A 288,358-nucleotide genomic window follows, 5' to 3' on the forward strand; every position below is an offset into this window, starting at 1 on the left:
CTTGGTCTCATCTGTCCATAGGATGTTGTTCCAGAACTGTGAAGACTTTTTTAGATGTTGTTTAGCAAACAATAATCTGGCCTTCCTGTTTTTGAGGCTCACCAATGGTTTACATCTTGTGGTGAACCCTCTGTATTCACTCTGGTGAAGTCTTCTCTTGATTGTTGACTTTGACACACATACACCTACCTCCTGGAGAGTGTTCTTGATCTGGCCAACTGTTGTGAAGGGTGTTTTCTTCACCAGGGAAAGAATTCTTCAGTCATCCACCACAGTTGTTTTCCGTGGTCTTCCGGGTCTTTTGGTGTTGCTGAGCTCAACGGTGCGTTCTTTCTTTTTAAGGATTCTCCAAACAGTTGATTTGGCCACACCTAATGTTTTTTCTATCTCTCTGATGGGTTTGTTTTGTTTTTTTAAGCCTAATGATGGCTTGCTTCACTGATAGTGACAGCTCTTTGGAACTCTTATTGAGAGTTGACAGCAACAGATTCCAAATGCAAATATCACACTTCAAAAGAACTCTGGACCTTTTATCTTCTCCTTGTGAATGGGATAATGAGGGAATAACACGCACCTGGCCATGGGACAGCTGAGCAGCCAATTGTCCCATTACTTTTGGTCCCTTAAAAAGTGGGAGGCACATATACAAACTGTTGTAATTCCTACACCTATCACCTGATTTGGATGTAAATACCCTCAAATTAAAGCTGAAAGTCTGTAGTTAAAGTACATTGTGTTTGTTTCATTTCAAATCGATTGTGGTGGTGTATAGAGCCAACAAGATTAGAATTGTGTCGATGTCCCAATATTTATGGACCTGACTGTACGTCAGTTGATCAGGCTTTCCAGTACATTATCAGTATGGGTAAGTACGCATGGCTGTCTAAAGCCGACATTTCTGATGCCTTATCATGTCCTTCGTACACAGGTTCATTTGGCTGTCCCTCTAATACAGATTTAATTTTCATTGCAAATTTATCAACAGTGTAGATAATACAGCCAAGGATGCTTTATCAGGATTTAATTATCCACTGTTTTTCCAGCAGGTTTCAGACGCAGACACCATTGCCACTCCGGCCCCAGCACTACTCACTGTTAACAGTGGATTAGATACTCACTGGGCCTATGCAGTTGCATTGATCGACAAGTCACTATCAGCCAGCACAAGAAAGGCGTACAATATGGCTTGGAATACTTTCCAGTCACTCTAGCCTCAGTATCCCAGTCTAAATTATATTGATCAACCAATATCGTTTTTTTAGTGCCGATACTGATACCGATATTTTGGTTATCGGATATCGGTATCGGCCGATATTGGCTGATATTTTCTGACATTTAAAAAAAAAATATTTTTTTATTTTTCACAGTTACTTTTGTGGAGGGATCTGGGGGTCTAAAAGACCCCAAACCGCTCCTCTGCACTTAAAAGCATTGAAAAGTTTTTTTAAATTTGCCGCCAAGTACCCGGAATGACATTACTTCCGGGTTTTTTACATGGAGACTTGATCAGAGCTGAATGCGGCTTTGATTGGGTCTTCTCTTTGGCGGCCGTGCAGGTAGGATGCCTGGTGGGACAGGAGACCCGGGCGAGGAGCGGAAGGTGGCGGGAGGGGGGAGACGTCCCCTCCTGCTCCTTGTAATGACAGCTGAGCGGCTTCTCAGCCGCATCGGTTGTCATTACAAGACAGCCAACCGTTGGCTATGGACACCGGTACCGGAGTGATACCTCTAGCTGCAGGCATCACTCAGGTACATGGCCTTTCCCGAAATATCGGTAATATCGGTAACCTCAGGGGCCGATTCCGATATATCGGGGAAAGTGCATATCAGTCCCCGATATATCGGCATTGCCGATAATCGGTCGATCCCTACTAAATTACTGCGACATTCAATACCTACTGGCTTTCGTAGCCTACTGTCCATCCCAGCTTATACTTTCTCATAACACAATTAAGACATATTTGGCAGGAACCCAATAGAACATCTTTGGGATGAATTAGAGTGGAGACTGCGAGCCAGGACTTCTCGTTCATATCAGTGCCTGATTGCACAAATGTGCTTCTGGAAGAATGGTCAAACATTCCCAAAGACACACTCCTAAACCTTGTGGACAGCTTTCCTAGAAGATTTGAAGTTGTTATAGCTGCAAAGAGTGGGCCAACTCAATATCGAACACTATGGACTAAGACTGGGATGCCATCAAAGTTCATGTGCGTGTAAAAGCAGGTGTCCCAATACTTTTGAAAATATATTGTATCCTCACCTTACTTAGTAGGCTAACTGAATATTGACTTCATTGGGGCTCATTCAGACAGATGATCAGACCCATCCCTCGATCTGAGCTGCTATCAGCTGCATGTGAATCTACCTCAGAGCTGCGCACAGGCAGCCCATAGAAGTGGATGCACACGCAGCAGCTGCATGGACATAATCTCATGTAATAATGTAGCATGCTGACAGTGGGGGGGTTGTACGGAGCCAAATGCAGATACACTGTGGGGTTGATTTACTAAAACTAGGGAGTGCAAAATCTGGCGCAGCTGTGCCTAAAAAACACTCAGCCCCTAGGGGTTATTGTCAAGGCCTAATTGAACAAGCTGAAGTTAGAAGCTGATTGGCTATCATGCACAGATGCACCAGATTTTGCACTCTCCAGTTTTAGTAAATCAACCCCTATGTGTTTAGATCCGTGCACCCACTTCCTGCCTGCATGTCAAATTTTGACATGCAATTGTCTATAGGCTGTTTGGATGCAGCACTGACAAGGATTCACATGCAGCAGACAGGGGCCCAGAAGAAAGGATGGGGTCTGGTTGCCCGTCTGAAGAGCATTATCCTCCTTATAAATTATGAGTAGGTGAAACCCATCAAAGGTTAGATGGTTGTTGACTACATGCTGTGCTTAATTCCTGGATGTATAAATAAATGATTAACTTAGCAGTTTAAAAGAATGTGGTCTACATTGTCTACCAGACAGGACATAGGATTTATAATACTTACAGATGCCATTTATGGAGGTACCTGTGATTATGTAACCCAGCAATGGCTACTGTCACCAACATTTATCATATTAAATAGATGTATTTTAACCACTTGACCTCCAAAAGATTTACCCCCCTTCCTGACCAGGCCATTTTTTGTGATATAGCACTGCGTTACTTTAAAGGAGGGAAAACCAAATTAAAGGAGAAGTCCAGGCAAAACCTAATTAATGCTAAACCTGCTATGTGACACATTGTACCCTAAACTATCTAACCCTGTAAAGCAAAAATCACTGAGCTTACATATTCTGCACCCAATCTGGTCCGGTCCCAGCATCATCTGTCAGCGGCGGCTTCAGCGTGGGGGTGGGTGCAGTAGAGGCATCTGACAATAGAAGCCCCGTAGTAACTCTATGGGTGACGTCACTTCCCAGGCATTGTACGGCCGTTGTTGGTTCCCTCCTGCACAGAGCTTCCACCGCTGGAGACCGGACTGGATTGCCTGCAGATTAGGTAAGTACAATGATTTATGCTTTACAGGGTTAGATATATTAGGTTTAGAATGTGGCAAAGAGCAGGTTTAGCGTTAGTTAGGATTTGCCTGTGTGTAGGATTTGGATTGTGTGATCATGCAACAGTGTACACAAATAAAATGTGTGTCTTTTTTTTTTACACAAATAGAGCTTTCTTTTGGTGGTATTTGATTACCTCTGCGGTTTTAGACCAAAAGTAATAATAATTAAAAAAAACAAAATGTTTTACTTTCTGCTATAAAACATATCCAATGAAAAAATTGAAGAAATCAAATTTCTCATCAATTTAGGCCAATATGTATTCTGCTACAAATTTTTGGTAAAAAAAATCCCAATAAGCGTTTATTTATTGGTTGGAGCAAAAGTTATAGCATCTACAAGCTATTTATTTATTTTTTACTAGTAATGGCGATAATCACAGCGGGAGCCGGCCAGCAACAGTGTGCATGTGCGTCCCTACCCAGAAGTGTCGGATCACATCGAGTCCGCGGTTCCCGCTGATCGGCTTCCACTGTGTATAATCACAGCAGGACCGGGCCAGCGACGGCGTGCATGTGCGCCCCTACCCAGAAGTGTCGGATCACATCGAGTCAGCGGTTCCCGCTGATCGGCTTCCACTGTGTATAATCACAGCAGGACCGGGCCAGCGACGGCGTGCATGTGCGTCCCTACTCAGAAGTGTCTGATCACATTGAGTCCGCGGTTCCCGCTGATCGGCTTCCACTATGTATAATCACAGCAGGACCAGGCCAGCGACGGCGGTAGAGTATGCGGTACCCGCTGATCGGCTCCTGGTGTGCATAATCACAGTGGGAGCGGGCCACCGATGGTGTGCATGTCCGCCACCTACCCATAAGTGTCAGATCACATTGAGTCCGCGGTACTCGCTGATTGGCTCCCACTGTGTATAATCACAGCAGGACCGGGCCAGTGATGGCGTGGTTATGCGCCCCCTATCCGGAAGATTTTGATCACATAGAGTATGCGGTACCCGCTGATTGGCTCCTGCTGTGCATAATCACAGCGGGAGTGGGCCACCGACGATGTGCATGTCCGCCCCCTACCCGTAAGTGTCGGATCCCATTGAGTCCTTGGTACCCGCTGAACGGCTCCCACCAGGCCCGGATTGGCTAATCGGGAGCATCGGGAGAATTCCCGGTGGGCTGGTCCAGTGCAGGGCCGGTACAAGGGGTGGAACAATTTATTGTAGGAAAGGGGAGGGGGGCGCAGTGGAGGTGAAGTGCTTAGGGCTCGGGTTTACTGTCAGTGTCAGCATCTTCTGTCTGCTTCTGTCCCGACCATAAGCCCGCCCACCACCTGCATTGCTTTAGTATTCTTAGCTCTGTGTCCAGGTTGAGTCCCGGCATTTTCTGCATCTTCTGTCCCCGCCCACCTCCTATCAGACCTGTAGTTAATGGTCTAGGGAAGTGCTGTACGTGGTGGGCGGGCCAGTAGGCGGGGATAGAGGCCCGGCAGAAGATGAAGAAAATGTCGGGACTACATCACTGGCAGAGCTAAGAATAGTAAAGCAATTCAGGTGGTGGGCGGGCTGACAGACGGGGACAGAAGCAGACAGAAGATGCCCAGATTAAACCCAAGATCAATGATGAATTACAGGTAGGTACAATGCAGTGATCTACTAATATTAAGAAGCTATTGTTTCTTGTTATCTGCGACTACTTTCTTTATTTGTTCATCTAAACTGCCTGGACACTATGCATGCATGGTGTATCAAAAGTACAAGGCCTACAACAAGGGGTCTGAAGTTAGAGAAGATACAGTACAGATGTCTAACAAGCAGAATGTTGTCTAGAGGAAACTAAGGTGATGTTTCTAATGATTACAGTAATTGTGTCACTTGCTGAAACAGCCAACCAACCAGAAGTGGGTGACATAGCAAAGGTAAAAATTACTCTAGTAGTGAAGGTGTTATACTTGGCCCCTTTACTAGCGACCAGGACAGGTGTTCCATGGATCCACTTCAGGCATTCCCATTCATGTCTATTGGGACACAGTGGCTGCACAGACACAGCTGCTGCTCCCAGTTTAACATGTGTGTGGGAGTGGGCATTAGTGTGCTCAGGTAGGTGTCCCTGAACTCGCATTGTTGCATTTAAGGATGCACACCTGCACCCACATGAATGTGAAGTTGGGAGCAGCAGCTGTGTCTGTGCAGCTGCTGTATCCCAATTTACAGAATGGAACTGCCTGCACGCAGATGCATGGAATACCTGTAAATCGCATGCAGGCAAATACAGACTTCACCATGCTTAAGTACATCTGTCTAATTGAGGCCGTAATCTTCCAAAAGGGATACCTGTTCTGGAGACCATTCTCTAAGAGGGGATTTCAATTAAAGTGCTTAGTGCTCATGAAATACCCAATTAAATACAATTATATATATATATATATATATATATAACACTTCAAACAAATAAAAGTGCTTTTGTGCTCAGTGCTACTATAATTTGATCACTCAAAGTTCAGTGCAAAAAAATTGTCTAATATTCTCCCAGTGAAGTATTCGCGACCATGCAGGGGAACAGTGGTGGTGGGTATCTCCTATTCACCCGTGCAGTATTATCTGGGGTGTGCGCTTACCAGAGGGATATGATCCCTGTTACCTTATTATCTAATATATCTATAGCACTTGCACAATGCAGTGATGTTCTGCTCTTTTCAGCTGAGCACTGTGGATATGATTGATAAATAGGGGAGTACTCAGCAGAAATTTTTTTTAAAGTGATTTTGTGCTATTACAGTAAAATATGTTGGAGGCACCTTGCTGTATGTATTTCCCATTTAGGTGACTATTATATCAGGTTCACACTAATGCGTTTTCTGTGACTCACATTTGCGCAGGCACAGCAGCCGATTTATTTAAATGGGCTACTGTACCTGCAGGAAACACAGGAAAAAGGTCCCTGCACCTTTATGAAAACGCAGCCGCAGCAAAATCGCATGGTGCAAAAGTACCGTGTAATTTCCCGCACCAAAAAATGTGCTGCATTTTCAGATGCGCGGGAGTGCCAAAAGGAATAAATGGCAGCCTTGCGCATCTGTAAAAGAGCAGGGAATTTTTCCTGCAGGGGGTTGGGGGAATAGGTGCCATTTACACGCTGTCCCGCACATGCAACCACCTGTAACAGTGTAAACCTAGCCATGGGCTCATTTACACTTGCAGTTGGCGGGCAATAAAACATGCTGCTGAGCCTCATTTTACAGCTCCCCATCAATCCCGCCATTTAAGCTGCAGAGGCAGCAGCTAGAGGTTTACAGATGCCACTGCTGCAAGGTGGGGGGGGGGGCAGTGTAGGTGTCAGTGAAGGGGTCAGTGTAGGGGGGTCAGTGTAGGTGTCAGTGGTGAAGGGGTCAGTGTAGGTGTCAGTGTAGGGGGGTCAGTGAAGGGGTCAATGTAGGGGGGTCAGTGTAAGGGTTCAGTGAAGGGAAGTGTCAGTGTAGGGGGGTCAGTGTAGGTGTCAGTGGTGAAGGGGTCAGTGTAGGTGTCAGTGTAGGGGGGTCAGTGAAGGGGTCAGTGTAGGGGGGTCAGTGTAGGGTTCAGTGTAGGGAAGTGTCAGTGTAGGGGGGGTCAGTCTTTCCCTCTTTCTTTCCACCCCACCTACTTGCTCTCTCCTTCCCTCTTTCTTTCCACCCCTCTCTATCTCTCTCTCTCTCTCGCTCCCTGCCTCTCCTTCCCTCTTTATTTCACTCCTTCTCTCTCTCTCTCTCACTGAATGAATTACAAGGCTGTAGAGAACAGTGCGCCATTGCAAACTTATATTCAGAGGTTTTAATTACATTATTTTAATATGGGGAGTCGTGAACTAAAGTGGGCCGGTCTAAGGCATGAAACTCCAGGGCTGAAAATGAGTCCCACTCCGGCCCTGGCTCCCACTGTGTATAATCACAGCGGGAACGGGTCGCCGATGGCTTGCATGTGCACCCCCTACCCGGAAGTTTTGGATCACATTGACTCTATGGTACCCGCTGATCGGCTCCTGCTGTGTATAATCATATAGAGATATTTGCATTCATACAATAAGTTAATAGCATTGGTATTCTAGATGAAAGAAAAGGGCACAACACAGTCTCTAGGGCTCTGTGTGGACCTAATATGACAAGGATTCTTTTTTTTTTTTTTTAAAGTAAAGACAATTTAATAAAATGTCCTATATTAGTCATACACCACAAACCAACAAATATAATAAAAGTGTGATTATTGTCAGCATGTTGTAATTGTTTGTTCTTGTTATCTGGAAAACTTCTGAACATCTGTACCCTCAAACAAGTCTAAATAGTGTTTTGTAAGATGTGGAAATTAACTCCAACATCTGCCTGGCTTGTTTTGTTCATTCCAGAACCATCTGGCAGTAACCAAAATTGACTTTATTGTTACTTATGAAAACTTTGATGGAGCTGCTTTTATTATGCAATACAAGAATCTTTACAAACATCGGGATGAAATCTCTGATTTTATCACCTGGTGTGATGGGACTCCAGATGCAGTAATTCAAACTTCAATGTATTTACAATGCAAATACATTGTAATGTCATTATGAAGTCACGCAACACAGCTGATGCTGGTATATTAGTTCACATTAAGTGTGGCTTTGAAAATGTGCGACTTTATCACATGCCTGACGAAGGGGTCCTGGAAACTCCCAAACGTTGCACTACCTGTTCTGTGATGTGATTATGCTTCAATAAAAATTTGTTTGGAAGCTACTTGACGACCTGTGGTGTGCTGGCAAATATATTCTTTGTGGCTTTCTGATCCAGGTTCCAGCTGATGGTTGCTGCAGCACCCAAGTCTTCTAGAGCTTTATCCAGGAACGTGTGCGATGGGAATATGGAGTATTTCATCTGAAATCGCACTGTTTTAAAGCCACATGTCAGTGCGACTATGCAGACATCTGTGTGGCTTCATGCCCAAATGTCTATGCAAGTCAAACCCCCAAATCACCAAAAGTAGTGCAGGAACTACTTTTTTTAAATTGATGCGGCACCGCAAAGTCGGCGTCACATTGATTTAAACATGGCTATTGCCGACAATAGGGTGCGACTTGTCATGCAATTTGACCTGCCATTGTGAACGAGGGCTTAAAGATAAATTCCAGGTATGGCTGTATTTCCATAGTTACATTGGTCTGGATTGGACCAATATAAATATGTATGTTCCTTACCTGGCTGCTCCCCGTGGAAGCTGGAAATCAATGTAGAAGGCACCACTACTACAGAGATCTCTGCTGGCTTCTTGGTCCGATTCCAAGCGGCTGCCCTACTGCTTACTGAACACAAGAGGTTGCTCACCCAGATAGCAAGCAATTGTGCTGCAAGTTTGAAAATGACTTGCTAAGCTATTGCTAGACTTGCCAGGCTTCACAAGTTTGTTGCACAATTGCAGCAAGTCTGCTTTGCATAACTCCAAATCAATTGTCTTTTCAAACATTGTGCAAGTTTGCTGCAAGTTTTGGTTCAATTATGTTATGCAATAGTCATCCCACCACAGGGGGCACTGTGGCTCAATTTTCATGCTGCAGAGCTCTTGCTGTAGACTTATCACTGCAACTTAGCTCTTGCTAGAGACTTGCCACGCAAATTTGCTACAAATTGGAAAAGTGTCAACTAGAATTTGTGCTTCAAGTGCTCTGTAAGTGTACAACCTGCCAGGGAAAATGTGCAGCAAGTTAACAGACTTACAATTCAACACTGCCACAAATTTGTGGCAAGTTATCCTTGCTATCTGGGTAGAGAACACTTTCAATTTTAACAATGAATGGAAAGTGTTTGGTGTTCTTTGATTAGATGAGGCGGAGATTGTGACATCAACATCACCACCCCACCACTCTACTTCATCCAGTCAAAGAACGTTTTGCATTCTTTAAGTAAATGCAAAGTGTACTGTGAATGGCACCCATGCCGAGCAAGCAACCTTCTGTGCTCACTAAGCAGCAGGGAGGCTGCTCAGCACAAGACCCATAAAGCTAGCAACTATCACTGTAGTAGCAGAGCCTACCAGTGGAGGCTGGTGCTCTATGGGCAACCAAGAGAACACCTCACACTTTTTTTTTTTTTTAAACCAAGAGAACACCTCACACATTGGGTGTGAGTTGTTCTCTTGGTTGCACTTCCGGGTCTGATGGCTATGAGTGACTATATGTAGCCCTGTCCTTCTCCCTTACCAATAGCTGATGAAGTCCAGCACCGTGGGACGTAACGCGTGCGAAGGGGGAGGGGCTGGTGACGTCACCCGCCATCCATTGCGGTCGAGACCGCTGTGTGTAATACGATCTGCTCATCACATGCACTTGTATAGTGCTTTACAAGGTAATTTTATGATTTTATGCTATGTTCAATAAAGTAATTTATTGCGGTAATGCACTATGTCCGGACCTTTGTTTTCCTATGGAGCTGTGACCCGCTTTATGGACCTGTGATCTGTTACCTGTGAGCCTTATTTTCTGATGAAGAGGAATACTGATCTGATCTATATTGGTGATATCCTTGGAGAAAGTTTATGTCTTACTAGCCCGTCTGGTGACACAGGGGCTAGGTGTGAGGTGAGAGGCTAATGAGACTGGGTGGAGGATTACCAGCACATTGAAGAGCACTGAATGTTTATATCTTGTGCATGCTTCACCATAATTTGCACCTGTGGACTACTCTCCTCGATATCATTTTCATAATCCATATTTGACAGCGCTGCACTTTTTGTTATATACAGTATTTATAAGAAAGCCCTGACAATCCGAGACAAAATAGTAAAAGGTATACCTGACCCTCCCAAGAAGCAGTTTACATTTTTTACTGGAGAAGGATTCTACACATGTAAAAGGTGTTATGCATATACACACACAAGTAAACCGAATGAAAATAAGTTTTGTTTTGTATCCTCGAGCACAGGTATGGCCTACAAGATCCAGAACTTCATAGGATGCAATACAGAAGGAGCAGTTTATGCTCTGGAGTGCAGTTGCGGGTTGCAATATATAGGATGCAAAAAAATTACATTGAAAGTAAGGATTAAAGAACATGTCCAAAATATCCAAATGGGACTTGACAAACAATGTCTTCAAGCACTTTGCTCAAGTTCACAATAGAGACCCTTCGCACCTGAAGTTTTGGGGTATTATACCCTACAAAAAACATTGGCGGGCAGTGGCGGCCAGTGCGTTGGGGGCGCCGCCCCCCCTATCCATGCGTCCGGCCCCCTAATCTACATGCGGGGCGCCGCACGCATGGAGTTCAATGGGGTTTTTTTTTTCTACTGAAGCACGTGATTAGAGCCAGAGGCTCTAATAGGCTTCAGAAAAGGGTGAACCCGGGGCGCACTGCCCAGTGTGGGACAATAGCGAATGAATATTCACACGGATCCTCCTCCTGGCCAATCAGGAAGTGGGTCCGAGATCAGTTTCCTGATTGGCCAAAAGGCGAACCTTTGCCATTGGCCAAGGAGGAGGAGGAGGACTCGGGAGACGCGAAGGACTCAGGAGAAACCGTTGCTGCATCAGGTAAGTGCACTGGTCTCTGCACGCTGTAGGCACTCTGCATTGAAGGGGGCACACTGTGGTCACTCTATATTGATGGGGGCATGGTGTGGGCACTCTGCATTGAAGGGGGCACACTGTGGTCACTCTATGTTGAAGGGGGCATGCTGTGGGCACTCTACATTGAAGGGGGCACGCTGTGGGCACTCTGTACTGAAGGGGGCACACTGTGGTCACTCTACATTGAGGGGGGCACACTGTGGGCACTCTACATTGAAAGGGGCACGCTGTGGTCACTCTATGTTGAAGGGGGCACGCTGTGGTCACTCTGCATTGAAAGGGGGTATGCTGTGGGCAATCTGCATTGAAGGGGGCATGCTGTGGTCACTCTGCATTGAAAGGGGGCACACTGTGGGCCCTCTACATTGAAGGAAGCATGCTGTGGGCACTCTACGTTGAAGGGGGCACGCTGTGGTCACTCTACATTGATGGAGGCATGCTGTGGTCACTCTACATTGAAGAGAGCACGCTGTGGTCACTCTACATCGATGGGGGCATGCTGTGGTCACTCTACATTGAAGAGAGCACGCTGTGGTCACTCTACATTGATGGGGGCATGCTGTGGTCACTCTATATTGATGGGGGCATGTTGTGGTCACTCTACATTGAAGGGGGCACGCTGTGGTCACTCTGCATTGAAGGGGGCACGCTGTGGTCACTCTGCATTGAAGGGGCACACTATACTTTGATCACTGAAGGCCCCTTTCACACTATTGTGACCTCAAAGACATGCAATTTTTTGCCGCGTTTTTTTGCAGCAAAGCAATGCCCCCCCGCCCCAAAAAAAAAATGTAAGCACCAGCCACCACTGTTGGCGGGGCAGTCACAAAGTTAGGACCATTAGCCAATGGGAATCAAAATGGATTGTTATTATGGATACATTTACCCAGGGTTAGGGTTAAGTGTAGAGTTTGACCTTAACCTTTTTCTGAGTGATTTTTAACTTTTTGGAGTGACTATATGTCATACCAGATTATACCTTTAATGGTACACCAGCTTATTATCTCAAAATTCAAGATTTTTAGTAATACAGCAGTCCCCTGCACTAAGTAGTGTTAGTACTACATCACCATTCTTTGATGCGATCATATTGATCTAGTTCTTTATGCGATTATTTTATCCACATTTTTTACACCCTTAAGGAAATAACAGTCTACACAGTGTAGTTTTAGCGGTACTTTCATATATTATTGTTCCTTGATGTGATTTTACTTATATAGCTTCTTCCATGCGATTATATCGCCCGCAATTACGATATTCCTTCCACCAGCACTACACACCTTTTATGTGACTTAATATACTCAGTTCCTTCTATGCGAATATACTGTATACCACTTTTTATGCTCATATTATATTTAAAAAAAAAAAAACTCTAGGGACTCCTGCACCTCACATGAAACTGGCTGTTTGGCGAGTATAGGACACCATATAGCTAGAGAAATCAGTGCAGGACATTATTTAGTATGTTTATTTCCTTGTTGTTATGGTTATTTTATTATCCATATACATTTTATTTCATTATTATGTTTTATGGCGGTACAATATCTACTTTATGTAGGTCTCTCCTGGTATCCCCGAGCTCGGCTTCATATAGCCTATCAGCCTATAGGCTATTACTAGTATATATATATATATGTGTACACCCTATAAGAAAATTTCTGTCTGTAGTACTTACGGTATATGTAGAGATGGTCCGATTTGAATGATTTTTCTTCCCCTTTTCCTATTGTAATGAAGTGGGAGCCTTATCAAGGTGTGCGCTTTGTGTACAAGTTTATCGTTTTATTTGGTCTCCAAAAATGACCTTTTGGATTAGCGCTAATACAACATGGCTGTAATATTATATATAAGCCATAGACTTCTAGAAAATGGCCCCATATTCAAGACAACTATCACCATATATAAACACAGCACATATGTTCTCTGTTATCCCCGATGAAGTCACGTAGGCATGAGGTAACGTGTAGGGCAGTGGAATACCAGAAGTGACGTATGACGTGCTCGCCGCTCATGGATGTTTAGACTGTTTGTTGATTTTAAAAGTGAGTACCCAGTTGTTTCTTTCTAATGCATTTTTAAAAACTATAATACGCTATGGAGATTCCTCTTTTGTCAACATATATTATGGAGCCTATTAAAGATTAAAGCAAGAAAACTGCAGAGGTGACACTTTTACCCCTAGAGGTGCTGAGAGGGAAGGATTTACACCGAAAGATATATTATCCAATGCTGTTACCTTACAGCAGTAAGGTGAGCGGCCTGTTTGCATAGAGGTGTCACTACACCGAAGATTTAGGCCCCTTTCACACAGGCGGACCGTTCAGATCCGCCAAAAAAACGGACAGGCGGATCTGAACGGTCCCCCCATGCATTCCTATGGGGCATCGGATGTCAGCGGAGACAAGTTCGCTGACATCCGACCCGATCCGTCAAATCTGGATGGATGGAAACCCTATTTTCCATCCGTCCAGTGGATCGGATCGGATGGGATCGGGTGAGAACGGACTGACGGTCCGTTGACATCCGATTTCCCCCATAGAGATGCATGGGGAACTGTCAGCTGTGTCTCCGCACACAGCGCAGAGACACAGCTGTCCTCCTGCTGCTCAGCGGGGGATCGGCAGCTCGATCCCCCGCTGAGAAAAACGGACGGAGTGTGTGAAAGGAGCCTAACATTTTGGAGTAATTTTATACTTATCCCCTTTATCACATGGTGAAGGGACACGTTGTGGTACATGTTATAAGTAGGACGTTTAGTGTCGTTTTTGACTATATTTTTAAATTCTATCACATATCTGTTGCTCTACATGTATGTTTCACTCAGTTTTGCAAATCATTGCACTACATATGTTATGTCATTAATATTTTGGAATGCAACATTTTGATTTATTTTTGGGTTTATATGTATTATCCCTGTAATATATAGATTTTCATATAAGATTGTATGATTTAGTACTTATTTGCATGATATCACTTTAACAGCGCAGCACCTTATACACATTTTATTCCCATAGACACACTCCTAAACCTTGTGGACAGCCTTCCCAGAAGAGTTGAAGCTGTTATAGCTGCAAAGGGTGGGTCAACTCAATATTGAACCCTACGGACTAAGACTGAGAAGCCATTAAAGTTCATGTGTCCCAATACTTTTGGTAATATAGTGTGTATTGAGGGTTTCTCAAATTTTACTACAAAAGAGGAAAAACACTTTAAGTTCTCAATCACAGACTGAAAGAAGTAGATATAGTGGATCATAATCTCTGACTTCACTGGCTGTGTGCTTGTTCCAAGTCAATGACCCAGAGGACAAAAAATGGCGGATAACTAGAATTATCAGAAAGAGATTAGCAAAGTTTTCCAATACAGGTTTCCCTTACAGTCTGACATCAATAAGTGATATGAACACTTATATGGATCACACTGAAAACCATTATCTGAATATTCCATTCAGCATTTTGCACCTTTGGCATTATATACCACTTCAAAGGGTGGACATTGTTGTCAGGTAACCAATTTCCATCTTTCATCTACATAAACAAAAACTCAAATAAGTAAGTCTTATTAAATAGATATTTCAACATATAATTTTTTTTGTTTCTCTGTGTTTTATTGTGGTTAGGCCTACATTTTAAAATGTGTCAAAAAAGATCCGTGACATTTCTCCCCCTGGGAACATTGTAATTTAATGTATTTTTATGCCTGGGTAATGATAGCATCATAATTACCGTTCTTACACAGAGCATACTGAAACTAACAATTTATGCAGAACTGTTATAAATGAAAACAATGCTTTTCACCATAAGCTAGAAAAGTACCACTCATTTTATAAAACGCAGTGTTCCAACACAAATTTAAGTTCCACATTTACTCTTTTTGTTAAAGAGATGTTAGAATATGTTGTAAATTTTATTCACCATCTTTCCACTCCTTGTACAGTGACACTAGGCTTGGAAGCGCAGGGAAATCTTCCCATTGGGGACATGGACAGCAATGGAAAACAAAAGCTCTCTTTAGCCTCAGTTCACACTATGAACCGCATGTTAATTTGAATAGGCTCAAATCGTACTGCATCACACCACCATCGCTCATGCGGCAATTTTGGAACTGCACTGCGACCGGATCTCATTGTACTTTTGTACCATGCGACTCGGTGTGGGAAAATGCATTGTGTGTTTAAGACCTACGTGTTGAGATGACACCCACTGCAGATTGCAAAGACCATGCGATTCTAATGCGGTGCCGGAAACACACGCGGATCGCGGGGTTTCCCAAACCACATTAGTGTGAACCCAGGCTTATCCTTTGGACTGGAGGTAGGTTTTCATGTACACTGTTAGACTAATGAAAATACCAACAAAAATTACAAAACAAAATCCAAAAAGAAATGATTTAAATCATATAATTAAGTGTTACAATCAGCCAGATTTTGATATCAGTAGCACACACAGTGCTCAGCATAAATTAGTACACCCCAAAAGATATGTTAGGAAAGCTTTACTTTCCTTTCAGAATCAATATTTTTTATGGGACAATATACTACAAAATACTCCCAAAAACGGGGGCCATTGATTGCAACCAAGATTTTTTAATTTGCACATACAAAAAGTATTTTTCCTAACAAATTCATTTAAAACCATGTAGCAAAAATGAATACACCCCAATAAAAAGTCTAAGGGTCCTTTCACGCGGGCGATCCACCCGGTGGACTCCGCTTTGCTCAGCGGGGGCTCAGCGGGGGATCGAGCAAGCAGATGAAAGGTCCATCTCAGCTCACTGTGCAGAGACGGACCTGTCAGAGCCCCGCTCTCCTCTATGGGGAGATCAGATTAAAATGGACCGCCTGTCCGTTTTCATCCGATCCCATTCAATCTGGAAAGTAGAGTTACCATCCGTCTGGATTTCACGGACAGGGCCGGATTGGATAGCAGCGGGTGTCAGCGGACATGTCACCGCTGACATCCACTGCCCTATAAGGGTAAATAGAGCATCCGATTAAGTCAGAACTGATTGCGATTGCATGCAAAAGGGGTCTTAGGAGCAAAGCTACATTTTAGCCACACCTGGTGACTAATAGATTCCTGGGGGGGGGTTGTTCGTTCAGCCCCTTGACTTTGTTGCTGGCTTCATTCCTTATTTTAGATTGGGCCTGGATAGTCACGTTATGGGTGAGGGCAGACCAGATTGTATACCCCTTTTTACTCGGAGGGAAGGTGAGATTGTCAGTGGGGGGGGGGGGATCTTTGCTGTCCCCCCTTATGCGTGGAGATTGCACCACCAAACTGCTATCCCTTTTTTTTTTTTTTTACTTTTTCTGTCTCTGGGTTTCTATCTTTCTTTCTTTTTCTTTTTCTTTCTATCTTTTTGTCCGGTTATGTTTCCCAATATGGCGTGGCCGGTTTCAAGGATGTTCCACTGGTTATAGATCCAGGTGTCGGCACTAATACGTGCACTGGTACATTCTCCTTGAACCTAGGGGGATCCCTGATTTAGAGGTATGCTTTACTTCATCCATTCTTGTTATCTCTGGAAGTGGAAATTTATACTTGTAGCCAATCCAGTGTCAATTATTGTTTGATGTTATGTGCCATTAACACCCGGTGGGGTCTCACTGTATTGGATGTATCTTTCTCTTCTTGTTTCTCTGTTGTTTGTAATGAAAAGTTTTTCTAATAAAAAATATCTGATTAATAAAAAAAAAGCTACATTTTAGACAACAAAATCCTAATTAATAAGAATTCAACTACAGGTAAGTCTAATTATTCATTAAATAGATGTCTAGCAGACAGTTGGGTATAAAAGGGCGTTACTTAACAAAGAAAATCCCTTCCCATTTCATGTTGTCATCAATGGCACCACATGGAAGTAGGGTTGCCACCTCATCCCTTTAAATCAGGGCACACATTAATTACACAAGTTCTGTGGCTGATAAAGGTGGTAATTAAACTCACTTAGTGCCTTATGTGCATTATATTAGCCTCAGAACCTGTGTAATTAATATGTGTCCTGGTTTAAACTGAGGAGGTGGCATCCCTACATGGAAGAGAAATGTCACAAGGCCTATGAAAGAAAATAATTTCTTTACACAAGAAAGGTGAAGGCTACAAGAAGATCAGCAAAGCTTTACTTATCAGTCAGAGTACTGTAGCAAAAGTGATACAAAAATTTAACAAAGATGGAACTGCAACCATCTCACAAAGACGTCCAGGCTGCCCACAGAAGTTAACACCTCAAATGGAAGCATGTTCTGATGAGAAGGGTTGAAGAAAATCACCATGCAAGTTCACTGCAATCAGCTAAAGAAATAGAAATCTAAACGGACACAATACGGTGTACACTACAGAGGAAAGCATGCATGGGTGTCGTCAACGAAGGAAGCCTCTCCTAAAGACCATGCACAAAAAAGCCAGTCGAGAACTTGCCAGGGCATATGCTGAAAAAGAAGAAGACTCCTGGGACTCTTTACTTTGGAGTGATGAGACCAAGATTAATATTTTTGGAGCCGATGGCTTCAAAACTGTATGGCGTTGTAAAGGTGAGGAGTACAAAGAAAAATGCATGGCGCCTACAGTGAGACATGGTGGTGGCAGTGTCCTTCTGTGTGGCTGCATGAGTGCTGCTGGTGTCGGGGAGCTGTGTTTCATTGATGGTATCATGAATTCACAGATGTACTGCTCTATACTGAAAGAGAAGATGCTACCATCACTCCATGCCCTTGGTTGTCGTGCCCTTTTTCATAACAATGATCCAAAACACACATCTAAGGCCACTGTTGCAATTCTGAAGAAGAACAGGGTGAAAGTGATTCAGTGGCTAAGTATGTCTCCTGATCTGAACCCAATCTAACACCTATGGGGAATTCTGAAGAGACAAGTTGAGCATCACTCTCCATCCAGCATCCAGGCTCTAAAAGAGTTCATTCTTGAAAAATGGAAAAAGGTGTTGCAATATGTTGCCAACTTGTTCATTCCATGCCTAGAAGACGACTTGGTGCTGTCCTTACAAATCATGGAGGTCATACAAAATACTGGATGGAGTAGTTTTTGTTATGAGATATATTCATTTTTGCATCAACTAATTTGAGTAAAATTGAAGATTGTGTAACCTAAGGTATATTATTAACCTTACTTAATTGTAATGAGCTAAACAAATGTTCTATGAAACTCAATGTTGTCAACATTTTTAGAAATTGTTCATTGAGATATTGATTAAAATCTTAGTTTTCAAAAGGGGTGTGCTCACGTACTCATTTATGCTGAGCACTGTATATACAAGAAGGATGATAAAAGGTAAGCATGTTTTTTTGTTTGTGAAAATAAAGGAATAAAATGCCTGAAAAAAATCTGAATGCAGCCAGTAAATCTAAGGATTGGTAAGCTGCAATATATAAGGCTGCTTTTCACACTGCCGTGCTGTTGTTTGGCCACAGAGCAGATGCAGCACAGTGGAGCCACGGTTTTTGTGCAAGTAACTTGTGGTTTCTCATAGACTTTTATGTCCCAATTTTCTGAAAGTTCTGTAAAAGTCCTGCATGCTGCATCTTTGGTTTGCTTATAGAAAACTTGCAAAAAATGCCAAACCACAGAGCAGCTTTGTTATAGTGGCCTAACATTAATGTTTTAGGCCCCTTTCAGATGGAGCAGAATCCATCCAAGCAGATCCTTCTGCTCCGTGGGGGATCCGCCCACTGAGCAGGACACAGCTCGCTCTTTTCTATGGGGCGGTCTTATGGAAACAGACTGCCTGTCCATTTGGACCTGATTGACATTCAATCTGCCAGAGGGATGGGGAACAGATCCCCATCCATCTGTTTTTAGCCAACCTGATGGGATGCCAGCGGGGGACAGCAGACACATATCTACTGACATCTGCCACCGCATATTGAACAATAGGTGGTCTGACCAGGTCCGCCTGAAAAACGGGCAGACTGACCGGATTGGTCTGCTGGTGTAAAAGGGGCCTTAGGGTTTATATGCGCTAATCATGGAAACATTGAATAGCTTCCCATACTATATGGCATGTGATTGAGTCCTAGAGGGTAACTCTACTTTTGTTAAAATAAAAAATAAAGAAAAACATAATCTAGCGTAAACATTTACTACAAAAGCTTTAATTTTTACTGTTATTAAAAATTACCTTTCCATTTCAGTCTTCAGCTGCTGTCATTTTGTGTAAAATTCAATGTAATATGGTGAGCTGGATGCGTTCTGTACACCGTTGGTGCACAGAATGCCTCCAGAAATGTTATTTCCTGCTTGTGTGATTGGCTTCCAAATTTTCTCAGAAGTCTGCACTAAGATTCACAAGTCGGATTTAAGGCATCCTCTGCAACACACATTTCATTTTTGGTGCGATATGCCCTAAGGGTTAATCACTTCTAAAGTGATTTAGACACTGAAACTTTTTCCCCAGAACACCAAGAGTGCACCAGCTGATTATATTGAGCCAGTCCCTCCCACTCAAAATGCAACCAGTCCAGTGAAACAAAGAGCTAGGTCTTCACAGCAATAAAAACATTAGGAATCTCTAAAAAGTTTGTTAAAACCCTTGCAATGTACATTGATCACCCAGGAATGGCGCCATTCAAAAAGCAGCTATATAGCCCGCATTTGAAGATCCTAAGCAGTAAATATTCTTCTTTCCAACTGTGCCTTTACGTCTTCCATTTGGGACATACTACAACCAGAAGATTCACTAAAGATGCTCAATGATGAGATGTGTCCTTTAGCTATTGAATCTGAGGAGCCCATGATTAAATAAGTTGTTTCTTGATAATAAATAATATTTGAAATGAGGTCTTGCATCACAATATTACATAAAATGAAGTATTGCCAGATACCCTTGATGGAAATCATTTCTCCATGAAGACATCTAACTAAAAGCTGCTAAAATAGGTTATCTGAATTTTTTTAGAATGAATAAACTTAGTATGTTGTAGTGAGTGAGAGAGAAAAATAACAGCATCTGCTGGAATGTTTCCCCCCTTACGTCTGATTACAGAGAACAGAAAAGCCGAACTAATCTTCCTTGGCTGAATGTTTCATGAATCTTGTTAGGCCAGCTTATTGCTTCTAGCCTTAAAGTACCTCTGGATAAGGCATGCATGCATCTTTACAGCCAAATATTTTCTCTGTATCCACGTAGAAGAAACCAATCTACTAAACTGCTTTCTTTGTATTAAGAGAACATTCATCAGTGCCAGGTAAGAAAAAGAAACATTTCTAAGTTTTACTTATTATTATATTTTTGTAATTTATTTTTGTGTGAAGAAATAGTAGTATAAGAATTTTCTTAAGAAACAGTGAAATATAAAATTAATGTACAAGAGGTACTAGAGTATAACATGTTGATAATAGATACCGTAAAATAACATTGTTATAAGTGGATAATCTCAGTAGTTTACAATGCAGGGGAGGATTAAAATTTAAATCACGAAAGAGTATCTGGGGGTGACCTAGGAAGAAGTCCTAGGGCTAAGGGTCTTTCAGAGGTAGTTGTTGGACATAGAATAGATGGATCCAGTGGACACACGTCCTCTCAAAGGGCCAAGAGATCTTGGTTAAATCTCATGGGGAGATATCGGGAGGTCCAAGGATGCCAGATGAACAGGTATTTATCCATTTTGCCAGTAAGGTTGTTTCTATCGTTTCATATAGCATTAGTTAATTCTTGACTTGGTTTCAGCCAAGGAGAGGGTAGGTAATTCCCAGGCTTTGTCAAATGTCTGCTTGACTGCTATTAGAACATGCAGTAGTTATTTGAAATGCTTTTTGGATAGGCCTGGAGGTTTGAGATTTAGAAACACATATTGAGCTATGAAGGAGATGGATGAGTCCCATTAGTTCAGAGATCATCTGAAATATTTCCTCCCAAAGCTGCCAAGCTATAGGACAGGTCCACCCGATGTGAAAAACAGGTTTCCACCATTTGTATGTTAACGGGATCGAGAGTTAATTTGATAAATATAATACAGGTTTGGTCAGGGATACCTGGGCATAACTTATGTGCCCTTCGACTGTGGTTTTCATCAGTGTTGCCAAGTATACACTACATAAAATACTCCTTGCTCTCTCTAAAGCCAATGTTTAGCCACAAATTCTGCCCCATCATGTACATGTTCCTGTTCTGGACCTGAGGATACCTCCACTATGGTATATGATATTTTTGGATATTTCTATACATTTATATAACATATTTTTGTATTTCCTTGGATGATTCAATATGTTGAATGATGTGCACAGTTTAAAAACCAACACTATAGATACATTGGTCTTGGACTGTGGTACATAAACAAAAATGGGAGTAATTTGGGACTAATTTGGTGAATATAAAGTGCAGCAAAGGTAGAACCATATTGTTGTACGTGGCAATCAGTTAGCTTCCAACAGTGATTTATGATGTCCAAATCATTGTTCGTCATGAGTAATACAAGAATGATCTTTTTTTAGAACCCAGACTACAGTGTTATAACAGCCATATGTGAATAACGAAGCACTATCCCCTTGCCTATGTGTCTATGCAAAAGCTACCCTTGACCCCAATATACTCAACATAGCAGCAAAATTGGCTACTAGGCTGGAGCACCATCACAGGGAAAGCCACATGCTACTACATATCCAAGAAGCACTGGGTATTCTGCATGGGCAAGATAACATGATCTCTTTAACATAAGGCAGAAGTAAAGATCTGCAATAAATGTAATAGTATTTGAGCAATACAACGTACCAACTTTAAGCATTGCAAAGAGTAAACCAAACAGTGGGATGCAACACGCAAAGTATATTGAAATTCGAATTTATTAATTTTTCCATGGAGCACACATAATCTCATGAACAATATTGTGAACAATCACCCGTTTCAGGTGTCCCAGGCACTTTCTCAAGTGCAAGTTCATATTTGAAATTGAAAAAAGGATGAAATACCTGAAACGGTTGTTTGTTCATAAGACTGTGCATGTATTTTATTGGGATCTTATGTTATAGACCAACACAAAGTGGCACAAGTGAAGTGAAGTGGAAGTAAAATTATATGTTTTCAAATTTTTTTACAAATAAATATCTGAAAAGTGTGGTATGCATTTGTATTCAACCCCCTTTACTCTGATACCCCTAACTAAAATGAAATGGAACCAATTTTTTTCAGAAATCATATAGTTAGTAAATAGAGTCCACCTGTGCGTAATTCAATATCAGTACAAATACAGCTGTTCTGTGAAGCCCTCAGAGGTTTGTTAGAGAACCTTAGCGAACAAACAGCATCATAAGGGCCATGGAACACACTAGACAGGCCAGGGATAAAGTTGTGGAGAAGTTTAAACCATTATTCCTAAATTATTTATCATTTTCCTTCCACTTCACAATTCTGTGCCACTTTGTGTTGGTCTATCACATAAAACCCCAATAAAGTACATTTATGTTTTTGGTTGTAACATGACAAAATGTGGAAAAGTTTTACAAATAAATATCTGAAAAGTTTCAGCCCCCCTGAGCCAATACTTTGTAGAACCACCTTTCACTGCAATTACAGCTGCAAGTCTTTTTGGGGATGTCTCTACCACCTTTGCACATTTGGAGAGTGACATTTTTGCCCATGCTTCTTTGCAAAATAGCTCAAGGTATATCAGATTGAATGGAGAGCGTCTGTGAACAGCAATTTTCATATTTTTCCACAGATTCTCAATTGGATTTAGGTCTAGACTTTGAATGAACCATGATTCCAAAACATGAATATGCTTTGATCCAAACCATTCCACTGTAGCTCTGGCTGTATGTTTAGGGTTATTGTCCTGCTGGAAGATTAACCTCTGCCCCAGTCTCAAGTCTTTTGCAGACTCTAACAGGTTATCTTCTAAGGTTGCCCTGTATTTGGCTCTATCCATCTTCCCATCAGCTCCGATCAGCTTCCCTTTCCCTGCTGAAGAAAAGCATCCCCATAACATGATGCTGGCTGCCACCACCATGTTTTATAGTGGGGATGGTGTGTTTAGGGTTATATGCAGTGTTAGTTTTCCGCCACACATAGTATTTTGCTTTTAGGACAAAAAGTTTCATTTTGCTCTCATCTGACCAGATCACCTTCTTCCACATGTTTGCTGTGTCCCCCACATGGCTTCTCGCAAACTGCAAATGGGACTTTATATGGATTTCTTTCAACAATGGCTTTCTTCTTGCCACTCTTTCATAAGGGACAGATTTGTGAAGTGCACAACTAATAGTTGTCCTGTGGACAGATTCTCCCACCTGAGCTGTGGATCTCTGCAGCTCCTCCAGAGTTACCATGGGCCTCTTGGCTGCTTCTCTAGCGGATGACCATGTCTTGGTAGGCTTGCAGTTGTGCCATATTCTTTCCGTTTTCAGATGATGGACTGAACAGTGCTCCATGAGATGTTCAAAGCTTGGGATGTTTTTTTATAACTTAACCCTGCTTTGAACTTTATCCCTGGCCTGCCTGGTGTGTTTTGTTGCCTTTATGATGCTGTTTGTTCACTAAGGTTCTCTAACAAACCTCTGAGGGCTTCACAGAATAGCTGTATACTGAGATTAAATTACTCACAGGTAGACTCTATTTACTAATTATGTGACTTTTGAAGGTAATTGGTTTTACTAGATTTTAGTTAGTGGTATCAGAGTAAAGAGGGCTGAATACAAATGCATGCCACACTTTTCAGATATTTTTTTGTAAAAAATTTTTAAAACCACTTATCATGTTCCCTCCACTTTAAGATAATGTTCCACTTTTTTGTTAGTCTATGACATAAAATCCCAATAAAAAAACATTTAAGTTTTTGGTTATAATATGACAAAATGTGAAAAATTTCAAGGGGTATTAATACTTTTTCAAGGCAATGTAAATTGGGTGGGTGAAAAATGGTAAAAAGGCGCTGGTATCCCTGAATATAAAATATATTACAATGGTGCACCAGAATATTAATATTCTAAAAAATAAATAGATATGTAAAATGCAATATCTGATGTGTATCTGTGACAGAATATTAATATTCTAAAAATAAATAAATAAATAAATAGGGTGCAATATCTGATGTGTGTCTGTGACAAGGAATAGATTGTGGCAAATAAAAGCTTATTCTTAAAAAATGGTAAATAATATGTGGGTGGTCTCTGCTAAACCCAGAAGTAAAGAGGAAGAAGTTACCTCCCAACTCTAGGCACTGGTATACAGATCGGATCGCTTATTGGCACCGCTGCACGCTACAGGGAGCAACACAGAGGGAGAACAGCAGGAGTCTGCAGATCCTGTCCCCATCCAGCCACCCATAGCAACCAATGCCTATTGCCCTGTGCCAGGTGGGCACATCTAATAGTAAGCAGCCACTTTTTAAATAGATGTTAATTTGTCAATAAAGTTGCAGTATTACACTATTTTTGGCTTTCTATTTGTCTCCCTGCACATGGGCTTTAAAAAACACCTATGAGAGGTAATTTTTTTGGAGGAGTGAGGAGAAGGAGCTAACTATTTTGTGGAGTAATTTAACAAATATCCAAGAGGAGAGGAGGTGTTCCTATGGTTTGATCCACCAAAGGATAAAGGGATCACAGGCTTGTGGGGTCTGTGTATTATCAGTTTAATTAAAAGGGTAATGCAGGTACAGGAAAACTGCTCACATTTAAAACAGTATAAAATAGCTCATCTGTTAGGTGGTCTGCAGGAACACAGGGGTCCACGGCTGGATGTTAGTAGCTCCAAGAGATGGTGCAGGGGATGGTGAAGGAGGGAGATGTCTGGAGAGCCAAGAGACCAGATAGTAGGATGGTCAGCAGCTTCAGGAAGGTGTTCTGTTCCTCAGGGAGACACCTGGTGAGCCGAGAGACCGTTAGGTAGAATGGCTGTCGGCTTCAGAAGGGCGCCCTGCTCCTCAGTACATCCGGCGCCAACAGATAGGGGAGCCCAGCGTGACAGATCCAGCAGCCAAACGCACAACGCGTTTCCGAGCGTGCGCAGTAGCCTCACAGGGCGTGCGCGCTCCTTTCTCAAGTGCAGTGGCATGACACAGAAGAGCTGAACAAGTTTATAGGAAGCCAGCACTCAAGCTGGGTGGATACAGATGGACTTAAAGTGGCCATTGTAAATGGGCTGGACAGTGGGACCACAATACTTAAAGCGGCACTAAGAAGATAAACACAAAAAAAAAAAAAAATCGCATACAAATGAAATCGCATTAAAAAAAAAAAATAAAAAATGGTTATTTAACAAGGTAAAAAGACATACATCGGCTCTAATCATCTTAGAGCCGATGTATGTCTTTTTACCTTGTTAAATAACCATTTTTTTTTTTTTTTTAATGCGATTTCATTTGTATGCGATTTATTTTTTTTTATTTTTTTTATTTTTTTTGTGTTTATCTTCTTAGTGCCGCTTTAAGTATTGTGGTCCCACTGTCCAGCCCATTTACAATGGCCACTTTAAGTCCATCTGTATCCACCCAGCTTGAGTGCTGGCTTCCTATAAACTTGTTCAGCTCTTCTGTGTCATGCCATTGCACTTGAGAAAGGAGCGCGCACGCCCTGTGAGGCTACTGCGCACGCTCGGAAACGCGTTGTGCGTTTGGCTGCTGGATCTGTCACGCTGGGCTCCCCTATCTGTTGGCGCCGGATGTACTGAGGAGCAGGGCGCCCTTCTGAAGCCGACAGCCATTCTACCTAACGGTCTCTCGGCTCACCAGGTGTCTCCCTGAGGAACAGAACACCTTCCTGAAGCTGCTGACCATCCTACTATCTGGTCTCTTGGCTCTCCAGACATCTCCCTCCTTCACCATCCCCTGCACCATCTCTTGGAGCTACTAACATCCAGCCGTGGACCCCTGTGTTCATGCAGACCACCTAACAGATGAGCTATTTTATACTGTTTTTTAAATGTGAGCAGTTTTCCTGTACCTGCATTACCCTTTTAATTAAACTGATAACACTTAGAGGCGCTCTGCTTTTTGTTTTTATTTTCACTTTCAGAGCTGACTTCTCTCTGCAGCTGAGCTGGCCCTGAGTGTAATCTATTTCAGCCATCAACTACACCAGATTAATGACTATACATGAACTGCATACCCCTTGATGCTATATAGGTATGTGTGATGCGCCAACTCTTATCCTGCTTGTTCATGTGGGGTCTGTGTGACCCACCTTTATCCGGTAAGAGGCAAAGATTATCATCTTTATGCACTGGAGCACCTGATACTCAAGAAATATCATGCATTACCTTGCACAAACTGTTTTTGTTGGATCACGGCTAAATTAGAAATCTATAAAGTGATCACTAGCACTTTATTGGTTCTTCTTTGCACTTTTTCAGCACCTTATATATTTATTTGTTTTACACAATATATTCTGTGGCACCAGCACTTTATAAAAAGGCTTATGATGGTATATATGATTATTGGTTTTAAAATTTAACCCACAAATTTTTTACCATTTTTTTAAGAATAAGCTATTATTTGCCACAATCTATTCCTTGTCACAGACACACATCAGATATTGCACCCTATTTATTTATTTATTTTTAGAATATTAATATTCTGTCACAGATACACATCAGATATTGCATTTTACATATCTATTTATTTATTTTTTAGACTATTAATATTCTGGTGCACCATTGTAATATATTTTATATTCAGGGATACCAGCGCCTTTTTATCATTTTTCACCTAGCTTGTATTGCATTTTGCAATTAAAAGGGCAGCAGGTTCTACAATCCAAAAAAATCCCCCAAGAACAAGGCGCCTTCACATTAATTACTCATACAATGTAAATTGGGTATTGCATCCCAATGTGTGTGTATGTGTGTATGTGTATATATATATATATACACACACACACACACACACACACACACACACAGTATCTCACAAAAGTGAGTACACTCTCACATTTTTGTAAATATTTTATTCTATCTTTTCATGTGACAACACTGAAGAAATAGAAATAACACTTTGCTACAATGTACAGTGTACAGCTTGTATAACAGTGTAAATTTGCTGTCCCCTCAAAATAACTCAACACACAGCCATTATTGTCTAAACCGCTGGCAACAAAAGTGAGTACACCCCAAAGTTAAAATGTCAAAATTGGGCCCAAAAGTGTCAATATTTTTTGTGGCCACCAGTATTTTTCAGCACTGCCTTAACCCTCTTGAGCATGGAGTTCACCAGAGCTTCACAGGTTACCACTGGAGCCCTCTTCCACTCCTCCATGATGACATCACGGAGCTGGTGGATCTTAGAGAACTTGCGCTCCCCCACCTTTTGTTTAAGGATGCCCCACAGATGCTCAATAGGGTTTAGGTCTGGAGACATGCTTGGCCAGTCCATCACCTTTACCATCAGCTTCTTTAGCAAGGCAGTGGTTGTCTTGAGGGGTGTTTGGGGTCAGGATCATGTTGGAATATTGTCCTGTGGCCCAGTCTCCGAAGGGAGGGGATCATGCTCTGCTTCAGTATGTCACAGTACATGTTGGCATTCATGGTTCCCTCTATGAACTGTAGCTCCCCAGTGCCGGCAGCCCTCATGCAACCCCAGACCATGACACTCCCACCACTATACTTGACTGTAGGCAAGAATCACTTGTCTTTGTACTCCTCACCTGGTTACCGCCACACACACTTGTCACCATCTGAACCAAATAAGTTTATCTTGGTCTCATCAGACCACAGGACATGGATTAAGTAATTCATGTCTTTAGTCTGCTTGTCTTCAGAAAACTGTTTGCAGGCTTTTTTGTGCATAATCTTTAGAAGAGCCTTCCTTCTGGGAGGACAGCCATGCAGACCAATTCAATGCAGTGTGTGGCGTATGGTCTGAGCACTGACAGGCTGACCCCCCCCCCCCCCACCCCTTCAACCTCTGCAGCAATGCTGGCAGCACACATACGTCTATTTTCCAAAGGCAACCTCTGCATATGACGCTGAGCACGTGCACTCAGCTTATTTGGTCGACCATGGCGAGGCCTGTTCTGAGTGGAACCTGTCCTGTTAAACCGATGTATGGTTTGGCCACCATGCTGCAGCTCAGTTTCAGGGTTTTGGCAATCTTCTTATAGCCTAGACCATCTTTATATAGAGCAACAATTCTTTTTTTTTCAGATCCTCAGAGAGTTCTTTGGCAAGAGGTGTTGAACTTCCAGTGACCAGTATGAGAGAGTGAGATTGATAACACCAAATTTAACACACCTGAGACATTGTAACACTAATGAGTCACATGACACCGGGGAGGGAAAATGGCTAATTGGGCCCATTTTGAACATTTTCACCTAGGGGTGTACTCACTTTTGTTGCCAGCAGTTTAGACATTAATGGGTGTGTGTTGAGTTATTTTGAGGACCAGCAAATCTACACTGTTATACAAGCTGTACACTCACTACTTTACATTGTAGCAAAGTGTTATTTCTATTTCTTCACTTTCTAGTGTCGTTTCTTCAGTGTTGTCACATGAAAAGATATAATATAATATTTACAAAAATGTGAGGGGTGTACTCACTTTTGTGAGATATTCTAGGTCATCCTGCACCTCCAGATGATGGGACAATGGTAAAAATCCAGCTAATGTCCATAGGTGCTTCTTGGATCTTCCAGCATCAGGCTTCAGTTTCCCAGGTAAAGTGCATCTGGTCTTCTGTTCACAGGTTTGCTAAATTCTACCATGTGGATGTCTGAGGGCTGTACTCACTTTTGTGAGACACTGTATATACTATAATTTTATATATAAAATGCAAGCACAACATTTTCATATATACAGTGGATACTTAGCTGTCTGGAGCTCTGCCCTAATTGTAAATGTTTAAATGTGTACTTAGAAAAAAAAATCAGTTTCCCTTAGAATTGACTAATTTTGTTTAGATGATGCATAATTAACATCTCTTTGGTATAAACACAAAGCATTATAAATCCAATAATTTCTGATGAGATTAGAATTATAACCTAAGCAAATTCAGCGCTTAGAAAGCAGCCATTAGAATTGTCAGATCTGGGTTTCTGTTAAATAAGATACTCTCTGTTGGAAGTGGGCTGTAGAGAGTTTCTGTTTTCGTTTTAAGGATTAGGAGAAAAAACATTCCATGACAACTGATTTATTCCTGCAGCGAGTGCAACCATATTGCCCACAGATGCTAGGGATGTTTTCCTTGCTGTAGATAGAACTCAGATTTCAGAGCTGAGACATTATTTCCTGCTCTTCTGCTGCACATTTTACTCCATTCCCACGCAACAAACACAGATTTGAAAAGACAAAAGGACTTGCCATGATTTTCAATCATGTGTAAACATCAAACAGAATTTTAAAAAGAACCTTTTATATCATACCTGAGGCTCATGTCCAGCGCTGGAGGCAATTACTTCTCATCTACTGTTATCTTTACTAGTTCTGGGGCAGTAACGTCTTAACTGATGTAACAGAGAGGCACAATCTACCGAAAAATCAACACTGCCTTTGGGACTTATACAATGATGGTATCCAGATAGCAAGTTTTTTTTTTTTTTTTAAGAAACTATAGTTGGTAGTATATTTTTTTAAATTACAATGCACTGCATAGCCTTCGAACTATGGCCTGCAGGCTAATGGGCCATACACACTATAAGATTTTCTGAAGACCTTTTCCTTTAGACTTACCAAAACCATATAATATGAGGTCAAACCTAAACACTTTCAATTTGTATGCAATCTGGCAGGCCTTGCACTACATAGAAAAGGTAAATCTGAAGTAAATCTAACCACAAAAGTTGGATAGTGTGTATCCAGCTTTAGACAGGCCAATAAGAGGGTTTTGGATAAAGTTGATTACCTGGTTTACTGTCCATTTACTGTAACTAGTTCATTTGGACCAAGCTGGCCCAAACAAACTATTTTCTACACTAACAAGTGCACCCTGTATATTCTGTATGTAGCCTGAGCTACACACAGTATACAGCCTTGTGTTCAGCAGTGAGATGAGAATATCCCTGCCCACAGCCAGAACAAAAATTGAGTTGGGGTATAGCGATGCTCAGCCATTCATAGGCAGTGTTGTGTTCTCTGAATAAATACAAAGCTTCCTCTAATTTCCTGAAGATCATAATGTCATCAGCCTGCCTCTCCGCCTCAGCCAATCAGAGGAAGCTTTGTATTCATTCAGAGAATTGTATTCATTCAGAGAATACAAAGCGAATTGTATTCATTCAGAGAATGGCTAAGCGCAGCAGTTGTTAGTGCAGAAAATAGTTCTAGTTAAAAGAACAGCAAACCTGGAAATCTGCTTTAAGCCAGCCATCCTGCTGGGGGGGGGGGGGGGGGGCGGGACAACAGCTATAGTGTCAGTGAACTGGAAACTGTTGTGGGGAAAGCTTAGAAACTGCAGCATAGGAAAAACTTTCCGTGATGCTTCTTGTATCGTATTATATAGGATTTATATAGCGTCAAAAATTTACGCAGCACTTTATAATATAAAGGGAGACAATACACCAAGAATACCATTCAATTCAAGAAGGTTAGAAGGGCCCTGCTCCTGTGAGCTTACAATCTAAGAGGGAGGGGCTGGTGAAACAAAAGATAGCAACTGTGAGGGATGAACTGTAGAAGATTTGATTGTTTGGTGAAGGCGGGATAGGACTCCCTGAAGAGATGAGTTTTCAGGGATCCCCTAAAAGTGGACGGAGTAGGAGATAACTGAACAGATTGGGGTAGTGAGTTCCAGAGGATGGGAGAGGCTCTGAATAAGTCATTGAGTTGAGCATGGGAGGAGGAGACAAGGGAGCTAGAGAGCAGGAGGTCTTAGGAGAAGCAGAGACGATGGTTTCAGTGATTGTATTACAGTATTTGGAGATGAGATTGGTGATGTAGCTTAGGGCAGAATTATAAATGGCTTTGTATGTTATTGTTAGTGTTTTGAATTATATTCTTTGGGCAATGGAAAGCCAGTGCAGGGATTGGCAGAGAGGCATGACGGACACTAAACGGTTGGTAAGGTGGATGAGTCTGGCAGCAGCATTCATGATAGACTGAAGAGGGGATAGCTTGCGGAGAGGTGGACCAATGAGGCGGGAGTTACAATAGTCAAAGCGAGAGATAACAAAGGAGTGGATAAGTTGCTTAGTGGTGTCAACGGTTAGAAAGGGGTGTATTTTGCAGATGTTTCAGATTTGAAGTCTCCAAGATTTGGACAGTGATTGGATTTGGGGCTGAAAGGACAGGTCAGAGTCGAGGATTACACCTTGTACCCTGGCATGAGGGGAAGGACTGATGGTTGTAATAATGATCTTGATGGAGAAGTTGGGGAGGGGGGGGGGACCACGGGCTGGAGGAAAAATCATGAGCTCAGTTTTACAAATATTGAGTTTGAGGAAGTGGTGTGACATCCATGCTAATATGTCTGTAAGTTAGTAATGCGAAAAGAGATTGAAGGAGTGAGGTGGGGAGTAGAGAGATAAATTTGTGTCGTCAACATAAAGGTGGTACTGGAAACCATGGGAGTTTTTTAACTGACCAAGGGAGGAGGTGCAGATGGAGAAGAGAAGGGGTCTAAGGACAGAACCTTGAGATACCCCGACAGAAAGAGGAAGTGGAGAGGAGGAAGCAGAGTTATAAGGTAATACTAAAGGAGCACTGTGATAGGAGGAGAACCCGGAGACAGTAGAGTCTTGAAGGCCAAGAGAGTGGAGTTTTTTGAGGAGGAGGGGATGGTCAACAGCATGAAAGGCTGCAGAGAGGTCGAGTAGTAGGAGTATGGAGTAGTGGCCATTGGTTTTAGCAGTTAGTAGATCATTAGTGAGTTTTAGTAGGGCAGTTTCAGTGGAATGTAATAAGCGAAAGTTGGACTGTAAGGAGTCAAAAAGGTTGTTGTCAGTGAGGTAGGAGCTAAGACAGTTGTAGACTAAGCATTCTAAAAGTTTTGACTCAAATGGGAGCAAGGAGATAAGTCTTAAGTTGTTCAGGCTGGTGTGGTCCAGTGAGGGTTTTTTAAGTATGGAGATGATCAGGGCATGTTTTAGAGGGGAGAGGAAGGTACCAGTTGAGAGGGAGAGATTGAAGATGTGAGTTAGGGAGCATAAGATAGAAGAAGAGGGTGACGGTAGTAGATGTGAAGTTGTGATGTGAAGTAAAGTTTTAGCGAATGTTAATAAGACAATCTCTCAGGGGCAAAAAAAAACCCACAAACATACACAACAATTGTAATGAAACTTGGATAGTTAGTGAGATAAGGCAGGCAGAGGGCTATAAAGACCAGGGCCGCTGATAGGGCAGTACAACCAGCCCTGTTGTACCGGGCCCGGGCTCCATCAGCTCTACAAGGGGCCCGGGCAACATCACAGTAAACTTCTGCATGTTAAAAAAAATAGTTTTTTTCTAAACTTTTTCCTAATTTGTACTTTCTTGGGGGTGTAATTACATTTTCCTGGGCCCTATAATGTCAACAGAAGGGCCCAGGAGGTGAGTGCAGTGGCAGGACTTTTTTTTCATTTTCGGGGGCGCATGTATACATGGGATGCAGTTCCACATTGATTTGCTGCCATATAGTCCTGGCTGCTGCTGTCCACTGCCTTGCCTGGCGGAGGGATACAATAATTCTCTCTCTGCTGAGCCCCGCCTCCCCTTACTCAAGTGCCGAGTATGTGATCATGTAAGGAGGCAGACGACTGACTCAGCAGCTGACAGGGAGCAGCAGGAGGACAGCATGGCTGCATTGGACAAAGTGAGTGAAGAACAGAGTCCTCACTGTGTCCTATGATCAGCAGCATGAAAATCACACAGGCTGCAGGTGCCCTGTCACAGTGTCACATGGATGCTGACTTTAAGCTACGGCTGTACTGAGTGTTACTGCATAACAAAGTCAGCAGCCCCATCATCCATGTGACATTGTGACAGGGCACCTGCAGCCTGTGTGATTTTCATGCTGCTGATCATAAGACACAGTGAGATGCTACTTTAAACTTGTGTTTGGGGGACAGTAAACATGTGCAGTCAAACCACTCCCCTTTAACCTCTTCCCTCTTCTTTTTTACATTTATGTTATCAGTAAACTCACCTTATAGACTGAAATAGACTATTTCACCGCAGCCGAGTGGAACAGTCTATTTTACTATATAATCAGTTTGTCGCTGAGCAGTGTCGGGTGTACCAAGATGGCCGTCACCACCTTCTGGCCACAGGTTTCTCGCTATATTTACTAGAATACAATAATAATAGAAATGTAATACTGTGATTTATTCTATAAGGTGAGTTTACTGCTAAAAAAAATGTAAAATTGAAGACTTGCGTGGGTGTAAGATGTCCACCGCTGCTTCGTGTTCTGTCACATTACGAAAGCTATTGGAATGCATAGCGGCCATGTTGGAATGCATGCCACATGCGCAGTAAGTTGTTCTAGTCCGTATGTCACTTCTGGTAGCAGAATCTGATAGGTAGCGCTATTCTGACAGAACACGTCCCTGGATTGGAAGGGTGATATCTTGGTCATCCCTGCAGCATGATAGCCCCAGCTACTTTGCACAAAGTAACATAAATAAAATAAAATGTAAAACCTTTTTAAAGCCCCCATTACCCCTTGCTCATGTGTAATTGCAAACATGCACGTTGGTCCCGCACATATATACGTAAACTGTGACAAACCTGCATTTTGTTTTGAGGCGGAGCCAGGGATGGGGTTGAAGGGGGCCCCATCAGGTAGGCTGTACGGGGCCCCATCATTTCTAACAGCAGCCCTGATAAAGACACACAGTTAACAGTGGACGTAAAACTGTTGGATAGTGATTTAGAAAACTAAGGGCCATTATCTTTTATGTCAAAAAGAATTATTACTCTTAGTATTTTTGAAGTTCCCTTCAAGAACCAAAACATTTATGTCTTCCATGGTGTTGCCTGGCTGTTAGAAATTACTGTATGTCCCACGGGTGTGCGAGAAACATCTTCTTTATGTGTTTAATTGTCTGTGTAAATAATTATTGTAACTTCTGTCCTGTTTCGCCAACGTAAGAGACTTGGTTGCATTTTTTTTGCATTAAATGAGGTACATAACATTTCTGGGAGTACAGCTGTATGATCTTGTAATACTGAAGGTCCCCTTTGTGTGTGTGTGTGACACTTTTTAATGGATTGAATTGGCTGCACACTTTGCAGCAGTTTTTGTTGCAAGGACAAGTTCCTTTATTTGTGACTTCATAATCAGAATGAAGTTTCTTGCTGATTAGTTTATGTCTGAGGTTGGGTGGCTGCCAGCATTGGGGGTTGTTGGAATATATCTTTCGGCGTTTCATCCTTTGTTATGATGGGTTGAAAATCTTTGATCATCTTTCTTATCCCTTCTAGTTGCTGGATTGCATGTTATTTGTTTTTTTCTCTTTGTACTGTAGCAGATTTTCTCTTGGGGTTTTCAGGGCCATGCTTATGCTTGTATTAATTGTATTGTCCTTTTAATCTTTCTTATTGAAGGAGTCTGTTAGTATTTTGAGATGTTTATTTCTGTCTTCTGGGTCAGTTCTTATTCAGTGGCATCTGATGGCCTTTTTTGTGTGTTGGGGATCAAAGCTGGAACTGTGGAGATAGTTGCATCTGTCAGTATATTGAGGTGTGAAATGTGTCATCCCTGATGTATACTGTAGTGTCCAGGAAGATGACAGGTGCTTAGTCAATTTTTAGTCTGATTGATAGGTGAAATGTGTTGCTCAATGAGTAAAAAATGTTTAGATTCTCTTCACCTTGTGTGTATATGATGAAAATATCATTAGTATAGCAATCGGATCTATATGGCTTTTGTTGTATGCTTGCTAAGGAATTTGTCCTCCAGGTTAGCCATAAATAAATTTGCATATGGGGTGCCCTTATTGAGAGTGAAGTAGTTGTGTGTTAGAATTAATTCAGTGAGTTGTGTAACATCCTTAGCTCTGTCTTCATGGTTTTGTGAGGATGATAAAAAAATCTGTGACATGCAGCAATCCCATCCTTTTGAGGGATGTTACTGCAGAGATTCCATCCATAGTGACTAGAAGTGTGTTTGGTGGTAATTGTCATATATTGTTGATCTTTTAAGAAAATGAGTTGTATCTCAAAGGAAACTATCAGTATTTGTGGCTAATGGTTAATACTTTTCTACAAGGATTTGTTGAGTAAGTGTGTTCTTACCGGTTATGATGGGTCCACCTGGATTTGCTGACTTGTGGATAGTGAACAGCATGTAGAAGCCCCTAATTTTTGCATTATGTGGAATTACACTGATAAATTCTAAATATAGGTGGGTTGGTAGTGTTTTAATGAGACCTTTTTATTGTTGAGTAAAATCTTGTTTTAAATCATAATCCAGTTGGTTACAGTGAGTAGCATTTGCCAGCTGCCTCCGGCCCTCTTGTATGTACAGTAAACCCCCCTCCATTGCGGGGGTTACGTTTCGGACCCAGCCGCGAAAAGTGAAATTCCGCGAAATAGAAAAACCCTATTAAAATGCATTGTAGGCATGTTTATTTTACTGTCACTGTACGTGTAGAAGTATTTTAAGGTCTTTAAACACACTTTTAAAACAATAGAAACTCATTTAAACACATAAAAGATACTAAGAGACATAGCAAGAGCTATGGAAAACACCAAAATATTTCATTTTTAATGATTTATATAGTAAAATAACATTACAAAAAAAAACGCGAATTACCGGGACCGCAAAAACTGAACCGCGATGGAGCGGGGGATTACTGTATTTGTTTGTATCCATCACAACTGCTCCCTTCTTTATTTGCTGGTTTGATGGCGATGGCCGGATTATTGCATAAATTGTGTATAGCTCTTTGCTCCAAAGGTGAAAGATTGTATAACATTTTCTTTTATTTTGTTATTATTATTTTTTGCTGGGTAGAGATCAGGTATGTAACTCGCAGTCTGAAGCTGTTAAGTTAGGTGTCCATTTTGGGGTTATGTCATTGTGGAGGTGTGAAGTTGCTGATTTTTTCTCTTTTTGTCACATTCTATTGTCACAGAATTGCTTTCATCTCTTTTAAAATATTCTTTGAGCCTTAGGGCTCTTTCACACAGGCGGACCGTTCAGATCCACCTGTCCGTTTTTTTGGCGGATCTAAACGACCCCCATGCATCTCTATGGGGCATCGGATGTCAGCAGAGACATGTCTGCTGACATCCGAGCCGATCCGTCAAATCTGGACATCCGATTTCCACCATAGAGATGCATGGGGACCTGACAGCTGTGTCTCCGCACACAGTGCAGAGACACAGCTGTCATCCTCCTGCTCAGCGGGCGGAACGGCGGATTGATCCCCCACTGAGAAAAACTCAGACGGACGGAATGTGTGAAAGGGGCCTAAGGGGTTGATTTACTAAAACTGGAGAGTGCAAAATCTGATGCAGCTGTGCATGGTAGCCAATCAGCTTCTAACTTCAGCTTGTTCAATTAGGTTTTGGCAAAAAAAAACTGGTAGCTGATTGGTTTCTTTGCAGAGCTGCACCAGATTTTGCACTCTCCATTTTTAGTAAATCATCCCCTGTGTCTCCTGAAGAATTCCTCTATATCTGAGATTAACTGTAAATTATCCATATTTAACAGAATGTAAGAGAGGACTGTTATTTCTGATTCAGAAAGTTTGTTATCTGACAAACTGATGCTTCCAAGTTTCTCTGTTATATCCACATTTTCAGTAAGGTCAGCATGTTCACAAGGGATACCTTGTCATTCTGGACTGGCTTCCATGTCACAGATAGAAGGAAGTATAGATGTTGTATTTTTTTTTTTTTTATGCTATTTGGGTTGTATCCAAAAAGTCTGCTCTTGGTATAGTTTCTGGAGATGATTTTGCTTCTTATTCATAGCAAGTTTTTGCAGTTGCCTTTCTATAGTTTCAATTTCATCTGCACACAGCTAGAGGAGAGAGGAATTATCTGATCTGAATGCCCTGAGTTCTGAGAAGGGTAAGAAGAGGTGCTAAGACCCTCGTGAATACTTTCATAGGTAAGGGTAGGCCAAAAAGCAGTGCAAAAAATTGGTTGACCTCTTCTCCCCTTCTTTGGAGTCGGGAGCTCATTATATTTGTTGAATTTCGATGTTAAAGTTTTCTCGACAATTTTGATTGAATTTCCTTGCACTTTAAGATTGTGTTACATGTTACATGTTCTATTATTCAGCACAATGTTGTAACTTTTTTCTTTCTTGAATAAAGCTTTATATTGTGAAAAAAAAAAAAGTGAAATGAGTGTCTATCATTACAAAACGTAGAAGATGAGGTGGATAACTGGGGATATGCAGATAGGCCTTTTGGATGGCTATGTTAAGCTAAGCGTAATCTCTACTCAAAGGAGAAGTGGTTTATCACAGTAGGACACTAGCAAGACTGAGGACTTTATGGAGTGAGGTAGGGTTTAAGGGTAGGCAACCACAGGGCATGTCCTCAAAAGCTTTGCCAATGTCCACATGCAAAGAAAATTCAGAGGGCTACACTACTGAAAAAACACCTTTACTGAAGAAAAATAACAAAAATAGGAAAAAAACATCATAACGTAAACAGCAGAGGAGTGAGGTAACTGCTATGAGTAAGTGCTAGTATACAGTAGCACAAAACACATTAGCGGGTTACCTCACTCCTCCACCACTTACTTTATAATGATTTTACTTACTTTTATTACCGTCATTTTGTTCAATAAGGTCATTTTTTCAGTAGTGCAGAGGTCCGGACTTCCATTGCATTTATAATTAAGCTGTGCTAGCACCTAATTGTGCAATTGTGGCGGATTGTTGTTGATCAACCAGGAAAAGAGTTTCTTTTTAGTTGTCTTTGCCAGTGTCCATTCTCCTGAAGGTTCAAGCATATAACCAGTGTCTATGAATACATTGCCCATGTCCTGTATTATACATTTAAAGTAGGACTTAAGGCAAAACTTTTTTTTTTCCCATTTTGGATAGAGTAAGGGAGGAATATAACCCCTGTCAGATTTTTTTCTTTTGCCCTCTGTGTCTCATTTCAGAGATTTACCTTCACTTCCTGTACCATAGGCAAAAAAGGAAGTGAGTAGAAATACAGTACCTGCAAAGTAAGGGAATTCCTAAGAGACCCCCCCAGGTCACTGGAACTAGTCTCCCCATTGGAAGATTTCCCCTCTATTACTTTTCTGGGGACAACCCAAGATTTGGGGTTTTCTTTTACTTTCACTGATAATGGTAAACAAGACAGACAGAGAGGGTGAATCTCGATAACAGAGGCACAGGCAGCAATAAAAACTGACAAACGTTCTAATCCCTCTTCACTGTATGCAAAACTAAAAAAAAAATTGCCTTTAGTTCTACTTTGACCACTTCTGGACCGGAAGGATTTGCCCCCTTAATGACCAGGCCAAATTTTGCGATTTGGCACTGCGATACTTTAACGGACAATTGCGCAGTCGTGCGACGCTGTACCCAAATAAAATTGATGTCCTTTTTTTCCCACAAATAGACCTTTCTTTTGGTGGTATTTGATCACCTGTGCGATTTTTATTTTTTGCACTTTAAACAAAAAAAAGAGCGACAATTCTGAAAAAAATTATATATATATTTTTCACATTCTGCTAAAAAATTTAAAAATCAAAATTCTTTAACATTTTAGGCCAATTCTACATATTTCTGCTACATATTTTTGGTAAAAAAAATTACAATAAGCATATTTTCATTGGTTTGCGCAAAAGTTATCGCATCTACTAACTACGGGAAAGATTTATGTAATTTTTATTGTTTTTTTTACTAGTAATGGCAGCGATCTGCGATTTTTTGCGGGACTGCGACATTGCAGTGAACAGATCGGACCCCTAACTGACATTTTTTACACTTTTGGGGGGGACCAAAAATATGCACTGTTACTGTAATCATGACATTGGCAGGGAAAGGATTAACACTGGGGGTGATCAAGGGTTTAAAAGTGTACCTAGGGGCGTGTTTCTAACTGTGGGGGGTGTGGCTTGTGAAATGATCACAGAGACCTGTTTTCCTATGTAGAAGGATCACAGGAGCTCTGTGATCATTCCAGGAAGAAGAACCGTCAGCTGTGTTTACAACAGCTGACCATTCTTCTCTCTCAGCAGGGAACGATCACGAGTGTCAGGCGGCAATCGGAGCCGCCTGCCCTGCGCTCGCCTACTAGCTGCCTGCGCGCGACCGATGTATAGCTACGGCGGTTTGCCCAGGAGCGGCTGCGGCGGGCGGTCGTAAAGTGGTTAATTATGTTATAATAAATACACAGAGCTGCACTGATTTGTCTTTTTAATTCTAATTAGACTTCAACTTCAGGGTCAATGCACGCTGGCCAAAAAAATCACTGCTTCTAGAGGAGTTTTGTGTTTTGCTTGTAGAAGCAGCTCAATGTATATGTCCATGCACATTAGATTAGGACCATTAGAGGCATTTTTAGGCTCAGCATTTAGAGGCAGGAAGAAAAAACCCCATCTGATTTATGTTTTTGATTGGAACTTTCTAGCAGAAAAATCGGTAAACTCTCCTAAAAGGTGTACAAAAATGCTCTATAGTGTTTTTTTCTGTCAAGGGAACTGCCTTTTTTTTTTTTTAAGCCCAGTATGCATGGAGCCTAAGACTTGGCTCACACTAATGTGGGCTGTGTGGCCCATGTTTCCTGTGCCACGTGAACCGCAGAAAAAAAGGTGCATGCACCTTTTTAAAAACGTGGGAACCGCATGGTCTTTTTGATGACGCAGTTTCCCTGCAATTCCCGCACCCACGATCGCGTTCCGGGCTGTGATGCATGGGGGTGCCATTCTGAATGAACAGCAGCCCTGCACGTCTTGTAAGAGCAACACAATTCAGCTGCGGGTGGTTGCAGGTGCGGAAATCTATGCGATTTCCGCACCTGCAAGCAGAACGCACAGTGCAGGCTAGTGTGAACCTAGCCTTAGAGTTCAACAAAATTGCTGTTCATAAATATCATTTTTTAGACACAGCCTGTGAATGCTAAACTAGATCTATACTATATAAATGATGATTATACTGTACATTATAAAATGATCGTGACAATTTGACCATGACTTTCCCCTTGTTTTTCTTGTCTATAAACAATATGTTTTATTTTAAAGTGCATCACCTTAGGCACAAAGGACCTGTTGTTTAGAAATAGTACAAGAGTTTCTGAATATTGAGTGCTTCTTTCCAGTTTTAGCAGCTATGAGACCCAGAGCGAGTCAAAACATGTTGCTGCTTAAAACTTATCTTTTACATGCACTTTGTGGCACTTTTCTACACTGCTATCCCCAGGATGAGAGCATATTAGGAACAACCTAATCGAAAGACATGCATTTCATATGGCAATGGACACCATTTGAGGCGTAAACCACATCATAGGCTGCTGGAAAGAGAGTTGCAGTAGAAGTTCTCACAAATAAGATGTAGAGATCAGTGGTGCCCAATATTACGATGGAAACAGATCTTATCTATAGCTAAATTACATTTTTGACTTATCCAAGACTTTGGACCATTACTGTTTAAGAAGGTATATGAATATTCAACAAAGGCTATGTGCCCATTGTTTGTGGACAACCTTCTAACTTACAGAGTTCAGGTGTACATAGCCGGGCCAAAGACATGGCTGGGCAAATTTTCTTGACTAAACAATGATTTTAAGTACAAACATCTGTTGTGAACCCAAAAGTATCCAATACCATCTACTGGTCAAACCTGGTTTTAGTTCAAATTTTATGCAAGGTAGAGAATGATGGATAACACATTGGGGTTGATTTACTAAAGGAAAATATACTGTGCACTTGCTCCAGAGTTTAGTAAATGAGGGAAAGCTTTACTTTGAACGTAACTACATGCAAGGGAAATAAAGAAATTTTTTATTTTTTTGACTTACTGTAAAATCCATTTCTCTGCGTTCGTTGGCGGACACAGCTCTCCAGGATTCTGAATCATTGGGTTATCCTGCCCCCTACAGGAGTAGGACACTAGGCAGAAAGAAGAACTTGGCTACGCCTATGGGCAGTCCATGGTGGTTTACTCCCCCTCTCTGGTATTGGTCTTCAGTTTTGTAACAAGCAGTGTCAGAAGTATTACAACTCTATATCTATAGATGGGTGGGTACTGTGTCCCTCAATGAACACAGAGAAATGGATTTTACGGCAAGTCGAAAAATCCCATTTTCTCTTTCATTCATTGACGTACAAAGCTCTCCAGGATTCTGAACTAGTGGGACATTCCAAAGCAGTGCTAAACATGAGGGGTGGTACAACAAGAAATCTCAAGGCTAAACACAATAGCCAACCAGAAAAACAGGAGCTCAAAAAAAAAAAAAAAAGTAATTACAGCCCAACCTGAACAATACACCCCAAAGAGGGAACAGACCCTCTAAACAGCAGCCTGCAAAACTTTGTGGCCAAAGGATGCATCCCCAGATGCCAACACATCCACTTTATAGATTCTAGTGAAAGTGTGCACCGCCAACCAGGTGGCCGCCTTGAAAACTTGTGCCACTGATGCCAGAAGGCCCAAGAAGCACTAAGCGCCAATTAGAGTGCGCCATGACAGGCAAAGGAGGAACCTGACCCTTGATCGAATAGGCCTGAGTCACCGTCTGTCTGATCCATCTGGAAATGGTTGCAGAAGAAGCAGACAGCCATTTTCTTGGCCCATCCGTGATCACAAACAGCGAGTCTGACCTCCGAAAAGACTCTGTAGCTGCCAGATACACCTGAATCACCCAAACGACATCCAGGGCATGCAAAGCAAATTCCTTAGGATATTTGGGCCTGGGACATAGGGAAGGCAACACAATGTCCTCATTCAAATGGAAATCAGAGACTAACTTAGGAACGACTGACATGGGCGAAGAACCACCTTATCTTTGTGGACCACCAAGTAAGGGGCACGACAAGATAACGCCACCAGTTCTTACACCCTGCGAGCAGAGGTGATAGCCACCTAAATAAGCCACCTTCTGGGACAGCATAAGCAGGGAAGTCTTCTGAATATTTTCAAAGGGAAGATTGTGGAGAACTGAAAGCACCAAGTTCAGATCCCAGGGCGGCAGAGGAGAGCACACCAGTGGAGTCAGATGTCGAACCCCTTAAATTAAATATATACGCACTAGAGACACTAGGGAGTGTGTGGCCAGGGGTCGCTGAAAGAAGACTGCCAAGGCTGACACCTGGCCCTTGATGGCACTCAGGCCAATTTCTGCTCAACCCCCCATTAAAGAAAGGTCAAAATTCGAGCCACCGAAAAAGAACGAGGGTAAACACCAATCGACTCAACACCATGAAATATACGCTTTTCACGTATGATGGTAGATCTTCCTAGAGGTAGACTTCCTAGCCTTCAGCAGTGTAGGAATCACTGACCCAGGCAAACCTCTATCCTGTAGCACCTGGCTTTCAGCAGCCAGGCCATCAAAGCCAGCAATTGTAAGCAGGATGGAAGATTGGTCTTGGGATAAGAGATCCTCCCTGAGAGGCAGTCTTCAAGAGATGTCGGTGACCATCCGCACCAGGTCGGTGTGCCAAGACTGGCAAGGCCAGTCTGGGGCCACTAGAATGACCGGAATCCCCTCTGCCTCGAATCTGTGCAAGAGCCGCAGCAGAAGCTTGAGAGGAGGGAAGGCGTAGATCAGACGATACTGGCCCCACGGGGCCACCAGAGCATCTGTGGTCTGCCAGAGGATCTCGTGACCTTATTACAAACCTCTGTATCTGTTGAGCTGGGACGCCAACAGATCCACCTCGGGGGAGCCCCACCAGAGACCTATCTGATGAAACACGTCCGGATGAAGGGACCACTCCCTTTGGTCCAACGCCTGCTGACTAAGATAATCTGCCTGCCAGTTTTCCACTCCTGGAATGTGTACTGCGGAGAGGGCCGGAACGAAAACATTCTGCCCACTGGAGAATGCTAGCTTCTACCTGGGCTGACAATACACTTTTTTGTTCCACCCTGGTGACTGACATAAGCCACCACCGTGGCATTGTCTGACTGAATCCGCACCGGAAGCCCCCTGGGTTGATCCGTCCAGAGTTCCAAGACATTGATCGGCAGCCTGGACTCTTCCAGTGCCCAAACACCCTGAGCAGAGGTCAGACCCAGGACACCTCCCCACCCGGACAGACTGGCATCCACGGTGACCACTGTCCAATGCAAGGGGAGAAAATATTCGCCCTGTTGAAGAGCCAGAGCGACGTCGCCAGACCAGAGACCCTTTGGTTTCCCGGCTCAGCCAGATCTGATTGATCTGACACTTCAGACACCTGCCCCATTTGACCAAGATCTCCCTTTGCGGAGACCTCTAAGGAATGGTGCAAATGGAACCGTCTCAAAGGTAGATACCATCAGGCCCAGCACCAGCATGCAAGTCTGGAGGGATGACCATCTGCTGGACAGCAGGAGCGGAATCGCAGCATACAACTTCTGGAGTTTGGCCAGAGGAAGGAACACTCTGGCTAGAGTTGAATACAGAGTCAGACCCAGATAATCCAATTTTCTGGATGGAATCAGAGCAGACTTCTGGTAATTGAAAAGCCAACCGAACTCCCTCAGGGTCTGTATAGTGATCTCCACGTCGTCCATCAGTACAGCAGAGAACTCCGCTCGCAAGAGGAGGTCATCCAGATAGCCCAGTACTGCAATTCCCCCGCTGACATAGTAAGGCCCGAACCAGGGCCAACACTTTCGTGAAGACCAGAGGAGCGGAAGTGAGACCAAAAGGTAACACCACAAACTGATAACACTCCTCTCCTACAGCAAAACAGAGGAAGCACTGGTGTCGGGCACATATTGGAATGTGCAACTAAGCCTATTTAAAGTCGATAGAGGCACGAAAATCCCCCTGATATAGGGATGCCACTACCGTGCAAATTGACTCCATTCTAAACTTCTGTACCCGCACAAAACAGTTCAGGGCCTTGAGGTAGAGAATCAGACGTACCTTGCCCTCTTTCTTTGGGACTGTAAACAGGTTTGAATAAAAACCCTGAAACCATTCTGAAGCCAGAAGCGGGACAATTACATACTGAAGCAGCAGGTCTTGTACCGCCCCAAAGAGAATCGGTCCAGGGACAGACGCACATTGGAAGGAAAGAACCTTTCCAGAGGGTAAGAACGAAACTTGATCTTGTAGCCGGACATATAACTTCACGGACCCATTTGTCCTTTACCAAAGAGGTCCACAAGCCCAGAAACCAGCTAAGATGTCCCCCCCACCCCAGGCACGGGTGAGGGCGCACCTTCATGCTGAAGGAGCCTTGTCCGCGGGTCTAGAGAATCCCACTCTCGGCTTGCCAGACCAGGGCCACTTGGAACCTCCCGAGGAGGACTTGAAAGGTTTTGACCTTGTTTTGCACCTTGTTAGTGCACCCTGAGGGACAAAAAAACGTCTTATTAGCCGAGAACGACAGGCCACGTCTGCAAAGAGGTTCCTTACCCTTTCCAGCCTGTGGTGGAAAGGTACTCTTCCCCCCATGGGGCTCTTAATGATGTCATCCAGGGTAGCCCCAAACAGGCAATCGAACTGAAAAGGTAAATCAGGTCTGCAGACCAACACTTAAGCCACAACACGCACCTAAGTACCACTGCTGAAACAGAGAACCTAGAAATCAGGGGAGTCGCATCAAAAGTGGCATCACAGATAAACTGCAGTCCCTGGACCAACTGGTCCACCAGTCCAGCAAAGGCAGGCGGAAGCTGCTCACCCTCTAGGTCACGACGCAAAAGTTTACCCAGCCGGTAAGAGTTTGCGACACTAGGTAAATAGTGAAGACCGGCTTAAGCCCCGAACCAGCAACAGTGAACATGTTTCATGTCAAATTAACCGCTTTACCACTGGTCACTGTGCTGCTACTGCAGCACAGTGGCTCGTTATCGTCTGGCGATGTAGGTCTACGTCACCAGACTTTCCCCTTTCCCCAGACTTTCCCCTCTGTTTTCAGTTACAGCGGAAAGCGGGCCAGGGGAGGAGTGGTGGCGATCGCCGCCGCTCTTCCCCGATCGTCGGGGAATCTAGTTTGGAGATCCGCCCGCCTGTGTAAACAGAGCGGGCGGATCTCCTAAGTGACAGGCAGGGTCAGATTTCAGGGTTCAGCATAGCTGAACCCTGGATCTGTCCCTGTGTCACACAGTCACCTCCCCCCCCCACACGTTAGTAAGCACCAGGCATACATTAATCCCTCCCTCTCCAATAAAATTAACCCCTTCCCTGCCAGTGTCATTTTTACAGTAACAGTGCATATATATAGCACTGATTACTGCAGTAATGTCACTGGTACCCCCAAAAGTGTCAAAAATGTCAGTCAAGGGTCCGATCTGTCCGCCGCAATGTCGCAGTCCCGCAAAAAAATCGCAGATCGCCGCCATTACGCGTTAAAATAAAAAACCAAAAATGACATAAATCTTTCCCTTAGTTAGTAAACGCAATAACTTTTGCGCAAACCAATCAAAATACGCTTATTGTGAATTTTTTTACCAAACATATGTAGCATAAAACAAATTGGCCAAAAATTTTAAAAAATTTTAAAAAAAATTGTTTTTTACATCTTTTTTGGGGGGAATTTCATATAAAAAATGTTAAAAATAGTTATTTTTTCAAAATAAAAGCTATTTTTTTGTTTATAGCGCAAAATAAACGAATCGCAAAAAGTGGCCCAGACGTAAGACAGCAAAATGCTCTAGTGGTAAAGTGGTTAAAGGTGTAAAAAGGGTCTAGCACTGCAAAAGGATACCCCCACTGCGCTGGTAGCACCACCAGGTCACCAGCAAACAGAGCACCCCACAACCTGCAGCAGAGAGAGGGACCCCACCAAACTAACCACCCCGACAGAGAAGCACCGACTGCACTAGGGATAGCAGTTGCTCCACGTGCGATGTCCAAGGGAAAGAAAGACCTAGGAGTCAGCACCAGGGGAAAAGGAGGAGCTCCCACAGCCAAGAATGCTGCCCAGAGGCTCCTCTGTAATGGCTGCCACTCTGTAGTATGCCGAACCAATGAAAAATGGTCACCAGGCTACACAAACATGGCCGCCAGCCATTGAAACAACAAGCTACAAAAAAATGGCCACAGCAGGTGGCTCCAAAAGGCTCCCAGGAGGGATCCCTGGAGCCCAGGCTGCAAACCTGAGGGAAGGGGGGAACCTCGCACGGGGCCCCAACAGCAGGGGGTGTGCCCCCCCAGCTGATAGCCCAGTCGCTGTCAGCGCACCCCACCAAAACCCTCCAGGGGAAGAGGAGGCACAGCTACTCACCATACCAAGAACCAGGCAGGCACCGCTCCTGACAGAACCTCCTCACCATCAAAATAGGGGGGGGGTGTCAGTTAGGAGGAATGCTGTGACTCAGGGCGAGACTGGGTCATATGCGAACTCGCGAGGCATTTAACTGGCAGGCCAGCCCTTACATAGTTACATAGTTAGATAGTTAGTGAGGTTGAAAAAAGACATCAGTCCATCCAGTTCAACCTATGATGTGTGTGTGTGTTTGCTTTAACCGTACATTGTATACCCCTGTATGTTGTGGTCTTTAAGGTGTCCATCTAATAGTTTTTTGAAACTATCAATGCTCCCTGCTGATACGACTGCTTGTGGAAGAGAATTCCACATCCTTACAGTGAAGAACCCCTTACGCACTTTAAGGTGAAACCGCCTTTCCTCAAGTTTTAGTGAGTGGCCACGTGTCTTGTTGTATCTCCTATCTCTGAATAGTTTGTTCCTTATGCTCGGGTCACCAGTACAGTATTTGTACATTGATATCATATCCCCCCTCAATCGTCTTTTCTCCAGAGAGAAAAGGTTCAGTGCTTGTAGTCTTTCCTCATAGCTGATGTCCTCCATTCCCCTAATTATTTTTGTTGCCCTTCTCTGGACTTTCTCCAATTCCAGCACATCCTTCCTGAGGACCGGTCCCCAGAACTGGACAGCATACTCCAGATGTGGCCGGACCAGAGTCTTGTAGAGTGGGAGAATAATCTCTTTATTTCTGGAGTGAATCCCCTTTTTTATACATCCCAGTATTCTGTTGGCTTTGCTTGCGGCGGCTTGGCATTGCATGCCACTGCCAAGCTTGTTGTCTACCAGTACCCCCAAGTCCTTTTCCATCCTAGACTCACCCAGAGGTTCCCCCCCTAGTGAGTAGCTTGCTTTCTGGTTTCTGGCCCCCAAGTGCATTACTTTACATTTATCAACATTAAACCTCATCTGCCATGTAGTTGCCCACCCCGTTATTTTGTTCAGGTCTGCTTGCAAGGTTTCCACATCCTGCATAGAAGATATTGGCATGCCTAGTTTAGTATCATCTGCAAATACTGAGATTGTACTAGATATCCCCTCCTCTAGATCATTTATGAACAAATTAAACAGGATTGGTCCCAGGACAGAACCCTGGGGGACCCCACTTTCCACACCCGCCCAATCCGAGTACTCCCCATTAATCACCACCCTCTGTTCTCTCCCCTGGAGCCAGTTCTCTATCCAGGTACTCACCTTATGATCCATACCTACCTTCCTTAGTTTGTACAGTAATCGTTTGTGGGGAACGGTGTCAAAGGCCTTTGCAAAGTCCAGATACACCACATCCACAGGCTTACCTTTATCTAGGTGGCTGCTCACTTCATCGTAGAAGGTTAATAGATTGGTTTGGCAGGAACGATTTTTCATAAATCCATGCTGATTACTACTTATAATACCGTTTTCATTACTAAAGTCTTGTATGTGGTCCCTTAACATCCCCTCCAAAATTTTGCAGACTACAGATGTTAGGCTGACCGGCCTATAGTTACCCGGGATATATCTCGGCCCCTTCTTAAATATTGGTACCACGTTGGCTTTTTTCCAATCAGCTGGCACCATACCCGTCTGTAAACTATCCTTAAAGATCAAGAATAATGGTCTGGCAATCACCTGGCTGAGCTCATTAAGAACCCTCGGGTGCAAGCCATCCGGTCCCGGGGATTTATTTATGTTAAGTTTCTCTAGTTTAGCTCTAAGTCTATCCTCTGTTAGCCATGGCGGCACTTCCTGAGGTGTATTATTTAGTTCGGCCTTACAAGCTGGGTTTGTGTAGCCCCCCGATTCTTTTGTGAAGACTGAAGAGAAGAAATTATTTAACACTTCCGCCTTTTCTTTGTCCTCAGTGGCCATATTTCCTTTGTCATCTTTTATGGGGCCAATGTGTTCTGGCCTCGCTTTCCTACTGTTTATATACTTAAAGAACTTCTTGGGGTTCTTTTTACTCTCCTCCGCTATATGTCTCTCGTGTTCTATTTTAGCCGCCCTGATTTCGTCTTTACATTTCTTATTACACTCTTTGTAATGCTTAAATGCTGCCAATGACCCCTCAGTCTTGTATTTTTTGAAGGCCTTTTCTTTAGCACTAATATACATTTTTATGTTGGAGTTTAGCCATCCAGGGTTTATTTTTGCTCTTTTAAATTTATTTCCCTTTGGAATGCACTGGCCAATCCCCCTGTTTAGTATGCTCTTGAAGCGCTCCCATTTTTCCTCCGTGTTCTTTGTTCCCAGGGTTCTATCCCAATTGATATTTTCTAGCAGCAAGCGCAGTTTAGGGAAATTGGCTCTTTTGAAATTCAGTGTTCTTATATTACCCCTCTGCTTCCTATTACTGTAATTAATACTGAAACTTATTGACCTATGGTCACTGTTTCCTAAGTTGTCCCGTATTTCTATATCCGTGATCAGGTCTGTATTGTTGGTAATCAGTAGGTCAAGTACCGCATTGTTTCTTGTCGGTGCATTCACCATCTGACCCATAAAATTGTCCTGCAAAACATTTAGGAACTGCCTAGCCTTGGCTGAGTGCGCGGTTCCTTCTGCCCAGTCTATATCTGGATAATTAAAGTCCCCCATTATAATGATGTTTCCCATCCTTGCTGCCAATCCTATCTGAAAAAGGAGGTCCGCCTCACCCTCCTCCCTCTGGTTGGGGGGCCTATAGCATACGCCCAATATTACCTTCCCCGCCGTGCCTTCCCTTTGAAGCTCTACCCATAGGGATTCTGCCTGGTCCTTAGCTCCATTATTAATATCATCCCTCATATTTACCTGTACACTGTTCTTAATATACAGACATACCCCTCCCCCTTTTTTACCCTCTCTATCTCTGCGATAAAGGGAATACCCCTGAATGGTCGCCATCCAATCATGAGAGCTGTCAAACCAAGTCTCAGTTATCCCCACAAAATCTAAGTCCTCCTCAAACATCAGCAGCTCCAGCTCTCCCATCTTGTTGGCCAGGCTTCTGGCATTGGCATACAACCCTCTTAATTTTGATCGGTTACATTTATCTTCATTTGATGTTTTTAGGCTGCTCTCTTGATTTTTCCCCATACCCACCCTGGGTTTAGGAGCTCCGAACACCCTACCGCTAATGCCCCCATATCTGCCCTCTGAAACTTGCTTTCCACTGGCTAACTCTACATCTGTACCCTCCCCCCCATTCCCTAGTTTAAAAGCCCCTCTAACTTTTTGGCCATCCTTGCACCCAGTACGGCTGCACCCACCCCATTTAGGTGCAATCCGTCCCTACCAAAGAGCCGGTGACCGACTGAGAAGTCAGCCCAGTTCTCCAGGAACCTGAAACCCTCCTTACTACACCAGCTCCTCAGCCACTCGTTAACTTCCCTAATCTCCCGCTGCCTCTCTGGTGTGGCTCGAGGTACAGGTAGTATTTCGGAAAATACTACCTTGGAGGTCCTAGTCCTCAACTTAGCGCCTAAGTCCCTGAAATCATTTAGGACTCTCCGTCTTCCTCTGCCTATGTCATTGGTACCCACATGTACCATGACAGCTGGGTCTTCCCCAGCCCCACCCAATAATCTGTCCACCTGATCCGCGATGTGCCGAACCCGAGCGCCCGGCAAACAACAGACTGTTCGGCACACACGGTCTTTGTCACAGATTACACTGTCTGCCCTTCTAATAATTGAGTCCCCTACCACCAGCACCTGTCTTTCCTTTCCCTTTCTCCCGGCCTTACTGGAGGAGTTCTTCCCCTGGCAGCTAGGGGCGTCGCTCTGCTCCAGCAATGCTGGTCCCTGACTGGTTTCCCCAACATCACACAACGGGGCGTATCTATTGGGGTGCTCCAGCCCAGGATCAGCCTCCTTGCCTTGTTCCCTTCTACCCCTCCTAACTGTCACCCCTCTAAACTGCTTTGATGCCTGCACCTCCAATACTCCGCCCACCTCTGTGCAGACCCCTGCCTGCACCTGACTGGTACAATCCTGGCTCTCCTCCGGTATGGACATTTGTCTCAGTGTTGCCAGCTGCTTCCCTAGATTCAGGACCTGAGCTTCCAGGGAAACAACGTGCTTACATCTTGCGCATATGTATTCGCCCTCTATCACATGTCTGAGGAACGCATACATATTACAAGATGTACACCGAGTCGCATCTCCACACCCGCCGGGCATTGTACCTACTATCTAATCTAATGGGGATTCAGTAATTTAAGTCTATCCTATGTGGCTATTTCCTGGCTTCCTAACGCTACCTTCTCACCCTCTGGTACTCCGCTTCACTCACTTGACACTCAGTTGCACAACACTCACTTACTTACCAGTCGCAAAGATACCTCAGACGCAAAGATACTCACCAGTCGCAAGATACTCACTAGACGCAAGATACTCACCAATCGCAAGTTACTCCCAGTCGCAAGATACTCACCAGTCGCAGAGATACTCACCAGTCGCAGAGATACTCACCAGTCGCAAAGATACTCACCAGTCGCAGATACTCACCAGTCGCAGATACTCACCAGTCGCAAAGATACTCACCAGTCGCAGATACTCACCAGTCGCAGATACTCACCAGTCGCAAAGATACTCACCAGTCGCAGAGATACTAACCAGTCGCAGAGATACTCACCAGTCGCAGATACTCACCAGTCGCAAAGATACTCACCCGTCCAAAGATCTTCACCAGTCGGTCGGTCCATTAGGGCGATGCCGCAGCTGACCTAGTGTGGAGCTGTGGTCTCCACACACTCGCTGTCCAGACTGGTTTGACCACAGGAACTAGATTATCCAGCCCGTCGACCAGCCTAGCACTTGATTATAGATCTCACAGGAAAAAAACAGAAGAGAAAAAAAAAAGCCATTTAACCACTTGCCGACCGCCGCATGACTATTTACTGCAGCGGTCAGCCCCTCACAGGCAAAGCGACGTAGGAGTACGTCGCTAGCCTGTGAGGCTCTAGGGAGCGAGCGCGCGCCACCGGAGGCGCGCTCCCGCTCACTCACGGACCCCCCCCGCGCGTGTGCCCGGCGTACCCGATGTCCGGGAGAAAGGCAGGAGGCTAATGTAAACAAAGCCGAAGGTCATTCTTCCCTGTGTAAGAATGGAGATCATACAGTTCTGCTATGTAGGACCGTTGATCTCTGTTCTTACACCTCAAGCCACATCCAATCACAGTTAGAAGCACACCCCTAGGACACACTTAACCCCTCCTTCTCTAATAAAGTTAACTCCTTTGCTGCCAGTGTCATTTTTACAGTAACAGTGCATATGTATAGCACTGATTACTGTAGTAATGTCACTGGTAACCCCAAAAGTGTCAAAACTGTCAGTCAAGGGTCAGATCTGTCCGCCGCAATGTTGCAGTCCCGCAAAAAAAAAAATCGCAGTCCCTTAGTTAGTAAACGCAATAACTTTTGGGCAAACCAATCAAAATACGCTTTTTGCGATTTTTTTTACCAAACATAAAACAAATTGGCCTAAAATGTTAAAAAATTTTGATTTTTACATTTTTTCTGGGGAATTTCATATAAAAAAATGTGAAAATATTATTTTTGCAAAATTGACGCTCTTTTTTTGTTTATAGCGCATGATCAAAAAATCGCACAGGTGATCAAATACCACCAAAAGAAAGCTCTGTTTGTGGAAAAAAAAAGGATGTCAAATTCGTTTAGGTACAGCGTCGAACGACTGCGCAATTGTCAAATCGCAAAATAGGCCCTGGTCAGAAAGGGGGTAAAATCTTCTGGGGCTTAAGTGGTTAAAAGGAAAAAGTTGCCAGGACCAGAGATCCTAGCAGCAGTGGCGGCCGGTGTGTTGGGGGCGCAGGGGCGCTGCCCCCCCATCCATGCATCCGGCCCCCTAATCTGCATGCAGGGCAGCAGTCGCATGGAGCTTAATGGGGGTTTTTTTTTACATCACCTGATTAGAGCCAGAGGCTCTAATAGGGCGATGCAAAGGGTGGGCTCGGGGCGCAGAGCAGTGCGTCCCGAGCCTACCCATTGTGTGACAATAGCGAATGAAAATTCGCTATTGCCACACCGATCCTCCTCCTGGCCAATCAGGAAGCGCGTCCGATGCGTGCTTCCTGATTGGCTGCAAGGCAAACCCCATGCCATTGGCTGAGGAGGCGGCGGGAGCGGGAGGACTGCAGGAGACGCACCGGGGACAGAGTGAGGAGAAGCCGCCGCCGGGACTGAAGAGAAGCCGCCGCCAGGTAAGTGCATTGGTCTGGGGGGGGGGTGAGCCCACACTGCATCGAAAGGGGCACGCACTCTGGTCTCTGCATTGATGGGGGCATGCTGTGGTGCTCTGCATTGATTGGGGGGCACGATTTGGCACTCTGCATTGATTGGGGGCATGCTGTGGCACTCTGCATTGATGGGGGCATGCTGTGGCGCTCTGCATTGATTGGGGGGCATGCTTTGGCACTCTGCATTGATTGGGGGCACACTGTGGCACTCTGCATTGATTGGGGGCATGCTGTGGCACTCTGCATTGATGGGGGCATGCTGTGGCACTCTGCATTGATTGGGGGGCATGCTGTGGCACTCTGCTTTGATTGGGGGGCACGCAGTGGCATTCTGCATTGATTGGGGGGCATGCTGTGGCACTCTGCATTGATTGGGGGAATGCTGTGGCACTCTGCATTGATTGGGGGCATGCTGTGGCACTCTGCATTGATGGGGGCATGCTGTGGCACTCTGCATTGATGGGGGCATGCTGTGGCACTCTGCATTGATTGGGGGGCACGCTTTGGCATTCTGCATTGATTGGGGGGCATGATGTGGCACTCTGCATTGATTGGGGGCACACTGTGGCACTCTGCATTGATTGGGGGCATGCTGTGGCACTCTCAGTTGATTGGGGGGCATGCTGTGGCACTCTGCATTGATTAGGGGCATGCTGTGGCACTCTGCATTGATTAGGGGGCACGCTGTGGCACTCTGCATTGATTGGGGGCATGCTGTGGCACTCTGCATTGATTGGGGGCATGCTGTGGCACTCTGCATTGATTAGGGGGCACGCTGTGGCACTCTGCATTGATTGGGGGCATGCTGTGGCACTCTGCATTGATTGGGGGCATGCTGTGGCACTCTGCATTGATGGGGGCATGCTGTGGCACTCTGCATTGATTGGGGGGCACGCTTTGGCATTCTGCATTGATTGGGGGGCATGATGTGGCATTCTGCATTGATTGGGGGCACACTGTGGCACTCTGCATTGATTGGGGGCATGCTGTGGCACTCTCCGTTGATTGGGGGCATGCTGTGGCACTCTGCATTGATTAGGGGCACGCTGTGGCACTCTGCATTGATTAGGGGGCACGCTGTGGCACTCTGCATTGATTTGGGGCATGCTGTGGCACTCTGCATTGATTGGGGGCATGCTGTGGCACTCTACATTGATGGGGGCATGCTGTGGCACTCTGCATTGATTGGGGGCACGCTGTGGCACTCTGTATTGATTGGGGGCATGCTGTGGCACTCTGCATTGATGGGGGCATGCTGTGGCACTCTGCATTGATTGGGGGCATGCTGTGGCACTCTGCATTGATTGGGGGGCACGCTGTGGCACTCTGCATTGATTGGGGGCATGCTGTGGCACTCTGCATTGATGGGGGCATGCTGTGGCACTCTGCATTGATTGGGGGGGCATGCTGTGGCACTCTGCATTGATTGGGGGGCACGCTGTGGCATTCTGCATTGATTGGGGGGGCACACTGTGGCACTCTGCATTGATTGGGGCATGCTGTGGCACTCTGCATTGATGGGGGCAGGCTGTGGCACTCTGCATTGATTGGGGGGCATGCTGTGGCACTCTGCATTGATTGGGGGTATGCTGTGGCACTCTGCATTGATGGGGGCATGATGTGGCACTCTGCATTGATTGGGGGGCATGCTGTGGCACTCTGCATTGATTGGGGGCACGCTGTGGCACTCTGCATTGATTGGGGGGCATGCTGTGGCACTCTGCATTGATTGGGGGCATGCTGTGGCACTCTGCATTGATGGGGGCATGATGTGGCACTCTGCATTGATTGGGGGGCATGCTGTGGCACTGTGCATTGATTGGGGGCAGCTGTGGCATTCTGCATTGATTGGGGGCATGCTGTGGCACTCTGCATTGATTGGGGGGCATGCTGTGGCACTCTGCATTGATTGGGGGGCATGCTGTGGTGCTCTGCATTGATTGGGGGCACACTGTGGCACTCTGCATTGATTGTGGGCATGCTGTGGCACTCTGCATTGATTGTAGGCACGCTGGTCACTCGTTTTTTTTTAATCCCCCCCCCCCCCCAAAAAAAAATGTGAGCACCAGCCGCCACTGCTTAGCAGGGAACTAGGACCTTACTCCTCCAGGGAAAAAAACCTGAGAACCTAAAGCAGAGGAGGGGGTATACCACCAAGGATTGCCCATAGGCGTAGCCAAGTTTTTTTTTCTGCCTAGTGTCCTACTCCTGTAGGGGACAGCATAACTCAATGGTTCAGATCCTGGAGAGCTGTGTCCGTCAATGAATGAAAGCGAAAAACAGCATTTTTGCTTGTACATGATTGGATGATAGAAACCAGCAGAGCAACCCGTCACATCTAGAGCAAATGCACTTCCAAGTTCAGATATATTTGCCTTTAGTAAATAAACCTACCTGGGTGTAAGAATGAAAAGGAGGATCAAATAATGTAATGTTTCAATATAAACGTGAGCATATTTAACCACTTCAGCTCCACACAGTTTTACCCCCTTTATGACCAGGCCATTTTTTGCTATTTAGCACTGCGCTATTTTAGCACATATAAATAAACTAAATTTATTTAATTTTTCAACAAATAGAGCTTTCTTTTGGTGGTCTTTGATCACCACTTTTTTTTTTCTGTTATAAATTAATAAAGACCGAAAAAAAAAAAAAAAAACTTTTTTTTTCACATTTTTTCATATATTTTAGCCAAAATGTATTCTGCTACCTCTTTAGTAAAAAAAAAAATGAAAATACCAATAGGTGTATATTGATTGGTTATAGTGTCTACAAACTATGGTATATATACTGTGAAAAAAAATAAAGAAATTCTACTAAGGGGTTAACATCTAGAGCAATCAGGGGGTTAAATGTGTGCCTAACAATGTGTAATGTGTGCTGCTTTTACTAACAGATCTCTTTGTTTTTTATCCCTGCTTTGCATGGGATAAGAAACAGAGAGATTGTTTCCTCTGTACAGAGTACACTGTTGATTGTCAAGGCAGCAGGTCCCGGCCGACTTGCTGGCAGACTCCCGCTGTGTACAATCACAGCGGGTGTCAGCGGGGGGTCCGGGCACGTACCCTAAACCCGGAAGCAGGCAGTGACCTACCAGTACATCTCTTTGCCTGCATGAGCCGCACGTCTGCAGTATGCTGTGGGCGGATAGTCCTTAAGTGGTAAATTGGGTGTAGTCCATATTTATAATACATTTCAACTATTTGTATTCTTTAATGTTTCTGGAATTAATAATAATGGCAGTCACCACATTCAAATTAACATGGTCTCATTTTTGCTTTCAAGGTGAAAGAAGCCTCACTACTGATATGGATATTTGCAAATCCTTAACAGGGTGGAAGAAAGAATGAGAAGAGCAATTTCCTTCTCTTTGACTAAACCTCTCAATAATTCAGAAGGCGTGTATATTCTGCAAACATGCTGATCTGAGGCGCATGCGGGCCATTCAGCATATAATAGAGAAGTTTGTAGGATACACAATATGCCCTGCACTTCTCACTGCTGTTCTTCAACTACCAAAATCACTATAATAAAGTGAAATTGTATATCAACTAGCCGAGCATACACAAAAATCAAATAAATGAAAAGATAAATATTAAATTGACAAGAGGTGACAATAAAAAAGCAGTGATTGTTCAAAAGTGCACAAAAGCAAAAGTCCACATTCAATCTGCTGTAGTTCATAAAGTGATTAGTGATCAGATTATAAAAGAGTCCTGTGCTGAAAAGTGGGTCACCACAAAATCCACCACCTTCGTGATTCCGTTCCCATCAGCTGGCAACTCACCCCATAGCATTGCCCCCCATTTTCATGGTTAGGGCTCAATGCGCATTAGAGACAACCGTGTAATCAGGGGAATCGTTCTTGGATTGTTCAATTTAACCAGCTCCTCCTCTCTCATATGCATAGAAAGAAAGAAAGCCCCACTAGTGCAATACAGTCTTAAAATGTTTATTTATTACCTTTTAAACCCATCACAGAATGCACTCACAAGGTATTATGAAAATCAGGGCATGTTACAGATAAAGGGGGCTGGGGCGTTCCCACCTCCACGCTGGTGAAACTGACCCTTGGGAACCACCTCCGATCCTCCAATTACTCCAGTGTGCCGTGTAGCCACGCTCTGATGCGTTTCGTCACATCCGACTTTGTCAAAGGGGGGTCATCACTTTGATTACCTTATTGGATACACACATTTTTCTATCTATCATTTGTTTGAAGATTCACTTGAAGCTTTCCCATTACCAAAATCACTAGTCGTGGCTCTATTTTTAAAGGGTAGATTTACTTCTTAGCTGTAACACACATTATGTTGCATATTATCTTGCATTGTTTTAAGGCAGCCTATTGAAATTAATGTTTGTAATACGATACCATAAAAACCACAAATGCATTTCGGAAGCAGCTCTTCCTTCATCAGGGCTGCAAGACATACACAAATCAAAATAAATATAAAATAAAACAAAGAAATGATGGTAATAAAAATTTGTAAATCGATACATATATAAATACAGACTTGTATATAACTATATATATATATATATATATATATATATACACATACATACACACACAGTATTTACACATACCTTTACGATATACCTTATTTATATACAGTGTCTTGAAAAAGTATTCACACCCCTTGTCATTTTCCACAATTTGTCATGTTGCAACCATAAAGGTAAATGTATTTGAGTGGGATTTTATGTGATAGACCAACACAAAGTGGCACACAATTGTGAAGTGGAAGGAAAATGATAATTGGTTTTCAAATTTTTAAAAATAAATATCTGAAAAGTGTCGACTATATTTGTATTCAGCCCCCTTTACTCTGATATCTCTAACTAAAATCTATGGAACCAACTGCCTTCAGAAGTTGCCTAATTAGTAAATAGTGTAATTTAATCTCAGTATAAATACAGCTGTTGTGTGAAGCTCTCTGTGTTTTTTTTAGAGAACCTTAGTGAACAAACAGCATCATAAAGGCCAGGGAACTTACCACACAGGTCAGGGATAAATTGTGTGGATAAGTTTCAAGCAGGGTTAGGTTATAAAAAAAAATATCCCAAGCTTTGAACATCTCATGGAGCACTGTTCAATCCATCATTCTGTCGGGATTATTGGGGGTAATTAACTAATAGAATAAAAATGATTTTAAAAGCCATGTATATTCATATCTTATGATGCTGAACAGTACAGCATGGCTTCCATCTTGTTCAAGGTGAAAGAAAGTTCATATATGTACTTGTTAAACAAAATGTCTCTTACAAGCTTACAAGACAGAATAGAGTTTTAACAGAGGTCTTTGTATCTATGTAATCGTAAATAAGGTGATACATTGACATCTCTATCAGATAAGACTCAGTTAGCCTGACGCTATACCAGATGTTAAGGGGATGGTAGTGCCAGTCTGTCTATAAGTATTTAACAATGGACAGTGGCTCAGTGTTCTTCATCAGACATTTAAAATATAAATGTTAAAGATAAATTATTATATGTGAGAAGATATTAGCCATAATTATGTCATTATATTATGTAAGGCATATACATATATATTTAGGAATGTTATATAACATTTTGGGTTTATATTCTTACAGTAGTAATCTTACTTAGAATTCTTTTTCTAATAAGTGTAAAGACATGTGTATCTCGTCACTAATTACCTCATTTCAGAGAGGTTTGTGTATAGGTCTAATGTAAGTTTTTATGACACTATAGATCTTCCTATCCTAGTCTAGATGTCTGACAGCCTATGGCATGGTCAAATAATTAATGGACTTTCACTAGCCAGAGGTGAAAAAGGTCATCAGATAAGGATATAGTGGTAATTATGTTAAATACAAAATTTAATGAACGGTACAATACTGCCCTCTATAGACGAAATACCAGGTGCAGTCTTGGTATAGTTGAGATATTTCCAATGTAAGAAATATTATATTGTATTAAAAATATAATTATTGAAATGGCATTACTTGCCAAGGTGAATGATGGAGATACAGATGGACATTCATGTATGTACTGGGAGTAAGGACAAAGTTTTATGTTGTGTTTTGTGATTACTCTTACATATAGAGAAATCATCATTTAACTTTATTATCCAAGGTATAGGGTTAATTATTTAAAGAGGTGTGACTCTGACCTCACCAGTACGGTATAGAATAGCCCGACCAATGGGGATAATGTTTCATCCCTCTGGGTTTTACTTATGGTAATTTTAATAGCCCTTTGTTCTTATCATATAAAAGAACAACCCAGATGAGACACACATTACACATTACATTACTGACAACACACCTCACACATACATCACACACACTACTACATCCATTTATATACTCATCCAGACATACTCCATCTTGGTCCATCATTCATCTGAAACTTGAAGGGAAGCCACCATCTTAAGAAAGGCATCCATCTTAGGACTCTGGTAACTACCATTTGAAGCTAGCGGCCATCTTAAGTGTGGTAAATATGCCTTGCTATGTTATTTGATTTTATTTAACAATTGTTTATTCCTTCCTTATATGTTTTATATTGCATATTTAAGGGTAATGTGATTACAATCCCAGCCGTATAAACCATAGATTTTTCTCTAAAAAGCTGATTTTTGTTTTTATACATTTTTATTAATATCAGATTTAGCGCATTATTGCGAATTTAGTCTTCCGTTTTGCATGGCTTATTCTCACTCCATCTGCAGTGGAATGACTTTGGACTGTGTGATTCGCAGACAATTGTGGTCTGTTTATATAGAACACCTATGGTTTGTGCTTTACCTGGAGAAATGGTAATCTTGCTTTCGTTTCACTTTGTTTCAGTTTCACTTTCATTATTGAGCTAAACATCACATTGCATTGATTGTTTGAAGTTAGTATTTTATGTAAGAGTTATTTTGTTGTGTCACTTCCTGTTTGATCATATATTGTGATTACATGTCTTGAGAATAAATATTTTATATATATTCCATACTGTAGACTGTACTCACTAAGATTGGTATATGCTTTTAAAAAGAAATTAATCAATTAAAAATAATTCACTACATATTGATTTGTGGCAATAGGTGAAGACTCTCCTTTCTCATAGATCTTTGCTTATTAACCATAAATAGACACTGCTATATTCAGAGCAGTATAAATATTCTGACATAATGAAGTACGAGCGCGAGATATTATTATTAAATATTCTTACAATTCGAAAATGGAAAGAGTATGGCACAACTGCAAACCTACCAAGACATGGCCATACACCTAAACTGACAGGCCGGGCAAGGAGAGCATTATTCAGAGAAGCAGCCTAGAAGCGCATGGTAACTCAGGTTAGAGAATCTGTCCACAGGACAACTATTTGTCATGCATTCCACAAATCTGGCCTTTATGGAAGAGTGCCAGAAAGAAAGCCATTGTTAAAAAAAGTGAAACAAAATTATAACAGCGCTTAACACATTAATGCGTGTATTCAAAGTAATCATCTTTAAAGGTGCAAATGTGCAAATATATGTGCAAAAAAGTTATTGATTCACTGTTTTTAGCTATTTTTCACAGATCACTTTGCACTTTATAATATATATATTTATTTACTATATTGGTTTTATAAGATGCTAGTGCTGTTTTAAATTTTTCTTTCACACATTGTTAAAAAAAAAGCCATGAGAAGTCTCCTTTACAGTTTGCAAGAAGTCATGTGGGGGACAAAGCAAACGTGTAAGAAGGTGCTCTGGCCATATGAGACCAAAATTTTACTTTTTTTTTACCCAACAGCAAAATGATATGTGTGGTGGAAAACTAACACTGCACTTTACCCTGAACACACTATCCCCACCGTGAAACATGGTTGTGGCAGCATCATGTTGTGTGGATGCTTTTCTTTAGCAGGAACAGGGAAGCTGGTCAGAGTTGATGGGAAGATGGATGGAGACAAATACAGGGCAGTCTTAGAAGAAAACCTATTAGAGTCTGCATAAGACTTGGAACTGGGGTGGAGGTTCACCTTCCAGCAGGACAACAACCCTAAACATTCAGCCAGAGCTACAATGGAATGGTTTGGATCAGGGATCTCCAAACTACGGCCCTCCAGCTGTTGCGGAACTACACGTCCCATGAGGCATTGTAAAACTCTGACATTCACAGGCATAACTAGGCATTATGGTATTTGCAGCTCCTGAACTACTGGGGAGCCTTAGTTTGGAGACCCATGGTTTAGATCAAAGCATATTCATGTGTTAAAATGGAACAGTCAAAGTCCAGACCTAAATCAAATTGAGAATCTGTGGCAAGACTTGAAAATTGCTGTTCACAGACGCTCTCCATCCAACCCGACAGAGCTTGAGCAATTTTTTAAAGAAGAATGGGCAAAAAGTCCACTCTCTAGATGTATAAAACTGGTAGAGACATACCCAAAAAGACTTGCAGCTGTAATTGCAGCGAAAGGTGGTTGTACAAAGTATCGACTCAGGGGGGTTGAATACAAATGCACGCAACACTTTTTAGATATCTAAGAGGCACTGTATATATGGATACAAGTTTTGTATTACCGTCATAGTTTCTCATTTTCATTGCTTATTTTGGAGCCCTGATTTTGCTTTGTTGCCCCTGAAATGTGTTGTTTATTTTATGTCATGGTATTATGAGGAACCAAAGGCACTTTGGACGTTCACTTTGAGGTTTGGCGTCCATTAGTATACTTTTTTTAAATCAATACATTTTTATTTGGTTTTGCATAGACAAACAAGAAAAAAAAAATCAAAGAACATGACAATTTCAATATGGTGCATCATGCACTGATGAAACAAAAATAAAAATACACAGGATAAAATTATCAAATGTATTACAGTATCTCCATACAGTCAGAAAATATGTCAAAAACTAATATTAAAATGAGGAATGTGGTAGAAGAGTCTCATGGATAAAAAAGAAGATAATATCTCTTAGAATTGGAAGACGGTGCACCGGTCGTTCCTCCGACGTCCCCTACTCTCCCGCACCCCCAACAGGAGCAAACTGTGCAAGAGGAGAGGGAACATCGGTATCCCGACCAGTCCCCACCGTGACAAAGTGCCCACTTCTAGTGGATAGTGAAATAATCAGTCAGTTGTGTTACCCTCTAAAGTCAGTCCACATTTTCCATCTGTTATCAAAGGCTGCACATGAACCCTGATTAATAGCTAGTAAGCATTCAAACAGGTGATTGCGGTTAACGGCTAATTTGACATCAGATATATTAAGTGAGTTTTGAGTGCCCCAGTTGACTAGAACGTTGTGGCGTGCCACTAATAGTATGTGACACACAACTTGTCTCATAGATAATGGAAATTTATCGATCCCAAAATTAAGTAGGGCCAGTCCCATTGAGGGATTTTGTACAATCCCTGTTATGGAGGAGATCATTTGAAAGGTAAGCTTCCAGTATCCCGTTAGACATGGACATTCCCACATAATATGGGTTAGATTTCCCACCTGTCTCCAACATTGGTCAGAATAATGGGGCGAAAATTTGGCGAGTTTGTAAGGCGTGTAATGCCATCTGTGAAGCAATTAAAGCATTGTTTCCCAATGTCCCACACATTTTGAAAAGCGATAGTTAGATTGAATTACCCTCTGCCAGTCTGGCAATGAATGTGACGTGTCCAGATCTTTGTTCCATTTCTGAATAGCCACAGAAAGTTGTAATTCTGATTTATATTGGAGAGCATTATAAATAAGAGAGATTCCACCTTTCCTATGTGTTGGAGCCGTGAGGAAAGCCCAAATAGAAGGAAAAACTTATAAAACAGGTAAGGGGTATTTCGACAGATATTGTGAGATGCGAAAGCAAATAAAATATAGTTTGGGAGGGAGGGAAAAGCGACCCTGTATGTCAGACCACTTACGGGAATGACCATCTGTGTAAAAATCTTGAACATATTTGATTCCATAGCTGAGTAGAGGTTTAGTATATAGAAAGGGGATTCTGGATTCCAAATTTTGTATTGGTATAGGGGGAATATCGATAGGGGGTTCCCTATTGGCTCTGTTCATAACATGGCGCCATGCTATTACAGAAGCTTCCATGGGTGGAGAAAGGGAGGAAGTATTTCTAGGGGCTAAATGATCCATATATAGAACTGATGCCAGATCTGAAGCATTGCATAGCGACGTCTCCATATCTACCCATCGAGGTCTATCGGATCGCTTAAACCAGTATCCTATTTGTCCTATAATGGCCGCTAGTCTATAGTCATGCAGATCCGGGAGCCCCATACCCCCTGTTTGTTTGTGAGCAATAAGGTGTTTCGTTGCGCACCTCGGTTGTTTGTGTAGCCAAGTTAACCGGGTTAATAATTTTGTGAGGGTTGTTATGTACTTTTTTGGGATGGGGATAGGAAGGACCCTAAAGAAGTACAGAATCTGTGGAAGGATAGACATTTTGTATGCCGCAATTCTACCTACCCATGATATAGTAGATCGTGTCATGTTATTCAGTTGCGAATTGTTGTGGAATTTTTCCTCAGGTACAAAATACCTGTTACCTGTTAGTCAGTGATACCAAATCAGACAATATATAGCTATATATATAATGAGATCAGACAAGACTCAAGATGGCTGAATCATAGTGACCTGATTTATTACAACATTGCTGGAGTTTATATATACTCAAATATGGGTTAGAGAATCACGATCTAGATTGACATAATGCTTACTATAATTAGTTGTTAACTTTGATTGGATAAAATATGTTAATAACAACCCATTTCTGTACGTCAGATTGTAATGACAAACCCATATTTGAGTATATATAAACTCCAGCAATGTTGTAATAAATCAGGTCACTATGATTCAGCCATCTTGAGTCTTGTCTGATCTCATTATATATATAGCTATATATTGTCTGATTTGGTATCACTGACTAACAGGTAACAGGTATTTTGTACCTGAGGAAAAATTCCACAACAATTTGGCGAGCTTGAGCCCAGGAGAGGTGACGTCATCTGCGGACGGAGTGAGACATCTGGACTGCATTGGATACACTGAATACAATATCAGGATAACTTCTAACTACCCTGACCTGGACTTCGGCCCTTAGCCGATACACAATATCAGGATAACTTCTAACTTAAAATCAGCCTATTACCATATGCATATGTTTACATATATACTATAACATAGAGATAGAAACCTTTACATGTATATGAAATGTCAGGCTAAAACAGTCATATACATTCAATGCTTGCTACGTCTCAAATGGACACTCCGAAATGAGACCGCTTTACCAGAACACAACTGGGGGTCACGTTCCTGCGTGTCCAAGACACCCACAGTGGTGAGGGTTGACCCAACCTCACCTTTCGCAACAATATATACACCGACTAAGGGTTTAGGTTCTTTAAGAGGGTATTACGTCAAAAATAAAACAGAGTTACCTGGACGTCATTGGATGGACTGAAAAACATTGTAAGCAGACAATGGGCTTACCTGGCCAGATATTTTCAGTGTATCCAATGCAGTCCAGATGTCTCACTCCGTCCGCAGATGACGTCACCTCTCCTGGCTGGCTCGCCAAATTGTTGTGGAATTTTTCCTCAGGTACAAAATACCTGTTACCTGTTAGTCAGTGATACCAAATCAGACAATATATAGCTATATATATAATGAGATCAGACAAGACTCAAGATGGCTGAATCATAGTGACCTGATTTATTACAACATTGCTGGAGTTTATATATACTCAAATATGGGTTTGTCATTACAATCTGACGTACAGAAATGGGTTGTTATTAACATCTTTTATCCAATCAAAGTTAACAACTAATTATAGTAAGCATTATGTCAATCTAGATCGTGATTCTCTGTCATAAAGGGAAATTTCTTGGTGACACACAATAAAAGTTCCAAAGGGGCTTTTTAGAAGATATTATTGGCTTTGTGGTCAGCTGTCCAGACAGAGTTGATATTCTGAGAGATAGGGAATTTCCACTGTTTCGTTCATCTGATATATTCTTAGCCTTTGCAAGCTCAGTGACACATGTAAAGAAATCAAAGTAAAATGAGATTAACTCGAAAGACATTTTGTTTAAGATAACCATTCTAAATGCCAGTCAAGGCATCCTGTAAAGGCCAATAAGGTATCCAGAAAATGCGAGATAGGTATGCCACGACAGAATGAATATTAGTTATCAAAGGTTCGTAGTTTGCGTGGGCCATTAGGCGTAATTTGGGGGTTAATGTGACCCCCAAATAGGGGATTCCGTCCTTCGCCCATGTGAATGAGTAAGAAGACTGAAGCTTAAATTTCACTTTAGGGGCCATTCCCAAGTCAAGAATGAGAAATTTAGAATAGTTAATTTTATAATAGGATATGGAACTAAAATCGTTAAGTAAATTGGTCACTGCAAGTAGGGAATTTTCTGGTTCGGTCAGGAGGACCACATCATCAGCAAAAAAGGCTGACCACATGGTTCTCCTCCCCTATCTGGAAACCAGATATTGAGGGGTGTTGGCGAATGGACTCAGCCAGTGGCTCAATCATGAGGTCGAAAATAGTGGGTGAGAGCAGACATCCTTGGTGGGTGCCATTAGAAATTAGGAAGGATTTAGAGAGGAGACAAGGTTTGTGTACACCCTGGCTGACGGGCAAGAATACAGGGCCATTATTGCAGAGTTAATTTCTCCACAAAACCTGAAACGGGATAACACCATGTCTATATAATGCCATTCTACCCTATCGAACGCCTTCCCTGCGTCTAAGGATGACAGCAGAGAAGGTGTTCGGGAGGTCTCTGCACAATGTATCACATTCAGAATTCTTCGGGTTGCGTCCGAGGGCTGCCTCCCCTTTACAAACCCTTGTTGATCATTCTTGATCAGGAGTGGAATAATGTCTGATAATCTAAGGGCAAGAATTTTTGCATGACTTTGACGTCTGAATTTAAAAGGGATATGGGTCTAAAATTAGTTGGCATAGTTGGCTCTTTCCCTGGTTTGGGAATGGTTATTATGTAGGCTTGCAGCATTTCCTTGGGAAAGGCGGAAGAGGCAGCCGCTTGGCCGAACACCGATGACATATGAGGAGCAAGGATCGCAGAAAAAGATTTATAGTACTCATTGGGTAGTCCATCAGGACCAGGGGATTTATTCTGTGGGAGAGATGCTATAACTGCAAATTTCTTGCTCTGAAATAGGGTCACTAAGTAGTTGCAATTGATGCGGGGTCAAGGAAGGAAGGTTAATAGTATCCAAAAAATCTGAAATTTAGTATTCAGTAGGATGAGACATGGTATTATTGTCTTTTAAATGATATAGGGTACCGTAATATTCAGCAAAGTGGTCTGCTATATCTTGGGGATTGTGAATTTTTTGTTTAGATAAAGGATGTATAAGATATGCGATCCTGTTTTTAGTTCTAACGGCTTTCAAGCGATTAGCCAGGTATTTACCAGCTCTATTGGCATTAGCATATGTAGTGAGTTTCAATTGTCTAAGGTGCATGTCATACTTCTGCGCAAGATGGAGACGGAGTTCCTCCCTCAATCGCAAAAGTTTGTGAATGCGCCTCAGACGGTTTCAGTTTGTTCTGTTGTTCAAGGGTATGAATATCACCTAAAACCGAGTCAAGGCTAGAGTTGAAGCATCTCTGTAATCTGGCCCCCAGGTGCAGCAACATTCCCTAATATGCGCCTTATGGGCGTTCCATAGAGTAAAAGCATCAGAAGTAGAGGAGGCATTAAAATAGAAGTACTCTAAGATTAGCAGATAAATTCTTAATACATTCAGGATTTTGCAGTAGTTTAGTATTACATCGCCAAACTAGGTTGGGGTTACCGCCCTCCGGGCCATCAGAAATGGAGATCAAAATGGGTGCATGGTCAGACCACGTGATATCAAAAATATGTGATCTCGTAATCTTCTGGAGCAGCCATTTGTCCGTTAGGAACAGGTCTATTCGAGAGTATGAGTTATGTCTGGGAGAAAAGAAGGTGTAGTCTCTCTCATTGGAATGGTTGCATCTCCAGACATCAAATAAGTCCTCTCTGTGGAGCAAACTACCAAGTTCCTGGCGACCTCTAGAAGGACCTTTGGAAGCATCCAAAAGTGAGTCAGGTACAGCATTGAAGTCTCCACAAACAATAATTCCACCATATTTAAAACGTATTTTTTTGAAAAGCTTATTGAGTAAACAAATCTGGTGGACATTGAGAGCGTAGAGGGGTACAATCGTGTAAGGCTTGCAGTTGACATCACATGTCAGTATGATGAATCTTCCGTTTTCATCAATGGTGGAGCTATGGAGGTGGAAACTAACTGTATCCCGCACCGCAATTAAGACTCCTTTTGTTTTATTGCTTGCACAGCAGAGGAAGACATGGGGGAAGTTATGATTGGAGCACGTATGACTTTTAGAGACTTCAAAGTGTTTCTTGAACACATAAGATGTCCACTTTATGTGTTAGGGCTTCCTGCCACATGGAGCGGCGTTTGGCGGGATGGTTCAATCCCTTAGCGTTGAGTGATAAGCATGTAATCATCACAGAAAAGATGGATTAAAGGTTTTTGCAGGAGAACGTGTGGCCTTACTTGGATCCAAGGCTATCAGTGGGAAAATCCTCATCGTTGCTGTCCGGGGAGTGTGTAGACGAGTGTCTAGTCCTAGGTCACTTGGGATGAGTGTGGACTGTAAGGAATCCCATGCAGACTGTGGAAGGTATCCTGTGTTAAAACAATGAGCAAAAACAAAAAGAGCAAAGAAAAAAGCAAAAGCAAAAATAGGAACTAGGAACAGAACCGGGGATATACTAACTGATATCCTTAGGAACATGGGGTATGGTGGAAGATCCACTAAGAACTGCGGAGATTAGGTGGAACGTCGAGGGGTGAGAGAGGGACCCGCTTCATGTCTCATCCTATGTGGAGGGAGTCTTCGGTTTACAACTTGCTAGTCATATTGAGATGTACCTCTAGGTTGGATAGGAATGAAGTTAGGAGATGGAGACATTTCAGGTATTATGTCAAATTGCCTTAGGAAGGCAAGACCTTCATCCATTGTGGAAACAGGAACAGTGGTACCGTTATGTGAAATAAGCAATGTTGCGGGGTATTTCCATTTATGAGAAATGTGGTGATTTCTCAAAGCCTTGGTAATACTGGCCAGTTGTCTCCTACGTTGAAGAGTGTGGCGGCATAAACCTGGCAAAATCTGGACAGATGTATAGGCTGGGGGTCTCTGGTCTATTTTGCGAAATTGCTCCATAATGGCTACTTTTGTTTTGTAATAGTGAACCCGCAAGAGGATGTCTCTAGAGATATCATCAGCCAAGAAAGAAGGTTTGGGAATTCTGTGTACTCTATCCACAATAAGATCTTGTGCAGAAAGTGAAGGGACAATCACTTGGAACATTTCCTGGACATACTGAGGAAGTTGGGACTGTAGAACTGTTTCTGGGACTCCCCCAAGTTTTAAATTGTTCCTGCGGGAACGGTCCTCAAGGTCCGCCAATTTATCTTTAATTCATAATATGTCTTCCATTTGGGCACTATGGGCATCAACTAGTGTATTGTATGCAGTGGAATATTCACCCATGGCCTGTTCAATTTGATCAACTCTGTCACCTAATTCATTTACTTCCTTGCGACATCTTGCGAATGAAGCTGTAAGGTCATTATGAATGGAGTCCCTGAGGGACATTAACATGTCTTTCAACACAGTGTCTGAGACTGGCTGGCCCGTTGTAGGGAATCCAGCAATAGGGTCAATGATGGTGGTCGCTTGCTGTTGCTGAGGTAAAACACTGCCAACCTCCATGTCAGGGTCCCAGGTGTCACCAGCTGTGGGGTCTAATCTCTGGCGGGACCTTGCGGGGCTCCTAGTGGATGGAGTATTGGTCCCTGAATGAGAACTCCCCTCACTGTGTGGGGTGGGCGGTGTATTAGCCCCTAAATTAGCAGTGGGTATTTGAATTACCTCAGGACCCTGTCTGTGCGGGCCGCCGCAATTTTGAGGCATGTGGAGCGGGACTGTGCCCGTGAATGGCGTCAGCTTGTGAGGCTGGGTTTGCCCTCCTTTCTTCTTCTGTGGCATTCTTAAGGAAAGTATGAGACTAACTGTGTGTTTTTTGCCGGTTTGCGGGTGTCCAGGGTCCCTCTATGCGGCGAGTATCATTGCGGTCCGGCGGAGCTCTGTGATCAAGCAGCCATCACAGAGCTCGGAGTCACGCCCCCCCCCCATTAGTATACTTTAAGTTGCTTCCACATATCTAATGGGTAGACGTGTGTGTTTGAGAGCTGCTTCACAAGAACCAGTGAGCTTGTTTGAAGCTTTCCTTGCTTTTGTACTATTGAAATAAGCATTGAAATTCCAGCACCTTATAAATGTGTTTTACTATTATGAAACGAATGGGCTATCAGGGCATCCTAATGTAGTAAAAATTAAACATGGCCAGTTTTGTTTGTATCACAATGCATTGTAGCAAACTACAACACTGATGTGTTGCCTTAGTATGTTGGGGTGCTATTCAATGCGCCAATGCAAAGCCTTCAGTTTTGTAGCAAGCAATATGGGAGTGACCTTAGACACAGGGAAGGGTCCTGTGACGTACTACAAGAAAAAGATTTTACAGGTAAGTAAACATTTCTATTACCTTATCATACATCACAGAACACAAGATTGGCTAATTCTTACATTAATGGAACGTCTAAAAGCAATGCCATTAGGGGTGGGAAACAGATAACTAACAAGCCAATGAATAAAAAAAAAAAAAAACTGAAGCGGCTTCCTGCTGAAGCCTGGACATCCACATGGTAGAATTTAGCAAACCTGTGAACGGAAGACCAGATGCACTATACCTGGGAAACTGAAGCCTGATGCTGGAAGATCCAAGAAGCACCTATGGACATTAGCTGGATTTTTACCATTGTCCCATCATCTGGAGGTGCAGCATGACCTAGAATATCTCACAAAAGGGAGTACACCCCTCACATTTTTGTAAATATTATATCTTTTCATGTGACAACACTGAAGAAATTACACTTTGCTCCAATGTAAAGTAGTGAGTGTACAGCTTGTATAAGAGTGTAAATTTGCTGTCCCCTCAAAATAACTCAACACAGCCATTAATCTCTAAACCGCTGGCAACAGAAGTAAGTACACCCCTAAGTGAAAATGTCCAAATTGGGCCCAATTAGCCATTTTCCCTCCCTGGTGTCATGTGACTCAGTAGTGTTACAAGGTCTCAGGTGTGTTAAATTTGGTGTCATCGCTCTCACTCTCTCATACTGGTCACGAAGTTCAACAAGGCACCTTATGGCAAAGAACTCCGAGGATCTGAAAAAAAAAAAAAAGAATTGTTGCTCTACATAAAGATGGCCTAGGCTATAAGAAGATTGCCAAGACCCTGAAACTGAGCTGCAGCACGGTGGCCAAGACCATACAGCAGTTTAACAGGATAGGTTCCACTCACAACAGGCCTAGCCTTGGTTGACCAAAGAAGTTGAGTTCATGTGCTCAGCGTTATATCCAGAGGTTGTCTTTGGGAAACAGACATATGAGTGCTGCCAGCATTGCTGCAGAGGTTGAAGGGGTGTGTGTGTGGTTGGGGGGGGGGGGGGACCATATGCCGCACACTGCATCAAATGGTTCTGTATGGCTGTTGTCCCAGAATGAAGCCTCTTCTGAAGATGATGCCCGCAAACAGTTTGCTGAAGGCAAGCAGACTAAAGACATGGATTACTGGAACCATGTCCTGTGGTCTGATGAGACCAAAATAAACTTATTTGGTTCAGTTGGTGTCAAGCGTGTGTGGCGGCAACCAGGTGAGGAGTACAAAGACAAGGGTGTCTTGCCTACAGTCAAGCATGATGGTGGGAGTGTCATGGTCTGGGGCTGCATGAGTGCTGCCGACACTGGGGAGCTACAGTTCATCGAAGGAACCATGAATGCCAACATGTACTGTGACATACTGAAGCAGAGCATGATCCCCCGCCCCCCCTTAGGAGACTGGGCAGCAGGGCAGTATTCCAACTTAACGACCCCAAACACACCTCCAAGACATCCACTGCCTTCCTAAAGAAGCTGAGGGTAAAGGTGATGGACTGGCCAAGCATGTCTCCAGACCTAAACCCTATTGAGCATCTGTGGGGCATCCTCAAACTAAAGGTGGAGGAATGCAAGGTCGCAAGATCTCTTAACATCCACCAGCTCCATGATGTCTTCTTGGAGGAGTCGGAGAAGACTCCAGTGGCAGCCTGTGAATCTCTGGTGAACTCCATGCCCAAGAAGGTTAAGGCAGTGCTGAAAAATAATGGTGGTCACACAAAATATTGACACTTTGGGCCCAATCTGGACATTTCCACTTAGGGGTGTACTCACTTTTGTTGCCAGTGGTTTAGATATTAATGGCTGTGTGTTCAGTTATTTTGAGGGGACAGCAAATATACAGTTATACAAGCTGTACACTCACTACTTTACATTGTAGCAAAGTGTAATTTCTTCAGTGTTGGAAAAGGTATAAAATATTTACAAAAATGAGAGGGGTGTACTCACTTTTGTGAGATACTGTATTGGTTTAGAAATTAGCCAATACTGTGTTGTGATGTACGCCATATGATGAAGAAAAAAAAAAAAAAAAGGTATTTCTGAAAAGAAAATGAAATACTTTCCCCTCCACTCCATAACAGTGGTCAGCAACCCTTTGGACCTCACTGAGCACTAAACTCACAATTTTGAATCCCGCAGACCACTAACGTGAATTTTAGATGATTTATACATATAATGCTCTGGCTCTCTGTCCCACACTGCTGCCTTACAGACTCATCACTGGATCTTACCTCTTTATCCAGCCATATGCTAGAGCTCTGTACTCCCTCCCAGTCTTATCAGTGCTGCCATTGGAAGTCCCCTCCTCCACTCCCCGCACTACTCTTGGTGCCTCTCTCTGAGTTTACAGGAGCCGGAAATACAGAGGAGTCATCAGGTATCAATGCGTGCTTGATGGTATTAACTGTCAACGTGCATTGAGAACACTGGAAACATTGGGAGGTATACATCCACCACATGTTGATCTACAGCAGAAGCCCTGGGGACCACTGGTTAGCGATTGCTGCTCTATAAGACACAGTAGTGACAGAAGTCAGCAGAAGAAACCAAAGCCTCCAGAGGGGAACATGGCATTTTTTCTAAATTGTTGCTCTTTTTTTGTTTATAGCGGAAAAAGTAAAAATCGCACAGCTGATCAAATACCACCAAAAGAAAGCTGTTTGTGGGGGAAAAAAAAGGACATCATTTGGGTACAGCGTTGCACGACCGCGCAATTGTTCGTTACAATCACACAGTGCCGAATTGCGAAATACGGCCTGGTCTTTGAGCAGCCATAACCTCCGGAGCTTAAGTGGTTAACCAACCATGTAGCAGAATACAAATTGGCCTAAAATTATGAAAAAAAATTTGATTTTTACTTTTTAAAAAACGAGGAATTTAATTGATTCATCAAGTCTCTTGAGCTCCTTCTGCTTGTCAGCTCCCCCTCGTGGATGGAGGCAAGGTAGCATAAACCCATACATCCGAAGTCCATTGGGAGAATAGAGAGCACTGTGTCCAAAATAGCTCTCTGCCTGGCCAAACACCTGGCTGCATAATATTTTAATGAAGGGTACAAATGTAAAAACATATCAACATGTTAAAACTTTTAATAGATTTTAGGCATTTGGCTTACTTCATATTTACTAATCACATTCCATCTGCTGTTTTTATTTTTTTGCAGTAGCGTTTTTCAGCGTTTAGCTTTTTTTTGGCAAAACTATACTCCCACAAAAGCTTATGGCTCAAAAACGCTGATAAACAACGAAAAGCCAGGTTTTTTGGCGGTTTCCAGCGTTTTTAAGCTTTTTTTTTTTTACCAGAGTTTCAGCATTTTTACAGCTGAAAAACTCCTCTCAAAACCCACTAGTTCGGTTTTTTTTTTTTCATCCAGCCAGAAAATGCCCCTGCCAAAAACTGCTGATAACAGACAGTTTGTGCATGGACACATAGGATAACACGCTGTGGAGTTTACTGGCTGCAGAGAAAACATCTGAAGATAAAAAAACAGCAGCTGTAAAAACGTCCTGTGTGCATGAGGCCTAATTCTTTAAAATGCTGAAAAACGCAGCTATTCAGCATTTATGTTCTAGCAGTAAGTGAAAAATATATATTTATTTTTTTTCTGAATTTTCACTTTTTTGTTTATAGCGCAAAAAAAAAAAAAAAAAAACATTGCACAGGTGATCAAATACCACCAAAAGAAAGCGCTATTTGTGGGGGGGGGGGGGGGGGGAGGACATCCATTATTTTTGGGTACAGTGTCAAAGGACCGTGCAATTGTCTGTTAAAATAATGCAGTGCCAAATTGCAAAAAATGACCTGGTCATTAAGAGGGTAAAACCTTCCTGTCCATAAGTGGTTAAATACGCTATGCTCTCTATCCTGTGTATCCTTCCATTTTAACCTCAAACCCTGCCTAACTTAGAAATAGTTTATGTTAATTAGAACACAGAAGGCATAGTAGTGGCCCCTTTGCTTCCTGTTATGTCACCAGGACATGAAGTAGGATTGAATCTCTTCCATGGAGAAAGAGCCAGAGCCAGCAATAAACATACTTTTTAAATAGTGTAGACATAGATTAAAAGGTAGGCATTGTTTGTGTACAACATGGGAAAATTAAGGAAGGTAGCAATTTATTACTTACTGCTCTGTGCATAGAACTATTTGCTTTCTCTGCACTTTCCTGGCTATGTGAAATCCTTGCTCACTCAAGCATATCACAGCATGCAAAAAAAATGGGACCCAAGTCACATTTGTACGAGAATATTAATAAGCTGTAATTCAAATTCATGATTTATAAATGGTATGAGACACAAAGTTTTCTCCTTAATGTAGTAGCAGTAGATGAAGATACATGCTTTAAAATTTGTCACCACCTAAATAAATATTTAACCTCCATGCTCCAATAAAAGCTAAGTTAAAGAGCTGAACATGTAAGGAAAAAAGGGTGATTTGGCATAGATGGCATAGAAATATAGAATGTGTCGGCAGATAAGAACCATTTGGCCCATCTAGTCTGCCCAATATATCTGAATCCTATGAATAGTCCCTGGCCCTATCTTATATGAAGGATAGCCTTATGCCTATCCCATGCATGCTTAACTCCTTCACTGTATTTGCAGCTACCACTTCTGCAGGAAGGTTATTCCATGCATCCACTACTCTCTCAGTAAAGTAATACTTCCTCATATTACTTTTAAACCTTTGCCCCTCTAATTTAAAACTGTGTCCTCTTGTGGTAGTTTTTCTTCTTTTAAATATGCTCTCCTCCTTTACCGAGTTGATTCCCTTTATGTATTTAAAAGTTTCTATCATATCCCCTCTGTCTCTTCTTTCTTCCAAGCTATACATGTTAAGGTCCTTTAACCTTTCCTGGTTAGTTTTTTCCTGCAATCCATGTACTAGTTTAGTAGCTCTTCTCTGAACTCTCTCTAGAGTATCTATATCCTTCTGGAGATATGGCCTCCAGTACTGCGCACAATACTCCAAGTGAGGTCTCACCAGTGTTCTGTACAGCGGCATAAGCACTTCTCTCTTTCTACTGCTTATACCTCTCCCTATACATCCAAGCATTCTGCTGGCATTTCGTGCTGCTCTATTACATTGTCTTCCCACCTTTAAGTCTTCTGAAATAATTACTCCTAAATCCCTTTCCTCAGATACTGAGGTCAGGACTGTGTCAAATATTCTATATTCTGCTCTTGGGTTTTTACGTCCCAGGTGCATTATCTTGCACTTATCCACATTAAATTTCAGTTGCCAGAGTTCTGACCATTCTTCTAGTTTTCCTAAATCCTTTTCCATTTGGCGTTTCCCTCCAGGAACATCAACCCTGTTACATATCTTTGTGTCATCAGCAAAAAGACAAACCTTACCATCGAGGCCTTTTGCAATATCACTTATGAAGATATTAAACAAAATTGGTCCCAGTACAGATCCCTGAGGTACCCCACTGGTAACATGACCTTGTTCTGAATGTTCTCCATTGACTACAACCCTCTGTTGTCTGTCACTCAGCCACTGCCTAATCCACTCAACAATATGGGAGTCCATGCTCAATGACTGCAGTTTATTGATAAGTCTTCTATGTGGGACAGTGTCAAAAGCCTTACTAAAATCTAGATATGCAATGTCTACTGCACCTCCACCGTCTATTATTTTAGTCACCCAGTCAAAAAAATCTATAAGATTTGTTTGACATGATCTCCCTGAAGTAAACCCATGTTGTTTTTCATCTTGCAATCCATGGGATTTAAGATGTTCCACAATCCTATCCTTTAATAGGGTTTCCATTAATTTGCCTACTATTGATGTCAGACTCACTGGTCTATAGTTGCTCGATTCCTCCCTACTACCTTTCTTGTGAATGGGCACGACATTTGCCAATTTCCAATCTTCCGGGACGACTCCTGTTACTAATGATTGGTTAAATAAATCTGTTAATGGTTTTGCCAGCTCACCACTAAGCTCTTTTAATAATTCTGGGTGTATCTCATCAGGACCCTGTGACTTATTTGTCTTCACTTTAGACAGCAATCTTAGAACGTCTTCCTCTGTAAAGACACATGCATCAAACGATTCATTAGTCATCCTTTCAAGTGGAGGTCCTTCTCCTTTTTCTTCTGTAAAAACTGAACAGAAGTATTCATTAATGCAGTCGGCTAGCCCTTTATTCTCTTCTACATACCTTCCGTCCTTTGTTTTTAATTTAGTTATTCCTTGTTTTAATTTCCTTTTTTCATTTATATATCTGAAGAATGTCTTATCCCCCTTTTTCATAGACTGAGCTAGTTTTTCTTCTGCCTGCGCTTTAGAAGTTCTTATAACTTGCTTGGCCTCTTTCTGCCTAATCTTGTAGATTTCCTTATCTTCATTGCTCTGGGTTTTTTTATAATTACAAAATGCTAGCTTTTATTTATTTTTAATGATTTGGGCCACTTCTGCTGAGTACCACAGTGGTCTCTTCCTTTTTTTGCTTTTACTGACAAGTCTAATGCAATTTTCTGTTGCCTTCAATAATGCACCTTTTAAGTAGTCCCATGTCTCCTGGACTCCATGTAATCCGTACCAGTCTGATAAGGACTCATTTATGACTAATTTCATTTTTGAAAAGTCTGTTTTTCTAAAATCTAAAACTTTTGTTTTTGTGTGGTGTGACTCTTTCACAGTTCTTATATTAAACCACACTGACTGGTGATCACTGGATCCCAAGGTTTCGCCTACAATGACATCATATACCGAACCCCCATTTGTGAATACCAGATCCAAAATGGCCTCCCTCCGGGTTGGCTCCTCAACCACTTGTTGCAGAGACAACCCCAGTAGGGAGTTTAGAATATCTGTACTCCTGGTAGAACTTGCTATTTTGGTTTTCCAGTTTATATCTGGAAGATTGAAATCTCCCATAATGATAACTTCTCCTTTCATTGTCATTTTAGCTATTTCTTCAACTAGTAGATCATCTAGTTCTTTGACTTGACCAGGTGGTCTATATATCACACCTACACGAGTTACTGCATGATTAGCAAACTGCAACGTAACCTAAACTGACTCTATGTTGGCTTCACCAACTTGTATTAGGTTAGATTTAATGCTATCTTTCACATACAGGGCCACTCCTCCTCCTTTCTTGCCTTCTCTGTCTCTTCTGTATAAAGAGTACCCTGGTATGGTTATGTCCCAGTCATTTCTTTCATTAAACCATGTCTCCGTAACAGCCACTAAATCTACATTATCTGATGCCATAATTGACCCAAGTTCATTGATTTTTTTTTTACCTAAACTGCGAGCATTTGTAGACAGGACTCTGAGCTTATCATTTCTTAACCTCTGTGCTTCTGACCTGTTCTGGCATTGTTTCGGGGGGCAATTGGACTCTTGTAATTCCACTCTTTTGCCCCCCCTTCCTAGTTTAAATACTCTTTCGCAAATTCTTGGAGTTGTTCACTAAGTACATTTGTTCCTTTGAGAGAAAGATGCAAACCATCTTTTTTGTACAGTTCCTTTCTATTCCAAGTAGAGCTATCATGAGAAACAAAGCCAAATCCTTGCTCTTGACACCATTTACTAAGCCATATGTTGAACTCCTTTATGCGCCTCTGCCTATCATTCTGAACATTATGCACAGGCAGAACTTCAGAAAATGAAATGGTGGATGCAAAATCCTGTACGTCATTTCCAAGTGTGATAAAAGATTTTTTCACCTCTGACACTTCATTGCAAGCCAGGTCATTTGTCCCTAGATGGACAAGAACATCCACGTCCCCTTCCTGCTTTGCTTGCTTAACAATATTAATAATACGTCTTCTATCTCATCTAGCAGTAGCACCAGGGAGACATCTCACAAAACCATTTTCTTTAAGCTCCACACTTCTTATGATTGAATCACCCAGCAACAGCTGCTTCCTTTGAGACTTCACTTTATCTTTTTTGTCCTTGGCTGCAGGCATAACAAATAACAATGCTTTAAGCCAAAACAGCTATTTTGATTATTTTTTTTTTTTTTTATAAAGTACACTCCAGTCAAAACTGAAAATTCACCACTTCGGCCCCAGAAGGCTCTACCCCCTTAATGACCAGGCCATTTTTTGCGATACGGAGCTGCTTTACATTAACTGAGCATTGCGTGGTTGTGCGACGCTGTACCCAAATAAAATTGATGTCCCTTTTTTTTCCACAAATAAAGCTTTCTTTTGGTGGTGTTTGATCACCTCTGCGGTTATTTTTTGCGATAAACAAAAAAAAAAGCGACAATTCTGGAAAAAAAAATTGGATTTTTGACTTACCGTAAAATCCTTTTCTCTGAAGTTCATTGGCAGACGCAGCTCCATATTCTTGACCATTGGGATGTCCCAAAGCAGTATTTACATGAGGGGTGGGAAAACGCAGAAAAGAACATAATTCCCCAAAGGCCAACCAGTGAACATGGAGCTCAACCAGAAACAACTAGAGCTCACGTAGAAAACATACACCCTCAAAGGGAATATTTTCTCTTTTTAACAGCAGCCTGCAAAACCTTGCGGCCAAAAGAAGCATCCGAGGATGCCAACACACCTACTTTGTAGAAATTTGTGAACGTGTGCACAGACGACCAAGTTGCCGCCTTGCAAACTTGCATTACTGAGGCCTGATGGCGAAAAGTCCAAGAGGCACTCAGCGTCCTAGAGAAATGCGCCTTCACAGGGAAAGTTGGAACCTGACTCTTCAGTGAATAAGCTTGTACCACCGTCTGCCTAATCCATCTGGATATGGTCGCGCCAGACGCAGCCAATCCCTTTCGAGGTTCTTCTGTGAAGACAAAAAGAGTCTGATTTCCTGAAAGATTCAGTAGCCACCAGGTAAACCCTAATTACCCAAACCACATCCAAAGAATGCAAGGCAATTTCCTTGGGATGCTTGGGCTTAGGACAGAGTGAAGGCAGCACAATGTCTTCATTCAAATGGAAATCAGAAACCACCTTAGGAAGAAACGATTGACTAGGTCGAAGTATCACCTTATCTCATGATATTGCCACCAATTCAGATACTCTGCGAGCAGAGGTAATAGCCACCAAAAAGGCTACCTTCTGTGACAGTGTAAGCAGAGGAATCTCCCTAATGTTCTCAAAAGGAGGTTTTTGAAGAACAGACAGTACCAAGTTAAGATCCCAGGGAGGTAACAGGGATCGTCTCAGAGGAGCCATATGGAAAACCCCTTGAATAAAAGTGTGAATCTAAGCATGCGTAGCTAAAGGGCATTGGAAAAACACAGCCAAAGCCGACACTTGGCCTTTTTAGTACCCAAGGCCAACAGCTGTTAAACCCCTCTTTGGAGAAAGGTCAAAATCCTAACCACCGAAAAAAGGCGAGAATGCACCTTCAGCGATTCACACCATGAGATGTACGAATTCCACGTGCGATGATAGATCTCCTTGGAGGTAGATTTTCTAGCCTTCAACAGTATAGGAATCACTGAGTCAGAAAGACCCCTCTCCTTCAATACTTGGTTTTCAACAGCCACGCAGTTAAAGCCAGCGACTGTAAAGCAGGATGGAAGATCGGCCCTTGAGACAGCAGATCTTCCCTGAGAGGAAGTCTCCAAGGAGCATTGGCGACCAACCTTACCAGATCTGCGTACCAAGACCGGCGAGGCCAGTCTGGGGTCACCAGAATGACCGGAATCCCTTCCACCTCTATTCTGCGCAGAAGCCTCGGCAGAAGTTTCAGCGAAGAGAACGCATAGATCAGCCAATACTGACCCCAAGGCGAGGCTGTCGTGGCGAGGCCTAGCGCCGGGCTATAACCTGCACACGCTCGCTGGGAGAACTTAAGGATCTAGGATATCCAGTCCGAAAAACCCAGTCCACCTGTTGATTGCAGTTCTCTCAGGAACATAACTATCTATTAAAAATTAAATTACATTGTTTAACAAATAAAACAAAAAATAAAATTAAAATAAAAAAGACAAGCTAAGACCGAAGTCCCAGTCGGGAACTAAGTCCTACTCCTAAACTAGGCAGAAACAAACTGAATCCTATAGCAGAATGTGTGGGTGTATGCCTGCAGGGACTGCCATATAGACGTGGTAAAGATTTTTTCTGCCTAGTGTTCTTCAATGGTCAAGAAGAATATGGAGCTGCGTCTCTCAATGAACAATAGTAAAAAATATATTTCTCTTTCTGCTATAAAACAGCACCAATAAAATTAAAAAAAAAAATTTATTCATCATTTTAGGCCAATATGTATTCTGCTACATATTTTTGGCCAAAAAATCCCAATAAGTGTGCATTGATTGGTTTGTGCAAAAGTTAACGCGTCTACAAACTAGGGGATAGATTTATGGCATTTTTATTTATTTTTTACTAGAAATAGCGCCGATCAGCGATTTTTAGAGGGACTGCGACATTGTGGCGGACAGATCGGACACCTGTAACTTTTCAGGGGACCGGTGACATTACTACTGTAATCAGTGCTAAAAATATGCACTGTTCCTGTACTAATGACACTGGCAGGGAAGGAGTTAACACCAGGGGAGATCAAAGGGTTAAGTGTGCTCCTAGAGAGTGCTTTCTAACTATGTGTGGGATGGACTTAATCTATGAACATAGAGATCTGTGTTCCTGAATAGCAGGAACACAGGATCCACGTGGTCATCTGTGACAGAATGGTGGTTTGCCTTGTTTACATAGGGAGACTGCCGTTCTGTCTCTATGGGGGGCGATCGCAGGTGGCTGGCAGACATCGCTTCTGCCGGACCCACTGATTGGCTCCCCCCCCCATGGCCAATTAGCAAGCGTGCGCCCCCTCTGGCTATTGCACAAAACAACGTAAAGGTATGTAGTTTTGTGCAATAGAGCCGACTTGCCTCAGTAAAAATGTGGCAGCTGGGCAGCAAGTGGTTAAACATTAAGGGGCATACAGGGATTGCAGCCACCCTGTTGAGTGGTTAATTTTTTCATCAAGGTGTTTCTACATTGCACCAGCCCTTCCCGCAGCCTTCTGTCTGTAATCTGGGGATCCTGAAACACATCTGCTCTGAACCTGAACCTTTGAGAAAGCCCACTGGGCGCTACGCATGAAGTGGGCGGTGACGTAATCACACTGGAACTAGGTGGAGGTGTGTATGAAGAGGATTGTATTGTAAAATGCTCGTTTTTTTACTTCTGAAATGTGATTTTTTTTTTTAATATGGAAATAAATGCTTTTTATTAGCGATTTTCACAATGGTTCTTTGCTCTTGCCTCCTATGATTGACACCGCGCTGAGAGCCTCGGATTTGGAGTGTACGGCCAGTGGAAGTGGTGCCACTTTGAACACTGCAAACTGCATATAGACCTCCTTTAATTAGGGAGGTCAAGTCAAGCGGTGAGAAGACCCCCATAGGTGGGGTGAAGGGCACTATGGTGATCAGAGGCAATTACTGAAGACTTTCTGGTGTATGGGACTGCAACCTTTTTTTCATGGACATTGAATCATTTATTGATCGATTGTATATTTAAAAAGATGGACTCATATTAATTCATTTTTTATACATAGATGATTTTTACACTGTTTTCTTTACACATTAAAATTTGAATGCACTTTATTGAAGGAGAGCGCTGCACTTTCTTGTGACTATATATTTATTGCAATTTGTACAGGTGGTTGGATACATAGTGGTGCTAGCTGCTTTCTATAGTATATAGAAAGGAGTAATAGGTGGTTAATACACAGGGTTGGCACAGAAATGTTTTAACACAAATTTACACACACACACATATATATATATATATATATATATATATATATTTGTGTATATGTATATATTTTACCCTAGTTTAACACCTATGCATTTTGCAGTTTTTAGAAACGCACTACAATCCATTTAACATGATTTCTTATGGTACATGTTCACATCTATGCGTTTTTCAGCTAGTGCGTTTTTGGAAAGGGCCAGGTTTTTTTTCCCTGCAGCAGATTGCTTTTTGCGTGTAATAGACTTCAAAAGACCGGCACCAAAAAGCAAGTGTTGCACTTTTGATGAGTTTTTACATGCATTTTGCTTTTTTTTCTCTCTCCATAACACACTGTGTATAGCTGATTGTTAAGGAAGGGGCCGGGAAGCCAACCACCATGGCCTGAACAACTGATGAGTCATCAGCTGTCAGAAGGCTTCCCAGCTGTCAGAAGGCTTCCCTACTGACAGCCAGAATGTAAAAAAAAAAAAAGCGTTGCTGGCAATAAAATAAGTTTGGCAAAAAAAATGGCATGGGGCCCCCCCTTAAATCCATACCAGATCTGTATCCGAGCATGCAGCCTGGCAGGTCAGGAAAGGGAGGGGATGAGCGAGTGCCCCCCCCCCCCCCAAAACTATACCAGGCCACATGCACTCAACATATGGATCTTGTCCCCATGTTAACTCATAAGGACGTGAACAACCAACCAACTATACACAGTTTGTAAAGAGTAGAAAAAAAAAAAAAAGCAACAAAAATGCACCAAAAACGCATGTGTAAAACTGCAAGACGTGTCTGAAAACCGCATCAACCACATAGATGTGAACCTATGGTAAAAGAGCAGCCAAAATGCTTACCTTTACTGCAGGCTCCTTTCAATGTTAAACACATCAGGTCATAGGCGCTTTGTCACAGTCGGTGTTAAGGAGAGAATAGGCTAATCTGAAATCAGTAAGGGTCATGTGCCTATGTCATCACACATGTGTAATGCTAAAGGGAACCTTCTACTACTTTTTATTTTCCATCCAAGGATGTTAACGTAGCTTTATAAATTATATGGTAATATTGTTCTTCCATTGTTATTTCAACCTGTAATAAAGAACTGTCCAAAGCTGGTCACACATTTTAATTTTAGTCCTGGTTTACACCATGTCCATTAAGCAGTGTCTATCTGCACATGACTGCACATGTATGGTGTAAACAGGGGCACATAAAGCAATTGTTTTCTATGTGTCCTGTTCACACCATACATATGCTTGGTGTGCAGAAAAACGCAGCTCAATGAAAACAATGTGAACATGCCCATAATGTACAAAATTCTTCAGATTTTCCAACCATGAATGATGAGGACCCAAGCATTTTCCAACCATGAATGATGAGGACCCAAGCATTTTCCAACCATGAATGATGAGGACCCAAGCATTTTCCAACCATGAATGATGAGGACCCAAGCAAACAATTCATTCAAATGTGTTGGGGCCCTTAAACTTCACATCATATGAAACTCTAAAGCCATCATACAAATTACAAACAGTCATATTCTTCTGTAAAGATAGGAGTGGTTGTGCATCAAGGAATGTAGGAATCCACGGGCAGTGGTTGCTGAACGAACAGATGCATGCATTACTGGTAAGAATGAACACCGTGTATTATATTTGAACTAATGCGGTTTATATATAACACAATATTAACTAACAGAATGCAGTTGGCACAAAGGTCATTTATTCTTCTGAAGCTTACAAATTATAATTACAAAATGAATACATCAGAAGTAATCCAGACCCTGAGATATACTGTTTTTGGAATTTACATTATATACAAGAGGCAGAGGACTGAATTGGCATCTTATAATACAATAGACATTTTCCAGCATGTCTGCTATCCACTGAGCAGCGTTGGTCAGAACAACCAGTTTAGTTTGGCTAATGACACGTTGCTTCTTTCAGCATCCATCAATGATCATTTCTGCTCCATCAGTACAGGCGTCTCTTGGCCTTGGCTCTGGCCCTGAAAAATGGAGCATTTCAGAAAACACATTTAATCAGGATTTTATTATCAACACAATCACATTTCTGCTTAAACTTAAGGTATAATCACTTGATTAAAAAAAAGATGACTTTGGGGTTACAGAAGCGCCCTGGTGGTATATGTAGGATGAAAATAAAATGTAAAAGAGAAACTATATTCTATCCTTTCCTATAAGAGATGTGAAGCTGCTATTGCTGACCATTTACTAAAAGGGATTGTTGCCTGGCTGTTTTAATTTGGTTACCTGCTCTGTGACTCGAGGGGTTCAACTTTTAAAGTGATTGTAAAGTGTAGTTTAAAAAAACAAAAATGTTATACTTACCTGTTAGTTTTGCACAGAGTGGTCCAGATCCTCCTCTTCTCCGGTCCCTGGCTGGAGCTCATGGCCCCTCCCTCCTGTTGATTGCCCCCACAGCAAACAGCTTTCTATGGGGGCACCGAGCTGAGTCACAGCTCCTCGTGTCCATTTAGACACGGAGCTGTGACCTGGCACTGCCCCTTTCTCTCTGACTTTGATTGACAGCAGGGGGAGCCAATCGCGTCGCACTGCTGTCTCAGCCAATAAGGAAGGGAGTCCTGGGCAGCTGAAAACTCCTGGAACATTGCAGGATAAAGGCGGGCTCAGGTAAGTTTTAGGGAGGCTACTGCACACAGGTGGGGTTTTTTTTTTTTTTTTTAATCTATCTTAATGCACAAAATGCATTAAGAAAAAAAAAAAAAACCTTTCTGCCTTTACAATCCCTTTAAATGTTTTACCTACGGGTCCTTTCACACAGGCTCTCTGCCCGGCGGACTCGGTTTTGCTCAGCGGGGATCGATCCGCCGATCCCCGCTGAGCAGGTGGATGAGAGGACGGTCTCTGCTCACTGTGCTGAGATGGGCCTGTCAGATCCCCGCTCTCCTCTATGGGAGATTGGATTAAAATGGACCGTCTGTCCGTTCTCATCTGATCCGATCCTCCAGACGGATGGAAAATAGGGTTACTATCTGTCCGGATTTAACGGACAGGATCGGATCGGATAACAGCGGGTCTCAGCGGACATGTCACCGCTGACATCTGCTCCTCCATAGGGGTGCATGGAGCATTGGATTAGGTCCGCCTGAAAAACCGGCAGGCGGACCGGATCGGAAAGCCCGTATGAAAGGGGCTTAAGGATTAACATAACCTTCACCCAAGATGCACACATTTTTCTAAATTGGATTAAATTAGAAAAATGTGTGAATAATGGGTGAAAACATTTCTAAATAGACTCCAAAGAATTAAATCACAAGGGAAACAGGGACGTGAATCCTCCATTCAAAGAACGAGATATCAATGGCATGCTTCATTGCTTCTCTCGGGAAAGGTTCACTCTTTTACTAAAGGCAAATAGGCTGTTCACTTTGCAAGGTAGCTTTGCTTAGTGAGTCAGGTAAATCGCCCAAAAACTTTTTTTTTTTCTTGCACATAATGGTGTATTCTTTACAATGTAAATTTTCACCACATTCACTGAAGGAAAACTCCCTTTCAAAGTGAAAAGCCTATTTGTCTTTAGTCAAGCAACCCCTTTTTGTACAGTTAGTTTGCCTGATTGTGTGTGTGGTTGCAGATCTTTGATTACATATATAGATATATGCATTTAACAAACATCATAACAAGCGTTACATTTCATTTAGCCTAGGATTACACTAATGCAGTGCGTGAAACCCCTGCGATCTGTGTGCGTTTCCTGCACCGCATTCAAATTATACTGTCCTTGCAATCTGCAACGGGTGTCAGTGCAAGCTTAACGATCCCCCAGACACAGGTCACAGTGCGTTTGCCCACACCAGATTGCATGGTATAAATGTACCATGCAATCCAGTTTCAGTGCAGTTCCAAAACTCTTGCATGCACGACTTTGGTACGGTTTGAGCATATTGAAAATGAATGGGCTCAAATTGTACCACACTGAATCGCATGCAAATTGAACGGGAATGCGTTGAGGTTCCTGCACGATTTACATGCCGTTGTGTGAACTGAAGCAATTTTACTCACATGGAGATCAAGGAGGTGACCTTTGTTCAGCGTATGACATCAGTTAAAGCAACAAATAAAAATAATTGTTAAAATGTATTCCTATTTGACATTTTATCAACCCTTTAACTAGAACAAGCCCCAATTAATCCCCTCTTTGCTATCTATCTTTTCTCAGTGAAAAAAAAATATATTATATATATATATATATATATATATATATATATATATATATATACACACACATATATATATATAGATCTAATTTATAAACAAATTAAAAATGTTTTATTTTCAACAAGTCTGTTCTTCGGAGTGTCACATAAACATTGAGCAAAACTGAAAAGGAATAAAATGCCTTTATGTGCACTCATGCTTTGTACCAGAATCATCATATTAGTATAAACCATATACGGTACTATAATACAGGCCAAATTACTAGATAAAAATATGCATATATTTTTTATCTAAAGGCATACAGTAATATTTTAAAAGCCAGTCAAAATAAAAAAAAAACAATGCAAAATAAAAAAGAAAAAAAAAAACACTGCATTCTTCCATTTTCGTACATTGTTTTGTCTATTACCTGGAATTTTTTTTTTTTTTTTTGCAAAAAATTACTAAATGAAAGCCTTGTTTGTAATAAAGAAAAAAATGTTTTAATTTTTATAGTATCCTAAATTATGACAATGTTATTGTTAAACAGGCTCATAGCAAAAAGGAAAAAAAATCACTCTGGTCCATAAGGTATGAGAGTTTCCACCTACAAAGCGGAAGTAAAAATAAGAAAAAAATAATTGCTAGGTGGTGGGCTATGCAGGTCTCTTCTGCCCAACAAAACCCCCTAAAAGAAAAAAAAAAACCCAAACAAGAAAAAGGAAAAAAAAAAAAAAAAAAAAAAAAAAAAACTTTCAGCCTCTTGCTAATAACATTTTTTTCTCTGCACTGCCTGCAGTGCATGCGGGGTACAGTGTAAGAAGCTCTGCATACATAGGAGTTCCATCATCAGTGGTGGAATAATGGCAGACCTGAAAGAAGAGGTCAGTGGCTTTGAAGGAGCAATGGGAGAGAGGATCGCCATCATACCACTAGAGAAGGGCACACTAAAGGGTAAGTGTACTATAATGTGCAAATAAGCTATGCTTTCTCACACATCATGGCAAGAGCACACCCACCCTGAACATGGTAAAATTTACTTTGAAGCTAAATTTAATCTTCACAATATTAAAAGCATCTGATTGATAAATGCAACAAACATTGAAAAATAAATGCAAATACAAACAACAAATATTTTCTTAATGCTCAATTATTTACAGCTTAGACAGCCCCTCTAGATTTATGTAGACATAAAAAGAAGAATCTGATAAAAAAAAAAAAAAAAAAAACACACTAGACTTTCAAATGAGCGCCTCCTTACCTGATAAGCATTTCTATTATAACTATATGTCAAGGGAAAAAAAAAAAAAAAAACACCACCTTATTCATGCAGTTCATTGCAGCCTCTCTGCAATACAAACATTTTCTCATGTTTAATCCCTAGACCCTGAAGTACAGACGAATACCTGTTGGTAATACCATAAATACATTTAGCTCCTACTTTACTGTTGTAGGCGGACAACACTGTTCTAAAATTGCAAGGAATGGTGTCACTTCTCCCATGTTGTCTTTTGCTAAAGAACAGAATACTTTTCAGTTTCCTCATTTCCACAATATATGGGGGAGGCATTCTGCAATCCAAGGGAACAAGACCGCTTGAAATAAAATTGCAGAATGCACATGACTGCTCTGGATTTCTAAGAGTCAAAAAGTTGCAATAAATACAAGAAAACATAACTCCTTGATGCTGATGTAAGAAATATACAGCCCCACTGCACTGGGCTTTTTGCCATGGGGCCACATATTTGCATATCTCCCTTTGTGCTGGGAGTGTGCCGCACAGTGCGCTCCCAGCATCGAGACTGGGGGCTCACCGAGAGAGGTCCGGGCACCGTACTAACGATCGGGTCCTGAAACTCCCAATTTCGGGTTACCTGATCCCTGCTGTGGTAGCCTCTGATTGGTTACCACAGTGATCAGTCATTGTGAAGCCTGCCCCTGTGTTTCTCTCTGTAAATGGAGAGGAAAGATGCATTGCATCTTTGTCTCTCCTCGCAGACAAGAAAAAAAAAAAAAAAAAAAGTGTGTTTCAAATAAATTTATTTTAAGGAGGTTCCATGCACACTAGCTAAAAAACACACTGGAAAAAACGCTGGTAATAGCTTTTTGTAGTAGAATTTTTGCAGTTCTATTAAAAAAAATAAAGAAAAACGCTATAAGCATTTAGGAGCGTTTCTACAGGAAAAACACTACACGAAACTAAACAAAAACTATTTTTTTTTTCTGCTCCTAGACGCTGAAGCTCAAAAAAAGCTAAAAGCCTAAAGTAGTGTGTATGGACACCAAGGAGAACACTATTGAGCTTTTAGGAGCAAAAAAACAATAAAATATAAACAAAAAATACCTAGATCAAGGTTTGATCCAAGTCAGTGCCAGGATTAGTGTTTGGGTCAAGTAATGGTCAAAGGTCAAAGTCAATATATTTTGGGCAGGATTGTTTTTTTTTTTTTTTTTTTAATTAGTATCAGTGTTCGCTTTTTTTAGGCAGGACAAAAAAATAAAAAGCAAAACATGCACGATTGTTCTGGGATGTACTACGGGTACAAACAACAAAAAACACACACAAAGTGGTATCACTGTGATTTCCAGGAGCAGGAGAATTTTGTTTTGGGTTGCTCTTTGGTGGTAGATTATACTAGTAACAAGGAATATACACCTAAATTTCTGCTGGAAAAATGCTACAAGAAACTATACAAACTTTTTTTTTTTTCTGTTCCTAGACGCTGATGATCAAAAAACGCTAATAGCCTAAAGACCGCTCCGTCCAGCACACGAGGACGATCTGGGAGGTCACACATGTGACCTCCGAGATCATATGCCGGACGGAGCGGTATCACCCGGGTGTCACTTACAGCAAGTGGGTGAGAGACGGATCAGTATCAGGTGGGTGGGAGATGGAGCGGGTGAGAGTCCGAGCAGTATTGAGTGGATGCCGAACGGTATCACCCGGGTATCACTTACGGCAAGTGGGTGAGAGATACTGATCTGCTAGCAGATCTGCTGATGTGGAGTTGCTTATATCTTTAATTTGTACATATGTGAGTGGCATATTCAATAACATTTGTAAATTGAATTATGCTATGTGACATCATTTTACCCTTACATGAGCAATATTTGGAGTATCGGCAATATTGGCCAGTTGCGGGGCCGATACAGATATATCGGCAAAAGTCAATATCGGCCCTCGATATATCGGGCTTGCCGATAATCGGTCGATCCCTAGTTCAAAGGTCAAGGTCAATATATTTTGGGCAGGATTTTTTTTCAAATTAGTATCAGTGTCAGTTTGTTTTAGGCAGGACAAAAAAATAAAAAGCAAAATATGCTGGACTGCACTACGGGTACAAAGAAAAAAAAAACATACAAGTATTTAAGTGGTATCACTGCGTTTGTCAGGAGCAGGATAATTTATTTTGGGTAGCTCTTTGGTGGTAGGTTATGGTAGTAACAAGAAATATACATATATATATATATGTATATTTATATATGAGATATCATAACCATTTACCATCAAATGAAAGCGAAATTTGTCCTGTAAATAACAAGGTATAATTCACCTGGATGGACAAAGTAGTTGTAATATGTACGGTTTTACTAACACATGTCAAAGTTGCAAAATTGGGCTTAGGCATTAGGATTTGTTTTACCCTTGGGCATGAAGGGGTTAAACAGATACACCCCGTGCTGTAAGTGGGCCGGTATGCACTGGTACTCAGTACCGCCACTTCTAAATATGGCTCTTGAGCATACCGCCACCTCTACGTGCGCCTTAGCGTACCAGTACGCTCATTTTGGACATCTGCGCCCTCAATTGCCCCCCCCCCCCAAGAATATTTCCCACTCCAGAGCCAGACCAGTCACCACCAGTGAGTCCCCCTGCTCCGGAGTCCCAGCCCAGGCCAGGGGGGGGTGCTCTGTGGGGACCCTGTGGGGTGGGGGGGACAAAAATTTATAGGCTACAATAGAGTACCGGCACCTCTTTTGGGCCACTTATCTTCAAAGATATATTTAACAGGCCAAAAGGAAGTAAATAAGAAGTGTAGATTGTTGGGGTTTACATACACCAAGTGCATGATAGGGATCTATTACGGAACAGGAGGTTACCAGAATGAAGAAAAAAAAAAAAAAAAAAAAAAAAAAAAAAGAAATCAACCTGTCCAATAGCTACCGAGTTCTGGAGGGCCATATATACAATACAACTGACCATACACTAGTAGATGTTCGAACGAACCTTTGTACAAACATTCAGAGCCGGTTCACACTACCACGACCAGAAAGTCGCCCCGTGACTTGAAGAGACTTGCTTAGAGACTTGGAAGAGACTTGTGCACTACTTTGAAGAGACAGGCGACTTTGTCTGTGGGGAATGCCTGGCTAATCTCTTTCTTCTTCCTGGAAAGTCTGATAACAAGTCGCTTCAATTAAGATAAGGAGGCGACTCCCATTGAAGTATATGGGACAGTCGGATCACAGGTCGCCTCAAAGTAGCACAAGACCCTTTTCTGAAGTCGGAGCTACTTCAGTAGTGCCAATTAAGACGGCACTGATTGATTAACATTGCTTTTGTTATGTCAAGCGACCTGGGGCTACACAAGTCGCCTCACAAGTCGTGCTAGTGTGAATGGGCTCTTATATGAACATTTTCAGTAATTTTGATGAAAGTTGTTTGAAAATATGTCAACTATTTGCTTGCTTTTAACAGTCAATTTTGGAGCACAGACTATCCTGGATAAAAAATATAATGTCAGAAATGTGTTCGTTCTACAAAAAAATTCCATCCCCGCTCCTCCAATTTTTCCTGTCTCTGCTGTCAAAAATGAACTTTAATTTGACCCCACTAACAATTAGAAAATCAAACGTCCTTAAAAACAAAAGTTTTGCACAAATTTCTACTAGAGAATGACCAGCTTTACTTTTGCTTCCTGTTTGGGGAAGATAACCATAGAAGATGGTCTAAAAGACTTGATTTGTACAATATTCTCTACCCGTGTACAACAGGCTTAACTGCTATAGCACTGGTGCAGTGTCAGCAAAGAACGATCAGGTCACATCTCTTAAAATAGGTCTGGAACACTGACTCACCTGGCAAATAGCTCTGAGACACACATACTGTATTGCCCAGCTCTTGGGATCTGCTTATTGGAAAACATCATATAATGTAGAAATCATATAATTCACTACTACAAAAGCAGGACAAACAATCTTAAAATGCATGTCTTTTTTTGTCTCTTCAACATGACTGGACTACATATGGTCAAAAGTCTGCGTTTGTTTTCACATTTCTATCTTGCCTTGCTGTCTGTGCCTGTAATATTCCATGTATGGGCAGACTTAAATAATTCAGATAAGAAAAAGAAATGCTTCCAGCACATCACTAGGATGTGGTCTTTAATAATTGAACATTGGATCAAAAGAGCATGCTAGACAGTTTATTGCTAGATGCATACTTTAAAACTATATACAGCCGCAAGGAAACTAATATAATTCTTTTAATACATGTAAAGTCTTCCATTCCTACATATAGTATGCTTGAGATACAAGGTACAGTATATTCCCCCCATTGCTGCATCCAGCTATGGCTGCTTATACATCTGAGCAGAGAATTGTAGTGTTGTGTTGTCTTAACGACAGTTACATAACTGATGTGGTAATTAGGTGTGGCTGAGGTCATGGACAGGATACACATTGGAGATATTGGAGCATTGGGGTTTATTTACTAAAGGAAAATCCACTGTGCACTACAAAGAAGTGCAGTCGCTGTAGACCTAAGGCCCCTTTCACACGGGCTTTTCGATCAGGTCCGGCTGTCAGTTTTTCAGGCGGACCTGTTCGGAAGCTCCATGCACCCCAATGGAGGAGCGGATGTCAGCGGTGACATGTCCGCTGACACACGATCTGATCCTGTCCTTGAAATCCAGACGGATGGAAACCCTATTTTTCATCCATCTGGAGGATTGGATCAGATGGGAAACAGATGAAAACAGACAGGTGGTCCGTTTTCATCTGATCTCCCATAGAGGGGATCTGACAGGTCTGTCTCTGCAAAGTAAGTGGAGACGGACCCGTCATCCGCCTGCTCAGCGGGGATCAATCCCCGCTGAGTAAAACAGAGTCTGCCGGGTGGAAAGTCCGTGTGAAAGGACCCTATGGAGAAGATCTGAAATGAGGGGAAGCTCTGCTGAGGTCTATCATCCAATTTTGTGCATGCAAAAATGCTGTTTTTATTTTCCTTGCATGTCCCCATCGGATCTGAAGCGACTGCACTTCCAAGTGCACTTGTAGTGCACAGTGGATTTGCCTTTAGTACATAAACCTCATGGATTTGTTAGATGTGTTTTTCCCTTAAAGATTTCCTCAGTGACCACTAACATCTCTTAAAGTAGAACTAAAGGAATCTTTTTTTTTTTTTTTTTCCATTCTGGATAGAGCAAGGGAGGGTTATAACCCGTCAGATTTTTTATTTCCTCCATTTATGTCCGATTGCGGAGGTTTCCCTTCACTTTCCTTTCACAGGAAGTGAGAAGAAATCCCTGCAAATCAGGGGAATTCCTTGGGGACCCCCAGGTCACCAGAACTAGTATCCCAATTGGAAGATTCACCCTCTATTACTTGGGAAAACTCAAAATTTTGGATTTTCTTTTACTTTTATGATTTTCAATGATGAAGATAAACCGGACAAATAGGGAGGGATAACGGTAAACAAGGCAAATAGGGAAGGATAACAGTAAACAGGGCAAATATGGAGAATGAACAGGGGCACAGACAGCAATAAAAACTGACAAGCGCTTTAAATCCCTCTCCCCAAAACTAACAAAAAAAAAAGTTTTGCCTTTAGTTCTACTTTAACTTGCAGTTCTCGGTTGCTTGTTTTAGATGCATAAAGTTGGGTTCACATAGATATGGCAGACATCGCATGTGATTCGCACTGCATTCCCGTGCATTTCACATGCAATGTTTGTGTGGTGGGAATTCAGCCATACAGTTTGTATGGCTGAAATTGCATCGTATTCAGACCAAAATGGTGCAGGACCCTTTCTAGTCCGCACTAGAATCGGATTGCATGGGTGTTAGACCCATGCAATCCGATTCCATAGTTAGCACAGCATCCTGCGAACCGATTTGGGGATGTCATTAACTTTATATTGACACCTTCAGCTGTTCGCAAAGCGCAGTGTGAACTGCCTGTGATTCTGATGCGGTGCGGGAACCTGCACATTAATAGCTGTGGTTCAAGCATCGCATCAGTGTAAACCCAACCATAAACCAAACCCTCAGCTTTTTTTTTTTCCAAACTGGAAGTATGAAAAAAAAAAAATACCTCTATCACCTGCAGCACCACATTTCAGGATCTTCTAGGTGCCTACATATTAGGCCCCCTTTCATTATGGAGTATGATTATCCAGGTCAAAACTGCAACATGCAATATTTTCTGCAGTGGCACAGAGGAATTTCTTAGAATAGAATTTTGGAAGTTATTGGGCACTAGCTTTATGCTGGTGCAAGCTTTAGTGCTTCTTATCCTTTCTTCTCCACAATGCAAGTCCCTGACCTCGACCAAGGTGTTAATACATGTGATATGCACATGCTTGTTTTAAGTCCATGACTTAAGTAGTAGTGGCAGTAAGGAATAGGAGCTTGTGCCACCAAACAAGTCAGCAGCTGTACATCCTTTATCCCTACACTGACAGGTCCCATGACACAAGCAAAACACATAGGTGTCTAAATCTAGTACACACAATCCGAAAATCGGATGAAAAATGCCGTATGCTAATCTGATCATTAGAACACAGCTTTCGAGAGCCAATCACGTAATTTTGTCTGAAATTATCCGAAGGGATGAACACGAAAACATTTCTCATACGATACCAGATCGTATGATTTTCATTTAACCAGTTTACGTCTGGAAAAAAAATAACTAATGGAAGAGCAAGACCAAGCATGCTCAGAAATGAAAGAATACATTACATTACTTCCAAAGTTGGATTCTGTTGTACAAGAATTTTCATAAGTTAAGTAACCTCTTTATTTTCGAAATGAGACTAGTATGTAAAAGAACCCACAAAAAGGATGATCATTAGTTTGATATTCTCATCGTGTGTACAAGGCTTAAGGAAAAGGGAATTCTCTCTTGTCTAGTATGCAAATCTACAGATATAAAAATCGTCTGGCACTTTGGAGCAGTATACTGGGTAGGCCAGATTTAGAGGATATATACTTGGGCTTTGGTCATGTGTTATTTGTGGACAGACTTTGGGGGAATCCATTCAGGCATAGTTGGCTAATCAGCAGCTCTGATTTAAATCCCTCTTTGGCAGAGACCAATACTGCAACGCTGCTCATATGACCAATCATTGGAAGGAGCCCAGAGTAATTTTTCTGCCGCAATGGTACAACACCACGAATCTAAAACTTTGTTTAACTGAACAAGGCTGATAGAGGATTACTACTTCCCACGTACATTTTATTTATTTTTTTGTCCTCTCTTACCTTGTCTCCTGGGTTGACCTCAATAAACATACCCATATGCCCAGTAAGTACAGCACTGTCCTTCTGTTATCTACTATCCTGCATGCCAGGTCCCACGCAGCCATCTTCCTTTGTGACATCATGGGAAGGCGGCTGCCGCCTCCTAGTTCAGCAACTGGCACCTGATGACAGGCAGCCAGATTTGCCCTCCTCTGGCCGCTGTGTTGAAATTGATGTCCCCTGGGGTATGTGACATGTATATCCCAGGAGGCTTCAAAAGTGGAGACTTCAATCTTGCCAGTGAGAAAGTAGGCAGTATAGAAGTGAAAAAAAAAAAAAAAAAAAACCATTTAGAAGGGCGATAGACTTGTAGTGATTAAAAGTGCTGAGCGCCTAGTGTTAAGAGAAAAAAAAATCAAATTGGCCTACAGAAAAACAGCAGGGATACGGGGTTTTTAAATGTCCCAAATAGAACTGGATGCTCGTTTATTTCCATTTGTAGAAGTAAAGCTTCTTCAAGGACCTAGCATGTCCTCAGAAGATCAGTCATTGGTAATCTTCTCAATAACCATCAGTATCAAATACAGATTATCTCAATCCAATAACCTCTGTAGGCTTCGCGTAGAATGTTTTATGGTCAGTCAGTTTGTAGTATTATTGAAAAGGATAGACCCAATTTGCTGTAGAAATGTTAGGAAGTAGAAACAAATTAGCCAAAGTGCAATTAGAAAGTCTAGAGTCGTAAGGAAACGAGAGGGAAGGTCCCAAGGTCAAGAACAAAATTATACTGCAAATGAGTAAGAATTTGTAAGATAGGTGCAAGAACCTTGTAATTAATGCAGGATTGCCACATTTTAAAAAAATGGAGCATGAGACTAACTAAAAATGCCAGTTAACGATTTGTTGATCATAAGGCAGTCATGTCTGTATCAGACCTCATTAAAGCTTCCCATCTGTTTTTTTTCTAAGAATTTCTCTTGGCTTGTTAAGGAAAGGCTGCATTAACGCTACAAACATTTGCGGTTTAATGTTTAGGGACTTAACCTACCCAATCTGCAAGAGGAGACCAAAATCGCCTTATAAAGATTAGTGATCCTAAAGTGTTTTGATACATAGAACAACAAGACCAGTAAGTTGTAAGCTTTATTAAAGCTGAAATCCAACCTTACCTTTAGTCTGCACAGTCACATATAGGCTTTTCTCCTGTACTACAAATGCTTACACCAATTTCACTGCACACTGTGGGCTTAGCACAATGTGCTTTAGAAGCTGCAGTGAGTCAGAAAGAGCCTGAATCATTTCCTTGCTTGAGGATATCCAGCATCAGCATGGAATGCTGATGACGTCACTGGATTTTAAATATTCTACACAATAAAAAATGGAAAGGTTTTATGAAAAGAATGTAAATAGAAATGTTGCTAAAGGGGGATAACTCAGAAGGCAAAATATAAGCAGAATAAAAGGACAAACTCACCTTTAGGAACATGTTACATGTTCCACCCGTTTTTAGGGTGGAATATGTTACTCAGTGTCTTTGCTTGCCCGTATGGAATCTAAAGGACACCTGCAGATCGCTGGTGCAATGCTTTACAGGCTCCAAAAATAATACTTATACTTTAATTTATACTTTATCACCCACTTCAATACAGGGCACTTTCACCCCCTTCCTGTTCAGGCCAATTTTCAGCTTTAGCGCTGTCGCATTTTGAATGAAAATTGCGTGTTTATGCAAAACTGCCGTATTTATCAGCGAATAACACGCACTTTTTCCTCCTAAAAATGGAGGAAAAAGTAGCTGTGCGTGTTATACGCCGACATAAAAAAAAAAAAAATGTCCAGAAAGCAGCGCCGAGAGGTAGAAGGGGGCAGGCGGCGCCGAGGAGAAGGAAGGACGCACTGTCATCGGAAGTCCTGCCTCCTATGCCGACGTCAATCATAGGCGCCGGGACTTCCGATGAGAGCGCGTCCTTCCTTCTCCTCAGCGCCGCCTGCCCCCTTCTACCTTTTGGCGCTGCTTTGTGGACATTTTTAAAAGTGATGTGTATAGTGGCGCTGGCGAGGCTGTATGGGCACTGGCGAGGCTGCAATTATGGGAACTGGTGCTGGCGAGGCTGCAATTATGGGGACTGCGCTGGCGAGGCTGCATGTATTGGCACTGCGCTGGCGAGGCAGCAATTATGGGCACTGGCGAGGCTGCAATTATGGGCACTGGCAAGGCTGCAATTATGGGTACTGCACTTGCGAGGCTGCATTTAAGGACACTGCGCTGATGAGGCTGCATTCGTGGGCACTGGTAAGACTACATTTAATTAAAAAAAAATGTTCTGAGTTCAAAGCTGTTTATTTTAAATTTCAGCTTTTTTCCTGAAATTTCTGCCCTAAAATTTAGGTGCCGGTTATACACAGGCGCGTGTTATACGCCGATAAATACGGTATATCCAAACAAAGTTTTCACCATTTTTTCCCATAGAGCTCTCTTTTGGTGGTATTTGATCACCACTGTTTTTTCTTTTTTGATAAACAAAAAAAAAAAAAAAAAGACTAAATTTTGAAAAAAAAAAAAAAAAAGTTTTTGTTTAAGTTATAAAATTTTGTAAATAAGAAAGTTTTCTCCTGCACTGTCAAGCACTGATGGGCATTAAATAGGCAGCACTGATGAGGAGGTACTGACAGACATTACTAATAGGCACTGATTGGCATCTTTGGAGGTTGCCGGTTGGCTTTCCTAATGGAAAGGGTTTGCATCCCTGGTAGGCTCTAGTGGGCATCTCTGATGGGTCTTCACTGATATCAATGTGCTGATTATGAGCACAGACCCTCCCCCGTCAGGAGAGCCGCAGATAGGCTCTCCTCTACTCGCGCCTTGTTAGTGCGAACTGAGGAAAGCCGATAAACAGCACTTCCCAGTTACGATGTGACCAGCTATGTCATAGGCTCTTTACCGGGATCGGAGATGCAGTGTGTCAGTGACACACTGCCACACCACCGATCGCCGCTCTGCGTGCCATCGCGGCTTATCCAGTTTAACGTCATATGATGCCCAGTCAGGATAACAACCATTTTGGTGGGTGGGACGTGGCTAAAATCTTTCTTCCACCTAATGTCTTGTGTATCCAATGGAACTTTTTTTTTTTTCTCTCTTTAGGTGGGTTTCGATCAGGGCTGATCCCTTGTTTAATTTGAATGTAGTCAAATGACTGATTCTGAATTCTTTAGGATGCCAATCCAATCTTAGCACATTCTGATGTGATTCAATTTCCATCACCCAAGCCCCATAAAAGGGGAGACTATCCTACCCAAGTGCATTGCCTGTATTTTATATATTAAACATTTCAAAAAAGCCTTTTAAGAAACAAACTTTTGTACCTGGCGCTCCTCTGTACACATCCGGTTATTTCATAGGAAGAATCTCCTCTGACCTTTTGCACATAAAATAAAGTATGATACTCACTGGCACCCAATTACACTTCTTACCAGAGGTCAGTGTTGAACAGACCAGATATGGTCTAATTAAAAAAAAAATTGAAGACCCACTGTGATCATTTGGTCCCGCCAATTCTATGCAAACCTGGATACTGTCATATTGATTTGATCATCTCTGCTCCCGGTATTCAAAACTGTTCCATTAGCAGGAGTATTGCATAATAGTAGTGTTCTTGTATGAACACAATAGTCTATTTCCAAGGAGAAGTGCATTTGGGAAATTGAAATCAGAAAAAGTTTGAGCTTGCTTTTGTTTCTCTATGCTTTTCAGATTGTATACATTCATAAATGCCTCCCTTATTTAGGAAACATTCAGGGGAAAAGCAAAAAAAAAATAAAAATAAAAAAAAGGAGAAAAAAAAAGTTTGGCCATTGGCATAGGCTCATGTTTTTATCTGAAACTATGTGCTGAAAGGCTCATTAGTTTTCCTATTAGTCCAAGCAGATATAGTTTTAGGTTCTCCCCCCCCCCCCCCCATTAAATTCCTTTTAAGGCCCCTGGAGGGTGGAGCTTCAGGAGAAAATTGTTGGCTCACTGGAAAAAAAAACAATTATTCAGACCACTATATATCATTAGCTGCAGCTTCCAGGTTGCAGGAGCTGCTTTGTTCCTTCAAGCAGTTCCATTGCATTATCTCTTTAAAACATTTATAAACGTATATAGTGAGATGGGGGTTAAGCACTTTAGTGATTTGGGGTTTCTATCATAACACACTGGTGAGATGCCTAGAGAAAATTAAATCTCAAGTGTGTTTCCTGGAGATCACCTTTAACCCAAAAACTGTGCCAAATAGATATAAAATAACCTTCACTGTGTAAACTGGAAATGACAGCCTGTAGACTTTCCCCCGAGGAAATCACGTGACCGACGCAAAACGTTGGAAGGAGCCTATGACATTTCATTGCATACTGGAAGTCGCTGACATTTTGTGTGAGCCAACATCTATACAATTGACTGTATGATATGCACCAGTACAGTGCATTGTAAATGTTTTTTTAGAATTTGGGTTTAGTTGTAATAAAAATAATTTTATCTATACCAGGCATGTCCAACCTGTGGCCCGGAACCGCAGGCAATGCGGCCCACTGCCCCCTGACAATTTTTTTTGTTGCTGGGGAGGAAGGAAGTTGGGTCGGGGGCACGGCCACAGCAGCTTCCAATGGTAGGCAGAGGCTGCCTCGGAGGGGAGGGGGGGGGGGGGGTAGGCGAGCATGTGCAGTGTTTCTGACTCCTACCACCATTACCACTTCAAATCTCTGCATTAAAACATCTTTCCTCTCAACGCTATCCTAAACTAAACAGAAAAATGTGGCAGATTTATCATTTGTCAGATCACTTATTTGTTATGATTATTTTTTTGATTGTGGACTCTAATTAAAAAACAAAACAAAAAATCACAACACTGCTGATTTCAATATTGGCTGACAATGCACAAAAATGTAAAACATTTTTTTTTCTTCTATGTAATAAATTAACTTTTAATACTAAATCTAGTGTGTGGGGTTTCATTTTTGTCAATAGAGTCTCCAGACTGCGATCACATCATTATCATGCGATCATGTCAGGGCAGACCGTGATCACATGAATGTAAACCACTCTGACGACAACGATCACATGAACATTAAACACTTTATTAGGATCCCCTATTGTCAGTTGGAGAACCTGAGATTCAGAAATGCAATGCCGTTTACTATAAGTGGAGAGTGCAAAATCTGGTGCAACTCTGCATAGAAACCAATCAGCTTCCAAGTTTTATTGGCAAAGCCTAATTGAACAAGCTGGTTAGATTCCGATTGGCTACCATGCACAGTTGCAACAGGTTTAGTAAATCTGTCTCAGATGCTGGCTCTTAACAGTCAAGGTATCCTCTGCAGTGCGTGAGGGAACGATCATAAATTGAGTGTGAGCAGGAAGGTTATGCAACAAGCTGTGACCGAAGGTTACTCCTGTGCAAATTTTTCTAGAAAAAAAAAAAATGTATTATTTTTTTTTTTTTTTTTTAGGTATGCTGAATCTAAGAGTACTGCCATACAGTACATTGTGCATAAAATGAAAATTTATGTACATACAGTATCTCACAAAAGTGAGAACACCCCCTCATGTTTTTGTAAATATTTTATTCTATCTTTTCATGTGACAACACTGAAGAAATTACACTTTGCTACAATGTAGTGAGTGTACAGCTAGTATAACAGTGTAAATTTGCTGACCCCTCAAAATAACACACAGCCATTAATGTCTAAACCGCTGGCAACAAAAGTGAGTACCACCTCTAAGTGAAAATGTCCAAATTGGGCCCAATTTGCCATTTTCCCTCCCCGGTGTCATGTGACTCGTTAGTGTTACAAGATCCGAGGTGTGAATGGGGAGCAGGTGTGTTAAATTTGTGTTATCGCTCTCACTGCCTCATACTGATCACTGGAAGTTCAACATGGTACCTCTTGGCAAAGAACTCTGAGGAGCTGAAAAAAAGAATTGTGGCTTTACATAAAGATGGCCTAGGCTATAAGAAGATTTCCAAGACCCTGAAATTGAGCTGCAGCATGCTGGCCAAGACCATACAGCGGTTTAACAGGACAGGTTCTACTCGGAACAGGCCTAGCCATGGTTGACCAAGGAAGTTGAGTGCAAGTGCTAAGCGTCATATCCAGAGGTTGTCTTTGGGAAATAGACGTATGAGTGCTGCCAGCATTGCTACAGAGGTGAGGGGTTAGCCTGTCAGTGCTCAGACCATACGCCGCACGCTGCATCAAATTAGTCTGCATGGCTGTCATCCCAGAAGGAAGCCTCTTCTAAAGATGATGCACAAGAAAGCCCACAAACCGTTTGCTGAAAACAAGCAGACTAAGGACATGGATTACTGGAACCATGTCCTGTGGTCTGATGAGACCAAGATAAACCTATTTGGTTCAGATGTGTGTGGCGGCAACCAGGTGAGGAATACAAAGACAAGTGTGTCTTGCCTACAGTCAAGCATGGTGGTGGGAGTGTCATGGTCTGATGCTGCATGAGAGCTACCGGCACTGCGGAGCGTGGAGGAGCGCAAGGTCTCTAACATCCACCAGCTCTGTGATGTCGTCATGGGGGAGTGGAAGAGGACTCCAGTGGCAACCTGTGATGCTCTGGTGAACTCCATGCCCAAGAGGCTTAAGGCAGTGCTGGAAAATAATGGTGGCCACACAAATTTTTAACACTTTGGGTCCAATTAGGACATTTTTACTTAGGGGTGTACTCACTTTTGTTGCCAGCGGTTTAGACATTAATGGCCGTGTGTTGAGTTATTTTAAGGGGACAGCCAGTTTACAGAAAATTGACACTGTTATACAAGTTGTTGTCACATGGAGATATAATAAAATATTTATCCAAAAATGTGAGGGGTGTACTCACTTGTGAGATACTGTATGCACACATTTATGTACAAAAAATTAATTGAATGGAAGACAGCACCTAATAAGAAAAAGTAACTTTATTTGATGCCTTAGCACATTTGGAAAGAAAAGTGTCATGGCATTAAACTATACCATATCTAAACATTTGTACATGTCATTAAATGCAATGCATTGTCATTCAGCAATATCAGCCCTTTATAATTTGGGCAAACTTGACCAAATCAAGAAAATAATGCTTAAATGTGAACAGAAAAAACATGAACTTTCCTGGCATCCACTGTTTAACCAAAACACCATTATCCCCAAATATTATTTAGGTAAGCAGCATATATTTCCATATACCAACATAAAACTGCAGTACAACATCCTAGAGAAACAAGCACAATTCGGCTATCTCAAAGTGTATGTTTTGCTTTACAGAACACAGTGTAGGTTCCCAAATTTTAGGGTTAGCCGTTTACACCACAAAAATCCAGGGCTTGGTGACCAAATGAAGCATAAGTCCAGACTTTCATTCCATAACGGTTTTAGTGGCCAGGCAAGTTTAAAGTCTCAGGGGGGCACAGCTCAAAAAAAAAAAAAAAGGCCCATCTGAACACTATATCCAAAATAAATCTATATTCTGCCATGTTTTCACATTTCCAGTTTGTTCACAGATTACATAAGCCACATCCCCAACTTCAGCTTGTATACTTACAGAAACAGTTTCTTGAATGAGGCAGTCAGTTGCAAAAAAAAAATGATATATATAAGAAAACAAGCCAGCTTATTCAAATTGATGATCAAGAGTCCATGGCCTCTGTTTTTATTTTGCCAAACTGAAAATTACTGTACAAGGGGCATTTGGAATCATGACACAGTGCAAGCTTATCACAGAGTTTAACAGATGTGCAATTAAACTTGGGCATTACCACAGCTGGTCAAACCGAGCTGAGTTTCACAAGACCACGCACAGAGTCTTCATGCAAAGAGTCTTGGCTGACAAGGTTGAGGACATGCATGGTATGGCTATGAGTCACAGGGCTGCTTGCTGGCAGCATTCCAGGTGGTGAAGGTGCTTCATCTGGCGTTAAGAACTGATGATTTCCAATGTCCTCTTTTAAGGGTATCATATCTGTCAAAACAGTTTCGGAGTTTAGGTTTGGGATTGAAGATGGTGGAGTTGGCTGGCCATGTGCCAAAGTGGTGCATGGTGCAGTTATGGTTGTTTTTCCTGGCAAAGGTGGTTCATCAGCAGGTATCGTAGGTTCAGCCTGAAGGAGTGGTGTGGCTGCAGCCTGCAAAACGAATTTGGTGCTCTGAATGCACTGATCTTGGTCGCACTGCAGAACGGAAGGGTATGGAGGAATACAAATATAAAAACGAAAAGCATTCCAACAAAATAAAATAAATTATGGGCAAAAAGTAAAAAAGGTAGTAGGATTTAAAAGGGAAAAAAAAAAAGCATAAAGAGAGAACACAGAAAGGTTAGCAGTATGCTTTAGCAGACATAGAACACTGGTTCGCTCAAGTCAAAGAAAAGAAAAAGGCTTTAAAAATTACAACTATATATCAAACAGGTTTTTATTTGTGGCATTTTCTAAGCTTTCTGATAAAAAATTGAACAAATCTATAAAAGCATGCAATAATACAACCAGTTGGTAATGGTTTGAGGTCTGAAATGTTACTATTTTTTGAAAAGTAATAAATATTAAATAGAATTAGCTAGTGCCACACCAGGTATTTCTGGAGAAAGAGTGAGCCACTTTTTATTACTATTACAGGGGTACATTGTTACTACACGTTGTACATGTATTTCACTTGCACATAGAAACTGGCATTCAACACTGTGTGAACACTGGTGAAATGCACAAATTAAAAGCCAACTGCTTATTCAAATACTTATCTATCCTCATCACGTTAAAATACAACCATGTGTAAAATGTACAAAAATCAGCAACTGAAACATTGTTTAAAACTAAATTAGACTGCAAACCAGCAATAAACGGTTTGAATCTTGGCCGGTTCCTGCTACTTATGGCATGTATGGGCAGGCTGAATGTACCCAAGTTGATTGAGCAACCAGTCTACCAGATTTTACGTGCGATAACTGTTATAGCCGCTAGCAATAATCACTGTGTTCTCCCAATGGGGACGGCTAAGAGAACACAATGGCTCCACGGCCGTGGTTTTCTTTCCTGCAATCGTCTATGCCCAGCTTTACTGAATCTTTAACCTTTAGCTAAGAAAAACCTGGTAACTGTCAGCGAATAGAACTTCCTCTGACAGTGTGAAAGGCCCTGCAGTGAATTCACTTCAGCGTTGCTCCCTTGCCAAGCCATGTAGCTATTAAGGGTACAAAGCAGCATGCGTATGTGCACAGAGTTGCGAGACTAAATGTTGAGCCCCCCCTTCTCAATGCTAGCCAGTAAAAGACATGTCCAGCTGCACCCAGGGCATTATGCGTGACAGCACAAAGTCGAGTGAAAGAAACAAAAAAAAAAAAAAAGGAGCATGTCTGCAAGAAATTATGCCTTGATGACAATTCCTGGTTCTGCTGCTGTGGCGAGACCTCTGATCAGAGCGAAAGAAGGTGGTTTCTTAACTTTAGGCTCAAGGCAAGTAAAAAAAAAATAAAAAAATAAAATTTATAAAAAATAAAAATGCTCCATAGTTTAGAAAAAAAAAAATTTGCATTTACATAAAAGTATAGCACACTCACTGTATAAATATATCTAAATTAGTCTATTCTTTATTTCTTGGTTCTTTTTAAAAGTAAAATAAAATAATTCACAGAAAAAGGGAATCTGAACACTTTATTTTTATGGCATGGTTTGCCTGCAATAAAGTTTTTTTTTTTTTTTTTTTTAAAGACCAGCCATCTGCAATTTTAAAGATTCAAAGAGAAAACAATTTTGTGCTGGCTGATAGTAAAATCTGCGACAAAATCTATAAAAAGCTTTTGCACGTTTGTCAAAGAATTTGTGCTTACGTCAGAATTTCTCAGGTGATGCCTCATATCCCTGTCTGAATAATTTTCATTTTCAAACCGGAAAACTCCCACACTACTCAATAGAAGCTGCAAGTAACAAGTTTATGTACACAGCAAATGGCACACTGGAAGAAAAGTGAACAATGGGCGGAGAAGGCATCTGCTATGGCAAGTAGTTTCCATCTTTTTGTAAAGACCAACACAAACGTATTAAATAACTCTGAAACATTTATGCTCAGAGTTGACTTTAATTTTATTTTAACGTAGCAAACTTTTTTTTTGTGTTAACCCAAAAACCTTGGAAATAAAAGTTCTCCTACATAAATACGTACTAAAACCCAAGACTAAATTACAACTGTCTGCAATATCCAGGAAAAACACATTTCGCATAATCAACTAAATAACTTGCCTGGTGCAAACAATACATTCCCTGATCATAGCAATAATAGGTAGACTAGCAACGGTTCTTCCCAGCTCAGAGCTAATGATCTGTCAGCAGAAAGGAATCACTGAAGCTTTTCCCTAATATAGGGGCTGAGCAGGTTAAAAATTAGTAACTCTCATCTGGACTCATCATTATTTTATCCTGTCTGACAATCGATGGGCAATAGGTTTTATTTGTGAAGTTGATGCCCACAGTATACACAGTAACTATTAAAAAGAAAATGCACTAAAACCTTCAAAATCATGGTTACCAAGCGGTCATGCAGAAAAATAGTTTTGTTGACTTGTAAAGTTGTTCAGAGAGATCAGAAAGATACCATTCGATATGGGGGATTTAACCAATGACCTAAAACTACACACATTTGAAAATCAAAAAGGATACGGGAATTTGAAAGTCATGCTATGCGGCCACTGCTGTTCAGCCAGCTCCCGATCAACGCTCTCAGTCCCCTCTGTCAGAAGACAATAGAACAGCAGGGGAGATCGCTGTACTAACATCACATAGTTTGTGCTGCGGATACTTCCAGCTGTCAGTTTTTTTTTTTCGTTCAGCCCAGCTGGCTTGACAAAAAAAGAAAAAGGCTCAGGACCACTGTCAGTTTTTTTGTCATCTGTCCCACTGGGGAAATTGTCTGTCACTTCCTCTCCCAGTCTTAACAAAAAATTAGAGGGAATCCCTGGATGTCACCAGGATCCCTAAAGCTAACATTCTCAGTGAAAGATTTCCCTTCTATTACTGTTCTGGGGACAAATTTGGGATTTTCATACACTTCCACTTTTGGTGATAACGGTTAACTGAAAAAAAAAAAAAAAGTGGGTGAATCTCCCTAACTGGGGACACAGATTGCAATAACAAAAAAAAAAATAAAATAATAATTACAAGTGTTATAATGAAAATTACAAGGAGTTAAACTCTGTACAACTTAAAGAAAAAAAATTTGCCTTTAGTTATATATTAACAGTCGAAATGTCTAAACGCAGTCCAACTGAGGGATGGACAACAGCCACTGACCGGTCCAACAGATGTTGAGAATTCATGCCTGTATCAAGTCTTGATGAGAAAGGGCTAAACCAAAAATGGAAATTGCAACCACCAATGGGAGGGCACCAAGGATCAAGCTGTTACTCTGGACCAAGGCAGATAATCACCACTAAGGGGAAACAAATACCTGAAGGAATGATGGGCCTCATCCAATAAAGTGGAGGAGCATCCATTTATCAAAGAATAAGAACACACACTAACCTAACGGAAGAAAACCTGAGCAACAAGTTAAAAAAAACAAAAACTGCTGGGCCAAGTCCCAAAAAAAAACCAAAGAAAAAAAAAAGCTCTCTAAGATGAAGCTTAAACAGACATACCATGTTCAATAGAAAAAAATCAAATTAACTACAGAAAACACTTTAGCCTAGCATACCCAACCTTTGACTTCAGGTACAGGAAGTTTGGACAGACAGCATGTCCAGAAGAAGTTCAAGTTGGTCAAGAGTAGGAAGCTTAAAAAAAGGAGAATTTTGACCAAAGCTCTTTTGGCCATACTTTTCCTGTGGATCACAGGATTGCACTTAGTTCTACACTCCTTTAGCCCAGATTCAGCTGACAGCAGGCTAAAGCCCATCACAGAGCCGCTCCTGGCTCTTCAGAGATCCCAACAATAATGTGCATCTCAATTCCTGACTGGCAGCTGGTTCAGCCTCTCAGTGTGCTGCTGCGAACCTAAGCTAGCAGTTCCCACCCTCTGCAAAGTCCTGTGCTCCAGTGAATACTGGAGGGGCAGAGCAGACAGCCAGTGACTGACAGTCACAGCTCTGTGCTCAGAGGGTACCTGAGAATTGAGCAATTAGTGGTCTTGGATCTCTCAGTTCTCAGTGAAGAGGCAGCAGGGGACAGATACAGCATTAGATAGATGCTGCACCCACCTAGCGGAGAAATGATGTTTATTTAAAATCCCACACTTTTTTGAACAGAACAAATGTTTTATTCCTGTGTCCCCTCATCGGGCGATCTAGAAAAAAGGAATTTTTACTTCCCTGTAAATTCCACATCTTGGATACAGTATAGGACACCAGAAACCTATTCATACACTTTGGGTTAAAGGCTTGTGCCTTCAGCTGATTGGATACTGGAAAGCTTTTGAAAACACACCTCCCAGGGGTGCCTCCCTTAAAACCCCACCATCACTACATGAGTCGTGAGTTTTTAGCAAGCAATGTAAAGCAAACAAGTAGAGTTAGGAGTGTGACCCGTGTCCTGTACTTACTCCATGATATGGAATTTACTGGCAAGTCAAAACTTTTAGCTTATTCCTACAGTAAAATGACACAGGCAACGTATTTATACACCATAGGACATGACCAAGCAATGAATAAAAAGGGGGCAACAACTAGGCAAATGGAACTGTGTCAACAGGCCCCAAAAACCAACCAAGTTAGGAGTGCCGATGCAAGAACCTTGTTGCCAAAAGCTGCATCCACAGATTGGACATCTGCTTGGTAAAAACCTTTAAACAGAAGACCACGAGGTGGCCTTACACAGTTTGCTAATAGAGGCTTGGTGAATAAAGGAAAAATATACTCCTAGGACTGGTGGATTGTGCAAGCAACAGCACTGGAGGAGTTTAAGAGCATAAGCTTTCAATAAAATCCCTGACCCACTGTGCAATGGTGGATTTTGAAGCAGGGTATCCCTTTGCAAGGTCCTGAGGAAAGAACAAAGAGGAAATCCTTTTGTCTAATGGAAGCTGTAGCTTTCAGGTACACTCCAATGGTTTTCACTATATCCAGGCAAGAGTGATTTCCTTTGAATTCTTAGGAGCAGGGCACAAGGATGGCAGAACAGTGTCTTCATTGAGATGGAACACTGAAACCAACTTAAGGATGGTCTTGAGCATAATACAACTTTGTTGCTGTGAAGTAAGGGAAGGGAGGAAAGGCTCTGGAAGGGACCGTTTGACGTGATAGCTAGAGATGGGCTCATGCCTGTTTGGGATAATCTGTGCAGCTGCGGACCGGGAAAGGTGTCACTGCCTGTGATTAGCGGTGTGGAGCGGCGGCTTCCTGGTGGGTTCAGACTAGAATCCTGAACATGCCTGAGCCCATCTTTTGTGATGGCTAAAAAATAGGCTACTCTGAACCCATCTCTTTTGGAAATTCTTGGCAGCAAAGGGATTTTTATGCAAGGAAAGGTTGATCGCCTTCAAACACTAGCAAAAACCTCAAGACTCCAAGAGTGGGGTAAAGTTATAGGGAAGCGGCCCCAGGAGGCAAGTCTCAAAAGCTTGCAAGTGTCCAATCACCTAAAGGTACAAGCCTATAACTCAAGGTGTATGAATAATATACCAGTTTCCTGTAAAGAATGATTTAAGATTTATACTAAAAATGTCTGCAAAAATATATGTGATGGTTACCCTATGATAGGCCAGATCAATGAATCGGATTATGCTTTCAAGTTTTTGTTCATTTGAGAGAAGGGTACTATCGCATTATAGAATAAGGAAGAGATGGAAGGAACCAATGAAACCAGTTTACCCTAAGATTACCTGTGGGCTCTTGACAGCTTACTGAACCAACACTGGGATACTGCTGTAGGAACCTTCAAGTTCCTGCACCCAATACTCCCAAAAGTACCCCAAAAGCAAAAGGTACATTATTAAACAGTGACCAGAGGTATCCTATTTGCACTGTAGCCTGCCAGTCCCTGCCCTTTCCTACTGCTCACGAAATGCTAATGGTAAAGGGAGGCCAAGGGAGCAAGAAGAGGGCAGCCACATTGGAATGAGGACATTGTCACAGTTTGCCTAACAAAAACACATTTTTAGGTTCCAATTGAGTGAGGGTACAGTGCCACCCTGGTGCTGGTTTAATAGGCTCTCATGGGTGCAGTGTCATTCTGATGTGCTGGCTCAATAGTCTGCCAGAGAGATTCTTTAAATTACGTAACAATAATGTAGTTAAAAAGAAGCTCAAAACCTACAATAGGTATAGAATAAAACGGCCTAATTTTCTATAGTAGTGTAAGCGGTCTTAAATCATCTGGAAGACAAGGCGAACACTTTATTTTGAACGAACAGCAGTAAAAATGTAAATTAAGGGAAGGTAATCTTAATGCTTCAGTCCTAAAGCATGTTAGGCCATGAAAATCATAAGACTACTGAGAGGTAGGAAGTTACAACATAAGTCTAAACAGATGGTAAGGCTATCAAGCAGAGAAAGAACCCCGAAACACACACTGTACTGCAAGCCAAAAACTAAGGGGCAAGTGAACAGTACAAAAATGTATAAAGAATATAAAGCTCTAATAAGCAGCAAATATTAGCACAAACTGATAAAACTGCATTTAAGTGTATACCTATATTAAAAATGTTTATATGTTCCCTTAACATTTTCACTGAAAACCATGGGTTGCTGCCTTTCTTGTGTGCTCCATTTAGTAAATCTGGTTCCCCTGGAACCAGGATAGATCAATGACTGGGAAATGATTGCACTGCATTCAGTCATGTATATATACACAGATGGAGACATAAAAATCAAATGCTTTAAGAATGCATTAACTTTATCAATCGTTAATGCATATTTTATTTTTAAACAGCATTCTATGAAGCTCCAACCATTTTACCATTTACAAAGGAGAACTTGCACTGATTGAATAGAAGATGACTCTTGAGTAGACATTCTTACAATAATGTATATATGCAGAGCTTCCATCAGCTGACATATGCTTGGTTATCAAAAAAACTGACTCAAAATGATGGAGATGGATAAAACATGGGTCGTTAACACTTACAATTAACCTTCAAATCAAAGCTCATTGGTGCAAGGCAAACGTAGAAGGTTTCATTTACCGTACTTAGTAGCATAATCATACCAACTGAATTTAATCTAAAAGTGCCATAAAACCTAGGTAGCTTGATATAGAACATTTTTATGGGTAACAGATACTTGGTATAAGTGCAAGAGGATATCAAGATTTGCCATGCTAGACCTGGCTGGTCACGGCATGATTTGGGAAAAATTGTTTACAAGCAAGCCACGAATTTGAAAGGCATCCAGTGGTGAAACATTCTCAGGCGTGTGAATATTTCATATCTACCGAATACAAAATCATTAAATGTTTCCTTTAAAACGACTGTTGCTGATCTCACAATTGAAATAAAGAAGAGCTATGTAAAGAAAAGTGCAAATCAATAGCTGTCCATGCCAAATGCTGCTACAATATAGGGAGGAAATGCCCTCCAAAGGTCTACCGGGAACCAACACTTCAAGTGGAAGTAAACCCTCCTATTGTTTTCGGCCAAGGAAGCAGCCATCTTGGCCTCTGTTTACTCTAACTGCCATGTGGCACATGTGATTAGTTGACACCAGCCATTGGATGGTTTGACAGTTTGGTTGAGAGCACAACCAATGTGACAGTTACATTCCCGCCATGCCGGGAATGCTAATTTTTATAAACTTAAATCAATGTGTTTACTTTCGCTTTTAGGAGCTTCTTACCCTGTGTCCCCCTTCCCCATATTGCTTAGCTGACCCCCACATCATTACAGGATTAACCACCAAACACCCTGGAAGTGGAAGGTTGTAGAATGGCAAACAGGAGATTGACATTCCTAGAAGTGTTGGGTTTTCCTCAGACTTCAGAAAAACATTCCTCTCCAATGGAGTGGCATTTCATATGCATTTAAACTCTAAAAGGGAACTATATTTATTTTAAATGTGACAAATTTTACTGCTCTTGCCTTTTTGGCACTTGTGTTGACATACTGCAAGACTCCCCATATATGGGATACAGATCTCTCAGTATTAAATCATTAAAAAAAAAAAAAAAAAAAAAAAGTGGAAACCAATGCCTTTGCAAAAACTATTTCAAGAGATTAAAATCAAAAAAGGCTCATACAGCCTGCCACCTAACCTTCTTAAAACATTATACAGCTTTATCAATTACTCATATAAAAGTAACCATGATCAGAAATAAAAATTTAGGATAAAGCAGACAGGTTAGCGTTTCATGCAGTTCCCACTCTAAACCTTACAGAGCTCCCAAAACATACAATGATCAGCCATAACTTTTAGGACCACTGAGAGGTTACATGAACAACATGGATTATCTCATTACAATGGCATCTTAAAGATGGTGGAAAATATTAGGCAGCAGGTAAACATCTTGTTGCTTAAGTTCAAAACAGAAACAATGGGTATCACAGTTTGTTGTGTATGAGGCTGAGTAGCCACAAATCAGTCTGGGTGCCTATGCTGACCTGTATATCCACAGCCAAAAGTGCCCACCATGGGAATGTAAACATCAAAACTGAACCATGGAGCAATGAAAAAGGGTGGCCTGGTTGATAAATCACATGATCCTTTACACATCATGTGGATGGCCGAGTGCGTGTGCGTTGTTTACCTGGGGTAAGAGATGGCACCAGGATGCAGTATGGGAAGAAGGCAAGCTGGCAGAGGCAATGTGATTGTAATGCTTTTTTTAAGTAATGTTCTGCTGGGAAACCTTGGGTCGTGCCATTTATGTGGATAATACGTTGTTACATACCCGCCTACATAAACCTTGTTGCTGACCAAGTACACCCGTTTATGGAAACCGCATTCCCTGACAGTGGCCTCTTTCAGCGGGATAATGTACCCTGGCACACTGCAAAGAAGGTTCAAGAATGGTTTGAGAAACACAATGAGTTTGCGGTGTTAAGGCCACCAAATTCTCCCGATCTCAATCCAATCATGCATCAATGTAGTGTGCTGGAAAAACAAGTCTGAACCATGGAGGCCCCACTTTGCAACTTACAGGTCCTAAAAGGACGTGTTACCGACGGCTTGGTGCCAGATACCATAGCATACCTCCTGAAGGTCTAGTGGCGCCCATGCTTTGATAGGTCCAGTAAAGTCCATGCCTCGACTGGTCATGGCTGTTTTGGCAGCAAAAGGGGGACCTACTCATTAGGTGGGTGGTCAAAGTTATAGCTGGTCAGTGTATATTATATAAAAATAGTATAGTAAATTTTAATTATATAATGTTACAGAATCATATTCAGAATTCAACATTATCTGAAGAACCATATAAAATAGGATTATGTGCAGCTCTTGTTTGTATATAGGAGATTTTGTTATATTTTACTTAAAAAGATTCTTAAAAAGTTCCATATCATCCAACTTTAACATTAACAGTATAAAATAAAGATATTAGGTTTGAAGAGACGGCTTCAACAAATCTCAAAACAAGGGTTTCATATATTGCTTTCAACAGCAAAGCTTTGTGGGGACCACTTTTAAATTAAAGTGACACTAAATATCCTCATTCTCCAAAAATAAACCACACACATCCACTACTTCATGGCCCTGTAATTTTGTAATGAAATGTCTTACTATGTTTTTCTTCCTCCTTGCAATGTCCTCTGAGCTCCCAAATCACTCCTTTTCTCTTTCACTTCTGTTTCGAACGAGCAGTGCATGTTCGTTGTGGTCATGTGCACTGCTCTAGGAATACTACAAATTCCATAGTCCATCTTAGGAGCAAACAAGTGAAGGTAGCTACATTCCTACATGCATTGGGACCATGGAATGTAGACATCCTTTAACAGAAGTTAGATCACAGCAGAAAAAAGTAAAAAAAGAGGAATTTGGAGATTTGGAGGAGGCTAAAGCAATAGAAAGTCCTTTTTTGAGTTAGGAATACATACTTCAGTAAAATGTTAATTTTTTTTTAAACCTGAGTTTTAGGTTAAAATGATCCAGTGTTATCCATGCACAGGACATGCAGTAAGTAAAATATGAATGTCATTTTATAAGTCCATACATATATTACTATGCTTTGTCTACACAAATTCTAGATATGAAATGGAAGTATGAAATTAGTTTTAAGTGTTCTTGATGCTCAACTTTAAACTGAATGAGATGTAAATATTAACGTAAACATTTATTGGCCTCCTGACTCCAATTCTTAATAGCAATGGCTATATAGGGCTTATTTTGTGGTGCTAAAGGCACTTGAGAACAGCACTGTGCTCAGGACGGTTTGGACACAAATCTGAACTCACTTGAGCTATCCCGTTGTGAAGTTGTCAAAGCAGACAGCCAATCATAGGTGAAAGGCAATCGCTGTCCCTCAAACACACATACAAACCCCTTACATACATGCAGCTGCAGGGTGGGGAATGCCTCCACAGCCTATGACTGGTTGTTGACTTTGACAGCTTTGCGACGGGATAGCCCAGGAGGACTCAGGTCTGACCATGCCTAAGCTCATCACTACTTGAGAATGACTTTGCCTTTTAGAAAAGTTTCCAATTTATACTGGACTCACACTAGCAAAAACTGGTTACAAGGGAAAAAAAGCACAAATGGCACAGAAAGTCCATATTCATTTCAGTATTATTGTATCACATAACTACATAGATCATAGGGTGGAAGTCTTACCATGCTGCTCTGTGACTGAGTAGAACCGTACATAGTCAATCCATTTGATGGCGCGACTGATTGTGCCATATCAGCTTCTATAATTCCTCTGCGATCAATTAAGCTTGCCAGAAAAAAAAAAAAAAAGGAAAACAAAGTAATAAGATTCAAAGTTTAAGATTTCAATAATTAGGTTACACAGTATAGGAGCCAAAAGACAATGTACAATATTGAGAATAGATGTTTCCTTAAACTGTAGATCAGGTAATGTTCGCGTACATGGGTCTCTTCTAAGAAACGAGTCAAAGACAGATCATTTTCAGTTAAATAGATTGTATTTTAACCACTTCTGGACGAGCCCATTTCTGACATGTTTACAAGTTAAAATCTGTATTTTTTGCTAGAAAATTACATATATATATTTTTTTAGCAAAGACTCTGGAGACTAGAATGGCGGTCGTTGCATTATTTTTTGTCACGTGGTATTTGAGCAGCGGTCTTTCAAACACCATTTTTTGGTGAAAAAGTACATTTCACTGCATTTAAGAAAAACGAAACAGTAAAGTTAGTTTTTTTATATTGTGAAAGAAGATGTCATGCCGAGTAAATAGCTACCTAACATGTTACGGTTTAAAATTGCGCACACCCGCGGAATGGCAACAAACTACAGTCAATAAAAATCTCCATAGGTGACGCTTTAAAATTTTTTTAACGGTTACCAGTTTAAAGTTACGAGTATCTCTTTTTTTTTTTTTTAACTGCTCTCGCTCTGACGATCGCGGCGATACCTCACATGTGTGGTTTGAACAGCGCTTTCATTTGCGGGCGCAACTTCCGTATACATTCTTTTTCTTTCGTGCCAAGCTCATGGCGACAGGGGCACATTAAAAAAAAAAAAAATTTTCCTCTATTTATTTTATTTAATTTTTGAGCTTTAGCAAAGGTTTAAAAAATAAAAAATCTGATCACTTTTATTGCTGTCACAAGCAATGTAAACATCCCTTGTGACAGTTATAGGCAGTGACAGGTACTCTTTATGGAGGGGTCTGGGGTCTAAAAGACCCTAGACCCCTCCACTGCACTTCAATGTATTCAAAATGCCAAAAACTGCATTTTTGAATACGGTCACTTTTTTTTTAAAATGCGGCGCCTTTAGCCGCCGAGTAACCCACCCAGACATTACTTAATGAATGCCACTTCCGGGTTACATCATCCGAGACCAGATCAAAGCTGAATCTGGCTTAGTTCGGGGCTCCAAACTAGCTGGCAGACGGGAGACCTGGGCAGAGCCATGGAAGGTGGCGGGAGGGGGCGTCCCCTCCCGCTCGCTAGGGTAAGGGACTCTCGAGCCACATCGGAGTTACCACCTGAAAGCGGACCGCCGGCTCTAAAAAAAAAAAAATGGTACCGGGATGATGCCTCTAGCTGCAGGCATCACCTCGGTACAACCACTTCTTGCAGAGCACGTAGAACTACGTGAGTTTGTGGGAAGTGGCTAAGCTAAACTCTTTGGAGGGGGGGGGGGATGTTTTCCCCATCGGCTGTGCCGCTTTGCATGTGTCAACTGCTTGTTATGTCAAGGGAAGAGGAAAAAGCTGCATCCTCACCCAATCCTCTGCTCCACCCACAAACGACACTTGCCCCACAATCCATTGGTGCACTGTTCCCAACGTCCTCTTGTCCAGACTAGGTCTATGTTCAGGATGATGTCAGGAACAGTCCACTGCACAAGACTGCAGGGGGTGCAGGGAAAATCAAGGAACTATATCTCTGTTCTCCAATCCTCTAGACCAGTGGTCTCCAAACTGGTGGGCCGGATGTGGCCCTTTGCTTGCTTTTATTTGGACCTTGGGCAGCATTCCATCCATCTACTGGTACCTTTCCTCCTCCACACCCAATGAGGCACTGTTCCTCCCAGGGACGCCAATGACGGGGCACCATTCCACCCACAGACCTCAAAGACGGAGGTTCCATTCCTCCGACGGTCCCCAAAGACGGGGCACCATTCCTCCCACGGTCCCCAAAGACGGGGCACCATTCCTCCCACGGTCCCCAAAGACGGGGCACCATTCCTCCCACGGTCCGCAATGACGGAGCACCCTTGCTGCCACAGACCCCCAATGACGGGGCACCCTTGCTGCCACAGACCCCCCAATGACGGGGCACCCTTGCTGCCACAGACCCCCCAATGACGGGGCACCCTTGCTCCCACAGACCCCCCCAATGGCGGGGCACCCTTGCTCCCACAGACCCCCCCAATGGCGGGGCACCCTTGCTCCCACAGACCCCCCCAATGGCGGGGCACCCTTGCTCCCACAGACCCCCCAATGACGGGGCACCCTTGCTCCCACAGACCCCCCAATGACGGGGCACCCTTGCTCCCACAGACCCCCCAATGACGGGGCACCCTTGCTCCCACAGACCCCCCCAATGACGGGGCACCCTTGCTCCCACAGACCTCCCAATGACGGGGCACCCTTGCTCCCACAGACCTCCAATGAAGGGGCACCCTTCCTCCCACAGACCCCAATGACGAGGCACATTTCCTCCCACAGACTCCAATGATGAGGCACCCTTCCTCCCACAGACCCCAATGACAGAGCACCCTTCCTCCCACAGACCCCAATGACGGAGCACCCTTCCTCCCACAGACCCCAATGACGGAGCACCCTTCCTCCCACAGACCCCAATGACGGAGCACCCTTCCTCCCACAGACCACAATGACAAAGCACCATTTCTACCACAGACCCCAATGACGGAGCACCATTTCTCCCACAGACACCAAATGACAGGACACATTTCCTTCCACTGACACCAATGATGAGGCACTATTCCTCCCCTGAATACCAAACAATGAGACATTACTCCCCCCCCACTAGAACCAAGAATGAGGCATCATTTACTCCCACTGCCCAAAGTCTGAGCCCCTTAAAGCCTAAAGGACAGTAAACTGGCCCTGTGCTTAGAACGTTTGGAGAACCTGCACTAGACAAAAATGTGCAGTTAACCCATGCGGTGTGGTCACAGCCACACTACATGGAAGAACTATTTTTTTCCCTAGAGTTGGGCTGTAAGAACAAACTGATTGACTTTAATTTCAGAGAGTTGAAGCAAAGATTTGCACCCTCCCATATGTTAAAAAAATAAAAAAAAAATAAAAAATTCAGACTTCATAAGAACTGTATTGCTCAATACACATCTGCGCAATCAGGAAATTACTCCACACCAAAAATAAGTCTTGACATGCCTGTGATCTGCATTTCTGACTAGATGAATGTGAGTCAATGAAGTAATTCCAATGAATCAAAAATTAGATGAAACAGATACGATCAAATGTGATGAAAGCCCCTCATAGTCATACCAAAATCCTCCAACTGGCCCATGGTTATTTTTGAGAGAACAGTCATCTGCCACTTTTTTTTTTTTTTTAACCTGACCAGGCCCTTTTTCAGCGCTTACACTTTGAATGACAACTGCGTTGTCACTCAAAACTGTACCCATATGAAATTTTTATAATTTTTTCACATAAATAGAGCTTTCTTTTGGTGGTATTTAATCACCACTGGGTTTTTTTTTATCTTTTGCTCAACAAAAAAACAAACCACAAACATTTCTCAAATTTTGTTATAAAATTTTGCAAACAGGTAATTTTCTCCTTCACTGATGAGGTGCGACTGATATACTGCACTGATGGGTGGAACTGATAGGTGGCACCTGATAGGCAGCACTGATAGATGGCACTAAGGGGACTGAAGTCCCTCTAACAGAAGCCAGTTAACAGCTTTTTCTTCATGCTGAGTGCAAGGAAAAAAAAAAAAAAAAAAAAAAAAACAATAACCAGCTTCTGGTTTACTTTTGTGATCAGCTGACAGCTGGTCACATGGTAAAGGGACCACTGTGATTGGCCCTTTCCCCCAAATCTGTGATCAGCAGAGCCCCAAGCACCAGAATGAGAGAACTTCCATGCATGCCCTCCCGGCATGTTAAGCCTGCGCTGTAGCAGTCTTTCAGCTATAGCACGGGTGCCAAGTGGTTATCCTATCCTTCTTTGGATTACTCTTTACACACTGTGACAATATTCTCATAGCTGATGTAGGTTTTTTTTTTATCATCAGTACACACACACACACACACACTTTTCGGCACATAGCTGTGAACTGAAGGATCAGCCCAACACCGTACTTCAATCTTAACTTTTCTTTAGGACTGCAACAAGTTATTCCATTTTCTGGCATCTCTTCATTTAAAATCAGGAAACCTTTCCAAATGTTTACCTTGGATTCAATGGTCCACAAACAGCGGCACAGCAGTTTGTGAAAACATTGCCATAGCTATATGGATTATAGTTTTCCTTCCCCCTTTTACTTGACCAGGAACCTTTAATCTGTAACAACAAAGCAAACATGACTCCTCCAAACATTAATAGGAAAATTGATATGCACATTATGAAAACTACTTCCTTAGGTTTTACACAGCATAATTGAACTTTATTGATTTCTACTAACTTCTGACAAAAAAAAATAAAGAAATCCTGTACTAAATTTCCCTTGCTGATCTCTCCTAAAATTTATCCGCTATATGTTCATAGCAAGATTGGTACAGTGCCTTGAAAAAATTATTCTTGAAATTACCCTTGCAATTTTCCACATTTTGTCATGTTACAACCAAAAACGTAAAACGTAAACAGATTTTATTGGGATTTTATGTGATAGAGCAACACAAAGTGGCACATAATTGTGAAGTGGAAGGAAAATAACTGATTTTCAAGTTTTTTTTTACAAATAACTATGTGAAAAGTGTGGCGTGCATTTATATTCAGCCCCCTTTTACTCCGATACCCCTAGCTAAAATCTAGTGGAACCAATTGCCTTCAAAAGTCACCTAATTAGTAAAGAGTCCACCTGTGTGTAATTTAACCTCGGTATAAAAAAGGCTGTTCTGTGAAGCCCTGAGGTTTGTTAGAGAACCTTAGTGAACAAAGAGCATCATAAAGGCCAAGAAACACACTAGACAGGTAAGGGATAAAGTTGGAGAAGTTTACAGCAGGGTTAGGTTACAAAAAAATATCCCAAGCTTTGAACATCTCATGGAGCACTGTTCAATCCATCTGAAAATGGAAAGTGTATGGCACAACTGCAAACCTACCAAGACATGGCAGTCCACCTAAACTGACAGGCTAGGCAAGGAGAGCATTAATCAGTGAAGCAGCCAAGAGGCCCATGGTTACTCTGGAGGAGCTGCAGAGATCCACAGCTCAGGTGGGAGAATCTGTCCACAGGACAACTATTAGTCGTGCATTCCCCATATCTGGTCTTTATGGAAGTGTGGCAAGAAGAAATCCATTGTTAAAAGAAAGCCATAAGAAGCCATGTGGGGGACAACGCAAACATGTGGAAGAAGGTGCTCTGGTCAGATGAGACCAAAATTGAATTTTTAGGCCTAAAAGCAAAATTATGTGTGGCGCAAAACTAACTCTGCACATCACCCTGAACACACCATCATCACCCTGAAACATGGGGTGGCAGCATCATGTTGTGGGGATGCCTTTTTCAGCAGGGACAGGAAAGCTGGTCAGAGTTGATGGGAAGATGGATAGAGCCGAATACAGGGCAATCTAAGAAGAAAAACTGTTAGAGTCTGCAAAAAAAAAACTTGATCAGGGAGGAGCTTCACCTTCCAGCAGGACAACGACCCTAAACATACAGCCAGAGCTACAATGGATAGGTTTAGATCAAAGTATATTCATGTGTTATAATGGCCCAGCCAAACTCCAGACCTAAATCCAATTGAGAATCTGTGGCAAGACTTGAAAATTGCTGTTCACAGACACTCTTTCCAATCTGACAGAGCTTAAAGAGGAAGTAAACCCTCCTCTGCAAGTTGTACCTATAGGTAAGCCTAGGATAAGGCTTACCTATAGGTAATGCAATGGCACTTTTCCACTGCAAGTACCGGCTCAGCTCTACTCGGCCCTGCTTGGCCCGGTTTGCTTTTCCACTGCTGGTACCGCATGGTACGGTTTTGGAATGGTTCGGTACGATTTGGTATGGTTTGCTTTTCCACTAAAGTAGTACTAAAGTTAAGTGGGTGGGATAACAACGATTCTTTGACCAATCAGTGGCTAGTAGTGACTGCATGCAAAGGATTGTGGGAAATGGTACCGGGTATGGTACCTCTTGGAACCACAATCAAGGTGGTACTGTTTTAGAGAGCTGTACTGTTCGGTTCCATGCAGTGGAAAAGCGCCGCCGTACCGTTCCTATACCGTACCATGCGGTACCAGCAATGGAAAAGCACAAAAGCGAGCCGAACCGTTCGGTTCCATGCAGTGGAAAAGCGCCATAGATATCTCCTAAACATGTACCGTTTAGGAGATATTTACCTTACATGCAGCCAGTGACATCACTGGCGCATGCGCTCTGAAGGAACGGCCGCTGGTGCCGTTCCTTCAGAGCCCCGTGCCGTGACTGTCGGCTCCCGTGCGCGGGAGTGGCGTCACCGCGGTTCCGGCCAATCAGATGGCCGGATGCCGCGATCCCGGAAGACGGGCGACTGAACATGTCGCCCATCATAGAGGTAAGCGGGCGGCACGGTGGGGGCTCGTTCTAAGGTAAGTATTTCATAATGAGCTAGTATGCGATGCATACTAGCTCATTATGGGTTTCTCTTTCAGGTTGAAAAAAAAATAAAAACATTTGGGTTTACAACCTCTTTAAGCTATTTTGCAAAGAAGAATGGGCAAAAATGTCACTCTCTAGATGTGCTAAGCTGGTAGAGACATACCTAAAAGGACTTGAGCTGCATTTGCAGCGAAAGGCGATTCTACAAACTATTGATTTAGGGAGGCTGAATTCAAATGCACGCCACACTTTTCAGATATGTGTAAAAAATTTTGAAAACCATTTATCATTTTACTTCTACTTCACAATTATGTGCCACTTTGTGTTGGTCGGCCATATAAAATTAATTTAAGTTTTTGGTTGCGACATGACAAAATGTGGAAAATTTCAATGGTATGAATACTTTAAGGCATTGTATGTGCAACTAATGCAAGATAATGACTATGAAGACTATCTATAGATATTAAAAAAAAAAAAAATGGATAAATCATTTTGTTTTTACTAGAATATAAATGCTGAAATCTGAAGTCACTCTGTATCAACTCTACCAGTTTGTTACCAAGGGCAACAGCTTTTGTACCCATTTTTTCCCCATTATATATTTAAATAAATGTAGGCCCCTGCATGAAAAAAAATATACTGTATGTTTTTTTTTTTTTTTTTACACAAGAATTATAAACTTAAACAAAAAAAAACATAAGTAGTAAGAAAATAAACTTTTCAAACTGCAACGGCTTGCCAAATACAGCGGGTAAAATAAGTAATGAACACGTCACAATTTTTCTAGGTAAATATATTTCTAAAGGTGCTACTGACATTACATTTTTACCACATATCGGTAACAACCCATGCAATTAACACATACAAAGAAACCAAAACAAATCAGTTTAGAAGTTAGGTTCTGTGTAATAAAATGGAATGACAGGGGAAAAGTATTGCACACACTAAGAAAAGGAGGTGCAAAAAGGCATGGATAGGCATGACATCAGCTGAAATCTATCAGTAATTAGAAAGCAATTCTGACCCTTGTAAGTGCAAATTAAAATCAGCTGGTTCCATTGCGGATACAGGCTTTTAGTGCATACAAGAGGTCCGATGTGGGGTGGGAGACTCTCCTTGCGGCAGAAGTACAACAAAAAGAATCTCAATATGTTCAGAACCCCACTCCTAACAGCTCTATATGGAAGGATGTGCAGCTATTATATAAAAGAACGGCTTTGGATAAAGCTGACCGAGCAGTTTTTCACCAGGTGTAAATGTTTTTAATGAGGAGAAAGAACTGGACATATGCTAGCGGTTATTTTTAATTCCCAATTGCAAACAAACTTTATTTCATTTATCCTCACACCTGCAGGAGTGTTCTCTCAAACAGGCAGACAATATTACATTCCTTCTATGAAGAACTGTATCGGAGCAAGGTGGACTATCAGATGGCCCAATTTAGGTAATTTCTAGCCCCACTGAATGTACCAACCCTTTCGCCTAGTGATTGTAAAGTCTTAATGCCCCCTTAACACTAGATTAATTAATTCAGGCAGTATCAGACTCCTCCAATGGCAAAGCCCCAGGTAACGATGGATAACCACCAGAGATATACAAGAACTATGGGGACAAGGATTAGAACATTAAGGGGTATGAGAGATGATTACAGCCAGGCGCGCCTACACAGGTTGAACTAGATGGACTATTGTCTTTATTCAACCCCAACTACTATGTAACTATGCAACATCCTACTACCAAAGTTGTTGAAGAATCTAAATCAGCCGTTCACTTCCTTTAAACTCCCATAATCCATGAATGATACCTGCATAATGGTTTTGCCCAAGCCTGGTAAAGAGCATTTGCACCTGGCGTCTTATCGTCCAATTTCATTATTGAATTTGGATGTTAAGCTTTTAGCTAGAGTCCTGGCCACCAGACTAAGCAATGTTATGCAGAAACGATTAAATTCCGATCAATCTGGCTTCATTCCAGCTAAGTCCACGGCAGTGAACTTGAGACTTTTCCTCGACTTACAACTGACTTCAGATAACAAAGGCAGCAGGGTTATTTTGCCTCTTGACGCTGCCAAAGCTTTCGACAGCACCGCGTGGACGCAATAGATTTATAAGGTGGATTAAACTCCTCTATTCTGCTCCGCAAGCTTGTATGCAAATGAATGGATCAGCATCAGAGTTTTCCTCCATTTTTAGAAGCACTAGGCAGGGGTGCCCTTTATCCCCTCTACTATTTGCTTTGCTTTTGAACCTCTGGCAATAACAATTAGGCACAGTGATACCATCAGAGGGTTCCGAAGGGGAGACACGGAAGAAAAAATATCACTATCTGCAGACAACACTTTGTTGTTCCTTGGGGATGTTCAAGACTAAAAGCCAACTATGGAACAAATTGCCCTATCGGTGGCAGGCCGGGCAAATTTATTAAAAATTATTTGGGCTCCTCAATTACTTTAGGTTTTCCACAATTCACCAGTGTGGATACCCCTTACGTGGTTTAAAAAAATAGATTCCTTATTCTGCATACTTTTAGGGGAAAGGCCAATACCCTAGTGCCTCATGTAAGACTATTTTCCAGCAGCCCAACTTCAGCAATTTGCTGGATGGGGGGGGGTCAGACCTGTACAGTCGGTATTGCTAGGCAGATGTTCAACTGGAGTCAGGTTCTTTTGCACTTGCCTCTAGTAGCCCTACCCGGTTACTTATGCATAAGGTATGGCAGGAAAGTAGACGAATCTTGCAGTATACGGGAATATCGGCATATACACCGCTTTGGTGGAATTACAATTATGAGGAAATACGCAAGTTAGAGGGGTTTGAATACTGCATATATCGGGGATCCAATATGTTTCCCAGCGGCATACTCCGAACATTCCAGGATTTGCAAGCATCTTACCCACTGCCATCTCGTAAAGTTTTTTCAATATCTACAATTGCGACACGCCCTTCAGGCTCAATTTAAACATGTTACACTGGAGGTACACCCCATGCCACTTATAGATTCTATCGCAAGGTCTTTTGATAAAAAGGGCCTTATATATTTCATTTAGAGTTACTTAATGGGACAATATTAGCAGTCGGTTACTTGTTCAGGTAGAAGAGCTTGGGAGAAAGACCTAGGAGATATATCTGATAAGGTTTGGCAGAATATTTTGGAGCAGGTGCCTTCTGTATCAGTATTGACGCAGCAACTTTTATTACAATAATTTATCATCCATATAGAACCCCACTTAAGCTGTTTCAATGGAACGGACAAGACTCATCTGAATGTCCACGGTGTTTGGGATTTCCTGCGAACTTACTCCACGTTATGGAAATGCCCTAAACTGTTTAGGTACTGGCGCAACTTGGTGAATACCATTAACCATGCCTATCAAACCCATAGAGACCTAAACCCTAAGATTTGCCTCTTGAGGTTATCTAGATGAAGAAATATTTGCACCTGACATGAAAACACCTATTAAGCGGTTATTTAAAGCGCGCAAAACAACTGCATTGAAGTGGCTGTCCCCTGGGCCCCCATATGGAGGAATGGCAACTTCAAGGTAAAGATGCTTTATTAAAAAGGAACAAGTATCAAAATAGAGGCACAGCTAATACATTTTACAAAATTTGGGAGCCCTGGTTATTAGTTCCTGGTTTAACCCCCCTTTTCTTTAGTGTCCTATAGAATACTGCAGTGCTAACCGGCTGAGTGAGGGACAAAAAACAGCAGTAATGAATATTCATTAGCTTAGCCAGTTTTGTACAAGTCTTATGAGTCAGTAAAAACACTCATGGTCTCGCTGACACACAAGATCGACAATTGACTTAATTGTCAATCTTTGTAATTGAATGCTTGTACAGCTTTCCCATGTTAATATGTTACCTAGAGTCTTAATTTCTTTATGATGTAACAGGGTGCAGCTGTACAATAATTTTCTGTTTTTTTTGTTCTTGTTTGTCTGTTGTGTTTTGTCGCCAGATGTAGGTCTATAAAAAAATAAAAAATTGGAAGAAAAAAAAAAAAAGCCAGCTGGTTCAATCTCAACTGACGGCCTATAAAAAAAGGAGTCATTACCAAGATGTCACACAAGAAACATCTCATGATGAGTAAAAGCAAGAGCACTCAAGACCTTCGCAACCATTTTGTTGCACAATATACTGATGGCATTGGTTACAAAAGGATTTCTAAACCTACGAGTGTTCCAGTGAGCACTGTTAGGGCCATAATCCAGAAGTGGAACATCATTTTACCATAAACTGGCCACAACCAGGTGTTCATCACAAGATTTATGACAGAGGAGTGATTATCGTTGTCCCAAGAGCCAAGGACCAGTTGTGGAGAGCTTCAGAAAAACCTGGCATTAGCAGGTACAATTGTTTGAAATTAAATATTAAGTAATGCACTCAACCACCATGGCCTGTATGCACGCTCACCATGCAAGACTCCATTGCTGAAGAAAAAGTATGTTGAAGCTCAATTAGTTTGCTGAGCAACATTTAGACAAGCCTGTGAAATACTGGGAGAATTTAGTCTGGTCAGATGAGACCAAATTGTAACTCTTTGGATGCCATAATACACACTATGTTTGAAGGTCAAACGGCACTGCACATCACCCCAAAAACACCATACCAACAGTGAAGTTTGGAGGTGGGATCATCATGTTGTGAGGGCTTTTTTTAGCATATGGTACTGACAAACTTCATATCATTGAGGGATGAAGAGAAAAATGTACCAAGAGATTCTTGATAAAAATCTGCTGCCATCTACCAGGATGATGAAGATGAAACGAGGGTGGACATTTCAGCAACACGATACCAAACACAAAGCTAAGGAAACTCAATTGGTTTTAAAGAAAATAAAGCTGCTAGAATGCCCCAGATAATCACCTGACTTGAATCCTTTAGAAATTCTATGGAAAGAACTAAAGATCAGAATTCATAGAGGAGGCCCATGGAATCTTCAAGATTTTAAATGTGTGTGTGGAGGAATAGGCAAAAATTACACCCGAGCAAAGCATGCGACTAGTTTCTCCGTACAGTTTCTCCGTACAGGAGGCCTCTTGAAGCTGTCAATACCAACAAAGGATTATTGCGAAGTAATTAAACAAATTTCAGTTAGCACGTTCAATAATTTATCCCTGTGTCATTCCATTTTATTACACATAACTTAGAGAAGTACAGCCAAAAGCTTGTTTGGCTGTACTCCTGTAGGTCACAGGAGTGCAGTTCGTTCTGCACTCCTGTGATCTGTGCTCAGGCTAAAACCTGCTGTTGGCTGTCGACCACTGTTGGCTGACATCACAGAGCAAGTTCAGGCTGGGGAAAGATCATGACCATATCGTCGAGATCCTCCCAGGAGCATGGACTGGCACTAGGCTCAGCTTCTCAGCTAGCTGCTGAGAGCCTGAGCCAGCCACTCCCGACCCACCACTCCACAGACCCATTTCTGTTGTTGGCTGACGTCACAGAGCCAGTCCAGGCTTGGCAAAATCGCGACAATGAAGTTGGGATCCATCCACATGCCTGGACAGCGCCCTCCACAGCCCAGGGCTCCAGTTTTGGTTTCTTTGTATGTATGGATTGCATGGGTTTTTACCAGCATGAGGTGAAAATTTCATGTCAATAGCACATTTAGAAAGGTATTTACCTAGAAAAATAGTGACGTGGTCAATACCTAATTTATCTGTCGTATATACAGTACAAAAGTTTTAGGCAGGTGTGAAGAAATGCTGTAATGTTTAAAAAAAAACAATTTTAATTGTTTATATTTACAAACTGCAAATTGAGTCAACAGAAGAAAATCTAAATTAAATCAGTATTCGTTATGACTACCCTACCAGCATCCAATATTACACTTGCACAGTCAAACTCTGCCACTGGCGAGGTATGTGGAAGACAGTTTCATGTCACAGGTAATAAGCCATGGCAAGACTGAGCACAGCAACAAGACAAGATAGTTATACTGCATCAGCAAGGTCTCCCCCAGGCAAAGATTTTAAAGCAGACTGGAGTTTCAAGAAGTGCTATTCAAGCCATTTTGAAGAAGTAGAAATAAAACGGGCCGCTTCGAAGGACCATAGATGCAGTGGTCAGCCAAGGAAACTTAATGCAGCAGATGAAAGGAGGTTTTGGTCAGGATCAATGGTGTCTTCAATGCGGAGAAATAGAGGCAGATATTTAGCCATCATGCCATACCATCAGGGAGGAGTGCGATTGACCCCAAATTTATTCTGCAGCAGGACCTTGGCCCCAAACATTCAGCCAATGTCATTAAGAACTAGCTTTAGTGTAAAGAAGGAGTCCTGAAAGTGATTGTTCGACCCCCAGAGAGCCCTGAGCTCAATATCTAGTCTGTCTGGGATAACATGAAGAGACCGGATAGGAGGCAGCCTACATTCACAGAAGATCTGTGGGTAGTTTCCCAAGCTGTTTGGAACAACCTACATACAGAGTTCCTCCAAAAATTGTGTGCAAGTGTACCTAAAAAAAATGTATGCTGTTTTGACGGCAAAGGGTGGTCAGAGCAAATATTGATTTGATTTGGATTTCTCTTCTGTTCATTTACTTTCCATTTTGTTTATTGATCAAACTATTAACACTATTTAATTTGCCTGAAATCACAGTCTTGTAGTACTTTCAGCTTCTCGTATGTTTTCTTCCTGGATGGGTATTCAGGTGTCCCTGTTACTGCCTGCATAATGTGAACACTTCCTAGGATGTTTCAGGATCCTGAAGACTAACGTCGTCAGCAGACTGTCAAGCACAACTGCAAAGCCGGATCACTGGATCAGCGGCCCCCATACCCAGAAAAGGTGGTGCAAATATTCATAGCTGGTCCTGGCTATAGTCTATGTGTATGCAGTATGCATAGTATGTGTGAGAGAATTCCCCCCCCCCCCCTTCCTTTTCCAGCTACAAAATGCACAAAAACTGATTTAAAACCACACCCATAAATTTTACACTTCATAATATTTTTCAGGATAGCGGAATTTAGGGACGTTAAATAAAATGGAGAAAAAAAAAAAAGAAAAAAAATGTATTAAAATATGCATTTTACGTTCTTTCACACAGGGCAGACTCTGCCAGGAGATTGGCTGCGGAAAGCATGTAATGTTCACAAAAGGTGAATTTATCCTTTAAGGAAAAAAAATAACTAGAAAACTAGCATTCTTTTCAAACTTTGTATAATACATGAGACATTTGATGTATATGCAGATAAATGATCAGAAAGCGTCAATCATTGCTAAGCCATATTAAAAAAATTGACTTACATCTTCATTAGTAGTTTGATTAGAACTGATCAAGTATGTATGGAAACCAGATAGGCCAACAATCGACCAAACTGAGAAGAAGCAAACCACAGCTTCCAAAACAGTGAAACTAAAGTCAAGGAATACAATCCTAAAACTTCAAAGATTTATTAGTACAATGTAAAGTTGACAGTAATCTTTCTTTTGGATAGAGAGAAAAAAAAAAAAAAAAAACACACATACACAAAGCAGATAAGTTGCAAATTAGGCAACGTTGCCTTTTAAATTTTTTTTTTTTTTTTAAAACTATACATTTTAAAAAGGTGTTTTGCTGGCTTTTTTTTTTTTAAACTCAAAACCAAGGGGGCTTCCCCCCCCCCCTTTCTTTTCATCTTGTGATTACTGCGTTTAGGGTGTTGCCAACATCAACACCCTGCTGCAGCACACAATGCTGCTTCAGCATTGTGAAAGTAGTGTAAGAAAGGCGCATAGAATGCAGGTTTCCCGCACTGCTTTCTGGTGTGTATTGGCCCCCTTAGAGTGCCCCCCACTCTGGATGAAAGCATACAGGGGCACCTTTGAACAGCAGCACTGTCAATCTTGGGGGAAAAGAGTGTAAGTGCCGGTTCACACTAATGCGACTTGTCAGGCGACTTGGTCAGCCTGACAAGTCGCGGACCGTCGCGGTCATTTAGTACAGGACCGGTTCTAATAGGAGCGACACAAGTCGCTCCGACTTAGAAAAAGGGTCCTGTACTTCTTCAGGGCGACCTGGAGGCGACTTCCATTGACATTCATTTTATGAAGTCCGTGCAAGTCGCGCTGCACGCGACTTCACAGGTCGCCCCCTAAGTCAGAGCGACCTAGTGTGAACCGGCACTAAGACGTACAAGCAGATTTAGATACACCAATTGAAGCCAAGCTCCAGCCAATACTAAATATATCTATCTATAACTATCTACATACACATATGTATAATATATATATTTTTTTTCTCTTTCTTCTCCCCTTTTTGGGATAAAGGTTGTACATAAATAAACTTGTTAGGATACAGACCATATTGTCAGGAGCTGGTTCAGTCTCTCAGTACACAGCTGAAAGCCAGGGCCAGCTGCTCCCACCCCCTCCTCTGCACAGCACTTCAGTGAGCACTGGAGGGGCAGAGCAAAGCGTAATGACTAACAGTAATTGCTCTCCACCCAAAGCCCACTGAGAACTGAGTGATCAGTGTTCATATGATCGCTCAGTTCTTGAGCTTCAAGCCCATTGGGGGCAGCTGATACAACAGCAGGCAGGCGTGTGTTTTTTTTTTTTTTTTAACCCCAAAGTTCTTCTTTAAAGTGGTTGTAAGCCCTTACATATACCCAGTAAAGAAACTGGCCTCAGGTGATACACAGAGATGAAACAAATCCTCCTACATATAGTTGTACCTGTCTATATGCACTCTTCCCTTCATCTGTTCAAAGTGTTGAATTTACAAAGCTTGTCTGAGAGTTCAGAGAAAAAAAAAGGAATGGAGAGCTGAGCTTACACTATGCAGAGCGAAGTAAGAACTCCTCCGAGAGCTGATTAGAGGGAATGGAAACACCCCCTCCACACAGAACAGAGCTGTTGAAAGTCCCTGCCATCACCTTTTTACTTTTGGTGTCAGGAAAACATGGTCGGAAGTGATTCTTGCTGATAGCAGAGGAACTTTGCAGCAGCCCGAACTGACACTTAATTGTTTTAATTGCGACATGTACACACTATAGAGGGATATACTTTGTTCATATTTCATGTCTGAGGTTTACAACCACTTTAAGTTAAATGGCCATGGCCCAACTGACAAAACTAAACTATATAGAGAGAATGAATTTCCCCCTTAATATTACCAAGGTATGCCAACAAACCAAGTGATGATTTGCATAGACATTTAAGGAAAAACAAAAAAAAAAAAAAAGCGATAAAAGGATATCTTGCAGGACTGTCCTTTAAGGCATTGAGAAATCCTGTTTGTTGCGATCCTTAAACAGAAAAAAAAAAAAAAAAAATATATCAAAACATTGCTGTACACAAAATAAAATGTTGTATTTGTCTTCAAGAGAATATAGAGGTCTCCATTTTCTAAAACCGGGAGGGGGTGTATTACCAATTTCACCAGCAGGTGGCAAGCTTAATCTTTTCACTGCTGGTTTTCCAATTAATCTCAAGTAGCCAGACCCATTTTCACCATTCTTCATTTTTTTTTTTTAAATCATGTTTTTTCCCTGGGATGGGCTTACTATAAAACTGGAAAGTGCACAATCTGGTGCAGCTCTGCATAGAAACCAACCAGCTTCCAGCTTTTTTTCTGTCAAAGCTTAATTGAACAAACTGAAGTTAGAAGCTGATTGGCTACTATGCACATCTGCACCAGATTTTACACTCTCCAGTTTTAGTAAATCAACCCCACTATTTCTTACAAGCCACTTTAAAAGTTAGTAAAATACCCCTATTTTCTGAAAACACAGGACCCTACTGATTTTGTACAACCAGCAACAGTTGTGCAGATCTTGACCAATATTCTCTAAAATACTACAGTAAAATCATAATTGGCACACAAAAACAACTTATAAAATTCCTACTAAACCTAAAAAATAAACCTGTATGGATTTAATAAAATATGAAAGCTGAAAATCGATGGTAAGCAAAACTGCAAATAAGCACTTTACACTAAAATTCTGGAGATTGGCTTCATACCTACCTGTTGTGGTAACTCCCAATCCACAGTGTTGTGTGTTTGTCAAGTTGGTGTGTGTTGAAATAAAATGCTGTAAGCGTACGTTTTATCGCAATGCAGTGCATTACAATGCTGTGCAATGCGCTGCCATGCATGGAGTTAAATTAATTTTAAAATGTTTACGAAAAAGATATAAAGCACTATGATGCATTGCAACAGAATGTGTGCCAGCTGGTGTGAACTGGCCCTTAGTGTTTTGGGGCACCGCAGCGAACCGTCATAAGCAACATGCAATGCATTACCACTAATCTTTTTCACCAGTGGTAGCTTTGGGGAAATAGGGATTCGAACAGATCCCCTGATATATCTAACTCCTGCCAAGCGCTTACTATCAAAACGTAGAAGTGTGCCATATACATAAAGAAAAAGATTAAAAAATCACTGTGCATCACTAAAATCCTCGACCTGCAATAATCTACAGGAGACTAATTGTAAAATCCTCATGTGATGGCATCGGGTGCCCTCCCTGCTGCACAAATTTTACCCACATACCTCGGACCTCTGCTGGAGACGTGGAGAGGAAAGGGGAACATTGCTACATGTCTTCTGGTCCTGCCCGAAAATCTCTCAATACTGGCAGGCAGTTAGTGACCTTCTTAAAGAATTTGCGGAGTATGAGATTCCAACCGACCCTGCTTTTTTTTCTGCTCCATCTGTCCAATATCCTGGTACGCAGGTATCGGAAATCTCTGGTACGACACATTCTCAATGCTGCTAAATCTTGCATTCCGATGCGTTGGAAAACCCAACACCCCCCGACTATCAGGGATTGCATACGCAAGGTTGAGGAGGTAAACGGCATGGAAAACCTTATTCTCACTACCAACATAACAGGGAAAAATATGACAAAACTTGGACGATTTGGAATCTGTTTGTCCTGTCAGACAAGGGCAAGAATCTTATTAGCTCCGCTCCGGACAGGGGTTGAACTGGACTCTGCAGAGCATACTCTATCCTCCCTCTCCGTTCCTTATTCCCCCCCCCCCTTTTTGCCAGCCCCGTCCCCTTTTTTTTTTTCTTCGCTCTCCTCTTTTGTCCTCTCGCTATCTCGCTATCTCACCTTGTGTCTCTTCTCTCTATTGCCTTTCCCTTCTATTTCTCTATTACTTTGCCTCTCACTGAGTTGCTCGGGGAGAGGGGAGGGAGATGCGAGGAGTTAGCGACGGAGTACCTATACTAGCTGATGCTGTGGTTTATGGCCGCGATTTCTGCTGCGGTTTTTTTTTTTTTCTCTCTGATGGTCATGATATGCCTGGTCAAACTTTACCTTTCGGGGTGTTGTTATTGGCGGTCTTATGTTTATTTGATGCCATAATGATTACTACTAGCTAGTGACACCCTCTTGATGCCATAATGATTACTACTAGCTAGTGACACCCTCTTGTTACCAAGTATGTGCTGTTCTTTACTCCTGACATTTGTTTATTCACTGCATTTTTTTGTTTACACCTATGCATCCGTTCTCTCTCTGAACTGAAAATGAATAAATTTGCAAAAACAAAAAAAAAAATCACTGTGCCATCACCTCAGCTGGAAATATAGAGCAGAGTATCTTATAAGGAATCAGATACCTCAAAACTATCTCTTGCACCATCGCCCCATACAAAATCAAATCACTCTCATACAATTAATACAGGGAGTGGATGGTAGCATGATCCTCTAGATATATGAGCATACATTTAAGGACTGAAGGTCCAAAGAAATCATCAGAGGATCAACTGGTCAATTATAAACCGCTTTATTAAAGTACATTTGGTAAATAGAACATAGAAAAAGTGCAAAAATTTCAAACATAAAAAGTTAAAATTACGTTGTCAAAACCAAACAAGAAAGCAGCTGCAGACACCCACACAAACACCACATCCACCACACATTCATCCAATCTGATGGTTAAACCAAAGAGGCACTAGAGCAAGTGGCTGCAGATGGATTATAATGTGTTTTTTTACCACAGTTGGCCAGTCTATGGCTTCAAAGGTAGTATTAGGACAGACGTGATATGGCATATGTGAGGGCTGGATGGATGGCTGGATCAGCTGAAATAGAGTCAATCAGTAGAGCATTTGCATAGTACAGCTGTAAGCGCAGGTAAAGGCTAAATGGGGTCTGCGCACTAATGGACTGTGGGCGGGTGGACAGGTGCATAAAGGAGAAGTGTGCGTGCAGTATCTTACTAGGAGGCTGGCTACATGTGGCTAAGTCTGTGTCATATGTACAGTGTACACAATCAGTGCAATCTCACCCCTCTGCAGCCACGCTGAAGGCTCCTAATGCTTTATAGACAGAATCCACATAGATAGTCCACTAGAGCAGTCTAGTTTGTTCTGCTCTGTCTGTGTAGTGTCTGTCCACAGGTAGACAACGTGAGTGTGGGCATCTGCAGGGTCGGGTCTAGTAATGGATGTCGCAAGGGTGCTGACACGGCTGGGAGTGGTAGGATTGCAACTTACTTTGTGTCCAAAGAACACCGACTCACCCACATGTGGCTGGCCATCTAGTAGGATACTGCACTCACACCGCACCGATCCATCCTCCCACAGTCCAGCTTTACAAAGCCAGGTTAGCCATTGGGCTATCATTTAAACCCCATTCAGTCTTTTCCTGCACTTACGGCTGTACTATGCAAATGCACCACTGATTGACTCGGTTTTAGTGGACACAGCCATCCATCTATCATATACTCCATATCATGTCTGGCCCTGTACTACCTTTAAAGCCATAGACTGGCCAACTGTGGAACTTCTCTGATGTTCATTGATGGACACAGCTCCTGATATTCCCAACCATGGGGTTGGTTATACTGCCCCCTACAGGAGTAGGACACTAGGCAGAAAAAAAGTCTGGTGGCAGTCCTAGGGGGTATACTTCCTCTCTCAGCTATAGGCACTCAGTTTAGTTAGAAGTGTCAGGAGAATTACAACTCCACAGAGGGGTGGGTGCTGTGTCCGTCAATGAACATCAGAGAAATGGATTTTACAGTGAATCAAAAATCTAATTTTCTGTCGTTCACTGACAGACACAGCCCCTGATATTCTTAACCATTGGGACGCCCCAAAGCAGTGTCAAACATGAGGGGTGGGAACAGCAAAAAAGAAATTGCCAAGGCTAAACTATAGCCAATCAGGTAAAAAAGGAGCTCAACCAAACCAACTGGAGCCCACCTGAAAAAAAAAAAAAAACAATACACCCTCAAAGAGGATAAGGTCCTCAAACAGCAACCTTCAAAACCTTGTGGCCCAAAGAAGCATCCTCAGATGCCAACACGTGCACGTTACAGAACTTTGTGAAAGTGTTCACAGACGACCAGGTGGTCGCCTTGCAAACCTGCATCACTAGCACATGATGGAAATCCCAGGAGCCACTGAGCACCCGAGTAGAGTGCGCCTTGACCGGGAAAGAAGGAACCTGACCCCTGATGGAATAGGCCTGAATCGCCATCTGTCTGATCCACCTGGAAATGGTCGCAATTTCCTTCAGAGGTTTAGGCCTGGGACACTGGGAAGGCAACAATCATTCAAATGAAAAACAGAGAACCTTTGGAAGGGGCGAAGAACCACCTTATCCCTGTGAATCAACGGGTATGGTAAACGACAGGATAACGCCGCCAGTTCCGGCACCCTGCGCGCAGAGTTGATAGCCACCAAAAAGGCCACCTTCTGGAACAGTGTAAGCAGGGGAATCTCCCGAAGGTTCTCAAAGGGAGGCTTCTGGAGAACCGAAAGCACCAAATTGAGATCCCAAGGCAGCAACGGAGCCCGCACTGGAGGAGCCAATGCTGGACACCCTGAAGAAAGGTAAGCACCAGGGAGTGTGTGGCCCAGGGTCATTAGAAGAAGACCGCCAAAGCCAACACCTGGCCCTTGATGGTACCAAATAGACTCACCATGCAATGTACGTCTTCCACGTACGATGGTAGATCTACCTAGAAGTAGATTTCCTAGCTTTCAACAGGGTAGGAGGAAGCTTCCAAGGAACGTCGGTGAACAGCTGCACCAGATCGGCGTACCAAGCCCGATGAGGCCAATCTGTAGCCACTAAAATGACTGGAATTCCAGTCATCGCAGAAATTTGAGAGGAGGGAAGGCGTAAAACTGATACTGACCCCACTGGGCCACCAGCGCGTCTGTAGCATTCGCTAGAGGATTCCTTGACCAAGCCACAAACCTCTGCACCTTTCTGTTGAGCAGAGACTCCAACAGATCCACCTCGGGGGTGCCCCACCGGAGACACAGTTGATAAAACAACCCTGGATGAAGGGGCCACTACCTGATGACTGGCACATATTGTGATGTGAAGTTAGGCATCCTTGATGTCGATAGAAGTAAGGAAATCCCCCTGATGCAGGGATGCCACCACTGTTCGAATGGACTCCATTCTGAACTTTTGCACCTGCACAAAGCAGTTTAGCACCTTGAAGTCCAGGATTAGATGCTCTTTGCCTTCCTTAACAGGTTTGAGTAAAAACCCTGAAAAAACTTTTCAGAGCTGAAACCGGGACAATCACCCCTTGAAGTAACAGGTCTTGTACCGCCCCAAAAAGGCCATGCAAGCGGTCCGGGAACAGGCGCTGGAAGAAAAGAACCTTGCAGGGAGACAAGAGTGAAACTATCTTGTAGCCGGACCAAATGTCTTTGTGGACCCACTTGTCTTGCACCAGGGCTCTTGGTTTGCCAGACCATGTTCATTTGGATCCTCCAGGAGGCCCTGAAAGGCTTCGAGCCCTTGTCAGTCGACCCTGAGGGACGAAAAAACTTATGAGCCAAGAAGAAAGGTCCACGTCTAATACGGAGGTTCCTTGCCCTTCGTAGCCTGCGGAAGAAAAGTAATCTTCCACCCTGTGAGACCTTTAATGTCATCATCCAAGGTAGCTCCAAACAGGCGATCCCATTGAAAAGGAAGATCAGTCAAGGCCTTTTTAGAAGTCTGGTCCGCAGGCCAGCACTTGAGCCAAAAGACACGCCAAAGGACCACTGCCAAAACAGAGCCGAGCCACTAGGGGAGTTGCATCCAAAGGAGGCATCACAGATAAACTGCAGCCCCTGGACCAGCTGGTCCGCCAGCTCGGCAAAGGCAGGGGGGAGCTGTTCCCCCTCCTGATCACGGCGTAAGAGCTTAACCCACTCGGTCAGAGTTTGCTACACCAGGGCAATGGTAAATACCAGCCTCATTGCCGAACCAGCCAGAGTGTACATATTGCGGGCTACAGCTGCTGCCTTCCTGTCAGCCGAATCCTTAAAGGCCTGAGACTCTTCAACCGGAATCATGGTTGCCTTGTTTATTTCTGGAAACCGGAGGGTTCCACCACCTGTGGAACAGTCCACTTCTTAAGAAGGGACTCCTCAAAGGGGTAACTCCTAGTGAAGCGTTTAGGGACCCACGGGGACGCTTGGGCCATCGACATTCTTTAGAGACAATTCTGTCAAAATAGGCAGGGAAAGGAAACACCTTTGCCGCTTTGGATGGCTCGTGAGTGCCAAAGAGAACCCGCACCTTGGTCGCAGCTGCATCCTCCATATATAGGGTCAATTAGTGCCTCCACCAGCACCTTCTTGTGCACGGTCACAGACATGGAGGAATCATCCTCACTAATCAGAGGATTCCGGGCGCGATGCTGCAGACCCAGCAGGGTGACCCACGCCTGTGGCGGCCAAATCAGATTTAGGATCCGATGAGACAGGGGAAGGCAGGGGGTGCTTTTTGTCAGCCTCTCGCCCAAAAGCCACCTGCAACCAGGACACAAAGGACTCCAGGACCGCCGTCAGTGCATTGATGGATGGTCAGGACCCCGAGGGCTCCGTAGCCTCAGAGGGAATCAGGTGGGGAAATGTGCTCCAAGGACTCCATGAGTCACCAGGGGGACCCCACAAAGTGTAAAAACACTGCAAAGGGACAATCCCCACCACGCTGGCAGCACCACCCGGTGGCCAGGCACAAGCACCAAGCAATCCTCAGCACTATACTTGCGGTGATCAGGAAGTGAAAGGATCTAGAAGTCAGCATCAGGAGATGAGGAGGGGCTCCCACTACCGAAATCTCTGCCCACAGGGCTCACCTGTTATGGCCGCTGCTACTTTCAATGGCAAACCACAGAAAAATGGCCGCTGGACTACACAAACATGGCCGCCACGTACAGAAACACACAGGCTACAACAAAATGGCAGCACCACGAGGGAACCCAAGCCTCAAGGACAGATCCTGGCAGGAGCCCCCACCAGGTATAACCCCACCCCACAGTCGATCGGTCTCTGGTGGCGCACCCCCCGGCCCCCCATCGCCAGTCAGCGCCCTGCCCCTACCCAAGGAGGCAGACCAGACCACCCAAACAGACCCAGCATATGTGGAGGGGAGTAGGATGGGGGGCCACTAGAAAGAGGGTGGAAGGAGGGGAACCCAGGAGTCCAACCGTCCCAAGAAGGGGCCCACGTCCCCCCCAAAACCTTCCAGGGGGAGAGGGGGGGGCAGCTACTCAATACCAGAAACAAGACGGGCACCGCTCTAGACAGAACCCCTCTCCCATCAAAATGGAGGGGTTATCGGCTAGGAGGAATGCTGCAACTCGGGCCGAGACCCAGTCATATGCCACCTCGCGAGGCATTTAACTCGCAGGCCAGCTAGGTCGTGGCCGGCCTAGCGTCGAGCTGAGGTCTGCGTGCGCTCGCTGGCCAGACTGGGGTGACCACCGGATCTAGATTATCCAGCCCGTTGCCCAGTCCAGCAGTTGCTTGTAGATCTCACAGGAAAAATCCAGGCGAAAAATGTTCTATATAAAAAGAAAAAAAAATTGCTAGGACCAACTATTCCAGAAAGGAACTAGGCGTTTGCTCCTGACTAGGCAGAAAAATACTGAGTGCCTACAGCAGAGAGAGGAAGTATACCTCCTGGGACCACCCCTGGGCGTAGCCAAACTTTTTTCAGCCTAGAGTCCTACTCCTGTAGGGAGCAGTATAACCCAATGGTTAAGAATGTCAGGAGCGGTGTCCATCAATGAACAAAAGAGAAAAAAAAAAACAAACATACTCCATCTGCAGCCACTTGCACTAGTGCCTCTTTGATTTAACCTTCTGGTTGTATGGGTGTGTGGTAGATGTGTGGGTGTCTGCAGCAGCTTTCTTGTCTTATTTTGACAACGACATTTTAACTTTGTTTTGTTGGAGGCTTTTGCAATTTTTCATGTTCCATTTTTACCAAATATACTTTAACAAAGCTGTTTATAATTGACCAGTTGATCCTCCCTGAAGACTTCGTGGACCTCCAGTCCTACTTAAATATAGAAGTGCTCTGTAGTGAAGTGCGCTGTACACATTAAGAATGGCTGCGATCAGCCGCTTGTCAAACACTAATAAAAGCTATTCACAAGTCAGCAAATTCTAGGGGACCCTTCTGCTATAGGTTTAAGATTGCTGAAGCGACCATGAACTTAAACCCTACGAAAAAGCAGAGGATGCAAGGACAGTCAACAAGCTTCAAACAGCCATATTCCAATGTAACCCTTACGTCTTTGGTAGTTAAAAGGGTGAAAGCTAATTTTCTTGTTTTTCACCCACTCGACTTACGAGCATGCTGTGAACAATCTGTGTAACGTGATAAGAATATTCACAACACATCTGAAAAAGTTAAAAAGAAAAGACTGCTCACCCTTCTGGCCATCTCCTACAGACAGATGAGATTGCTTCTAATTCTAAAACTCATAACGGAAAGAACAGCATGCATTGACTAAAGTCATGGGCATACCCTGTATTGCAATTTTATTGTAAAATAAAACTGACCAAAAAGAAACAGCTCTACTTTGGAGGTGCTCAAAACTTTGCAAAAGACTGCATAAAATGGATGAACATGGAGAATGATCATGGAAGGTGTCGATGACTGACAGATATTTGCCAAAAAAGTTGTCTTGATTGGAATTTATGCAGCCGTTTGCATTAGTATTGTCTGGTATATCTGACAGCATCTTCTGCATGAACAGTTGTCCAAGTAAATGCTTTAAGGATAATTGCACCCACTTCATCCAATCTTTTACATTACACATACAAAATAAACATCTGCTTCAGGAAATAGGATGTTAAAGTGGTAGTAAATTCTCATTTGTAATTTTTACCTACAAGTATGCTTATAATAAATCTCACCTGTAGGTAAAATAAATATTTCTGTTTAGGAGATATTAAAAGGTGAGCAGTAGCCACTGATGTCACCGGTGCTCTGAAGGAACCACATACCCGTGCCATTCCTTCAGAGCTGTGTGTCGTAACAGTCTCCTGATGTCACCGTGGCTCCTCCATTCAGGTGGAGTCCCTGAACCTGGGAGGGAAGACCGGGTAAAGATGGAAGCGCCCCTGTAGTGGGGAAAGCTTGCTGCTGGAGGGCTTCATTTCAAGGGAAGTTTCACTAAATGTGCTAGTATGTGGCGCATACTAGCACCATATGATACTGCCTTGCAGGAGAAAACTTTCTTTTACAAGACTTTGCTACCGTTTAAAATCAAAGTGCAAACTTAACCAAAAAAATATAGATTCTTAAATATTTAAATAAATCAGTAGACCATGCATATACAAATCTATAATAGTGACAGTTCATAATAATGTTGACACCTCTCAGTGATATACAAGTCTTTCTGAACTTTCCAATGAAATTCCTTGGTGTGTCCCAACACCAATCCAATACACCCAACAGAGCATATGGTTGCACAAATTATAGACAAACTGGACTCAATGATATCCACCAAAAACTGACCACATGATCCTGAAGATGACCCTCTGGAGATCGCAACGTCTGGGCTATTTCACCATTGAAAACAACAGATTGACAATGACGTCATTACCACCGCATGGTGTGTATGCGGTGCCCATATTTGTAAGTCCAGGATACGGTTTGTTTTTAAAGGGGTTGTAAAGTCAGAAGGTTTTTTACCTTAATGTATTCTATGCATTAAGATAAAAAGCCTGTGTGCAGCAGCTTCCCTCAGCACCCCTATTATTTACCCGAGTCCCCTCTATCCAGCGATGTCCACGAGTTCCTCAGCCGTCCGAGACTTAGACACAGAAGGGGCACCATTGGCTCCCGTTGCTATCAAACTCAGTTAGCCAATCAGAAGAGAGGGGCGGGGCAGAACAGCAGCTCCATGTCTGAATGTAAACACGGAGCTGCAGCTGAACAGGAGGGAAGTGCCAGGAGCTCCAGCCAGGACCCGAGAGGATTCGGGCTGCCCTGTGCAAAACCACTGCACAGAGGAGGTACAGTGGATATAAAGAGTGTACTCACCCCTGTTAAAATGTCAGGTTTCTGTGATATAAAAAAAAAAAATAAGAAAAAAAAATGTCAGAAACTTTTTCCACCTTTATGTGACCTATATAAGGTATGCTCAGAGGTCAGCATTCCTGAGGATGTCGGTTTTAGCAAAACAGATTAAATAGTTTCCGAAACTTAGTGAATAGTATAAGTCGCTTCTCGGCCTTTTGGCTAAGATCAAGTGTAGTATCTGTTCTTATCAGTTGGTATGGGCCTTAGCTAGTACCAGTATGACCGAAACCCGGAGCGCTCTGAGTATTGAGGTATGGGAAGTAGGTCATCTGGGAAAGCATGTGGGGCCCGCCGCCTTCTGATTCGAATGGGTTGAACTGTCCTAACCAGTTTGAAGGGGGCAGGAAGCCGGTTCGGGGGGGCCGGTGGAACTGCTCCTGGATGTAATGGGCTGAGGAACAGGATGGCGAGGGGAGGGCTTTCTCTCCTGGGTTTTGATCTGGCTTTTGTGGCGAGCCTGTCCCCAGTTGTAGGTAAGCTCTCTCTAAGCTGTCCAGGTTCTGATGTCTGCTGGTGGGGATAGGCTACACTCGGTCTGGCCGGGGGCTGAGATTGAAAAAGCCCGTAGTGTAAGTGCCCCTGGGGTGGCAGCCCAGGGGTGCCTTAATTTCTCACTGGTGAGGGGCAGCTCGCTGTGAGTTCTTTTGGCACCTTGGTCACTGCACTATGCACACCTTTTTCACACCTGCCTCTTGGGACAGGCCTTTTGGCTTGCACCAGTGGAATTTTTTTATTCCGGCTGGAAGGCCTGCCTTGGTCCCTCACATGGCACCATCGCACTTTCCCCACTTTTATGTTTTGTCTGTCCTTTTATTTGGAGTTTGTCACCTGCACTTTCACCTTTTTTCTTTATTTGCACAGACTGGAGTGTGTGGTCCTCGGGCCCTGCCTTAAGTCTTGGGAGGGGGTGGATATGGCCTTTTGGCTTAGTTCGCCCTCTCCCATGGGGTCTCCCTTCGGGGGAGCCCTACCTAGTACTCGGTGGGGGCTGTTCCGGCAGTCCCCCTGAAGAACGGGGTCTGTCTGGTTTCGGCCAGACAGACCATGAGTACCTTATGTCCCTGTCAGGAGTCTTGCGCCCCGGGGGATTGAGGTTTCGGGTCCTACCTCTTCGGAGGGAAGACCATTCGATTTCGCACACCCTGTGCTTTTTTGTGTTCTCACCTTGTGTGTGTGCACTTTTTTATGCACCGGGTGGAGTCTTTTGAGTGTGTTGCACACGCTACGGGCTTAACAAAAAAAAATAAATAAAAAAAAATAAGTCTGTGATGTCCTCACATCGAACAGGATAAAAGCGGTGACCCCACTCCTGGTGCATGGAGGTAGTGGTGTCAAGTATGGCGTTTGTTTAACAGTGCTGTACAGCATATGGAAATACAAGTTTTTTTTATATTGATTTTTATTAAAGTTTTTAAAGCTTTTATGCCATGCAAGCTTTTTCTTCCTTTTTTCCTGAGATACTGCTGCCTTTTGGTGGAAGAAAAAAAGGAGTAAAGAAAGAAATGCAAAATTTGACCAACTTAGAGATGATCAACACCATCAGATGAGTGCTTACCCATTAGGATGTGCACTGTGGGGAGCAATTTATTAAATAGGTGGAGGACACAGAGGAGTCATTGGAAACTGTTTTAACCACTTGCCGACCAGCCACAGTATATACAGCGGATATAAAAGGTCTACGGACCCCTGTTAAAATGTCAGGTTTCTGTGATGTAAAAAAATGAGAAAGAAAAAATTTCAGAACGTTTTCCACCTTTAATGTGACCTATAAACTGCACAACTCAGTTGAACAACAAACTGATATCTTAGGTGGAGGGAAGTAAAACGAAAATAATATGGTTGCATAAGTTTGCACACCCTTAACCACTTTTGGACCGACCACTGTGTATTTAGGTCGCTACTTTGACGTTAAATAGTGGGGTACACAATAGTAGAAAATCTGCCGAAAATTCTCGTCCGAGGTAAAATCGTATGATTTTCGGCTAGTGTGTACAAAACTTTCAGCAGCCGATGCCAACATTTTCAACGAAAAAAAAAAACCGGAGGGACAAAAACACCAAAATGTTTGTCTGTCCCTAGACAACCAATTTTCGTTTAATGTGTATGCAGTACGTCCACGAAAAATCAGATACGAAAGACCACGCATGATCTGAAGTTGCTGAGAACCCGGAAGTCTAGGAACAAATGTCCCCAAAAAAAAAAAAAAAAAAACGGACGTTAAATTTCATGAACATTTATGCACTGTCAACTAAAAAGGGTTATGAACGTTGAGCAAGAGAAAAAAAATCGGAGGATATTTCGTCCGATTTCCGTCAAGTGTGTACGGGCCTTTACTTTCCTACATGGCCGGAAGTCCGATTTCACATAAGTGGTCCCAGCAGCGGATTCGCCACAGGATCACTTTTATGGGCGGCGGGAGAGGTGCCCACCCCCCTCCCGCCGCATCCCGGTTGTTTTCCCCACTTACCGGAGCCCTCGGTAGTGGGGAAAACGATCTGGTCCTTTCAGGAGCTAGGCAGGAAGTTGAGTGAGGGCAAGATGGCCCCCACTTGACTATGGCCTTGGAGGACCGAAACAACGTCAGACGTTTCTTTCATACAACGGCCTTACAGGGGCCTATTCTTTTTTTGGAAAAAAAAAAGGACTTTTTTTTATTGCTTTTAAGAGTAGATGTGAGATCTGAGGTAATTTTTATTGGGACAGTGTAAAAATAAAAAAAATATTTTTTAAAGTGCCCTGCTCACTCATAGAAGAGAACGCATACACAAGTTGCACCCACATACAGTATCTCACAAGAGTACACCCCTCACATTTTTGTAAAGATTTTATCATATCTTTTCATGTGACAACACTGAAGAAATGACAGTTTGCTACAATGTAAAGTAGTGAGTGTACAGCTTGTATAACAGTGTAAATTTGCTGTCCCCTCAAAATAACTCAACACATCCATTAATGTCTAAACCACTGGCAAAAAAAGTGAGTACATCCCTAAGTGAAAATGTCCAAACTGGGCCCAAAGTGTCAATATTTTGTGTGGCCACCATTATTTTCCAGCACTGCCTTAACCCTCTTGGGCATGGAGTTAACCAGAGCTTCACAGGTTGCCACTGGAGTACTCTTCCACTCTTCCATGACGACATCATGGAACTGGTTGATGTTAGAGACCTTGCGCTCCTCCACCTTCTGTTTGAGGATGCCCTACAGATGCTCAATAGGGTTTAGGTCTGGAGACATGCTTGGCCAGTCCATCACCTTTACCCTCAGCTTCTTTAGCAAGGCAGTGGTTGTCTTGGATGAGTGTTTGGGGTTGTTATATTGGAATACTGCCCTGAGGTCCAGTCTCCAAAGGGAGGGGATCATGCTCTGCTTCAGTATGTTACAGTACATGTTGGCATTCACGGTTCCCTCAATGAACTGTAGCGCAACATGCAGCGCCAGACCATGACACTCCCACCACCATGCTTGACTATCGACAAGACACACTCGTCTTTGTACTCCTCACCTGGTTGCAGCCACACACGCTTGTGACACCACCTGAACCAAATAAGTTTATCTTGGTCTCATTAGACCACAGGACATAGTTCCAGTATTCCACTTCCTTAGTCTGCTTGTCTTCAGCAAACTGTTTGCAGGCTTTCTTGTGCATCATCTTTAGAAGAGGTTTCCTTCTGGGACGACAGCCATGCAGACCAATTTGATGCAGTGTGCGGCATATGGTCTGAGCACTGACAGGCTACCCCCCCCCCCCCCACCCACCTCTGCAATAATGCTGGAAGCATTCGTACGTCTTCCCAAAGACAACCTCTGGATAGGACGTGGAGCATGTGCACTCAACTTCTTTGGTCGATCATGGCGAGGCCTGTTCTTAGTGGAACCTGTCCTGTTAAACCGCTGTATGGTCTTAGCCACCGTGCTGCAGCTCAGCTTCATGGGTCTTGGCCATCTTCTTATAGCCTAGGCCAGTGATGGCGAACCTTGGCACCCCAGATGTTTTGGAACTACATTTCCCATGATGCTCATGCACTCTGCAGTTTAGTTTAGCATCATGAGAAATGTAGTTCAAAAACATCTGGAGTGCCAAGGTTCACCATCACTGGCCTAGGCCATCTTTATGTAGAGCAACAATTCTTTTTATTTCAGATCCTCAGCGAGTTCTTTTCCATGAGGTGTCATGTTGAACTTTCTGTGACCAGTATGAGAGAGTGAGCGATAACACCAAATTTAAAAGACCTGCTCCCCATTAACACCTAAGATCTTGTAACACAAATGAGTCATATGACACCGGAGAGGGAAAATGGCTAATTGTGCCCAATTTATACATTTTTACTTTGGGGTGTACTCACTTTTGTTGCCAGCAGTTTAGACATTAATGGCTATCAATCTATGGCGAACAATCTATTAACCTTCTATGATGAAGTGAGTTGCCATCTAGACAAAGGAAAGCCTGTGGATGTGGTGTATCTGGACTTTGCAAAGGCATTTGACACAGGTCCCCACAAACGCTTACTGTACAAACTCCGGTACATAGGTATGGACCATAGGGTGAGTACCTGGATAGAGAATTGGCTCCAGGGGAGAGTCCAGAGCGTGGTGATTAATGGGGAGTACTTGGATTGGGTGGGTGTGGAAAGTGGGGTCCCCCAAGGTTCTGTCCTGGGACCAATCCTGTTTAATTTATTCATAAATGATCTAGAGGAGGGGATATCCAGCACAATCTAGGTATTTGCGGAAGATACTAAACTAAGCATGCCAATATCTTCTATGCAGGACGTGGAAACCTTACAAAAAGACCAGAACAAAATAATGGGGTGGGCAACAACATGGCAGATGAGGTTTAATGTTGAAAAATGTAAGGTAATGCACTTGGGCGTCAGAAACACGAAAGCAAGCTACTACCTGGGGGGGGGGGGGGGACCTCCGGGTGAATCTAAGATGGAAAAGGACCTGAGGGTACTAGTGGCATGCAAGCAAAGCCAACAAAAAACTGGCATGTACAAAAAAAGGGATTCACTCCAGAAATAAAGAGATTATTCTCCCACTCTACAAGACTCTGGTACGGCTACATCTGGAGTATGCTGTCCAGTTCTGGGCACCGGTCCTCCGAAGCGATGTGCTGGAGCTGGAGAGAGTCCAGAGAAGGGCAACAAAAATAATTCGGTATATGGAGAACATCAGCTATGAGGAAAGACTACAGGCATTGAACTTTTTCTCTCTGGAGAAGAGACGCTTGAGGGGGCGATATGATGATATCTATGTACAAATACTGTACTGGAGATGACCCTAGCATAGGGAACAAATCATTCAGAGAAAGGTAATACAATAAGACATGTGGCCACTCACTAAAACTAGAAGAAAAACGGGTTTAACCCTAAAATACGTAAAGGGTTCTTTACTGTCAGAGCAGTAAGGATGTGGAATTCTCTTCCACAAGCAGTAGTATCAGAAGGGAGCATCGAAAGATTCAAAAAACTATTAGATGGGCACCTTAAAGACCACAAATTCAGGGGTATACAATGTACAGTTAACAGCACACACACACACACACACACACACACACATCATGGGTTGAACTGGATGGACTGATGTCTTTTTTTAACCTCACAAACTATGTTAACGGCTGTGAGCTATTTTGAGGGGAAAGCAAATTCACACTGTTATACAAGCTGTACACTCACTACTTTACATCGTAGCAAAGTGTCATTTCTTCAGTGTTGTCACATAAAAAGCTAGAATAAAATATTTACATAAATGTGAGGGGTGTACTCACTTGTGAGATACTGTATCTTTTTTTGACTATTTTTGGGGAGCATCTGTTTTCAATCGTGAAATAGCCTGGCCGTTGTGATCTCTCATACCGAAGAATTTCATAGGAAAGTTCTGAAAGACTGCTATATCACTGAGAGGTGTCAACATTCTTATGAACTTTCAGTTTATTAAAGATTTGTATAGAAGTGGACTATAGATTTATTTAGCTATATATTTTTTGGTAAAGTTTGCACTTTATGAAACATCAGTTTTAATTTCAATTTTTGCGTGCTGCACTTATTATATTTTACGGCAAAAGGTTTAAAAGGTGAAAATGCCTTTTGTAACTTTTCTGTTTCAAATAAAAAACAAAAAATATATATTAAATTTTTTAGGTCTTATTTGGACCGGTGTGTGTTTTGTGCTACATGAATGCATGTTGTGTCACGCAACAAAATGCATTGCCTTAAGGCAGCCCCTTTATATTTATAGAATGGGCTACCAATTTACAAGAACAGACCAAAAAAAGGACATGCAGCAATGTTTTTAACAAAGCATCACAATGCATGGAAATGCATTGCCTTGGTGCCATTCAAAATTAGACAAATTTCCTACCAAGTTCAAAATTTAAGCTAGAACCAACTGTTCTCCATTTTAGAAAACCGGAAACCACGAGGGTGACATTTTTCACACAGGTCACACTGAGGCATGCAGTCTTCTATAAATTCATGAAAACACTATTGTAAAGATTGGATGGCATTTTATTAAATCAATGCATACAGTGAACACATCAGCTGGAGCTAGCTTTTGTAACATAAATAAGATAATACTGCAGAGACTATCTGCTCTCTTTGGTATTTTGCTGGAGACCTGGCTGATGAAATATGAACTCCATCCATATATTAAAAAACAAAAAAAAGACACAACATACATAACTATTGCCTTTACTATACTTTTCCGAATTTTCGACTTTTATTAAAGTAGTAGCAAGGGCTAAAAAAATAGTCATGCTCCTAATACCCTTTTTTTTTGGGGGGGGGGGGGGGGGGGGAATGTTGGTTAGGCTTCCATGGAGTGCAGCTATAGGCGATTCACATGTACTTTTGTCCATATTCTAGTGTACTGGCATCAAAATCTTTTCTTGAAAAAACAGTTAACATTTTTTGTGCAAGTAATACACAGGAAGATCAAAGAACCCTGGAACAGCATAATAAATGTACAGAGCGTACCCCTTGCTGAGACCAAAACGTAACAATCAAGAGCAATAATACTGCTGTGAGGAAGAAAAGACTATAAAACAGTTCAAAATACTGAAAGAAAATTACACCATATCTCATTTCAATACCAGAGGCTGCAAATTAATTTTCTACATGCTGCCATTTTACTGTCTTAATAATGAAGACCTAAAATGAAGTAAAAAGAAATACATGCAATGCCTATAGTTTTAAGTTTTTAATTCACTTATAAATATACAAGCCAGATTCCAAAAAAAGTTGGGACACTGTACAAATTGTGAATAAAAACAGAATGCAATGATGTGGATGTTTCAAATTTCTATATTTTATTCAGAATACAACATAGATGACACATCAAATGTTTAAACTGAGAAAATGTATCATTTTAAAAAGGGAAAAATAAGTTGATTTTAAATTTCATGGCATCGACACCTCTCAAAAAAGTTGGGACAAGGCCATGTTTACCACTGTGTGGCATCCCCTCTTCTTTTTATAACAGTCTGCAAACGTCTGGGGACTGAGGAGACAAGTTGTTCAAGTTTAGGAATAGGAATGTTGTCCCATTCTTGTCTAATACAGGCTTCTAGTTGCTCAACTGTCTTAGGTCTTCTTTGTCGCAGCTTCCTCTTTATGATGCGCCAAATGTTTTCTATGGGTGAAAGATCTGGACTGCAGGCTGACCATTTCAGTACCCGGATCCTTCTTCTACGCAGCCATGATGTTGTAATTGATGCAGTATGTGGTCTGGCATTGTCATGTTGGGAAATGCAAGGTCTTCCCTGAAAGAGACGACGTCTGGATAGGAGCATATGTTGTTCTAGAACTTGGATATACCTTTCAGCATTGATGCCTTTCCGGATGTGTAAGCTGCCCATGCCACACGCACTCATGCAACCCCATACCATCAGAGATGCAGGCTTCTGAACTGAGTGCTGATAACAACTTGGGTTGTCCTTGTCCTCTTTAGTCCGGATGACATGGCGTCCCAGTTTTCCAAAAAGAACTTCAAACTTTGATTCGTCTGACCACAGAACAGTTTTCCACTTTGCCACAGTCCATTTTAAATGAGCCTTGGCCCAGAGAAAACGCCTGCGCTTCTGGATCATGTTTAGATATGGCTTCTTTTTTGGCCTATAGAGTTTTAACTGGCAACGGCGAATGACACAGTGGATTGTGTTCACCGACAATGTTTTCTGGAAGTATTCCTGAGCCCATGTTGTGATTTCCATTACAGTAGCATGCCTGAAGATCACAGGCATCCAGTATGGTTTTCTGGCCTTGACCCTTATGCACAGAGATTGTTCCAGATTCTCTGAATCTTTGGATGATATTCTGCACTGTAGATGATAACTTCAAACTCTTTGCAATTTTCTTTGAGAAACTCTTTTCTGATGTTGCTCCACTATTTTTTGCCGCAGCATTGGGGGAATTGGTGAGCTTCTGCCCATTTTGACTTCTGAGAGACACTGCCACTCTGAGAGGCTCTTTTTATACCCAATCATGTTGTAAATTCGTCCTCCCGCTGTTCCTTATATGTACATTTAACCTTTCCAGCCTCTTATTTCTACCTGTCCCAACTTTTTGGGAATGTGTAGCTCTGATGAAATCCAAAATGAGCCAATATTTGGCATGACATTTCAAAATGTCTCACTTTCAACATTTGATATGAGATCTATATTATATTGTGAATATAAGTTTGAGATTTGTAAATTAGTCCATTACTTTTTTACTCACAATTTGTACAGTGTCCCAACTTTTTTTGGAATTGGGTTGTATATTAAAAGAACACTTTGGTCTTCCACATGTGTTCACTGACCTCCCTGTAATCGTACAAGTAATGAGAACTGTTTCTTTAAATAATTGTGTTTATTAAAGGCTAAATTCACATGCCAATAAACAGCGCTCTCGGATCTAGTATAAGGCCAATGACAGAAAACACAACAAACATGGCTTGCCCGAGCATACTTACGAAGAATGACGTGCGTGATTACGAATGCAAATATAAACACTGTCAGAAAGGACAGGGATAAAATGAACATGTAAAAAAATCTGTAGTTTCTTTTCCCCACGCAGTTTCCCACCCAAGGACAGTGGTGATCAAAGCGCTCTGAAATGAGAAGCAAAAAAATAAAATAAAATAAAAAAAAAAAATATAATGGCAGAGAATTAAAGTTTTTTTTGCATATATGAAGAAACATGCATGAATGCCAGTGTGATAATGACAACTGCTATACCCAGTAGGCATTTGGTACAGTATGTTGATAAAATGATAAGAATCCAGAGCAGTCACCCTAAAAGTAGACAAAACGTTAATATTGAAAATAAATAAATAAATACATGTCCACATCATAGCCAAACTGCCAAAAGGTGTACGTAATGGTTTTAATACACAAGAGCTTGAGTGCATTTTTTTCAAGACTGCATAGGTTTGGATAATATTAAAAAAAACACACACACACACACACACACACACACAGGCTCCCATCACACACACACCTCAAAATGCGTATATATTAAGGGACTCATGCATTCCTTTTGCTATCCCATCTAACCGCTCCTGTGCATTGAAGCTGTTGTGGGCGTAGGTAGGCGCCTCTGCCTGAGCAGTCAATTCATGCCTCTGCCTCATGCAGAGTATTTCAGTACTCTTAACTCCCAACTTAAATTTCTTAAAACATTTTTTGACTTTAAGACAGCTTTGCTCATGAAGGTCAAACAAACAGGTTCACTCTAATGCAGACCTCCGCAGACACTTACCTTCCGTCTGCTCTCCCAACTCTGTTCTTGCTATGAGAAGTAAAAGCAAAGCCCTGTGTGAGCTGCACATTCCTTGAATCCATGCTCATACAGGGCTATGGCGCCCCTGCAACAGCACTCATTGTCTTAGAGCAGGGGTTCTCAAACTTTGTAAAACAAATTATACTGTTCTTTGGACCTTAGGGGGGCAGGAGTGAGGCCAGTAGGTATAAAAAAAAATGTCCTGGCATCCGTGGGGGTAAATAATGCCTCATTGTCAGTGAGAGGAATAGTGCCCCAAGGGCAATTTAAAGGCAAGCAAAGGGACAAAGTTTATAGACCCCTGCCCTAGAGCTATTACATGTGTAGGTTGCATCCTCCTTCACTGCATATATAGCTGGGATTGGGGCTAAAGAACACTTGCTGCTTCGCCCATTCATAAACCTGTCAAATATTAAATGATTATTGCTGGACAAGGTTGACCATAGCTAGAACAGGATGTAATCATAGGTCTACAGTCAATCAATCTGTACACAATTCGTAGCTCGCAGATTTCAGCTAAAGAATTACAACTCACTACTGTTCCTATGAGGCAAGGCATCAGGAAAGGTAAAAATAATTAGCCTCCAGATAAAGCCCATCAGAGTTTAGATTAATAGTCTAATCAAAAGAGATCAAAAATCATATAGCAGATCCGCGCTAAGACACATAAATTACAAAATAAGCAGCTGCTTAAGCAATCTGACACTAGATGCAAGAATTGTGACAAAAAAAAAAAAAGATCTCAATGTTGTAAATACACAAAAATGAATCAAAATGACAAAACTGTAAAAACAGTGAAAAATGTAAAAAAAAAAAATACACCAAATATATAGATATATAAATAAAAAATTATATTTGGTGTATTCTCTTTTTACATTTTTCACTGTTTTCAGTTTTGTCATTTTGATTCATTTTTGTGTTTTTACAACGTTGAGTTACATTTTTTAGCGCTGCTATATATAAATTATGAGATCCTGTGGACCATCATAGTATGGTCAAATGCGCATGTTACATCTCCTTATGAAGAGGAGACTCCAAAGCGCCAAACGTGATCCAGTCAGGGTTGGTTCATCAGCAGGGTGAAAAATAAAAAGCATATACACCCATCGTCCAACCCATTAAAAACATTTATTCAAAAAACAAGTGAAACTTGCGAAGATAATCACACTAAGCAAATCCTTGGGCAATAGGTTTAAAAAACTTGCATATAGCAATAAAAACAGACAATTGCTCTCCCAAAAAGCAGCAGGCTGTGTGGCTGCACCTGACTGTCCCTCCAGTCAACAAGCGTGCATAATGACTAAGCGTCGTAGCCATGCCCAACTATCGTCAGTTCCCCGGCGACGTCATGTCTGACGAAACTAGCTGAGTGTGGTTACATCATTTATTTTTTACCCTGCTGATGAACCAGTCCTGACTAGATCACTTTTGGCACTTTGGAGTTTCCCTTCAAAAGGAGAGGGTAACACGCGCATTTGACCATACTATATGATGGTCCACAGGATCCGGTAAGAGGCTTTAATACTTGGTGTCAACTGGTGGTGGAAGCACTAAGAATTGTGATTGTGGGAGAACTAAGAATTGTGATTGTGGGGACACTGGTGGAGCAAGTGAATTGTGCACAATCTGTTTCCCATATATTTTCCTTTTCAGCCCTTTGTGTATGGGCTCTTATGGACACTATATATTTAGTGTGATTTCTTTTTACACGTTTTTCACCTAATAAGTTTGATGTCATTATATTGATTCATTTTTGTGTTTTCACAACACTGAGTTCAATTTTTTAGCACTGCTTCATATATTTATCATAATCAAAAAAGATCCAGACTAGTAGATAAGTGGACACATCCTTTAGGATAAATCTTCCAGGGTGAAAAAAGGGATTAAAAAGGAGAATTCCCACTCTGTCCCAAATCCAGAAAATAGGGGGACTTGTTGGTCCAAAAGAACCAGTTTTGTGCAAATTCTCTGAGAAGAATGAAAAAGTACAGAGGAATAACACAGAGGTTAATGGTAAAGTGTCTGCTACACTACAAGAGTAATGAGGATTATGACCGTTGGTTAGCAAGAACTGATAGAGTAGGACACAGACTAATGATGGACTTGCATGTTGTTGCAGAAGTTATGTCATGGCTGATCAAATCGCCTGCATTTGTATTGTTTTAGCTAGCTGGTTCCTATTGGCCTGTCACAGTGTCCAACGCATGGCTAGCCATCTACTCTAACGCATCACAAATGCGGTAAAGCAAATTTGATGAGAAACATCTCCCAGCTGCATAAGTGAGCTCTGAGTAAGGAATGGCCTACATACTGAGTGTATATTCCTTAGTCTGTAAGTTACAGGGTCTACAAACGATAGTATCTATATGTGTGTATTTAAAAATCGATGAATCCTAATGTACTGACTTGCCCATCATGCATTGAGGCCCTTAAATGTCAGGATAGTACAAATACCTTTCAAAAATGACCCATTTTTAGAAAGCAGACAGTCCGATGTATTTAGTCACGGTGAGTTTTTTGAAATTTTCATTTTTGGGAAAAGTTTCCACAAAGTTAGCATTTTTACAAATTATTTCTCACACACACACACATAGAATTACACCCCAAAACACATTATGCTATACCTCTCGAGTATGGGATGAGACTTTCATTCTAGATGCAGAGGGGCCCAAATCCATAGGAGCACCCGAGGCTTTCAAGAAGCATAAAACACACATTACTTAACTTCCTAAATTACTAACACATTTTTGGAGGCCCTGGAGCACCAGTAAAATGGAAACACCCACAAGTTCACCTCATTTTGTAAAGCAAACACTCCAAGGTATTTTCTGAAAGGCATAGTGAATATTTTCAAAATGATTTTTCACCACAAGTTTTTGGAAAACGCAGGAAAGAATTTTTTTTTCTCTCTCTTTTTTTTTTTATACAAAGTTTTTAATAAGATATTTCTAACACACATCATGAGCATATTTAGAATTACACCCCAAAACACATTCTGCTACTCCTTTCAAGCATAGTGATATCACATGTGTGAAGTTTTCACAGCCTATCCAAATAGGAGGGGCCAAAATCCAAGGAAGCACCTTCATGCGTTATAGGGGCATAAATTTCCTCACTTCAGATCTCATTTTTGGAGGCCCTGGAGCAAGTTTTTTTTTTTTTTTTTTTTTTTTTTTTTTTTTTAAGGCTTTTGTTTTTTTAACACGTTTTTGGAAAATACAGAAAAGGAAAATATACCTTTTTATTTTTTTTCCACTAATTTGTCAATTTAATAAGATCGTTCTCACATGGAGCTTGGACATACTTAGAATTACACCCTTAAACACAATCTGCTACTCTGTGATACCACGTGTGAGACTTTCACTGTCTGGACTGATTATGTACCCGATATATCTTGTGTATCACACAAATCAAACTGTGTCAAAACCAGTGCACTGCAATGTCACCCCTATACGATTGGTAAGGGAATTCTGTAAGCCAAGCAAGCCTAGCCTACTAGTACAAGACTGCCCCCAGGAATGTTCACTGGCCTGGTCCCTTGCAGAATGTAGTTAGTGGGATGTGCAGATGGGTCAGTCCAGGCATAAGGTCAATAAACAGGGCAGGATTAATTCAGGAAGAGGCAACACTGCACTGATGTGGCAGTGATCAGGGACAAAATGACTAGTTTGGAGATGATCATGGACACGAAGTGGATGGTGGCGACAGACCGGTGTGGCAGTGATTAGGGATACTGACTGGCATCACTGGTCTGGTGACATTGTTCCACCGTGGCAGTGATAATAGATAATGGCTGGCAACACCATTAAGACCACAAACCTCATGCAAAGGGGAGGAGAGTCTGTTGGCTCTTGAAAGCTGTTCAGCAAAATGTGCATACCCAACCCTTTTGGGCATGGAGTTCACCTGAGCTTCACAGGTTGCCACTGGAGTCCTCTTCCACTCCTCCACGACGACATCATCGAGCTGGTGGATGTTAGAGACCTTGCGCTCCTCCACCTTCTGTTTGAGGATGCCTAATAGGGTTTAGGTCTGAGGCATGCTTGGCTAATCCATCACCTTTACCCTCAGCTTCTTTAGCAAGGCAGTGGTAGTCTTGGAGGTGTGTTTGAGGTCATTCTGTTGGAATACTGCCCTGCGGCCCAGTTTGCAAAGGGAGGAGATCATGCTCTGCTTCAGTATGTCACAGTACAAGTTGGCATTCATAGGTCCCTCAATGAATTGTAGCTCCCCACTGCCGGCAGCTCCAGACCATGACACTCCCCCCACCATGCTTGACTGTACGCAAGCCATACTTGTCTTTGTACTCCTCACCTGGTTGCTGCCACACACGCTTGTGACACTGAACCAAATAAGTTTATCTTGGTCTCGTCAGACCACAAGACATGGTTCCAGTAATACATGTCCTTAGCCTACTTATCTTCAGCAAACTGTTTGCGGGCTTTCTTGTGCATCATCTTTAGAAGAGGTTTACTTCAGGGACAACAGCCATGCAGACCAATTTGATACAGTGTGCGGCGTATGGTCTTAGCACTGATAGGATGACCCCCCCCCCCACCCCTTTAACCTCTGCAGCAATGCTGGCAGCACTCATAAGTGTATTTCTCAAAGACAGCCTCTGGATAGGACGCTGAGCATATGCACTCAATTTCTTTGGTCGACCATGGTAAGGCCTGTTCTGAGTGGAACCTGTCCTGTTTAGCCGCTGTTTCGTCTTGGCCACTGTACTGCCACTCAGTTTCAGGGTCTTGGCAATCTTCTTTAGCCTAGGCCATCTTTATGTAGAGCAAAAATTATTTTTTCAGATCCTCAGAGTTCTTTGCCGTGAGGTACCATGATGAACTTCCAGTGACAAGTATGAGCAAGTGAGAGCGATAACACCAAATTTAACACACTTGCTCTCCATTTACACTTGAGACCTTGTAACACTAACGAGACACATGACACCAGGGGGGGGAAATGGCTAATTGTGCCCAATTTGGACATTGTCACTTAGGGGTGTACTCACTTTTGTTGCCAGCGGTTTAGACATTAATGGATGTGTGTCGAGTTATTTTGAGGAGTCAATTTATACTGTTAGCCCCCGTTCACACTAAGGCGACCTGTGAGGCGACCTGGTCGCCTCACAGGTCGCCTCCCATAGGGAAGCTGCGGACCCGTTCTAATAGAAGCGACACAAGTCGCTCCGACTTAGAAAAAGGGTCCGGAGCTTCTTTGGGGCGACCACCATAGACTTCAATGTTATGAAGTCCGTGGCGGCCGCTCCGAGGTCGCGGTGCGAAGTAGCGCCGCCTGCATGTGAACGGGGGCTTATACAAGCTGTACACTCACTACTTTACATTGTGACAATGTCATTTCTTCAGTGTTGTCACATGAAAAGATAAAATATTTACAAAAATGTGAGGGGTGTGCTCAATTTTGTTGAGATATTGTACTTTAACAAATCTCAGATAATATAGAATAGGTAATAAGTCATTATACCAACATTTCTTAACATATCCTGTATATTAATCACTTAACGCAAAGTGACGTATATATACACGTCGGCAGACTTTGCGGGGTTATGTACTGTGGTTTAGAGTCGGTCGGCTTTCCGTCGATAACGACCGATGCGGCTCAGGACCCGCTCGATCATTACCTGGGTGAGCGTGAGTGGACGCCCCCCCCCCCCCCCCGTGGCTTTGCCCGGGCCTCCCATCCCACCGGAAGACCCGAGCACCCAGCCGGTGCATCCGCCAGCTGGATGGAGTCCCGATCTGAGCCGGAAGCGGCTTCGATCGGGTCTCCGATGACGATGAGGCGGCGTCCATGATGTCACTTCCGGGTTACTCTGCTGCAAAAGGCGACAGATTTAAAAAACGACTGTATGCAAAAATGCAGTTTTCGGCGTTTTGCATACATGGAAGTGTAGTGGAGGGGTCTAGGGTCTTTTAGAGCCTCGATCCCTCCATAAAGAGTACCTGTCACTGCATATTGGTGTCACAAGAGAAGTTTACATTGCTTGTGACAGCAATAAAAGTGATCAGATTTTTTTTTTTTTTTTTAAAACCTGTAATAAAGTTAAAAAAAATGAATAAATAGGAAAAAAAAAAATTTTAACAGCCCCCGTCACCGTTAGCTCGCGCACGAAAGAAAACGTATACGGGAAGTCGAGCCGTGAATGAAATCACTGTTCAAACCACACATGTGAGGTATCGCCGCGACCGCCAGAGCGTGAGCAATAATTTAAAAAAAAAAAGAGCTACACTCTTAACTCTAAACTGGTAACCGTTAAAAAAATGTTAAAGCGTCGCCTATTGAGATTTCTATTGACCGTAGTTTGTCGCCATTTAAACCATAACATGTTGGGTATCTATTTACTTGGCGTGACAACTTTCACAATATACAAAAAAAAAAAAAAAATGGGCTAACTTTACTGTGTAGTATTTTTTAAATGCAGTGAAATGTGGCGTTTTAAAGACCACTGCGCAAATACCGCGTGACAAAAAATATTGCAATGACCGACATTTTATTCTCTGTATGGGGGTTCTAAGTAGTTTTCTAGGAAAGAATACTGATTTTAACTTGTAAACAAAAAGTGTCCGAAATAGGCCTGGGGCTTAAGTGGTTAAAAGATGCAAAAAACTATTTAAAAAAAACAAACCTCCTGGAATAAAAAAATCACTTGTTTTTGCTACGGCAGAAGGCTTGTGGGCAATAGTTGCGAGAAGTCTCTTATGACAATTCTCAGAAGAGTGTTTTTGTTAATCATCCATGTAGCCTTAGAATAATTGTGCTATGAATTTGTGTCTGTACTTCTGCACACATTAATGGTAAAGGAAGCACCTTCATTACAGAATTACAAGTGTACAATGTAGAATAGGCAAACATCTAGTAAATAGTCAGTTGTAGCAGTAGTGCCCTTTTAAAATGCGTTGACATACTGCAATAGAATATCAATAGAATATAAAAGAATATATATTTAATCAAGATCAATACATTTGATTTTTTTTTTTTTTCCTGACGTGTTGGTATGTTATATCTTTCACTTGGATGTTTTAAGTTTCACTGAGTACAGCTGGCTAAAACTTTCATCTCAAGCTGCAAAACAAAATGTGATTTTAAAGGGGGTGATTCTTTTCTGTACATATATACACATACATTCACCCAGACTTTACACAAAAATTCACACATCCACATATGAAAAACAACATTTGCCATTTACTTATTTCCTCTGCACAGGACTAGCTAGCAGAGGTGAACATTTACAGTTGATCATTTGAACATTCTTAATTTTTTTAAATAAATCAGCCTCGGTGGCACTGATTCACTAAGGCCCCTTTCACACCTGTCCTCTCAGTCGACGGACTCCATTCTGCTCAGTGGGGGATCGATCCACCGATCCCCGCTGAGAAGGCGGATGACAGCTCTCTCTCTCTGCGCTGTGAGCGGAGACGGAGGTGTCACATCCCTGCTGTTCTCCATGGGGGAAATCGGATGAGAACGGACCGCCTATCCATTCTCACCCGATCTGCCAGATGAATGGAAAATAGGGTTTCCATCTGTCTGGATTTGACGGACAGGATCGGATGTCAGCGGACATGTCTCCGCTGACATCCGCTGCCCCATAGAGATGCATGGGGCATCCGTTTAGATCCGCATGAAAAACTGACAGGTGGATCTGAACGGTCCGCATGTGTGAAAGGGGCTTATAGTAGTAGAGGCTGTTTATTTTGCAAAGGGAATTTTAGCAAATAAGTTGAGCAAAACGGAAAATCCAAAATGTACTGGGTAAAAAAAATTTTTTTTCATAATTCTTAACACGCAGATTGTGTATTCAAAGTGAACTTTCCAGGTGTGTTGAAGTCTGGAACCACCAAGACATTTTTGTTTTTTAATAAATTGTGAATATCACAGTAGAGTCCCATAATTATCAGTAATTGCTCCAATGTACAACAGTCACAAAATCATGCCATCCCTTTGCTCAATCCTTAAAATTCCATTATGCAGCAGGCCAATGATTTGAAGCAGATTTCTAAGTGATATAAAACCTATTCAGTGAACAGGAAGGCTAAGTACTGAGTTTTATTGACTAGCTGGCACAATCAGATCTCCACTCTACCAACCTCTTGTGTGAAGTGTTTTACTGTAAGATCAGAGAAAAATAGCAAGCTCAGTAGCACCTCTGGGAAGAGGATTAACATTTCCTTTGAATATGTGCAAAAACTAACAATTACCATGCCAATGGTCTAGAATGCCAAAGTTGTCATTGCTGCGAATGAAGGATCATTTAATAAATGTAAATTCAGATGAATAAAACAATTTTACGAAAAAAGTGTTGCATGAGTGTAATGACTTATTTCAGATCAATTTAACTCTACCTTGGTGCATGAAAGTATCGATTGCTATCAAAAACATGAAAACATCTAGGTGATTCTGAAGGTAACCCTATACATACACAACATACTGTATAAGACAAACTTTAATAATAAAAGTGAAAAAATACCAGTCAAATACTTTTTCATATAATTAGGGATGAATATCTTAGGTGCACAGGATGGGTAGTTAAATACGACGGTACATAGACACTCCTGAGTCCCTTTTGGTTATTTACTTTTTAAAGAGGGGGACAAGAGGTAACAATTTTCCACCGCTTTGCAGACAAAAAATTACAAGCAAACACCCGATTCATGGATCTATTACAAAACTGGGTGACTGTGTAATGCAGGTCATAGATGGTCGAATTCCAAATTCATTTACTTTTAAAAAAAAAAATCTGAAACTTCTTGCGTTTTGTGATCCCATGATGCCACAACTGATATCAAAATTCGACCAACCAAGCTTTCGATTTTACCTCAAGTTGCTACAGAAAATAATTTTCGTAGATGGGAATCTATTTTTTCCAGGAATTTTTTCTTGTGCACTTCTTTTTCGATTATATTTCTCAGACAATTCTCACATCATAGATTAGAAAATTGTTTGTTTTTTCAAAAAATTTCAAACATGCTCGATCAATCAAATTTATTGGCGGCAGTCCACCAATGGAGCGAAGTTCAAATTAAAAATTCTTAGATAAAGATTTCTAAAGAAAATGCTTTTGAAATTTGACCTTTGTTTGGCATGCATTAGTCAACAAAATCTGCATTACAAATTCAATACAAACAAAATAGGTATCGCACTTGCAGACCTAGCTTGTAGAAAGAGCAGCCATGCTTGTTCAATACATATACAATGTAAATGTTGGGCCTCCAGCTTAGCAGTGCAGAACAGTGATTTTAGATTACTGCTCCTCTATTAAAAAACTTAATTCCAGGAATCCAGCTCCTTTGTAAAAGGTCCAGACACACTGAGTTAAAGCGGTTACTAAGCCACTTGCAGGACTTTGTCTAATCCGGTTTGTCTCTCAAGACTGTGTACCTCTGTCTGTTTTACAATAATAATAATACAAAAAAAAAAAGTATTTACCCGATTTGAGTGTGCTACTCAGCGATCACATGACTAACTGGTTCTCACCTCTCCCCGTCTGACAGCTTCAGGGGGGGGGGGGGGCGGGCCAAGACTCCCCTGCTAACGTCACTCAGGAGCAGAGATGGGGGGGGGTGTGAGAGCGCCAGCTGGTCACATGATCACCGAGCAGCACAATGCAATGAGATTTTTTATATATATATATATATATATATATATATATATATATATATATATATATATATATATATATATATATATTTTTTTTTTTTTTTAATAAAAACCGAGAGAGGCACACAGGCTTGGGAAACAAACAGGATTATATAACATATCAACAGTTATTTGAGTAGCAAGAGGGGCGGGCCAGTTTTTAGTAAATCAACCCCACTGTGTCCATTCATCCCTGAAGCATAGTACATACATAGGTAGTGTAAGTATATATTTTTACAGTGACATTTGTTTTATTAAATTTTTCTAAGTTTTCCATACCATTTAGTTAGGCCTCAGTTTCTTTAAAGCGGTTGTAAATCACTGGTTGCATTTTATAGACCTGCAAGGTAAAGCCATAATGTGCTAAAATGCATCACATACTAGCACATTATGTGAAACTTACCTGAAAACGAAGCATTCCAGCGATGTGATTGCTGGAGGCTGCTTCGAACTTCACCAGACTTTCCTCTGGGTCCATTGACTCAGGCTGGGTGACTGGCCGGAGCCATGATGACATCACAGGATTCTGAAGAAATGGCCCAGGCTGCCGTTTCTTCAGAGTGCATGCGCCGATGGGGTCATCGGCTGCATATATAGTAAATGTGTCCAAAACGGTGCACGTTTAGGAGGTATTTACAGTATCTAACAAGTGCAAGAATAAAAGTTTATAACCACTTTAAAAAAAGATAAGGGCGCTGAACCCCTAAGACCTAAAGTTAGGTTAGATGATCTTAATGTCAGAAAATGTGTTGCCTTCATTTCATGTGCCTAAAACGGGGGAGGGAGAAGGGAGGGGTGGATGCTCCAGAGCAGGGGGGGGGGGCGGGAACTTTTTTGGCTGAGAGCCATGAACACCACATATTTTCAAATGTAATTCTGAGAGAGCCATACACTATTTCAGGGGTCGGGAACCTTTATTTAATATTCATATTCATGGGCCGCAGCTATACAGTGAGTAGATTGAGCAGTGCGAAAGTGCCTGGAGTCCGGTCGGGAAGAGAACAGAGCAGGCATGTAAGGAGGCCAGAGTGGTGAAGCGCCTGCAGACCTGTGAGTGATGGAGGCGAGTATAGGCCCTGAGAAAATGGCGGCCGGCAGCTGAAGGCCTCAGAAGTGGATGTGAGAGGCCGCTCCCGCGGGTCCCCGGATGTCAGAGGGGGAAGGAGATCGTGTCTGTCAAAGCACAGGGAGTGGATGGCAGGTCTCCTTATCAGGCGGTGATTGCCAAGGCCCTCAGATGCACAGCACACGAGCCAGCGGCGGTACCGCGAGTAGGCCACAGGGTTCGTAGCGCGGCAATCCGGTCACCCAGAGACGAACTGAGGGTAGCGGTGGGTAGCCCTCAAAAAAAGTGTACCATCGATTGGTGCAGAAATCTCCTCGGCACTGAGCACAGCTACGCGGATGGCACTGGATTGAGTGGTAGACGCGTCGGAGCTCTGGGACTACACTTCCAGCGCGGCTCACGCCGGACACGCCCCCCCTTTATTAAAGATTTGTCAGACAGATGCAGCCATCAAAAGAGCCACGTCTGGCTCGCGAGCCATAGGTTCCCTACCCCTGCTCCAGAGGCTCTTGTCTACCTGGAATGACACCACTACAATTCCATAAAGCGGGTGGTGATTTGTGATGATGGAAAAAGATCAAGCCAAGGTTATCAAATACAATAACATTTATCATGCTTATCTTTAAGGATATCTGTCAGTTTTTCATTGATAAACGTGCCGTGAACACAGCCCTTCAACTTCTCAAAGCAGAGAATGGGTGATTTCCACGCCCTTGCAATTGTTTGCTTTGTATTCATGAAGACGTGGGTAATGAGTATGCGTTCCCATGGGGTGCGTTTGCAACCATATTGACTAGATTGCATAATCGTATCCAAAACGTCTGTATGTACTTTTGGACACGTCCACCAGATAGGTTTCATATGGCCCAGGTCCGGGCCCTCCGAAAACAGTTTGACGGATATTTGGGCAAGCATTCTGCTATCGTAGCTGGCATAAAAGTACCAGCGGGATATCACCTTAAAAACAGTTGTCAGGGGCAAGTACTTTGTGAGATGATTTAAAGTCTCACATTTTGCACCAATATCCCGGGGGTGGGGTCATGTTTCCATTGCGTGCAATATGAAGGGGTTTGTTGCCCTGAAAATCAGAATATAGCAAAGAGTTGGGGGCCTCTAGTTGTGGAGTAAGTGCGACATCTAGTCTCAGTCAGTCTCGAAATGAGCCCATATCCTTATTCCTATTCTTTTGCAGGACTCAAAGGTTCCCCGAAAATTTGTTTCCTCCCACTGCTATTCAGTAAAAATGTATAACATCTGTTCCAAATGGCATTATCTGGCATAGATTTTTTTTGTTTTCAGATAGCTTCAAAGTTGCTCAGTACACCGTCAGGTTGATTAGGTACTGGAAGGACTGTATTAAGGGGTGAGTTTTTTGGGTTTACTTTTTTTTTTTATCTGAAAATAGTTTAAACTTCTTTTTAAAAACCCACGTATGTCTCTTCTATTTAGTCAAGGTAATTAAAGTTGCACCAAAAGTATTTTAATTAGATAAACTGGCGAGTTATACATTAAATTAGCAACCATGTATACATTTTCTTGCCCAAAGCAAAATAGCGTCTCCAAGATCTTAGCATACAAAGGAATTCAAACGTTTCTCTGTTTCCGACAGAGACTGCAGCTCCTTTGTAGCATGTTTTAACTATGGGGTTGCAAGCCTGGTGAATGCTCTACTGTCATTAAGATGCAGAAGAGGTGGTAGACACTATTGCAAAATCTGAGGGTAAATGTTAACGGGCTACAGAACTGTGATTAAGCAAATTTAAAAAAAAATAAAAAAAAAAAAAAAAAAAAAAAAAAAAAAAGTGGTGATTTACAGTGTTAAAGGCAAGTATTTAAAATTAAAACAAACATGTTATACTTACCTGCACTGTGCAGTGGTATTGCCCAGAACTTCGGTACACCGCCAGCATGGTCGGCTCCTCCTCTTAAGTGTCTGGCCACATCGCAAGCGCTTGCTATGGGGACAGACATGTGGCTCACTCCCGAGCCACGCTGTGTGTATATAGACACTATACATTGTATGGTGTCCTGGCCCCCCATGCAATGAATTTAATTGACAGTGAGGCGAGAGAGAGAGAGAGAGATGGCACAGGGCTCAGGTAAGTATTTAGAGAGGGCTGGGGGAGCGAGATTTGGAAGGTGTTTTTTTTTTTTTTTTTGTAACAGATTACACCCATATTCAGGGTGCAACATGTTACAGTCGGACCGACCTCGCAACTCCCCGATCCCCGCCACTGATTGACAGGGCTCTGTGCACGGAAAATGACAAAGTCTGGCAGCCTTTGTGGCTGTAGGCTTGTAGTTTTTAATGAACTACAATGGCGCTGTGGAGAGCCATGGTAATTCATCCATGCTTCCTGTTCGGTTGTATTGGCTTACCTGTATGGGCAAGCAGATACACTGGCAGATCTGCTGGAAACCTGCATGGCACCAGTAATCTGCTGATCGCTGGTGCAATGCTTTACAGGCTCCATTCTTTAAACCTGCCAGAACAAACGCTACATACACTTCTCAAAAGAAATAAAGGAACAGTTTGAAAAAACATCGGGTCTCAGTGGGGAAATACATCATGCTGGATATCTATACTGATATGGACTGTGTAATGTGTTAGGAACGAAAAAGGATTCCACATCGTTTGAAGGAAATGAAAATGATCAACCTACAGAGGGCTGAATTCAAAGACACCCCGAAATTAAAATGAAAAAATGAGCAATGAGCACAGAGCCCACTAGAGGACATCAGGCTCTCAGGCCACTCATGAATTCAGTTTCTGATTGTTGGGTCAGAGACATTCACACCAGCGGCCTGCTCGAGGTCATTTTGTAAGGCTCTGGCAGTGCTCATCCCATTCCTCCTTGCACAAAGGAGCAAATACTGGTCCTGCTGATGGGTTAAGGACCTTCTATGACCCTGTCCAGCTCTCCTAGAGTAACTGTGTCTCCTGAAATCTCCTCCATGCGCTTGAGATTGTGCTGGGAGACACAGAAAACCTTCTGGCAATGGCATGTATTGATGTGTCATCCTGGAGGAGTTGGACTTCCTGTGCACACTCTATAGGGTCCAGGTATTGCCTCATGCTACCAGTAGTGACACTGACCCTAGCGAAATGCAAAACTAGTGAAAAAGTCAGAAAAGAGGAGGTCAGTGGTTTCCACCTGTAAAGCCATTCCTATTTTGGAGGTTGTCTCATTGTTGTCCATATAGTGCACCTGTTAATTTCATTAACACCAAAACAGGTGAAACTGATTAACAACCCCCTCTGCTACTTGACCAGATCAATATCCCAGTTTAATTGACTTTATGCTATACTCAGATTAAAAAAGTGTCCCTTTAATTTTTTTTGAGCAGTGTATTTGAATATAGATTTCAGGACAATGGGCACTGACATCACCAGGAAACAAAACAGGAACAGTATGTGAAATATAATTAAATGACGTTTACAGGATATACAATGATTGAAGAAAGTTTTGGAATTCATAGCATTCCTTGATATCTTTATTGAAAATGTCACATGCACATCACAATCAGTGTGGGGACGCTAACCATAAAAACGTGTTAACTGTTATTGTCCCCCACACTGTTTGTATGTGCTAAAAATTCACAACAGGCCTTCATTGTATGTATTCACAGACCGGCTGTGTTTAGCACCCTCGGCACCTGCTTAACCAGTAAAGCCAATCTTGATAAGTTTACCTTGAGCAACACAAGACTTTTGCATTTTCCCTACATTTACAGGCCAGGTTGAGGAATTTTGCTCAGCAAGTGATAACACATTTATTGAGATTGCATAGCTAGTGCTGTAAACATATAACTTTATACAAAAGTTGGTGATTCTCCACCATGTCCATGCAAGGTAAGCTGAACCAGACCCTTACAGGTGATTTTTTTTTTTTAAGTAAATAAGCCTGAGGATCTTGCAGCACTATACCAGCAGGAACATGGTTAATCACTTACCCAGACTTCCCTTTATCACGGTAGAGTTATATATTATGAAGATGGGTATAAGAGAGAGAAGGGAACCTTCTTGCATCAGGGGTAGGGTAACATTTTCTAATATTTTAGAAAGCCCCATTAAAAGAATGCAATGTTGGTACATTAAACAAATACTCATTTTCACCATTATAAGACTCTACAACAGTAAAACTTACCAACACAGTTATCACATAGGCTGCAGTGTGAGGCACGAGGTGGGCGGAAGATTTTGCAGGTAAAACAATATTTCAGTTTTACCGTTTGTCCATTGATCACTACTTCTTTCGTTCGGGGAGGAGGTCGATAACCGCCTGAAGTGGACCCATTTGCAACATCTATGTAAAGAACATAATTACTGTTTGTACACTAAATTAACAGATAATATAGTTACAAAGAATCAATTATTCCTAAATGATTAAGGAAAAAAAAAAAAATTAATTAATAAGTTCTCATGCCTAAGAAAACATGAGTAGATGGTGGTCAGGGGTTACTTTGGTATAGTAAAGCAGATGTGGCATCAAAATGAAAGGTAGACAGGTTCATTATTGCCCAATCATTTTTATTTTTCTGTTGTCGGCTTCAAAAGGTTTTGGCCGCAGTGTGGGTCTGTGGTTTCCACACAGACGTCAATGGGACCACAGCTAAAATGCGCAAAAATGTAGATACACCCACACTGCAGCAGCGTGAAGCTGGCCTAAGATTTTCTACTTAGGATGCAGGGTGGGGAATTAGTAACAAAGTAGACCTTGGATTTTAAGTGCCGGTTCACACTAGGGCGACCTGTGAGGCGACCTGGTCGCCTCACAGGTCGCCTCCCATAGGGAAGCTACGGACCCGTTCTAATAGGAGCGACACAAGTCGCTCCGACCTAGAAAAAGGGTCCGGAGCTTCTTTGGGGCGACCAGGAGGCGACCGCCATAGACTTCAATGTTATGAAGTCCGTGGCGGCCGCTCCGAGGTCGCGGCGCGCTGCTCGCACCGCGACCTCGGAGGTCGCGGTGCGAAGTAGCGTCGCGGTAGTGTGAATGGGGGCTAAAAGCTATGTTCAGTTATTTAAAAAAAAAATTAAAAAAAGATTAAATATTTATTTTATTTTGCAGATAAAAAAATGTGCATTGATACTAAGAATCCTGCAGATTGTCAGTATAGCTGTCTGCCTATGAAGTCCAGGATAATCAGTGAACTAATAAATTGCTCCCCAGCGCCCTTGCAGTTCATTGAGACCTACAAGCCCCCAATGGCTGATGGTAGTTGTAGTTCATTTATTTATTCACAGAACTCTAAATGAAGAACATGATTTTCAAATTGACAGCAGATGCGGGGAGAAGGTCCACCGCCCACTGACACAAGAGGGAGGGGGTGGAAAATCGAGGAATAAGGTGGTGGATACTGAACAGGTTACACCCCAAATATGGGTTTAACATTTAATTGTTCAGAAAGGTAAACTTGTCCTTTAACAAAATACACCTAAAGTAAACCCCTAGTGGTAGAAATATTGGGCTGCAATTTCCTGATCTTTTCTGGTAAAAAAAAAGTACTGCTGACTATTTCTGGCTTTATTACTTTCTCAGCCCAGGAACGACTGAAGCAAAATGAGGCCAAAGTGAAAGCAAAGCCTCTGATATACATATACTTGTTCCAGGTCTGTTGCAGCATATATGTTTAAATTTTACACAGGTTCTTTTTAAATAAACACACCAAAAAAAAAAAAAAAAAAAAAAAAACTGTTGTTTCTTTTTTAGGACACCATTTACCTATTTGTCTTTCCAAATCTGCAGCTTCATCTGGAGTGGCACGAGGAAGAACGCCTGGGTCACTAAAGCTGGTTCTCAGTAAAGTCCCCATTACAAAAAATACAAGAATTCCACCTATTACAGGAATCGCAGGCGTAATATTCACAGCCAAATATGGACAACTGAAAAGAACAACAAATATATGTAAATACAGTATTTCATACATTAGTGGGAATTTATGAATACATTGAGACCTTGTCAGCCCTATGCACACTGAAGCTTGAACACGTAATAAAAGTAGGCACGTATTAGGTATTGATCTGTTTTTTTTCCCCTTTTTCAGTAACCCCATCATAAATATTTTATAGTTTTGAGTCACCTCCAACACTTACAGGTGTGTGTCGTCAAAGGCTCTGTCCCTACTCTGAGATCACCATGGCTTCAGCAGATAAATGGGTGGCCTCATGCAAGACTGCTGAAGAGTACGCTGAGTCTGCCATCTACTTTGTTCACTGTAAACCCTGAATGGTAGGGGTGCAAGTCATAACTTTAAAAAGGAGTGGACTGTTTACAACCCCGTCATGCAGAGCGGTGCTTTGCAAAGTAGATGGAAGCCTTGGAGTGTTTCAAAGCAGTCTAGCGAGAGGCTTTGCATTCAGTTGCTGCAGTCCTTGTGATGAGAGAGAAAAAAAAAAAAGGAGAAAAAAAGAGAAAGAGAAAAAAAGAGAAAGAGAAAAAAAGAGAAAGAGAAAAAAAGAGAAAGAGAAAAAAAGAGAAAGAGAACCTTCAGACACTTCAGATAGTATCAGAGGTGGAAAAATAAAATAAAGAAGGGATATAAAGTACAACAAATGATACCTGCATGTTTCTTACAACACATATTCAGTCTACACTGTGCATGTGCACTGCAGTGACAGGATCTCATTTTAATTTAAAGAAAAAAAAAAAAAACAAACACACAAGATAACCTCATATTTACTGTAATTGTATAAGATATAGAAGTAGGGAAACGACTGCTTACTAAAAACAAAAATAAATTGACCAGCTGCTGGCACTACAATACAACTATACTGTTAAACTTATAAAAACATAGAAAGTGCCGTGCTAAAAATGTGAAAATATTTGGATGGATCCAATATATATGTGTTAACCCGTGACTATGTATATAAAAAAAAAAAAAAAAAAAAAAAAATCAAGAAAACAATGAGATACTTCATCCCAACCCGACGTACGTTTTGTTCCACTGGACTTCATCTCGGGTATCCAGTGGGACGAAACTTACATCAGGTTGGATTGAGCTTGTTTTCTAACATTGCGCCCATCTGCTACTACATGCAATTTTTATGTGAATTGCCTGTTCATACATGGAAAATGCAAGTTGTTTACTTTAAATAGTCTTTTTTTTGGGATGGTATCACTATGTGGAGCATTTTTGTTTTTTACACACTTTTAAGACCAGAGGAGGAATCCGATACTGAGGGTCATTTTTAGCAAGGTCTTATCTATGTTCATCCGACTCTATGGTAACAACATTGGAGTCCATCATCTCCACACCTTAACCTTCTTGGCGGTATTCCCGAGTGTGGCTCGGGGTTAACTTTCAGTACCAAAATCGGTAACCCCCAAGCCACACTCCAGATTACCCTGCAATGTTACTCAACTTCCCTGCACTCCCCCGCTGTCCTCACACTCTCTCCCCGCGTTCTTTTTGTGCAAAAGCGCTTTTAGATGAACTGGAAAACAGCGACAGCTAAAAGTGATTTTGCGCAAAAAACGCTTTTTGGACACCACGGTCATTCTCAATTTTCCAGCAAACAAAGCACTGGAAAAGCACAGGCAGGGCAATCCATTAGGATCACAACTTTGTATCATGTCATTTAGTGTATTTACACTTTTGAAATTGCCGCCGGTTTCACCCCCCCTGCATCGCAACGTTTGCAGTGAAGGGAACCTGAAGACAGGTGCTGGCATCCGCTGGGAGGACAACGGGAGGAATCGCAGGGGAAGGTGAGCACAGAAATCTGGACATATTTAGACCGCCTGGGAGGTTGAAGATTGGAGGAGGTATCGGATACGAATGGTGTCCAAGCAAGGCGCTAATTTTCTATGTGTGTACTACTAGCTTAACAGCATTAGAGTCCATTATCTCTGGTAAGCGTTCCTACAACTTTCCTGTTTGGTTTTGGAAGCACTATTGGTGTTTTTTCCTTTTTCTTCACTGGATCACTGAAGATTGTCTTTATATTTATTGATTTCACCTTATAAAATTTTATACCTTTGAGGAAGTTTGCACTAATATATATATATATAAAATCACGGGTTAACATATTGGATCCATCCAAATATTTTAACATTTTTAGCGTGCCACCTTCTATGCTTTTACTGTAATTGTATGACAATACAAAAAGTATAAATACATCCCCTACTAAAACTAAAATCATAGAACAAAAACATTGGAAAGGTATAGGAGCACAAAGACTTCTGATATTTTGACAATGACAACTACACAGAGATAGAGGTACAGCAGAGACTGGTAAGTCTCTATAAATGGATGTAGAAGGAGAAGCCATAAACCAGCCTATACATACTGCACATACGCATGCACAAAATACATGTTGGGAACGGTTTTATGCAATCAATTCCGGTTCCATTTTAATGTACAAAACAATGGCATGTTTTCCCACATGAAAATGAAGAAGCAGCAGCACTAAATAACTGTATTACACAGCAATTTGGAATTCAACGGTATTAAACCCAAAAATGTAATAGCTTGCAGATTACCACTCAGTTGTGCTGCATTGGTTTTCCTTATAGGCGCTTTTCCCCTCTGTTTTCAATGGGGATCTGGCCAGTAACATACCTCCTGTATGAGAGTGCTCCTATTCAGGGAGAACGAGCACAGGCTGCATATTTGACAGCAGCAGTCAGTCTGGGGGAGGGGAGTGTTCAGAGTACTAGCAGATTTAGATACTGCTAGAAAATTAAAGAGGAAATAAACTCCCCTGGTGTGCTCCTTCTCAATGCAGCCAGTATGATAAAGCTTTCCATTACATTTTGCCCGATTGACCCCTTTGCGTGTTTCTTACTTTCCAGTTGAAGCTGGCGCCATGATGGGTACTGTCTTCTGATTTTAGCTTCCACCCTATGTTTTCCTGCCGTAATATCGCATATGCCCAGTGAATTTTTGCCAAGCCTCTTTATCAAGAAATATGTGTAGTCCAAAAAATCTGTAAGTGGCTAAGTCCATAAGAACAGTTCCCAAAAATGTGCAAAAAATAGTAAAAAAAAGCACAAGATGATGAAAAAAAAAAAAAATATATAGGGCTTGTGCTCGCCTCCACCAGTGTAAGGTGGCCACACTCCTCACGTAATGACCCGTCTCACCAGCGGGTTAGAACCAGCAGTTCCCCTCTGGGGATATAAGATGATCCTGATGTCTTATGAGTGTTAAAGATCCCCCATCCCTCTTACTTCCTCCAAATGGCTCAATAAACCCCTGATCTCTCTCGGCACACACGGGTATAAAAAACAGGTATTGCATAGGAAAGAGCAGAATCTAGTGCTCACTGTATAAAAAGTATTGGCATAAAAGTAAAATAAAACTCACAAAGAAAGCACTTACAGCAGTGCAGGCTCAACAGACAAGAAAAGTCTCATAAGAGCGAGATTGCCGCAATGTGACGCCCCTATAAGTGTTACGTCACGGCGTAGACTTCAGTCAGTAGGAGTTATAGATTTTGATTATATGGTATTTTGATGTTGTGAAAGCATTTTTAGTGATAGCAGCCACTAGGTGTACATAGAGTTTTAGAGTTATTGCACTAGGATTGCGCTGAGTATATTTAAACAGTGAATGGCTCTGCAATGCCGCAGCGAGGGCATGGAGTCACGGCATTATCTGAATAGACTAACGACACGATAAGCGTGCCGCGGACAGGGGACATTATGAGCATTCACCGGCGATGTCAGATGTGGACGGAGAGATTACAAGTAAACTAACCAGGTAAGAAGAGATCTAGAGACAGCAATTTGTATAGCATGTTTTAGTTATTTAAAATGGGGGAAATTGCTCAGGGAGAGTTTTCTTCTACGTTAAAGCCAAAACCCCAATACTTTACAGGAAGTTATAGCACAGTTTTCCTTTTAGGATAAAGGTTTTACATAAACAATTGAAGCACCCCTGCTAGTGTTAAATAGTGTGTCTCATCTCTTGAATACATTCTGCTGGAGAGCTTGTGCTCATGAAAAACACTTACTGGCCAGATCACCAAATAAAAATAGAAGAAAGCAAGCCTTAAGAAAACTAGTGGAGCCATAACCTCAGCAATGTAATAAAATGTTTGGGTTTAATACCACTTTAATGTGCATACTATGCTCCGATTGCATGGTCTCCTGTCTTCTTACAATTTGCAATTTCTTAACAGCAAGACCTTTTATCAAGAGTATTTTACCAGCACAACCTACTACAAAACAATCTACCACAAAGTTACTCAGATGTCTGCAGCCTAAGAGAAATAAAAATAAATAATGTATATAAGAAATTTAGGTCAACAAGCCTGCAGAAAGTCTTATGAAGAATTCAAGAAGAGTAGAATGCTTTGCTGGATTTCCACCTTTACTTCACAAAAAGGAAGAAGCCATACAACTATGGTCTTTACACATACACAACAGATACAAGGTATACTTCAGTCTGATGGCAAACATATTCTGTATGCATATCAAAAGAAAGAAAGAAAAAAACACATTACAAAATATACTGCTAAAGAAAATCAGATGAGAAATGTGGCGGCTGCCATTCTTGACCTCCTTCTGTCATACTGACCCTTTAGCTTTGGTATTTTCAGAATTAAATCAGCTTCAAGTATGTACATCAGGAATCCTGACTTTGTCCCAAATACTAAAGACTTTGGCTAAAATTATGTTGTGCTGGACTTCTAAAGCACATTTGTGTGGGCATTTCTAGGTCATTGTACACAATGCAGGACCAGCAGATATTTTACCATGAAAAGCATGCAATATATTAATCTGCTGGAGGAGCGGATATTTTTTTAAAAATTGCTCAACCTCAGGCTTCTCAGGGAATGCAAACATATGGTTCCATCATTGAGAGTCTGGAAAAGTGGAAGACCAAACAAGGTGGAAAAAAAAAAAAAAAAAAAAACCTTCACTACAATAAATGGGAGAGGAAAAAAAAGGGGGTAAACAGATGACAACTTGAAAGAGGACAAAATAGGGAGCTACATAAAAATAAACACTTAAAAAAAGACTTTGCAGCCTACCAACCTTTATGTAAAGAAGAAAAAAAAAAAAAAAAAAAAAACAACAGTAGGCAAAGTAGGCAGTTAGAAACCCACTGTGATAGGATTAGGTTGTGATCTTTGAGGGTTAATTACGTCACAGTGCCTGTAGCTACAGTAGTAAGGGTAGTTCGTGTTAAAGCTATACAGCTTGTAAAGAATACAGAAATACTACAACTTTCAAAGTCTGGACAGAGATGCACATAAAAATAGTGATTATTCTTTAAATGATAATATACAGGGGAAAGCTAGGCTGATATTTCTCAACTCCCTGTGTTTTCTTCTTGCTGGTGCTTGCCTTGGAAGCCAGAGAGGTGCTCGCTATCAAAGCGGCTGTCCTCTTTCTAGCTGTGGCATCAGGCAGCCATGTTAGGGGCTAAGATTTTACTTTGTCCCATGGGGAACCAAATGAAAGTGAATTCTTCTTCAAAGGCTTCATCACTGCTTGAGGGCCAGTTCACACCATAGAAATGTAGTTTGGATGCATTCCGGATGCTTTTCTGCATGCGCATTGACTCCTTTTTGATGCGTTCCAATGCATTTGTTCACCCTCTTTTCTTAACCTTAAGGACATGTGTGTTCCAGTGCATTCTTGATGCATTTTACCACGTCCCAGTACAGTGCAGAAAAATAAATGAGATTTTTGACTTACCGAAAAATCAATTTCTGATGTTCATTGACGGACACAGCCCCTGATCTTCTTAACCATTGGGTTATATGGCCATTGTGTTATACAGGAGTAGGACACTAGGCAGAAAAAGAATCTGGCTACACCTATGGGCAGTCCCAGGGGGCATACCCTCTCTGCTATAGGTGTTCAGTTTTGTTACAAGCAGTGTCGGAAAAATTACAACTCCACAGAGGGGTGGTGGGTGCTTTGTCCATCAATGAACATGAGTGAAATGGATTTTACTGCAAGTCAAAAATTGCACTCTCTCCTTTCGTTCACTGACACAGCGCCTGATCTTCTTAACCACGGGTACGTCCCAAAACAGTGTTAAACAAGAGGGGTGGGAACAGCAAAAAAAACTCCCCAGGCTTAACAGTAGCCAACCAGGCAACAGCAGCTTAAAGACCCAAAGAAAAAGAAAAAAAACACTGGAGCCCACCTGAAAAAAAAAAAAAAAAAAAAACAATACACCCTTCAAAGCAGCAGCCTGAAAAACCTTGTGGCCAAATAAAGCATCCGCGGATTCCAACACATAAAAACGTTGTGAAATTGTGCAAACGACCAGGTGTCCACCTCGCAAACCTGTGTTACGGACGCCTGATGATGAAAGGCCCAGGAGGCGCTAAGTGCCCGAGTAGAGTGCGCCCTGACAGGGAAAGGAGGAACTTGACCCCTGATGGAATAGGCCTGAATAACAGTCTGTCTGATCCATCTGGAAATGGTCGCAGAAGAAGCGGACAACCCCTTCCGAGGCCCATCCGTGAGAACAAATAGTGAGAAATAGGGAGTGACTTCCTAAAAGACTCCGTATTCAAATGAAAGTCAGAGACAACCTTTGGGAGGAACAAAAGACAGGGGCGAAGGACCACCTTATTTCTTTGAAATAACCAGTAAGGTGAATGACAGGACAACGCCGCTAGTTCCGACAATGCACGCAGAGGTGATAGCCACCAAAAAAAGCCACCTTCTGAAACAGCGTAAGCAAGGGAATCTCCAGAAGATTCTCAAAGGCAGGCTTCTAGAGGACTGAAAGCACCAAATTGATGTCCCAAGGCGGCAACGGAGACCGCACTGGAGGAACCAAATGTCGACCACCCTGAAGAAAGGTACGCACCAGGGAGTGTGTGGCCAAGAGTCATTGGAAGAAGAAAGCCAAAGCGGACACCTTGCCCTTGATGGTACTGGAGGCCAATTTCTGTTCAACCTCCTCTTGTGAATGAAGGTCAAGATCCGAGTCACCGAGAAGGAGCGAGGATGAACCCTTACACCACGCAATGTATGTCTTCCATGTATGATGATAGATCCTTTCTAGAAGTAGATTTCATAGCTTTTAACAGTGTTGGGATCGCCGACCCAGATAAACTTCTATCCATCAGCACCTGGCGTTCAACAGCCAAGCTGTCAAAGCCAGCAACTGTAAAGCAAGATGGAAGATTGGTCCTTGGGACAGCAGATCCTCCCAAAGAGGAAGCTTCCATGGAACACAGACGACCAGCCGCACCAGATCGGAGTAACAAGCCCGGCGAGACCAGTCCGGGGCCACTAAGATGACGGGAATGCCTTCTGCCTCCATCCTGCATAAAAAAGTCTTGGCAGAAGCTTGAGAGGAGGGAAAGCGTAAATCAGACGATACTGACCCCACAGGGCCACAACCACGTCTGCGGCGTCTGCCAGAGGATCCCGTGACCGAGCCACAAGGATCCCGTGACCGAGCCACAAATCTCTGCACCGCTGTTGAGCCGAGATGCAGGGATGCCAACTTGTGAATGGACTCCATTTTGAACTTCTGCAACCGCACAAAGCAGTTCAGTGCCTTAAGGTCCAGGATTGGACACACTTTGCCTTCCTTCCTTGGAACTGTAAACAAGATGGAGTAAAACCTTGAAAACATTCCGATGGTCAGAACCGGGACAATCATTCCTTGAAGTAACAGGTCTTGCACCACCCCAAACAGACCCTGTAAGCGGTTAGGGGACATGCACAAGTTGAAAGGAAAAAACCTCTCTTGGGGGGGGTGTAAGAGTGTAAGAGGGAAACTCGATCTTGTAGCCAGTCCATATGACTGTGGACCCATTTGTCTTGTACCAGGGAAGTCCACGGGTCGGAAACCAGCGAAAACTTGCCCTACCCCAGTGACAGGTGAGGGTGCACCTTTATGCTGAAGGAGCCTCATCTGCGGGTCTAGAGAAGCCGGCTCTTGAATTGCTAGACCAAGTTCGCTTGGATCCACCAGATGAGGCCCTGAAAGGCTGGTTAGTCAGCCCTGAGGGACGAAAAAACTTCTTATAAGCCAAGAAGGATGGCCCATGTCTAAGACGAGGGTCTTTGCCCTTACCAGCCTGCGGAAGAAAGGTACTCTTCCCCCCCTGTGAAACCCCTAATGATGTCATCCATGGTAGCTCCAAATAGGCGATCTCCCTGAAAAGATCAGTCAAGGCCTTTTAAGAAGTCCGGTCGCCAGCATTTGAGCCAAGAAGCACGCCGAAGGACCACTACTGAAACAGAGGGCCTAGAGACTAGGGGAATCTTATCCAAAAGAGGCATAACCGATAAACTGCAGCCCCTGGACCAACTGGCCCACCAGTTTAGCAAAGGCAGGGGGAGAGCTACTCCCCCTCCAAGTCACGGCATAAAAGCTTAGCCCACTCGGTTAGAGTTTGTGACACTAGTGCAATGGTAAATACCAGTCTCAGTGCCAAACCAGCCACAGTGTACATATTGCGGGCCACAGCCTCTGCCTTTCTGTCAGCCAGGTCCTTAAAAGCCGGGAATGCTTTAACTGGAATCATTGTTGCCTTGTTCAATCTGGAGACCGGAGGGGGTACTGCATAGCAAATCGCTTAAGGACCACAAGGGGACATTTTGGCCGTTCCCACTCTTTAGCAACAACTCTGTCAAAATAGGCGGGGCAAAAGTAATACCTTTGCCGCTCTGGATGGCTTGTGAGTGCCAAAAGGGAACCGACGCCAAAAGGGGGAGGGGGGGGATGGACAGTTACCATACCAGGAACCAGACAGGCATCGTTCCAGACAGAACCTGTTGCAAAACTAAAAGTCCCATTAGGCATTGTAAAACTGACATTCACAGACATGGCTAGGCATGATGGGAATTGGAGTTCCGGAACAACTGGAGGGCCATAGTTTGAAGACCCCTGATCATATACAAACTGTTGGAATTCCTACACCGTTCACCTGATTTGGATGTAAATAACCTCGAATTAAAGCTGAAAGTCTGCAGTTAAAGCACATCTTGTTTGTTTCATTTCAAATCCATTGTGATGGTGTATAGAGCCAAAAAGATTAGAATTGTGTCGATGTCCCAATATTTATGGACCAGACTGTATTACATTTTTAGTTTTGGATTTAAATGCCCAGCTAATGCAAGACTAAAACCAGATTCGAAAATTCTAGATCTGGCAGGACTTAATGGACTAGAAGTACAGCATCATTGCCACACCATCACAGACACTTCATTAGGTGGGCTTCACTAGAAGGTTCAACAGGTATTTGTGGGACTGTGCACGGAGGCTAAGAAAAAGTAAGTATAGATGCAGTACTTTTTTCCTTTTCTAATAGGAGGTCACGCTGCCAGTGTGACGCAGGTTTGCACAAGCACAAAACTTTTAACTCATATTTTAAATGCTGTTCTGATGAGCATTTATTTTATAAAATACTGACAGCTAGAGAAACTTGCACAAAACATGCATTAAGATTAGTTTGCACTTTCGTGCCTCCAATCTTTAGTGGTTCTTCCCTGAGCTTCTGACTAGAAAGCACCTTTCCTCTCACAATTCACTGAGTCCTGACCCCTAGACTATTTCCCTCTTATCTGAGCCAATCACCTGTGTGCTCATGACATGCAAAAGGCTTTTTACTCTAACATATGCTGAGGTGACAACAAAAGGCAATCAGTACTGCATACTCTAATGTACTGAAATGTATACAACTTGCATTCTTGTTTGTTGCTTCTTTTGAAGCCATAAACATTTCATTAGTACAGGGGTGTCAAACTCAATTTCATGGTGGGCCGCATCAGCATTGTGGTTGCCTTCAAAGGGCTGGTTGTATCTGTAACACTATAAGGTATACAGGGCTTCCCCACCCCCCCACAGAATAGATGCAGGAACTCAACACACATCATACCCCCCCCCCCAACCACCAAACCTGATCGAACAGTGGGAAGATCTTAAAGGAGCAATAAATACCAGAAGTACATTGCGCATTACTACATAAAGCGCGCAGCGACCAGGGGGTGCGCCATGTACAGCACGTAGCGACCAGGGGGTGCGCCATGTACAGCACGCAGGGTTTAGAAGTGCACCATGTACAAAGTGCAGGGTTTAGGGGTGTGCTATGCACAGAGTTCAGCTCTCTTTCACAGGCTGTCCACATCTCACTTCCACTTGAGAAGTTGAAAACCGAACAAAAAAATTCTTGACTATCATTAGTGTGCCTGCTCCAACACACAATTTTCGTGCTGCAACCGAACGTGCCTGATCCAACATGTTGAATTATTATGACTATTTATTTTTGTATAGAAAAATAAATATAAACTGCATATGAACCCGAAGTAAAAGAATGCTCACTTGTTCATAGTTCTTTCATACATTACTAGCATGGACTAATGGACTCCCAGCACCAAAAACAGCAATAGTACATACGGTGTCGTATAATGCATTCAATGCCTGATTTAAAATGATGACACCTGATGTACTAAGCAGACAAGGCATGGGTGTTTTCTATGAATACACCAGGAAACATCAAGTCTGCTTAGTACATAAGGTCTCCAGAACAGGTATTGTTTGTTAGGCAAAATAGGTGCAAAAACTGTTTAACAGTGCACAATATGAAACAACGATGGCACAATGGTATGATAAAATGAACGCCATTTTCGCTCAACAGAACATTCATTTTTCGACTCAACTATGGCCTGCCTTATACATTCAGCTTTAAATACTTACCGAGAGAGGTTTTGTAAAATCAATAGCCATACTATTGGGGATCTCAGTTTAGGCAATTTTCTATTCACTGCGTAAATCACCATTGGGGTTTATTTCGCCAGTTTTCTACTCTTTTTCAGCTTCAAGTAACAATTTTTAATGTTATTCCCCTTTAAGCAGTGGTAATGCATTATGTCCTATGTGCATTTCTCCGAGCTGTGCTTCCACCAATTCCCCATCCAAATCATCCCTCCATGTTTTACCATACTCACTGCAGTTTCTTCAGGGAATATTTCATCTTATTGTTCAAATCCATCTCTTGCAATTATAGCCTCCACCCTAATTGCCACTTTTATCTTTCTCGAACCATGCCATTTGTCAAAACTGTACCCATCAACTGCTCCTCCTATCTTGTAGTCCAACTACTTCCTTTACACCAGTGGAGTTACAGTATAAAAAGGCAAAAGATTGGTTTTGAATATCTGGGAGAAATTAGAAAACCTGTCAAGTTTGTATTGCTGTCTGTGCCTCCATTAAGGATATTCACCTCTCGTTTTGTCCCGTTTACCATTAAGCAGAGTTCCGGCCTCAAATACCTTTAACTAAAAATACCCCTATAATACTAATCCATCGCCCTTTACAGAACAGCTATTCTCATACTTACAAGGTGTATAGTATTGGATTCTAGTCAAAATCTTACTTTTAAAAACGCTGTCTGGGCACTGCCATTTTAGACGTGGGCATCTGAAGCCGAAGTGTAATCTGCTGTGTCCTTCTTCCTGATTCCAGGGAGTGTTCTGGGAGTTCTTCCTGATTCCAGCCTCCTGGGAGTGATAACAAACAGCTCCCAGGATGCAATGCAAAGGCGGAAGTGGATGTCGGTGGCCGTGGCCACAGACTGGGGAGAATGAGGAAGTACGATCAAAAATGCCCTGAAAATAAGGTAAGGGACCTCTGAAAAAAATTGAAAATGCCCAATTGTTGATCAGCATAGCGAGCACTCCAGGAATCACTAAAGTTGCAAAATAGGCCGGAACTCCACTTTATCACCGAGAGTGAAATTGAGAGAAAACACCAACATTTTTTGAGTGGTCACCAGAACAGGAATACATGCAGTCCCCAAGTTGTGAACATCTGACTTACGTACGACTCATACTTATGAAATGAGGCAGCATGAGGTCACGCTGGTCCTGGAAATCACCAGGTGGCCATCTTTCTGCTCACCGCATGCTGCCACCTACTGTTCGGCCACTGCAAGGCCAAAGATCAGGTTTATTATAACAATCCTGGCTATGCATGTTATCCCCCGGGCTGAAGAACTTGTGCATTGCTGGCACTGTCTGAGGCAATTATTCTATGACCTATACTATTGTGAGTATGCCCAAGTTTCCACAATATAATTGTGTTTTGCACTAAAATTAATTTTATTATATTTTTCCTGGAAATTTGCATTTAAAAAAAACAGCTGCGAAAAAAAAAAAAAAGGGACACACGTTTGAAACTATTACCTTATTGTTATACAGGGCCTCTTCTTTTAGAAAATGTATAATGTTCTGGGTGTTTAATTTTGTTGCCAAAAATAAATTGCTCTGGAGCGGAGCTAGTGAAAAAAAAAATAAAAATAAAAATGTACCTGTTCCAACTTACGAACAAACCTACAAAACCTATCTTGCTCATAACCCAGGGACTGCCTGTAAGGCTCCATGTACACGGGACGCTGGAAATGGCCGTTTAGGAGCAGTTGGGCGTTTTTTTTTTTAGAAGCCCCTGAACCCATCTACATTTTATCTTATCTGTCCATGTACACCAGGTCGTTTGCGGGCAGTTGCGTTCAGGGACTGTTTTTAGAACGCAATTTTTTGCGTTCGAACGTGTGTTTCCCGGCGTTTCAAACGCAAAAACGCGACCGAACGCGTCCGAACACGATGACCCGCGTTTGGCGTTCGCGTTTTTCCATTTTAATGGGGAATCATTTTTTGACCTCTAGGAACGGTTCTAAACGCAAACGCCCACTAAACGCGGGAACAAACGCAACCGAACGGACGTTTCAAACGTCCTAAAAATTCCAGCATTCAAAGGGACTTTTAACAACGTCCCGTGTACATGGAGCCTAGAGAGGAAACCTTCCAATGGGGGCATTAGCTCTGGTGCCAACTCTCTGGCTGATTTATTTACCTTTAGTTCTTTAAAAACAGCCTCACATTTGTATCCACAAATTGAGTGGGAAAGCAGCATCTAAAATAAACCCCCCCCCTTTTTTTTGTTCACATTTCAATTTAAAAATATTAAATTCCCATGATGCATGCACAGTGGGAAAACCCCATGTCTTAAAGTTTTGCAAAAGCCACATGTGTCACAAAAGACATGCATATAGGAAGGATAACTGCCAACATATCCCGATGTATGCTGTTTTGAGATTACTGATAGAAGGATGTACAACAAGCAAAAGGGAGTTCCCTAAGTGATCAGGGCGGGTGTGACTGAGAAACATGTCACCTGGTATCTCAAATAGATCTTCGTTTATCAACTTGAGAAAGAGGAACACCCTAATACAGGGACAACATCCAGTATTCTGAGCAAATAGGAAGTACAAGAACACATTGTTCATCATAATTTCAACGCATGTGATGCACAGGTGTTCTCGAACTGTTCTGCTGCAACCTGCCACTCTTATGCTGCAGATATCTGCAGGCATTGTGGTCCTAGCCCAACTTTCTTCCCCAGTCCTTCAGTCTCAGAAACTCAAAGTACAACTAAAATGCAAAACTAGTTTTAGAGTGCGGAGGAAATAGAATGCGTGTCAGTTTTTATTGCTGTCTGTCCCCCGTTCGGAAGAGTCACCCTCTTGATGGTCCTGTTTATTATTATGAAAGTGAAAGCAAATCCCAAATTTCAGGTTGTCCCATGAAACATAAGAGGGGAACTTTTCAAATTGGGATACTGGTTCTGGTAACCTGGGGGTTCCCAAGGAATTCCTCTGACAGGGGTTATAATCCTCCTTTGTTCTATCCAAAAAAAAAAAAAAAGTTTTACCTATAGTTCCAATTTAAAAATGGTTGCAAAAGGAATAAAAAAAAAAAAAAACACACAAAATAAAAAATCTCTATACGTACCTATTCTGCGCAATAAATTTACACAGAGTGGCCCTGGTCCACCTCTTCTTCGGTCCCCTACCTGCACTCCTGGCTGCTGCCCCCAAAAGGAAACCGATTCCCATGGGGACACTTGTACCCGAGCCCCGCTGCTGCGTCCATTGACACAGAGGGACTCCGCCCCACCACTCGCTCCCTCGTCACTGGAGTTGATTGACAGGAGCCAATGGCTCCTGCTGGGATCAGTCTGCCCAATGATATATATTATATATATACTGTATTACATTACACACACCAGCTATTACTCAGAAAAAATGGATTTTTGTAAAATCTTACCGTAAAATCCTTTTCTCTTAGCTCATCGACAGACGTAGTCCTCGGTGATACACCACCTTCGGGTTATGTTACCTCCGCAGGAGCAGGACTAGACAGGAAATTAAAAAGCTCTGGCCACACCCTAGGGGCAGTCCCAGAGGGTATATCCTCTCTCTCTCTGCCTCAGCAAATCAGTTATGTGAAAAAGCAGTGCTTAGAGAATTTAACCCAACCCAACTCCAAAACAGAGGGGCGGGGACTACGTCTGTCGATGAGCTAAGAGAAAAGGATTTTACGGTAAGATTTTACAAAAATCCATTTTTCTCTAGCGCTCATCGACAGACGTAGTCCTCGGTGATACACCACCTTCGGGACGTCCCAGAGCAGTATCACAACTGAGGGGTGGGAAAATGGAAATCAAATCCCAATCTAGAAGGCCCAACCGGTGCCAACTAGAAGTTTACAATGCTCATCCTTAATGATGAGACTCAACCAAAAAAAAAAAAGAGAAAACAATTTTTTTTTTTTTTTTTTCAAATAGAAAAAAAACCCTCGAGGTAGACCACCGGTCTCCTCAAATTGCGGCCTGCAAAACCTTGCGGCCAAATGAGGCATCCGCCGATGCCGTCACATCAATTTTATAGAATTTTGTAAAGGTATGTACCGACGACCAGGTGGCCGCCTTACATACCTGGACCACTGACGCCTGATGGCGAAAGGCCCAGGAAGTACTGAGCGCTCGAGTGGAGTGCGCCCTAACAGGGAACGGAGGACTCTGACCCTTAATAGAATAAGCCTGTACCACCGTTTGTCTAATCCATTTGGCAATGGTCGCGGCAGATGCAGGCAAACCCTTTCTGGGGCCATCCGTGATCACAAAAAGTGAATCCGTCTTACGGAATGATTCCGTAGCTTTCAGGTATACCCTGATTGCCCAAACCACATCTAAGGAATGCAACGCATGTTCCCGATGATGCTTGGGCTGAGGACACAAGGAAGGTAGTACAATATCTTCATTCAGATGAAAATCTGAAACCACCTTGGGAAGAAAAGATGGCTTAGGATGAAGTACTACCTTATCCCTATGAATCACTAGGTATGGTGACTGGCATGATAATGCAGCCAGTTCTGACACCCTGCGAGCAGAAGTAATAGCCACCAAGAAGGCCACCTTCTGGGATAGAGTAAGCAAGGGAATCTCCCTGATGTTTTCAAAAGGAGGTTTCTGTAGAACCGACAAAACCAAATTAAGATCCCAGGGCGGTAAGGGCGCGCGGACTGGAGGAGCCAGGTGCCGCACCCCCTGGATGAAATTCCGCACCAAGGATTTGGTAGCCAAAGGCTTCTGAAAGAAGATTGCTAATGCTGAAACTTGACCCTTAATGGTGCTCAAGGCTAGCTTCTGCTCAACCCCTTGTTGCAAAAAAGCCAATATTCGAGTCACCGAATAGGTACGTGGAGGAAATCCTAAAGATTCGCACCACGCAATATAAGTCTTCCAAGTGTGATAATAGACTTTGCTGGAAGTCGCTTTCCTTGCTTTAATAAGGGTAGGAATGACTGAAGTAGACAAACCTCTGTCCTTCAGTACTTGGGTCTCAATGGCCAGGCCATTAAAACCAGCGACTGTAAAGCACGAAGGTAAATTGGTCCTTGAGACCACAGACACTCCCTGAGACGAAGTTCCCACGGAACGTCTGCGACTAACATGTCCAAGTCGGCCAGGCCGGCTTGAGGAGGCCAGCCTAGAATTTCTAGGGCCACTGGCGCTGATTGGATCTGAACCAGGCGTCCCTAGAGCTATCTGGCCCCGACCATCCGAGAAAGTCTGGTCGTTTTCTGTTCCCACACATTTATCAGATACCTGATAGTTATCAGGAAAAGTGATCTTTTCTGGTTGAACCTCAGGGACCGAAGTCACCCGACTAGAGGCTACTTGGCCTATCTGGTCAACCAGATCCGATTCCTGTGAGGTATCGGGACTAATCTTAGGAAAAGGTAAAGGAAAAGATCTTTTCAGGGAACGATAACTACCGCTTCCTGTGGTACTTAAATGTTGGAAGGGAAGAATCGCACCGGTAGCCTTTAAGAAAAAATTCTTGCCAGGACCTAAGATCCCAGCAAGGTGTCTAGGTCCTTACTCCTAACTAGACAGAAAATAACTGATTTGCTGAGGCAGAGAGAGAGAGGATATACCCTCTGGGACTGCCCCTAGGGTGTGGCCAGAGCTTTTTAATTTCCTGTCTAGTCCTGCTCCTGCGGAGGTAACATAACCCGAAGGTGGTGTATCACCGAGGACTACGTCTGTCGATGAGCGCTAGAGAAACCCTTATTAGTTATTGCTTGTAAAAAGTATTTTTGAGACTATTTAGGGACTTTACAGAAAGGTGGTTTAATATGAACAGAAAGAGCTCTAGAGATAACTAGAATAAAAATTGTCTTTTTATATTGAACACTATAGAATTCCGAGCAGATGGCATAAAACATCTCCAGATATGTGCCAAGAACTCAGAGTACAGAAAGGGAGTTGTTCCACAGTACATACATCACTACGTAAAACTACCTGTCCTCATGTGTGGGGTCAGCTAATGTGTGCGCGAGAAAAGATTTAGGTCATACAAATAAACTTACATCTGCGGTGTTTTCATGACAACATTAGTCATTCACAGTTAGATTTAACTTTACTGCCTGGAACTGCTCTTTAAGAACAGCAATATTGTGAAGAAAAATAAACATACATAAGTGGTTCAGTAAATGGTTCTTTAATTTATGTTCAGCATGAAAAAATAGGAAAATGGTTAATAAAAATTAAATAAAATAAAAATAGACTGTATATCGCGAATTGCTATGGGGCATATTGTACAAAAGGCCGCCCCAACCGAGGTAACACTGCATTCAGCAGTATTTATTTTGTCAACTAAAATACAACAAAAAATTCAGATGACTAAAATATGACAAACTAAAAATGGCATTTTAGCCAAAAGACTGATTGAAATTAAATTAAATTTATATCACAACAGCTAAATCTGTGTCTGTAGTTTATGTTCAAACCTTATTACCATAAATAACAAACATGTTATTCGATTTTTACTCCAGGAGTATATGTTTGGCAGTTCTAAAGAAATAATGCATTCAAATTTAACTAAACCCATTACATTTTAGTCTACTAAAATGTACTGGAGGAGATATTTGTCGACTAAAATTAAAAACAACTCGGATAACTAAAATACGACAAACTAGAATGGCATTTTAGTCATAATACATGTTAGAGATTTAGAGTTTAAAAAATAAGTGTCTGAGATATATAATGAAATGTTAGTTTGAAGGTTATTTAATTTGTCCCTTTGTCAAGAACAGAGAAGCCATTTTGCTATGTATGCATTTCTATTCTGAGTGTCTATGTTAGTATGTTGGGAGGAGTTGTGTGTCAACTATAGAGTAAAACCATATATGCATAAGTGGGTATTACTTTTATATCTAGAATTACCTTCTTGGGATACACTTTTATTGACATCATCTTTACATACAGTATAAAAGACAGCTATAACTATGGTTTAAACAGAGAAGTGGCAAGAACATCTTAGGCCCCTTTCACACGAACGATCCGATCAGATCCGCCTGTCAGTTTTTTAGGCAGACCTGAACGGATCCTCCATGCATCCCTATGGGGCAGCGGATGTCAGCGGTGACATGTCCGCTGACACCCGCTGCCATCCGCATCTGATCCTGTCCGTGAAATCCAGACGGAAACCCTATTTTCCATCCGTCCAGGGGATCGGATGAGTACCTTTCTTCTGATTATCCACTTCCTCAACTGGAAAGGTAAGGACATGCGAACTCCTTTCAGAGACCATATATCTGTACAAACATACTGTTAGCATAATATTGTAGGAAATTCCAACTTGGTCCTAATACCATTAAAGTAGAACTATAGGCAAAACGTTTTTTCATTTTGGATAGAGCAAGGGAGGGATAGACCCACTAAGTTTTTTTTTCCGTCATCTGTGTCCTATTTCGGAGATTTCCTTCACTTTAGCGATTTTGAAAAGGTGCCTGCATTACTTTGATGCGACTTTGATCCAGAGAGTGTAAAGTTGGATCAAAGTTGCACTCTAAATCGCACAGAGTTGCACTAGTGTAAACAATGCCACTTGGCTAGTGTGCGATTTGAGTAGGAGTGTGTGGCCAAAGTTGCATGGCAAGTCACACTAGTGGAAACTGAGCTTTAGTCTACGTTTCCACTATTGCAATTTAGAGTGCAACTTTGATCCAACTTTACACTCTCTGGATCAAAGTCGCATCAAAAGTTGCATCAAAGTAGTGCAGGTACCTTTTCAAGGTCGCTGATTTTCAAAGTTGCATAGATGGGAACGACTGACATTGATTAGTCGCACTAGTGGAAACGTAAACTTAAGGCACTTTCCACTGAATGGTACGGCTCGGTTTGGCGCTTTTCCACTGCATGGTATGTGTTGGTACAGCAGCGCTTTTCCACTACATGGTACGGCTCGCATAAAAACAGTACCACCTCGGTTGGGGTTCCAAGCGGGCCATACCTATACCATATCCCACAATCCTTTGCATGCAGCCTTGATTGTCACTACTAGCCACTGATTGGTCAAAGAATCGTTGTAATCCCACCCACTTACTACTTTAGTGGAAAAGCAAACCGAGTCGAGTAGAGCCTATACAGTGCTGAAACGTGCCGACTTGTACCACGCAGTGGAAAAGCAAATCGAGCCGAACCAAGAAGTGCCGAGTGGAGCCGAGCCGTTACTTGCAGTGGAAAAGCGCCATTAGTGTACTGTATATGTGAACATCCCATGTCCTGTGTGAATTATTTCTTGTCTCATGAATTGAATGTAAAATGCATCCTTACTGATGAGGAAAAACTGGGCGGGAACCTATGATCAGCTCCTCCCATTTTCTATACGCCCACTGGCTGCACAGAACAGTGCCCTGCCCTGGAAGTGATGTCAACAACCACACCCACTTGCTGCTCTTTGACTCAACAGGAAGAGGAATTGAAGTCATGTGACAGCACTGAAAACTGCAAAATAAGGTAGAATAACAGATTTTTTTCATTTTGACACATAAGGCTGAAGTCTGCTTACATTAATGACTGCAGGAGAGAATTTAAGCTGCACTTTCACTTCAGGCTCCCCAAACATGGATTAAAATTCTGTACTTTTGCTGGGATATATATATCTCTCTATCTATAAAAAAAATATACACACACACACATATACATACATACACATATATATGTATGTATGTACAGCTTGTGTTTATGTGAATGAGAGTATGTACAGTGGGTATGCGTATTTGTGGATGTATGTGCGATACTTTTGAACCTGACCCCTACACTTTGTATGATCAAAACTGCTTTTCTAAGTTAGGACTGCTTTTTTAGGGCTCCTTTACACTAGCGGTAGAGAATGCTGCTCCACTGAAAAGCAATCCATTCTTAGATCGCTTTTCAGAGGCACTTACAGACAGTAAGGAGGCAATATATCGCCTTTTCACTGCTTCTTTTTCTCCCTAAATGTGCCACTATTGTGCCGCAACTGCATGCAGTGCACGTGGTTGCAGCAAGGCCCCATTTATCAGTAATGCCCGCTAAACGCAACAGGGGGTAAAATTTCTGCCATAACCACAGAGCATTGTGGCTACAGCATGTGTACAACCCTGGCTGCTGCCTCTGCAGGTAAAGAGAAAGCAGTTGGGGGTGGTAAAAACGTTGCTCAGTTACACCGTTTTACCACCCCAGACCGAACATGTCAGTGAGCTCTTAGGGTAGGTTCACTCTATTGTGGCTCTACGAGCGGTGTTTGCTTGGGCACAACAGCTCATTCATTTGAATAGGCTGCTGTGCCTGTGTTTCATGCAGGAAAATGATTCCTGCACTATTTTTAGAACACAGTGGCCGGAAAATCGCATGCAGTTTTTTGCACCATGCAATTTCACGGCAGTTCCCACATCTGCAAACGTGTTGTTTTTTTACATGGGTGAAGATGCCATTAGGAATGAATGGCAACCCCACGGATCTGTAAAGAGCAACACATTTTAGCTGTGGGTGGTTGCAGATGTGGGAACAGCTGTGATTCCCGCACCCACAACTACCTGCATTAGTGTGAACCTAGCCTTAGACTGGGGTGCCTCAGGACTAAATATGCTTTCAAAGGGTGCCTCAACTAAAGAAAGGTTGAGAAACACTGATAGAGAACAAAGCTTGAGAGACAAATTCTAATAGAAGAACTGATCCACAGAAAATCAACTCATATCTATCAAAGCCCAACTCCAGAAAGGAGGATTATAATCTTCGTATCAAGGTACTTTCCAAAATAAAACTGTGAGCCCCTTTTTTCATTATGTCCTTTTGTCAATCTTTTTGATCCCCAAACTGACCCCGTATTTGTCCTCTGTATCGGCCTTTTTTTCCAGGTGTTACCACTTTCTTCGGAAGAAAATGGTCCCAGTGGCGTTTCCTCAGGCCTCCTGCTGTGGGTATGACTGCTATAGAACTCCATCAGTTAACTGGGTGTGGCAGCTTAGATTGCTCATTGACTTCTGTATGTTTTTCAGAACAGATGTATGATTACATAAGTTTTCTTTTTGATCAGAAAAGACCATTGATTTGGAATTTCTTCATTTACAGAAAAAACAAGGCATTGAATGGAAACATATCAGCAGTTTGCTATGGTAGGGGAAAAAGTATCTGTATAGAGAAAGTGAGCATGATCCTGGGGTTTGGCTTTAATTAAAAAAAAAAAAAAAAAAACACACTGATCTGCAATATCATTCTGGGGGGAGGTCACAGTTCGGGCAATCTGGTTGGTGCCATTTCCACCCAGTTTTTACTAAGGAAAAGGGAAAAAAAACAAACATGCTACATTCCAACATGTGCTCCTTATAAATAGGTTTAGATAGCACTTTGATGGGTTGTTGATTATCCAGTGATTGAAAATGGCATTTACAGTAGCACTAAACAACTAAAGATAACTACAGAATAAATTTGTAAGAAAAATACAAACATATGCAGCTCATCCAAAACCAGCTGGTTGCACTATTTCACAAACAGGAATGGTCCAATTCAGTCAACCAGCAGGAATCTTCCAGCGGTCAGCCAAGTTTTGTTAAAGAATATATCAAGGCAAAAAAAAAAAAATGAAGCTCATACCTGTAATACATGCAGGTTTCCTTGTGTTTTATCTGTTTAAAGAACATGCAAGTACAGTAAAACATCTTTGTTGTTGATCACAAATGCAATCAGCTCTTTAAATCAACATTTACCCAAAATGAAAAGTTCCACTTTATGTCCTTCATTCCATTTGGAACAATACATTTTCTTGAGGGGGGAGCGGGTACATAGTTTTGATAAGTACCCTCACCTAAGCAATCCAAGTGGAAATTCACGCATTGCTCAGAAATACCTACACTTTAAGGCTACGTTCACATGTAGGCGTTTTGGGGGCGTTTTTCTGTTCTAGGATCAGCTCTCAAAACGCCAAACAAGACAAATCCTATTCATTTCAATGGCCCCTGTTCACATCTGAGCGTTTTGACGCAGTGAGCAAAAACACCCAACGTTCAAAAAAGTACATGAGCTTCTTTTTGGGCAGATTACAGGCATTTTCCATTGGTCTCTAGTCAGTCAATCTAAAAACGCCTGCACAAAAAACGCCTGTAAAACGCCTTCAAAAAAGCCCATAAAAACGCCTGTAATAGCAACGCCAAGATGTGAACGTAGCCCTACCACCACCTGAGGCTGAGTGCTGGGAGGCTATTTAGTAAAGGCCCGTTTAGTAAAGACACACAATACAAAAATCGGAAGCAAAGTTTAGTCCGAACGAACGATCTGCCGATTTTCGGATTGTTAGTATAGTGCTTTCGACAGCAGATTACGAATTTTCGGACAAAAACTGGATGTGCAGGCTATAAAACTTTATCGAACGTCAACACAACAACCAAATTTCGTTTAATTAGTACAGTTTTCATCCGAAAAAAAGAGCAAGACTACACATGCTCAGAAACGAAAGAACACATAACAAAATCAATTCAACACATGACATCACTTCTGAAGATGAATTCTATCGTATGGGAATTTTCGTATGAAAGTAACCTCTTCAATTTCGATATGAGACTAGCATGCAACAAAAAACGGACGAAAGATCTTTTGATAATCTGACCGGGTGTAAGAGGCTTTAGTCCGACCCCGCTGTACATTCCTTGCCACATTACTTTACCTGTGCGCTTGTACATGTCGGACCGGTTACCCACCGTTATGTTCTACTCATCTGACCTCTTTGTTCCCACTCTACCTAGGTACATATTCCCTTTGCTCCGATTTGCTATTTTGTACAAAAAGGTAGAGAATTGTCAGCTTTGCACTGGTTTAGCTGTAATTTTTGTTTCCAGGCATCTTAACATATCACAATGATAGGGTTGAGGTCTGCCTCCAAGACCAATAGGACAGCCACCTTAAGTAGCTATAAAAAAAAAAAAAAAATCTTTCCCCGACATGCAGCCACCATTCTTTAGTCTCCATTTTGTGTTATCCGCCAGAACAAAGTGGTTTTGGGGCCTTCATTAGATTTTCTACCACAGGTGATGTCAAAAATTCATTTGCAAATGGAGTGGCTCCTTGCAGACTTCTCCCCTGATACAAACAAAAGAGGAACACCAATGGCACACTAAAAAGGCCCATCTCTAGGGTTTATATGGAAAGGACACCCTTGATCCAATGTCAGATTCTTTATCCAGCCAGCAGGAACAAAAAAGGGCCAGATGACTTCAGCAAGCACAACTGCAGCATGCATCCACCAAACTATCCTACAACATTCAAAGCGTGAATTCTCCACACCAACCTTTAAGCCAGGCTGCCTTGGTAAAATGCTAAAAAGTGTGGTTGTGTGTAAAAAAAATAAAAAAAATCCCCAGAGCCACAGGTTGGAAATACAAGCCCTAACCCTGGCCTGGGCAGGCTGCCCGCCCATGTCCCACTATCTGGTGACATTGATTGCCAAGGAGCACATCGGAAGCCTGTGCTTCATCCTTGGTTTTCCCTCACTTGTCTCCACAAATGACAGGGAGGTACAGGTCATCAGGGGGTTGTCTGTGGCGCTCTCTGAGTTCTTATTAAATTGATTAATGATATATACAAGCATCTGTATACTCTACCATTTTCATCATACATTGTTGCATGTGCACTTTGACATTTCCATCTGAGTGACACATGTCCATCCTGTTGGTGGGTACACATCTGCTCCGGGAGCTGCGATATATTACAGGGAGGGTTTCCTCCCTTGCTGTCTCCTCCCCTTCAGGGGCGGAGCCACCTATATATCGGCGCCATGCTCCCACCAATAGCTTGCACTGCTGTGGCAGCTTGTGCACGTGATGGCGGTATATGCAACATCTATGGTCATGGCTGCCACTGTTTGCTGGCTTCTTTCCATGCTGACTAACAGATGCCCCGGCGTTTGATTGTCTCGCCATTCACATGGCGTTAGGGACAGGATCTACTTGCAGCTCCTGTGGATACCGGGGTAAGGAACTTATCTCTCCTGCACTTCTATTTCAATTCCCATTCACTCCTTTTCACTCTCACTTTTCTTCTCCTGTTACTTACGCATAGACACAACTTTGTTACTTTGTCACATCCTTTATCTTCTGTCAGACATCTTCTCACTCTCACTTTCATTTCCCTTCCCCCTGACTCACACTGAGGAAAACTGTTACTTTGTCACATTCCTTTTACCTCCTGTCTTTTGGACACACTCCAGGCAATCAGCCTCTCACTACTTTGATTCATTGGTTAATTGTGGCACAGGCACACTTTGTAAGCTCATTATTAAATGGCTATTACACTGGTCTCTACTCTACCATATTCATACTATATTTTTATTATTATCATTTGGAGACATCATGATGTACTAGGTATATCTAATAATTTGTGCCATTTAATCCTACGAGCTTGTCCCCCCCCCCCCCCCTTTCTCCCTATTTTCACCTATACTTTCATCACTACTTTGTTCACTGGTTGCACAGCCACCAGCACCTTTCTCTGGGATCTGAGGTTCTTTCTTTCTCTTCTGCTTTTTTTCACCTACTTTGACACTGCCTTTGCTGGAAAATACATATATATATATATATATATATATATATATATATATATATATGTGTGTACATATCTTCTACTTGCATACTCCCAGCTGTCCAGTTACCATAACGTGTTACAGCTTATATTTCTACTACTTTAGTAATACATATATATCTTCCATATCTTTGTATCTTCAGCCAGTGCCATATCACTTTTTATCACATGCTTCCTTGCCTGGCTCTCCACCGCTGTGGGAACTCTTGTCCCTTCAGCTCCCGGACCAGACGTTGGTACCCCCACTCTATGGCAGCACTCAGCAGTCTGATTCAGCCAGATGTAAGCGTGATTTCCCCATTCGGGTTACACGTTTGTTAAAATCTCACTGTCACTGGCCAAATATAGTAAATATTTATATTCTAATCAAATCTAATTTTTTACTTCCAGACATATTCATCTCTATACTCCTGATGAGTGGGCATATAGATCCACGTAACGCGTCGAGTTTATAACATAGATGTATTTACTGTCAGAATATGTAGACGCTGCAATGTCTTTATTATGTGCACATTGTTACGTTACAATTGTGTCATTGGTTCACATGCTTTGTATGTTCTGCAACTATGCCTCTGGCTATGTATATGTATATGTGTATATATATTTATTATATGCCTGTATTTTTCAATAAATTTATTTTTTGACTTTCTTAAAATCAGTGTGTTAACCTCATCTAAAGTCCCATGGGGCATCATCCTTTTGTTTCTTGCATGAATTAGGGATGGAGGTTCACACATTTGCAAGAGTGAGACCATATTTTTATTTTTTTATTTTTTGATTGCCAAGGAGCACATCGGAAGCCTGTGCTTCATCCTTGGTTTTCCCTCACTTGTCTCCACAGATGACAGGGAGGTACAGGTCAGCAGGGGTGGTCTGTGGCGCTCTCAGAGTTCATATTAAATTGCTTCTCCAACTTCTCCATGGGCAGCCAGAGTGGGTGGGCAGGACGGCAACCTCCTTCCCTCCTTCGACAGGTAGCTGTTATGGCTGATCCAGCAGCTGAAGCTAAAGGAGAAGAGATCGTAGACCTGCAAGTCTTCCACCTCCAATGATGCGATAAGCAACTGATGGAGAGGAGAGTCCAACAGGAATTCCATTCATCCACTCACTGACTGCCACTACATAATTGCGCACTGATTTCCACAGGTAAAAGCTATTCTACACCCAAACTTCTGACAACTGAATTCCAACTTGCCAACTACATTTTAGGGCTTGTACACACCAGGTACAGTGCAGGAAAACTTGAAAATTGTGCATTTTATTGCCCTGCGCAGAAACATACATCCTTATGGAGACGCACAAATCTCGCAAACGTGCATATTCACGCCCACTAAAATGCATGGTACTGCAGTTTACAAAATCATGCAAGCACCTTCTTAGCGTGTTTCACAAACTTAGGGCAGCCCATTGAGGAGTATACAAAAGAGCACACATGCTCGGATGCACCTCCTGGTGTGAACAAGCATGCTGGTGTGCCTGAGATTCTCATGGATGCCTTGACTGAAGAAAAAAAAAAAAAAAAAAGGGTTGAGAAGCACTGTTCCAGATACAGGTCCCTCTGAAAAAATTTGCATAGTGTGATAAAGTTCATTATTTCCTGTAATGTACTGATAAACATTAGAATTTCATATATTTTAGATTCATTACACACAACTGAAGTAGTGCAAGCCTTTTATTGATTTAATATTGATGATTTTGGCATACAGCTCATGAAAAAACAAAAATTCCCATCTCAAAAAAATTAGCATATCATGAAAAAGGTTCTCCAAACAAGCTATTAACCTAATCATCTGAATCAACTAATTAACTCTAAAACGTCTGCAAAAGATTCCTGAGGCTTTTAAAAACTCCCAGCCTGGTTCATTACTCAAAACCGCAATCATGATTAAGACTGCCGACCTGACTGCTGTCCAGAAGGCCATCATTGACACCCTCAAGCAAGAGGGTAAGACAAAAAGAAATTTCTGAACGAATAGGCTGTTCCCAGAGTGCTGTATCAAGGCACCTCAGTGGGAAGGAAAAAGTGTGGCAGAAAACGCTGCACAACGAGAAGAGGTGACCGGACCCTGAGGAAGATTGTGGAGAAGGACCGATTCCAGACCTTTGGGGACCTGCGGAAGCAGTGGACTGAGTCTGGAGTAGAAACATCTAGAGCCACCGTGTACAGGCGTGTGCAGGAAATGGGCTACAGGTGCCGCATTCCCCAGGTCAAGCCACTTTTGAACCAGAAACAGCGGCAGAAGCGCCTGACCTGGGCTACAGAGAAGCAGCACTGGACTGTTGCTCAGTGGTCCAAAGTACTTTTTTCGGATGAAAGCAAGCTTTGCATGTCATTCGGAAATCAAGGTGCCAGAGTCTGGAGGAAGACTGGGGAGAGGGAAATGCCAAAATGCCTGAAGTCCAGTGTCAAGTACCCACAGTCAGTGATGGTCTGGGGTGCCATGTCAGCTGCTGGTGTTGGTCCACTGTGTTTTATCAAGGGCAGGGTCAATGCAGCTAGATATCAGGAGATTTTGGAGCACTTCATGCTTCCATCTGCTGAAAAGCTTTATGGAGATGAAGATTTCATTTTTCAGCACGACCTGGCACCTGCTCACAGTGCCACAACCACTGGTAAATGGTTTACTGACCATGGTATTACTGTGCTCAATTGGCCTGCCAACTCTCCTGACCTGAACCCCACAGAGAATCTGTGGGATGTTGTGAAGAGAAAGTTGAGACGCAAGACCCAACACTCTGGATGAGCTCAAGGCCGCTATCGAAGCATCCTGGGCCTCCATAACACCTCAGCAGTGCCACAGGCGGATTGCCTCCATGACACGCCGCATTGAAGCAGTCATTTCTGTAAAAGGATTCCCGACCAAGTATTGAGTGCATAACTGAATTAGTTGAAGGTTGACTTTTTTTGTATTAAAAACACTTTTTTTATTGGTCGGATGAAATATGCTAATTTTTTGAGATAGGAATTTTGGTTTTTCATGAGCTGTATGCCAAAATCATCAATATTAAAACAGTAAAAGGCTTGCACTATTTCAGTTGTGTGTAATGAATCTAAAATATATGAAAGTCTAATGTTGATCAGTACATTACAGAAAATAATGAACTTCATCACAATATGCTAATTTTCTTACAGTGACCTGTAATCTTAAGGCACATTCAACTAGAGGCAAAGACGCATCTTGTGCAGACATTTGCAGAGCTGCAAATTGGTCATCACAGAATCCATTTGTCGGCCACTACAGGCTGATGTGTCGGCAATGTCCCACTGTGGTTTGATAGAAAATCTTGACTACTACCATTTCTTGTGTACAGTATACTTTTTCTTCAGCAGTTATACTATTGCAGTTCTCCGTAGTAGTAACATAGTGAGGCTTCTGCAAAAATGGAAAAAAACTTTAACAGATGCCTAACAAATATTGTGTTTCATGAAGCCTCAGCACTATCCCCCTCTTGTTTTGGATTTTGGACTGTGTTATCAGAATGTTTGTTGGCTGCGTGTCTTGGAAGAACTTTATAGCTTCCCAAAGGGGCTGTCTAGCAGGTCTCAGAGAAAGCTCAACCCAAACATGGGGACCTGATGAGGCACCAGGAAAGAGGGGAAAAAAAAATTCAGCAAACATCTGCAAATAATTTCCCGTTTTCATGTCACTTATGTCCGATTTCACTTAGTGCTATCTATATCAGTACAGCATCCTTTTAATAGATGGTTACAGTCTATATGACAAAGGCCCTAGCACATGCAAAATATAAACATCTTTGCCACAGAAATCATTCTCCCGAGTTGTAATTGTGCCTGGCTTTTCCTAGTTGTCACATCTGCTTAGATTTCCACTTAGTGGCTCTCCATAACAAACCAAGCGTTGCTTATTCTTACTTTTTACACTGTTGCACAGTCAGAACATAAAATGGAATACAGTTCAGCAAATGGAATGTACGGCTAAATACTTTGAATCCATAGTCCAAAAAAGGGTAGATTCTTTTTAAAAAGATCTAAACCAGGCCTCAGTAAAATGGCAGACTGTGGTCTCGGTGACTGTTCTGTCCACATCCGCGCCAAGTAGCTGCCTGTGTCCTTTGTTCCTCCTGGCACTGCGATCATCTTCCCAGCAGGACAGAGCGGGAGCTGTGATTTGTCTGCATGGAGAGCAGAAGCTGCTCCACTTTTCGAATTACAAAGTGGCTATTTGGTTGCTACGATGCAGGATGGTCCTAGCAACCAAACAGAAGTTCATCCATCCAGACCTGTGGCACCTCCCGTCCTCTGCTATGAAAGGTAGGACAGAAAGGGGAGGCGGGGGGACAAGCACACTGATGTAAAGGAAGGGGAGCTATGCGGTTAAGGAAGTCTACTATGTAAACAGCTGACTGCTATGTAAAGGGGGGCACTGAGATGCAACATGGGGGCTGTGATATAAAGGGGGGTTGAACTGCAAAAGCAGGGAATTTAAAGTGGTGGGGGCTGTGATGTAAAGGGGTAACTTTTTTTTTTAACAATAAAGGGGGGACTTATGTGCACAGAGACTAATCTGAAGGGGGGACTGATGTAAAGATGGGAGACACATGTAAAGAGGGCTGTGTTAAAAAAAAAAAAAAAAAAAAAGACTGCACTATGATGTAAATATTGCACTGTGATGTAAATGGGGGGAGGGGGGGGGGTTGATTGTGATACTAATCATCAAAACATATTCAATCATGGATGAATGGATGAATAGGATTTAATAATTTTCTAGTATAATTTTTTTATTTATTCTTATTCATATGGATATGTAGGAAGGGGAAGTAAAACTTAGAGATTTATTAGGTCACTCCAGAATTCTTTAGATATGTTTTTATCCATGTCTCCTCCTATGGAGGAGGGCGAGAGGGAGGAGGGCGGAAGGGGCTTCAGAGTGAGGGCAGTTTACTGATGGGATACTTCCAGAGAGTATACATAGAGTACTATGGTCTCTCCATTTCGGTTTTTATGATCTATTTAAACGTACCGTATATTTAACGCAAGGCACCTGACCGGAAATGACGTGCTCACTGAATGCCATGACTGTGAAGCTACTTCCGCCCTTTCTCTGTTAGCTCTAATTAGAAGGAGAAGTATATAAAAAAGGATACAATACACAAACTGGGATAAGATAAATTTTATAAGGAATGGCAACCTAATTAAACTTTCTGTGAACATCAGATTCTGAAAATCTGATTAAATATTCATCCTCTACATAGAGGACGCTAAACTGGAAGTATCAAGAGATGGAGGACTAAGGATTCAGGGGTGCCACCAGAGGATATGTTCCAGTATTATCCAATAACATCTTAAGTGGAGGACAACAAGGCTGGTTTGACTCTGTGGTGGGGTCATTTACTGGAGTTGAGCAGGAATTTTGGCAGAAGGTGGTGGGCACCGAACACGCTTGGATTTAAGTTAACAGCACTACAGTCGCATTGCGGTGGATTTGCCTGAATGGGACTAGAAATTTATATTGTCATGATTGATTATTATTATTATTTAGGATTTATATAGCGCCGACAGTTTACGCAGCGCTTTACAACTTGATATCAATTGGTTTTTGTTTTTTACAGTATTCCCACAAAAAGTTGAGTACACCCCTCACATTTTTTGTAAATATTTTATTATATATCTTTTAGTGCCCATTCACACTAGCGCGACTTGTCAGGCGACTTGGTCGCGGTGGGTCGCCTGCCATAGATTAGCACAGGACCCGTTCTAATAGGAGCGACACAAGTCACTCCGACTTAGAAAAAGGGTCCTGTACTACTTTGGGGCGACCTGGAGGCGACCTGCATTGACTTCAATTATATGAAGTCCGTGCATGTCGCACCGAGGTCGCTGTGCACCGCAACTTCACAGGTCGCCCCTATGTGAACGGGGTCTTCATGTGACAACACTGAAGAAATAACACTTTGCTACAATGTAAAGTAGTCATTGTACAGCTTGTATAACAGTGTACATTTCCTGTCCCCTTAAAATAACTCAACACAGCCATTAATGTCTTAACCCCGGTCAACAAAAGCGAGTACACCCCTAAGTGAAAATGTCCAAATTGGCCAATATTTTCCAGCACTGCCTTAAACCTCTTGGGCATGGAGTTCAATAGAGCTTCACAGGCTTCCACTGATGTCCTCTTCCACTACTCCATGGCAACATTACGGAGCTGGTGGATGTTAGAGACCTTGCGCTCCTCCACCTACCATTTGAGGATGTCCTAAAGATGCTCAATAGGGTTTAGGTTTAGAGACATGCTTGGTCAGTCCATCACCTTTACCCTCAGCTTCTTTAGCAAGGCAGTGGTCATCTTGGAGGTGTTTGGGGTCGTTATGTTGGAATACTGCCCTGGGGCTGAGTCTCAGAAGAGTGGGGGATTACGGTCTGCTTCAGTATGTCACAGTACATGTTGGCATTCATGGTTCCCTCAATGAACTGTAGCTCCCCAGTGCTGGCAGCACTCATGCGGCCCCAGACCATGACACTTCCACCACCATGCTTGACAGTAGGCAAGACACACTGTCTTTGTACTCTTCACCTGGTTGCCACCACACATGCTTGACACCATCTGAACCGAAAAAGTTTCTTGGTCTCATCAGACCACAGGACATGGTTCCAGTAATCCACGTCCTTAGTCTGCTTGATTTCTAGAAAACTATTAGCAACTTTCTTATGCATTATCTTTAGAATAGGCTTCCTTCTAGAACAGCCATGCAGACCAATTCTCTGCAGCAATACTGGCAGCACTCATACGTCTAATTCCCAAAGACAACATCTGGATATGACGCTGAGCACGTGCACTCAACTTCTTTGGTCAACCATGGCGAGGCCTGTTCTGAGTGGAACCTGTCCTGTTAAACCGCTGTATGGTCTTGGCCACTGTGCTGCAGCTCTGTTTTAGGGTCTTGGCAATCTTCTTATAGCCTAGGCCATCTTTATGTAGAGCAACAATTCTGTTTTTCAGATCCTCAGAGTTCTTTAGTTCTTTGCCATGAGATGCCATGTTGAACTTCCAGTGACCAGTATGAGAGCAATAACCCCAAATTTAACACACCTGCTCCCCATTCACACCACACACACTTGTAACACTAACAAGTTACATGACACCGGGGAGGGAAAATGGCTAATTGGGCCCAATTTGGACATTTTGACTTAGCCATTAACAGCAAATTTACACTGTTATACAAGCTGTACACTTACTACTTTACATTGTAGCAAAGTTTAATTTCATCAGTGTTGTCACCGCCAGTTCCGCCCCCACCTCAGCCAAAGTTTGGAGGGCCGCCTGAGAGGCCTGATGAAGGTGCACGCAAGTGCCGAATGCACGCTACGGACGTCACACCTGTTAACCTGTCCTGCATTGGCTTTCCATCTCCCTGGTAACGTCTGGCTCTTCCCCATGGACCTGAAGTTCTGGAATCCCCGGCCCTGCCAGCAAAGTGACACCCGGAGGACGCCAGGCTGCTCTCAAACGGACCTGCAGGATGTTACCCACTATATGCTCCTCTTATCCTGCCTGTTTGTAAGTGCATTCTAATAAAAAGTTTACAATTGCTTTGTTTACAGTAGAATACATAGAGATAACCTTTATTCTGATGAATTAAATTTGGTTTTAAAGATTGCATACAACATGGATATAGTGCAGAATCTGTAAATTTATGCACAGTAGAACTTACTCTTCATTATTATGTGCCTCAGGCAAGAGAACATAAAAAAAAGACTCGCTTTGAGCAAAGATATATAGGGACTCAAAACTTCAAAGGCATTCTTTACAGCACTAAGTATAGTGGTCGGACAAAAAATAATCCATACAGTAATTATGCATGACTTCAGCCAAATATTGTTGGCAGACACGTTTGACAGGAGGTATTAATTCTAGATACTAGGATGTTGGCTTTTTGATATTATTCTTACCAAGCAAAACCTCATCATTTCCTCCAGCCTTATGCAGTAATGCAGGTAATGTAAATGTTCTGCTATAAACTGCCCAATGACCTGCTCCCACCCAATCACAAATCAGAACAAAATTCTCTATAGCATACAAGTACTGCAGAGTCAAGTCATGGTATTCTACAAACTGGTATTCAGTTACCCAAACCTACCAGTTCCATGTTGTAGAGCTGAGAAGTCTGAAAAAGAAGCTTAAAAAAATGCTATATAACAAGGTGCAAGAGATTGTGAATACAGGTCTCCTCTGTAAGGTGCCAAAAGTTCTATTCTGCTCAGCCAGTTTTGTTTTATTTCACTGCTCTACTTTGCCTTTGATTTAAAGCTGAATTCAAGGAATTCAGCCACTTTGTAAAAAGTGAAGACACACTATGAGTTCAGTCCAAGGAGGTGCATACCATCTGCAGCACTTATTTATATCTGACAGGTTTAGGGTTCTGCTGGAGCATACACAGTCAACACTTGAGGATGTAAGAGGTACACAGAGCAGCTCTGTTGCCCATTCAGAGAAGCCTTTGTTTTGTGTGAATGAGTTTACATAATACAAATGCTTCTGAGATTGGGCAGGAGGAGGAGGGGGCAGGCATAGCAGCTAAACTAACTAATGTTGAAGATGCTTAGACCTTAAGCATCAGTATCAGGGTCCCATAAATACAGCAATAGGCATCTTCCAGGGGTGCAAAATAAGTGTCAGATGTAAACAGAAATAAGCCCAGATGTTATGCACCTCCTTGGACATAACGCCTAGTGTGCCTTCAATTTTTACAAAAGGTGCTGAATTCCTGCAATTCAGCTTTAAAGGAGAAGTTCACCTTTTATAACATGTTACACCCATATTCAGGGTATACCATGTAACAGATTATAAATGCTGCGGCCTTCGTGCCCCCGATCCCCATCATGACAGAAGACCGGGGATCTTTTCCAAGTTTCTGCTACCACAAAAAAAAAAATCATTCACAGTCCTCTGAATGAAAAATGAAGGTCCGTCAGCCTTTGCTGCTGTCAGCTTGTAGTTTTCAATGAATTACCATGGCGCGGTGAGCGCTGTGGTAGTTCATTGAGTCTTCCTGTTAGAATGTATCGGCTTCCTCATATGAGGAACTGATACACTGACAGATCTGCAGGAGACCCGTATAGCATCAGCAATCTGCTAATCGCTGGTGAAATGCTTTACAGGCTCCCGAAACAAAAATAAATGCACTTTTACCTACGAAAAATAAATGTGCATTATTTTTTGTCAAAAGGTGAACTTAATTAACCTCACAGACCTTGAGCCTGTTTTAAAAGAAATGCTTCCTCCAATGTATTTTTCTGTTTAACAGCACCAATACCTTGATTCCAGCATATGTGTAACCCCATCAGGAGAATAATGGGGCAAACAGTGCTACTATTCTCAGATATACCCAAACCATTCAAGCAGTATGACCATCAGAAAGTCAGTCCACACATACAAACATTTCGGCTCCTAGACTACATGTACACTAGCCTACCATTATATATATCTCTGCTGCGGGAAACTGCAAACAGATTTTGTCACGTTTACTCAAGGCTAAAACGTTCCTATCTATCCTGAATGCGATTCTTCCGTGCTCAGGAGAGGGAGGTTTTACTTTACCTAAAATCGAAGCAGCTCCTAAACTCTGCTAAAAGCCTGTGTGTACAGGGACACAAAGGCTTTTATGGATGAACATAAGGAACACATAGTGTTGAAAAAAATAAAAATGTGGGACTTTATGAGGTGTGGCTAGTATACACATAATATGATTTTATGGAGTGGAGTTTAGGAGCTTTGGCAAAAAACACCAAAAGCTCCTAAAATCAAGTTTAGGAGCTGCCATTGTACATGAAGCCTAAGCCCCGGTTCACACTTCTGCGTGTGCGGGGTTCGCATGTAATGTCGGAGCGCACTGCTCCGACATTACATGCGATCAGCTGTGCGGTGCGAGTTTAGCCATACAGTTTGTATGGCTAAATTCGCATCGCACCCGCAGCAAACACGCACAGGAGGCATTTTTGCTGCCGCATCAGGATCGGATCGCACAGCGGTTCACACTTGTGCGATCCGATCCTGTGCGAACTGCACGATTGCACTGCGATATGCGATCAAACTGGGGGTGTCATTAAGATTACATTGACACCCCCAGCGTATCGCATATGGCAGTGTGAACTGCCGGGGGTGCGTGTGCGATGCGGGAACAGGCTGCGAATTCGCAGCCTTCCCGCATCGCATAAATGTGAACCGAGCCTTAAAAATCACACATTTCTGCCTTTGGAATTTGAAAAGTTATAGTACCGGTTCACACTGCTATGCAAATTCAGCCATACAGATTCTATGGCTGAATTTGTATTGCATTCGTACCAAAAGTCGTGCAGGACCCTTTTTGTTCTGCACCAGAATCGGATCTCATGGGTGTTCACACCTTTGCGATTCAATTTCTGTCTGAATTGGCAGTTGACACTGCAATATGCAAACTAATTTGGGGGTGTCATTAACTTTGCATTGAAAATCCCAGCGGTTCGCATATAGCAGTGTGAACTGCCTGCGAGTCCGGTGCAATGCGGGAACCCGCAGTGGATTCGCAGGGTTCACACACTGCGCCAATGTGAACCGGCACATAGCCCTAAAAACAAAACCATTCTAAAAACTGAGATTTCATTATAGATGTAATGGATTTTTCATTAAGGTGCCTTGAAACCCACCGGGATAAATGATGAGTTTACCCCTAAAGACTATTTTTTAAAATAACTAGTGTGCTTGAATAGCAAGTAATCTGGTAATGTGTATTTATTGGTGTGTCACTATCAGCTAAAAGGTGTGGTTCGCTATACATGTGTCAACATCCTTATAGTACCTGATAAGGGTCATATAGATCATAAACTTTGTGCTTTTTGCCCTGTGGTATGGCAAGAGCAGTCGATTCTTATGATACTTTGAGTGTACGTCTATCAATGAGCTGCTCTTATTTGCTCCCTTTTGGTCTGTGAAATATTCACTACCTACTGATCATGTTAGAAAATTAGCTTAGGTTCATACATATGTCTGCGATTTGTTGCGGTTGTCAATACAAAGTTAAAAGGATCACACAACACAATGCAGTTTGCTCACACTAGATCACATGGTACAAAACGACCATGCGACATGGTTGCAGTGCGGCTCTAAATAAAAAGGTACCTGCACTTTTTTATGGTGCGATGCGGTGCTGCTAGAGCCCATTCAAAAATAAATCTCACCACACTGAATCGCATGTGCATTGCACAGCAATCCGGCGCAGTTCCTATGCGATTCACATGCAAGTTCTAGTGTGAACTGGGGCTTAGATTTGTCTTGTGAACACTTCGGTGTTACCTCAAGCAGTCCTTCCCATTCTTATCATGCACCTTCAGCAATATTTATCAAAAATCTCCCAAGCGGTTCCATATCTTCTCAATAGTACATACCAGCATTTGCAAAAGGGGGCTTTTTGGAAAATGTTGCTGTAGGGGAGTTTATACTTTAAGCTTGAAGAAACCCTGTATGATTTTAAACACTCACCCCATTTATCCATGCTAAAACAGCATAAACTGAAGAATCTCTCCTGGCCGCTATTTTGACAGCCAGCACCATTTTCTATCCAGCTTATCTGATTTTCAGACTGAAGGATGTTGGGTTGAAAGATACAGAGCCACCAATGGCTTGAATTTCAACCCGTTAATTGAGGAACTGGACGAGATTCACTCCATTCATGGCCAGCTTTAGTTTGTATACGGTTGAGATAATGAGAATGCTGAGAGCCTAACAGCTGCTCCCAGGCTGGCACTCTAGTGAGCACTGGAGGGGAAGAGTAGAGAGTCGGTGACTGATCATCACCACTCTGTTCACTGAAGACTGCGATTGCTCAGTTCTCAGTGTTAAGAGCCAACGGGGGGACAGCTGCAGCATCAGATTAATGCTGCTACCACATAGAGTATGAACGTATGTTTTTTTTTTTTATCCTACACTCTTAAGTAGTTTCGTTCACCGACAGACAACTGGGCCGGGCCAACACAAAGTCTTGCAGTTTCTGCCCACAAATAAATTTGAGGTCATTGGGAATGATGAAATTAGGAGTGAGGTGCATTTTCAAGCAGAACCAGTGTATTCCTGTACTTTGTCTTAAATTGGTTGTGAAGGCTGACAGTTTCCTTCATGGATTCTATGCATTAGGATAAAAAAAACCTTTGGTATGCTGCTCCCCCATAGAACTCACCTGAGCCCCCCCCCCCATTCAAGCGATTTGTACGAGCGCCTCAGCAGTCCCAGGACTCCCTCTCCTTAGCTGAGACAGGCAATCACAGCCAGTGAGCCAATGAGGAGAGAGTGGGGGGGGGGGGGGCAGAGCCAAGCTGCAGCTCTATGTCTGAGACCCCGTTCACATAGGGGCGACGCTACTTGCTAGGGCGACCTGTGAAGTCGCGGTGCACGATGTGCACCGCGACCTCGGCGCGACATGCACGGACTTCATATCATTGAAGTCTATGCAGGTCGCCTCCAGGTCGCCCCAAAATAGTACAGGACCCTTTTTCTAAGTCGGAGTGACTTGTGTCGCTCCTATTAGAACGGGTCCTGTGCTAATCTATGGCAGGCGACCAAGTCGCCTGACAAGTCGCGCTAGTGTGAACCGGGTCTTATGGATGCAAAGAGCAGGACATGAAAGAGTAGGCGCCAGTGACCCCATAGCAAACGGCTTGCTATTGTGGGCATTAGTCATGGGGTAGAAGCCAGGAGTTTCGGTGGGAGACACAAGAAAATGATCAGACTGCTCTGTGCAAAACCGTTACACAGAGCAGCCATGACTTTTTTTTTTTTTTTTTTTTTTTTTTTTAAGCCGAGCCTTTGATAGCACTTTAAAAATGATAAAACATGAAAATATGCCTGTATTGCAGAAATGTACTGCAAAGGTTTTATTTGTCCCAGTACATAAATTTGGACTGGATGTACTCTAGCATGTCGACCTGGGATACCTGGTGATGCGATTCCTAAATGCATTTGTATATTATTAACCAAAGGACTTTGACTATTTATAGGAACCACTAGGTTCCTGCATACCTTTTTAACTGCCAAGTCATGATTTCTGGGGAGCAGATTTTCTATTTGGTGCACTAATGCCCATAAATGAAAAAAAAAATCCCAATACAATAGAATACACAACTGACTGGCTCTTTGGTGATGAGAACACATGCAAGGTAAACAAAAGAAATTTAAAAGAAAAGAATGCACTTTAAAAAGGTTTATATATTTGGCTGTTCAAACAAATCTACAACTGTTCTCCGGGGACCTGTTGGGACATACATTCACTCTGTAACATTGCCTGTAATGTAGCATTGATGCAGATGCACAAGAACATTGTCAAGGGATTAGCTGACATTTCCCAAAAAAAAAAAAAAAAAAAAAAAAGCGAAGCTCCAACAATAGCTGACACGCTAAAAACCAATTCAATAGGTTTCTAAGGAAACAAAACAGAAGCTTTCATCTTTTGTTAAGTGTGGTTGTTCCGATCTATATCAGTATGCAGTTTGTATATTTTCATAGTACTTTATGTATTTCAGCAGCAGACACAACCAATGGACATTCAGTAAAATTTAGAAGTAGGTAAAAACAAAGCCAACTTGGCAGAAAAGTTGTGGCCTGGTATGTCCTCCTATGCATTAAATTACAGCGCCTTTTTGTGCGCGGTTGGAGACGTGGAGGAATCATCCTCACTTTGAGGATTCCGAGCGCAAGGTTCCAGACCCAGCAGGGTGACACGACCGCAGCGGCCGAATCAGATTCAGGATCTGATGAGACAGATGAGGCAGGGTGCGCTTTCTGCTAGCCCCTCCCCTGAAAGCCACCTCCACCCGGGACACAAAAGACTCCAGGACCACTGTCAGTGCATTGATGGATGGGACCCGGAGGGCCCCGCAGTCTCAGAGGGGATCAGGGGGGAAGATGTGCTCCAAAGACTCCAGGGGGACCCCAAAAAAGGTGTAAAAAACACTGCAAAAAGGGACAACCCCCATCGCACTACCAGCAACCACCCAGTCGCCAGGCACAAGCACCAAGTGATCCTCAGCAGAGTGGGAGAAGACCCCATCGGACTCCCCACCCAGCAGAAACAGGGACCTGCAGCCACCAGGATAATCTGCACTACATGTGCAGTGATCAGGCAGTGAAAGGATACAGGAGTCAGCACCAAGGGATGAAGAGGGGTTGCCGCTGTCAAAGTCGCTGCCCGCAGGGCTCCCCTGTCATGGCCGCTGCCATTTTCAATGCCAAACCACCACAAAACGGCCACCGGACTACACAAACATGGTCACCGTGTATAGAAACATGCAGGCTATAACAAAAAATGGCAGCCCCGCGCAGCACCACAAGGCTTACAGGGACCCAGGAGGGAACCCAGGCCTCAAGGACAGATCCCAGACAGCTCCCTGGTAGGAGCCCCCACCCGGCAGTTGATTGTCTGGTCACCGGCAGTGTACCCCCGGCTCTATTGCCAGCTCGCGCCCTGCTCCCGCCCCAGAAGGTGGACCAGACCACCCAAACAGACCACCCAAACAGCCCAGCATATGTGGAAGGGGCAGAATGGGGGAGGGGGGGAAAGAGACACTGGTAGGAGGGGAACCCGGTGGTCAGACTGTCCCAAGGAGGGTCCACGCCCACCCCAAAAAACCCTCCAGGGGGAAAGGGGGGTCACCATACCAGGAACCAGACGGGCACCGCTCTAGACAGAACCCCTCTCCATCGAAATGGGAGGCTGTCGGCCAGGAGGAACACTATGACTTGGGCCGAGACTCGGTCATTTGTGACCTAGCAAGGCGTTTAACTCGCAGGCCAGCCCCTGTCCAGTGCTAAAGACAGTGCGATTGTAATGCAAATTTAATGTGGATGGGATTGGTGCAGCTTCGATTTCTGCGAGGGGGGGAAATATGTAAAAATCTACACAGAAAAAAGCAGTAGTCGCACACATCTGAACATAAGATGCGATTTCACGTAACTTTCCATTGAAGTCTATGGAGAGGAAAATTGCACCGCAAAGCAGTAAACTCGCATAGGACCCTTTTCATTGCGGCATAGCATTTGCATAGATGTGAATGACTGTCACTCGACACAATGTGTTTTTGGATGAAATGCGAATCTAGGCTTTGTAAAAGCATCAAATTCACATCAGTGTCAACTGACACTTAAAGCTTACTTAGTAGATGGCCACGCCGCCTTTTTCTTTAACTATTTTGACTATCTAAATATTTTTTCTAAAAACTCGAACATCCACATTCCACTAACATCTAGCAGAATGTAAGTGCCGGTTCACATACAGGCGACCCGACTTTGCCGGGCGACCTGTGAAGTCACCGTGCGCAGCTCGCACCGCGACCTCGGAGTGGCATGCATGGACTTCATAGCATTGAAGTCAATGCAGGTCGCCCCAAAGTAGCTCAGGACCCTTTTTCTAAGTCGGAGCGACTTGTGTTGCTCCTATTAGAACGGGTCCTGTGCTAATCTATGGCAGGCGACCCGCGGCGACTTGTCAGGCGACCAGGTGGCCTGACAAGTCGCCCCAGCGTGAAACGGCTCTAAATGACAAAAACAAAACAAAGACACAAACCTTAAAGTGGTTGTAAACGCAGAATTTTTTTTTTTTGTAAATATAAAAGCAGAGTTCCACCCAAAAGTGGAACCACCGCTTGTCTGATTCCTCCCCCCCTCTGTTGCCACATTTGGAGGGGGGGTAGGCGGTACCCGTTTTTGACAGGTACGCATTCCCACTTTTGTCAGAAGTTCTGGCCCCCCTCCTCCCGCTGCGCCATTCAAAAAGTGCAGCGCGTTCTGCACATGCGCAGTAGGGAAGCGTCTGTGAAGCCACAAGGCTCATTGGCCGAGTCTGCAGTGCAGCACCATTGGCTCCCGCTTCTGTCAAAGTAAGTGAGCCAATGAGAAAAATACAGTGACAGGTCGGGCTGTGGCTCTGTGTCTGAATGGATACAGGGGGCAGCGGCTCGGCTCAGGTGCCTCTATAGCAAGCTGCTTGCTGTGGGGGCACTCAACAGGCGAAAGAGGCAAGGGGCAGTGAAAAGGGATCCGAGAAGAGGATCCAGGTTGCTCCTTGCAAAACCACTGCACAGAGCAGGTAAGTTTTTTTTTTTTTCAGTGAAAAATTAGACTTTAGCCACTTGCAAACTGTCCAACGACGATTTACGTTGGCAGTCAGCCCCTCACAGGCAAAGTGACATAGTACTACTACCCCTGTGAGGCTCTAGGGAGCGAGCGCGCGCCGCTGGAGGCACGCTCCCGCTCGCTCACGGACCCCCCCCCCGCGCGTGTGTGACCGGCTGACCCGATGTCCGCCAGTCACTCGCGATAGTTGGTTACACCAGGAGAAAGGCAGGCGGCTAATGTAAACACAGCCGCCTGTCATTCTCCCCTGTGTAAGAACAAAGATCATACAGTCCTGCTATGTAGGACCATAGATCTCTGCCGTTACATCAGTAGCTACATTCAATCACAGTAAGAAGCACGCCCCTAGGGACACACTTAACCCAAACTTCTCCAATAAACTTAACCCCTTCCCTGCCAGTGTCATTTTTACAGTAACAGTGCATATGTATAGCACTGATTACTGTAGAAATGTCACTGGTACCCCCAAAAAAGTGTCAAAAATGTCAGTCGAGGGTCCGATCTGTCCGCCGCAATGTCGCAGTCCCTCAAAAAAAAAAAAAAAAAAAAAAACGCAGATCGCCGCCATTACTCGTTTAAAAAAAAAAAAAAAAATAATAAAATTAATAAAAATTACAAAAATCTTTCCTTCGTATGAATGGGATGTAAATTGTTACATTATAATAGCTGATGGTATTATTCACTTACATTAAAACTTTGTTTATATGAGCAAGTTTTTAATGTTTAAATTTTTTACCTGTGTAATTTATATTTTTTTACATTATGATTTGGTGAGGCTCTACATTTCAATGTGTACGGACCGTACTATATTGTATACACACAAATGTATTTTGATAGATTTTATTTTCATTAATAAGTATTACTTTAGTAAGCCACTAGTTGGCATTTGGATAAGTGGTTTTCTTTTTTACTTTTTTTTCTGTTTAAGATGGACTTCTGCTCTTACATATTGGATGTAAATACTAGATCTGTCTGATATGGGTGTTCTTTATAGTCCAGTTGTCCCTTAAAATATATTTCTATATATCTCTATATTGTTCATTCAATTATGTGTGGAATATAAGGCCTTGTCCTGTGAAGGTCGAAACATTTTCCCGATTTTGTGCCCTCTTACTGGTTGGTTCCGTACACATAAGAATGCATAATTACGTCCTTGCTGCGTTTGGGTATATAATAGCGTGGTGCACGTCTACTACCTACACCCCTGACGTCAAACATATCAAGAAACGCGTTGGGTAGGACTGGACGGGACATCACCACGCTCCTCAGCCATTTGCCATCTTGAGCTACCACTGCAGCAATCCTATAGATTGTATAAATAGGTTTTAGGTTTGAAATGTGAGTGCACTTTTTTATTCATGATGTGGTGAGGCACTACACTTCAATGTGTATGGACCCTATATTATACACACACACACACACACACACACACATATATAAAAATGTATTTTGATAGAATTTATTTTTTTTTATTAATGAGTATTACTTTAGTAAGCCACTAGATGGAATTTGAGAAGTGGTTTTCTTTTTTTTCCTGTTTAACCACTTGAAGACCAGGCCTTTTTTTGACACTTGATGTTTACAAGCTAAAATGAGTTTTTTTTGCTAGAAAACTACTTAGAAACCCCCAAACATTACATTTTTTTTTAGCAGAGACCCTATAGAATAAAATGGAGATCGTTGCAATATTTTTTTTTATCACACCATATTTGCACAGAGGTCTTCCAAAACGCAATTTTTTTGGGAAAAAATTCACTTTTTTAAAAATTAAAAAATAAGAAAAGCAGTAAAGTTAACCCAATTTTTTCCCACAATGTGAAAGATAATGTTACGCTGAGTAAATAGATACCCAACATGTCATGCTTCAAAATTGCGCACGCTCGCTGAATGGCGACAAACTTTGGTACTTAAAAATCCCATAGGCGATACTTTATAAAAATTTCTACAGGTTACCAGTTTAGAGTTACAGAGGAGGTCTAGGGCTCAAATTATTGCTCTCGTTCCAACGCGGCGATACCTCACATGTGTGGGCGGGGCTTCCGTATGCGTTCGCTTTAATTTTTTTTTTCCTATTTATTTTATTATTTTTGATTTTTACAGGGGGGAAATCACTTCTTTAAGCCGGTTGCTAGGCAATGACGTTTGATGTCGCTCCAGTCCGCCAAGACCATAGAGTCGAGTGAGGGCCATCTTGCCCTCACTCGACTTCCTGTCTTTCTAAGAGGATCCGGGACCGGATCATTTTCTCACCTGCTGGCGGGTCCGGTAAGCGGGGAAAAGGACCGGGACGTGGCAAGAGGGGGGCACCTCTTCCGCTGCCGCCCTGTTAAGGGTGATCCCGCGCAGAATCGGCCACTGGGACCACCCTTACCTGAAAGCTGATCGCCCGCCATTTTTAAAAATACCAGGGTTATAGCAGCTATCTGCTGCCATAACCACGGTATTAAGCTTCAATGTAGTGACGTACATCTGCGGTGGGCGGTCGGTAAGTGGTTAAGACGGACTATTGCCCTTACATATTGGTAAGTAAATACTATATCTGTCTGATATAGATGTTATATATAGTCCAGTTGTCCCTTAGAATATATCTATATATAAACTTGTTGTTTATTCAATCGTGTGTGGGATAGAAGTGCTAGCCCTGTGGAAGGGGAGACATTTTCCCGTTTTTTTCGCTCTCCTTCCAGTTAGTTCTGTAAACATAAGAATGTGTATTTTCATCCTTGCTGCGTTTGGGTATAGGAATGCGTACTTCTGCCCTCAATGAGCTTGGATATATAATAGTATGGTGCAGTCTGGTAACCACGCCCCCGACTATGGCAAACATAGCGAAACGCGTTGGTGGGACCAGATGTGACGTCACCAAGGCTCTTCTGCCGCTTGCTATCTTGATTTGAGCTACCGCTGCTGCAATCGAAATAGATTGTATACATACTTGTTTTAAATCTGAGTGCACTTTTTTATTCAATAAATAGCCTTTTTGTATACAGTATTATGCTATGATTTTTTTTTCTTAATATTTAATATGTACACACTGGGAACGATATTTTGATCCGGAGCACGCCAGGATAACCAGTACCTGCATGGTTTTGCTTGGGAAGATTATTTTCCTACAGCGCATCTAGCTTTTCCATTAAATTGGAAACCAATACTCTCCAGTAAACTGCCATCCTGTTTGTTGTTGGTGCTGCACATAAAGAATCTGGGGAAGCTGGCTCTCCTATGCATGCTTTGATCAGTGGCTTCTCCCTGTGTGGAAGATGTTTCTGTGTCACTGCAATCCACTCAAATTTTTTTCTTCAGGTTTATTTTTATGGACTTTCATTTGATTTTTATTGTCACATTAATCTTGGGTTTTACACTTTTATTATTATTTGATAGCACTGCACTATATGTACATCTATAGTATAATAGATCACTTAACACAAGGGGTACACAACAGTCAGCCTGCCCGCCTCCTCTCAGTGAGCTGTACTGTATGTATTGTATTGAGGCCGTGCTCCGCCCTGCCTCCGCCCCCTCTCAGAGCTCAGTGAGGATATAATGCTTTCAGTCCTCGCTCACTGAGTGGAGGCAGGGCGGAGGCGGGGCAGAGCACGCAGTACAGCTCATCTCCTGTGTAATAATGCGAGATTTCATGCCCTGATATACATCCCAGCACACACTGCAAATCGCCGAATGACGTCATCGCCGACCGGCCCCGGACGTGAGAAGAGGATAAATAAAGCAGAAAATAAGGTATTTACTAGCAAAAAAAAAAAAAACACTTTCCATTGGTAAAAGTAGTTTTAAAGGGGATTACATACATCTAAAGTCACTAAAACTCCACTTTAAGGGCTCATGCACTCTGGATGTTTTTTGCAGCTGCTCCTAGGGGAGTCAGATTTTTTCTGCCCCCCTGTAAGTTAGCCTATGTGTCCATGTACATGTAGGCTTTTAGCAGCGTTTAGTGGCAGGGGCTGCAAAAAAAAAAAAAAAAAAAAACACAAAAAAAAAAAAAAAAGCCCACTGCCAGTGCGTCCAGGAGCAGTGGTGTTTGGTCTGAAAAAAAATTTACGGTTGTTCGCGCTAAACAAGTTTAGCGTTTGAATGTAAATTAATTTAAATGGCAAGAATAAATCATTTTTTTCTGGCCAATGAATTAAAACCCAAGGGCTTGACACCTGAAAACATGCAGCGCAAATTTCTTTCTTGCAACCTCAATCAACTTGGTACATTTAGCCTGCCCATTAATGGTTTGTTCCTGCTGAACCGGCCAAGATTCAAACCATGTATGGCAAGCCATACATACTTCTGCAAAGTATGAATAAAAAGAGCGCTATCCCTTTAAATGCCAATACATATAATTGAAGTGTTAAACATCTGTGCACACCATTAAAAAAGGAATGTAAATCAGTGATGACTTTAGAAATTCATATATTCAAATATATCCCCATTAAAAAAAAAAAAAAAAAGAACTGCCAAAAATTAAACTAAAACTATGGGCAAAACTTTTTTTCTTCATTTTGGACACAGCAAGGGAGGGTTACAACCCCTACCAGATATTTTTTTTCGCCATCCATGTGTCATTGGGGAGATTTCACTTCACTTCCTGTCCCAAAGCCTAAAACAGGAAATGAGGAAATTCCCATTGTTGCCCCCCCAAGTCATCAAAACTAGTGTCTCCATTGGAAAAAATTTCCCCCATATTACTTTTCTTAAGACAACCCAAAGTTAGCATTTTTTTCTTTCAATGATAAACAGAACAAATAGAGAGGGTGATTCACATTAGAGAAGTTATAAAGATAAAAAGCCTTCTGTGTTCAGCAGCCTCCCCAGCACCCCTAATACTTACCTGAGCCCCATTTCTGTCCAGCGATGTCCACAAGTCCCTAGCCGTCCGAAACTCTCCTGCTTGATTGGCTGAGACAGCAGCGGTGCCATTGGCTCCGGTGGCTGTCAAAGTAAGTTAGCCAATCAGGAGAGAGAGGGGGCGGGGCCGAACAGCAGCTCCATGTCTGAATGGACACAGAGCTGCAGCTTGGCTCGGGTGCCCCCAAAGCAAGCTGCTTGCATTAAACAGGAGGGAGAGGCCAGGAGCAGCAACGAGGGACCAGAGAAGAGAAGGATCCAGGCTGCTCTGTGCAAAACCACTTGACAGGGCAGTTAAGTATAACAAGTGATCGCAAATTCTAGAGATCATAAGCGCTTTCTCGCTCCAGGATTGTCGACGCTCTTACCATCAGGCATCCAAGTGACTCAGTGTCTTCATCAATAAGATGCAATGGTTTTGCACAGAGCAGCCCTGCTCTTCTTCTCGGGTCCCCTGCTGGCACTCCTACTCCTCCTCCCATGCTGAGTGTTGCTTGCTTTGGGGGCAGTCGTGCGTGCGAACTCCAGAGCCCCGCTGTTTCCCTAGGACACAAAGTGCAGGGCTCAGCCCCACCCCTTGCTCCATCATCACTGGCTTTGATTGACAGTAACAGTGGCCAATGGCTTCCACTGCTGTATCTGCACTGAGGAGCAAGAGAGCCTTGACCCTCGTGTACACTGCTGGATCACGATTGGGCTCAGGTATGCATGTAGAATATTTGTTTAGCTTACTGCATAGAATGCAGTAAGGTAAAATACCTTCTTCCTTTACAGCCACTTTAAAACTAAACATACTCCCCCAAAAAAAAAAAAAAGGGGGGGGGTAGCGTGGGAAAAGTGAAGGTTTTCTGAAAGCAGTCTAGTGTTTTACAAATGCCTTGGTGCATTTAGTAAGCAGTTCAAACAACCTTTTAATTCCAGCGTGAAATTATTCTATCCACAACTTATTTAAAACAAGCACCTGGAAGATTTATTTGCAGTGTGTTTTTGGCGAATGTCAGATAACAGCTTTGTATTTATGCCCCATGGAGTATTCAGTTATGACTGGCGGTTGAGTGCAAGTTGTTTGGATAAATCACGCGGCTATATTTAGAGTCCAGAGAGGCCATTAGGACGGAATCTGGCCAACTTTGAAGAAACATCATTTAGTCGCTGTAATGATCTAACAAATGAAAGCATGACACTACCATTCTATTTAATTTCAGTAAATCCATAAGATCAAGAAAGAAAATGCTGAAGCTATAGCTCACACTGATCCAAACACACCTACTGTATATGCTGTAGACAGGTTCTACACAAATATCATATGTCCTTTGTACAACAAGCTGGCATAGAGGATGGTGATGGGCATTGCCAAATGATTCTGAAATGCTTTCTGCCATTCCACTGACATGAGACATGCGGGGAGTATACTTTGTGTATTCATGTCTATGAAGAGCAGACAACAGCCCCAGGAGGGAGTTCTCTGGAGATCTGCAGTAACTCTCGGCTGTCCCTTTACATTTGCTGCTTTTCTTCTGAAAGTCACACAGGTTAGAAAGCTTTAAGGCCAAATACATATTAGGAAATGCTTACCTTGTAAAACAAAGCGTTTTGTAATTTCTACCAAAAATTGATCCAGTACCCAAAAAGCTCATGTAAAATATCCAAAATGTTTAGCGGTCACAAACACATTTAGACTATAAGGCAATGCAACCGGTCCTCTGCTCTGAGCCGCTGTGTGCGAATCCACCAAGAAGATGCGTGCACACGGCTCCTAGAAGTGGATGTACAACCAGCGGCTGTACAGACACAATTACATCTCAATTTAACATGCGGACAAAAGCAGGTGCAGGGATCCAGACCCACAGGGATTTACTAAAACTGGAGCATTCAGAGTCCGGTGCAGCTGTGCATGGTAGCCAATCAGCTTCTAACTTCAGGTTGTTCAATAAAGCTTTGTCAAAAAAAAAAAAAAAACTGGAAGCTGATTGGTTTTTATGCATAGCTGCACCAGATTTTGCACTCTCCTAATAAATCACTCCCACATTGTCTGTATTCGATATGATCACCCACTCCTGCCCGCATGTCAAATTTTGTCATGCAATTGTGTTGGAGCAGCCGCTACATATGTATCCCCTTCTATGGCTGGCTGTATACACTTTCTAGGTAACTTCACATGCAGGCTCAGATCATAGTCCATCTCAATGAGACCTAATAAAGGAATAGGGCCCTGTACCATCTGTCGAATGCGATTACAATAAAACTAGAATCTAACTTGATTCTTTAGGTTGCTGCACTGCATGACACCATCGCTTTCTGAATTCCCTTACTGATTAGGACAACCCGTGTTAGGCCGGCCATAGACTGCAAATTTCTTCCCTGCAATCACAGGTTACAGGAAAGAAATTTGCACGATTCCCTTTTGCCGAGCAACTGTCTGCTCCTGGCGGGGGAAGCCACCTCTGCCGGGAGAAGACTGCTAGCGGCTATAGCAGCGTTAGGCAATCAAGCAACTTGGTACATTCAGCCTGCTCCTGCCCAAACTAGGGATGCACCGAAATGAAACTTCTGGGCGAAACCAAAAATTCAAGATGCCGTTGGCCAAAAACCAAAACCGAAAATGACTGTTTTCCCCCCAAATTATTTTAAAAATAGGTAGAACCGGGGCATACGTCAGAAACAGGCAGCGAAAAGCCACCTGTAGCTGCCACCCTGTCGCAGTATATGTACTGTGACGGGTTGGCAAGTGGTTCATTTAAATGCCAATGTATTTGTATTATGCAGCATGAGGGGGTTAATGTATTGCCACTGGTCACTGATACATTAGTGACCGACATTTAATTAACCCCTTTGCGCTGCATTAGTGGCACCAGTGTCAATTAACACTGGTTGCACTGACACTGGTTGCACTAATGCAGCACAAATGGGTTAATTAACTGCCACTGGTCGGTCACTAATGCATCAGTGACAATACATTAACCCCCTCATGCTGCATAATACAAATACCATTTGTAATTAACCTCGCCTCAGCGCCCCCCCCCCCCAAGAGGATGGCAATCTGCTTACTTGTGGTGGGATTTACATGCTTGGTTCTTCGCGCACAGCGACACCTCCATGTCACAGGCAGGGCAACTCTCTGCTCCCCCTGTATCCTTCCTTTCAAAAATCCCGCCTCTGGCCGGCGGCCCGCCTCTCAGTGATGTCACTACTACGACTATGTATATGAACGAACACACCGGGTGGGGAGGCAAGCGGCCACTAATAGCTATAACTAAGTGAGCCCTTCACTTCCCTGTCAGCGGAGATACCCGGCTATGTCGGCTAAAAATTTTGGTTGCCGAATTTTCGGTGCACCACTAGCCCGAACCATCTATTTGCCAGCCTTAGAGGTCTTTCCTGCTGTCTTGTGGAAAGCCCTGTCTTTGCTGCCAATACACATCCATCACGGTTGACAGTTGCTGGCGCCAGACAATGGTCAAGTAATGTCAATGTATACCTTTAAACACAAAAGGATCAATATTAGGGACTAGAACTTTAAACCGTACAATAATGTTTTTCAGCTGACAAATGCAAAGAGAATGTGAAAAGCCTGATAACTCTTTGGCATCAAAATTTCACATTACAATAGCATATCCCTATTGCTCTTTGTCCTACTTAAATGAAGAAGCCTGTCCGAGTATATGATTGCTAATGATACATGTGACTAGGTCACTGTTGCGGTCAGATGCACTGTATGCCTTCTGTTTCAGAACAACTTTCCCCAGACAACGAAGCTTTACATTTTGTTAGTGGAACTGAAAACAAAGAGCTGTACAAAGTCACAATAAGAGCATGTGTAAATGTCATCAGTCTGACAGATTTCTGAGATAATTCACAATTTGACCTGCAGGTTAAAGTGGATGTATAACCTTACATACACCCAGTGAAGTGAACAGCCTCAGATGATACACAGATGAAACAAATCTCCCTACATAAGTTTTATTTGTATATCTGCTGTCTTCAGCTTTCTACACTGTGTAGAAAGTGAACATTGGGTTAGAATTTTTTCTTCCTGTTCCAGCACTGGGTGTGGAGTCTTGACATACACTGTGTAAAAGCTGATTGGTGGAAAGGCTACCCCCCTCATCACACAGGCAGACAAGACAGGAAGACATATGCAGAGCTGTGCTGTGAATAGACCAGCTCTCTACTAATCTCTATGCACCCACCCCAACACAAAATTTCCAGCTGCTTTTAGCTCCTGTGTCGGAGAGGATATCAGAAGTTATGCTGATAATGGAGGAACGGAGGAGCAAAAAAACACAGGACTTGAGAGAGAGAAGTAAACACTACAGATATATGTGCCCAGGTCAAATTTTATTAATAGAGATTTACATTCACTTTAATCTCCTTCTGACCTGCATTTGACCTGCTGAAAACAGGTTTTGCATTCCATAAACTTGTATGGGAAATTAAAACCTGTCAGAAGCAAACTAAAGCCTGTCTACATCGGCCCTTAGTGAACATTTCTGATGAAGAATGGTCTGCAGACTGTCCAATGCGGTTACATGCTTAAACCATTGATGGCGATTTAGTTATTACAACTTTTAGGTCATCTAAATTAAGTATGCTTTCTCATTCACACCACCATACACCACCCACAACAGTACTTCTGTGAGGGGGGGGTGGGTGAAACGAGATCACGATTTTTTAATGATTAAATTGTGCAGCTCTAACATATATGCTAATTGGATGAGTTTTAAACTGCATCCAATTCGCACAACATGTGAATGTGACCGGCTTTCATTGGAGCCATTCACAGGACACCTGCAGTGCAGTTTAAAAAAAAGGGTCCTGTGCGAATTCAGGGAAAAATTTGCCCCTGAACCGGTGAACAGAAATGCCCTGGACTTCAGACTGCAAACCGAACCCAGACATGTGTGAACACAGGCTTAGGCTTCGTGAACACTACAGCTCCTAAACTTGATTTTAGGAGCTTTTGGGGGTTTTTTTGCCAAAGCTCCTAAACTCCACTCCATAAAAGCCTAGGTGTCCCCGCACATAGACAAGAGTTTAGGGGCTGTCACGTTTAGGTGAGATTAAACCTCCCTCTCCTAAGCGCTGAAGAATCATATTCAGAATAGGAACATTTGTTCAGGTCTCCGGCCAGCTGGCAGATGTGCCGGCTGGTCACTCGGGTCTCTCATCGAGACGGGAGAGCCAGGGTGAGTGGCGTGAGGGGGAGACGGAAGTCTCGTCCCACTGCTTGTAATAACAGCTTAATGGCTGCTTAGCCACATCGGCTCTACAAAAAAGAGAAAAAAAAAAAAAAAAGGGACTGGGGAAAAGTCTGCAGCTCCAGGCATCACCCCGGTACAACCATTGGAAGTCAAATGACGTACAGGTATGCGATTTTGCTGCTCGAAGTTAAACATTTTTTACGATATGACCAGAGCAATATAATGTTACCACAGCAACATTGTACTGCTCTGGGGAAGTGATCAGGATTTTATTTATTTTTTGCTTATAGCACTGTATTACATTGTTTTTAAGCAAGCATTTTACTGAACAAAACTGATTCAGTTTGTTGTGATTATCTGTGATTGGTCAAAGCTAATCACATGGTACAGATGGGCTGCGATTGACACTGTCTGTACCATGTGATCAAATTGACCAATCACAGCTAGAAGCACAGTTGTACACACTGGAAAGCATGAAAGAAAGCCATCCAATGCGTACAACTGTCATTTGACCTGCTTTGATTCGTCATGGCGGTCACACTGTACTGGCAGGAAGCCAAAACTCTGATCAGTCATCGGCTGTGTCCTGTGGACATGGCTGGTGACAGATTGTGACGCTGTGCAGCCCCACGATCAGCGCTTCCTGAGAGAGGACATCATATGAAGTCCACTTAGGATAGCAAAACCACTGCCCGACTCATTTGTTTATAGGCCGGGCGTTAGGTGGTTAATAGACCCAGAATCTATTTACAATAGAAATATTTTTAGGGAGACTGGCCCTTAAAAGCTCAGGTAAGATACATTATACAGCTGTGTGCATTTATCTGTACTATACTTGCACAAAAGGCCTGTATTTAAAGCAAACCTGTTTGTGTAAAAATCTATATTTGAGTACTCCTTGATAGTTGTATTTGCACTAACAGTACCTTGGAGAAGAAAAAAAAGTATCATGCAAGTGTTCCAATACAGCTTCAATCACCTCAAGCATGTACAAATCCAAAAAATGAAAGTAGAACTAATAGGCAAAACTTTTTTTTTTTTTTTTTAAGTTTTGGAAAGAATGTAGAGGGATTAGAATACTTGTCAGTTTTTATTGCTATTTGTACCCCCCCCCATCTCTGAGATTCACCCTCTTTACTTTTCCTATTTACCATTATCATTGAAAGTGAAAGAAAAAGAAAATCCTAAATTTTGGGTTGTCCCCAGAAAAGTAATAGAGGGGAAATCTTCCAATGGGGACACTAGTTCTGGTGACCTGGGGATTCCCAAGGAATTCCTTTAATTTGCATGGATTTTCTTTCAGTTCCTGTTTAGCTATGGGACAGAAGTGAAGGGAAATCTCCGCAATGGGACACAGATGAATGGAAAAAAAAAAAAAAAAATCTGACAGGGGTTATAACTAGGGATAAGCGGATATGTTTTTTTTCCAGGGCCCATACCGATATTTTGGTCACAACGTATCGGACGATATTTTTACAGTTAAAGTTTTGAAAAATAAAGTCAAATTTTTGACACAAATCTGGAACTAAACATGTTAATTTTTGTTTAATGCTTATTGGCTGGCTGGCTTGCACCCTGTCTGAGGGCGGCTGACTGTCTGGCACCCTGTGGTGGGTGGTTTGGACAGGGGCTGTGGGCGGCTGGCTGGTACATGACCTGTGGGTGGCTGGCTGGCACCCTGTCTGTGGGTGGCTGGCTGGCACCCTGTCTGTGGGTGGCTGGCTGGCACCCTGTCTGTGGGTGGCTGGCTGGCACCCTGTCTGTGGGTGGCTGGCTGGCACCCTGTCTGTGGGTGGCAGGTACAAAGCCCTTGGGTGGCTGGCTGGTACAGGGCCTGTGGGTGGCTGGCTCGCTGGTACAGTGCCTGTGGCTGGCTGGTACAGGGCCTGTGGATGTGGGTGGCTGGCTGGCACTGGGCTGCTGTGGGTGGGCGGATGGCTGTGATACACTCATGCAAGACTAGTCCCAACTCCAGACGAGGCTGTCCAAGGCGAGGGAGGCGGCCTAAGAAGGCAGAATGGCGTCACAAAAATAAAAATCAAAAATAAAAATCGGGCAGTTCCGGGGCCGATACTGATATAAAATCGGGGAAAGTGCATATCGGCCTATCCCTAGTTTTAGTTTTTCAGATGGCCGAAGATTGACCTCAACAAACTATATGTACCAAGCACCCGCATAGGGTTACGAGTAGTGCTCCATGTGGCACAAATCTAAATCACAAAAGTGTATAAACCTGACACTCTACTGCTTGACATGTTTGTTCTGTGAAGTTTTCTAAGGAAGCGTTGGCATATGAAAGCATTCTCAGGATCTTGCCCTTAGTGGAGTGACATTACCCTTACCTAGCATCATAAACAGAACCCAGGAAAAGGTAAAAGACACCTAAACATTTTCTCCGTACAGTAGCAATGATGGGAGGAGGGGATCCACACAGATTGAGCACACCTTGCATTTTTACTGCAAGTCCCACTTTGAGCAATAGCACATAATTCCCCCATGCACTTACAGCAAACTTCAGTAATCTTCCACAGTATTCCAAAAGCTGACTGAGCTCAAAGTTGCTCCCGAGTTCTAGGCTATGTCAATGGCTGTCTATCTCCACTACATCCCACAGTGCAATGGAAAGTAAATAACTGAGAGCTGAAGTTTACAATGTGGGAAAAAAAGAAAAAATAATCAGACTGGTCTTGAACTTTCAAAGTCACTGAAATGTATGTAAAAGCTCCAAGCACTCCTGGACGTCAATTCTTTTGACTATACATGCACCAGAGAGTATTTTCTATCAGTTTAATAGATTTAAAGTATTAGCTGGTGTACTATACGGCTTCATGCACACAGGGTATTTAAAAAAACAAGCTGCAAAGCCAGTTCTGACGCCAGGAAAAAGCAGCTGTAAAAAATGTGCTTTTAGAAGCGTTTTGTATTGGCGTTAATGCATGCTTTAGCCACATTTAGCAGCTTTTCTCTGCCCTCTTCCATTTTCAAAATCAAATTCAAATCCAACTACTACAGCTTGAAAACGTCTGCCATGGCCTTACACTGTATGCAGCCTTTAGCAGCACCAGCAGCCGTTTTTACAGCTTAAGCTGCGGCTGCTCCAGAATGCACTGGCCCTGGGTTTTTTTTTTTTTACAGCTTGAAAACTCCTATGCCACTTACAGCTCCTAAATGCCTATGTGTGCATTAGGCCATAGAATAACATGGAGGGGCGTTTTTAAGCTGCAAAAAAAAAAAAAAAAAGTCTGACACTCCTAAAAGCAGCTGTAAAAAAGCCCTGTGTGCATGAGGCCTTATTCTAAGCACAGTAGTATCATTCACAGGGACTCATAATAAAAGCACATTACCGTATTTAGAGATTGTAACCTCTAACAAGCAGGGTCCTCCTAACTCTCATCTTGAATTGTATCTGCAACCACTTCCCTTTGTTTTGTAAAGTGCTGCACAAACCGTTAATAGGCATAGAGAAAGGTCCCAAGCCATTAGTAAACAGATGAAAGCAGCCTCTGATTAAGTCCCGTGAGCAGGATGAAACGCGTTGGAAGGTGTGAAATGAAGCAGCCTGAGTTTCACCTGTTCACTAATGACTTTGCTGGTGAGTGGTGTTTGGGAACTTTCTTATGGGCCATACACACTAAGATTTTCTGAAGACTTTTTCCTTTAGACTTACCAAAACCATATAATATGAGGTCAAACCTAAACACTTTCAATTTGCATGCAATCTGGCAGGCCCTTGCACTACATAGAAAAGTTAAATCTGAAGGAAATCTAACCACAAAAGTTGGATAGTGTGTATCCAGCTTAAATGCATATCCACAATATGTGAGGAGTCAGACGGACTCCCACCCCAGCCAGAACCCATTGCAGGATACACTGGATGGACTTACAGGAACTGGAGCGGAGACCCTAAAGTGGTTGAAACCCCTTACATATACTCAGTGAAGCGACTGGCCTCAGGAGATACACAGATGCCAAGTTCTCCTACATCCATTGTACCTATCTGCAGTTGTCTTTCCCTACAACCAAAGTGCAGAATTTATACAGGATCTCTCAGCTCTGAAAAGCAGGGGGAAGTTACATCAGTGAGGAGAGCTGATTGGAGGGAAGGGACACGCCCTCCTTCATACAGCATTCAGGAACAGACCTGAGGCTGTCAATCACAGACTGTGCCGTTCCCTGTCACCATTTTTCTTTTGGTGTCAGGAGGACTGGTATTTAGCGACACATGCTTATAGCTGAAGAACAAAGCATTAGAGCGAAATTACACTTGGTGCTCTGGATTGAGACAGGCACACACACACTATAGAAGGATATGCTTTGTTCATATTTCATGTCAGGAGCTTTACAACCACTTCAAGTTTTGAGGTTATCTGTTGGTGCTATATAAATCCTGTAATATTGGAGGCCTAAAAACCATCAGCAACTGAAAACGCCAATGCTGGCTACATCACTAATCTGGAAAAGACATGCAGATTAAGGGTTCTGACTTCACTCCCTCTCCTCATCTGTATACCTGTTCCAGGTCAGTGGCTCAGAAGATACTAAATCCACACAATGAGAATGGCAGCTCTGCTTCCAGCATATTCTGAATGACAAGCTTTGTATTTTTTTTTTTGTCTTGAGAAAGGCCTCATGTGACAAAAAAGCAAAAAATAAGAAAAAAGGCTTTAAAAAGAACCAACATAAATAAAAATACTGTCCACCTTATATATAAAAAAAAAAAAAATTCCCTTGACCTTTAGGGCCGGTTCACATTAGTGCGATCACAGAGATCGCATGTAATTCGGAGCGCACTGCTCCTAAATTACATGCGATCTCTGTAAGGTGCAAATTTCAGCCAGTTTGTATGGCTAAATACGCACTGCAATCGCACTAAACACACACGACCCTTTTTTTTATCCGCACCAGAATGGGATCGCATGGTGGTTCACACTAGTGCGATCCAATTCTGTGTGAACTTGCAGATCGCACTGCGATATGCGATCTCAACTGGGGTGTTGTTAACTTTTAATTGACACCCCCCCTGCGTATCGCATATGGCAGTGTGAACTTCCAGGGGTGCGGATGCGATGCGGGAACACGCTGTATATTTGCAGTATTCCCACATCGCAGAAGTGTGAACCGGGACTTACGCAGAATAGAGCTATCATATACAGTGCAAACAAGCGTACAAGGGTATAATGTCAGTTGTGACCCATTGAAAATGTTGGGGTGGCTTTGTAAAAAAAAAAAAAAAAAGAAAGTGGCTATCCTGCAAGAGGTACGTATGTGACAACGCTGGTCATCATTCTCATTCCATCTTTTCCACTGGCAACTGCACAAGCTAAAAACAGACTGGAAACTTATTGCAAATGGAATTTAAAATGATACCTGCTTTCCAATGACCACATTGTTCCAATAATGCAGCATGCAAGTTTTCTCCAGAAAAAGAAAGGTTAATCAGTATGTTAACAGAAAAAACACATCAGGACACCAAAAGCCAAATTGTGATAAAAACAAAAAACTTACTCAAAGGCAAAGAAGAGTCCGCTTGTGACCAGAATTAGGATCAGAGTGAGGTAGAAAACTCCTGTTTGTCTGGCCATCATAATCCTGCCATTGCAATAGAATTTGTTCCTGCCTGGAAAAACCTCCCATTTCCGCTTTACAGCAGTTTTCTTCTTTTTATGAGAAGATTCCATGGGTGAGCTTCCACGGGTGTTAATTTCACTGTATCCACACTCTTTCATGGGCCCACCTCCTGGAGTCATCCGTTAATAGAAAAATTCCCAAGACAAAAAAAAAGGGGAGATCCTGGCCAGTAACAAAGGCATACAAACCGAGTAAAGGCAACTCCCAATAAAGCAGTTTTTAGTTAGAATACACAAAGCTCCCGCAACAAATAAACCAGAATATGGATAGCTAGGAATATCAATTTCTTCTCTATAGAGCCTTGATAATGTCGCTTTCATGTAACAGTAAAGGTACTTGTGGCCTTGGGGGTAGATGAAACCTGTATGCTTTTTTATCCACTTTTATGGTATTTTGACAGCTATCAAAAAACAGGCAAAATGCAGGTAGTTTACGTAGGAAAGAAATCCAGCTTCTGGGGCTTAAGATGCAATGTGTTCTTTAGTCTGTTGCTTCGGATTTGCCGGCAATATTTGTTCACAGCGGCATTCATATGAGCGGTGCAAAGGCAACGTTTTTTTCCTCCTCACAGCGGCCAATGGATGCTTGGGCCTCTCTGAAGATGCCTGCAGATACCAATCTGTTTCCCATATACTTTCACCATCACCACAAAATGTTTGCAACTCAAACATAAAGCAGTAGAGAAATACTACAAAAAGAAAAAAACTAACAGCAAAAGCACAGAGCAAGTCTTCTCATCCTTGTTTGTTCCCACATAGTTTGCTGCAGGGAAATTTCTGGCTCCGTAAATAATTCACATATAAAGAAAATATCCCATCTTGTATTCCAGACTAGAGGCCAACAGCGAGCGGGAGGGTATTTATAGCAATGAAACAACTTGGAACTGCAGTTAAACCACCTTTCCCATGAGATCTGAAAGACAAAAAAAGTTTCTATTTAGGTTGCTTCCCGTTACACCATAATCTTCTCCCTTCCTTAACAACCAATGAAGAATCAAGTCATTACATACCGGAGGAAACAGCAGAAAGAGTCCACTTCAAAAAGTGCATCCGACTTAAGCACTGGTGACTACAATGGTTCATATCCTTTCATCAATCCGTTGTGTCTCACAGACAAACAAGTGTTAGAAAACCTGATCATAGGACAGTCCATCCGTCAAAGGCTTCAACCATACACACGACTCAGAAGATTGGTTCTGCTCTCCACACCGGATAATTCTGGCTTCTTTCAAGTGACGGAGGCATAAGCTGAGCAAAACAGCAACACACATATATTGCCCTTTAGAAAAAAAAGAAACATTCAAAATCAAATCATAGCACCATCCATTAGTAAAGAAGAATGGGAAGGGGAAGAAGGAAGATGAGGAGGAGGGGGGGGGGGGAAGAGAAGAAGGAAGATGAGGAGGGGGGGGGGGGAAGAGAAGAAGAAGGAAGATGAGGAGGGGGGGGGGAAGAGAAGAAGAAGGAAGATGAGGAGGGGGGGGGGAAGAGAAGAAGAAGGAAGATGAGGAGGGGGGGGAGAAGAGAAGAAGAAGGAAGATGAGGAGGGGGGGGAAGAGAAGAAGAAGGAAGATGAGGAGGGGGGGGAAGAGAAGAAGAAGGAAGATGAGGAGGGGGGGGAGAGAAGAAGAAGGAAGATGAGGAGGAGGGGGGGAGAGAAGAAGAAGGAAGATGAGGAGGAGGGGGGGAGAGAAGAAGAAGGAAGATGAGGAGGGGGGGGGGAAGAGAAGAAGAAGGAAGATGAGGAGGGGGGGGGGAGAGAAGAAGAAGGAAGATGAGGAGGGGGGGGAGAGAAGAAGAAGAAGAAGGAAGATGAGGAGGGGGGGGAGAGAAGAAGAAGGAAGATGAGGAGGGGGGGGGAGAGAAGAAGAAGGAAGATGAGGAGGGGGGGGGGGAGAGAAGAAGAAGGAAGATGAGGAGGGGGGGGAGAGAGAAGAAGAAGGAAGATGAGGAGGGGGGGGAGAGAGAAGAAGAAGGAAGATGAGGAGGGGGGGGAGAGAGAAGAAGAAGGAAGATGAGGAGGGGGGGAGAGAGAAGAAGAAGGAAGATGAGGAGGGGGGGGGGGGGAGAGAAGAAGAAGAAGGAAGATGAGGAGGGGGGAGGAGAGAGAAGAAGAAGAAGGAAGATGAGGAGGGGGGAGAGAGAGAAGAAGAAGGAAGATGAGGGGGGGGAGAGAGAAGAAGAAGGAAGATGAGGAGGGGGGAGAGAGAAGAAGGAGGAAGATGAGGAGGGGGGGGGAGAGAGAGAAGAAGGAGGAAGATGAGGAGGGGGGGGGAGAGAGAGAAGAAGGAGGAAGATGAGGAGGGGGGGGAGAGAGGAGAAGAAGAAGGAAGATGAGGAGGGGGGGGAGAGAGGAGAAGAAGAAGGAAGATGAGGAGGGGGGGGAGAGAGGAGAAGAAGAAGGAAGATGAGGAGGGGGGGAGAGAGAAGAAGAAGGAAGATGAGGAGGGGGGGGAGAGAGAAGAAGAAGGAAGATGAGGAGGGGGGGGAGAGAGAAGAAGAAGGAAGATGAGGAGGGGGGGGGGGAGAGAGAAGAAGAAGGAAGATGAGGAGGGGGGGGGGAGAGAGAAGAAGAAGGAAGATGAGGAGGGGGGGAGAGAGAGAAGAAGAAGGAAGATGAGGAGGGGGGGAGAGAGAGAAGAAGAAGGAAGATGAGGAGGGGGGGAGAGAGAGAAGAAGAAGGAAGATGAGGAGGGGGGGAGAGAGAGAAGAAGAAGGAAGATGAGGAGGGGGGGAGAGAGAGAAGAAGAAGGAAGATGAGGAGGGGGGGAGAGAGAAGAAGAAGGAAGATGAGGAGGGGGGGAGAGAGAAGAAGAAGGAAGATGAGGAGGGGGGAGAGAAGAAGGAAGATGAGGAGGGGGAGAGGAGAAGAAGGAAGATGAGGAGGGGGAGAGGAGAAGAAGGAAGATGAGGAGGGGGAGAGGAGAAGAAGGAAGATGAGGAGGGGGAGAGGAGAAGAAGAAAGATGAGGAGGGGGGAGAGGAGAAGGAAGATGAGGGGGAGAGGGGGGGGTTGGGAGAAGGAAGATGGGGAGGGGGGAGAGGAGAAGGAAGATGAGGGGGAGAGGGGGGGTTGGGAGAAGGAAGATGGGGAGGGGGGGGAGAGGAGAAGGAAGATGGGGGAGAACACATCCACTGGGACATGTCAACAGGTGGGCGGCTGCAAGACCCCGGAAGAGGAAGTCACCATCGCCCCCTGATAACACATACACCAAATCACATCAATAGGGGGCCAGCTGCAGGAGACAGCCAGCCCCCCGATAACACACATGACCTGGGATGTCATGAGGGGGGCAGCCACCTCCCTAAAGGCACCCAAAGAGGGGGTGGCTCCAAGAACCCAGAAGAGGGAGCTGACCCCCCTGATAACACATGCACTAGGATACGTCATCAGGAACGGGTCAGACACTCACGCGTTGTAGGGTACCCCGAAGCCTGCTGAGCAGAGTGACGTCTGTATCCTGCGGGGGGGGGGGGGGGGGTACTGGGACGTCATTCTGCCTAGGTGAACTCTGGGGGAAGAAACCAGGTATGTGTAAGAAAAGGGAGGAGGGGTGGGGTAGGAGTGCAATGAAGGATTTGGTAAGATGGGGAGACTGGGGGGCAGATCAGCCCCTTGGAGCCATGACAGGGTGGCAGTGTGATTTTTCTATGTGCAGTTCCTGGGACTGATGTAGAGGGGACACTATGGCACAGGTAAGAGGTCTATAGTGACCTGTGGAATGGTGAGGAGTTGGAGGAGTCCTCCCCTCTATGATGAGTGATCAGTCCAGGATGTAGGGCTGCCATGGCACACAGAGAGATCACGTGACAGTTCTAGGGGAAGCCCCACTATCCAGCCACGGGGGGAACCTCCGCCGTACACAGGCCATTGTCATAGGAGGAAGGGGCGGGGGACCGGCGGGGTCCATGGAAAGGACTAGGCCTCCCTTTACAGCTCCCACGTTACAGCACAAAGCTCCGAGCTCACCTTACTTCCCGGGGTGCCAGTCTCCGAGCTCCCGCTCTTCTCCTCCGCCTCCTACAGGCGACTGAGCTCCACAACACACCTACACAGGCAACGACTGCGCTCAGCGGCCACGCCCACTGGAGGCGGCATGGGAGCTGCAGGATTTACGACGACCAAGTTACCGCCCTGGCCTGACCCGGAAGGACTACAACCCCCACAAGGCTGCGCGCGGTCCCGCCTTCACCCTCTGCCCTACTGAGACTGTTCTCTTCTTGGGGGTGGCATGTGTAAACAGTGCGGCCCTCCTTGAACTACACTTCCCATAATGCTCCCTGCCATCGTTACGTAATGGCGGGAGGGGCCAATAGTGCAACAGTGAGGCAGAGTTCTAGCATTGAATGCGTGAAAGATTGTAGGGGCCGTGGCGTGCTTGTTTTCTTATGGCTTCATCCGGGCTTCATTGTGCGGCCTAAGAGCTGAATGTCAGCCCCTTCTTTGACATGTCAAATCGCAGCCTATTGCTGGCAATGGCACTGTCCCAATCGGTGCAACGCTGACTTTGCAGCATCGCAAATATTTGTCTTCCCTTTCACACTTGTGCTTCATTTTTGTGCTGTGATTTTGACTGGACTTGAAGCAATGTGTGTAATCTTCAGGTGGTCTATGGACCTGTAAACGCATCAAAGTCGAACCATAGTAGTGCAGTGACTACTTTGAAGTCGCAGTACTTATTGGAAATCATGGAGTACAACTTGTCATGTGACTTTATAGTCCCAAATTGCAGAACAAGTTGTATAAGTGTGAAGGGCCTTATGTCGCACTAGTTTTGGCGACTTGGGGGTGATTTCAATAGACATCTGTGCAGGTCATTCAAATCGCCCCCAAACCTGCACTGAAATGCGGGTTTGAAATTGTGTAAATTCAGCTGAACTCGCACGATTTCAGACCCGCATTTAGTGTGAACGTACCCTTAGCCCCGATTCACACTGAGGCCCTTTTGAAATCGATTTTAAGCCGGTGTAACGTTAAAAAACCCTACTTCGTGAAAATTCCCAACCCTCGTCACTTCCGGTGCACATACGTCATGGAACAGCTGAGCAGCTTACCACTGCGCATGCTCACAGCTCCGGAGGGTAGGTAATTTTCACTGGGTAGTGATTTGTAAAGTTACACTGCATCAGCTGTTGCCGTGGGTACATGAAATCATCTCCGCTCCTACCCCTGTGACTTCCCTGATCTCAGCTCCTAAATGTAAAAGCGGCGGCGGGTCTATGAAAATATAACTCATGGAGCAGAGATATCCGTGATTTATATTTTCATACACCCGCCTCTTTTATATTTAGGAGCCGAGATCAGGGAAGTCACAGGGGTAGGAGCGGAGATGATTTAATGTACCCGCGGCAACAGCTGATGCGGTGTAACATTAGAAAACCCTACCCCGTGAAAATTCCCTACCCTCCGGAGCTGTGAGCATGCGCAGTGGTAAGCTGCTCAGCTGTTCCATGACGTAGGTGCAGAGGAAGTGAGGAAGGTAGGGAATTTTCACGGGTAGGGTTTTTTCACTGAACACCTGCATTTCATTCCAACTTTGGGGGGCGATTTCATTGACATCTGTATGGCTTCCTGCACAGATGCCTATGGAAATTGCCCCCACAAATCGCCAAAAGTAGAATAGTAACTACTTTTGGGAATCAATGCTATTGCCGGCACTTGGCTCTGATTTGATATGTCAAATCTGACCAATGTGAACGTGTTCTTAATGTAGACAAACTGGGGAAGATTTACTAAAACTGCTGCAGTTGTACATTTTTTTTTTGCACATATGCATTTTAGTGGATTTTAGAGGAATTTTGCACTGCTTAAATTGCATTTTTTTTGCGATTTGTCACTTACACAGATTACTACCCATAGGGTCTTGTAGCAGCAGCAATTCCCTTCTTTGTCGCAAGTGTTTTTTTCTATTTTATAGCTGTACATAGAAACCAATCAGCTTCCAGGTTTGAGTCCCTGTTCACACCGGTGCGACTTGTCATGCCGTTTGACAGGTCCAAATGCCATGACAAGTCACACCCTATTGTGATCAATGGAACTGTTCAACTCGGTGCAACGCCCACTTTGCAGTCCTGCATGGATTTGAGGGGAAAAAAAAGTTTTCTGCACTATTTTTTTTTTTTTCCGATTTCAGGTGCAACACGTATAGACATCTCTGCATGAAGTCACACTGACCTGCGGCTTAGAATATGTGGAGTTGTTAGGCCCCTTTCATATAGGTGCTCCACTGAGCAGACAAATGACAGGTCCATCTCTGATCCGCTGTGCAGAGGGGACACAGCCAGCTCTCCTCTACAGGTAAATAGGGTGAAAACAAACCGCCAGTCCGTTTTCATCAGATCCTTCCTGATCCAATAAGCCAGATCTCCTCCACTGTGAAGTAATGGGCGCTGTCGGGTCTCGTTTAAACGTAGTGGGTGAGCCTTGGTTTTGCTGCCCCCTTTTAAACCACTTCAATACCAGACACGTGTATCCCCTTCCTGACCAGGCCAATATTCAGCTTTCAGTGCTGTCACACTTTGAATGACAATTGCGCAGTCACGCAACACTGTATCCAAATGACATTTTTTTTAAATTAGACATTCTTTTGGAGGTATTTAAAGTAGTATTAAAGCTTCCTTTTTTTTTTTTTAACCACTTAAGCCCCGGAAGATTTTACCCCCTTCCTGACCAGGCCCTATTTTGCGATTCGGCACTGCGTGACTTTAACGGACAATTGCGCGGTCGTGCGACGCTGTACCCAAATGAAATTGATGTCCTTTTTTTTCCCACAAACAGAGCTTTCTTTTGGTGGTATTTGATCACCTGTGTAATTTTTACTTTTTGCGCTATAAACAAAAAAATACCGTAAATTTTGAAAAAATAACAATATATTTCACATTTTTTTATATGAAATTCCCCAAATAAATGTAAAAATCAAAATTTTTTAACATTTTAGGCCAATTTGTTTTCTGCTACATATGTTTGGTAAAAAAAATCGCAATAAGCGTATTGTGATTGGTTTGCGCAAAAGTTACTGCGTTTACTAACTAAGGGAACGTTTTTTGTCATTTTTACTGTTTTTTTATTTTCTGCGATTTTTTTTGCGGGACTGCGACATTGCGGCAGACAGATCGGACCCTTGACTGACATTTTTGACACTTTTGGGGGTACCAGTGACATTACTACAGTAATCAGTGCTATACATATGCACTGTTACTGTAAAAATGACACTGGCAGGGAAGGGGTTAACTTTATTAGTGATCAAGGGGTTAAGTGTGTCCCTAGGGGCGTGCTTTTTACTGTAAAGGGGTGTGGCTAGTGATATAACCACAGAGACATACGATCCTACATAGCAGGATCGTATGATCTCTGCAGTTAGATCAGGGAGAATGACAGGCGGCTTTGTTTACATTAGCCACCTGCCTCTCTCCCTCTCCACGGGGAGATCGCGTGTGACCGGAGGACATCGGGTCCGCCGATCACACGCACAGACATGTTAGGGAACGAGCGGGGGCGGGAGCGCGCCTCCGGCGGCGCGCGCTCGCCCCGTAGAGGCTCACAGGCTAGCGACGTGGGGACAGGCACCAGCAAACCTCAGGTAAGGGTGGCTGTGGGAAACCCTTTTATTATAAACTCTCTTTCTCCTCCCCCACCCCCTGGTGGCTGGGGCCTCTCTGGGCACTGGGAGTCCTGATACACGTTACTGTACACCTGTGGGTAGCCTTGCAGGATTTTCTAGACTCATTGGGGGTCCTGTCTGTTTGTTTTGGCAGTCAAAAAGCTCTGATCCGAAAAAGAGATGTCCTTCATGCAAATCTAAGTTGCCAGAAATGCATTGCTGTTCTTGTTAAAGTGGAGTTCCACCCTAATTTTATACTTACCTCCATCTTCTCGCTCCGGGTCACCTGAAAAACAAATGGATAATCGCATTTTTTTTTTTTTTTTACTTACCTCGTAGCGAAGAAAAAATACTTACCTTACTTCCTTCTTCCTCCTTCCTCGGCCGCGGCCCGTCGTCACTTCCTGGCTCTGCAATGATTCCTGGGAGCTGAACGTCATAGCTCCCAGGAATCATTGCGCCTGCACCGGCCCCGACGTCAGTTCCGGGGTGCGCGCGTCATCCCCTTCTAAACAGCTTCTGGGCATGCCCAGAAGCTGTAGAGGGATGACGCGCGTGACCCGGAAGTGACGTCGGGGCCGGCGCAGGGCATCGTGGGACCGAAGAAGACGGAAGAGGACGCTGAAGAGGATCTCGCTGGCTTCAAGCTGCCCACATCTGAGATGGCAGCGCTGGACAAGACGTTTTCAAGGTAAGTATTTGTCCTAACAGGTAAGTGCAACCCGGGACAGATCAGAGGCTAGCCATTGTGGAATGCACTAGCCCTGACTGTCCCGGGGGTATTTTTAAAAAAAAAAAAAAATTCCAGGGTGGAACTCCACTTTAAGGAAGAATCAACGTCAGCTTATAGTGACATGATTGCCTCGGTTAAAAATGAGCTTGATGCCACCATTCGTTTTTTTTTTGTGCATCTTTAGCAAACCCCCCAGCTAGTCAGGCATCTACCTCAGAGTCCTCACAAGGCCCACTGTTAATCCCTCTGGTGGATACGAATTTGGATCCCGCTACCCAGGAGGGCCGTTCTTCTCATTCCAATGAAGATTCAGAGGAGGATGAAGGAGAGGGAGTGGAAGATGCTCCCAGTAAATATAATTTGTCTTTGGATCAGGTGGATGGATTACTTAAGGCAGTTTATGCTACACTTGGTGTGGGAGAAGAGAGGATAGAGCTTACCCTTCATGACCGCATGTGTGCAGGCCTCGGTGAGCCAAAGGGGCGCACCTTCCCAGTACACTCTGTAATCTGCGATTCCATCAAGAATGAATGGTCGGACACCGGAGAGAAAACTTTTTTTTCCCTAAAGCTCATAAAAGACACTTTCCCTTTGAGGAAAACTCGGCTGCAGTCTGGAATAAAGGTACCTAGACTTGATGCTGCTTTTTCAAAAGTATCCAGATCAACTGATTTGGCGTTTGAAGACATGGGGGTCTTGAAAGATCCCATGGACAAGAGAATGGACCTTCTCCTTAAAAAATCCTGGCAGGCCATTATGTGAAATCTCAAGCCAGCGATGGCAACTACTTGTGTGGCCAGAAATCTGGAATATTGAGTTAACCAGGTTAAAGCGCATATTGTAGCAGATTCACCCAAGCAAGAAACTCTTGAATTCCTTCTCTACCCTTTCGTCAGCTTTAGCTTACATTGCAGATACCTCAGCTGAGTCTATTAGGTTGACAGCTAGGTCAGCGGCACTATCTAATTCAGCCAGACGAGCACTTTGGTTGAAGACTTGGCCAGAGGACTGCACATCCAAGAGTAAGCATGCGAAATTCCATTTACAGCAGACCTGTTATTTGGCCCAGAACTACTGTAGATTCCATACTGGATAGAACAGCGGATAGGAAAAGGGCAAAAATAAGAAACAGCCTCCCAGGCATCTTTTTCGCCCTCAAAGATTGCAAGATCAGGAGGGCAGACCTCAATCAAAGAGACGGAACTGGTCCTCACAAAAGCAGAAAGGCAATGAAGGACTCCTTTTCCATCCTCCTTCACAGACCAATAAAACCGAATGACTGGGCATTTCCTGTCATTCTAAAGCAAGGTCTAGCGGGCAATATTGGGGGCATTAGCGGTAAGGTGACCAGAATTTCAAAACACAAGGTAAGTAAGTTGACAAATCCGAAGTGCAGCCTCTGTAACGCTCCTGCGTTTTTGTAGTAGGCTGGATTTGCAGCTGCAGAATCTCCACTCAGTAGTCATGTAGAGATGTGTTGAATAACCAGATCCAACTCTCCAGACTCATCACTGTGGGCTTGTCAGCTTCAGCATACAGATATACACACTCAATAAGATGTTCCTGGAGTGATAGGATGTATATAACAGTATGAAGATGATGTGCTGAAGGGACAGGTGTGAACAGTGACAGAGATGGCAAGCACTTGATAGAAATGTTCAGGAGAGTATTAGATGGTATTAGGTAGAATGCAGATAGGTTAGTAATCGAGTATGGTAACAGGTGGTAAGGACAGCAGATGACAATTACAGGATAGACTAACCCAGTGCAAGGATAGATGGTAGTAGACTCAAGAGCTAGCAATCTATGTAACAGTGCAGATGATAGATTTAGTATGCATAGATAGTAACAGTCCTTATGTGCAGAGGTAGATAGTGTAAGTAAGGTTATGGAGGATTCCCCTGTGGGGTACTTATCACTAGTAAAGTTAGTAGTAGCAGGGTCCAGTAGTAAGGGAGTGATCCAGTAGCGAGATACAGGGATCGGTAGCGAGGTTCCGGTCTGTTTCCAAGTAGAAGGGAATAGCTGGAGGTTCCGGTAGCAAGGTAAGCTTGTAAGCATGTGGACACACGGCAGGTTGAACGAACGATGTGAGAGAGAACGCCGGCGGTTGAAATAGCCGCTCTGCGGCGCTCGGCGATGACGTCATCCGTCTTAAAGGTGTATGCGTACCACCTAATTAGAAAGGTGGGACGCATATTTGAAAGAAAAGTGGAAATTAAGGGTACCAGAGGTACCAGAATCTTACAGTACCCCCCCCTTAAGGCCGACTCCGGAAGGCCTATAGCACTGATTTCTCCGGGTATTTCGAGTGAAATCTTCGTATAAGCCTAGGTGCGTGAACATCAGTGGTATCCAACCAGGTGTCGTCTTGGGGTCCATAGTTCTTCCATTTTATGAGATACTGGAGTCTTCCTCTGTGGATATGAGAATCCAAAATCTCCTTAATCTCATATTCTTCTCCGCCTTCAACTTGTACTGGAAGTGGAGGCAAGATGGTAGGCCTTATTCCCTGATTAGGAACATGGGGTTTCAGTAGCGACACATGGAAGATGGGATGGATCTTGAGATCTGCTGGTAAGGTGAGCTGTGCTGCAGCTTTTCCAATAAGTTTCTTAATTGGGAAGGGTCCCAGAAATAAAGGTCCAAGCTTTTTGCTAGGGATCTTTAATCTTAAATTTCTTGTCGATAGCCAAACGAGGTCCCCAATAGCATACTGAGGAGAAGGTCTTCTACGTAGGTCATAGTACTTCTTTTGTTGGCTATGGGCGTGTGAGATAGTGGTATTAAGTAACTCCAGAGAGTCCTTTATTTGGGTAAGATAGTCTGAGGCTACTGGGTTACTTGATGGTAGGATGCGTGGTGGAAGAAGTGTGGGATGAAAGCCATAGTTCAAGTAGAATGGACTTTGCTTAGTGGTACTGTGGGTTGCGGTGTTATAAGCAAATTCCGCCAGAAGGAGAAGGTCCACCCAATCATCCTGTAGGTATGATGTGTAGCAACGCAGATATTGTTCTATACACTGGTTGACTCTTTCAGTCTGTCCGTTGGTCTGAGGGTGGTAGGGAGAAGTGAGCTTTCGCTCAATCCGTAATATTTGACAAAGAGCTTGCCAAAATTTGGAGATGAACTGTGAACCACGGTCGGATAAAAGAGTCTTTGGTATTCCGTGTAACTTGAACACATGTTTCATCAGTAGTTCCGCTGTTTGTTTGGATGAAGGTAGTCTACGGATAGCGATGAAATGTGCCATCTTTGTCAGGTGGTCCACTGACACTAGAATGGTATTAAATCCTTTAGAAGGTGGTAGTTCTACTATAAAGTCTAAGGATACAACCTCCCATGGAACCTGGGGTATTGGTAGACTGCAGAGTAGACCAGATGGTTTTGTAGTGTCAATTTTGGACCTTGCACAGATGTCACATGAAGATACAAATTTTTGTACAGACGTCTTCATATCAGGCCACCAAAACTGCCTAGTAAGCAAATTTAGGGTTTTCGTCATACCCATATGTCCTGCCATGGGCACATCATGTGATAACTCCAAGATCTTGGTACGCATAGTAGGGGGTATGTAGAGTTTGTCGTTGTAGTAAAGGAAGCCTTCTGCATCAGTACTTAGTTGTGGTGGAGGTGAATCAAATCTTATACTGTGCAAAATCTCTTCCTTCAGGGAACGAACAACCCCAATAATACGTTCATAGGGTATTATAGGAATAGAAGGGATTTCAGAGCAGTTATCTTCGGTTAATCGTGATAGACCATCCGCTTTTTTATTTTTGTCTGCAGGCGTGTAGGTCACTAAGAAGTTGAATCTTAGGAAAAATAATGACCATCGTACCTGCCGGTGGGAGAGAGTTTTGTTAGTCTGGAGGTATTGAAGGTTTTTGTGATCTGTATATATTAGTATTGGTAACCGGGTACCCTCAAGTAGATGTCGCCAATTCTCCAGTGCCAGTTTTATGGCAAGCAACTCCTTTTCACCCACTGGGTAATTCACCTCTGGGCTGCTTAATGATTTTGAAAAGAAAGCAACTGGGTGGAGTGGTGAAGTATTTGTTGGTCGTTGGGAGAGAACTGCTCCTACTGCCATATTTGACGCATCTACCTCCAGAATATATTGGAGGGATGGGTCTGGATGGCGTAGTATGGGAGCAGAAGTAAAGCTTGATTTTAACAAGCAGAAAGCTCGATTTGCTTCTTCTGACCATTTGAATGGTTTCTTTATACTTGTCAATTGTGTGAGAGGTCTCACAATGGCAGAAAAGTTCTTGATGAACTTCCTATAGAAGTTTGAAAATCCAAGGAATCGCTGTAATGCCTTACGAGTTGTTGGTATAGGCCAGTCCAGAATACAGGATATCTTGCTCATATCCATCTTAATTCCGGTTTTGGATATGATGTATCCCAGGAATAATATTTCTTCTTTATGAAATAGGCATTTTTTTAATTTCACGTATAGATTGTGTGCGAGTAATCTGGATAACACAAGTCTTACATGTTTTATATGTTCAGAGAGAGATCGAGAATAGATAAGTATATCATCCAGATATACTACAACACAGACATCAAGTAAGTCTCTAAAGATGTCGTTTATGAACCTTTGGAAGGCTGCGGGAGCATAACACAACCCGAATGGCATCACAAGATATTCGAATAATCCGTATCTGGTTCTGAATGCTGTTTTCCACTCATCTCCGTCACGGATTCGGATTAGGTTGTATGCCCCTTTCAGGTCTAATTTAGAGAAGTAAGTAGCCCCGCGCACTTGTTCAATGAGTTCAGGGATGAGCGGTAAAGGATAGCGATCCTTTATTGTAATCGTATTTAATTGCCTATAATCGATAATAGGCCTAAGACTTGAATCCTTATTGCGGAGAAAAAAAAGTCCTGCAGCTGTGGAAGAAGTAGAGGGTCTGATGAACCCTTTTGTCAAATTCTCATCCAAGTATTCCTTGAGATGAGAAAGTTCATCCTGTGAAAGAGGATAAACATGACCGAAAGGCAATTTGCTGTTACGGAGTAGATCGATAGTGCAATCATAAACCCTATGGGGAGGCAACATTTGGGCATTTTTTTCAAGGAATACTTCGGACAGATCCTGATAGCATAGTGGTGCAATCTCATCTGACACCACAGACAGGATCTTTCCATAAGATGGGAGGTTACACGTAATCTCACAATAGTGAGAAGGGAAAGACAAAGTCAGTTTTTTCCAATCTATGATTGGTTGATGTGTGTGTAACCAGGGGAGTCCCAAAATAATAGAAAAATGGGGTGAAGATAGTATATCAAAAGTGGTGGTCTCCATATGAGACTCAGTAGTGACGAGGAGTGCTTGTGTCTGGTTGGTGAATTGATTGGTTAATGAAACTAACAGAAACAGGTTTAGGTTTTGAAATAATAGGTATTTTATTTAAGGTAACAAAACATGTATCAATATAGTTTCCACAAGATCCGGTGTCGATCATAGCCTTGGTGGTAATCCTAGTCTGGTCCCACTGTAATGTCAAATGAACAAAGAGATAGGGGTTAGAAAAGGAAGTCGTTAATCCTCCTAGCAAAACATGTGAACACTCACCCTCTTTTTTGCAGACAAGGGGACAGACGCTTATCAAATGATCCGGGGATGCGCAGTACATGCAGAGGTTTCTGGATCTTCTTCTGGCTCGTTCAGTAGTTGATAAAGGTGGGCGTATGGTTCCTACCTCCATAGGAGTAGGGTCAACGGCCGAAATCCGAGAAGGACTAGACAATGGCATTCCCATTTTCTCAGCCCTTCTTTCACGCAGTCGCCTGTCGATGTTGATACTGAGTTGTATTAAGGCATCCAAGGTGCCAGGTAAATCCGCTCGGGCGAGCTCGTCTTTAACAGCTTCTGACAAGCCGAGTCTGAATTGAGTTCGCAGAGATGTATCATTTCACCCTGAATCAAGGGTCCATCTTTTGAACTCAGCTACAAAGTCTTCTACAGGTCTCCTTCCTTGTTTTAAAGCCCTCAATTGAATATCAGCAGTACTCTGCCTGTTGGGGTCATCATCATATAAACTAGCGAGTTCTGCTAGGAATAAAGAATAGGAGTTCAGAAGCTGATCATTTTTCTCAAAGAGAGTGTCTGCCCAGGCCCGTGGGTCACCCGTTAAATATGAGATAACGGTACAGACTTTAATTTGATCAGTAGGGTATGTACGAGGTTTTAACAAAAAAAGTAATTAACATGCGTTTTTGAATTCACAAAATTTTTTCCGATCACCTGTAAACACTATAGGAGGGTTTATTTTAGGTTCAGGGGGTTGAGCAGCAGTGAGCCGTGAAAGACGGGTTACCCGCTGTATCAGAGTCTGATTTTCTTCTTTTACTTCAGTAAGAGCAAGCATTAATGCATTTACTTGTTGTGTTAATTGTGTCACTTGAGTGGGTAATTCTGCTGAATCAATTTTTAAGGTTCGTTCAATCTGTAACGCTCCTGCGTTTTTGTAGTAGGCTGGATTTGCAGCTGCAGAATCTCCACTCAGTAGTCATGTAGAGATGTGTTGAATAACCAGATCCAACTCTCCAGACTCATCACTGTGGGCTTGTCAGCTTCAGCATACAGATATACACACTCAATAAGATGTTCCTGGAGTGATATGATGTATATAACAGTATGAAGATGATGTGCTGAAGGGACAGGTGTGAACAGTGACAGAGATGGCAAGCACTTGATAGAAATGTTCAGGAGAGTATTAGATGGTATTAGGTAGAATGCAGATAGGTTAGTAATCGAGTATGGTAACAGGTGGTAAGGACAGCAGATGACAATTACAGGATAGACTAACCCAGTGCAAGGATAGATGGTAGTAGACTCAAGAGCTAGCAATCTATGTAACAGTGCAGATGATAGATTTAGTATGCATAGATAGTAACAGTCCTTATGTGCAGAGGTAGATAGTGTAAGTAAGGTTATGGAGGATTCCCCTGTGGGGTACTTATCACTAGTAAAGTTAGTAGTAGCAGGGTCCAGTAGTAAGGGAGTGATCCAGTAGCGAGATACAGGGATCGGTAGCGAGGTTCCGGTCTGTTTCCAAGTAGAAGGGAATAGCTGGAGGTTCCGGTAGCAAGGTAAGCTTGTAAGCATGTGGACACACGGCAGGTTGAACGAACGATGTGAGAGAGAACGCCGGCGGTTGAAATAGCCGCTCTGCGGCGCTCGGCGATGACGTCATCCGTCTTAAAGGTGTATGCGTACCACCTAATTAGAAAGGTGGGACGCATATTTGAAAGAAAAGTGGAAATTAAGGGTACCAGAGGTACCAGAATCTTACAGCCTCACAGCATCTAACAAGGATATAGTATGTGACTGGACAAAAATACAAGGTTTGTATACCAATGCTATAAGTTTGGCTAACAAGATGGAAGAACTGGAGTTGCTAATGTATGAGGAGGATTTCAATTTTGTGGGAATTTCAGAGACTTGGTTTGACAGCTCTCATGGTTGGGTGGCAACCATTCAGGGTTATTCCCTTTATCACAGAGATAGGGAGGGTAGAAAAGGGGGAGGGGTATACCTGTATATCAAAAATGATGTGCAAGTGAATATGAGGGACTATATCACTATTGGAGGAGGTGGAATCCTTATGGGTAGCGCTTCAAAGGGAGGAAACTAGGGGGAAAGTAATACTGGGTGTATGCTATAGGCCCCGAAAATCAGAGGGGGGAGGCGGTCCTCCTATCACAGTTTGGAATAGCGGCAAGGATGGGAAATGTCATTATTATGGGGGATTTTAATTATCCAAATATACAGTAGACTAGGCAGAAGGAACCATGCATTCATCTAAGGCTCACTAGAGACTAGTGCGTGAAGGCACCAAGTGACCCTTTGACCACTATAAGAGTTATAGTTCTCAAGAGCTAAGAGTGAAGAAACTATGCTTTCAACATTTTGTCAAGGTGCATCACTAGTTGCAATTTTATGGAGGAGTATGAAAAGAAGTTCACTGTTGGTGTCACATGCAGTTTGCCAGAAGGCACCACAGAGACTCTGGAGGTAGAAAAAGGGTTCTGCGGCCTACTGAGACCAAATCTGAGCTTTTTTGCCATGAGACCAAACACGTTTTGTATAAGGAAACCATGGCACGTCATCATAAATGCAACATAACCAGCAGTGGTGACACCATCATATTGTGGGGAGGCTTCAGAAGGTAGAATGCAGCAGCAAAATGCAGGGAAGTCCTAGAGAAAAACTTAATGCAAGCTGCAAGAAACCTGAGCCAGATAATGATCCCAAGCTCAATGTAAAATGGCTTTTCCTAGGGCTTCTGGGATGGATCAGAGCGATTCTGATTGGTCGCATGCTGGCGCATGTCCCCTTTGACCAATCAAAACTGCTCGGACTCATCCGGTAAGTCCTAGTGAAAGACAGAGAGGAAGAGTGGGCTTTCAAATCTCTTGACTGCTGCAGTGGCTGCATGGGTAGTGACAGCTAATCACTCACAGAGGTACAGCAGGGGCCAGGGACTCCTGTGAAAAGGTGAACTTGTACTTTAATCTAAAAAACACTGAGGGTTCAATACTACTTTAATATTTTTGTATGTTCCTATTACTTAGAGATACGGATGCATCATACAAACCATTTTTTTTTTATTTTTTTGTCAGAAAAACAATTTTAGTTTTTTGTTTTTTTTTAATCCGAGTGATAATGTGTTACTAAAATAAAACTCCACCTTTAAAGCTATCTTTCCCCTAATGAAGTAACGTGACTCGTGACGCAACACGTAGGGTGGAGCCTAAAGATCACAGACCAGAAGTAAGGGTGTATTATACACATTGCAGTATCCCTGCCCTTTTTTGTGATATGCTGAATTGATGTGAGTGCGGTTTTAATTTCAATAAAGTGTTTAAATCAAAATACTACACTATTGGAGGCCACTTTCTCCTCTTTCTTAACATGCCACTGGAGTGAGATATTATACTAGTATGCATATAAAGACTGTTCTAAAGGTTTTGGAGTGTGTCTATGAGAATGTTTGACCATTCTTCCAAAAGCGCATTTGTGAGGTCAGGCACTGATGTTGGAGAGAAGGCCTGGCTCGCAGTCTGCACTCTAATTCATCCTAAAGGTGTTCTATTGGGTTGAGGTCAGGACTCTGTGCAGGCCAGCGAAGTTCCTCCACTCCAAACTCGCTTATCCATGTCTTTATGGGCCTTGCTTTGTGCACTGGTACAAAATCATTTGGTGGAGGGGGGGGGGGGGTTAAGGTGGGGTTGTTTTTCAGGGGTTGGGCTTCCAGCGAAGAGAACTCTTGAAGTACCACTAAAACTTTCTTTTCTGATTTTGCAGAGTGCAGAGGGATTAGAATGCTTGTCAGTTTTGTTGCTGTCTTTGCCCCGCCCCCCCCCCTTCCCGTTAGGAAGATTCACCCTCTCTATGTGCCCTGTTTAGCATTATCATTGAAAGTGAAAGAAAAAGTAAATCCTACATTTTGGGTTGCCACCAGAAAAGTAATAGCAGGGAAATCTTCCAATGGGGGCACTAGTTCTGGTGACCTGGGGGTCCCCAAGGAATTTCCCAAATTTGCAGGATTTCCTCTCACTTCCTGTTTGGGTATGGGACAGGAAGTGAAGGAAATCTCCCCATTGAGACACAAATTGAAAAAAAAAAAAAAAAAAAAAAGCTGACGGGTTATAACCCTCCCTTACTCCATCTAAAAATGAAAAAAAGTTTTGCCTACAGTTCTACTTTAAAGCTTTAGCATACCAAGACATTTTGGACAATTTTATGCTCCCAACTTTGTGGGAACAGTTTGGGGATGGCCCCTTCCTATTCCAACATGACTGCGCACCGGTGCACAAAGTAAAGTCCATAAAGACATGAATGTATGAGTTTTGGGTGGAGGAACTTTACTAGGCTGCACCTCAACCCGATAGAACACCTTTGAGGTGAATTAGAGCAAGGACTGCAAGCCAGGCCTTCTCGTCCAACGTCAATACCTGACCTCACAAATGCGCTTCTGGAAGAATGGTCAAACATTCCTGTAGACACACTCCTAAACCTTGTGGACAGCCTTCCCAGAAGAGTTGAAGCTGTTATAGCTGCAAAGAGTGGGCCAACTCAATATTGAACCCTACGAACCAAGACTGGGATGCCATTAAATTTCACGTGCGTGTAAACGCAGGTGTCCCAATACTTTTGGTAATAAAGTGTATATGAAGTTCATGGTTGAATCCAAGTAAAGGAACCAGTTTGAACACCACCACAAAATATTTATGAGCAAATCACTTAAATTTTTGATAATTATGAACCTTTTTATTGTCATTTATTTGCTTGATATATTAGCAATTTTGTGTTATTCATATTTACCTAATGTAAGTAATTATTGGTCATGTGATTGGTTTGTAGCACGGTTGTATCTAATACAAACAGAGCAGTGCTTTCTTAGGCTCCATGTACACGGGACGTTGTTAAAAGTCCCTTGAATGCTGGAATTTTTTTTTTTTTTTTTTAGGACGTTTAAAACGTCCGTTGTGTCGCATTTGCACCCGCGTTTAGTGGGCGTTTGCGGGCGTCTGCGTTTAAAACCGTTCCTAGAGGTCAAAAAAATAATTCCCCTTTAAAATAGAAAAACGCGAGCGCCAAACGCGGGTCATCGCATTCGGTCGCGTTCGGCCGCGTTTGGTCACGTTCGGACGCGTTTTTGCGTTTGAAACGCCGGGAAACACACGTTCAAACGCAAATAATTGCGTTCCAAAAAACGTCCCTGAACTCAACTGCCTGCAAATGACTGTAAACGACCCTGTGTACATGGACAGATAAGATAACATGTAGGTGGGTTCAGGGGCTTCTGAAAAAAACACCCAACTGCTCCTAAACGGCCATTTACAACGTCCCGTGTACATGGAGCCTTACACCATCTTTCTATCTGGCTACAGGTTTTCAGCTTTTGGAGACACTGCCACAAATAAAGGGCTGATTCTTACTCATGTTTAAGTATAGTTTTATATTTTCATGTCTCCAAGAATGGGATTTGCTGTTTCATTACAACAGTTTGCTAATAGCCTGAAGTTCAAATATAATGTGCTATATAGCGGTTTATGAAGTAGGACAATAATTCAGATTTATGAGACAGGTTTATTTGAAGCAGTGAGTTCACAACGCACACAAAGTAATTTTTCTGAGCTATGTAAATATTATAGGTTATACATATGATTTTCCCAAGCTCAGAACACCTTGGGGTGATAAAAAATTCAAACTGGGGCAGATGCGTATCAATGATACTAATAATAATCATATTTATTTATTTTATTTCAGGTACTTACAGTGGGGATCGAAAGTTTGGGCACCCCAGGTAAAAATTTGTATTAATGTGCATAAAGAAGCCAAGGAAAGATGGACAAATCTCCAAAAGGCATCAAATTACAGATTAGACATTCTTATAATATGTCAAAAAAAGTTAGATTTTATTTCCATCATTGACACTTTCAAAATTACAGAAAACAAAAAAATGGTGTCTGCAAAAGTTTTGGCACCCTGCAGAATTTATAGCATGCACTGCCCCCTTTGCAAGGCTGAGACCTGCCAGTGTCATGAATTGTTCTCAATCATCGTCTGGGAAGACCAGGTGATGTCAATCTCAAAGGTTTTAAATGCCCAGACCCATCTGACCTTGCCCCAACAATCAGCACCATGGGATCTTCTAAGCAGTTGTCTAGAAAACTGAAACTGAAAATAGTTGACGCTCACAAAGCTGGAGAAGGCTATAAGAAGATAGCGAAACGTTTTCAGATGTCAATATCCTCTGTTCGGAATGTAATTAAGAAATGGCAGTCATCAGGAACAGTGGAAGTTAAAGCAAGATCTGGAAGACCAAGAAAAATATCAGACAGAACAGCTCGCAGGATTGTGAGAAAAACAATTCAAAACCCACGTTTGACTGCACGATCCCTCCAGAAAGATCTGGCAGACACTGGATTTGTGGTACACTATTCCACTATAAAGAGATACTTGTACAAATATGGTCTTCATGGAAGAGTCATCAGAAGAAAACCTCTTCTACGTCCTCACCACAAAAATCAGCGTTTGAACTTTGCAAATGAACATATAGACAAGCCTGATGCATTTTGGAAACAAGTTCTGTGGACCGATGAGGTTAAAATTGAACTTTTTGGCCGGAATGAGCAAAGGTAAGTTTGGAGAAGAAGGGGCACAGAATTTAATGAAAAGAACCTCTGTCCTACTTTTAAGAATGGGGGTGGATCAATCATGCTTTGGGGTTGTATTGCAGCCAGTGGCACACGGAACAAAGAGCCCAAACTTTCAATCCCCACTGTATATAGTGCTGTCAATTTACGCAGTGCTTTCCATACACATTATACATTCACATCAGTCCCTACCCACAAGGCACTTACAATAATTATTTTGTTATATCAGTGATTTGCAAGAATGACTTAAAGGTAAAGTAAAGCTAAACCCCAAATGACTGACATCTAGTTTGTGGCATATCATGCAAGTATAAGTCTTCATGTTAGCGTTCTGAATGATGGATAAGTAAGAGGTAAAAGGAAAGAGAAGCAGCTAGTTCAGGAGTGGAGGCATAGTGGCTGATGAGTGGTGACCGAGGTTCTGTTGGAGGAGTGGATTAGTGGCTCTATGGTCTACCTGTCAAAGCGGCAGCAACATGTGGGTACGTTATAATACAGTGGCTGGTGTAAACATACCCTAATAGCTAGTTTAAAAAAATTGAAAGTGTACAATGTCTTTAAAAGCCTTTGAAACTTTCATACATGTAGCTAATAAATTATTTACTAGCAGTAGGTTTATGGAGTATACTGTAGTAAGCTGCAGTCATTCTATACTGATAAACCTAATTTCAGTTTGATGTATTTAACTTAAAGTGGTTCTAAAGCCTGAAAGTTTCTTACCTTAATACATTACCTGCATGAAGGTAAAAAAACCTTCCACTAGTTGTTCCCCTTGCCCCCTATACAGTGGGCAAAACAATTATTTGATCCCCTGCATATTTTGGAAGGTTACCCACCTACAAATAAATGAAGGGTCTATAATTATTTATCATAGGTGTATTTTAAATGATAGAGACAGAATATCAACCAAAAATCCAGAAAAAAAAACACATAAAACAAATGCTATAATTTAAGTTACAGTCCAGTGAGTAAAATAAGTATTTGATTCCCAACAAAACATGACTTAGTACTTGGTAGAGAAATCCTTATTGGCAAGCACAGAGGTAATGCCTTTCTTGTAGCTGCTTACCAGGTTTGAACACCAATTTTGGTCCACTCTTACAGATCTTCTCTAAATCCTTAAAGAGGTTGTAAACCTCCCAAATTTTTTTTTGGAAAAAAAAAAAAAACCACCTGAAAGACAAACATATAATGAGCTAGTATGTATCTAGCTCATTATGAAATACTTACCTTAAAACGAAGTGCCGACGGTTCACCTCTCTCATAGGCGACATGTTCTGTCGCCCTTCTTCCTGGTTTGCTGCATCCAGCCATCTGATTGGCTGGAGCCGCGATTACATCACTCCCGTGCATGCGCGCGGGAGCCGACGGTCACAGCACAGGGCTCTGAAGGAACGGCGCCAGCGGCCGTTCCTTCAGAGCGCATGCGCCAGTGATGCCACTGGCTGCATTTAAGGTAAATATCTTCTAAACCAGGGCTCAAAATTTAAAGTCCTGAGCTACTAGCCAGGCCTTAAGGGTTACTCGCCACCAGTTGCCCCACCCAACTCCTACCCTGCCCCGCCCCTAAACACGCCCTCATAAATTATCTCATAAAATGACACTGTTAAATGTTTTTGCATTAATGCAGAAGTTACAAAAATAAATATTAATAACGTTTTCAGTGCCCATCAGTGCAGCCTAATCAGTGCCCATCAAGGGTCTGGAACCCCCAAATCACCCTCCTAGTACCCCCCCCCCCCCAAATTTCACCTCCTAGAACAAATCCTACCCGTCAAATCCTCCCCCCATCAAAATTTTCCCCCTAGCACAAAAAAACCCCATTATTCCTACTGGCACAACCCCCCCCCCCCAAATACCCCTTTTTAACAGCCCCAAGACTTCCTGTTCTGGCACAAATCCATCCCCCCACCCCATTCCAATAATCTCTACAAGGACGATCCCCATATCCCCACTCCTGGCACAAATCCTCACCCCCCCAGCACGAATCACTCCTCCTAGCACCCTCCCCCCCAATTCCCCTGCTAGAAGAAATCTTATATTGTCACCTCTCAAATTCCCCATCCCAGCACAACCCCCCTCCCCCCCATATCGATCCCACCTAGAAGTAATCATCTTCTCCCCCACCCCTCCTAGTACAAATACTTTTTTGGGGATTGTCCTTGGGGGGGGGGGGGGGATTAAGAGAATTTGTAGCAGGAGGGGTGGGGAGAAGATGATTACTTTTAGGTGGGATCAATATGGGAGGGGGGGATTGTGCTGAGATGGGGGGTTGTGCTAGGAGGGGGGGGGACTGTGCTGAGATGGGGGGGTTGTGCTAGGAGGGGGGGGATGTGCTGAGATGGGGGGGTTGGGCTAGGAGGAGGGATTGTGCTGAGATGGGGGGGTTGTGCTGAGATGGGGGGGTTGTGCTAGGAGGGAGGGGGATTGTGCTGAGATGGGGGGTTGTGCTAGGAGGGAGGGGGGGATTGTGCTGAGATGGGGGGGTTGTGCTAGTAGGGAGGGGGGATTGTGCTGAGATGGGGGGTTGTGCTAGGAGGGGGGGACTGTGCTGAGATGGGGGGGTTGTGCTAGGAGGGGGGGATTGTGCTGAGATGGGGGGGTTGTGCTAGGAGGGGGGGTTGTGCTGAGATGGGGGGGTCGTGCTGAGATGGGGGGTTGTGCTAGGAGGGGGGGATTGTGCTGAGATGGGGGGGTTGTGCTAGGAGGGGGGGGATTGTGCTGAGATGGGGGGGTTGTGCTAGGAGGGGGGGGATTGTGCTGAGATGGGGGGGTTGTGCTAGGAGGGGGGGTTGTGCTGAGATGGGGGTTGTGCTAGGAGGGGGGGTTGTGCTGAGATGGGGGGTTGTGCTAGCAGGGGGGATTGTGCTGAGATGGGGGTTGTGCTAGGAGGGGGGATTGTGCTGAGATGGGGGGGTTGTGCTAGGAGGGGGGTTGTGCTGGGATGGGGGGGGTTGTGCTAGGAGGGGGGGGATTGTGCTGAGATGGGGGGGTTGTGCTGAGATGGGGGGGTTGTGCTAGGAGGGGGGGATTGTGCTGAAATGGGGGGGGTTGTGCTAGGAGGGGGGGGGATTGTGCTGGGATGGGAATTTGGGAGGTGACAGGATAAGATTTGTACCCCAGTGTAGTTCTTCCTTTCCACCCACATGCAGACCTCAGATACAGGAGAATAAGAGAAGCCTATTCCTGCTGTCAGTATAGCAGACATCAGATCGGGACTTCTTCTCCCCTTAAAGAGTCAGAGTGGAGGTGGAGCGGAGGAGAAGACAATTCATTTCTAAACCTTTGCACGGACAGCTGGCGGGAGAGATGCGGCTGCAGGACACTGGATGTCAGATCCGAACTATACAGAGTTTGTTATCCCCTGTCCTCCGAGTCAAAGCAATCAATGTGGAAAGGGGGCGGGTAACAAACTCTGTATAGTCCAGATCTGACATTCAGTGTCCTTCCTGAGCCACAATCTTCTTCCCCTTCTGCAGCCGCTATACTGACAGCAATGTGAAGCCCGGCGAGAAGACAGAGAGAGAGCACATCCCGCTCTCTCCTGTCACAGAAACACTCCTGGCAGCGCCCTCTCCACCTCCCATGACACAGACGCCCAGGGCAGCCATCCATCCACCCTCCTTTGTACCGGCTCGCCTAAAAAAGAGATGATCGGCTTACCTCCTCGGCTCCTCCATCAGTACTGCTGGCCGGATAATGTCAGCGGCGGATCATCCCGCTGTACCAGCTTTAATTGTAATTGCCGGGCGCTCGCTGACTTACACATCCCGCCTCCTAGCCTGGCTTCTTTGATAGACAGAACACGTCCTGGTTGGCCAGGTGTTCTGTCTATCAAAGAAGCCGGGCTAGGAGGCAGGATGTGTATGTCGGCGAGCGCCCGACAATTACAATTAAAGCTGGTACAGCGGGATGATCCGCCGCTGACATTATCCAATCCTTCGGCCGGCTTTCCTCTCCTCTCTTCCCCTGACCAGAGCTCGCCCTACATAATTTTCCACTCGCAAAATGCGAGTAGGCGAGTGGAAAATTTGAGGGCTGTTCTAAACGGTACATGTTTAGGAGATATTTACAGTACCTTTATGTAAGCCTTATCATAGGCTTACCTATAGGTACAATTAGCAGAGGAGGGCTTACTTCCTCTTTAAGGTTTCTTGGCTGTCTCTTGGCATCTTGAAGTTTTAGCTCCCTCCAAAAATATTCTATAGGATTAAGGTCTGGAGACGGACTAGGCCACTCCATGACCCTAATGTGTGTAGCACCCTCCTAGGTAGGTGCTAGTGAGAGAGTATAGTTTTGAGCTCTGTCTTCTTACCAGAGGTGGTGCAGGTAAATCTATATTCTTCTAAGCCTACCAGAGAGCAGGATCTTTTATTAAGGTCTGCTTTTTGTGCTCAGTATGTTATTCATTCAGCCTGGAGAGTGTTTCACGCTGGTCCAATAGGGAGCCATGTTGGACAGTGGGAGGAAACCTGATGAATGGGTGCATAGGCTTTTGATACAGTCCTGAAGATTGGCAAAGGGTAGGTCGCCTCGGTACATGCTGGGATACTGTAAAAAAGCCAGGAGCACATGTGCTCAGGGGGCTTTCGTTGGAGAGCGGAGTCCCAGAGGGAGGGGGCGGCTGCCTCCTCCTCTGTAGAGGTGCCATGCAGTCTCAGGAGGTCGTACTGAGGACCGGAGGAGTGATCGACAGGAGCTAAACCCAGAGGTTCAGGGAAGCTGACAGAGTGGAGACACTGGAGATCCTGTTTCTGCAGTATTCTGAGTATGGAAACTCGTGTCAAGGGGCCTGACCTGAGGGGGGCACCCCTGCTCATAGGATAGTCAATGGATGGGTGTCAGCAGAAAGAGGATGCTAGGGAGAGAATCCTGAAGATAAGATATTAATCATCTAGTCGTTTTGTGAGAGAGGATAAAGAAAGCAAGAGACTTAACCCCATTCATCTAAAGTGGCAGGATGACTTAACAGCCTGGCTGTTCCATATCTACAAGCGGAGTTGTAAAGATAGAAGTCCTCAGATATTGTGAATAGTTAAATTGGAGTATCCCACTATTCCCTGGACTGTTTATTGAAGTGATGAGCTAAGAGAAATGCAGGAACTGTATTTACTTACAACCATGTGTTTGTAACCAGGGGATCCCGCAGAGTACAAATTCAGCAGTCCCTACGGGGCAGGGCTACATTTGGGGGCTCGTCCGGGATGTTTTCTCAAGCAAAGTGCTGGAGAGTTGATGGAAAAGGAGTGTGCTGTATTACACAGGAGAACTGTGTCTGCTTCACAGTAATCGGTGCAGATGTGCTTTTAAGTGTTGATGAAGGGAGTAGCGACCTGGGACGCAGGGATCGATGCGACATCACTTCCGCCATCGGGTGTAGCTGAGGAGCAGACGTGAGTGGAGGAGCAAGATGGCGGATGCCGGAGTGAGCCGGAGAGCAGGGGCTATCCCACGTGTTGGCAGAGTACCTGAGGGGCAAGCGGAATCACCGAACTCGACCCTGTGGGACACAGGAGTGCGATTGGTGCCCATCGGGAGATTGGCTTTGAGCAGCGGAGGGGACAAGGAGCATCTCGGGCTGGTATGTAGCCAATGCCTAAATGTGTCCATGCAGCTGTGGGCGTGGAGTCAGTGTGGGCACTGTGGTGAGGAGTGATTGTCGGCCCAGTAGACTGAGTGTGAGCTGGGAGATGGGAGTCCTGCTATGGGGATCCCTGTGGGCAGAGGAAGAGAAGTGTTGAGAGCACTGCTGGGGCCGGGAACAGTAGCGCAGACCTACACCATGGTATGCCAGGCCAGGGAGACCCATATCTCGGAGGGGAGGTGCACACAGATTGTGCAGGCCGAGTCCCGGACGCAAGGATGCCAGTAATCCCTGCAGAGGCAGAACGCACCATTTCTAAAGTGGCAGAGGGGAATCAATGGGCTCTTAAGAGGAAGGCCTCTAGTGTATCCAGTGAGGAAGAGGCTGGAGCCATTGACATAGGGTCACCCCACTTCCAATGTCGGTTTGGGTTCCTGGAAGAGGGCATCGATGTTTGGAAGTCAGAGGAGGAGACTGAATGGGACTGGGGAACAGAGAGGAGGAGCAGCTCTGCAAGTCCTAGTTCACTCACTGATGAGACCGGGGGAGCTGTCATTCAGTGCAGTGTGCCAGGAACTTGGGATTCTGTGAAACCTATGCCACAAGGATCTCAGACTTATCCCTACCTTGCACCTACACCCAGAATGAGGCCTATGCCAGTCTCATCAAGAGGGAGGAGACCCTATGCATCCCACCTGGGAGAGGAGACAGACAAAGACTTACCAGGTTCTCTCGATTCCAGCACCTGATCCAGAAGAAGGTGGCCCTAGAATATGGGTATGACTACCCTTACGCTCCTTGAGAGATCATGGAGGAGATAGAGGCCAAGATAGAGGGATGGTGTGATGAAGCAGTTTGGGATTTCCTTTATATCCCCAAACCATATCACAACCGGTATAGGCCTGTGTTGTGGGACACCTTTCTATCTGTTAAGGCTAACTGGAACTTGGGGCGGTCCATCCACATAGATCGCGTGGAAGTCCACCGCCCAAATGGAACAGGCCAGGCATGGGCTGTTCGAATTCAGGACCCTGCGGGGAAAACTATCCGGATTCCTCATCCCGATTACTATTGTTGAGGATGTAGAGTCACTTATCTTAAGGAGAGCTGATTCGTTAAGAGACTAGTTAGCCTGAGTGTTGTTATGTTACAGTAAAAGGGGCTAGAGTGCCTGAAGAGCTTTTACTGAGTTCAAAGTTGTTGTTAGAGCCGGAAGCCCTATTTTCAAATCCCCTTTCCCTTCTATCCTTGCAAGAGGAGTTGGGGACTCAACAAAACAATTACCACTGTGCAGGTTTCTATGTGGAATAGGGCTGTCCCTCTAACCCACAAAGACTTCCTGTTCAAGGAACTTTAGTAGACAATTGGCTTTGTGCTACAGCTTACTGCAAGAAGCCATGTCTACTGGATACTCTGTCAAAGATCTCTTGGGCCAACGGTCCAGGATCACAAAATTATATTCTGCGGAGAACTTGGACCAGTGGGCCAGGTTGGCTGAAGGATGAAAGAGGATGCATTACAAAGATACTTTGCTCAAAAGACACTTTGTGAAGATCCTGTAGGGCCAGTGGGCCGGTTGAAATAAATTTGTGTGAGTTGCTGCCTTGGGAAAAGGAAGTAGTGGCTCATTGTCTCTTCAGAGAAGGGGATGTTAGAGTGAAGGACCCCTTGAAGAGATTTGCAGAGACTCACAAGTTAGACAAGTTTCCTCAGGCTCCAGCAAAATAGCTTGTCACTAGAAGATGTGTTGCCTCGTGTTACAGGAGAGGACATTGTGAACACCAGTCGGGTGGACTCCACATTTCTTCATTCTGAACATGTGGGTCTGACTATTGTAGGAGAGAGGGTCAGTGCCCAATGTTTAGTCAAAAATATGATTCTCGGTAGGAATTAATGGTGAAGTGTTAGATAGACAACAAACAGATCCTGCCAAGCTGACTAACAGGTACACAACAGAACATTGAGTCAAGCGTGCCCTTAGGGGTCAGTCTGTGATTGACTGAAGGGATGGTGTTCTTAGGGTCATAGCCAGCATTTTTTTACCTCCAAACACCGTGACTCGAGTTAATGTCAAAGAGCTCAATTTTGGTCTTTTCTGACCACAGCACTTTCTCCCTATCCTCTCAATCATTTAGATTTTCCTTGGCATGACTGTACATGTGCCTTTTTGAGAAGGGGGAACTCGCAGTGTTTGGAGGAAGAAAAGTGCTGACTATGACCCTAAGAACACCATCCCTACAGTCAAGCATTCAGATGGAAACATGCTTTGGGGCTGTTTCTATGCTAAAGGTACAGACCGACTTTGCCGCATTAAGGGGCCAATGAATGGGGCCATATATTGTAAAATCTTGGTTGAAAACCTTCTTTCCTCAGCCAAAACAGTGAAGATGGGTCATGGATGGGTCTTTCAGCATTACATTATCGCAAAACATACCACCAAGGCAACATAGAAGTGGCTCATGAAAAGGCACATTAAAGCGGAGGTCCGGGCACAAAATCTACCTTTTTTTTTTTTGTGCCCATCCGCTTGGTCTCCTTCACCTGAAAAGGAATTGGATAGTTAGGCATTTTTTTTTCACTCACCTTGTAATTGTAGATTGAAAATACTCACCTCAGTGTACTTCCTCCCTCTGAGCCGCGGCTCCGCTGTCACTTCCGTTCTTGCGATGATTCCTGGGAGCTGAACGTCATCGCTCCCAGGAATCAATGCGACGGCACCGGCCCCGCTCGTCACTTCCGGGGGGGCCGCATTCCCTGCTAAACAGCTTCTGGGCACCGGAAGTGACAAGAGGGGCCGGTGCAGGCGCATTCTGGGACAAGAGGACGCAGAAGAGGATCGCGCTGGCTTCAGCTGCCCACAACAGAGATGGCAACGCTGGAGAAGAAATTTTAAAAGTGAGTATTTCTTCTTGTAGGTAAGTGCGAACCGGGACAGATCAGAGGCTAGCCATTGTGGAATGTACTAGCCCTGACTGTCTCGGGGGTATGTTTGTTGAAAAATGGTTTCTGTGCCCGGAACTCCGCTTTAAGGTCATGGAGGGACTTAGCCAGTCTCCAGACCTTAATCCTATACAAAATGTATGGAGGGAACTGAAACTTTGAGTTGCCAAGCAACAGCCAATAAACCTTAAGGTGAGATGTGCGTAAACCTGGTCACTAACTACAAGGAACGTCTTACCTCTGTGGTTGCCTACAGAGGTTTAGCCACCAGGTCAGGTTTTGCTTGGGGATCAAATATTTTTTTTACTCACTGAACTGCAACTCAGTTTATAACATTTGTATCATGTGTTTTTTATTTTTTCTCTATGATTTAAAATACACCTATGATAAAAATGGTATACTCTTTTCTTTGTAAGTGGGCAAACTTCCAAAATCTGCAGGGGCTCAAATCATTATTTTCCCCACTGTATATTTATCTGGGTTCTGTAATGATTCAGCGCTGTGCTCTTCTGCAGCAGCATTGGTTCCGTCTGTCTCTCAGGAATAAACACACAGGTGCGTCACCATAGGAAGTGGCTTCCTATGAGGGCCCACAGACAAGAGGAGGACTAGTGGGTGACCCTGGAAGATGAGGTTCGGGGCTTCCCTGTACCATTGCACAGAGCTTAATATAACATGTTTCTTATGTAAAAACATATACTGTACAGTATATACATGCCTTTACAACTGCTTTAAAATGGGAATATGTAAATTTCAACAGAATAAATTTGTCTGCTTAGGCCTGTTTGCATATTGTAGACACAACATTCCATCCTCCACTTAGTTCAAGAGGCACAAATAGTTAATTTATGCAGCTGTATGTCTATTACTGTATGTATCAACATTACTCTCTTTTCTTGGTTATTCTATAAATTCAGACCAGGCCTGCTTGTGATGCTGGAACACCTCGCTTGTTGCAGATGTTTCTTTTGACCACCAGTCAGATTCAAGCCTGCCTTGTGAGTTTGAATGTGAAGTGTAATCCAGGAGAGAGAGAGAGAGAGAGAGGACGGGGCACAGCACATGCCTCAGGAAGAAGGTGGTTTATGTTTGCTGTGGGTTCAGTGCATTAGAGATTAAAGTGATACTAAAGTCTCAGTTTTTTATTTTCTTAAAAAATAACAAAAATGTTATGCTTACCTGCTCTGTGCAGTGGTTTTGCACAGGGCAGCCCAGATCCTCCTCTTCTCGGATCCCTCGCTGGCGCTCCTCGTCTCTCCCTCCCGCTGAGTGCCCCCACAGCAAGCAGCTTGCTATGGGGGCACCCAAGCTGAGCTGCTGTTCAGAAAGGGAGCACAGGTTCGGCCCGCCCCCTCTCTCTCCTCATTGACTTTGATTGACAGCAGCAGGAGCCAATGGCACTGCACTGCCCTCTCAGCTAAAAAGGAGGGAGAGTCCTGGGCAGCTGAGATACTCCTGCAACATCATTGGATCGAGATTGGCTCAGGTAAGTATTGGGGGGGGGGCTGCTGCACAATGAAGGTTTATTTTATCTTAATGCATAGAATGCAATAAGATAAAATACCTTCTGACTTTACAACCACTTTAAAGGAGAATTCCACTTTTGTGTAGAAACAAAAAATATTAATGTAAATGAAATTGCTAATATTAAATTTAATGTGGATGTAAACCCTCACATATACCCAGTGAAGTGAAGAGCCTCAGATGATACACAGGGATGAAACAAATCTCCCTACATAAGTTTTACTTGTATATCTGCTGTCTTCAGCTTGCTAAACTCTTTAGAAAGTGAACATCATGTTAGAATTTGTTCTTCCTGTTTCAGCTGTGGGTGTGGAGTCCTGGCATACACTGTGTGACAGCTGATTGGAGGAAAGGCACACACCCCCCCCCCTCCACATAGGCAAAAGAACAAAGATACTTGCAGAGCTCTGCTGTGAATAGACCAGCTCTCTGCTAATCTATTTATAGCACCCACCCCGACACAAATTTTCAGCTGCTTTTATCTCCAGTGTCGGAGAACTTGTCAGAAGTAGTGTTGAGCGAACACGGACTGTATTATTCGGGTCCGTACCGGATAATTGTATTTTTGCTACCCAGACACGGACCCGAAAACTTTACTGTATGTTCGGTTTTAAAATCCGTGTTCGGTAATTTTATTTCCTGTTTTGTATGTAATAGCGCGCTTTTAATGGCGGGCTTTCAACAGCCAATCAACAAGCGTTTAACTGGTGTGCCAAAGAAGCCATCAAAACCATGCCTACTAATGGCATGGCTGTGATTGGCCAGCTGAAGCATGTGACCCAGGTCTTTATAAGCTCGAGACACAGCGCGCATTGCGTCAGTCTGCTGTAGTGTAGGGAAAGAGCACACATAACGGTGCTGGCTGTTGCTGATTAGGGACAGACAGGGTAAAACAACATTGTGCCCGAAAAGAATGCAGGGACAGGTCGGAGTGTAGGCAGGGAAACATATTTGAGCATTTTAGGGACAGGCTGGAGAGATTAGGCAGGTAAAGATTAGGAGACACAGGACAGAACAATCGTCCGTTAGCGATCTACATCGATTTTGCTGTGTGGGGGGTGGTGCAGTGAACAATCTTTTTTCCCTCACTTGAGCCCACTGAGGAGAAGGAGGAGGAGGGAGAAAAAAATATATTTTTGTCTGTTGTGTGCAGCGTTCAGCTATATTTTACTACAGATTGCTGTTCTAATCTGCTATTAAAAAATTACAAAGTTAAAGGGGAATTATTTTTTTTCCCCTTCATAGCCTGCTGATGCCCGTGACATAAAACATAAGACATTGCTGTGTTCACATGTGCCATTGAAAAATCACCAATTTTATATACTTTTTACTATTCCACTATTCAATATACACCCTTTTGGGGTAAAAAAAATTAAATTGCGGCATAGTCTGTACTAATCTGCTATTTAAAAATTACAAATTTAAAGGGGAATTTTTTTTTTTCCCTTCATAGCCTGCTGCTGACCGTGACATAAAACATAAGACACTGCTGTGTTCACATGTGCTATTAAAAAATCACCAATTTTATATACTTTTTTCTATTCCGCTATTCAATATACACCCTTTTGGGGTAAAAAAAAATTAAATTGCGGCATAGTCTGTATCGGTACGTGTGAGATACACCTTTTAAATTTTTTGGACGCATCTTCCACCGCCGAGGATTGCAGGGCGCTTCAGTTTGCCTCCTGTTCCGAACTCCTCCTACTCCTCTTCCTCATCCTCCCTTTAGGGTACAAAAAATTGTAATCGGGGCCTAGTCTGTGTTTGTACGTGTGAGATACACCGTTTTATAAATTTAAAAAAAAATTAAATTGCGGCATACTTTGCATATTTGACTGTGAGATACACCCGTTGTATTTGTATACTGTTTTTCTATTCCGCTATTTAATAAACACCCTTTTGGGGTAAAAAAATTAAATTGCGGCATAGTTTGCATATTTGACTGTGAGATACACCCGTGCGATACTGTTTTGTTCCGCTATTCAATAAACACCTTTCTAGGGCAAGATCATAAATTACAGAAATATGAGGAGAACGTCAAATAGGGGCCATGGCCTGGGTCGTGGTGCTGCTGTTAGAGCTCCTGTTGCAAGGAGAGGACGTGGTCGATCTGTGCCAGCTACACGCACAAGTGAAACACCTTCCTCAAGTAGGCGACAGAACCTGCAGCAGTATTTGGTAGGGCATCATGCGCCTCTACAAGTGTTGAGGCAAGAACAAGTACAGGCGATAGTAGATTGGGTTGCTGACAGTGCCTCCAGTTCCTTCACATTGTCTCCCACCCAGTCTACTGCAGAAAGGTCAGAGTTGGCACCTGCAGCCGATGTACAACCGTCTTTCACCTCACCCCCTTGCAAATCAGGCAAGCAGTCTGAGCCCCAAGTCATGCAGCAGTCTCTTCTTCTTTTTGATGACTCTGTCAGCAGGGTTTCCCAGGGCCATCCATCTAGCCCTGCCCCAGAAGTGGAAGAGCTTGAGTGCAGCGATGCCCAACCACTTATTTCTCAAGATGAGTACATGGAAGGACCATCGCAGCACGTCTCCGATGATGACGAAACGCAGGTGCCAACTGCTGCAGCACTCAGAATTGTGGAGACCAACAAGGAGGTCAGGGGTGAAGACTGGGTGGAAGATGATGTGGAGGACGATGAGGTCCTCGACCCCACATGGAATGAAGGTCATGCAGGTGACCTGAATAGTTTGGAGGAAGAGGCGGTGTTCGGACAGAGCCACCAGCACAGCAGAAGAGGGAGCAGGGTGCAGAAGCGGAGCGGCCGTGCCCTAGACACTACACCTGCTACTGCCCAATGCAGCAAGGGACAGAGCGCACCAAAGCCAGCTCAAAGGAGTTCTCTAGCGTTAAAGTTCTTCAGACAATGTTCTGATGACAGGACACGAGTGGTTTTCACCCTGTGCAATCAGAGCCTGAAGCGAGGCATAAACCTTCTCAACCTGAGAACAACCTGCATGATCAGGCATCTAAGTGCAAAGCACGAGCTGCAGTGGAGTAGACACCTTCAAAACCAAGAAAGGTCTCTGGCTCCTCCTGCTTCCTCTTCTGCTGCAGTCTCTGCCTCTTCATCCACCTCTGTAGTGATACCGGCACCTGCCACCCCGCAAACAGAGGATCTGTCAGCAACACCACCACCTGGGTCACCAACCATCTCCCAAACACTTCAGAGGAAGAGGAAGTACCCCCCTACCCACCCGCGATCCCTGGCCCTGAATGCCAGCATTTCAAAATTCTTGGCCTTTGAAATGCTGTCATTCCGTCTGGTGGAGACGCACAGTTTTAAAAGCCTTATGTCGGTGGCTGTCCCACAGTACGTCGTGCCCAGCCGCCACTACTTTTCCAGGCAAGCCATCCCTTCCCTGCACAACCAAGTGGGGGAAAAAATCAGGTGTGCACTGCGCAACTACCGATACGTGGACCAGTAAGCACGGTCAGGGGCGTTATATCTCCCTAACGGCACACTGGGTAAATGCAGTGGCGGCTGGGCCTGAGGCGGATAGCAATTTGGCGCATGTCCTTCCACCACCGAGGATTGCAGGGCGCTTCAGTTTGCCTCCTGTTCCTAACTCCTCCTACTCCGCTTCCTCATCCTCTACCGCCTCCTCATGCGGTCAGCGTAACACCTTCAGCACCAACTTCAGCACAGCCAGGGGTAAACGACAGCAGGCAGTTTTAAAACTTGCCTGAAGAGGGATCATTTCCAAGGCTTTCAGGGCAGTCATTCACAAGTGGCTCCGAGGGTGGGTTCCTGCACTCACAAACGCCAGGTAAACAATTGTCCAGCAGGGGCACCGTTCTGGAGGATGAGGAGGAGATGGAGATGGAACCATGTTCACAGCAGGGTGGCACCCAGGCCAGCTCATGGCCATCACTGGTGCGTGGCTGGGGGGATACAGCAGAGGACACAGACGATAAACCTCCCACAGAGGACAGCCTTTCGTTGCCTCTGGGCAGCCTGGCACAGATGAGCGATTACATGCTGCAGTGTCTCCACAACGACCGCCGAGTTGCCCACATTCTAACTTGTGCTGATTACTGGGTGGCCACGCTGCTGGATCCCCGTTACAAGGACAACGTACCGTCCTTAATTCACTCACTGGAGCGTGATCGCAAGATGCGCGAGTACAAGCGCACGCTGGTAGACGCGATGCTGCCGGCATTCCCACCTGACAGCGGGGCCACAGTGGAAACACAAGGCCAAGGCAGAGGAGGAGGAGGAAGAGGTCGCCAACGCAACCAGGGCACCGCCAGCACCTCAGAAGGCAGGGTTAGCATGGCCGAAATGTGGAAAAGCTTTGTCAGCACGCCACAGCAAACAGCAGCACCAGCAGCTCATATGGAACGTCTTAGCAGGAGGCAGCATTTCACCAACATGGTGGAGCAGTATGTGTGCACACGCCTACATGTAGAGAATGACGGGTCTGCCCCCTTCAACTTCTGGGTCTCCAAATTGGGTACATGGCCTGAGCTTGCCCTTTATGCCTTGGAGGTGCTGGCGTGCCCTGCAGCCAGTGTATTATCTGAACGTGTATTTAGCACGGCTGGGGGCGTTATCACAGACAAGCGCAGCCGCCTGTCCAGAGACAATGTGGACAAGCTCACATTCATTAAAATGAACCAGGCATGGATCCCACAGGACTTTTCCGTACCTTGTGCAGAATAGAGATGGATATCGACCTTACCCAGCCATTGTTATATTTTTCATCTTTCTCACTCTTTTGGGGTGTACCCTAATTTAAAATGACTGAAAAAAAGCAGTGTTGGCTACCTCGTCCCTCTCCACCGCCGCTTCCACCTACACCGCCACCTCAACCTCCCTCCTACTCCATATGGGCCTCATCCTTCACAGATGAAGAAAATTGTTTTATTTTTCAGTTTTTTTTTGTTGTTTTAAGTTATTTCCCTATCCACATTTGTTTGCAGAGCACTTGCCATGCTCTTAACTACATTTTGTAGCCATTTGCAGCACTCTAGCCCTTTCCATTGGTTTTTTAGAGCCATTTTAGTGCCTGAAAGTTCGGGTCCCCATTGACTTCAATGGGGTTTGGTGTCCAGGTAAAGTTCGGAAAAAGTCCGGGTCACGGACCCGGACTTTTTTTTCAAGTTCGGCCGAACCCGCCGAACACGGACATCCAGGTGTCCGCTCAACTCTAGTCAGAAGTTATCATGCTGATAATAGAAGAACGGAGCAGCAGAAAATCACAGGACTTAGTGCTTTGGAGAAAGATAAAAACACTACAGATATGTGCCCAGATAAAATTTAATGATTTGGTTTTATATCCACTTTAATGTTGTTAAAATACCTTTCCATATCAGTGCAAAACTGTAATTTGTAAGGCTGTTAAAAAATTAAACACAGTATGACAACTTGAGGGCGTCCTGTACACCAGAGATGTCATTTCCTGCTTGTGTGACTGGCTCACTGATTTTCTCAGCCTTCTGCAGTGAGATACACACAAACATTTAGGCATCCTCTGCAATAGGCATTTAATTTTTGGGGAGATGTTACTAAAATGGATAAATGGAACTTTCCTTGTTGGAATACTGAGAGTGCACCAGGACACAATAATTAGTGCAGACTCTCCCATTCAGGAGCTGGTTTTGAACAGAATTAGTAAATATCTAAAGCTGTCTATTCACTGTAGAGTTTTGAATTATTGTTCGTATGAATATTTGTATGAAAATTTTCTTTGTGCCTCAAAAAACTGGACAAATGTCATTCGAAATGACTTTTGTTTGCTATGAACATTCGATTTTGGAATGAATGAAATTTCCCAAACCAAAACCACATACGTTGTTAGAAATTAGTTTGTTCAAGACAAGTTTTCCATCCTGCTCCTTCGACTTTTCTTGTCACTGTGGTGACAAGCATCAATTTGTCCCCACAATTAGGAAATCGAACAAACAATTCTAAAACTGAAAATTTCAAATTAAATTCTATTAGCATATAGCCAGTTTAGGGCCAGTTCACACCACATGCAGTCCAGTGCTTTTGTCTGCCTCTAAAACGCATGGAAAGTAGGTTCTATGGTTTACAATGGCATAGCTCACACCAGAGCTTGCAGTTTCAGTGCTTTCCAGTTCCAGAAAAAAAGTAGAACATTCTGCATTTTTCCTGAACTGTACTGGAACGCTGAAAAATGCATCAAAAACGCACTGTAAGGCACCTAAACGCACCAAAAACGCACTGGAACACACATGTCCTTATTTAAGATTAAGAAAAAGAGGGGGAAAATGCACTGGACTGCATCAAAAACGCACTCAAAAACATGCATGCAGAAAAGCATCTAGAACTCATTCGGACTGCGTTTCTATGGTGTAAACTGGCCCTCAGGGATATAGTAATGAAAGAAACATTGAGCACACAGTAAGAGCAATAAATGTTGAGCCAATGACACAAAAATCACTTCTGGGTTTAAACCTAAACAAGCTGAAGTTCATTGGTCTTGTTTTGCAGGAATGGAGCTGATAACAATTCAGAGATTGTGGAAGAACGTAAATACTATAGAAAAGTAAATGTAATTATGACAGCTAACAAGCTGGCATGCAACTTGCGCAAAGTACCAAATAATCAGGCAAATTTACCCTGGAGGAGGCTGGGTCTGGCTGTGTTCAACCAACTGGCATCCTGTTATGTACTAGCAGAAGGTTCAAGGGAGTTGAAGGAGGAATGAACAACAGCGAACTAGGAGACAGGTCAGAGTCATAATCAGAATAGAATAAGGATTCACAAGACAATTACTGAAGTTCACACGGATCATCAGGAACATTTTCAGAAAATGTTTATTATATCTATAGGTACTTTAACCACTTAACCCCCTGGAAGGTTTTACCCCCCTTAATGACCAGGCCATTTTTTGCAATACGGCACTGTGTTATTTAACTGACAATTGCACAGTCATGAGACACTGAACCCAAATAAAATGAATGTCCTTTCTTTCCCAAAAATAGCCCTTTCTTTTGGTGGTATTTGAACACCTCTGCGTTTTTTTGTTTTTTTTTTTGTGCTATAAATAAAAAAAAGAGCGTATTTTTTACTTTCTGCCATAAAACACATCCAATAAAAAAAATGTAAAAAATAAAATGTCTTCAAAATTTAGGCCAATATGTATTCTGCTACATGTTTTTGGTAAAAAAAAAATATCCCAATAAGCCCATATTGGTTGGCGCATAACTTATCGCGTCTGCAAGCTATGGGATATTTTTATGGCATTTTTATTTATTTTTTTTACTAGTAATGGCGGCGATCAGCAATTTTTAGCGGGACTGCGACATTGCAGCCGACAAAGCGAATACCTAACTGACGCTTTTGACACTTTTTTGGGGACCAGTGACATTATTACAGTGATCAGTGCTGAAGACATGCATTGTTACTGTACTAATGACACTGACAGGGAAGGGGTTAACATCAGGGGTGATCAAGGGGTTAAATGTGTCCCTAGGGAGTGCTTGCTAACTGTTTGGGGGTTGCTCTGACTGGGGGAAGACAGAGATCCCTGTTCCTACTTAGCAGGAACACAAGATCTCTATCTTTTCCCCTTGTTTACATAAGTAGATCACCATTCTGCCTGTCTCAGGAATGATTGCGGGTGGCCAGCGGACATTGGGTTCGCCGGGCCTGCTGCTTGGCTCCTCCTCTGTCCAATCAGAATGTGATCACGCCTTTGGTGGCGCACGCGCCACTTAGTGGCTATTGCAGGAAATGACGTACAGGTACATGATATTGCGCAATAGAGCCACTTTGCCGCACTAAATGTACGTTAGGCAGTCAGCAATTAAAGTGTTACTTCGAACCCATGGTATGTATGTGAGCTGCTTAGGCTGCTAGGAAGTGTAGTTCTGTGCCGGCTGCTGTGAGTTCTGGCTGGGAAGGAGCCTGTCCACGCTCCAAACAATGATAGATAAGAGCAGAAGATCACGGGAGCCACACATCACAACAAGACCTGCTGTGTGTACACAAGTGGCAGTCTCAGCCTGGCCAATCCGCCAACACACCAACAAAGCTCCAGTGGGAGGAGTGAAACACGTTCGGGACGTGGCCTGGTGGGGGTCCAGGCTGAGACTGCCACTTGTATACACACAGCAGGTCTTGTTCTGATGTGCGGCTCCCAGGATCTTATACTTTAGAGTATTAGATTACCTTTATAGAAAAAATGTAAAGGTGAACTAACATTGGACACCCTCTCCACTCTACAGTCCCTGTTGTATTTACCTCCAGGGTTGCTGAGCTGTCAGCACTCCCTCAGCCGCTCCAGGGGTCCAGGGATTTGAAATCCTCGCTCTTCTCTCTCTTCTCGGTCAACGCTTAAAAAACCCACCTGGATGGCTTCATAGCTCTCAACTGTCCCTGATTTCGAGGGACTGTCCCTGATTTGGAACAATGTCTCTCTGTCCCTCTTTCCTCCTCATTTGTCCTTCATTTTGGTCTGATCTATATAGTTACATTTAAAATACACTTTTTATCTTTCTAAAAGTGTTTTCCAGTGCTAAACCTTTCATCTAATTTCTAAATTGCTGCATTTGCAAATGTCAAAAGCCAATATAATAGTAGTGGTAAAAAAAAAAAAAAAAAAAAAAAAAAACACTTGTGGGTTTAACTTATCATTTTTTTGTATAATCAGGTCAAATCGCATGACAAGTCGCATCCTTTTACCGGCAATGACAGTGTTCAAATTAATGCGCATAGATTCGAAAAAGTAGTACATGCACTACTTTTGGTGATTTTGGGTGCAACTTCAATAAACATCTGTGCATGAATCCGCACAGATGTCTTCAAAGTCGCACTGAGATGCGGCTTTGAAATTGTGCGATTTCAGGTGAAATTGCACAATTTCAAAGCTGCACTCAATGTGAACGGGGGCTAATTCTCAGATGGACAGTTATAATACTCTGAACAAAGAACATACAAGGAGGTCCACTGCTATTTTTCAAGAGGATGTTCCAGACAAAAAGTAGATATTTTAGGCTAGGTTTGGATGCATGGCTAAATTGCTTTGAGAGGTGGGGAGGAGGTGATATGATGCGTCCTCTCTTCCTGTTTTAACCACGTAAATGCTTGTGGTGTGTCCTCATTTGCTTGAGCATGTCGAGTTCAGTGGCAGGGAAGTGAATGATTTCAGTCGAGAGCACAAAGCAAAGCATCATGACCACGGCATGAGAACAACCTGTCCACCGTTTTTTCAGCTTAAGGCTCCGTTCACACTTGGGCGATTTGAAAAGCGTGCAGAATCGCTGCAATTCTAAATCACGGTACGTTACATGTGTGCGATGCCATTATTACTTAATGGCATCCCAATTGCGCTGCAATCAAGGCATATCGCAGTGCAAAAAGAAGCAGGAGCTTCTTTTGAGCGACAGCGTCGCGTGTTGCGATTTGCTGGGATTACATCGCGATTTAGACTCCATTCACACCTTGGTGTTCCAGATTGTGGGTGGAGTTCCCACGATCCTGCCCTCGATTCCCCGCAAATCGTGGGACGCACTTGCGATCTTGTTACTTTCACTTACTTTCATGACACCCCAATTGCGGCACGATTTTGCCACGATTGTCGTCTGACAAATTGCAGCAAAATTGCGCAACCAGAAAGTAACAGGATCACAAGCACGTCCCCCGATTTGCAGCGATTCAGGAATTGCGGCAGAATCACTGCGATCCGGAATGCCAAGGTGTAAATGGAGCTTTATCATGTGACAATCGCAGCAAAAATCCCGGCAATTGGGGTGCCATCAAGTAATACCATAGCACACGCGTCCCACGATTAGCTGCAATTTTGGAATAGTGGGCAGATTTACAGTGATTCTGCCCACAATCCAAATCGCCCAGGTGTGAACGGAGCCTAAGGGAGGTGGTTGGGCAGCCCTAAAAATGCAGCCTTTTTTTTTTTTTTTATGCCCCCCAACCACAAGTCTAAACGAGCCTTTGGGGGAACAGATGTCAAACACAAGGCCCACGGGCCGAATGTGGCCCCCCCAGGCCATTTCATGTGGCCCTCGCACCTCTCCTGCAGCTGTGGCACCCCCTTGTCTCTGCCCCCACCTTGTCTCTGTAGTTGGCAGCAGAGAGGACAGAACTCCTTTGCCAGATCCTGCACTCCTCTGGGCAGCTACAGAAAGGCTCGTCTTTGCCCCCCCCAGCAGTTTGCAGCAGAGAGGAGGGCAGAACTCCTCCTACAGATCCTGCACCTCTCTGTGCAGCATCAACACCAACTGGCCTCTGCCTCTCCTGGTCTCAGCATGCAGCAGACTCTGGAAGCTGACTCCAGACCTCCTCTGGTTCTCCTCCAGACCCTGCACTTCTTCCAAGATCCACCCACATCTTCCTGGCAGCAGCATAAGGTAAGGGGGTGCATTGTGATGTAAGGAAGGGTGGGTGACTCTCGAATCCTGATGGTGGGGGGGGGGGGGGGGGCTCTTGACATTTATGTAAGGGTGTAAGGGGGAGTAGGGTGCTCTGGATCTCTAATCTTACAGATATAACCGGCCCTTTGAAGGCAACCATAATGCTGATGTGGCCCACGATGAAATTGAGTTTGACACCCCTGCTTTAGGATATTGTTTAGGCACAGTAAACACTGCTAGATGCTGCCTATAGCATAGAAAATCTTCACTTTTTTAGGTGCTGTCCAACTAAAAATTTGAAGCACGAAACCTATTACATATTGCGTGATTATATTCTGGATTATCCTATCAAGAATGTACCGTTCATGACACAACTGAAATTGCAAAATAGGTCCTGGCACTGCATTTCCTCCATACAGCAGATTGGAAAGTGGGAAAGAAAGGAGCTGCATAGACTAACACTCATAAAATGTTGATAATGACAATGAGTAATGTAAGACAACATACAAATTAGCTGACACCATGTAATAAAGGGGTACTTGTGGTATGCAAACCATGAAGAAATGATGATAAAACCTTTCCATGTACTGCTACGGAAATAAAGAACTAATACATGAAGAAAAAAAATGACAATTGGATGAAAATGATATATTAAACTTGGATGTTATGGTGTTTATGGAGCCAGACAGCCCTGCATCAAGTTATTACAATAGGGGGCCCCCTCAATTTCTGGTTCTTGATAGCCTGATAACAAGTGGTGAAATAGTTCTTGGGACTGTTCCAACATTTGGAGGAAAGGCAGGCTACCAAATGGTGGGAGCTTCTTGTTTAACCACTTTAAGACCGGAAGGATTTGCCCCCTTCCTGACCAGGCCCTATTTTGCGATTTGACACTGCGTTACTTTAACGGACAATGGCGCTGTCGTGCGACGATGTACCCAAATAAATATTTTTTTTTCCCACAAATAGAGCTTTCTTTTGGTGGTATTTGATCACCTGTGCGATTTTTATTTTTTGCGTTATAAACAAAAAAAGAGCGTCAATTTTGAAAAAAAAAAAAAAATTATTTTTCACATTCTGCTATATGACATTGTCAAAAAAAAAAAAAAAAAAGTAAAAATCAAAAATTTGTTTTCTGCTACATATTTTTGGTAAAAAAAATCCACAATAAGCGTGTTTTGATTACGCAAAAGTTATTGCGTCTACTAACTATGGGAAAGATTTATGTCATTTTTATTGTTTTTTTTTTACTAGTAATGGCGACAATCCTGCGATTTTTTGCAGGACTGCGACATTGCGGCAGACAGATCGGACCCCTGACTGACATTTTTGACACTTTTGGGGGGGACCAGTGACATTACTACAGTAATCAGTGCTAAAAATATGCACTGTTACTGTAATAATGACACTGGCAGGGAAGGGGTTAACATTATGGGTGATCAAGGGGTTAAATGTGAGCCTAGGGGAGTGATTCTAACTGTGGGGGGCCGTGGCTTCTGACATGACCATAGAGACATGTGATCCTATATAGAAGGATCACACGGGCTCTATGATAATTACAGGGAGAAGAACGGTCAGCTGTGTTTACAACAGCAGTCCGTCCTTCTCTCTCAGCAGGGAACGATCGCGGGTGTCAGGCGGCAATTGGAGCCGCCTGACACACGCATCGGCTTCCCACGCCCCTAGCCTCCTGAGAGCAATTGACGTACAGCTACGGCGATTCATCCAGGAGCGCCTGCCTGCCGGCGTATAAGTGCGGTGGGCAGTCATTAAGCAGTTAAAGAAATAAAGTCCTGTTATATACAGGGCCTTGAAAAAGTATTCACACCCCTTGAAATTTTCCACATTTTGTCATGTTACAACCAAAAATGTAAAAGTATTTTATTGGTATTTTATGTGCTAGACCAAAAGACAAAGTGGCACATAATTGTGAAGTGGAACGAAAATGATAAATGGTTTTCTAATTTTTTACAGTAAATATGTGAAAAGTGTGGCCTGCATTTGTATTCAGCCCCCCCTGAGTCAATACTTTGTAGAACCACCTTTCACTGCAATTACAGCTGCAAGTCTTTTTGGGGATGTTTCTACCAGCTTTCCACATCTAGAGACATTTTTGCCCATTTTTCTTTGAAAAATAACTCAACCTCTGTCAGATTGGATGGAGAGCTTCTGTGAACAGAAATTTTCATGTTTGCCACAGATTCTCCTGTGGACAGATTCTTCCACCTGATCTGTGGATCTCTGTAGCTCCTCCAGAGTTACCATGGGCCTCTTGGCTACTTCTGTGAATAATGCTCTCCTTGCCTGGCCTGTCAGTTTAGGTGGGCGGCCATGTCTTTGTAGATTTGCAGTTGTGCCATACGCTTTCCATTTTCGCATGATGGATTGAACAGTGCTCCATGAGATGTTCAAAGCTTGGGATATTTTTTATAACCTAACCCTACTTTAAACTTCTCCACAACTTTATCCCTGACTTGCCTGGTGTGTTCCTTGGCCTTCATTATGCGGTTTGTTCACTAAGGTTCCCCAACAAACCTCTGAGGGCATCACAGAACAGCTGTATTTATACTGAGATTAAATTACACACAGGTAGACTCTATGTACTAATTAGGTGACTTCTGAAGGCAATTGGTTCCACTAGATTTTAGTTAGGTGTATCAGAATAAAAGGAGGTTGAATACAAATGCAGGACACATTTTTTCAGATATTTATTTGTAAAAAAAAAATTAAAACCATTTATCATTTTCCTTCCACTTCACAATTATGTGCCACTTTGTGTTGGTCTATCACATAAAATCCCAATAAAATAAATTTAAGTTTTTGTAACATGACAAGATGTGGAAAATTTCAAGGGGTGTGAATACTTTTTCAAGGCACTGTATAGCATCTGTATGTAAAAAAAAAAACAAAAACAGCAAGGCCATAAGATAACATTTAAAGCGACGCTAAACAATTCCTTATCCTCCAAAAACAATCCACTACTTAAAAGCCCGGTAATATATTTTTCAGGAAATCGTTTCTTAGTGTTTTTCTGCCTTTTTGTATTGTCCTTCTTGAGCTCCCAAACCTCTCCTTTTCCTCTGCACTCCCATTTGCTTGGAACGAGCAGTGCACATTAACTGTGGTCATGTGCTCTATGCACACTACAAATCCAATAGTCCATAGTCTCTTGTCCATCTCAGGAGTGAGGATGAGAAAGAGGATGGCTACATTCCTTTATACAGAGGGACCATGGAGATCGAACGTAGCCACCCTCTAACAGGATGCCCAATCACAGTAGCACAATAAAAGGAAGATAGAGATTCATAGGAGGCTGAGAGCAATAGAAGGTACTTTTAGAGTTAAAGTAATACAAAATACACATTGTTTAATGTAGTTTATCCTTTCTCTATATGTACTGTATATGGTGGATGATGGCACTGTATTTATTAAAAAAACATAATCGATATACAACTGTCATGTGACCCAGCTCTTTCTCTGACAATCTGCAGGAAGACATAAGCGGGAGGAGCTTCTAGTCCTCTGCTGCCGGGTCACATGTTCAAAAAAAAAAAAACAGCCTTTAGAATACAGAGGAAAATCACATAATTAATATCAAATAAATGTTTTGAATTCTGTTACAAATATGTATTCGAGCTCAAATTTGTATTATTTTTCTGAAAAAAACATGATGTGGGCTATCTAAGGGGAGGTCCTGTCAACCACAGCCTGTGTTACACCCCTCCAGCCTTTGCCTATTGTTTGTACAGTATGCGCTCAGAATATGGAGTATAGGGAGGTGAAGCCTCCATCAATAAAGATATTGCCAGGGCCTTGGACCTCTGTTGTGCTTGGGAATGACTCTTCTCCCAGGGATACCTGAGATTCTTGACAGTGCCCTGTGTGATCCATTGGAAAACCCCACAAAGTGCCTTGCCTTCTGCTGAACCTTAAACTCTTTGCTCTTTCCATGAACTTCCTAATTTAAGCCATGTCTCTGCACTTCTTGTTTGCCATATTATTGTGCTACCTTCAGCCAGTGTCGTTCTCGTCTTCCCTGCTTCTGTTCATATTTTCCTACCACTCATTATTGACCCTTGGCTTGATCCTTGACTACACTTCTGCCTGATCCCAACCTGCAACTACTCGTTACCGACCTTTGACTTGTTTAAATGGCTACGCTTCTGTTTGATCCTTGCCTGTTTATCTGCTTCTGGACCCCGGCTTGCTCACCTCCTGATGGGGCGATCCTGAGGATTGCGACCTGGCACTAATATGAACCAAAATCCATCTCCACCATCAGGAGCTCTGGTGAACACCAGTTAGTATTTAGACTCCGTACCTCAGGCGAGTCTGCGTCATCCGCCAGGGTGACTGCCTGTGTACCTATCCTGCTGGTCGGCGGTAGCCCTGCTACTGCTGTAGCAACTGGTCTTCGAGCCTAACCCCCGATCCTGAGACATGTATTATCCAGTCCCTATTGTGTTTAGCGGTTTAGTAGGTATGGAGGAGGAGGGAAAGCGGGGTCTGTCATTTATACCCACATGTATGACTCTATATTCATGTGGGAGGCATAGATAAGAAAAAGGAGATAATAAACAGCTTAGAAGGGAACTGAAACTGGAGCATGCTCAGTAGATGTGGCAATGGCTGGTCTACACAATCTCAGGCTGCAGCAGGGACACAGGCAACAACAAGATTACCCATTTTTTTTTGTGTAAAAATACAGAAAACGAATCTCAAAGTGACTGAGTGAATATGAACATCATATAATACAGCCTGCACTGACAGTTTTTAAGGATGTGGGTTTAATGACACTTTAACCACTTTACCACTAGAGCATTTTGCTGTCTTACGTCTTGGCCACTTTTTGCGATTCGGCGCTGTGCGACTTTAACTGACAATTGCGCGGTCGTGCGATGCCGTACCCAAACGAAATTGATGTCCTTTTTTTCCCACAAACAGAGCTTTCTTTTGGTGGTATTTGATCACCTGTGTGATTTTTACTTTTTGCGCTATAAACAAAAAAAGAGCGTTTATTTTGAAAAAATAACAATATTTTTAACATTTTTTTATATGAAATTCCCCCCCAAAAAAGATGTAAAAAAACAATTTTTTTAAAAATTTTTGGCCAATTTGTTTTCTGCTACCCATGTTTGGTAAAAAAAAAAAAAAAAAATCGCAATAAGCGTATTTTGATTGGTTTGCGCAAAAGTTATTGCGTTTACTAACAAAGGGAAAGATTTCTGTCATTTTTGGTGTTTTTTTTTTTAACGAGTAATGGCGGCGATCTGCGATTTTTTTTGCGGGACTGCGACATTGCGGCGGACAGATCGGACCCTTGACTGACATTTTTGACACTTTTGGGGGTACCAGTGACATTACTGCAGTAATCAGTGCTAGAAATATGCACTGTTACTGTAAAAATGACACTGGCAGGGAAGGGGTTAATTTTATTGGAGAGGGAGGGGTTAATGTATGCCTGGTGCTTACTGACGTGTAGGGGGGGAGGTGACTGTGTGAGTCATGGACAGATCGGATGTCCAGCTATGCTGAACAGTCCGATCTGTCACTCCCTGTCACTGAGGAGATCCGCCCGCTTGTGTTTACACAGGCGGGCGGATCTCCACACTAGATCCCCGACGATCGGGACAGAGCAGCGGCGATCGCCGCTGCTCCTCCCCTGGCCCGACTCCCGCTGTGAATGAAAACAGCGGGAGTGCGCCTCCGGTGGCGCGCGAGCGCCGCCTACAGGGGAGGAGTCTGGCGACGTAGGTCTACGTCGTCAGACGGGAACGAGCCACTTTGCCGCAGTACTATTCAAGTACTCAGCGGTAAAGTGGTTAAGAATACATACTTGAATAGATTTTTTTTTACACCAGAGTTTAATGTCACATTCATGATTTTTAGTTACAGTATGGTTTTCCTTTGATGTAAAAATTATAGACTAGAGGCAAACAATATGTTACAATAAATCTAAACAAAGTTTTTCATTTTTTGGCAGACAGGTAGAGCATGTGTCCTAGTTGGGGTGTAAGGGGTTCTTAGTAATTTGAAGACATCAGCAGCTTAGTTAGTTTTCTAGAATTGCTAAGCAGCTTTGTGTATTCATAGTCCCTCAATGCTCCATTGTTGGTTCTACAAGCTCAACTGCTAAACCTTTGTGTTAATGCACGTACATAATCACATCTTTACCATGTTAACAGGGGAATTTCTAAGGTAAATAGGTTAACTACTATAAAGAAGGTCAACCCAAACAATGCAATTTACAACATTTTTATTTTGAGAGATTAACTTTGAGCTTCAAAATGTGTTTCAGTCTTTGAAAGTCAAACAAGCCTATCCGATTCTTCATTTTCTTGTTTCATATAATAAGTAGAATCAATTTTTACAATTCTGAATGAATACAGGTTTAATCTTTTAGTAGTGACATACTTATGGCAATTCACAAAGCTGTATGAGTTATTTTACATTAGTTCTCCATATTATCTCATAATAGTTTTGCAAAGTGTTCAATTCACAAAAAAGAAATATTGCATTGCTAAGGAAATGTTATTTTTACAAGTAACATTAACATTTATCTCTTGAAAACCATTTTTTCTCATGAATTGCTTTTTTATTCCTCATTTTAAGGGGCAGAAAAAATACCATACTGCCCATATTGCTGCGATGGAGCAGAAGGCCAGGCAGAGATCAAGGAGAAGGGGAATAGCGGCAAAATCACTATGATTCTGTAGCCCAGGGGTGTCAAATTCAACTTCTTTGCGGGCTACATCAGCAATATGGTTGCCCTCAAAGGGCCGGTTGTACACTACGTACAGAGTGCAGGGTTCAGGAGTGCATTACATACAGAGTGCAGAGTTCATGGGTGTGCTATGTACAGAGTGCAGAGTTCAGGGGTGCACCATGTACAAAGTGCAGGGTTCAGGAGTGCGTTACATACAGAGTGTAGGGTTTAGGGGCGCGCTACATACAGAGTTCAGGGGTGTGCTGTGTTAGGAGTGCCGGATTTTTGGGTAGAGTGTGCAACGCCAACCCCTCCTCCCCAAAGTTTCCTCGCATCTCTCTCTCCTACCTAGCCCAGCTCTACTATCTCCCTGTGTAGGCAGCTCTGCCTCACCTTGAAGGGAGATCATTCTCTCTCTGTCAGGAACCATGAATCAGACTTAGAAGTTGCAGTAAAAATCACACCTTTAATGTAATAGTAAAAATAGCATAGATCAGGGACGTAGTCAAAATATAAGCCGGGGTTTGGAAGCCAAAATGGGAAATCAGACAAGCCAGTGATCAGGGAGCCAGAAATCAGTGTAGTCAGAAGCAGGAGGTCGGGATCCAGAAACCAGAAGGGATGCCAGCTGGGCAAAGTCTTTAAAAGAAACACAGCAGAGAAACTCAGGATATCTTGACCAGGCGAATGCAGGAATGGAATGAACAAGGCAGCCTAAATAGCCAGAAGGGGCTCGCTGTTGGCGGGACTGACAAGCAGATAATAATAACCAGGTGAGCCACTGAGGAAACAATGAGTGCTGATAATTATCCAACAGCTGAGCAGCCTGAGCACAGAGGAGTGAGCTGCTGTGAGCCCGGCCCTGGCACTGTCTCAGATTCTGGAGATCTGTCCCCGCCGTGCCCTGCTGTGAGTGCATGCAGGGATGTGTCAGTTCTGGGACATGCTGAGAGCAAAGCTGTTTTTTGCAAACACAGAAGGCTTCTGTGTTTACAAGTGACATTGGGAAGTGGGAGCAGAGATCGAGAGTCGAAGGTGGTGGAATGGAGTACATTCCGGTTGCAAAACTGGGTGAGAAGGCCACATGACAAGGCCTGGTGGGTCAGATTCGGCCGGCAGGCCTTGCGTTTGACATATGTGCTGTAGCCAGTTATATTTACCTGTCCCGTCTCAAGCAAGCTGGTAACAGCACTGAACTGCTTGATTGATCTACTTGATGATGCCCATACCTGTGTAATCCTGGCACTGCTGTTAACAGAAACTGAGGTCTAACCTCATTGCCCCATTTACTATTTTAACTTTACCACTGACACCAATAATGACACCTGAGTTGACCACTGAGCAACAATATAAGAAGGCACAACTCCACTACCCACCAATGTAATAGATGAACTCCTCCACTGATGGCAAAGCTAACATGGTAACATAGTAACAATAAAAGCCAACTCCAGGATATGAGCAAATCCCCTCCCATCCCATTCTAACTAATTACAAATATTAAAATATCCAAAAATTAAAAAATATTTATTTTACTTATTTGAAGCTGTGGGCATATGACTATGCCAGCCCAATCATCCTCTTTTCTTCAATGAGGAAGCTGACAGACTCAGAGAGGCATGGAGGTATCGAGGGCCGGGTAGGGAAAGCCAAAGTTCCGGATGCAGTTTGCCCAGGTCTGCTCCAGATGGAGCAAATCACAGGTCGTCCAGGAAGTATATACAGTATATGTATGGTTTTTAAGATGGTGTCACAGTATTAAATCTAAAGACTAAATACAAAAAAGACTATAAAACACCAAAAAATGATCGCCCAGTAGGATAATTTCGATTAATACAGATACTGTATATTTCTAAGAAACGCGATGAGTTTAATGCTGCCTATCTTACACCTATAACATGTGATAAGGAAAATTATTAGGTCACTAGAGGTATTTGATGGGATGTAAGGTATGTTTTTAATGTATATTTGTACAAATAAAGAACAATTTGATTTTAGGTAAAAATACGTTAAGTTAATGGATTGCCTCAAAAGTCCAACCATTTTTTTCCCTTATCTATGCACTGTTGCTATTTTATTGCATAACACCTTCATATAGAACTGTCGCTATTTCATCAGCATTATTTTTTATTTTTGAGTAGGGTACAATCCCGGTCATTTAAAAAAAATAAAAAAATGCCATCTGTGCTTCATTGGGGAGATTTCCCCTCACTTCCAATCCTGTAAACACCACAGGAAGAGAGAGGAAATCTTTCCAAAGTCTTGTAATGGACAAATAGAGGGAGTTAAAGTGATATTAAAGGCTTGTTTTTGTTTGTTTTTTAAATAGCAATTATGTCATACTTACCTGCTCTGTGCAATGGTTTTGCACAGAGCAGCACTGAACTTCTTCTTCTGAGGTCCCCCGTCGGCGCTTCTGGCTCCTCCCCCTTGACCAGTGCACCCAATAGCAAGCTGCTTTCTTTGCGGCACTGGTGTGTACTCGCTCCTGAGCCCTGCTCTATGCATCCATAAAACACAGAGCCGTGTCTCAGAACCGTCCCCCACTCTTTTCTCGTTGGATCACTGGCTGTGATTGCCAGTGGCTCTAGCTGCTATCTCAGCCTAGGAGGAGAGAGAGATTCAGTACAGCCGATGCTCCTGTTCACATCGCTGGATCAAGAGGGGGCTCAGGTGAGTATTGGGGGCTGTGGGGGTGAGCAGCACCTACATAGAATGCATAAAGGTAAAAAAAAAACCTTAGGCTTTTAAAACCACTTTAATCTCCCCAGCAGGGAGACAGAGGATCTACCCCATGCCCACTCTATTACAAAAGAAAATTGGCTTTATTTTGTGTAATTTTTAGCTTTGGTCATACTATGATTGAGGTCCAGTTCACACCACATGCAGTCCAGTGAGTTTTTTTCTGCATCAAAAATGCATGGATAGAAGGTTATATGGAATAGTTCACACAAGTGTGGTCAGTTTCAGTGCGTTCAGAAAAAAAAGTAGAACGTTCTGCATTTTTTTCTGCACTGGACTGTTCTGGAATGCTGTAAAACATATCAAAAATGCACCAGAACGCACCTAAACCTACCAAAGACACACCGGAACGCACATAAACACATCAAAAATACACTGGAAAGCACAGGTCCTTATTTAACCACTTGCCGACTGCCAGCAGTACAAATACTGCGGCAGGTCGGCTCTGTCCCGCGAAACGACATAACTGTACGTCGCTTCACGGGACAGCGAGTGGGGGCACGCGTGCCCATTCCTCACGGAGGAAGTTGATCTGTGGGTCTGGCAGCCGCGATTGCGGCCGGTCACCCGCGATTGCACCCCGTGGAGACAGAATGGCGGTCTGCCATTGTAAACATGGCAGACCGCTGCTCTGTCAGCAATGACACAGGGCTCCTGGGTTCCTCCTATTTAGGAACACAGATCTCTGTGTTCATTCCATAAGTCCATCCCCCACACAGTTAGGAAGCACCCCCTAGGGACACATTTAACGCTTTGATTGCCCTTGGTATTAACCCCTTCCCTGCCAGTGTCATTAGTACAGTAACAGTGCATATTTTTAGCACTGATTACTGTAGTAATGTCACTGGTCCCCCCCCCCCCAAAAAGTATCAAAAATGTCAGTTAGGTGTCCGATCTGTCCGCTGCAATGTTGCAGTCCTGCTAAAAATCGCTGATCGCTACCATTACTAGTAAAAAAAAAAAATGACATCAATGTTTTCCCTAGTTTTTAGACGTGATAACTTTCGCGCAAACCAATCAGTATACTCTTATTGGGATTTTTTTTACCAAAAATATGTTGCAGAATACAAATTGGCCTACAATTATATAAAAAAAATTAGATTTTTTGATTTGGGAATGTTATATAGCAGAAAGTGAAAACTATTGTTTTTTATTTTTCAGGATTTTCGCAATTTTTTTTGTTTATAGCGCAAAAAATAAAAATCGCACAGGTGATCAAATACCACCAAAAAAAACCTCTATTTATGGTAAAAAAAAGGACATCAATTTTCTTTGGGTACAATGTTGCACGACCGCGCAATTGTCAGTTAAAGTAACGCAGTGTCGAATCGCAAAAAATGGCCTGGTCATAAAGGGGGTAAAACCTTCTGGTCCAGAAGTGGTTAAAGTAACAGTGGCCTATCGCAAAAAATGGCCTGACCATTAAGGGGGTAAAACCTTCGGGTCCAGAAGTGGTTAAGGTTAAGAAAAAAAGAGGGGTAAAAAGTAGGAACAACCGATTATCGGCAAAGCCGATATATCGAGGGCCGATATGCACTTTCCCCCATACAGTATATCGGAATCGACCCCTGAGGTTACCGATATTTCGGGAAAGTACATGTACCGGAGTGATGCCTGCAGCTAGAGGCATCACCCCAGTACCGGCGTCCATAGCTGACGGTTGGCTGTCTTGTAATGACAACTGATGCGGCTAAGAAGCCGCTCGGCTGTCATTAAAAGGAGCGGGAGGGGACGTCCCCCCCCCCTTCCTGCTGCCTTCTGCGGCTCGCCCGGGTCTCCCGTCCCACCGGGAAACCCGGGCAACCAGCCTGCACAGCCGCCGAAAAAAAGACCTGATCAAAGCCACATTCGGCTCTGATCGGGTCTCCATGTAAAAACCCGGAAGTGATGTCATGACATCACTTCCGGGTACTCGGCGCCAAATTAAAAAAAATGACAGCATTCAAAACAGCCAAACTTGGTGTTTTGAATGCTTTTAAGTGCAGAGGAGGGGTTTGGGGTCTTTTAGACCACCAGATCCCTCCACAAGAGTACCTGTCAAAAAATAAAAATTTTTAATGTATGAAAATATTGGCCAATATCGGCCGATACCGATATGCAATGAGCAAAATATCGGTATCGGCAATAAAAAAAGGATATTGGCCGATCACTAGTAAAAAGTGCACTGGACTGCATCAAAAATGCGCTGGAACACATCAAAAATGTGCATGCAGAAAAGCATCTGGAACGTATTCGGACTGCGTTTTTATAGTGTGAACTAGCCCTTAAGGTTAATAAAATAGAGGGGGAAAATGCACTAGACTGCATCAAAAAAGTCATTGGAATGCATCAAAAATGGGTCAAAAACGCGCATGCAGAAAAGCATCCGGAACACATCCAGACTGCGTTTCTGTGGTGTGAACTGGCCCTGTTAGTTTGGATGATGAAAATATGATAAAAGCAATAATAGTAAGACAAAGTAGATGACACACAAGCCAGTTGGTAGGGGAGTGAAGTATACATTCTATTACTATTATCCCTTTTCTATTTATAATGGAAGGAATGATATAATTGGCAGAATATAAGATGAGTTAGGAGATGGAAAAGTATAATCAAAAACAAGAGTAGAGTTGACAGCATGCCACTTAACATAGAATACCTCATTCTGTAACTCATATTATCCTGAACTAAGGCAACTGTCATAGATTCAATTTTAGAATGCCACTACCAATTTACCCATCATCAAATTTGTGTACAAAACAGTTGGTCACGTCCAACCACGGCCATCTATAGCAGAATTTTTCTTGAGTGTTTCTCTTGCCAAAAGGTAATACTAATAATGTAATGTAAAGATAATATTCCTAAAGAAAACATTTCAGCATATCAATTTAATGAATAGAATAAACTGTCAGCTCATGTAAAGTGTAACCTGGCAACAGAAACGGAGTGACACTGCAAAGTAAAAACAATAAGTTAATGCTGTAATGTTATTCATGCAGAATTAAAGAGAACTGGTCACTGCTGAGAATCTGAGATAATGTGACTCTCCACTCTTAAATTGTTATAAAAGTTAAGATTTGCCTCTCACGGATTTGTTTTTATTACTTGTATTCTCTCCGTGTCTCAGCAGAAGTGCCAAAGAACTGTCAAACAACCTGCTGGGATACACGAATGAACATTTTAATTGACTGCCTTACCCCTGTCAGGAAGCCAAAAAAGAGAGTGTAAGATATCAGCCGTGGGTTTAGGTAGGGGGATCTCATATTTTGACACTGGAATGACATTTTGCTCTGGCAGGAAAAGAATACAAATTAGTAAAAGTACATAGGACTTTTTTTTTCAGTGGGAACATCAGGAAATACAGTTCCAGCACCTCCAGCAGTGAATGCGTGTAATGGCAAGGGGTGGTCGGGTGTGCTGGAAGGTTTATCCTTGCTGGCTGCTCGGGGATCTATTGTTGCAGGGGGGGGGGTCGCCTATTGTTGCTGGAAAGGTCTATTGTTACTGGCAGGGATTTATTGTTGCTTGGGGGGGGGGGGGGTCTTATGTTGCTGGGGGAGTTAGTTGTTTTTGGGAGGGATCTACTGTTATGGAAGGGGTCTCTAATTGCTAGCTGCTGGAGGGTCTATTGATGCCAGCAGCTAGGAGATCTTTTGTTGCTGGTGGGGGTCTATTGTTATGGGAGGAGGTATTTAGTTGTGGAAGGTCTATTGAAGGTCTATTGTTTCTGGGGGATCTATTGTTGCTGTGGGAATGTATTGTAGCTGGGGGATCTTTTGTTGCTAGGGGGTCTATTGTTGCTGGCTGCGGGGTTCTATTTTACTACTTTTCCTGTTAACAAATTCAATACAAAGTGCTTAGCACCAAAAAAATTATACTTCATTCTCTATTCTGTAAAAGGGGCAGTACTTCATCCAATACCAATTCCTGCATCGCATATACCAGTGATGGTGAACCTTGGCACCCCAGATGTTTTGGAACTACATTTCCCATGATGCTCAACTACACTGCAGAGTGCATGAGCATCATGGGAAATGTAGTTCCAAAACATCTGGGGGGCCAAGGTTTACCATCACTGGCAATATATCTTGCTGCAGCCAGATTGGCTAGAACTTTTTTCTCCCAGTTGTCCTTCTGCTGGTGGTGCATTTCACCCAGGGCGGATTTTATGCAAATGTTGTCAGACTGTGCGGTTATACAGAGGTTTTGGTTGGTAGTTACTGAATTTATAGAGGAAGTTACCACTCTCTGAATTGGATTTACTAAAACTAGAGTGTGTAAGAATCTGGTGCAGCTCTGCGCAGAAACCAATTAGCTTCCAGGTTTTATTGTCAAAGCTTAATTGAGCAAGCTTAAGTTAAAAGTTGATTGGCTAACATGCGCAACTGCCCGGATTCTGTTTGCACCAGTTTTAGTAAATCTTCCCCTCTGTGTCACTATTGAAGTGTGTCTCCTGGGACTAGTTGATGCCCTGGCTCCTAAGAGAGTAACACGTATTCTTTTCACTTTACTATTCTACAATGCTAGAAATTTGATAGTTCTTATTACCACTTCAGCCACAGAAGGTTTTACCCCCTTAAAGAGGTTGTAAACCCTTGAAACTTTTTTTTTTTTGCGGCAACCTGAAAGAGAAACACATAATGAGCTAGTATGCATCGCATACTAGCTCATAATAAGCTAGTATGCATCGCATACTAGCTCATTATGAAATACTTACCCAAGAACGAGCCCCCGCCGTGCCGCCCGCTCACCTGTATGACGGGCAACATGTCCAGTCGCCCGTCTTCCGGGATCGCGGCATCCGGCCATCTGATTGGCCGGAGCCGCGGTGACGTCACTCCCGCGCACGCGCGTGGGAGCCGACGGTCACGGCACGGGGCTCTGAAGAAATGGCACCAGCGGCAGTTTCTTCAGAGCGCATGCGCCAGTGACGTCACTGGCTGCATGTAAGGTAAATATCTCCTAAACGGTGCATGTTAGGAGATATTTACAGTACCTATAGGTAAGCCTTATCATAGGCTTACCTATAGGTAAAAGTGTCAGAGGAGGGTTTACTTCCTCTTTAATTACAAGGCCATTTTTTGCGATATGACACGGTGTTACTTTACCTGACAATTGCGTCGTGCGACCCTTTACCCAAAAAAAATGTATGTCATTTTTTCTCACAAATAGAGCTTTCTTTTGGTGGTATTTGATCACCTTCGCAGGTTTTATTTTTTGCGTTATAAACAAAAAATTAACGACAATTTTGAAAAATAAACAATTATTTTCACTTTCTGCTATAAAACATATTAAAAAAAAATTAAAAAAAATCGAATTTCTTCATCAATTTAGGTAAATATGTATTCTGCTACATATTTTTGTTAAAAGAAAATTCCCAATAAGCTTACATTGATTGGTTTGCTCAAAAGTTATAGCGTCTACAAACTATAGGATATTTTTATGGATTTTTTTTTTATTAGTAATGGCGGCGATCAGCGATTTTTAGCGTAACTGCGATATTGCGGTGGACAAATCGGACCCCTGACTAACACAGTTTTCTTTTTTTGGGGACCAGTGACATTATTATAGAGATCAGTGCTAAAAAATATGCACTGTTAATTAGTGATCGACCGATATCGTTCTTTCTACCGCCGATACTGATATTTTGATCATCGGATATCGGTATTGGCCGATATTTTCGGACATTAAAAAAAATTTTTTTGAATGTCTACAGGTACTGTGGTGGAGGGATTTGGGGGGTCTATAAGACCCCAAACCCCTCCTCTGTACTTAAAAGCATTCAAAAACTCCCAGTTTGGCTGTTCTGAAGGCTGTAAGTTTTTGAATTTGGCGCCGCCAGTACCCGGAAGTGATGTCATGTCATGACATCACTTCCGGGTACTCAGCGGCACCGAATTAAAAGAAATGGAGACCCGGTCAGATGGCGGCAGTGAAGGTAGGATGCCCGGGTCTCCCGGTAGGACAGGAGACCCGGGCGAGCCACGGAAGGTGGCGGGAGGGGGGGGGGGGACGTCCCCTCCGCTCCTTGGAATGACAGCTGAGCAGCTGCTCAGCCGCATTGGTTGTCATTACAAGACAGCCGACTGTCGGCTATGGACACCTGTACCGGGGGGGATGCCTCTAGCTGCAGGCATCACTCCAGGACAGCACTTTACCGAAATATTGGCAATATCGGTAAATCAAAAGGCCGATTCCGATATATCGGGGAAAGTGCATATCGGCCCTCGATATATCGGCTTTGCTGATAATCGGTCGATCTCTACTGTTAATGTACTGACACTGGCAGGTAAGGGGTTAACATCAGGGACCATCAAAGGGTTAAATGTGTCCCTAAGGGGTGTTTGCTAACTGTGTGTGTGTTGCTCTGACTGGGGGAAGACAGAGATCTGTGTTCCTGCTTAGCAGAAACACAAGATCTCTATCTTCTCCCCTGTCAGAAGCGATCTGCCTTGTTTACATAGGCAGACCACCATTCTGCCTTATTCGGGAATGATCGGGGGTGGCCGGTGGTCATCAGGTCCAGAGATCGGGCCTCCGGTGGCACGTGCACGCCCCCTGGAGGCTACTGAACGAAATGACATACAGGTATGTGATTTCATGCAGTAGAGCCGACCTGTCGCAGTAAATGTACATTACGCGGTCTTCAAATGGTTAATAAAGCACTTCCCTTCTATAAAGCCACATGTACTAGTAGGGGAATACCCAATAAATTTGATAAAGTGTGGGGTGGGTGGACAAAGAGTGCATCTACAGTATCTGACTGAGTTGGTATATTCTAATGCTCTTGGTAGTTGCTATATTGTATATCAGTATAGTTAGATGTTGATATTTTGGGACTTTGTATGGTGCTTCCTTTGATCTGGGCGGTGTAATTGTGTATTATCTTCAGGGTCTGTTTATTACCATATACCAGTAGATGGTTATCAGAATTGGGAGTCAGTAAAGTAATTTTATAACATGTTATGCTTGAGTTAAAGGAGTTGTAAATTCAGAAGGCTTTTTCTTAATCCATTCTTTGCATTAAGATAAAAACCTTCTGTGTGCAGCAGCTTCCCCAGCACCCCCTAATACACACCTGAACCCCTTCTCTCTCCAGCAATGTCCACAAGTCCCTTGGCCATCCGGGACTCTCTCTCTCCTGATTATATAAAAAATAAGATACAGCACCACTGGTATTAAATCTGTCCAAATCAGCAAAAAAGTGCTGATTGTGCTAGTAAGGCGCCAATATGTGAAATGCTGAATCAATAAATTAGGCGCTTATAAGCCCCGGTTCACACTTGTGCGTGTGCGGGGTTAGCATGTAATGTCGGAGCGCACTGCTCCGACATTACATGCGATTGGCTGTGCGGTGCGAGTTTAGCCATACAGTTTGTATGGCTAAATTCGCACCGCAGCCGCACCAAACACGCACAGGGACCCTTTTTTTCAGCCGCATCAGGATCGGATCGCACAGCGGTTCACACTTGTGCGATCCGATCCTGTGCGAACTGCACGATCGCACTGCGATATGCGATCAAACTGGGGGTGTCGTTAAGATTACATTGACACCCCCAGCGTATCCCATATGGCAGTGTGAACTGCCGGGGGTGCGTGTGCAATGCGGGAACAGGCTGCGGATTCGCAGCCTTCCCGCACTCGTATAAATGTGAACCGGACCTAAAGGTGCTGACAGAACTAGTGTCAGACATAAATGGGCACACCCAATATATCATATATTGTGGGAGATTAGCTCACAGGGATCACCTTTTCCAGGAAAGTAAGGCCAGCAAGCAGGTAATTTCTTAAAAATCTGGTGGGTTGCCAGCTTTATTCAGCAGAGGTTTGCAAATATGAAACAAACAACAAAACAGTAAAATAAATCCTATAAACTATACAGGAATTTTCCTCACTATACAGTGTGGGGCTGGTTCCCATCACCCACAAAAACACATGGTAAAGCAAACCTTTTAAAGTCCAAACCGAGCTCCTCTCTCAGATCCCCATCTGAGTCTCAGGCCAGAGCATGTCTGTGCTCTTTTCCTGTTCATTTAAAGTTCACCTGAGCATGGACTCAGGTAACTCACAATCTCTGGACCGGAACCTAGCCTGTCACAGAGGCTGGAAAAACCCAGGCCGGATTCCGGTTCAGTCTCTCACTACAGAACGTATGCGAGGTGAAATATAGCGATTATCTACTACCTCACCTCGCATACCGGCACATATCCTCCCCCTCTGCTCAAGAGCCGGCGATTGAGCAATAGACCCAATCATACAGTGCATGCGGGAGAGGGCATCCGCATTGTTTTGGAGCTTGCCCGGCCTATGCTCTACTGTAAATTTGAATGGCTGTAGAGCCAGGAACCATCTTGTCACGCGGCCATTTTTCTCCCTGTTGTCACACATCCACTTTAGGGGAGAATGGTCAGTGACCAACTCAAACAACCTCCCCAACAAGTAATACTTCAGGGAGTCCAAAGCCCACTTAATAGCAAGACATTCCTTCTCAACAATAGCATAGTTTTTTTCATGCTTGTTTAGCTTTCGGCTCAGGTATACAACCGGGTGCTCCTCACCACCTCTGTTCTGGGATAGTACAGCACCTAGGCCCACCTCGGAAGCGTCAGTCTGTACCACAAACTCCTTTGTGAAGTCCGGAGTCACCAGCACCGGCAGTACACAAAGGGCCTGCTTTAACCTCTGAAACGCCTCCTCCGCTTCAGGATTCCATTTGACCATGACCGACCCTCTACCCTTCGTTAGGTCAGTCAGAGGGGCGGCAATGGTGGCAAAGTTAGGTATAAACCGCCGGTAATACCCCGTAATGCCTAGGAAGGCCCAAACTTGTTTTTTGTTTACCGGTTGGGGCCACTTTTGAATTGCCTCAATCTTATTGGTCTGAGGCTTGACCAGTCCCCGACCAATAACATACCCAAGGTATTTGGCCTCCAGGCCTATGGCACACTTTTTTGGGTTGGCCGTGAGACCTGCTTCCCTAAGGGAATCTACCACTGCTTGTACTCGGGGCAGATGTGAGTCCCAATCTGGGCTATGGATGACCACATCGTCCAAATAAGCAGCTGCGTATGAGCGATGTGGTCTCAAAGTTTTGTCCATCATTCTCTGGAAGGATGCAGGGGCCCCATACAGACTGAAAGGCATCCGCTTGTTTTGAAACGAGCCCTCAGAAGTGGAAAAGGCAGTCTTCTCTTTAGCTGATTCAGTTAGGGGTATTTGCCAATAGCCTTTCGTTAGATCTAGGGTTGTTATGTAGCGGGCCTGTCCCAACCTGTCCACAAGTTCTTCGACCCGAGGCATGGGATATGCATCGAACTTGGATACACTGTTGAGTTTCCTAAAATCGTTACAAAACCTGATAGTGCCATCAGGTTTTGGGACCAATACTATGGGGCTCGACCACTCACTGTGGGACTCTTCTATTACATCCAACTCTAACATATTTTTTATTTCCTTTGCGACTGCCTCTCGCCTGGCCTCTGGGATTCTGTATGGCTTTAAATTTACGCGAACCCCTGGTTCCGTCACTATATCATGCTGGATCACATTGGTCAGTCCAGGTAAGGGGGAGAAAAAGTCTCTATTTTTGAACACAAACCCCCTAACATCATTTTGTTGTGCCACCGACAGGGAATCTGTTATGGGGACGTCAGGTGTCCCCAGTAACCGGTCTGCTGGGGCCGGAGATGCGGCCAATAAAGTCTCTCTGTCCTTCCAGGGCTTTAAGAGTTTCACATGATAAATTTGTTGTGGTTTCCTTTTCCCTGGTTGGTAGACTTTATAGTTGACCTCTCCTACCCTTTCGATAATTTCAAAGGGACCCTGCCACTTGGCTAGAAACTTACTTTCAACCGTGGGAACCAGTACCAACACTCTGTCCCCGGGGCTGAAAGTACGGACTCTGGTACCCCGATTATAGACCCTCCTCTGGGCCTCCTGAGCTCGCTCCATATGTTCTCGCACCAGTGGCAGGACAGCAGCGATTCTATCTTGCATCAGGGAGATATGCTCTATGACGTTTCTATATGGGGTGGCCTCACCTTCCCATGTTTCTTTGGCAACATCCAGCAGCCCTCTGGGATGTCTACCGTACAAGAGCTCAAAGGGAGAATAACCTGTGGATGCTTGCGGAACCTCTCGTATGGAAAACATAAGATATGGGAGCAAAAAATCCCAATTTCTCCCATCTTTGTCAACTACCTTTTTTAGCATAATTTTCAAGGTTTTATTAAATCTTTCGACCAAACCATCTGTTTGGGGGTGGTAGACAGAGGTACGGAGATGGGAGATTTTATATAATCTACACAGTTCCTTGGTAACCCTGGACATAAATGGGGTGCCCTGATCGATTAAGACCCCTTTTGGGATTCCCACTCGACTAAACACCTGGACTAACTCCTTGGCGAAAGCCTTACGTAAGGGTATGGCCTCAGGATAGCGTGTCGCATAGTCTAGGATTACCAGAATATGCTGGTGACCCCGGGCAGATTTCACTACAGGCCCCACCAGGTCCATGCCGATCCTCTCAAAAGGAACCTTGATGATTGGTAGAGGGACCAGGGGACTGCGAAAATGGGGCGATGGTGCCAACATTTGGCACTTAGGGCATGATTCACAGTACCCCCTGACATCTGCATGCAACCTGGGCCAGAAAAATCTCTTGGTGATTCTCTCCCTGGTCTTTGATACCGAGATGTCCCCCCATTACATGACCATGGGCCAGGTCTAGGACCAACCTGCGGAAGGGTTTGGGAACCAGCAGCTGTTCAACCTCATCCTCTCCACGTTTTACCACCTGATACAGTAAATTGTTTTTAATGGCCATGTAGGGAAAAGACACCCCCCAGTGAGGATCTACTGGTTCCCCCTCCACCATCTTAGCATTTTCTCTGGCTCTAAGGAGGGTGACATTTCGTAATTGCTCGGTACAGAAATCCTCTCTCCTGATTTCTAAGTCGGGTACCACATTCTGGCTACTCTCATTGTCAGGTCCAGAAATGTCCTCCTGTTCGTTACCCTCCGGCTGGGAGCTAGCTTCCAGGTTCTCCGGCTCCCCAGCCATGACAGGGAAAGGAAGAGGATCTCCAGCTCCCTCGATTCCCCCAACAGGGTTTCCTTCACTTTGGCAAAAAGGGTCTGGTGAGAGTACCTGTGCTTCCGGAGCAGGGGGAGCTCTCTCCACCAGCCTCCCCTTGTTCTCCCACAACCTCCAAAAATGGGGGAAATCCCTCCCCACTAAAGCTTCATGCAGTAGCGAAGGCACCACCCCCACTGAATGGGTCACACTGCCCCAAGGGGTATCAACCTCAACCACTGCTCTCTGGTAGTCCCGAGTGTCCCCATGGATGCAAATGACCCCAATAGCGCTGGGGTGTAGTTTTGTGGGATTTACACAATCACTTCTGACTAGGGTCACTACACTTCCAGAGTCTAGCAGGGCTGTGAGCGGCTTTCCATCCACTGCAATAACACACATTTGTTTTTCAATGCGACTCTGACATGATGCAGTATATGCGACCTGTGCAAACAAAGATATGCGTCTTTTCCTATAAGCAAAATTGCATTGCATAGGTTCATCATTTATAGGACAGTTTGCAGCAATATGCCCAAATGCATGGCAGCGGAAACACTGTATGTGCTCTATCCCCAGTCCTCTTAGCGGTCCAAAAAACCTTCCTGGCTTCTTTGGCCAGTCTCCAGGCCTAGGACCAACACTCTCATTAACTGTAACAACAGTCTTATCTAGTTTCCCCATGCAATTGAACCCTGGAACAGTCTTACCAGAACCGCTGGGCGATCTTGCACCCCTAGACACACTAAAGTGGGGCATAGACGTGTTAACCAAGTCCTCAGTAGCACTGTACCTCTCCATTAGGTCCACCAATTGGGCTGCAGTTTTGGGGTCCCCCCTGTCCGACCCACTTCCTCAGAGCAGCAGGGAGCGCACGCAGGTACTGGTCCATTACCACATGCTCCACGATCTGGGGGCCCATCAAGGTCTCTGGTTGCAACCACTTTTTGGTGAGGTGGACCAGGTCAAACATTTGAGAACGGGGCGGCTTGCTGCTGGAATAGGTCCACTGATGCACACGCTGGGCCCGGACTGCCATGGTGACACCAAAGCGTGCGAGTATCTCCATTTTCAGAGTCTCATAGTCCTGGGCCTTATCTGGGTCCAGGTCAAAATACGCTTTCCCAAGGAGCACTGTGCAAGCGATAATATTGAAATGGAAGGAGTATCAGACCACTGCAAATCTACGAAGACCTGGCCGTCCCTCTAAACTTTCAGCTCATACAAGGAGAAGACTGATCAGAGATGCAGCCAAGAGGCCCATGATCACTCTGGGTGAACTGCAGAGATCTACAGCTGAGGTGGGAGACTCTGTCCATAGGACAACAATCAGTAGTATACTACATAAATCTGGCCTTTATGGAAGAGTGGCAAGAAGAAAGCCATTTCTTAAAGATATCCATAAAAAGTGTCATTTAAAGTTTGCCACAAGCCACTTGGCAGACACACCAAACATGTGGAAGAAGGTGCTCTGGTCAGATGAAACCAAAATCAAACTTTTTGGCAACAATGCAAAACGTTATGTTTGGCGTAAAAGCAACACAGCTCATCACCCTGAACACACCATCCCCACTGTCAAACAAGGTGGTGGCAGCATCATGGTTTGGGCCTGCTTTTCTTCAGCAGGGACAGGGAAGATGGTTAAAATTGATGGGAAGATGGATGGAGCCAAATACAAGACAATTCTGGAAGAAAACCTGATGGAGTCTGCAAAAGACCTGAGACTGGGACGGAGATTTGTCTTCCAACAAGACAATGATCCAAAACATAAAGCAAAATCTACAATGGAATGGTTCACAAATAAGCATATCCAGGTGTTAGAATTGCCAAGTCAAAGTCCAGACCCAAATCCAATTGAGAATCTGTGGAAAGAACTGAAAACTGCTGTTCACAAACGCTCTCCATCCAACCTCCCTGAGCTCGAGCTGTTTTGCAAGGAGGAATGGGCAAAAATTTCAGTCTCTCGATGTGCAAAACTGATAGAGACATACCCCAAGCGACTTACAGCTGTAATCGCAGCAAAAGGTGGCGCTACAAAGTATTAACTTAAGGGGGCTGAATAATTTTGCACGCCCAATTTTTCAGTTTTTTATTTGTTAAAAAAGTTTGAAATATCCAATAAATGTCGTTCCACTTCATGATTGTGTCCCACTTGTTGTTGATTCTTCACAAAAAATTACAGTATTATATCTTTATGTTTGAAGCCTGAAATGTGGCAAAAGGTCAAAAAGTTCAAGGGGGCCGAATACTTTCGCAAGGCACTATATATATATATATATATATATATACACTGTATATATATATATATATATATATATATATATATATATATATATATATATATATATATATACACTATATATATATATATATATATATATATATATATATATATATATACATACATACATACATACACACACACACTGTATATATATATATACATATATATATATATATATATATATATATATATATATATATATATATATATATATATATATATATATATATATACATACATACATACAATATATACATATATAAATATAATTTTTATTATTCATTTTGAACCCACTGGTACTGATATATAGGAAGAAAGAAGTCTTCTTCCTCTAATCACACCAGCTTCTCTCCCTGATTCTCCACTTCTGAGCTGGAGAATCTGGAATGGAGATATTTCAGAGTAACGGCTGTGAGATCTTCAGATCTCACTTTTCTAAACTGGCCGTTTGTGACAGAACGGTCATGTACTGTGATGAGAAGCGAAGAACATGTTCTCTGCTCTTCATCTCAGCTACCTAAACCGGTACTCACCAGAGATCAGTCATGATCCTGAGGATCACGGCTTTTCTTTGTTTATTAAACGTACACCTAAATCTCCTTACCAGAGCCAAGGAAGACAATGAGCTTATAGTAATAAACCTTGATCGGCGACAATGATCAGATGGGCGGACTCACATCAACCACTTTCACTGGGCAAGAATCGATTCAAATCTATCTTTCATGCAGACCCCACTGCTGTGCTGGGTGTATCCGTATGTGAACTCACACACATGTGATGCCACCAGAAAGAAATGATAAAACGGCACATAGTGAAGGTCCGTAAAAAAATATCACAAGGTTTATTAAACTGGTACTTACAAAGGTACACAAGATAAAAATTTCAAAGTGTACATGGAAAACTGCTGCAGCTCATAGCATACTTGTGTCTCAGGGTCCCAGCTGACGCATTTCATCCAATCGGATTTCTTCAGAGGCGTGTAGCATTGATTTTTGTCACACAACAGCGCAAAGCGACGCAAACGCTAAATGTTTTAAGTGTGAAGAGCCCTGTCTACTGTCCATGTTATACATTGTAGACTGCTTTGCTAGGCATTGAAGAAGCAGCAAAAACGCATGTTAAGGCCCTGTTTAGACTTCCTTTTCTGTCTGAAGTGTGATCTATGTTCAGATCGCTCTTTAGACAGCAATAGACAGGAGGTGAGCAGATGTTGTATTGCCTACTCACCCCCTTTTTTTTAACCCCCTAATTATCAGTCAACTGTGCCACAGGTGCGTTTTTGCTTTTTGCATGGTGGTTGCAGCGCAGCCCAATTCACTTGAACACTTTAGTATGACAGAGGGTATAATTCCTGACGCAAAGCAAAACATTGTGGCCACGGCATGTGTACACCCCTGGCTGTTGCCTCAGCAGCAACAGGGGGAGTGGTTGAGAGGTGGTAAAACACGCCTCAATTGTTGGGTTTTACTGCACCCCAACTGCAAGTGTAAATGAGCCCTAAATGCCTATTCCTAATGCCAGTGTGAGCAAGGCCTACATTTATTGCATACTTCTACACAGCCTCTTTTTTCTTAAATTCTCCCAGCCAAGATCTGGTCCTTCAAACCAAGCCAGGGGTCTCCAAATTATGGCCCTCCAGTTGTTCATGAACTACAATTCCCAATGCCTCATGGAATGTGTAGTTCCATACCTCCCAACCGTCCCGGAATCCGCGGGACTGTCCCGCAATTTGAAGTGGGTCCCGGGGTCCCACGGAGCTGGGTTAAAGTCCCGGAAAATCTGGCCGCCATCTCTGCTGCCCCCTCCTCCTCCCAGCTCCGCCCCCGTCTTCGGCTCCCGATCAGAAAAGGGTGGACCCGGGGCGCAGAGCAGGGCGCCCCGAGCCCACCCATTGTGTGACAATAGCGAATGAAAATTCGCTATTGTCACACAGATCCTCCTCCTGGCCAATCAGGAAGCGGGTCCAAAACCCGCTTCCTGATTGGCCGAAAGGCAAAAGCATGCCATTGACCGAGGAGGAGGCGGGAGGACTCGAGGAGACGCCGGGGGACTAAGGAGAAGCCGCTGCTGCTGCAGGTAAGTGCACTGGTCTCGGGGGGGGGGAGGGGGGGTGGCACAGAATGCTGCTCTGTCTGCATTGAAGGGGCACACTGCTCTGTCTGCATTGAGGGGGGGCACACTGCTCTGTCTGCATTTAAGGGGGCACACTGCTTTGTCTGCATTGAAGGGGGCACACTGCTCTGTCTGCATTGAAGGGGGCACACTGCTCTGTCTTCATTGAAGGGGGCACACTGCTCTGTCTTCATTGAAGGGGGCACACTGCTCTGTCTTCATTGAAGGGGGCACACTGCTCTGTCTGCATTGAAGGGGGCACGCTGCTCTGTCTGCATTGAAGGGGGCACGCTGCTCTGTCTGCATTGAAGGGGGCACGCTGCTCTGTCTGCATTGAGGGGGGCACGCTGCTCTGTCTGCAATGAAGGGGGCACGCTGCTCTGTCTGCATTGAAGGGGGCACGATGCTCTGTCTGCATTGAAAGGGGGCACGCTGGTCACTCTGCATTGAAGGGGGCACACTATACCTTGATTACTGAAGGCCCCTTTCACACTTTTGTGACCTCAAAGTCACGCAATTTTTTACAGCGTTTTTTGCCGCAAAGCAATGCCTATTACATTTTTCTGTTTGCGCTCCCCCCCAAAAAATTTTTAGCATGAGCCGCCACTGGCCCCGATGTAGGCTCTCAGAGACTTGTGAAAGGTAAGAGGAATCGTGCCAGGCACCCAGGGAGAACATGGCCCATATTTGCTGCTGGGTGTCCTGACTTCCCACATCCCTGTTTAATTGGGGACTGGAGGGGTCTTCTTTCCTGCCTGTCAGGACTGTAGCATGGAGCCGAGTGAAGTGCTGTGTAACTCCTCCCCGGCTCCATGCTACAATCCCGACACTCGGAGCTTCGGCAGCACAGGAATTCAAATTAATCTGCATTTGTGAGAGATTTTGGGGGGGAAGGGACACTAGTAAGTGAGAAGGAGGGAACTGGTGAGAGCTAGTGGGGGGGGGGGGCATTAGTAAGAGAGGAAGGGGGAACTGGTAAGAGCTGGGGTGGCATTAGTAAGAGAGGAGGGGGGAGTTGGTGAGAGAGTTTGGGGGGGGGCATTAGCAAGAGAGGAGGGGGGAATTGGTGAGAGAGCTGGGGGGGCATTAGTAAGAGAGGAGGGGGAAATTGGTGAGAGAGTTGGGGGGGGCATTAGTAAGAGAGGAGGGGGAAATGGGGAAAGAGCTGGGGGGGCATTAGTAGGAGAGGAGGAGGATTGGTGAGAGAGTTGGGGGGGAGGGCATTAGTAAGAGAGGAGGGGGGAATAGGGGAGAGAGCTGGGAGGGCATTAGTAAGAGAGGAGGGGGAATTGGTGAGAGAGCTGGGGGGGCACTAGTAAGAGAGGAGGGGGGAATTGGTGAGAGAGCTGGGGGGGGCATTAGTAAGAGAGGAGGGGGGAATTGGTGAGAGAGTTGGGGGGGCATTAGTGAGAGAGGAGGGGGAATTGGTGAGAGAGTTGGGGGGCATTAGTGAGAGAGGAGGGGGGCATTGGTGAGAGAGCTAGGAGCATTGGTAAGAGAGCTGGGTTTTTTTTAGCACACCCCTTAAGCCCCTACCGTCAAGACTTTAGCCACACCCACATTTTGCCGTTACGTGCGCCGCAGCTCACTTACTCCCTCAATTGGCCCTCATTCTGAAGTTCAAAAGTTGGGAGCTATGGTAGTTCTGCAGTAGCTGGAGGGCCGTAGTTTGGGGATCCCTGACCTAAGCAATATGTAATTTGCCATTAATTCCTATGGAAAGGCTGCAGCTACACAACAACAAAGCATCAGAAAATTGTCAGAGTAATAGCAAACATCCTTTTTTCTAATGAAAGAAAAAATACATTCTTTCTTTAAACATTTCTAGGTACATGTTAGAAGTAGGAGAATAAAAGGGATTAAAATTAGTTATTTAGAGATTACTTTTATGTATGAAATAGAGATCATTAAGGATAAAAAGAGAGACTGGGTATTTAAGTTGTCCAAAAGCAGCATGACAGCAAAGGATTGTCAGAGAAATAGTGGAGCTTATTAACAAAAAAAAAAATAGAATTTATTTTTTAAGTCAGAGAAATAAAGTTCTGCTTCACTTTGATGTAGTAATGTCAGCGCCTTCTTTAATATAAAGATTAGTGTGTTGACACTTTTGTATAGACTTCTTAGACAAAACCTTTTTGCAAGGCCTCATTAGGCGTTACATAGCCCTCA

The 288,358-nt window shown here is 43.1% G+C and overlaps 1 protein-coding gene across 5 annotated transcripts; it reads right to left on the reverse strand.

The window, feature by feature from the left end:
- Positions 1-82,411: 82,411 nt before the first annotated feature.
- Positions 82,412-221,643, reverse strand: ZDHHC14 (zDHHC palmitoyltransferase 14). Of its 5 annotated transcripts, none has more exons than XM_082249829.1 (10): positions 221,400-221,643; positions 220,268-221,302; positions 164,148-164,308; positions 162,570-162,728; positions 146,893-147,030; positions 127,846-127,894; positions 125,913-126,015; positions 116,315-116,424; positions 112,061-112,163; positions 82,412-82,718 (listed from the first exon to the last, which is right to left on the reverse strand). In XM_082249829.1, the coding sequence occupies exons 2-10, from the start codon at positions 220,507-220,509 to the stop codon at positions 82,671-82,673; spliced, it is 1,113 nt and encodes a 370-aa protein (XP_082105955.1). In that variant the 5' UTR covers positions 220,510-221,302; positions 221,400-221,643; the 3' UTR covers positions 82,412-82,670. The 5 variants fall into 5 exon arrangements, with proteins under 5 accessions (XP_082105955.1, XP_082105953.1, XP_082105951.1 ...); XM_082249827.1 differs by lacking the exon at positions 82,412-82,718 and adding an exon at positions 100,940-101,507; XM_082249825.1 differs by lacking the exon at positions 82,412-82,718 and adding an exon at positions 100,940-101,552.
- Between the last annotated feature and the right edge of the window lie 66,715 nt (positions 221,644-288,358).

Source organism: Pelophylax lessonae (genome assembly GCF_965119305.1).
Source record: "Pelophylax lessonae genome assembly, chromosome: 3".
Lineage (NCBI taxonomy): Eukaryota > Metazoa > Chordata > Amphibia > Anura > Ranidae > Pelophylax > Pelophylax lessonae.

Excerpts from the sequence above, each read along its gene's own strand:
- ZDHHC14 (XM_082249825.1), bottom strand. The coding sequence starts at position 220,509 with ATGACTCCAGGAGGTGGGCCCATGAAAGAGTGTGGATACAGTGAAATT. Across the intron at positions 147,031-162,569 it reads CCTATGTGATAACTGTGTTG|AGCGCTTTGATCACCACTGT; the intron begins GTAAGTTTTACT and ends TTCTCATTTCAG. Across the intron at positions 127,895-146,892 it reads AATCACGCACGTCATTCTTC|GATCGCAACAAACAGGATTT; the intron begins GTAAGTATGCTC and ends TTTCTGTTTAAG.